This window comes from Uloborus diversus, chromosome 10, assembly GCF_026930045.1.
Source record: "Uloborus diversus isolate 005 chromosome 10, Udiv.v.3.1, whole genome shotgun sequence".
NCBI classification, from domain to species: Eukaryota; Metazoa; Arthropoda; class Arachnida; order Araneae; family Uloboridae; genus Uloborus; species Uloborus diversus.
In genome coordinates this window covers 17450870-17705506 of record NC_072740.1, presented here as the reverse complement: position 1 = coordinate 17705506, position 254637 = coordinate 17450870, and the positions used below count along the sequence as shown (strand labels likewise).

General features: G+C 33.6%; 2 protein-coding genes across 2 annotated transcripts in view; both read left to right on the top strand.

Annotated features, from left to right (window-relative positions):
- Nucleotides 1-14942: 14942 nt before the first annotated feature.
- On the top strand, nucleotides 14943-207948 carry LOC129231371 (AT-rich interactive domain-containing protein 2-like). The gene is given in 24 exon segments (XM_054865668.1): nucleotides 14943-15060; nucleotides 15153-15246; nucleotides 53563-53660; nucleotides 143074-143225; nucleotides 143322-143540; nucleotides 147750-147881; nucleotides 151286-151368; nucleotides 154202-154278; nucleotides 154371-154452; nucleotides 158877-159047; nucleotides 159178-159313; nucleotides 159397-159519; nucleotides 160612-160684; nucleotides 160767-160901; nucleotides 162583-162737; nucleotides 167146-167210; nucleotides 167212-167296; nucleotides 167334-167767; nucleotides 173952-174317; nucleotides 174319-175784; nucleotides 192060-192198; nucleotides 198841-199026; nucleotides 202839-202930; nucleotides 206857-207948. Coding segments are annotated over 24 exon segments (4761 nt in total). The 5' UTR covers nucleotides 14943-14971; the 3' UTR covers nucleotides 206966-207948.
- A 35666-nt stretch (nucleotides 207949-243614) lies between these two features.
- LOC129230984 (uncharacterized) overlaps nucleotides 243615-254637 on the top strand; it is a 68711-nt gene continuing 57688 nt past the window's right edge. The window contains exon 1 of the mRNA XM_054865228.1: nucleotides 243615-243692. The gene's annotated coding sequence lies outside the window, so the exon portion shown is untranslated. The remainder of the gene's footprint in view (nucleotides 243693-254637) is intronic.

Below are 254637 nucleotides of genomic sequence, written 5' to 3'. Positions count from 1 at the left end.
GTCCGTTTCAAAGCTAGATCAGACTTTTTTTTTTTTTTTCAATTTTTTATAAATTTTCTGGAAGTAGCACAATTTTGCATGATCAATACGTGTGACAGTGATGAGAGGGAGAAAGGTAAAAAATGTTTTAAATTGTGATGCTTACAGCGCCATCTGTTGCTAAAAATTTTAACTATTTATTTTCCCCCTGTTAATCACCCTGTATATATATATATATATATATATATATATATATATATATATATATATATATATATATATATATATATATATATATATATATATTCTTATTAGAGGTGGGTATATTTAATTTATACCCTCTCGTATCCAACGATAGTAATCGGACGAAAAAAATGAACACTTGAAATCGCAAACCGAAAATCGGTTTTGATCAGCACCGAAAACTTGGGTATTCAAGGTTATTGTTTTCAAAACTCTACAAAAAAAAAAAAAAGTCCTCTTTGAAATTAATGTTAACTAGTCATCAATGGTCTGTAGAAAGACCCTGAAAAGGAATTAGCTGTGTAAACCTGCGAACTTTGGACCCTGAGTCCAAACAAATCGAAAAAACTCCCTAATTACATGCCTTTGTAAACAAACAAGCGAGAGAGATTAAAACATTTTAAAGCGCTTTTTGGCGTTTTCGCCCCACTGTGCAACGTGCATATATACCTAAGAACGTATGGACGCCGAAATATCCATTTTGACGATCCCTGAGTTAACTACCACGAGTTTTCTTGTGACGTCTCTATGTATGTGTGTATGTATGTACGTAAGTATGTACGTTAGGGTGTCCCCCAAAAAACGAAAGTCGATTTCAAGTCGCACACCCTCTTATATTTTTCCTTTTAGGTCAAAACACTTGTAAAAAAAGTTTCATATAATTTGAACAACGGCAACCCGTGCCGACTTACGCCTGAAAGTGTAAAACAGCACTGTGTACTAAACCGAATTAAAAAAAAAAAAAAAACCTGTGACCCACTCCCCCAGTCAACTCTAATTTGAATTCTGAAACTTTGAATTCGAATTATGTTTTTCGCAATCACGAGTTGCGACAAGACCCTACTGATTAGAGTTATTGTTTCTAGTAACGGCTCCCCCCCCCCCCCAAGCATGTCCCTCCTCTTGGGTGGTTACATGTGTAATGTGTATAGCTGAGTGTGTGTAGGCTTACGTCTGTGCACGTAGGCGTGTGTATGTGTGTAAAGGCGCGCGCGTGTGTGAGTGTGTATGTGTATGAGCATGTGTGTGTAGGACATGGACGCCACCACCCAGCAGAAGTGGATTCTGGGGGACAGTGCTCAGGAGCAGAGGAGCCGTGCCGGTGGGCGGTGGTGCTGCAGAGGCCCCTGGCCCACGCTGAAAAAGGAACCACAACATCAAGGACTGTCAAGTGAGAACAATAAGCAATCGTGATTTCTAAAAAAAAAAATATTAATTTGAATTTTTGACATCTTGAATTCAAATTATGTTTTTCGCAATCACGAGCGTGTGTGTGTATGAATGCGCGTCACGCGCGATTTGTTCTTAATGCCGTGATACAGATGACATACCATTTTGATACTAAATGCCGTTTCTGTTAATATTATATGGCTTAGCCAAGAAACTACCATGCGATTTTTTTCAATCTACATTTTTTATAAGCTAAAAAATAAATCTATTGTTTCCAAAATAGCTTCTTGGATAGAAATGACTCTTCTAGGCTACACATTATTTTAAAATGTTAATAGTTGATTCCCTCAAAGAGGAATTAACAGACGAAACGCGGTATTAGGTTCTTCGATGAATTAAATGTATTCTTCCGCTCTGACCTCTGACTCCTGAAGTACAGTTGACTCTTTTACCTGAACACACAGATATTCTGAACACATTTTGATGCTCCCGGGAATCACGTATGTATTACTTCCGTCCCCCCCCCCTATACTGGAAGACTTTCGTTCGGTCCAATGAGTGTTCAGAACAGAGAGAGTCTATTGTACTTCCTTAGCAAACAAAATACTTTTAATCAAATATGCTTTGTGTGTTTTGTGTTCCTTTTCATGACTGAAAGTTTTTTATTTATGTAAAAGAGAAGTCAATTAAAAAATTAAATGAAATAGTTGCATTAATTTATTCTTTTGGAAGGGGCCTGAACCCCCTGGACTTCCCCTAAAATCTGCTACTGACCATTCAGTATGGTATTTGTACAATTTGAAATTCTTGTTCGTTTTATAATTTTTTCATTTTCATTTTAGTATAATCTAGTGCGTTCACTGTTACAACCAGAGGTTCCAGACGAGTGAACATATTCCCCCTAAGGTGAAAGCATGGTGACCAAGGGTGCCATACTGGCCAGGAAGTAAAGCAGAGGTGCGAAAGTAGCAGACAGTCGTAGACAGGGGTGCCAAAACAGCAAGCAATCGCTAAATGACTTGCTGGCGCATGCGCTTCCGGCATACATTCACCATTCAACCGCTTCAATATGGCGGACGAATGATAGGTTGCACTACGCGTGGCTTCTACGTCTTTCACATTGAATGAAGTACACTATTGGATTAAATCTCAACTTTTGTAGGATAATTCTTTAAAATAACAAGTAAGTACAGCTTTTGATCACTTTGTAGCTTTTAGGGCTTTCAAACATAGTTAAAAGTACGTTTAATGCTTTTCAGTTACCGTTAGTCCGTTACGATACTGTAGTACCGTTAGTTGTTTATTTTCAGATTACCGTTACTGCCGTGAAAATTCCATCATTCAAAACGCTACTAAATGTATCTATCATTATTTTCTTGAGTACTCGATAAGCAACATTTAATCACCGAAATAGTAACCGCAATGATATTTTCAATAATTAACAAGTGAGAACCTAAATAAAAATGATTCTTGTGCTTCCTGTAGCGAGCGCAAAAAATAAAAAAGAAATCTCTCTCCGTCTATCTTTTTCTTTTGCTTTTTCGTTCAAGTGTTTGAATCATTTCCTGTTAGCGGTTATTCGATAGTGTTAGGAGCTTCTTTAAATTTTTAACTGTCGAAAAATTTTATGCGCATTTTATTTTATTGTTATTTTGATTGAAATGTTGAACGCTTGAGAAACAATTTTGTTTTATCGTAACTTTAATATCCCAGAATATTTTTGGCTGTTCATGTAAATAATTCATAAGTACATCTACACTTTACTTTCGGTGCGGTTATTTCTCACAAATGATCATTAACTTAACTATGATTATTCAAATAATTACTCGTCTTTAACTTTAAATATATTTGTGACAACTCTTTGATACCAAATAAAGTCTGTAGATATTTATTGTTTTATTCATTTTTAATATTACTTTGTAAAACAAAAAAAAAAAAAAAAAAACTCATCAGTACGCAGAATTTTTTCACAAGTTTTTTACCGCCTCGAGAGTTATTATAATTATTATTATTTATTTTATTTATTTTTAAGAAAAGGATAAAAATTTCACAGGTCCGCAATGTTTTTCATTTGTTTTTACCGACCCGTGGGTCAAAAGAGGTTGAGAAACACTGATGTAGAGAACGATCAGATGAATTAAAGCAATGAGTACTTCTTAACTATGTTGAAAACTCTGGAATATGGTCAAATGCTGTAATTACAAGTTTTAATCATTTCCAGTACTGAATTCATGCAATGTGAAAAGTGTGCAAAACGTAGACTATCATGAATCAAAACAAAACTATTAAAAAAAGAAAAATACACAACTGTATTCAAAAACGCACACAATACGGGGGAGGGGGGGGGATCTACAGTAAGGGTGCCATTTCTCTCTCCGAAGGTTCATTCTTTTCACCCCGGCTGCCTATTTTTTAAAAGGTGCCTGTTTTTCACCCTAGTTAGAGGTGCAATTTCGGCTCCGTGTTAGGTGCCGCTGGTGAACAAGCGTTTCACCCCTGAAAGGTGCCGAATGCAACCTGTAGTTTCAACAGTGGTTGACCAACATAAATGACTGCTGCTACTAATAGTTCAAATTAGAAAAATCAGGCCTCCACAAAGTTTAAAAATTTTAACATTTAGAATATACATAGTTTTCTTAGAAGCATACTGTATTTTTTGTTTTATATATGCTAATAATGCAGCAACGATTTGTTGGTAAGTAAGAAACAAGCACAAGATTTCAATACCAACGTTTTCAGATTCTTCATACATAACGAAATATGGGAAAACTACGATTTAGACCGAAGAAACCCCCTTTTTTTGACGAGCATGTCGTAACCCCCCCCCCCCCCCCCACCAAGATACCATTGTTTGTGGGTACACGTTTGGTGCCCCCCCCCCTTAACCGCCCTTGTGCGCGTGTGTGTTTGTGTTGGCGCATGTGTGTGTGTGTGTTTGTGTTGGTGCATGTGTGTGTGTTTGTGTAGGCGCATGTGTGTGGGTGCGTGCATATGTGTGTACGTATGTATGTATGTGTGTGCGTGTTGTGTATGCAGTGCTGTGTGTGTAAGCGCGTGTGTGTGTGTGTAGGCGTTCGTGTGTGTGTGTATGTATAGGCATATGTGTTTGTGTCTGTGCGGAGGCATGAGTGTGTGTTTAGGCATGTGTGTGTATGCGTGTGTGTGTAGGATATGGACGCAACCTGGAGACGGCTTTCGCAAGAGGAGCAGCATCGTGAGGCCGGTCGACCACGACGGTGGTGCTGGCAGAGGGAGGTGATGGGAAAATAAAATGATAGCACATCAAAACTGTCAAATGAGAAAAATAAGCAATCGTGATTGCTCAAAAAAAAACTTTCTCGGAAGTTATGCTCGTGGTCAAAGTTCTCTAAATAAAACGATGCATCTGCGAATTGTCCGTTTTCTGGTCTGGATCAAAAAATCAGAGCTGTCTTCAAGGTCAAATCCAACTGCTTAAACCATAAATAGTGGTAGGTACGGGGGACCCTGAAATGAAAAAGTAATTGACCAGTGGTCGTGGTGGCTTGATCGGTAAGGCGTCAGACTCATAACTGGAGGGTTCCGGGCTCCATGCCAGCAGGTCGAAAATCATTCGTGCTCGTTAATGGTGACGAGTGCAAATTAAGTATGTTCTCGGTTACAAAGTTCTCCGAGTGAATCAATACCTGGGGGTTGCTGTATCAGGGAATGCTCGGCTCCTGGTCGGGTTCAAAAAAAAAAAAAAAAAACCAGAGCTGTCTCTAGAGCTCCATCCAAACGGTTAAACCACGAACAGTGGTAGGAATGGTACAGGGGACGCTGGAGTGTGAAATAAACAAGGTTGTGGAGTCAGAGTCGGACTGATTTTGGGGTAAAGGAGTCGGTGTCGTTCGAAAACATGCCGACTTCGGGTTTCTTTTTTCCTTCATTTTCAGACTCTCCGTGCATTTTTTAAAAAAACTGACTACCAATTAATTTGATTATATGTGTAAAGGCCAACTAATAAGAAAATAACTGTCATTATTGCAACCATCTGGCTGGTTGTTATGGATTGTAACAGCTACCTACGCCGTCTTTTAGTCTGCTTATTTTCTAACTTTATTTAACTGATAGCAACTATCAGCAAACAGTTTTGTTGCCTAACATTTTCTAAGTAATTACTTTCAAATAATAATAGTAATTTTTTACCTCGATCTCAGTTATAAAATAGTGAAAGGAATGTATGTATCGGTTGAGCAAGTCGGGAAACTTCTGAGGGTGCTTGGTAAATTCAAATAAGTATTGGTACGAAAGGGCGAATACAAAACGTCCGATAATATATATATATATATATATATATATATATTTTTTTTTTTTTTTTTTTTTTTTAAATGTAAAGACTTTTATCTAAGAACGCTTAGTTATCATTGAAAAGTAGAAAATAAAATTAGTACATGATTTATTCGTTACAAAACTCAATAATTGCAATTAATCCTAAAAGCTTCATACTAAGGTTAATTCTGAAACTGCCAATGAAATTAAAATTTAAAATTGAGTTAAGAAATGTAGGTATAGTAAAAGCTAGTTGTACAAAACTGTATACTGCCGCATTTTGTGTAAAATTTGCTCCAGACGTACATGTACCCGACCTCTCTCCGCAGTATAGTGGAATATTTTTGTTGAAATTTTTAAAATAAAATTTAATATTTATTATTGGGGAACTTTTTCAGAATTAAAGTATTCCAATTTTTTAAACATTAAAATTAAGTTGAGGTGTCACCCAGAAGAGGGGGGGGGGGGTGGCGTCCTCTCTCAAGAAAAGTTTTTTGACTTAGCAAAAAAAGTTTTTTTTTTTCCTCGAAACTCTTTCTCTCACTCTTCTCTGTGTTTTCAAAAATTGAAAGCACAGGATTTGATCAACATCTACACTCCTGTTTGTGAAAATTGCAACACTACGAAGGACTTACGCGAGTCAGCTGAAAATTGCAGGAAATGTAAAGTAGGGCATGATATGCAAATGATTAGAATTGCAAACCGGTTGCGCAAGCGTATGCTGAGCAGCGCCCTCTGAACGGCGGATCAAACCGAATATAAATAGACGGCTGTAGCGAGGCGTGTATGATTATCGGTGGTCATTTGCTGGAGTAAACGTTAACTAAATCTTTAATATGCCTCCTCGACGAAAGAAAGTGAAATTTGAGCAAATTTCGGAGCTTGAACGGGGCAGAATCGTCGGCCTTCGTGAAGCTGGATTGTCTTATCGTGCAGTAGCCGCTCGTGTTCAGCGTAACAGCAGCACAATCATGCGTGTTTGGAAGCAGTGGACGGACGAGGGTCGGACAGCACGGAAATCCGGGAGTGGACCCCGAAATGTGACGTCAGTTCGCGATGACTGACACCTGGTGCGTATAGCACTGACGGACCGCACAGCTTCTTCTAGACAATTGGCATCAGTGGTCAACAGCTATAGGTGTTTCATTGTGTGATTCATCAATTCGGAGACGTCTGCTGCAGCGTGGGCTGCGCGCAAGGATTCCTTTATACAGGATTCCTCTCACTCAAAACCATCGCCGCCTGCGGCTACAATGGGCCAATGTGCATAGGAGCTGGCGTGCTGATTGGCAGCAGGTCGTCTTTTCTGACGAATCCCGCTTCAATTTGTGGAATCATGATGGCCGAATTCGTGTCAGGCGCTATGCCGATGAAAGGCAAATTCCGGAGTGCATTATCGAACGCCACAGTGGACGAACACCCGGAGTAATGGTCTAGGGTGCCATAGCATATCATGGACGATCACAATTGCTACGAATTGTGGGCAATTTGAACAGTACCCGATACATAAACGAAGTTTTACAGCCCCAAGCTATTCCTTTCCTGCAAGGATTGTCAGGGGCTGCATTCCAGGAGGATAATGCCCGTCCAGGTGTCGCCAGGACTGTCAAATCCTACCTTGATTCGCAGCGGGTACAGCTTCTTCCTTGGCCTGCATATTCCCCGAAAATGTCTCCGATTGAACATGTGTGAGACTTCGTTGGGCGGCGTCTCGCTCGTGATCCTCGTCCTGTTGCTTCGACAGATGAACTTTGGTTGCGCATACAAGCAATATGGAAATACTCTTCCGCAGGCAGATATTCAAACTTTGTTTCACACCTTGCCGAGTCGTGTAGCAGCTCTTATTGCGGCGTCTGGTGGCCACACAAAATACTAACTTCTATCTCATTTTATTGTTTGTTTGGTTTGAAAAAGTAATCATTTTTTTGTACCATTACCACTCAACTGTGTATTAAATTTTATTCAACTATGATGCTTCCTTCATGGTGTTTCAATTTTCACAAACAGGGGTGTATTTGTTAAGCATTAAAGGGGAGCAAATTATTTCTTGTGAATTTTTTTTTAAAATGGGATTTTTAAGTATGTAATCTCACTTTAGAAATCGCAACTATGGGATAAGTTGATTTTCAAATTGAATTTCTAACGTTGTATGCATCTTAAGTTTACAGTAAAATACAACGCGGAAATTTCATAAAAAAGGATTAATATTTCAATCTCTGTTTAGGGGTTTTTCCTCCTCCCCATGAGGGGGGAGGGTGATTTGAAAAAATAAATAAATAAAAAAGCCGGAGTCGGAGACGGAAGTTTCAAAATCCTGGAGTCTGAGTCGGCCAATTTTCTTCCGACTCTGCAGCCCTGGAAGTAAATGACTCCTTTTCAATCACATTGAAAATCAAAACCTTTGCTTCTCCGACTGTCCTTGTCGTTGAACTTTTAATCCTGACATTTTTTTAAAAAAGTTTTTGCACATATTTCCACACAATAACACCAATGGACTCTGAATGCAAAAAAAAAAAAAAAAAAAAAAAAAAAAAAAAAAAAGATAACCAAAATGAAAGTTTCTTTTCCGACAAACAGAGAGAGAGAGAGAGAAAGCTTATTTTCCCCCAACTTCAATTCAAAACTTCAAGACTCATTTCGGTAGAGTTCATTTTTCTGCCATGTAAGATCTTGTATTATTATTTTGGAAGTTTTATGTTAGCAAATAGGTAAAATTTGTGTTTGGGGCTCTACAGCACTTACAGAATGACTGGGTTTTAGTGATTACTTTCATGAATTTCAGGCTCATAAACCTACATCTGCGTCTCACGAACCCCTATTTTTCTTTTCTTTTTTTTTTTTTCGCAGACAAGGATCCCTTGCAGAACGGAGTGGACCCCTGGTGCTCCATGCTCCATGTGGACCACATTGGAAAATGGTAATTACAGCTTATTACTATGTATCGAGCATATACCCTTTGCCCAAGGAAAACTTTGAAATGACGAACATCTGATTTAAGTGAGATTTTTCCGATTCATTGATTTGCGTTTGCGAAGAGTGCTGCTCGGCATCTTTTGCGCGGGATCTGACTTCAAGAGACAATCCGAACTTTCTGGGTTATCTGGGTTCGTAAGGAAGTGAGAGTGCTGGCATTCCTCAGATCTCAGGGTTAGTACAGCGCCAGGCCACTAGAGTGCGTCTCTCGTACCCCAGGAAAGTTTCGGTATTTGCCTTTTCCCGTTATTCAGAGTTAGGCTCACTGGAGTTAGGTCGTCGAAGTTGTGACTCGCATGAGGTCGGAGTTGAGGTGTTTCTCACGGCGGATACTGGGCCCGGAATAATCGGAAAACGGTCGCCGGAGACTGGCCGACACAAATGCGGGGAGTCGACGACCGTAGGCACCGTACATCCTCGCTGGGACAAGTTTAGGGGCGCCCGTCCCATTCTAGGAACAACCTTGTTTAACAAGCCAATCTTTTCGAATTTTTCCGGAGAGGATGGGGCCGGGGGGGGGGCTGATTATTCAATGCAAATATACTGGAAAATAACAAAAGTCAAGCCCATTTATTTGTAAAAGCATCAATTTTTCAAAGTCAAAGGGGCAATTGGCCTTCCACCCTCAGATCAGGGCAGACATTAAATTTACCCCTTTTGTACAGATGTCATATCTCACTGTCATGCATTAAGATGAAAAAATGGTCGAGTAGCCAATGATCAGTTCAGATCAGGCGCGGAATCAGAGGGGTGGGAGAGAATGATCCCCCATCAACTGACCAAAATTTGCCTCAGACCCAAGCCCGTCATTTGAATCCGACTCCCCCCCCCCATGATTTAAAAAATTATCTTTTACATTTATGTGGGGGCATGGTTTATGCTGTTTTCTGATAAAATTTGCATTGAGTGTACTCTTTGACCCCCCCCCCTCCTCCCGGGAAAATTTCGAAATGACGGACCTTCCTCGACCCTCTATCTATACCTCAAAATGGCACTTGTGATCCCCCTTCCAAAAATCACCCCCCCCCCCAAAAAAAAAACGGAAGCTGGATCCGGCCGTTGGTTTAAACAGAACACGAAAGTAATAGCAATAATAATAATAGATAAAAACACTGAAAACTTTGCAGGTTTTGTAAAGGCTTTATCAAATACGTTAAAGGGGAAAAACATTGTGTATTACTTCAAGGCAATGGTGTCCAACCTACGGCCCGCGAGCCATGTGTGGCCCGCAAAGCTGATCCATGTGACCCGTTATTATGTTCTATGTTACGAATCGAGAAGTATATTCCGGGATCTTCCAAAATAACCGATCATGGTCATTCGGTGTTACGAATGATTGTTGTAAGTTTGAAGCTAAATAGCCAGAAATTGGTTCCTAAAAACAGAAGGAATCTTTCGTATCAATGAACTTGGTATGTAAGAATGACAGCAACAATTCCTGGTTTGTAATTTTTTTCCCTTTCTGCGTTTTACCACGTCATCTAAAAATATATTCAAATAAATTAAAAAATTTACGAACATGTTTTCGCCCCACGAGATTCATCGATGCGGCCCCGGGGGGGGGGGGGGGGGGGGAATGTTCTGAATCGCTGTTTTAAGACGATGAAAATTGCTAATGAAGCATTTTGTGCTCTTAAGATTTTAGTATGATCTCATAGTTGTTGACAATAGATCACAGTTTTCTTTTTCTTTTTTTTTTAACGACTGTGAACTCAGAGGAAAAATGACAGCCTTCTACTCTTTTAGCTGAAAATCAGTTCAATTATGACTCCGTCTACCAACCCATCAGACTCCCCCCCCCCCCACCCCCTCTTTTTTTTTGTTTGAAAAATTATTTCATAGAGGGAATGTAAGGCGCCCCCCCATACAAAAGACGCAAAGAGTACATCATCCTCAATGCAAATTTTATCGGAAAACAACAAAACCGCTCTCACTTACGAGTAAAAATTTTGATTTTACAAGGCGGGTAGGGGAGCGCAATTGACCCCCCAAAAATGCCAGGTTTAATCAAAGGTGTCCCCAAAAATATATTGTGAAGAGCAGCGGACTCTCATATGTGTATATCCCAACAGTTTTTAGAAGTTAATATATTCGCGCCCGTTTATAGTGAAGTCGAAGGGACCAAATAAAAACTTCGTTATAGCCGTAATTTCGTTATAAATGTTAAAAATACACTGTAAAACGTGAAAGGGAATTGAAGCTGTTACGCTTTTACGTTACAGTCATAAATTCGCTACATGCGACTTCGCTTTAAACTTGCGCGTTTCTCCCAAACAAATATTTTTGAAGGGATACATTACCTACATGAATATGTAAAATTTATACCTAGCAAGAGTGTCTCCCATTCCCACACCTCAGCGCAGAAACCACTTTTATTTCTGAGAGAATTTTAACTACACAATTCTCGTGAAATCTATACATGATCAGTAAAATTCGATTTTACTCGTATATTCTTTTGGTTTTTGCTACAGAAAGTTTTTTTTTTAATGAGGAGATGCTACTTTAAGGGCATTAATATGAGCAAGTAAAAAAGGGGACGCACCAATTATATGGAGAAAAAAATGTGTGTCCATCACATACCTTCACCCCTGTTAAATATTTAATGTCATTTTAATAAATTAAAAAAAAAAATGCATGTACTTACGCGCATTCGAAGTAATATTTCTCAAATTATTGTTTATTGACAGTGAAAAAATGTATAAAAAATATAGTTTGTGGCACATTTAAATTTAAAGAATTTTGATGTTTTTGTTAGCGTCAGACAGACAAAAGCTAAATGAAAATATGGTTTTGTAAGAAATGATGTACACAATAAGCAGGGGGCTTGCACAGAAATTGTGGGGCCCGTCCATATTGTTTAGCCTTATGTCCCTACATATATTTCACTCCTCATTTTAAAATTATCGGTCCCCCTTCAGACTTGGTCCCGGGACAATAGGTGTCCCTTCTCCACCCCTGTGCACGCCACTGCCAATAACTACAATAAAAATAAATACTGCCGATAAAGCACTGAGTTCGTACAATTCGTCAATACAATTTCATTTTTTAAATGAAATGGAAAAAATAAACAAATCAATAAATAAATAAAAAATAAACCAGTAATAATAAGTTTTTCAACAAAAAAAGTATAATGAAAAGCATATTTTGAAAGAGTTAAAAAAATTTCGGAGGGATTTAAACCCTACAAATTCACCCCTTAAATACGGCCATGACACACCCACAAAAGCTTATGAAAATTGACTTTTAAAATGACATTTTCTTAAGTATTGTTTCCTGAGGAATTCCAGAAAATAAAGAGTTTCAAAAGTTTATCCAAACAGCAATCTGAAAACATCAATAGTCATCATTATCAACATTTAGCAAAGGTCAATATTCAGACTGACTTCCAATCAAATTTGCTATGTTGCAACTAAAGAAAAATTTAAACATTTAAAATGTATCACTTTCTGTGGAGTAACGCAAAAAATTCTCGGGTAATTATGTTATTCATAATAAGCAAAAAGAAAGCAATCGGTGCTGAATATTTTCCAAACCAATCAGAATCTGCGGTTCCGCCTTCTGGTGTTTCCAATCTCAGTTATGACATTCCATTTGATCCAGACTGGATAATCCTATGAATTCCAAAAGGTTGCCGGGATTACGTGAACCCAGGGTATCTTATGCATGCTTCTTTGTTTGCGCATTTTGACGGAAAAATGCATTTCTTTCGTCGTTCTCAGCAAAGATTTTAACTAACTCATTTTTTTTTTTTAAACTAAAAGCTTAATTAAAACGTTGAAAGAGAGGAGATTATCCTCTTTCATCAGAAATTCCCTTTCCTCAAGTCAAAAAGAGGAAATGTAGCAATGAACACTAATTTCAAATAAATGAATTTTCATTATTTGAAGCACTCACATAGAGGACTTTTATTGAAATTTTGAGAAGGTTATGATCAGGGGCTGAGAAATTTTGAGCAAAAAAAAAAAAAAAACCCTTAGCGACTGGTTTTTTTCAGAAGTCATGTTGCACTGAAATCTCGGATAAAATCTGAAAAATAATTTGTCTATCGTCTACGATTTTACAATTTTTATCGGTCTCTGGTTATGACGCATCTCTGAACTGTCGCTGTCAGGCCCGAATCTTCGTACATGCAGACAGGGCCGGATCAAGGGGGGAGCAAGCCGGGGCACTTGCCCCGGGCGCCAAATTCTAGGGGGCGGCGAATTCAACCTATTTGCTTGTTTTTTTTTTTTTTAAATGAAATTAGTTAGAAAATCTTCAATGAAGATCGGTAAGGGCGGCATTTTCAAGTTTTTGCCCTGATTTGGAAAAATCGTAGATCCGGCACTGCCTGCAGACCCCGCGGTGCGGGGGGTCCACGTCTTAAAGCGCCAAAAGGCCCAGGAAATTGGGGGCACACACTAAGACTTAATAACGTTGCAAATATGTATTACTGGCCTCTTGGGAAGAGTCCTACAGGTTTTTTTTACAAGGGAGACCAAAATTTACAGATCCGGGTCTGGTCACTGTCGAGCACCTAAATGTTCTAGAGGGGAAAATTAAACACATGGACTATTTCAGACAAGTGTGCCCATCCCTCCCAAGAGCGATGGCGCGCCTCCTCAAATTGTTCGGAACGGAGTCCCCCCCCCCCCTCAAAAAAATGTCTAAGAAATCCCACCCAAAAATTCTATCCATCTAAAAAGAATGGTCCTGAACCTGAACAGTGGCGTGGGCAGAAATTTTTCCTGGCGAACTAAAATCGTGTATGCATCTAGTTTTAGTGCTTCGTATGGATTATAGCACCTATCCCTCCACCTCTTTCCCCTTTTGCTATGCTAAGGTCCGGAATCAATTTGCGGACACGATCTAAAATACTAATGGGACGATATTTCATGTTCGTGTTCCATAATCAATGTACATGCGCTATTTCCAAAGGGAAAAAAATAGAATTTTCCCCATATTTTTTATTCTCTTTTCTAGGAATGAATAAGCTCTTGCTTTTTCTTTGCTTGTGAACATCAAATAAGCTGGCCCCTTTCCCTTCAAAGTGCCTCCAAGCATGTCTCTCAAGCAGGCAGGCTATTTGCCCAAGGCTGCTGCACTCCCTTTAAAACCGGCCTCCCAAATCGACCTATCAGAGGGCATGTGTCAAAATGACAACTGATTTCCCGCCTAAAGCTCGCCCGTGAGTTCCCGGCGCCTGATAGAGACAAGCACCGGCGAAGAACTTCGTCGAGAAGACGGCGCTAGCATAAAAACTCAGATGTAGAACAAACCACGTGGATTCGGGGAATGAGGATCAAAGCCCCCGTTAACACCACACCGCCCGATAGAGAATAGAATATTTTTCGAATGCAGCCCCTCCCCCTCCCATCCTAGAACTGCTGATATTGATGGAGGAGGGAGCAAGAATTTTCATTCATATATTCATAACGAAAAACATATTTTAATGCATAAAGTAAGCTCTCCACTGATGCATTAAACAATTCAATCCTATAAAGAAAAAAAAATCTGTAAAACTAATTAAATAATAGCTATTAAGTTATTATCTTCAATATAATAAGCAAATTCAAAAGATTGATCAAACAACTTTTTTTTTTTAAATTTGAATAACAAAAAAGCTTTTAATAAAGACAAGTAAAACATTATTAATTTTCTGAATTTCTTGCTACTATTCATTTTTTTGCGTGTTGGGGTTCAAGGATCACAACCTAAAAATAATTAAATGAAGAATACGCAATTAGATTTTGAAGAATTATTCATTGTATTTAAAATGTTCATATTTTGTGAATAAAGCGATATCGATCGCCCAGAAAGCTAAATATGTTGCTTTTATTTGAAATTAGTAATGCATTTATTTCATGACTCAGAAGCGAAGGAACCCCGGGAAAACGAAGCTTCACTTTTTATTAACAAAATAATAATATTTATTTAAAAAAAAAAAAAAACCGTAAGTAAAAGATAAGCTTTTCGGCGTTATAATAAATGCTTTCGCGCATGAGCTTCTTCTGCTCTGTTTTGCGTCATATTGGATCAATTTTGGCGATACATCACTTCATTTTAGCTTTCGACGAGGATTAATCGCCAAATGTAGGACACGCCTTCCCAGAGACTAGCCGCTTGCGTGTCCGCTCCATGACTATGTTAGAGTGTAGCTGGAGTGTTCTTGGGGTGTGCTGAGCTTGTGATGATATCGTAGTAACGAATTTATAATTCTATATTTGTGGCTGTGAGAGAGATGGGTATTTTGTCTAATACTGCGTTCGATTCTTTCCGAATATCTTTATGTTGTGTGATTTAAGAATCAGTTTTGCATTTACTGAAAGTTTTTATCATGGAGAAACTGCACAAGGAACCGGATGTTAGTAGGCAAGATTATTATGCGTTTGTTAACGAGTTGAAACTCTTCCATCAAAACAGAGGGTAAGCTCTTTAAATAAAAAAAATATCCAAAATTTGCTGCAAACGGAATGTCGTCAAAAATCTGAAATATAACGTGATCTTGTATATTTCAGAACACCTTTTCGTCATCTTCCTAAGATCAATGGCCGGGAAATTGACTTACAGAAACTCTACAACCAAGTTACGGCCCTAGGAGGCCTGCAAAAGGTAAGCTAATCATTTTTTTTTTCGAAATATGTATCCAATTTCGCGGGATAAAAAAAAAAAAAAACGCTGCTTTTCAAATTGCTGCTAAGTACTTCTTTTGCTGTCTGCGGGGTTGCCATCGCACTAATTCCACCTTCGGATCTGAAGGCCTCGATAGGTACATTACATTGAACGACAAAAGCCAGCGATCGCTGTGCTCACAATATTGGATTTTGTTGTTACCTTGTGACTGTTTACACCTGGGCCGCTTGCCCTTCTCCCTCGCACATTGTTTAGGGCAGTCGAAATGCCGCTCTGGGCTGAATTATTTGGGCTGCTTATGTTAAGTCAACAAAGGATGCTAAGCCTAATGTAGAGGGTTATATATATTTAATAATAAGTACGTTGTGCGAACATGGGAGACATAAACTCGAGTGCATACATTTTTAATAGAATTAAAAAAATAATAATGAGGTGACGTTAAAATGTAACCCCGCTTAAAATATTTACACCTAAAAAAAAATGAGACGCGAAAATAATCGAAAGTTCTATCCTAGATTATTATATTTATTAAATAATAAGTACGTTGTGCAAACATGGAGACATAAACTCGAGTACATACATTTTTAATAGAATTTTAAAAAAATAATGAGGTGACGTTAAAATGTAACCCCGCTTAAAATATTTACACCTAAAAAAAAAATGAGACGCGAAAATAATCGAAAGTTCTATCCTAGCTTATTATATTTATTAAATAATAAGTACGTTGTGCGAACATGGAGACATAAACTCGAGTGCATACATTTTTAATAGAATTTAAAAAAATAACGAGGTGACGTTAAAATGTAACTCCGCTTAAAAATATTTACACCTAAAAAAATGAGACGCGAAAATAATCGCAAGTTCTATCCTAGCTTATTATATTTTGGAAGACCGTGTATGAAATAAATTTTGCGTAATAAATGTGCTCTGAGATATTTTCTATGGGAATCTATTTTCATTGAAATTATTTTGCTACATTTATTGAAAATTTGACGTTTTTTTTTTGTTGTATTATTCTTCTGCAAACAATTCTCAAATATCTTCAATTAACATTTTTCAGTTGACCAAACTGTTCATTTTCTGTGTAATTTTTATTCACATAAAATAGTTAAACTTTCGAATATGAAGTGCTAAATTTCGAATAGGGAATTTTAACTCTTAATTAACTCAAAATAGAGTAAATCTTAGAGCATTCATATAAGAAAGCTTTTAAGTTTTCAAATAACGACCTTTTTAGTTTTTTTTATATATTTACAGACAAAATTATTTTTTAAATATAAAGTACAAAGCGTTCTTAATAATAATATATATATTTTTTTCATACTTAAAAGAATTTAAGTAATTACTTAAATGTTATAAAGGGTTTGATGTGTACTCTTACAAATAAAACTAATATGTAGCATGTCATTCAAAGTATATTTTATGATTTTATAAAGTAATTTCTTGAAAAAAAAAATCAAATGTTAAATATAGTTATTAATCTGAGTTTAAAAAGATAAACAAATGGGAAAGAGAAAATTTTACCAAAAGTGCAAAATTCTTAATGCCCAAACATTATAATATATCAGAATAACAAACCAGATAAGGGAGAGTGGTAATGAATGGTCCAATTTTTGGTTTTTAATTTTAGTAATTTTTTTCTAATATTTTTTTAGCTCAAAATTGCTCCTTAGTTACTTTACTTATTCGGTTACATGAAAAAGTCATAAAACTTGGATTAAAATATGTCTATAATGAATGATAATAGAATAAAAAAACATGGACATTTGGCCAATTCATCCTCACCCATGGGGCTAAATGAGCCATTGAAGATAATTGAATGGGCCACTAAATGAATTCAATGAAAACATGCAGAATTTTAATCTTTTCAAAAATTCTCATGAATAAATAAAAATATAAGCAAAAAATTTTTATCAATTTCATTTCACTTTTATTTTTTATTTATTTTTTTAATAATTAATATTTTAATTGCTTTTGAAATTCAATATTATTGCTTTAAAATTCAATGGTAAAATTCAATATTATCATTGACAATGTGTTAATAATAAATAAGAATTATTACTTAGATTTTCAAAAAAGAGAAATATTTTTTAAACGTTTGGCTTAAATATACACCAGTCTACAAAAGCACACTATTCTACTCTAACCTATTTATTGAATACTGAATGAAATCACTCATACCAAATTCAAATGGTGAAATACTGGTAGGTGGGGTCAATAACTGGACAGTTCATCTTAACACTACAATTATGGCAGGGGTCATTTTGATCCCAATCAAACTTTTTTTGCTAACTAATCCTCAGTATTTTCATAAAGTGCTCAATCCTACCTTGACGTTTCCTAAATCATTGTGCTGTGTAATAATAAAAAGTTTTCAAGAAAATTGTAATTCTTTTAAAACCAAACTAAAGGTTTCAACTAATAGTGCAGGCAGGTGTCATTTTGACCCTTTTGAGAAAAAAAGAACTGCAAATACATTTGCTGAAGCTGAAAAGGGCAGAAACTCAAAAATGTCTCTTAGAACATACCATTTTAAGAACTTGAAGCATTTACAATGTTTTTGTACAGAAAAGGAAACATTAGCTGCTAGCTTCTGAAATGCAACTGAAACCGCGCTAGTTTTTGGAAGAGCATTTTAAACTTTTTTTTAATGTTTTGTTATGTACCCTGAAAATCTCAGTACAGTAAAACCTGTAAAGTTGACCACCTGTCTATGTTGACCGCTTTTGTCAGGAACGGAATTAGTCCTATCTTATATAATGAAGGAAAACCTCTGTAACTTGACCACCTCTCTATCTTGACCACCTATATCTTGACCACTAATGAACACAGTATGTAAATATATTTAATATGAAACATAACTGGCTGTCATAGATTTAGATTACTGTCTTGTTAGACTAGGTTTATAGTAATTTCTAAAATTTGCACAATTTAACCTTAAGAAAGATAAGCTATTAAATTCTATAAATGATTAACACTAGAATTATGGTGATCTTTTTATATCTAGAAATACGGTGAGGGTCATTTTGGCACCCGAGAAGAAACTTGCATAGTTCCCTTCATAATGTTGAATATTTGTAAAAATTAGTTTAAAATGAACATATTTAAATTAAATGCAGTTAATTTTTTAAAATACAGTGCAACCTGTGTAAGTTGACCACTTGCGGTACAGTACTTTGGTGGTCAACTTAGCCAAGCGCGGATCCACGGGAGGGGAACTGGGGGAATGTTCCCCCTCCAAAATCCCAAGTGTACCTAAAAATTTTCAAAAGAGAGTACGGGAAAATAATTCCGTTTTTCAAAACTTGAACTATAAGAAAGGCGCCAGAAAAAGTAAGGAGAGAATTTCAAAAGCGGATCTAAAAAGAGGAACTGCTGGAATGTCCCCCTCCCCCCATACACACACTTTAGAACGTGAACTAAGGCACCAGGAAAAGCAATTAGGCTACAACAGAAACGGATCCATGGAGGGAACTGGGGGAACTTTCTCCTCCCCTCAAAACCCCCATATATACCTAAAAATTTTCACAATAGAGTGTAGAAAAAATCTTCTGTTTTATAGAACTTAGACTCGAGGAAAAGCTCCAGAAAATTCGATCAAACAATAGCAGAGGCGGATCCCTGGAAGGGAACTGGGGGAACGTTCCCCTTCCTCTAAATTCTCATGTGTACTTAAAAAATTTCACAACGTTTTACAGCGAAGTTCTCCAGTTATATAGAACTTTAGCTTGAAGAAAGGCGCAAGAAAAAGATAGGAGAGAATTGCAAAAGCGGATCTAAAGAGGAGAACTGGGGAATGTTCTCCTCTTCCCTGCATAAAAAATAAATAAATAAAAAAAGACAAACCTGTTTAAACTGTTTTTTGCATTTATTTGGTGAAGGATTGATCATTATATTTAAAGCTACTGCAATTCAGTGGCGCTATTAGAGGTGGAGGCTGGAGGGGGGGGGGGGACACAGGGCGACAGGATCCGTGATCCCCCAGAAGGCCGAGTAGAATTTTTTTGTAAAACATTTCCTATAATTAAAGAGAACAATAGAACGTACCTTGGAAACAGTCGCCTTTTTTAGTCGGTCTAAAAATAAGAAAGTCTTCATAATGTCGGAAGTCCGCTTCCTCTACCAATACCTTTAAAGTGCGTCTCAAATCTTGTTTTCAGGACTTCAATTTTGAAAATTTTAAAGGAGAGAACTACCTAACACCTCGCATTCTAATAACATCGAGAATCGTTTAAAATTGCTTTTTTGGAGCTTCAATTTTGAAAAATTGCCAAACCCCTGACGTTACCAAATATGGTCTACAGTCATTTTTTTAAGATGTCGATAACGAAAAATTTCTGGACAAGGGTCCGAATGCTCCTGTAGAAAATCTGAACATTAAAAAATTAAGGTTTTGAAAAATTTAATGGGGAAAGCGTTTAAATCCTTTATCACCGAATATCGCTCAAAAACTTCGTTTTCTAGGACTTCAATTTCGAAACATTTTTTGGGAAAAGCCCCAGAACCGTACTGCTCGATGTATTGTCAAAGTTAGTCTGTAACTGCGTTTTTGGAAATTCAATTTCAGAAAATTTAGCGGAGGGATTTTCGATTTAAATCTATTTTACAAAAAAACGGAGGCAGCCCCCCCAAAAAAAATCCCATCTCTGACCCTACCGTCAATAAATATCGCCTATAATTGCGTTTTTAAAACTTTAATTTCCGCAGGTGGCCCCCAAACCTTTCTTTTTCGTAACATCACCAGAGGCCGTCTAAAACTGCATCCTTAAGACTAAAATTTCAACATTTTTTTTCAACAACCGCCCTATCAGATGGTGAAAATTTTAAAAGTGCACCCTCTATAAAACTTTTGTGGTTGAACCACTGGTGCAAATATTATTTCCTTCAAGCACATACAAATAGAAAAATGAACAAACTTTTTAAACTGATTATTTAAGAATTGTACTTTTAGAATTTGTAATGAATACATTTTTTTCATAAGAGGCATCAAGAAGCAGTAGATACGTTGTAAAACTCAATATTTATGGTTATTTTTTAATGAGTAATTTCATATAACTCCCCCACCCCCATAAACATACTTGCTAGAAAAGTTCCCCTCCCAAATCCATAGTCTGGATCCGCCCCTGAACTTAGCCCTTTAAGCCCCAGATTGCACGATCGTGCGGGTCGAACATCATTCAGATTTTAGCTTCCTAGATCATTATATGTAACAAACGCCGGAATCGGACGATCGTGCTGGTTAGCCAAAGATGTGTATTATACATTTTCTCGAAAAATGGCGGCACTAGTATCTTTCCAGGCTTTAGGAGACAAGAAAACCATTGCTTGCATGTGCTCTCAAGAAAATATTTCAGGTCTTAAAGGGCTATACAGGTGGTCAACTTATAAAGGGGGTAATGATTTTTTTTTTTTTGGAATTCTTGCACCATGACACTTTTGTAATTCTTGCAATTGACACCTACTCTTTCTGTTTAACTCACCTTCATTGTTTAGCATTACTTTGAAACAATAATTTAAGATGTTGTTCAAATATTTTTAGAGATTATTTTCCCAGAATGACGTATAATGTGTCGTGCAAATTTAAAATTTCAATAAATTGATCAAAAAAAAAAAAAGCCTTATTGTTTATGAAAAGTTACTTATTTTATATTAATAGTTCCTAAAAATTTATAGCTAATCAAAAATTACCAATTTTTCGCTTAAAAACAGAAGAAAAACAAGTTAGGAGAATAAAAGGGTTCTTAGTAGTTTTCCCATGTGGTTAAACTCAAAAAGAGGTTTAGTTATGCTGCTGTTTCATTTAGTTGGTAAAATGCTGGTCTGGGATCAGAAATATTCTTGGAAAGCTTTTAAAAAAAATAAAAAAATAATTTGCTAAATAAAATTTTAAAAAATAAACCAAGTGGTCAACTTACAAAGGGTTTTTTACAATACTGCATTCATTTTAAATTTGTTGCCAAGTTGGCCACCAAAAGACTGGTGATATATCGCCAAGTGTCCGCCAAATTATAACACCACTTGAGAATCCATCGAAATTAACAATGATTCCCCCCCCCCCAAAAAAAAGGGGCAAAAGACCCCTTTAGAAAAACCGAATGCAACCAAAAGGAGAGGTGCAGACCTAGACCCCACTAGGAGTCTACATACCAAATTTCAACTTTCTTGGACATACCGTTCTTGAGTTATGCAAGATACATCCGTGCATATGGACGTAACGAGAAAAGTCGTTGTAATCAACTCGGAGAACGCCAAAATGGATATTTCATGTGTTTATACGTTCTTAGGCACTTATCCGCGTGTGGTCGGGTTGAAAAAAAAATCAACATTAATTCGGGGGTGAGCAAAATGGAAATTAAGGCGGATTTTTAGTGAAATGTTTTTCGCGAATACAACACTTCCTTTTTTGTAAAAATGAGTAAAAAGTGATTCAATTTTAACTATAAAAAATTTTTTTGTACACAAACAATTCTTTCCTTTTCAACTCAAGAACGGAGGATACATAAAGTTAAGGACCTATTTGACTTCAAAGAGTAATAATGCTGAAATTCTTTCACACTAAGTTCTTTAGCTTCACTATGAGGACCCAGAGTTGAAAAGGGCTAACTTGTGATTCTAAACCTCTGTAATGAGCTGCCAGTACTGCCATCTATAGAAAATTCTATTACTTAATTAAATCCTGAACGGAGGATACAAGAAATACTGTGACAGTGATTCAAAAGATTATGAATGCTATATATTTTTTTATTTTACAACATAATTCTTTTAATCTATTAAAAAACCATCAAATGATTTAAATTTCACTATTAAATCTGATATATTTTTTTGTATTGAGTAAATAAATGAAAAAGTACATAGGAAGAAATGTGTTGGGACATGTAACGGAGGCATACAAGTATCCCTCTGTTCAGTGAAAAAAACATTTAAAAATTTTTATAACATCATTAATTTGTATTGTTCATTTTCAAAATTTGTTATTTCTAAATCTCATAAAAATTGCTTAAAAATAAATATTTTTGAAACTAACCACCCTGGACCTAAAAAAGCGCTTTTTTTGTAGAATGACCCATTTAAATTAAATGATTAATTCATAATATATAATGTATTAGAATTATATACTAATTTTATTACACCATAACAATAACTTTATTTCGTCCAATTTTTTCCCGTTTCTTTCGGCGTCCCGGACTTTTTATAAAAAAGTAGACAAAATACCAACCCTGGTTTCTGTGCCAGTAATTTTAAATTTTTTCTGGGGTAGAGGCCCCTATTCCCATGCTCAGAGGTGCCCACAGGAGGGGGAGGGGATTATGGCACAAGTTGTGTCATCAAAATTGGGGGGGGGTCCCAGAAATTTTTTTCCCTCTATAACATAAAATTTTGGATTTTTGGAAGAAAAAATTAAGAAATAGATGCATAAATACTTTTTTCACATACTCTTTCCGTAATTTAATGACCGTGTCTCTTTTTCAATAAAGGGAACATCAGAGACGGGATCAAGTTGGTGTTTGTTTCAATTCTTTTTGATTTATTGTAAATTTTCTTGAAGTTGCACAATTATGCATGATGAATACGTGTAACAGTGATGAGAGGGAGAGAGATCAAAAATGACTAAAATAAAAAGTTTTCCCCCGTTTCTTTATTTATTGTGTGAAATAATTCTGACCACTATGCTCTAGTCTTTCATTGACTCATTTGCACTCGAAAATTCTCGAGTTCAGATTTTGGATGTGTGCTGAATTCAGGGTTGGCTTTCTGCCGGCAGAAACTAGTTTTTGCCGTGCCAGTGGCAGAAACTGGTTATAACCGGTTAAAACCGGCAGAAACTGGCAAAAACTTAAAATTGTTTTAAAAAACTAAAGTAATTACTAAATGATATTTGTTTAAACTAAAAAATTAAACTTCATTCCATCATTGTAAAAAATAAAATGTTATGCTAGTACCCTTGATTTAGTTCGGAAAGGGAACTTTTCAATTGCTGATTCTCGTAATATTTGGATTAATCTAACAAAGGATGCAAATCATATGGGTTCTTAGGATAGAGGAGTGACATACAGAATTAAACTGGCATTACTGTTTGTAATTTGCTTGCAAATAAGCTTCATCTAAGTTGCTTGTGATTGAAATTATCATGTGCTTCAAGAAGAAAGTCAAATTTTACTTCCCAATATTAATCTAGATTTTGTACCTAATATCACAGCTTTGCAAAACAAATTGGCCCCACTTGTCGAAACTCATTTTTCCAGTCGAATTTTTACCACTACCCTAGTTACTACATGAAGGACCAGTTTAAAAAAATAAACAATTTGAAAGTTTCATGAATATTGCTTGTTCCTTGATGCATTGCCTGCTAGCTCTTCTGTTGCAAGAATATTCCAAAGTTTCTCATTCATGCATATTAAATTGAGAAACTATTTAAATTTTTGGAACCACCTTTTCCAAGAAGAAACTGCAGGGTCCAAACAATGTAACATTTGATTCTGAATTGTGATGATAATATAAGTTAAACTCAGGGCCGATCCTAAGGTGTCGGCCGCCCGTGTGCAAAGACCTAATGTGCCGCCCCTCAAGAGTAATTTGCATATTTTGACTAATCTTAAACGTCTATATAAATCTTTCTTTAAATTTCTATGCCAAGTTTGAATTTAAAAAAATTGGGGGGTGGGGGACAGAAGAATGATCTTATAAAAAGGAAGAAATTCTTTATAATAAGAAACTCCTTAGGTACAATTATTTATATCTTTGAAGAAAGTAATAGATACCAAAATTTACCAGTCGTCCTATTCCTATTCCTATTCAGAGTCACAACTGACTACAACTGTATTTATGTCGAGGACTGCATACTAAGTGCCTTGCCTCCATTATTTTACATACCGATAGATGGCAGCACCATCACTGGATCGAACAGTTAATGAGAATTTAGAACTAGTCCAGGAGCTAATAGCTACCTAGTGCTAGTACCCCCCAGAGGTATCCTTTCACTTGGAGGACATTGAGACCACGAGCATATTTAACGTCGCCCAGTCCCCTTTAATGACGACGGTGGGTCTTCGACCATCGAGGTTCGAACCCAGGACCCTCCGGCCCCCGAATCCGACACTCTACCGATCGGGCTACCACGGCCCCTTAACCAGTCGTAAAAACGCATTTTATAGTCTTTCTTCGGTGACATCAGAGAAGGGACGGAGGAAGGGGAAGCGTGGGGGAGGTGTCAGGGGTTCAGGGGAGGAGGATTGCTCCAAGAAAATTATCGAAATTGGCGTATAAAAATATTATTAGTTAATATTTAGTTGTGTTCGATTGCAAGGACAAAAGAGTCAAGTATATTCAAGATGCATGGAGAAATTTTCGAAATTGACGTCAAATATCGCAATTTTAGGAACTTTTTCGAGACTTTAGGTGAATGTAATGTTGCAGTTCTTTCCTAAAATTCTTTCAAAATTGAAATCAATTTGAAGCTATTTTTTAAGACCGTAGCTTAGGAAGGATCGGCGTTCTTCCCGAAAAATTTCCAAAACTGAAATTTTAAACCCGCAATTTTGGGTTACCTTTGTTGACGTTGCAAGAGGGAGGGAGATTCAATTGTCTCCCATCGAAAGATTTCAAAATATAAGTTTAAAACGCAAATGTAGGCCGCCTTTGGTGACGGTAGGGGATCTGGCAGCCATCCTCCGGTAATTTCTCGGCTGGCTATTTTTTCAAAAACCCGTTTTTGGCTAGATTTGAAAACGATAGGGGAAACGTGAAAATATTCCGAACCAAAATGTTTTTCGGAACTGAAATCCATTATAGGCTATTTTTGGGAAGGAAGAATTTTGAAGCTCTTAGCGGATATTTCTAAAATCGCAATTTTATATTATCTTTGGTGACGTTAACAAAACTGGGAAGCTTCTACGAATCTTTCGGATATTTTTCAACATTAATATCTGAAAAATATAACTATAGACTTTTGTCCACCTCACCTCGACGATCGATGGATGATATGCCCTAAAGCCGTAAAAAGTTACATAAACCTGGCAGTTCTCTTCCGGAATTCTTTAGAAATATAAGTCCCAAAATCGTATTTTAAACATTGTTTGATTATGATGGGACTAAGAGCGGGCGGAGGTTCAGTGTGCCCTCACGAACTGTGTTTTTGAAACTGAAGTCAATTTCAGGCTAGTTTAGGCAGGAACCGTCTAAAAACGAAATTTTCAGGTATAGTGATTGCGTTGGAGAAAAGGAGGATCCGGGGTCTTTCCCTAATAGTTTTTGAAACTAATGTTTGAAAAACGCAATTTTAGTTTGTTTTTCAATACGTTAAGTGAGAGGTGGTGGAATTAGGGGCTTCTCTAAAGACGCTAATTGAGACTGTCTTTGGTAGTAATGTTTGCAAATGGATTTCGGGGTCCTCCACTGCAAAAATTTCGAAAAATGCCAAAGCAATTTTATATGTTGTTTGATGATAGTAAGGGCTGTCGTCTGAAAACACGTTTTGGATTTTGGAGCCAACATTTTTAGGCTATGTTTGATTAAGTTAAGGTGGAAGAGGTGAATCAGAGACTTAATTATAGGTCCTTAAAATCGATGGTTCAACCAGCGAAATTTTCCGAAAGTAAAGTCCTAGAAATGCAATTTTAAGCCTTCTTTAGTTTCGTCAAGGAGGTCATGGCATCCTTTTGCATCTTCGTCTTGGAGTCACATTTAAATTTACTTCCCGGGGCAAATGCCATGTCCTCCTACCTGATCTGAAACCGGGTAGTTCATTCAAGATTTTAATCAGAAAAATTATTGCAAAGGGGGAAAAGTACAACATTTTAGTTCGTCATTCATATATGTTACTCTCAAGGAAGTCGCAATTTTCCGCTTTCTCTCCACGCATTCACGATTGTTAAACTCAGAGTTTGTTACATAGTTTGTTGTTTGAAATGCTTGCGAGAGTATCTAATCATTATAGCTTTTTTTAAATAAATAAAATATGTCTTCATTGTTTAGGTCAATAAAAGCTTGGGGGGTAAACGTTAGTGGCCGCCCTCGGTGCTCCTTTTAGACGGCACCATTTCATGCTTCAGAAGGGGGCCTTTCCGCTCCCCGGTATCCATGCCTGATTACCGGTTCTGTCAGAAACTTTGCAATTAAATGAAGCATGTGTGTTAAGGGTACAATGTTCCCTAACATTCTATTTTTCTTAAACTATGCTATGCTGTCGGGAAACCGACACATACTTTGAGAATTGCACATTTAAAAATATAGATTTATTCCACTTATTATAAGTTATCTTGTGAGAAATTCTTGAGGAATTTTGCTTGATTATAAGAATTATATGATGCGGCCTGCGGCCGCCCCTTGCTTTGGCCGCCCTTGTGCCGCGCACACACTGCACACCTGCTAGGATCGGCCCTGGTTAAACTGCTTTGGTTAACAATTAATTATTTTTTCCATGCATTTTCTACTGTCTGTCAATAGTTTTTTTTTGTCATTTTGAGAGTTTTTGCCAGTTTCTGCCGAAAATGTGGCAGAAAGTGGTTTTTGCCATGCCGGTTTTAACCGGTTTCTACCAGTGGTTTTAACCGCCCCGGCAGAAACTTGCCAGCCCTGGCTGAATTGCTGAATCCACTTTTGGGGATTTCCGAAAAATATCTGTCACAGAGTATCTGTGTGTAATCCATCTTTTTTGGCTATGCAACTTCAATTATCGAAAACTTCTAGGAGAGCGCCCCCACTGTAATGCTTGATCAACACCCTCTTTATAATCAAGAGTCATCTAAAACTGCATTTCTAGAACTGCAATTAAAAAAAATTTATAGGAGAGTGAGCTCCTGATTCCCCCCTCTCTCCTTAACCCAATCAAAGACAATCCTAGAATTGCGTTTTTGTAGTATCAATTTCAAAACATTGCCGGGGGATTGGCACCAAAATTCACCTTCCACTAACATTATCAAGATCTATCAAAACTGCATTTTTAAAGCTATAAGTTCGAAAATTTAAGTGGAGCGCCCTTCTCCCTTCCCTCACTCTCGTCAACATTATTAAAGATCGTCTTAACTTTGGTTTTCAAGGCTTTAATTTCGGGAAATTCCGGGAGAGCTTTCGAAAACTCTTTTCTTAACCTCTTTACTGTGAGAACTTCTTCGCCAAAAGGGGTCATTTTATACGTAAACATTTCGAAGAGCAATGTTGTTTTCCCAGCAATACTGTGGTTCCGGGACCTCCGTGTTGCTACTCCCTTTGATTTACAAAGGAGCTTCTGCTTGATCAGTCAAGCCATTATGGTAAACCAGCTCTCGATAGTTTACTAAAGAGTGGGAGGGTATGCTTTCCCTGAGGGGTAGGTTGACGATGACAGTATTAATGTATTCACTGATATTCACTTGGCTTTCTCTCTTCTTATTAGGGTTGTTCTGGGAACCTTTTTCAAATTCTGCCAGCTTTAAAAGCTGTTCTCTAAGCATTTTACTACGAAATTTCGAGTATGATTTTTACATTTGTTCAGACATGGTACATTTTGTAAGTGCTAGTTACCAAGTTTAGTTACTGAAATTCGCTATTCAACTTTTGAAACTGCAATAGTCCAATTAATTAAATTAAAAAAAATTTTTTTTTAAGAAATAAAAATTGATTGAAGTTGAAATTACATTACCACAAAAGAGCAACATTAAATTATTTATGTTCTATGCATAATTGAATTGCTTACTGAAACTGCGAAGCTTATTTAAGTATTTGCGAAATGATTTTACTGTGATAAGCAAAGTTATTTTTATTTTTTTACAAACGCATGCGTAAAATCTAGATAATGTCTCAAATACTATTACAATAACGCAGTCGTAGTTATTAAATGGTTTATAGTTTTGCTGCATATTTTTACATGGTACCCAAAGGCTGGAATTAACTTGCATCACATGTGGCTTGTGGCAAACCGATCAAATAGTTGGGTGTGCTACTGTTTCCTATGTTCCAACCAACTTAAAACCTAGGTTTTCAAACAATGAAATTCAAACTGAGACATTTATAACTTATCCTGTCTTATATTAATAACTAGCCGCCTGCGGTAACCAGCTGGTCCGCCTTTTTACGCGATTCGCCTTTTTACGCTAGGGTTGCCGCCTTCGGCGGCTGCTTAGACAGTTTAGCGTCGGTATTAATCAATGTTTTTCTCTATATATCAATATTATCATTCGCCTTTTTACGCCAATGTTGCTGCCTTCGGCGGCTGCTTAAATAAATTTTGTGGCAGTATCAATCAATCTATATCATTATTAATTTGAATAAAATATTTTCTAGATCTATCTCCAGTTCCGTCGTTTGGAACATTTTTAAAGGAGGAGGAGGGAAGACACAAACGGCTTGCTCTTCATGCAAATTTTGTCCAAAAGTAACAAAAAACACTTTCACTTTTACGTGAAAGCATTGTTTTTTCAAAGCCATGGTGTGTGTGCGGGGGGGGGGGGGGGCATTGATACCCTGTTGAAGTTCCTTAAATGACGGGCATGTATCTTTCTTGATGTCCATTTACTATATCGACTTCTACATTTGTCTATCTATACGATCTATGCGTATCTACCTTTTCAAAGTCATGGTGTGTTTGGGGGGGGGCATTGACACCCCGTTGAAGTTCCTTAAATGACGGGCATGTCTCTTTCTTGCTGTCCATCTACTATATCGACCTCTGTATTTGTCTATCTATCTATCTATACAATCTATGCATATCTACCTCTGACAGTAATTGACAATCTTTTTTAATTTATATAAGTATTAATTCGAAAAAAAAACATTTTTTGTCCACTTAATCTCTATCTCTGTATCTACCTAACCTATCCGCCATTCCGTAACAGAAACAAAGATCATGCAAAAATTTGCGGGCTTTATTTAATTAAAGTAGCCTGCAAAAAAAAAAAAAGCTTTGTTCCCCGTAGTGTGCAAAAAGTAGCGCTTGCAAAAAGATAAAAAACTAAAAACAAAAAAAGTGAAGAGAAGGCAAACGATTTCAGTGGGATCACGTGAAAGGTAAGTTCGGAACTCAGCCGGCAAGCGAGTTGTGTTCTGCATTAAAAAAATTGTAAAAAAAAACCTATTGTGTATTTTTAAAAACTTTTTTCTTCTGAAGAGGGTGGAATGTTTTTACTATTACCAACTAAAATTTTAGAATTGAGGGTTAAATAATTTTCGCAGGATGGGCGTCAAAAAAAACTAAACCCAGAAAAAACTGTAAAATAAAGGTTTTTTCAAAAATTTTTAAAAAATAAAAAAATTGCTCTATCTTCAAAAATTTTTCATTCATCATATTTAAAATTAAATTTCCTACACAATAATACAAAAAATATTTGTCTGGCGGGATTGGTTCGGGGTCTGTGAGGTTAAAAGTACTAAAAATGCTATAAATAACATAAAACATTAAATAACTTTTTTCTAATTAAAATATCAAAAATCGAAGCCCGAGGTGCACATCTTTCAGCAAAAGCTGCACCAGTATACCAAATTTCATCTTTCTAGGCCTAACCGTTTTCCTGGGATGCGCGCCACAAGCACACACACAAACATCTTATTTCATTATATGTATAGATTTGAAGCCGGCAAAAAATTTATTAGCAATTGTATTTTTAAAAAAAACTTGGAATGTATGGTATATGTTATATGTACTGTCATTAGAAACTAACGTCTACAAACTCATAATTGAAAAGTGTTTGCAAAATGTAACTATAGATGGGGCAAACCTAACCTGGCAGCATTTTGAAGTTCTACGCAGATCCTAATGACAACATCATGGAGCTTCCCAGGTTAGGTTTAGCTCAACAATAACTTAAATCAAAAGCGTATGCATTATCTGACTAAAATATGGGGGGTGGGAGGCGTAGGCAAACTTTGTTGCCCCCCCCCCCCCCCCAAGATTTTTTTGAAATTTCAGCATAGTGCCATATTTTTCAGAGCGTGCGCCCTCATACCTCTTGCACACCCCAAGCATTTCAAAAGCAGGAGCCGTAGGCTACGGGCCAGTTCCCAGAAAGTACATAATTCTGACTACAAATACAAATGTGACGACCAGCAACAGGCTCTGGGCCCAGCTAGGCTGGTCCTAGTCAATTAATTAGTCCCCAATGAAGATCAATGGCCCTCTTAAAGCTATCCACTCCCTTGCTCATTACCCGCCTCTTCCGGTAAGCTATTCCAAGTGCCCACGACCCTGCTAAAGTAGTAGTTTTTCCTGATTTCCAAGTTAGCCTGAGATTTAAATAGCTTAAAACAATGACCCCTTGTCCTGCTTTCCCCGCAAAAATTTAATCCATTTACATCTTTCATTTTGATAAATTTAAATAACTGAATCATGTCCCCTCTGACTCTCCTTTGCTCCAGGCTATACATGTTAAGCCTATTAAGTCTGGTATCATAATCTAAATCTGAGAGTCCTCTTACTAATTTAGTAACCCTTCTTTGAACCCTTTCCAATACAAAAATATCTTTCTTCAGATAAGGCGACCAAAACTGAACAGCATACTCCAAATGAGGTCTTACTAAACTCCTATATAAAGGCAGAAGAACTTTCTTAGATTTGTTTGAAATAGATCTATTGATAAACCCAAGCATTTTGTTGGCTTTGTTACTAGCAATACTGCACTGTTGACTGAACTTGAAGTCCTGATTAATAAAGATACCCAGTTCCATAACATTTTCTGCCTGATTTATGACTGAACCCTGTAAATGATGTCTCATACGCTTATTTCCATGACCTAAGTGTAGCACTTGACATTTCCCTACATTAACTGCCATACCCCATTTATCTGTCCACTTAGTAATATGATCTAAATCCTCTTGCAGCTGTTTTACTTGTACTTCATTTTCGACAATCCTCATAACTTTTACATTGTCAGCAAAACAATTCATGCTTCCAGAAATATTTTCATTGATGTCATTCATAAATATAATAAACAAGAGGCCCTAACACTGATCCCTGAGGAACCCCACTTAAAACATCGCGCCAATTAGAATGATTTCCTCTCACAACTACTCTTTGCTTCCTACCAGTAAGCCAATTTCTAACCCAAAGTAAAGTTTTTCCTCCTATTCCTATGTCAGCTAACGCCAGCGACTGCTATATACATAAGCACCAAATTGATTTTTCTCCTACACCAGCGTTTCTTAACCCGCAAACCTGCAAAATCTTTTGGGGAAAAAATCCCGAACAGGTCAGGTGTTTTTTTGTTATTTATTAGTATTTTTTTAACCTTAAAAAAATAGACTCAGAGAGCCTGAAAAATTTGTTAAAGAAACATTCAAACCGGAGAAGTCCCCCCCCTCCCCCCCGGCCCTTTCTTCATCTTTTTGTTTTTTTCTCAAAAAAAAAAAAAATAATAATAATAAACTTTTGACTCGTGGATCATTATAAAAAAAAAAAAGTTAGCAGGAACATCAGAATAAATATTGTAATCAGAGCTGTCGTTGCTCCTTGCTCCTCCTTGCTCGAATAATCTGTGCCTGACATTATGAAGCATATAAATATTCTCTAAGACGAAAATGCATCGAATTTTCAACAAAGAATAAAGTCATTCGCGTGCAGATAATGTAGCTCCTCATTTGTGAAGTACGCATGCGCAACCAGTATACACCTTATCAGTCAGGTATTGCACCCATTAAAAGCAAGAGCGAAGAAACCCCTTTCAAAAGAAAACCTCAACACTATTCTTTAAGAATCAACATGGGAATTCGTGCTTGAACGAACATTAGAATCTAGTTTCTGTTGTTAGAATTTGTACTTGAAAAAGTTCTGGGTTGTGTTTGTATGCATTTAAAGTAATACGTATATACAGTGGCTCCCAAAAGTGTTCGTACACCTATGACTTTCAATGAAATAGGCCCCTGAGCATTGGTTAGAATTAATATTTCGGAACAGGTATTTAATTATAAAGACTATGATTTATTTTTAACAAAACTACATGAAAATTTTTAATAAAACATTAAAACTTAATTTTTTAAAAATTAAGAACCAAAAAGTGCCGGAAATTTTATCTCATAAAAGTCTTCGTACACTTTGAAAAAATGTCAAAAACTTAGTAAATAATCTAACTTTTTACAAAATTATTATTTAGTAGAATATCATGCAGTATCAACAACAGCTTTTAAACGTCTGGGAAAAAATTTCATTGTTTTTTTTTTTTTTTTAAATGCAATTTCTGAATAAGTGTTCAGCCACACTTCAAGTCTTACTGTTTCTAGTTCGCGTTTTGTTTCAATGGTTTATTTTCGTAATCTAGCCACCAGATATCTCCAAATATGTTCCATTAAGTTTAAATCTGGCAATTGAGGAGATATTTCTAAGTTTAAGGACAATTTTTGGGGGCACCAAATACAAATGTGTACAGTCGAGTCCCGACTTACGCGAGGGATGCGTTCCAAGACTCCTGGCGTAAGTCGAAATTTCGCGTTGTAGAAAAATGTATGCATACAATTTTTTTAGAAACGTACTAACTTCTTCTAGACACTGTTAAACACCCCTTAAACTGCTTTAAAGCATCCTTCAACTATGTTGGCCCTCGGAAAAGGACCAACGGATGTGGAATGGTATGTTCGGGAGAAATGAAGCAATGGAAACTGAATTTCAATTTAAATAACATTTTATTTAAAACATATGTATAAGTATAAATAGGAAAAAGAAGCATTCAACATTTATAAAATCAAATCCCCATAAACGAAGTAAATATTTCCCCCCCAACATACATCAACAAGAAATATCACATTATTCGTTTTCTCTAAATTTCAGTTCTAAAATGTCCTCAATAAACCCTAAACACAATGCCACATTGTTGGTACTGTCCAAGAAAACTATTTAGAAATTTCATACCCTTGGAAGTCCACACATAAGCACTTGGCACAAAAAACATGAAGGCCACATCCATCAATAGGATGAACTTTTGAGTTGAAAAAAACCACGTTCACAAGTGGACGACAGACCATCCTCTGTCAATGGTCACTGCATTCCAGGCACACCCATACCACAGTAGAGGACTCCTCACCATATGTAGTACAGGAAATTATTTACCTGGTTTTTATGCCAAACAGGAGAACATTCAGTAGTAGAGGACACACAGTCGATTAGAGGTCACCTCGCCCTAATAGGGGACACGTAGTCGAAGAGATGCCTCACCCCACACTGAACCCATATGGTCCGACCAGCTCGGTACCTAGGATGAGCAGCTTCAGTCCTCCGGTCCTGTTAAGCCTAATTCTTACTACTTCAACTCTTTATTTCTAATTTTTAATTTTTACAAAACCGCCTTCCAAACATAGGGTACTGTTTTAGAACTCATCCTGCACTACTAGCATGCAAAATGAACTTTAATTTTACATTTCTTTAATAAACTTCCACGTCCCCTGCGTGGACAAATCAACCAGAGCTCACATGCTCACATCAAAACAAACCGACTGCAGAACGGAAGCAAATCATAAGAGGTCGATTGATTGCTTGACTTTCTATTTAAACCATCTCTGTTACCCAGACGCAATGACAAACGTCATCAAAATTTACATCTGTTGCATCCCAAAGCAGTTACTATTTTAACTGTTGCTATTTTAAATTATCTTCTTCACCGCTTTCAGCAGAAAGATCCTGACATCATGTCCGCCGATGGGCGAAACACGTGATTGACTTGTTGGGTGTTTAGTCACTTGGGGATTTCATACGCCCGACAGTATTTAAACCTTTTAAAACCGGGAATCTATTTTTCTCAGATAGGTTTGAATTTGCAGGTAAGTTTTAAACAATTTAAAAATACATTCAAGCATTTTACGAATCTCTCCAAGAACCAAAATAATGGCTTTTGCCAACAAATTATACATTACAGTTTCTTACATATGGAACTGAACTTTTACTTTAAAAAAAAAAGCCGTTTTATTTTTAAAAAATCTTTAAGGATCCAAAATGAATGATCAATGCGAGGGGAAGACATAACAACACGGCAGGCACAGTGTGTAGAAAATAAAATTCTGTGAAATAATAGTAATGTACAATAGATGTAGTAATAAGATTCATGAGTTGAAAAATAAAGATGGTGATGATTTATTCTCCATGATCAGATCGTTATTCTTTTTTAATACATTTTTTAAATATGATCGCTTCACCTTTTCTTTTATAACGTTTCCATTTATGGCAACAGTCTCCCTTCCTGATCTCTTTTACCCACAATACAAGCGCAGCTTCCAGTTCTATAATACATATTTACTTTGCTTACATTACCCTGCAAGCTTCAATATTGAAACAAAGTTCTGAAACGGATATCTTTTTGTTTTGACTTTTAATTGTAAGTATGGAAGATTCACTCATATTTGTTGTAGTGCTACCGTCGACGTTTTGTAGTTGTTCAAGCATATCGAGAGTCTTAACCTTCTTTTTCATTTTTTGTCAGTAACTTTCTTTTTCTTCCCATCTTCAAATTTTGGATGAAACAGCTCACTAAGGTGTCGGTATATTTCATCAACTTTAATAAGTAGAATATAAAAAAAAAGAAAGATGCTGAGTGGTTATTTGATGCACTAACAACACAATGCGTAAGACTAGTTTGGTTCGAGAACTTACGCTGTCAGTGATGCTAAAGGGATGTAATGACATTCACGAAATCAATATTTAGTAGACAATTACGAAGTCGATACTTTCTTCCAAAAAAATTCATGTTGTCGAGGAGGAATTCGCGTTAGCTCTAAAATTCGTTGCTCGTGAAAAATTCGCGTTATATACCCTTTCGCGTAAGTCGAATCGCTTTGTAGCGGGCGTTGACTGTACTTTTTATCGTTATCTTGATAAAAAACAAAGTTGCTTCCGATTGCCAAATTTTGAGCTAATAGTTTAAAATTGTTTTTTGAAATATTTAAATGAACAGCATGATTAATTATTTCATCAAAAAATTCCAAATTTCCAAGTCCTGATGCTGTCACAACTCACATCACAAATTGCGATTGGTTCCTACTCATTGAGTTTCTCGTTTCTACAAGTAGAATGGAATGAAAATGACCCATAAATTTCAGGGGCCATTCCAGGATTTTTTTCTTGCTACCTATTTTTGTGAAAGTTTTTTTTTTTTTTTATCAGCATTGTTTTTGAGAAATTTTAGAGGCATCCAAATTTTTGTAAAAGAGAAGTAGAACAAGTGAATTTTTAGTTTGAAAAGTGTAAATGTCAGCTAGTATTATTTTTTAACAGATTTCGTTTTTTGGGGAGTGGAGGGGGAGCTAAAAACCTAAGAAGTATGAAAAATACCATCGGAATTTCAGCTTAATAGGCTATGTACTGTGTACAATATAGGAAATTATGAGAAAAACGGATTCCCAAAACAGATGTTGGAAGATTTCGATAATATTGCCTAAATACACTTAGGCGAGAAACAGCTAAAAATTAGTTAAAATACAGTGCAGAACCTTTTATCCGGGAACCAAAAAACCGGGAAACCAGAAAACCGGCAACCTTTTGCCGATTTTCCCGCCATTTTTTTAAAACTATGCATTTTCGGCAATTTTTGAAAAACTAAGCATTTTTTTTTTTTTTTCAAATACCTAAAAGAAAATGAGCGGTTTCTGAATAAAAACCATATTACTTATCTATAACTCGGGAAAATGTTTACAAAAATGAACTTCAAAGGGTTGTCTTTAACGCAGGGGAAAAATGTCCGGAATATTTTCTTGAACTAAAAAGTACACACGTAAGATAAATAAATACCTTTGTGCTGAATAGTAAAGTCAGACAAAACAACGTAAGTAGAAATTTGTGCTTCTACTTACGTTGTTTTGTCTGACTTTACACACGTAAGTCTGAAATTTTTCTGTTTTATTCCAATTGAAAACTAAAGAAATGAATATTGTCACATTATAATGCAATATTTGATTGGATGGCCTATAATAGGGAAGTATTCGATTTTCTAATTTTATTTTTATTTGATAGAGTAACATACATGAACATCATCTGCGAAAAAATTTTTACGATACGACTAGTACTTTTTTTTAAAATAATTTTTTAAAGTTCACGCGCGAGTGACGTCATTTGCTTGTAAGTCCTTTGACTGACGTCACTGCCGCGCTGCGAGGCGGCGGGGTTGGCTAGGACAAAGAAGTGCTTGGCGATCTTTGGGGGAAGGCGCGGGAAAACAAGAGCCTTCTAACAGCAGCGCGCATAAAAGGCTAGTGAAAATCCTTTGCTGTCTGTAGGGTTTAATGCATTCTGCGATTGTTTTTAATTTGATTTTCTTTGTCATGGCTAGTAGAATCAATTACAAGTATTGCTTCGTTCCTGGATGCGTATCTACATCTAAAAAAACTCCTCACAAGCGATTTGTTATTGTTCCGTCCCAGCAGGATCTTCGAAAGAAGTGTTTTCAAATGTGTTTATTAATTAAAATTTGAAAATGAAAATTTGCACTTCATTTTAATTAAAAACTATGTCAAGTGAGAAATACAATTTGAAATATATGTTCACAACTGTTCATAAATAAATGTTTAATAAGCATATGAGATATTTTTAAAAAAAATGCAAGTAAACAAAGGAATTTAAACCCTGCACAATAAACTTAAATAGAAAGTAATAGATGCATTACTATTTCCATTTTAATAACAATGCAAAAACTATTAATACTTTCTTTTTAACATTCAAACTATCTTCAAATTTTAACTATTGCAAATTGATAATTTAAAAATACATTTTCAGTTTATCACCAGAAGCGTTTCTATATATACAAGACCTTTCTCACCTGCAAAAAGGTACTTATTTTATGAAATGAACACCATTTTCAAATTTATTATTTTTATCAAAAGAGCAAAAAAATATATTTTTCCTTTTTTTGCTAAGTTGCACAAAAACTCAGGGATAATTAACATGTATTAGTGGATTTAAAACAATTTTCCACAAAAAAAAAGCAGATCAACTTTTATTGCCAACAAAGCGAAAAATTTTCATGCAAAAACTGCTCTAAAACTTAGTACTGGAATCACTTGCAGTAGGGTTGTTACAAAATGCGCGCCTCATTAAAAGCCGCCAAGTAAGAACTGGAATAGCGCTCTTACATTGTAATTTATATATTCAGATAAAAAAACCATCGACACACAAATGGAAATGATCAATCTTGATAAGGGAAACTAATGCGAATAATATGAACTGCAAACATAGACGGATATGTACGTACAATTTTAAAGAATAACAATGGTGAAACTTTGTTGTCTCACTCCCCGTACTTCTAGGACATTAAATCTCTCGTCATTTCGAAAAAAGTCAAACACCATGAATGACTTTGCTTGAGGAAGGTTATTGGATTGACCTTTCGTGAATCCTAGCCCCATGATGGAAAAAATGCTGGTTAAATGCTTTAAAAAGGCTGAAAAAGACAGTGCTATTCACCTCCTGGTAGGCGCAACACGGCATGGAAATGGAGCTCAGATCGGAACAGGGAAATGACGTCAGCTGCTGACGTTTTAGGCCACACCTCTTTTTTGCGCATCGCTCTTTAAAAAATTCATAAAAAATCAATCGTTGGTTTTAAAAATCCGGCCATGGTGAATTTTTGTGTTTTGTAAGCCTGTCAACATTGTGCAATAGTTAAAATTGGAATATTTGATAGGTTGATACTTCCCTATTAAAACCGTTTAGAGCGGATGTGACGTCGCAAAAGCGCGTGAAACGCCGCAATTCTCGAATTTTCCGCATAGTTGATGGTGGAATCTAGAAATCGTTTAACACAAAACTGTAATAAGGCTGCAGGAACTCATAAGTTAAATTTCAATTGGTATTAACTTAATGCAAAAGCAATAGTTATCAATAATCGCTAACGCCAAACCTTTACAAAAACGTGAAAAAAAAAAAAAAACCGCTTTTATGAAAACAAATTCTTTTGTACACTATAGTAGAAGAATCACACATTTACGTTCAAAAACTTGTTTCTTGCCCTTCCCTTCATTCTCTTTCATTTTAAAACACCGAAAATTGGTGTTTTTCTTTCCTTTTCAAAATGAGTGTGAGGGTCTCAGGTCTTATTAAATAACTTAAGGGTTTTGGTGTTTAAATTATTCCTTCACTAGTAGTTTTTAATGTTTCGATATTGATAAGCATTTCTGAACTGTTTTCTTCTTATTTTAATACGTATTGCTATTTATTATAGTAATTTAAGTATTAGAAACAATCGGCCAGAAGCTCTTTTTAGCGATCCAGAAAACCGGGAAATTCAGATATCCGGGATAGCTATGGTCCCGAACTTCCCGGATAATTGGTTCTCTACTGTACTATAAAAAGGTTTCTATTTAAGCGATTGTTCATATAAACCTGCTTAGAATTTTATTTTATGAGTAAATTTTGTTTTAAACAGAGAAATTTAATATTTTAAAATGCTAATTTTTGTGAAATTTTCGATGTTTTTGTGAAGTTACTGATTTTATTACTTTATTTTTGTGAAAGTACCGATTTCAAAACAAGATTTTTGTGAAGGTACCAAAAAACGGTAGCAAAATCAGCCTGTATTGGGCCCTGGATTTGCACCCATTACATTATGACTGGGGATTTTCGAGAATAAATAATACAAGGCACATTCATAAAAAAAGAAATGGTGATGAGGGTGCGGTAAACTAAAGATTTTATGACAGATATCCACCAATACTCTTATCATAAATATTATTTACAGCATATAATGTTATCTTTTTTTTGTTTCTTATCAATCCTAAATGATAGGGATGAGTAATTTGGAAATCTTGTATTTCAATGAAGTTTTGATGTTTAAAATGATCTATGTATAGTGTTTTTTTCTAATAAAAAACAAGTATTTTGGTACCTCCCCCCCCCATCCCTCGTTTAAAAGTAAAATCCATCGATTTAATGAGTTAACTCATTCTCATCCATCATGACAATCTGAAAAATCAGAGCAACGTCAACTTTGGTCAAGTGCAGATAATAAGCAATTACTTATGGCTCGAAAAAATTTTACATACCTCGTTCTAAGAGTTGATGAGGAAAAAGGGCCTCATGTTGGAACACTTTGTAAAAAATAATCTAATTAATGAAAAAAAAGGTCTTGACATCAATGAGATTACACCTTTTTTTGCAATGAAAAACAGGCCTATAACACCAAAATAGATGTCAGCAAACTTTTGAAACTTTGCGGGTTTCTTTTAGCACAATGGTAGTTAATTTTTTATTATTTTAAATCTCTTATAAAATTGCAATTTTTGTCTTTTTTTGTTTTTACTGGCAAATTTTGAATTTCAGTTTTACGAAACATTGTTGTATGACGAGAAAATTTTCATCTCATTTTCGGATTTAGAGCTAAAAGTAGATAAAAATCAACTGTCAAAAAATTAGGAACATGACCTAACCATTTTTCACAGGTTAAGAGTGTGTGTAATTTTTTCCATCGGGTATTGTTTATTGACACCAGCTTTTCTTTTCTAAAATATATTAACTTAAATGATTTTTTTAAACTACAAGTATGTTTCTTCGACAGGTTATTGATATTTGAATAGATTAATTATGATTTTATACTGGCATGCCAGTTGTAATTTTTGTGGCGTAACTTTATATCAATTTTAGATATCGATTTTATTGGAGGAGAGCCCCCGAACCCGTCCCCTCTCCCTAACACATTGGTAGTCTATCTGTATCTACATATGCATTTTTGAAGTTTCAGTATTGAAAAATTACTGGGAGGAGCCACCAAACCTTTTATCCCCTTAACATCACCAGAGATAGTCTACAACTGGTTTTAAAGCTACAATTTCGAAAATTTTCTGAGGGAGAAATCCGTGAACCCCCTAGCTAAGTGAATATTATATTTCTGTTTCAAAGTTCATATTGTATACAGTAATGACTCCATCCCAAACCAGAAAGTTGAATTCATATGTTAAAAAATAATAATAATAATAATAAGGTGTAGCAAAACTCGGGGGTCTTCAAAACTTTTTTAAAGTCCACGTTGTAAATTTTGGGAAACAAGGCGAGTCAAAAATACAACAATATTTCAGTTCAAATGGTATTTGTTTGCACTCCCCCCCCCCCCCCGGATTTTGTTCAGACACTCTAAAAACTGTTATGTTTAACCCGATTCGAAAGAAAAATTGGGGGGAGGGGAGATTTGCGCCATTGAGCTTGTGGGGGGGGGGGGGGATGAGCACCTCTGCCCATGCTCCTCCTCAAATGTGACAAAAGGTAACCAAAGCTGCATTTTAAGACTTCAAATTAGAAGATTTTTCAACGAGATTAACTTACAGAACCTTTATCCCTTATCTTGCCTAAAAGTGGCTTAAATGGTTTATAGTTTATTTTTTTTTTCAGTCTCTATGGCAAAATATTTGTGGAAAGGGGAGATTCCAAGCACCCTCACTCCTCTTTAATGTCAGCAAACATTGCCTAAAGATGCATTTTTAGGTTCGACAGCAGAAGAGCTAGAAGGGCACCCACCCACTCTCCTAATTTTCCAACATTTTACTGCAGAATATTTCAGTTTCTTAGCTTCATTTTCAAAAAGCAAAGCCGTGTCCAAGTGGAGAGAAAAAAATAATAAAAAACCCCAAAGTACATAATAAAAAACCAATGAATAAAATTGCACATTTGATTTAAAATTAAGGGTAATGTTGAAGTTTGTACACAGCATTTTTTTATCTTTAATATTCTCTTTGAAGTTTCTCGGCAATTTAGACCCTCTTTTTCAACTAAAATTATATTTTGGAAAAACGGTGATGGAAGAATCGCTTGATAAGCTGTCAATAAAAGTCATTTACTGCGTTGAATATTGCTTCTGATAAGAAGGTCATGATGACTTGGGCGTTTCGCAAAAAGGAAAGAGTGTTGCTGATATGAAGATGCATAGTTGTCTTTCTTAATGTCATTTGCAACGAACCCCTTCCCCTTCCTATTTAGTCTGCTAAGAGCATTATCTTAGAATATAAAACCTGAAAACATGTATCATCTTAAAGAATGAGAAAAGTGTTTATTACTTGTTGCAATACACCGCATAGTAAACATAATAAGGTTCGAACCTAAACAAGCAGCAAAATAAATAAATAGTGAAATTACTTGTGCAGCCAGAATTTCCTTTCTGGGAGGTGGGGTTCATGATTGCTTACAGGTGCAGTATCTCGTTTATCTGGACTTCACTGGAACTGGATAATACCTGTAATAAGCAAAAGCATTCTTAAATGATCAGACTTATTTTTTATTACAGCAAAAAACAATGCTTTGTAGCAAAACTACTCTTACATAGTACCGTTTCTGGCAAATACTTTGTCATTCAAAAGTTCAGCTGCAGTGGTGTCAGACTGACACTTAAAATACGCCATGTTGTTTGGAAGATTAGTACTATACTTTATGGTACATTCTAAGCAGGAGTTGTACATTTAATCAAATCAAATACCGAATTCTTGGCGCATTTATGGTTCCTTTATTGCAATCATAGTTCAAAATTATTATTGAAAGAAATTTTTTAACTCGACAAATTTGGTCCGAATAAACAAGGTTCTACAGAAAAAATACAATAGAAATTACTTAAAAACAGATCTTCTAGGAATTTGGACAATCTCCCCCCCCCCCCCCCCCCCTGCTACGCCCTTCATTTTGACCATCAAACAGAAATGAACTATTTGACTTAATGTTGTGTTGTCCTAACAATCAGGGCTGCAGAGAGCCAAGGCGGGCTCCTTATCAGTCATGTCACCGCCCCCCCCCCCCCAAAAAAAAAGACAGAAAGGAAGAAAAAAAGAGAAGAGAAAAAGAATTCAAAAACAGTTTACTAGGAAAGAAAAAACTATTTTAAGTGCCACAACATTAAATACCAAAAGAATAAATATTACTTTATCGCATTTTCGCTTATTCGGGGTTCCCCTCTCCCCCCTTTTCTTCCTTTTTTTTTTATTTAAGTCTGTGTCGCCGGTCCCTCCCAAGACCCGGGCCTCTAGTTTCCAACTCGGCTGACATGACCTCTCGCCGGGCCTACTAACAATGCAGGTAATAATGTTGAAACATTGTAATTAAAACCCCTCCCTTTATGAATTCCTGGACACGGGCCTGTCAAAAAGTGTTTGGGGTCAGCACCCGAACCCTCGCTGCATCATCAAAAATAGTCTAAAATGCTTTTCTAGGACACTAATTTTCAGAAATTACTCAGAAATTTCAATTTCAAAACGTGAGGGAGATTCCTAAACCCATCCCTCTCACCAAACATTGCTAAAGATAGGCATAAAATTGAGTTTTTAAAACTTCATTTTAATAAAACATCTGTGGAGTTGGTTCAAAAATTTTGGATGGCCGCTCCCAAATTGATCAGCTAGATCAGCCACTGGAACACGGGGCACACATGAACATGGTATGTTTTACTAAAATAAATTCAAGCCGAAAAATTTGAAAAACTCTATAATAATCTACAGTAAAACCCCTCTAATGCAGACACTAATGGGACAATTTTTTTTCCACAATAAAGGAGTGTCTGCAGGACAGGTTTAGTGATGCTATTTGCCTCGAAATTGGGGGAAATTAAAAATTGCTCGCATAAGAGGGGTGTCCGTTGGGAGGGTTTTACTGTGTAATTGCGGCATAGGTTGTAATCCACAGTGGAAGATAACAGTTTTATCTCTGGAGTAAATTGAAATGTCTACAGGAAAATAAATGTAATGGCTTTTTTTCTTTGCAAAATATTTTCTTGATACAGACTTTTACTACTTAACAAAATTATGAATAATTTCGAAATGAGAAAATTACAGTATTTAATCACAAAACTTTTTAAGTAAAAAGGTCAGAAATTTTTGTTTGTCTTAGCAGAAACATTCAATTTTAACGTAAGTAGTATACGTGAACTTTTTAATGTAATTAGGAAGCAAACTTAACGAACGAAGTGTTCGTTTTAGCCGTGATTTTGTTTTTAATGTGATCGTATTAAGATTGTTAACTGTATATGTTTAATATTGAAGTTTTTTTTTTCAAATATGATGCTTGTCCTGCATTTTTTAATCGTGTTCATATATACTCCAATCTCCCCATAGAGGCGCATGTGCACGTCTGAAGATATTTTTAAAAAATACCATAAAATAAAGGAATTTTCAAAAAAATTTCAAAAATTCCATGATACAAAGAAAAGAACATTCAATCTTGGGTACCTTTTTGTACTGAGAAATTGATATTATTTTTTTTAAGATAAAGAAGTGAAAAAAATCGCTCAGATGTGACCCCCTCCCCCACACCATAGTTTTTTTGAATTTCAATTCAAGGTGTTAATTTGCACCTTTTAAGAGTGTACCTGATTTTTTTGGAAATTAAGCTAAATTTCAAGTTGATTATTTAAGCATGAGTTGATTAGTTTATTTTTAAAAGCAAGTGTTCAGCGTAACTCTTAATAAATATTAAGATGTTAATTTGTATCTTTTAAGAGGCAATATCAGATAGATTCCCGGTTTTCACTCCCTATGTAAACCTACGGGGCCGAATGTCTTTTCATTCTAGTGATAGCTCATCGGGAAATTGAGATTATCAAACTTTTCTTTTTGGTTCTATGACGATTATGGCGTGCTTCTGTCTTTGCGGTTTTTCATTAAAATAATTCAATTTTTTTTATACAAACTTGAAGTTGAACTTTGAGAAAAGGTGAATTTTTGACGAACTATGAATAGTATTCGGATTTTTAAAAAGAGCAAATCATAGCGTATAATCTCGGCTTTCTAAAGATGTTGAAATATTTTCGATAACTTTATTAGAACAACAGTAATCATTTAAAAAGTGAGCCTATTCCAATTCACAAACTAAAAATTTCCTTCCCCCTTTACGAAGGTATGAATTCGCCTCTGCGTGGCAAGTGATTTATGGCCTTTTCTTGGGGGAAATGGTCGCCAGTTCCCCACTTGTGGGCGGGTTCTTCTCCACCTACTGTCCACAGATCGAATGTCCTAAAAAGCTTTCTGGAAAGCATTTTTTTCCTTCATTTGAGAATTGCAAGGAAAAAAACCTGTCGAAAATGGTGTGCTTAGATAATTTAAATTTTGCTTTATTTTTAATAAATAATTGATTTTTTTTGTTAAATTATGTGTATAAACACAAAATTTAAGCTTTAAATGCATTTAAACCACGATTTAAAGTGTTGTGTTGAGTTAAGAGAGAGTGTTAGAATAAAAAAATTTTAAAAAAGGGAAGAATTCCTACTAATATTCTAGATCCGGGTCTGGATTACAATGCGTTAAAAAGACTCAATGTAAAAAAATTGCATGCGGTCATCCAATACTACACACTGACCCTCTTCCCCTGCCAATAAATTTTGAGCGTTGACAGTCGTTCAGAGGGGAAGATGCCCCCCAAAACCTGTCAGCCAGTCCACGTAGAGGGGCAAGAAAAACGCTACAGCTTTCTCTCTCTCTTCCAAAAGCTTGAAAATTTCTGTCTGATGACTAGACTCTTAAGACTATGTACCTGTATGTTTTTGGAATTCATATTTTAAGTGTTAATTTACATCTTTTAAAACTGTGTACCTGAATTTTTTTGATTTAAAGTAAAATTTTAAGTTGATTATGCTACGCTGCAAGAAAATACATTCAAAATGCTTCCGATATAATTCTTGCTGATTCTTATGTAAAATGACCTCCTGAATCCAAATATGACCACGATTTTCCCCTACAGGTCCCACTTTTTAGAAATGCCTAACCCAATTTTTTTTTCTGTTTTCCACAAATTCTTCACTATTTTTATTTGGAGGGAAATGGAGCATTATGTTAGTCATTAATACTCTTCTGAGGGGCCAGAGAGGTGCAAAGCTGAAAAGCTTGGACATTTGGTGCCAGTTACGAGCCTCTGATGTGTATTCCTGCCTTAATTCTTTTTAAAAAATCATTAAAAATAATCTTTGTTTCCAAGGGGTTTGTTTTCTAATTTTTTCACTTTTTTTTGGCACAAAACCAGAGTGTAGGCCTCACTCCTATGAGCCCCATGTCCGGAAAAAGATTTACCTTGTAAAAAAGCATCGCATTTTGTATAGTCTGAATCGCATACAGGGTCGCGCCTAGCCTGATCGGTGCCGTCGTGCAAATGTTTTTTGAGTGCCTTTATGCTCTGGCGTTCGAGGGAGAAATGAAAGTCCTAAAAACTTAATCAATATTCTATGATATTAGAAGAAAAGGTTCAAAGACTATTCCACTTGAAGTTTTCGTAAGTCATGTTTAAAAAATCTCATTTTTGATGATATTAAATAAAGGCCGTTCGGAGGTCCTTGCCCAAATATTTCCTGAAATTAAAGGCAATTTTGTAAGACCATATTAGATAACTTTAGGGTCGGCAATCTTTTGAAATTGAAGCTCCAAAAACATTGCGGCGAGAACCCTGGAAACTCCTTTCTGTTCCCCAAACGTTGACAAAACTCTACTAAAACAGCATTTTTAAAACTACAATTCCAAAAAATTTACAAGAATGTCAGCACCCCCCCCCCCCCCCTCAGTTGCTCAAGATAGTCTAAAATAGTCTTCAACTTCCAAAAAAAATTTGCCCCACACTTATAAGCCTCACTCGCAGCCTCTGTTATTTAGCAGCAGCATTAGAAATTGCTGCTGGTCCACTGCTCCCAGATTAGTGAAACCTGCCATGGACCAGAATAAAAAAATAATTGGTGGTCCCTTGGATCACGAACTGCTGTCTATTTCTAATCACATTCTGCTAGAAAAAATTCAAAAGCATTTGCCTAGCCTATGTCTAGCTATCTATTAGTCAAACCGTTGGTTGACTTTCTTTATACTTAATTTTTTTCTTTTTCAAAAGTTTTATATAATTTCAAATCGCACATTTACACTTTACTCAATATTTATCACAATTGGAGGGGAAAATAACGTCCTGAAACTAAGTATAAATGAATAAATTAAATTCAAATTTTTGGTTGCCTATTTTAAGGGTTGTTTAAATGAAATTTGTTTTCAGACTGTATACTTGGCAAATTTAAATGTTTATTGCCAAACAAAAATTTCATATTTTTAATTATTCAAAAATATTAAAAAATCCTCATCAGTAGAAAAATGTGCTTATCTGTTTTGCATTGTTATTTAATATTAAGTGTTTGCAGTGTTATTTAATTAAAATGTAATCATCCTAAAGTGTAAACAATTTTTAGTACATATTTAGTGTTTAATTTAAAGCGGACCAGTGATGTTGTTTAAGGATCAGTACATATTCATGTTGACTGGTCTAAACGACCAGTAGAATTTTTTACTGATTTCTAATGCTGAGCAAGATAACATATAAAAGCCTATTTTTTCCTGGGACTATATGGAAGAGCGTGCTTTTTGAATCTTTCTGTAAACTTCGCATGTTGAGAAAGGCGAAGTTGCATTGGTTTACAACTCTAGACAAAGCTAGCTTACTAGCTTCCCTACAATTGATTCTTGTCTCCTGACTTCTCATTTTTTATTCCTCAGTCTTCTTGATTTTTTTTTTTTTATCGTTGTGTATTTGTGTGTGTTTTTTTTTTTTTTTTGCCGTAATATTCGCATACGCTCTGCTGCTGCTTTTTTCTTGTCATTTTCTTTTTGTTTACCTGCCATTCTTGCCCTGCTTCATCTCTCTCTCTCTCTCTTTTTTGGGCTGCCGATTTTTCCATAAATTGGAACCCAAGAAAATTCCACAAATGTGTTGAAAATAGAGTTAATTGTTGCAAAAATTAGAAAATATTATACAGTAACATTGAAAAAAACAACTATTTCAAAATAGACATTTCATTCATTTTTTTATTGAACTAAACGTTCGAAAAATGCAGTGTTTATTTCAAGTGATTACGTTCGTCACAATCAATACGTTACGTTTGTCATGCTGAAAGCTAATTGTGTAAATAATTTAATGAAAATTCAACATTTTAAATGCATTCTAGGAAGCTTTTGGGAAGAGAATAAAGCAAAATTTTTCTTTTTATAGTCCTATAAAGATTGTGGAAAGGAAAATACGATATTTTGTGACAAACATAACAGGCTGTTTAACACAAAATTCAAATTAGGCTCAACGAGAAAAAAATTTAAATTCAATGAAAGAAATTAAAGAATCTGAAATCTCAAAATGTAAGCAAAAACTGAAAAAACAATTATTTACATCGAATGTATGCTTAAAAAATAACAGGTCGCGTAGCTTAAATGCTTTATAGTTAAAATTTACATGTTGAAGATTTCAAGCAATAATTATTCTATGCACAGCATCCATCTTGAAAAAACTTTTACGAGATTCGAAAATTAAGAATGTTATCTCTAAAATTATGTATAACATATTAACATTAAGTTTGAAATTTGGCCTGCATGATTGAGGTTGACATTTTCATAGAATGACCCTTAATACAAGTATTGTTCACATAAAATCTTATTTGAATGATCTATGAAACAGAAAAGCTCCAAAAACTTAAATAACAATGGTTTATAAGTTTAAACTATGGGTATTTATAGAAATATTTTTTTTTGTTTAAAGGTTGTCTCCAACAAAACAAATATTACATATTTTATAATAAGTTTTTTTTTATATGCTGCACTACTCGAATACACTATACATTAAAATATAGAGGTTTTAAAATGTATTTAAGGGTCATTAAATAGAAATGTCAACCTCAGCCTCAGAAATTTTTTTCCACAAAGCCCTAATTGTGACCTATCATTACATTCAGAATACTATTTAGTACATAAATCCAGTAACCGTTTTCAAAAATTTCATTTGGTGTTTTTCTTCTGGCATTAAACGTGCAAGGTTGTAGAAAAGGCTTAGCATACGCAAAAAAACATGCGTCTAAGTTTTCTTGTGTGATGTAAATATTTTTGCAAATTTTTATAAGAACTATGTATGTTCTAAAAGATTAGATGTTGTCCCAATAAAATTAAATGTTCTTTTTACATATATTATAAGATTAGTATTTTAATTAGTTTGGTTATTTCACTGAAAATAGTTGCGTTACGTTAGTCACACAAAAATACTATTTTCTGTTTAAAAACTAAACCAGATGATTGAGCCAAACAGCACTTTTTATTTTCTTACATATGTGTCATATCTACTCAATAAGTGCAAAATTTATTTAAGATATAGTAGTTACGAAATAATTAGTGTGACTAACGTAACATTTGAGCTGTGACTGACGTAACAGTTTAGATGCGACTATCGTAGCATTTTAAAAATGACTGCTAATATTTAAAACTTATTTAATTTAATGTATATTTTCATGAAGAATTTTGAATAAGTAGACATTCTACATTGACTAAAAATATTTCGGGTGAAAAATACCAGTAATATTACAATGTAGACCTTCCTTCTGCTTAAAAAAAGGCTTTTTAAAAGTCTTCTTTGAAGAGAAATACAGTAGGTCCCGCTTAATATGATCACTTTGGGACAGATGTAGTTTGATAACAATAACCGAAAAGAATCCAGGAGACACAAAATGTTTATTTTTTCAATTATTTCAAGCATTTATTTTTACAACTGCAAATTGAAATTACAATGTTTCAAATAAACACAGTTTTAAATTATAAATTAACATAATGAAATAGCTCTTTTTTCCATTAATCAAACATTAAACCATCCGATCGATTCAAGATATTTTTTTCCCTCACTTTAAAAGCAAGATCTTCTGCTTCTTATGGCATTAACGGACTTTTTACGCTCATCCTCTTCCTTGACATTCATAAACCAGTTTCAAAGCAGGTTCAACTCACCATCTTTTCCAGCACAGTTTCACTGGATGTTTAATAAGTTTTTATTTAGCTTCACTTGATTTCTTTCTCGTCACAATTTTTTAGTAACTTACAAACTAATGGCTGAGAAATGTTTATTTGTTCTGCAGCATTTCCTTGCCTCATCAAAGTTAAATTAATAAAGCATTTTAAAATGTTATTTTTTTCTCTGAACAGTGAAATCATTGCGCTTTTTCTCCATGGCTAGAATGTTAGTCCGTTTAGAGTGAAGTTTTTAGTGTAACTGAGAAGAGAGAAAAATTCTTCTGCTTTACTTCTGCTTTAAATTCTTAAGAAGGGAGCTTGCTTTCCCGGAAGCTACTTGTCAGGGTTTGCCTTTCTATTTCTTGTGATTGAAGAACAAAAAAAAATTTAAACTTTACGAAAAAGTGATAACAATAAACGAAGACACTGATTACAATATCCGACTCGGTTAACGCATGTTATTATGATAACATTAAGCGAATGATAACATTCACCGTGATCACATAAAGCAGCATCTACTGTACTTCCAATTTAAAGAAGAGTTATTATTTTTAAAAAGGGTGAGAAAGCAAGATAAGTACTCTGCTGAATATGGATTCAACACAAGAATCCAAGCTAAAGAATTAAGAAAATAGAAAGACAATCTTAACAAAGGAGAACGGTTCTATTTTTTAGAAAATATCTCCACTTTTTTTAAAAAATGAAGTAATGGCAGCTCGATGGGAAAACATTTGAAGATATTACATGATGCAGTGACAATAAACACTGCTGCAGCATATTACAGAAAATGCATGAATGGATCATTTAGAAAATTTAAACATTTTCGGGGACATCTGGAATTAAAATGCACTCTGCAAAAATGTTTGAAATTTTTTTTTAATACTACATTTTAATTGGGGGATGTAAAACACTATTCATTCGATGAATCAGTAAACCCTGAAGAAAAATATGTCAGTTGAAAAGTACTATGGAGTTTCTTATGACTATAACTAGTATATTTGGCAGAATACTACAATTGTAGAACTATCAACTTGTATAAAGTTTATTTTTTAAAAGAGAGATACTTGGGATTTAATTATCCCCAAAATAATGTTATTCAGTTAGTAAGTAGAAGCTGCTTTTATTGGCACATTCAAATTGAGTTAATTGAACTGAATGATTCCACTTAATTTCTTATACTAATGTAGAAAAAAAGTAAAGAAAGAATCATAATGCGACATAAAAAGGTTCCTAAAAAGTAAAAAACTGAAAAGATAGTCTACAATAGCGTTTTTAAGACTTCAGTTTAAAAAATCCAGAAGAAAGCTGTTGAAACTCTCTTCTACCTATCATTATCAAAAATAGTCTTTCACAGAGTTAGCAAGTTTTTGCCAAAGTGGCAAAAATAGAATTAGCGCAAAAGCTATTAACTCAAAAACCGCATTAAGTACCGACAGTTTAATAATTATTTTGAATTAAATGTTTCATTTTATTCATTTTTATTATACATAACCTGACTGACTGGACCTTTAAAAATGTTTCCCAGTAACAAAACCTAAGTTTTTACTTCTGTTTTATTTTAATTACACCCGAACCTGTTTTTATGCTCTTTTTATGTTTTTTTTTTTGGGCGGGATATCAAAATTTCAATCATATTGGGATTCGGTTTACGAAATTATTTTTTAAAACGGGTGCGAGGAAGAATCTTCAAGTGGCAACATAGGCACCCCGATGGGAAGTCACTGTGACCACCCAAAAATTTCCTTATTCGGGAAATTTTGTCCAAGTACTTGGCAAAAGTTATCATTAGGTTCATTTAGATTTCGTGTAAATGTTACAATTTTGTAAGTTTTTGGGATATTTTCCATGTGAGACTTTTTTTATGCAATCCCTATCCACTGCATAAAAACAGAGGTTTGGACATATATTTTTTTAAAAAATCTACTTTATTCAGCCTACCTACTAACAAAACTGTGCTATTAGGGTGAAATTCCCACTAATAAGTTTTTCACCTTGTTATATTTTTCAGTATCCTTTTTTTATTCTGTATTTGTAATGGTACTTATGGAGCAGCAAAAAAGTATATAGGGTCAGGTGGGGTAAAATGGGTATAAAATAGCCTACTTTTGGATTTTGACTCAAATATTTTTGTCAAAATATTTTGTTTCTAAATTTTTTTTTTTTTTGTTTTATGTATACATTACATATGTTGAGACTAGAATTAAATGATTTTCACACATAATTTGAAACAAATTTATTTTTGAGAGGAGTGTTTATGACTACATATTTTCTATACCCATTTTACCCCATGCAGGTGAAAATGGGTAGCCTGTGGGGCAAAATGGGTATTGAAGTCTAAGAAGTGATAAAAAAGCATACTATTTGTTCAATGCAGTGTGATAATATAGACTTAAGAGTCAGTTAACAAAATTTTATAATTTAATTCAAAAAAATAGTGCAAACAGTAAATTTGACAAAATGTTAATGAGGTTTCTTTCAATGCGTGATATCCATACTTGTCATTCTTTAAAAAAAGTAATGGCCTCTATTAAATTGTGGCTCATTAATTATTTCTATTATTTGATGTTTTTCACTGAAATCCATGTCGTGTACATCAGAAAAAATAAGAAAAATCCCCCATCTCGGATTTTTTAAAAATATTTCATCCATAATATTTCCCTCAACAGCCATATATTTGCCAATAAATTCTTTCTTGCTTGTTTCCTCTAAGTATAATATTTATACCCAGGCACCTGTGGTTAAACTTTGCTTCATAAGCATATTTTTAGCAGTTTCTATTCAGATACTTCCTCTGAATGGAAACTTTCTTTTCCCACTATTTTTTATTTTCTTGTTTTATAATTCATTACTTTTTTCACTTTCAACTCTTAGTCTTTCTGAAACATCTTTGTCATAATGTCTTTTGTATTTGCCAGCATACATTTAGGTTGTTTTAAATAACTCATGCAGGTAATTGTCAAATCTGAAGCTCTTGTTGAAATTGCAGACAATATTGAATTTTCAAATCTTTATAAGGTGACAAAATCGTGCTTTGTGACGCATAATTTTCGGATTGAAATAAGGATATGTTCAGAGAATTTAAAGGTACATTAGAGAAATTGGTAGCATCTGATTGCAATCAAATACAATACAACTGTGACGACCAGCAACTGGCTGGGCACAGCATATTCTGAGGAAATTGTTATTTTGTGCGCAAGTGCACAAAAACTCTAGAATAAGTATACCACTGGCTTCTTATTTATTATTTGTTATGATGGAGCGAAGTTTATTTTATAAAGTCATGGCATTGCATACTTTTATGTTTCAATCATTTTAAATTAACCATAAATGAAAAAATATTCATTTAAAGGAAAATATGACTTTCATGACAGTCATTTGAAAATATGACTGAAAGATCTTTTAAAATAACTTGCTGGAATGATAAGCCTAATTTTTTTTAAGGTTTTACCCCATTTTCAAAATATGAGATTAAAAATAGAAAAAAATCTTTTTTTTCTTCCCTGTAAATTGAAGCAGCAACAAAAATGTCCAACTAAAGATATTATGACACAGTAATAAAAATTTCTCAAAAATCAGGAGCTGCAGATAGAAGTTTAAGCAGACAACATGCGGCTTGAATTTACCTACTTCAATTTAAAGAGTTACCTCTCACTAAAAAATAATCTATTGGAAAAATATATTTTGTGAAACAGAATTCAGAACAGCCAAGTATAATATCCCACTCAAAAAAATGCAAATTTAATTTAAAATAATTTGTTTTTAAAACCATATATTTTGACTATCCATTTTACCCCACCTGACCTTACAGTGATCTCTTGCTTATATGCGAACGCTATTATACGTATTTTTCACTTATCCCCGTTTCTCTCACGGGCTCGGCCAGAGAGATAGGAGAACAATGTTAACTCTTATTCATTTATGGAACTTTCACTTAAGTGTGATAAAAAATTTTCAAGTTTAAGTTAAAATGCCTTTCAGTCTTAACGGAAGATTTGTGCTTTTTTTTTTGTCTCTTGGAATGCATTCACACTCCTTTGTTCCACTGTTCGGAATCCTTCCAAGAACCCGTTCTTTTTTCGCACATGTGTGCAATTGGGGGTGGAATTAGGCTTGTGACATCGATAGGGGAGAATGGGTTACATACATCAAGCGGTAAGCATTGACATGGCCTATTGAGGATCTTTTCAATCCTTGGGGACTATAGCACTTATTACGAGACAGTTTTTAGGTCTTTGGGAATTCGCTTACATACTGTACAGTGTATAAAAAATGACAAAACGTAGAACTTCAAACTTAGCATTTTTATTGAATTACAATGCATAAACGGAAGTTATTTGCATATTTATTCATTAGTATTAGTAGTGTACCATTAGTATTACTATAACTGATGTTAACATTTAAGATTATTTTGGGGTTTTTCACATAAGCGCAAATCTCAATTGTGCGCGAAAATTTTGTTGTCTCCTTTGGTCATGTATAAGTGAGAGGTCACTGTACTCAATGTATTTTATAAGAAAAACACAATATACTTGTTAAAATACATAATTACATTATGTTAATGTAATCCAAGAGGGCAAGTTACCCCTCTCCTTCCCCCTCCCCTATCAAATGCTCTAATGACGGGTTAGCCCTTCTCTCAAAAATTTATTCTGTGCTAATGCAATTAACTTTTTCTTATAGGTAATAGAACATCAGAAATGGGATTCTGTAGCAGAAGTTTTAAAGTTACCGAAAGCTTGTGCAAATTTTGCACTAAGTTTGAGACAGATTTATATAAGGTAAGTGGATAGTTTTCTAAAACAATATGAACCTGTTATTTATTTTTTCTTTTTAAAAAATAAATCGAAGTATTGCAGTCTATTCTCTCAAATATGCCTAGCTTTTATCCATTTGCGAGATTTGTTTTTCGAAGTTATTTAAAACCTCTTCTAGAGGTCCATCAATGTCTTTATGATTGTACATGAGAGTCAGCCCATTTAACCATGCTTCCAAAATCACAATATAGAAGTCCTTAATCCAAGGGAAGAATGTCATAAGCCTGAAGGAGAAGCATTTGGTTTACTTAAATAGCTACTTAAAACTATGCTAAGTGCAAGTATGCTAGAATCAAAACTATAGTAAGATCATGTTTTAAAATTCAGGCTATTAATGGTTTCAATCTCTCGATGAGAATTAGAAAGCAACCACAGAAAATCTGGAGTGTGGTAGGCATCCTCTCTCTTGATTTCCCTAAAAATACTTTGTCCAGCACAGGAAGGGCTGAGTGACCATGATCCATTTTTAAGTTTAGTAAGACCATTTCAGTCTTACTGTTATACCAATTGAATCATAAAATATCGCTTGAACGTCTAATTGGAAAGTAATTTGTATTTGCTTTTCGAGAGTTCTGGGAGGGGTTTTAATCCCAAAACCTCTCCCATGGCTGCGCCACTGATTACTCTAGCATTTATGTACTTAATTAAAAAATAATTCAATTAAAAAATATAAAACTTTTTGTCTTTTTCGAAACTTAAAAATAATAATAATAAAAATAAAATTAAATTAAAAAAAAACTTAAACATATGCCCACTTTCTGCAAATATTTGCAAAAAAAAAAAAAAAAAACAAATTTTAGTATGTATAGTTAATTCCTTAATAAAGGATTTAAATTGGCATTAATGTTAAAACAATTTAAATTTCTCAAAAACACCTTTAAAATAGCCAAATTGGAGATATTTTTCTTATTTCAAGCTCTCTTGTAAGAAGTTTGTTCGAAACAAATCTCCCTTTTAATTCGAGATTTAAATCTTTCTTTCAATTTTAGTACAGATGCTTATGTTTCATTTTTGAACCATTGGGGAAAAAAAGGGAATGATGCACCCTCTCCAACGTTTTTGGAACAAGAAATGTTTTCTTCAATGTTGGAGGGGGGGGGGGGGATGATCAGACAGATTAACAGACACATTTCCCCATCTCAGTACTTTACTTTCCAAGTTTTTATTTATTATTATTTATAAACTAAGTTATTTAATTGATAATAATTTTTTTTTAAGAATTTTTTTTACAAAAGACTAAGCATATATTTGTTCTTTCTTAAAAATATTTGGAAAGTAGATTGAAAAGAAGCTAACAGTAAATTATTCTCATAAAATAAGTAGCAATACCCGCACCGCGATGCCCATGCTAAGAATTTAAAGACAGACTGATGATGAATAAAAAAAACCCATGCCTCCCCCCCCCCCACTTTTGATGTGAAATGATCATATTTCTTCAACTAAAATGAGTACTTACCTTTTCCGAAAAACTTATTGAAGTCTCTTTTTAATTTAAAACTATTCGCCAAAACATCCAAAAATATTAACAGTAGATTTAAAACTGAAAGTAATCCTTAAACTGTATAGTTCATCCCTTAACGCACCGAGCAACCATGCTACCGTAGCCCTGCCCTTAGTGAGTGAAACGTTTTTTTATCTTTCTGCAATTTAAAATGTTCCACAAGGGATGACTTTTCGTTCAAAATTTTTATTTCTTGTCATTTGAAGAAAAACATATCTGATTTTAGTATTGCAGAACATAGAATGCATAATGCCTTTAAAAAATTCTGCAAATATTTTTTATAAATAGGAAATTGACATGCTGAAAAATTCACATCATGTGGCATATCACATTCCGGCCCCCAGCCCTTCAATTATTTACCTAGATAAGCAACTATCTTCAACCATAAGAACAAAAACAAAAGTTGAAGAAATAAGGAAAGCAAAACCCAATAGAAAAATCCTACAAAATCAAATTATGTACCTGAATATCGCAAAAAAAACACATTCAAAAATCAGTTTGCTGACTACAACTGTCTAACAATAGCGTACCACCTGAATCGTTCGCCATGGTTCCTCGCAGCTATCGACACTGTCGGCCAGCGCCCTCTCGATGAATTAACTTACCACGCCATCTATTAGGAATTCATAACAATTAGTTAAAAAAATTTAATTTACAATTACAAATATTTCGGTTAATCTGATTTTAAAAAAATTGCCCATTCAAACAAACAAACTCTTCAGCTTGAAAAATTAGAATAGATGCAAACTTTTCCAGGTTGGCAGAATTAGGTTGCAGTATTGCCAATGTCTCACTTTTTTGACATTTAAAACGTTTGTAAGGAAAACATGTACAGTGGCTCCCAAAAGTGTACATACACTTTGAGATTTTTTAGTAAAACTAAAATAACGCAAAACTGAATTCGAGTATGAAGTTCAATATTTTTTCACATCATTCCTATGTCATTCTAAATGAAACCCTGTAGTTTTTTCAAAATATTGATGGATTTTCTTTTTGAAATGGGTCAAAAAACAAAGAGACAGAAATAATACGGCACAAAAGTCATCACATACACTCAAATATTTTCGAATAAATTCATGATTAAAATTATTATATGTCATTTTTTTTTGTTATTTTTCCATTGTGTTGACCCTTAAAAGTCATTTGGCTTTAATTTTTTGTTTATTTATTCCTTAATATTGTGGTTATTACTTTAAAATGGCTGGTATTTGTAAAAAAAACCACATACCATTAAAAATTTGAATTTTTTCCTCACGGTAGTAGTAAATTGGTTTGAAATGTCTCTAAATTAGTTAATTTATTCCATTCTATAGTAAAGTGCTGGTTAAAATGCTTTAAAGATGCTTATCGGAAACAACTTTGTTTTTATCAAGATAGCGATAAGTAGCACATGCCTTTCAACGTTTGCGTCTTGTGCCTCAAAAATTGTCCTAAAGTTCAGAAAATACCCCTTCAATCTCCAGATTTAAACTTAATGTAACATATTTAGAGATATCTGGAGGCTAGATTACGAAAATACGGCTTTGAAACGAAAATAGAGCTAGAAACAGTAAGACTCGAAGTGTGGTTGAACACTTGCTTTAAATTACGCAAAAAAAGAAAGAGAAAAAAGAGTGAAATCTATTCCCAGACGTTTAAAAGGTGTTGTTGATACTGCATGATATTCTTCTAAATAATAACTTAATAAAAAGTTAGATTATTCAATAATATATAGACATTTCTTAAAGTGTACAAAGACTTTTGTGAGATAAAATTTCCGCCACTTTCTGGTTTTTGATTTCTTTAAAATTAAGTTTTAATATTTTTTAAAAAAAATTCATGTAATTTTGTTGAAAATTGATCAAAGATCTTATAATTAAATACCTATTCCGAAATATTAATTCTAACCAATGGATAGGATACTATTTCAGTGAAAGTCGTAGGTGTACGAATACTTTTAGGAGCCACTGTAAAATACAACTGCTGATATTTTTCTTAAACTGAATTCTTCGGCAAATTTGCAAAAAAATACCGAGTTGACTTACTAAATTTTCAAAAAACTGACAAATACTGACCAAGATGAAGAATACTTACTTTTACTGACCAGTTTTATGCCCTGAAAATATCTTATCCAAAAAAGTTATAAGTAGTGATATGTGTAAATACAGTAGGACAGGGATCTCAAATGAGGCAGTGAGAAGCAAAGGGATGTAAGTGCTAAAATGAAAATTTTGGAGATAATCAGTACAAATAATAGGAGAACCTCTCCTCTGGTTTTTGGAAAGAGATGACTAGTAGCTCTGGTAGGTGCTGCGATACAGCATGATTTACAAAAGAAATTCAATGAACCGTCTACCTAGGATCTGAACTTTAAATGTGTTTTACACGAAACTTTAAAAAGTTGACTTACATCCCTTAAATAAGCTACTCATAGAAAAAAATTCTTTGTGTAATCAATTGGTTAAAACCATTAAAAAAACTAGTTTTACGAAAAGGGGTAAAATTATTAGTGACTTCTAAAATTAAGATTGTGCGCCAAAACCAGCAACACCAACCTTGATATTTGCTTAAACTGCGCAAGGTCAAAACTTCGATTCAAAAAAAAAAAAAAAACTTGCTCTATATATCTAGAAATTAGACTAGTTAAATTCAAAAGATTATAAATAAATTTTCGGAGAATTCAAAAGATCACATGACACTGCAGCTGTCATACCAGTCATTGTTATGGTCAAAAAACAGTACATTTCATGGGATTTGCCTATTAAATTATTAAATGTAAAACCCATTGTTACAAAAGTTTGGTGCCGTACAACAGTAATATTAATAGTAATTGTAGTGATAATTTTGAATGAAGGCTTCTCTGAAACAAGCATCAAGTTTTTCAGGGTCATTGCTCTATAGTGGGGGTAACCTAACCTGAAAGTGAGATAATGTGATTAGGATCTGCTTAGCTTTCACAATGCTACCAGGTTAGGTTTGCCTCAACTATAGTAGTATTTTTATCGTTATCATCTATGCCAATCAGTTATGTCCCTATAAATTTTTCTGAGGGTTTACTCCCAGAAATCCGTTGCACACAATATGTGTATGCAGTCAAATACATATCATATGAACATTTTTGACTGGGCCTGATTACCGCACAGGCCGCCTGGGCCTGGGGCCCCTCTTCCTAAGGGGCCCCAAATTACTTAAAGAATTATGCATAGCATTACAACTATACCAAAAATACACACATTTCTTGAATAAATTTCTTCTCTAATAGCCTTCTGGAGGCCTCTAAATTATTGTGGGCCTTGGGCCTCACTTTTAGTTAGTCGGGCCCTGATTTTTGAAGCTTGAGGGTATACGCTATATGTCTAAAATGTTTGGCAGTATACAGCGTATATGGAGTAAACCCTATGGGAACACCACTGATGCCAATAACAGATGATCTGGGCTAAGTTAGGAGATACAGGATTGCATCACAAGCAACTTGTATGCTGTGAAATGTAAATTAGTTAGGGAAAACATAATATTGAAATGGTTATAATTAAATTAACACACAAACGAACTCCAGAGAGGAACAAAGATAAATTTTTAGTGCCAATCGCTTAAAGTTTTAAGGCATTGCTTTTTTTTTTTTAATAGTATGGAAATTTTTTATGAAAATAATAAGGTGAAGTTTCGTGATGGTAACTTCATTTTTGAAGTTGGCGTAAAAAACGGTAGATAAAATCATTCACAGCCATAACTTAACTAGAACTATAAATTTAACGAGGCCCAGTTTCTTCACTACCTCATACATTATGCATTGATAACAGCATATTTGAGTAACGATATAAATGTTTCGTTCGTAACTTTGGAGGATTTTCTGAAAATATGAACGAAGCATGGTTACACTGGATTTTACTTTTTGTTTTTGCTCCAACTTCACAAATCCTGTATTAAAGTCCGTTCTATATATTTTTTTTTAATTTTTTTAATATATTGTATTTTAGATTGAAAAAGATTACTTACTTGTGTGTTTTCTTTTTTTCTTTGTCTTTCTTTAAATTTTTTTATTTTCTTTTTTATCTGCAATTTACGATGCCTCACTTTGTTGATTCCTATTGCAACTTAATCAATTTTATTCATATCAAAGAAAAATTTCACAATAAGTTGCTTTCTCAACCAAAATTAGTTTTGTGCTCTTAGACTTTAGTGATCGCACGCCTCCTTTGTCTCGAAATTACAACGTGGCGGATTCAAGATGTGGTTGAGTTGTACTGAAGAAGCTTCAGACCGGGACTACATTTATAAGGCTTCATTTCAATTCAGTGTATTTTTAAAGGAGTTGACAACAGATGTAAAGTAAAAATTCAGTCGCATCTCGATAACTCGAAGCTTATTACTCAAATAGTCTTTTATCTCGAAGTTTTGATTGCGTCCCACTCTTCAGACTATTGAGGAAACTTCCCATAACTCGGAGCAACCAATAACTCGAACGGTTTAACCGGTCCCTTGGGACCTCCGAGTTATCTAGAGTTGACTACTATTACGCATTCGATATGGGCGATTTAGCTTGAACAAGATGGGTAATTCAATAAGTAACCGCTCTATAGTTCTCAATGTCTTGTTAAAAATTCCCTTCTTCATTGTATTGTCGGTTCCGATGGTTGTGCGAATTCCGCCTAAAAACCGATTCACCGATTGCTCCGTTATACGATTGAACGGCCGGCGTAGCTTCATTTTTTCTGTAGGGAAAAGAAAGGGGTATTGCGTGATTTCTCTTTCTGCCACCAGGGTGCCGCTGTCCATGTCGGTGTATTTGGTAAGCTGTTCGACCACGTGCTTTCAGACATTTGTTTTGGATCCTCTGTCGGATCCGTCTGTAGTTTATCTCGTAGAGGGTGTGTGTAGCAGTGACGCGTTCTCTTGTTTTGATTTGAATAATCGAACTCGCTGTATTTCGCGTTTCGGTAAAACTGAAATTCTCATGGGTCATTATTTAAGCGAGCGGGGCGCAAGTTTTATGACAAAGCTGTTGCTTCCTATCCGTGTGCAATTATTGTTATACATGTACTACAGTGGCTCCCAAAAGTATTCGTACACTTGCGATTTTCAATGAAATACGCCCCCATCCATTGATTAAAAGTAATATTTTGGAATGGGTATTTAATTATAAGATTTATGATCTATTTTCTGCAAAACTACATGAAAATTGTTAATAACATAATAAAATTTGATTTTTAAGAAATAACTCATCAAAAAATGGTAGAAATTTTATCTCACAAAAATCTTCGTACACTTTGCAAAAATATCAAAAAATTAGTATATAATCTAACTTTTTACTAAGTTATTATTTAGTAGAGTATCATGCAGTATCAACAACAGATTTTAAACGTCTGGGAATAGAATTCGTTGTTTTGTATTTCTTTTTTTTCCTGCAATTTCTGAGTAAGTCTAACCGCACTTCGAATCTTTATGTGTTTCTAGTTCGCTTTTCGTTTCAATGCTGTATTTTCGTAATCTATCCTCCAGATTTCTTCCTGTGTGTTACATTAAGTTTAAATCTGGCGACTGAGGGTATCTTTCTAAAGCTTGATCACACTTTTTGAGGCACCGGAAGCAAACGTTGAATACTTTGCTTCTTATCGTTATCTTGATAAAAAACGAAGTTGATTCAAAGAACCAAATTTTGGGCTAATAGTTTAAAATTGTTTTTAAAAATATTTAAATGAACAGCATAATTTATTATTTCATCAAAAAATTCCAAACTACCAAGTCCAAATGCTGATATGCACCCTTACACAAGAACACTTCACCGTCTTGATTAACTGATCCAATTAAGTTCTTAAGATTTAATTCCCCCCTAATTTTTTCTTCTATTTACAATTATACAACAATTTATACAATGTTGAATTGATTTTCATCTCTAAGTAAGACGTTATTCCAAAACGTTTTGAGCTTACTTATCATTGATTTTGCGTAAGCTTTCTGTTTTTCGCACGAACAAGAAATTTCTGCGGGAAGAGATCCCATCTAATCCAGCTAATCAGAACTTTGCGCACAATTTTAGGTGAAAATTAAAAGTAAAATTTTTCATTAAATTCTACAGAAATTTTTACAGCACTAGAATGTATTTTTCATATTTTATTTTACTGTAAATCTCAGATCACCCTTTGTTAACTTTGCCAGTTGACCTTTTCTTACCTTGTTTTCGACCCGATTCTTTTCTTTAAAGCATTTTATCAAGTACTTTACTGTAGAATAATATAGATTAACTAATTTAGAGACATTTCAAACCAATTTACCGCTACTTTGAGGGGGGGAAAATAAAATTTCGAATGGTGTTTGTTGTTTTTTTCACCAGCAATTTAGAAATAATTAGCAGAATATTAGGGAATAAATAAGCAAAAAATTAAAGCGAAATGACTTTACAGAGTCAACACAATGCAAAAATAATAAAAAAAAAAAGTCATGTGATACTTTTAACCATGAATTTATTCGAAAATATTGCAGTGTCGATGACTTTTGTGGCATATTATTTCTCTATCTGTTCGTTTTTTGATAAATTTTAAAAATAAAATCAGGCACTATTTTGACAATACTACTGGGTTTTATTTAGAATGGCATAGGAATGATGTGGAAAAAAAAAGGGATTTCATATTCGAATTTTCGCGTTATTTTGGTTTTACTAGAAAATTTCAAGGTGTACGAACACTTTTGGGAGCTATTATATGTGCATTGAACGTAATGACATTTCAGTGAACCAAAAAAATCTCTTAATGTTTGTACTAAGTTGGAGTGCACCGATAAGCAAATTAAAAACGTTCACTATCAGTTAAGCGATATCGTATGAAAACAGTTCATCCTCTTCAACCGATATTGTTTAAATGGTGTATGAGCGAACGTTGGCGTAGGGGGTAATTTATATTCAGTGAAAGTTTACATATAAGCAGCGAATACAATAACAATATAAAGCAACACAAAATGGAAAATTTCCATAAACATTTCGGGGTGGGAGGGGAGAGAAAAAGTCTACTGAAAGACGCTCACAATACTAACCATTCTCATAATTCCTTATTTTTTACTTGCATTAATTCAATAAATATTGAAAATAGAAAACGGAAATACACTACTTAAATTCACAACTGTTAAAACACTTTTAAAATTTCTTGTTTTATTATTCATTTATTATCTTCAGATGCAGAAAAATGTTATATGTTTTTTCTTAATCACGTATTATTCTTTTTTTTTTTTTTTGTTCTGGGCATACTTAAGTAATTTATCTAAAAAATAACATTTCCACATGTTAATAGATAAAAAAATGACTGATTTGAAATAATCAGTAAATTGGCTGTTTACCAAATACTGCTGATAAATGGGTGCTATTAGCAAGCCAGGCTGTATCCAAAAATTTCTTTCGGGAGGGGCCCGGATTCCCACATTGCCGTAACACACTCTCATATATATTCTATATAGACAATGCTTTCCACTGTTGTAATTATTATTATTTCTTTTTTTTTACTATTTTTTCCCACCTTGTAGTGGTAAGTATAACAGGATAGTGTCTCTTTAAGTGGTTTGCAGAACACCCATAATTTCAAGGGGTCCGGGGGAAAATTTTGAAAAATAGTTACAAAAATCTGTATTTGAAGGCCTTATAAGGGGTAATTGAGACTACAAAAATATGGAGAAAAATAGGCAAACAAAACATTTTAAAAGTTATGCATTCTTTTGCAAATCAAGATCAATCAAAATAAAAATTTCTAGCTCGACAAACCGTTGACATTAATCGACAAAGGAAAAATGAGGGAGAAGAAAAGACAAACACATTGGCATTTGCTCATATCGGCTTTTAGTTTGGTGTGTGTGTCTGGATGGGAGGCGGTCATGCTGAAAAATGACCCATTCCCCCTATGAACGAACCTACGGTTTTATGAGCTAAAATTTTTTGAAACGGCTTGGGTGTCAAAAAAATGCACCCAATTGACCATGAATAAGGCTCATAACCATGAATAAGGTCTAACGTTATTAATTAATTTATTAAACAATGCAAAAAGTAGTATATTTCAAATATTTACTTTCAAGTATTCATTGAAATTATTACTGAAATCGTTTGTACATTATTCATTAAGTGTTCGAACACAATGTGGTACGGATAATTTTTTCGGTTGTTTTTTCTGGGGGGGGGGGGTCACGACCCTCTCCTTGTAAACGCCCTGTAGAAGATTTTAGTTTTATTTGAAATCCAAATGTGTTAGTGGGGACAAATATTAGTCGTGGTCATGACTAAAATTGGTGTAAAAAAGTTTTCGTACTCAATCTGATGCATAAACGAATAGTGACTATATATGTACTTAAATATATTGTTCCATACAAATCCCAATCGGCGAAATCGCGGCCAAGCTCCTCCGTAAACTTGTTGAATGCTAGTCTACAGCGCCAGTGCCCAACGCGCGTTGTGTTACAGGTATGCGCATAAAATGTTCAATGTGGCAACCCTCGAAACCAGTTTCTGCGTTTGTGAAACCTTCAAATGCTGGGACAGAAAGCGATACTTCAAACAAGTCAATAACCAGGCACTTTCCTAATGCCATTGTTGTAGGAACAACGCCGGAAAGTTATGTGTGTAGCGTTTTTAAGACGTCCCCATTAAAGCTTCTCACCAAGGCCAGTTTTGCAAAAGGTGTCTTATTCCATAGGGGCTCAACCTTACTTGCTTACAGGTTTCTCTTCCTCCCTTTTTTTTTCTTTATTTTCATCACATTATCTCAGTTCCGCCTCGCTTCTTTCTGAGCTTGGAGTCCACTGAAAACAGGTTTGTCTCACATGGTTCTGTTGAAGTTCTTAATGGACTCCCGTACGAATTCCTGCCTTTTCCACACCTCGTGAATAGCGCTGCATGTCAAACCCACGGCTTCCTAGATGGGATGTCATCCTATTTACTGCTACCCTGCTAAATTTTTCCAAGTCCTATTATATTTTGGATTATCCGGTTGATTTATGTCTGCAGTGTTGTGGTCCTTCAAGTTGACATTCGTTCAATGTTTCTGCATTTCACCCTGAACTTGCAATGAATGATTTTTACGGAAAATGAACATTTTTTTTAAAAGATTATTTCTGCGAAATTTGGATGAAATATTCGATTCCTGAAGCAAAAAAAAAAGTTACATGTTTTCTAAAGTCGAACTACTTACTAGAAAACAATAACCTCTAATTTAAGTGCCACAGCAGTAAATACCAAAATAGTAAGTTTTACTTAATCTTTACGTTTTCTCTTATTCGGAATCCTCCCCCTCCCTTTTTTTTCTTTTCTCTTTCTCTCTCTCTCTTTTTTTTTTTTTTTGCATAAGTGTTGCTGCCCCCCCCCCCGCCCCCCAAAGCCCGGAAACTTAGTTTCCGACTAGGCTGACTGGCCTCTGGTCGGGCATGGATATGCATTCTGTAGGCAGATCGTTGTTTTAAGCAAAATACGATGGACACAAAGTTCACATTTGGGCTTCAAATGCATCCCACTGTTTCGTCTTTAGGGAAATTAAAAAGCCCTCATAAAAGAAAAAAACAAAAAAATTGTGAGTTATACTACAGTCGAGCCGGCTTCTTTGAATACCTGTTAAAAGAATGTCTCACTTTATGTAATAAGTTTGGAATGTACCACTTATTACAATAACTTTTCGTGGCAAAATTACTATTGTATAAAGCGGGCTCGACTGTATGGCGAGTCTTCAGTATCCCCATCAATCCGAATGTAAATTTTCCAATCCCTCCGCCTGTACAACGCTCCAAATCTTTCATGCTTTCAACCTTCGAACAGAATCAGTCTTCTTACTCAAGATACCAGCGCGACGTTGTGGATTACTCACAGATTGCTTTCTCTTTTCATCAGCTTTTTTTTTCCATCTTTTCTGCTGGAGCTCAACCGCATCCATCTCCCCCGGCCCTATCTACAACTTCCGCTGTTACGTCACGAGCAATGAAAGGGGTGTGCTTTTTGTTTCTTTCCGAAAAGCGAGAGAAATGTGGAGCACGTCTCTTCGGTATTGTAATTACTAGCTGTGTTGTATTTTGGCCATTCAGCTACTTCTGAAACTGTTTTCTGCCTGTGTAACGGAGCATTTCGGGCCGATCTGGGGGAGAAGAAAAAAATATTAAAACACATATTAGCAGGATTTTGCTGAAGATTTTCAAAAGAAAAAGATGCAAAAGCAGATTAATTTCGCTCGTGGAAATCTTATCTCCTTACCAAGGGGAGGTGGCAGTACTGATGAGCGAAAGTATCAAAACGTGCCGATCAAAGCGTGTATACCGCGTGTCGTTTTAGACCAACAAGACCATGAACATCGGTTGAATTCTATGAAATTTGCTCAAAATTTGTTGGCGTTGGGAGCTCGTTAGTGTGTACTGCCGTGTGCAGGTAAAGAGCAGTAACTGCAAATTTTTCATTTTTCATATTTTTGCATTTTTGTCATCTGTTGTACGTTATCTTTATTGTACAAGCTCGCTTATTTGGTTTCCACTGAAAAAAAGGCGCGAAAAAGACGTCTAATTCCAACATTTCCCTATTGTTATCATTGAATCCAACACGCATTTCTTCAAATTTCTCGAAAACTCATTTCTGCAGATACTGCCGTTTACCTGCACACGGCAGTGTACCTGAAAGGCTTTTAATTTGCAATGGAAATGAAAAAAATATTGCATGTTGAACGAAAGCGTTGATTTTTCTGCATGAGATGAAATGAAATCGAATTTCACAGTTTTGATAAACAACTGGAGTTTTGAAGAAATGCCTTTAACCATTTCATTTATTACACCCCCCCCCACACCTTTTTTTTAATTAGCTAATAATGGACGAGCATTCTTCCGTGATTTTTATTTTTATTACACAATTGAAATTTGTTCTCAGCTTAAGTTATTTATATTTAGAACAAGGATTTTAATTAGATCGATTTAGGATTCAAATCTATATTTACTTTTTCTCTTCCTTCTTGCAAACACGAAATGTTTTCTCATCTTATTAGTCCCTTCTTCTCCTCGCAAACAGTTGTTTTACTGGAGTTACATACAATTGGATCTTCGATTAAATTATTTGTACGTATTTCATTTTTTTTTAAAAGTTGTGATTTCTTTTTTGAAACTCATAAAAGTTCCTTGCATCAATTTCTAATCCTACCTCTTAAATGGAAGTTAATCAAAAGTTTCTAAAATAATAAAGTGAATATTAGAAAGATATAATTATTCCTTGATGTATCGGATCTTGTTTTGGACACAAAATGAGCTTTTGTCATTTAATGTACTTTTGTATGTGCATTTAGTATTATATAGCTCGATTTTTTTTCTTCATTATAACTTTTCTTTTCTTTTTTTTTTAATATTTTTCTCGTGCTTTGTGAAATAAACATCTACCATTTCATGGCAGCGATATCGTTATTAACTGAATTTTATCTTGAACTTTAGCTAATTTTAAACTGGAGTTTGTTTGCTTCAAATTTTCTACGGTTGCCAGATGTCCCATCGATTGAAGTTTATCTGAAGCCTTTTGCAATATGAAACCCTGCTCTTCTCATTTCAAACGATCTCTATGTGTATAATTTTACTTGAAGTGTTATCACCATGTGATAAGTTTTTTTTTCCTCTTTTTTTTTTCTTTCTTTTTTGATCGTTTTATCAGATGACTGTTTTTACATCTACCGAAATCTCCGAAGTAGAAAGATAGTAAAAATTTTATTAGTAACAAAATGATTCACACTTTTTTCACATATGCAACTGTCCGAGGAAACTTATTTATTTATCTATGCTTAATTATGTTTGCTAAAAAAATATCTTCATGGCCTCTTCCTTTTGTGGTATGTTTGTTTGTTTTTTCTTTCTTTCTTTTTTTTTTTTGTTTTCGTGGCAAAGATTTTTTTTAAATAGTCACGTGCTCTAGCGCAGTCAGAACTTATGTTCTGGAGGAGACGGGGGGGGGGGGGGAGTGTCATTATAGTCATTGCTTGAGTATAAACTGCAGGGTTGTTGTTTTGGCCGGATAAAACTGATTTTATCCAGGCCACTGGCTAAAACCGGCCAAAACTGGATTTAACCACCACAGAACTGGCCTAAACTAAATAACATGAAAATACACTTCTAATTTGTATGTATGTGAGAGATGTGTGTTTTGCAACTAATAAATCTGTTAGTTGGAAGTTTTTTTAATTAAGCACAGCAATTTTAGTTAATTAAATATAATGTTAGTGAAGTAATTTACATTATTATAACAATAGTAGTGAACAAATTTCAACTTTCTTCAAAATTAATAACTGAAATTGTTCACAACTAAAACAAAAAACGTAATCAATACAAAGCAGCCTGTAACATAAATATAGTAACTTTTCAGAAGTGTTGCTTTTTAATTTTCAAAAGGGCTTCCCCCCTGTACCTTTAGTTTTGTTTTTTTTTAAAAAAATGCTTATATATGTTTCTAAAAGAATTTTTTTTTTTCTCTCATTTATTTTTCAAAATTACTTGAAATGCTTTCAAATACTTTGTACATTTGTGTGTGAGAATGAAAATCTATCTATTCAACTTACAATGTTTCACTCTATTATTTTTTTGATGTTAATGCATATTTTTCATGTAAACCTTATCTTCTAAACATGCTGTAATTTCTACAAACTGTAAAACATACTATTTAGATAAATAATGAAAGATGATTGATTATGGATTATTTAGCAATTCTTTTTAATAAATTATTGTTTGGTTTTCATTTAAAATTTGATAATTATCTAAGTGGCCAAAACTGGATTCATTTTATCTCGGCCGGTTTGAACCGGTTTTATCTATGGTAAAAACCACCACTGTCCGAAACTCTTACAACCCTGATAAACTGCCATATTAGGGTGCTTTTATTATTGTTATAATCAATAGCTCTGGAGGCTGTTGTTAAAATCAGTAACCCACCAACAATCAGTCTAAATATATATTTTTTTAATGTATGAAAAACACGTGTTTTGAAAAGTTAATATTAAAATTAATTTTCCTCCGTTAGTGAAAACACGTTAAGAAAAAAATTTCGTAAGTAAAATCTATGTATAAAAGCATTAAGAGAGAGAAGGAAAATTATTTTAGTCTTGCATTTAGGCAATATTTCGCTTCCAGTCAGGACAGTCGCCAAGGGAGGGAGGGAGGGGTCTACATACCTTCTTTCAGTCTTTCGGAAAATGAGTAGACAACTTTATTTTTAGTTATGTGAGTTTTACAGAAGAATATAATCAAAAGTGTTGAAAGTTAGAAACGAAAAGAAAAATAGTAATAATAAAAAGTGATAAGAAGTATTTCTTTTCTGTAAAAATCACGAAAAAAAAGAGAAAAAAAACATATTATTTAGGAATATCTTTGAATTTTAAAAATTAAGATTAACTTGCATGTCCTCCAAGCTCTACGTTTCAACCATTTTTTTGACAAAAAAAAATCAGTATATCATAGAAAATAATGGAAAGCCTCAGTTAATAGAAAGTAATAGATACAGAAACACGAGAACTTTATAGACCACGGACGTATTAGTCTTGGTTTAAATCAAAATGTAGTCATGTAAATCACGGCTAAGTGGAGAAAAATGAATGAACTGCCGAGAATATTTCAGATAAAAGAAAAATATAACAGAAGGAAAGAATTAAAATATTGTAATGAAAAGTCACTGCAATTGTTCTAGATGTTTAAAAAAACGAATGAAAGACGAATATTAAGGCATGAAACTTTTATAAAACAAAGTCGTCTAATGTATTATTGCAAAATACCACCTCAGTCCAAAATGTTAAAAGTTTTTATTATTATTATTATTGTTCTCGGAAACGTCTGTATTTCAAACAATAAAAATATAAGGGTAGAAAAATATAATTTCCTTACGGAAAACCAAAACAGTGAAATGTTTTTGGAAAAGAAAAACTGGCTGTGGGACTTCCCACAAATTTTTTATTTAAAATAGATAAAGAAAGATAGGAAGGGAGACAAAGAACAGGGAGGCAGAGGGTCCTCGATGTAATCCTGTCTTTAACAAAAGTAGCCTAAAATTGCGTTTAACTTCACTTTCGAAATTTTTTCAGGGGAGTGTCTCAAACCTCATCCCTTTCTCCAGTGTCATCAATAATAACCTGCAATTGTGTTTTCAGGGCTTTAATTTCAAAAAAATATCGCTGGGAAACCCGATCTCTTCCTCCCTTAACATTGTCTGAAATCGCGTTTTTGGAACTTTGATTTAGAAAAAATGCTGGAGCGAGCCCGGAAACTTATCCCATTCTCTAAGGTTAACCGATCGCATTTTTAAGAGTTCAATTTCGAAATACTTCCTAACAACGACAAAGAGTCTCAAATTGCACGTTTGGGGCTTCAATTTCTCGAAAACGTGCGGGGAGAGTTTTAAATTTCTCACTCGTTCTCCTATCGATACCAGAAATGGCCTGCGAGCGATGATATTTTTGCAACTTATATTTTGAAAAATTTCGCGAGAAGGGTTCCGAGACTCCTTCACCGAACATCTCGAAAGTTCGTCTATAGTTGCATTTTTAGATTTTTAGAGCCACAGTTCCAAAGAATTTCTGAGGAAAGGATTTGAATTCTATCTCTAGGCATCATCGAAGATCGTCGAAAATTTGCGCGTTCGGAACTTCCATTTCGAAAAACTGCCTGGTGAATTCCGAGCTCAGCTCCCCCCCCCCCCTATCTTGCCCCAATATTCGCAAGCGTTCCCAATTTCCTTTGCACATTAACACTTTACTCGTGTAGACACTTGTTAAATGAAAAATTATCCATTGTAGCCTTGAAATAGCTATATGCTGCATTTTCTCCAATATTTGTGCTTTATTTACGTTGTTTTTTCTCCTTAATCATAGATACTTGTTATTCTTGCTGAATTAACCTCCGTAGTTTGATTTCACACACGTGTCATTTAGAACAAGATGCGAATTTAAGGGGAATGCCTAATCGCACGTAAAAATTCACTGATTTGCTTTATTGCTGGGGGAGTAAGGTTTTTTCGATAGTACCCACTTACATTACTACCTGCAGGTGACCAATAACTCCTCTGAACTACCTTTTGCTCCTGATAAGGAATAGGCCCAGAATTCTAATTGAAATGATCCATTTGTTTGTCGCTAGTTGTTCATATGCCTAAACTGTATCATCATAGGGATCAGAACCCCCCCCCCCTTCTTTCCCCTTAATCCATATGTACCGTTCCGACTTTTGTAAAAATGCAAGAAACGTGGAAGATATTTTTTTTTTCTGTGTAGAAAGAAACTTATTTTTTTAAAGTTTCAACATTGATTCTTCTAATTAGAAATTATCGAATCCCCCCCCTTTTTTTAAATTTTTGTTTGTATCATTAATTACTGGAAAGTAATTGGAATAGTATAATTAAGATATCTACTGTTACGTTATCATCGTCTGAATGAAATAAACAAATATTTCACATTTTAGAAAATAAATTCATACATTTTCATTGCACATTAGATTAGTCGAGTGAAAAATGTTTTGATCTGGGTTAAATAGGTTCAATGGGTTCAATGGTAATATCTAAGCGAAATAAAAGGGAACCGCGCATTCGCTGTACGTGTTCGTTTTGTCATTTTAAGTTTCGTCCTATCGATAACGAACAAGAAAGTACAATTTTCCTAATCTTTTGTTGTTATCAGATTATTTTAATCTAGTTTTTCAGGATAAGAAATCAGAAGTTGTGATGTCTCTCAGTTAGTCATTAAAAGTGCAGTTATTATGCTTATCATTGGAAAAAGAAAAATTTTAAGTGTAAAAGAATTTAAATATATCTCAGTTTATATAGAAAATTCAGTGTAATATGGATTCTGGAAGATTCTTATTCTGAAAGTACTAGTCGTCAAGGTTAAGTCGCCCGGGCTATCTGGCGCTTGGACTTGGTCGAGCCCTCAATATTAATATGCTGTAACACATTTTTTGTCAAATCTAAATGATCGATTAAATTTCATTCATACAGTGTATTGTTTTTTTGTTACAATCGGTTATTTAAAGCAAATGAAGATGACGTATCTTTTTAATGAAGAAAAAAAGGTGTGCACATTTCACAATTTTCTTGCACACCTATTAAATAATTGATGTCTTTCCGATAACTCAAAAGAATAGATACGTATGCTCATAAATGCGCATTCGAAGTAATACTTTTTAATTTATATTTTTTGATGCTAATTAAAACTTGTTAAATGATATTTAACAAATGTAAAAATATTTTAGATGCCTATGCTTAACATATTTTTATTATAGATATAAGCTATTGTTAAGTACAGGTAAACAGTTTTCAAAATCTGAAGGAAAACGCTGTGTTTTGTATGAACTGATGTTCGCAATAACTGCAAAAAAAATGAAATTATTAATACAGATACAGCAGGAAATTCTGCAACTTTCCAATAATAAAAAATTCGTTTTTCAAATAAAATTGAAAGTAATAACGAAAATAAATAGTATTCAAATTTTTTTCATAAAAAAAAAGAGACGAAAAGCATTTTTTGGAAAGATTTTGATGAAGATTTTAATCCAATCGAGTAAGTAACGCGTAAGAATTACAGAAAGTGTTACTATAGTTAATATATTAACTATAATATGTTACTATAGAAAATTAGACTGGAGGAAAGGTTGTACCTGTTCCTGGAACATAAGAGCTTAAAATGCAGGAGGAGATATTGTCCATTAAAAAATAAACTACATCTCTATAAAGAAAGAAATCAAAACGTGATTTTTAAATCTGTGATCAAATATCGGGTGACGTGACGACAACCGTGGTATAATTGATTTCGCGTTGTTGTAATGAGGCATAGTATCGCATGGTATACAGTTTTCTTCTTATACAGGTTATTTATTTAGTAATAAATTTTATATGAGTGCTCCCTATCCTACCGAGAAGAAAATTACTGCACAGATCCAACCACCTGTTTAACTATAAGAATGTTATTTAAATTGAAGATTGTTTTCGGGTATAATCACAAAATTTAATTTATCTGATACAAAGTTATATTGACATTTTATGTTTTTTTGCACAACAGCTAAGCATGTGCGGTAAATAGATTTTCTGTAATGTGTGAATACGATATTTGATCTTATCACGAGTCAACTTTCTGTTTGTCCTTCGATCGCAAATAAGCTATTCCAGATAAAACAAGCAGTTTTGAAGATAAACCTTGTTTGCTTGGACGAATGCTCAATTATGCATGGCTAAATACCTGCAAAAATGAATAGGGTCTTTCCAACTTCAGCTTAGTGCAAGAGATTGAAGTCCACATTTCCAGAACATGTGAAATAAAACTCAATTTACTATGCGACTGCACATGAGCCAAGTGCCCTAAACTCTCCGGTTATCCATTACCACTAATCAATATTGCAATTTTCACGGAAAATCGTAAACCGCAGGTAATCGAAACAATGGTCTTAGAAACCGTAAATAAGATGAAAAAGGAACAAAAATCCTAGTTTTCCTGGACAGGACGAAGGATTTGCTCCTATATCTCTCTTTCCTACCCCCCCCCCCCTCCTCAAATCGGAAGAACGAATGCATTGCCACGATACTCAGTGCTCCAAACACTTTTAATTTCTCTCTCTTGTTTTTTGTCTACCAATTGATCGCAACAGATAAGTTTCCATTTTTATCTTGGCATTGCACGAATAATGCTTCGGTTGTTTTAATAAGTGTTTTTGATTCTCAGAAATCATGCTTAAACCAAATAAGCTGGTGATTTTTAACTGCATGGGTAATTCGATAACCGGATAATCCGCACGCGGATGAACAGTTTAGCTACATCAGTGTTCGAAAATATCATATTTTCCAAAGAATCGAAAATATCCGATATTTTGATATCAATCGGATATTTAGATATGTATCCGATATTTTCAATTTGCCGAAAACTTAAATCTCTAAGTAGTAATTGCATCCTCAAATCGGTGTTTGTTTTCTTTAGAGGTGAGCAATGTCGTTCTTTTTAATGATCCGTTCATTTTTTTGATCCGTTCATTTAACTCGTTCATTTGAAAGACTTCGTTCATTTAAAAAGTTACAAGCGATCTCCAATAGGTATAACGAAAAAAAGTAACAACACTGCCGGAGTACCGGATAGTTTAATTTAAAAAAAGGCTCACTTAAATACTAGGAAGCTTCAAAATTTTTCCACAGTACCAATGAGAACAAGAAAAAAAGAACACACACACAATTTTTTTTAATGAGTTAAAAATAAGACAGTAAAAAACCTTATTTAAAACCTGGATAGTGAAAATGTAATGTAAAATTAAGCGACTTGGCGCCAAGCAAGTTAAAAATTAAGTCAAATCAATATAGATGGTTGATTAGGAGGGATGTTATAGAAGACAAAAGGAAAGAAGAGTGATAAAAGGTACAATTGGAAGGAATTTTGGCGACAGAAAGTGAGAAGTACCAAACAAGTTACACAAAACATTACTAATGGATACATGGCAAAATTGCAAATAAAGAACTGCAACGGTTAAAGAAAAACGATGACTAAAGCAGAAATTAAAAAGGTTCGAACTGAATATATTGTGCTGCACTGAGAAAAAGGAAATTTGAGATTGATTAATGGGTTAAAAATTTGAAGATGAATGTATTTCAAAAAAAGAAAATGCGATTTTATCACAAGTGCATAAATGCAAGGTTCCAAACTGCTCACCGTTCAAAAGAACAATCGTTCATTTTAAGGATTCATTCTTTTTGACCCGTTCGTTCATAAACGACACATCCCTAGTTTTCTCACAATACTGTTATAACCAATAGACTTAAAATTAACGTTTCTTTCATTATTTACATATAAATGTATGTACTTAACATAGTATTATATATCTATGATATTTACAATTATTTGCGAAATTTTTTGATTTAATGTTTTGAAAATAATGTATGGTATACTGATACTGGCTGTTATATGGAATATTTACTATTATATACATGTGCTTTGTAAAATTATATTAATTAATAACTTTAATATTTATATTATATTTACTTTAATTTCAATTGAACTTCTTAAGCATTAGCTGCTTTACTCATTATTCTCTTGTTAGCTACTTTCATGTAATTCTGAGATAAAAATATGCATTAGCCAGTGTACAGCCGTAAGAAATTTTCTTTTTTTCTGACCAACTTTTATTTTTAAACTAGCTATTTCAAATATGTTAAAGTTGTAACATTACAAATAATTTCGTGAATATAAAATTAAAAAGAGATTTAGATTTTTCTTGGTGTTTTAATATTATGTCATACAAATATAGGATATAACTTTTTGGTTGTTGGTTAATTATATTAATGTTATTATTAACATTAATATAATTTAAACGTACAATTTTATATTGCAAATATCATAGTTCGAAAATTAAATGTTTAAAATATCAGAATAACACGATAGTTCCTATATATATATATATATATATATATATATATATATATATATATATATATTGTATAGATCTTGGAATTTTTGGAAATCACCTCGGTAGAGATTGCCTAATCGGCGCTGAAGACACCTGATGTAGGTGTTTATGGTAATAAACAAGATTTAATTTCAATGGGATCTGACAGTACTAATCACATATTAGACGAAATTCAGGTTATTTCCGTTTGAAAAACAGTTCTGCTGGCCTTAAATCTCTCGCACTCTTTTGTTTGTTATTAAGGGATGGTAAGAAAGATAGATTAGATTCTCGTATTGGTTTTTGGATATTAGTTTTTCAAAAAAGAACTTAATTAGCATCGATAGGCCGCAGTAAATTTGACAGTTGTCCTCAAAATCAGAATCTTAAGGATAATTGTTTTGTATTTATTGTATAATTTTTCAATAAATACTCAAAAGTTGACTGTTAATATTGTTATAAGTTACGCAAAATCTAATAATGACACTAATAGACCGGCACATCTAAGTAAATTGTAAATTGCTAGCAAGGTAACGAAAAACCCAAGAAGACTGGATTCCCCAGCCCTCGACTAGTCTTGCTGAGTCTTGCTTTACTTTCTACAGCAAAACAAGTTTTCTCTTTTTCTCGGAAGCGCACCTATCCTATTTTGTGCTTAGATGAAAGAGATAACTCTCCTTTTGAGGGAGAACGGGGGGAGGTATGACTTTAAAGGAATTTGGGAATTTGCTGCCTGAAGGTGTGGAATCCGATCACCCCCTAGTTTGATATGTTAATGTTTTGGGACAACTTTTCACTGTGCACTTGAACAACTTGTCGATTGTATTTTTTCATCTGCTGTATTTTTTAGAAACATCGCTTTATTTCTTACATCTTTTGAATAGTTAGCTCTCTCGTTTTTGATTATCGAGAAAATTACCATTTTTTGTCGATAGACATTAAGCTTGTTTATAAATTACTGTCATAATAATTTCATGGTTTCATCAGTAACGCGTGTACTAAACCCCAAAGCTTATGTGCAACATTATATCAAAGTAATTTGAAACACAAATTTTATTCTAGTGTTTCATGCGTGTTTATACTTTGCACAGTAATAAAACAAAGTATCGTAGGATTTTTTAAATTTATTTTGGGATTGTTAGTTGCTAATTTTGAACCTCTTACTTACACTGTTACTGTTATAGTCCACCTCACGATTGTTGCAATTGGTCTTCAGTAGAATTTTCTTTAAAATCAATAAATAACAAGATAAATCAGGATTTCTAAAAAGTGTTGTCGAAAAATAAGGCTTCTTGCTGAATCATGTTTGTTTACAATTTTGCACGCAAACGTGTTGATAAAATAATTGTTTTTTTTTTTTTTTTAGTTTGCGGAATGCCAAATAATCGTATGAGCGCGAGTATACCATACTACGCTTCCTTAATACGATTTATTTTTATTTGTCTCACAAGAGTAGCGATGCATCGGATGTGTTGATTTTCGAGAAATTCCGCCTCTTTAACCCCCCCCCCCCCAAAAAAAAAGACGCTTGATAAAAACCAAAAGTACTCATTTTGTTGTTTAATTTAGCTTCAAATTATCGATTGTCTTCCTTGAGTTTTGTCCGCTGATTTATCGTCAACAAAGGTATTTTAAAACACCTAAAAAAGAAATAAGCAATCGATTTGTTTGTGGTTTCATGGATCAGCAGTCGATGAGTTTATTTCTGAGCTAAAATTCACGCCTGCTACACAAATGACACTTTCAGTTTATTTAACTTTCTTCCTCGATCAACAATAATGGATTAGTTATTCGATTAATTATGCTAGTTTTCTATGTCTAAAGGGGAAGTCATTAAATGACTAGTCAATACATCAATTTATTAGACCATTAAGTAATATATAAATAAATCACCAGGATGTTGTTTTTTTCATAATAGTGTTTGATCAATAGTTAGCAATCGAAAAGGCAAAGATTAAAGCAGTTTTCATCTCATTGATGTGTGTTTTTTTCTTTATTTCTTTTTTTTTTTTAAATTTTCTTTATTTTTTTTATTTATTTATTTATGTATTTATTTATTTTTAATTTTTGGCCAGGAAGCCAGAAGTGAACTAGTAGTGAACTAGTTCGATACTAGAAAACATTATTTAATAGCACTGAAACTATAAAATTTTCTCTATAGTGACGTCTTTTTCGTTATTTGTTAGAAATTTAAATTATACTTGGCTGCCCTATTATCTTCCCTGTTGCCCCTTTACCGCTTATGAGAAATACTTATGATTGAATGCAATAGCTGGGCTTGTGAAAGAAGTAATTTTCTAAAAGCTAGTGGTTCAGGATGTGATGAAAATGTTTTTGCAGTATAAAAAATATTCAAGCTCAAAAACGAAGAAAGTATTGCAAAATTCATTTGAATTTGTAGTAAGTTTGGGTGTAGTCCTGTACTTGGGTAGTATCTTGTGTACTTCGCTTCGTAGTTTCAGCGGCAGGCTCGTCATTTCAAAAATAGCCAGTGGATGGATTGGGGGCAAAGGGTTTGTATCCAATGCATTGAAAAGGGAAAGCAAAGGGTTTGTATGCGATGCATTGAAAAGGAAAAATCAATAACATACATACAAAAATGCACAATTACATTGTTTCTAAAATCCGGGCCTGTTCATCAGTGTAGTGTCGAATCCTCCATGTAAACTTTCTAGAGCTTTATCATATGTCTCTCTGCTAAGGCAATAGGGTTTTGTTACATCCATATTGCGGAAATAGTTTTTATTATTTTTTTTAGTACTTACATTTGCGTAGTTTTAAATCGGCAACTTTTGCAAACGATTCCTGGAAAGAAAACGATTATATTGTATCGCTATTATATGTAAATTGAAAATAGTAACAATTAATCGCATTCAGTGTGTTAACACGATTAGTTTGCTTTTTGCTCTGATACAAATAAGAGTTATTTATGTAAAATGAAAGTGTAAACTTACGTACCTACCAATTTTGAAAGCGAAACAAACAAATAGGTCATAACGTATTTTATGAATGGAAAGGATATATTCTAACACAGTTTGATTCTTGAATGTTAAGTATAGCGAGATATCTTCACTATTCTTGTTCCTTTTATTTGCGGTGGATATGTAATAGTTTGGCAATCGAAATTAAAAATGTTTCGTAGAACTATTATAAAATTATTTTTCTTTTAAATCAGTGAAATGTATTCCGAAATGCTTAAAAATCCTGAAAAAAGTTGGGGGGTCATAAATAAGAGCAGGGCAGCATATAACAGTAATCGACTTTCCAAAAGAGGAAAAAAAAAACAACACCCAGCCTGGTTTATCGTTTGTGATGGAGTTTTAGGATGTGCTACATGTATGTATGTATGTATGTCTATGAATAAATAATAAAATACAAAGGTGCGCCATATCAAACATATGTCCAATGCGTTGCAGTGCGCTTATGTTTTGAGAATCATTTTCATAGGCAACGCCCGTTGCAGTCGTTTCTACTAGAATTGTTTTTTCAAGAATGGAAAGAGGCTATTGAAGAGAATCGCTTTATGCCTATAATTCTTTCCGGTTGAACGATAGTACCTCTACCAGAATGTTTCGCCGTGTATTTTCACACGCGATTGTTGTTAAAATGGTTTCCCATTGGCGAGGACACACAGATCGGGAACTACTGGAGCTCTACTTGTTTTGTTTCCAGTTTGCGGAGTCTAGAATGGTTTCGGTCTCGATATTGTGCTTGGTATTGATTCTTCGAAAATGCTTCCAAGTTGCCATTTTTGTAACATATCCATTTACCTAATTATGTCTTGGTGGATGGAAAAAAGTTGAGAAAGTAATTTTTTATGTCCAACTTACCCAAAGGCTTTATCTTAACTTTTCCAAAGATAGCATAAAACTGTATTGTGGGGATTTCAATTTCCAGAAATGAGCTGGGAAAAGCTGAAGAACAACTATTTGTGTCTGAATTTTATGCGCATGGCCCACCTGAAGAGCTTAATTTGCAAGGTAGCTCAAGGAAGCTGAGCTCCCGCACTCTTTTCAATTTTATGAGAATGTTAACTTTTCTAATGAAATTTAGGATATTGACAACAGGGCTCATGCACTTACTTCGTTAGAAATTAAGTACATGTTTATGACATCCAAGGGACTACAGTTTCGTCCTTGTTATGGACTCATCAGTCTAGAATGGTCAATAACCGAGCTGGAGGCAGATGTTCAAGACAAGATAAATTAGGTTTTATCTTACATTTTTTAGCACACATCTATTTTCCTTGGAATTTTGGGTAACTGAATTTTTCTGTATACTCTGAACATGTACCATTTCCCAACTAATTCGGATAAGCGAGGCTCTACTGTACTTCTAAATCAGATTAGATTGCCCACGCGTATTTGGAATTTGCTGCGTTAGGTTGTTTACTGCAAGTTCATGACTTCAGAGAGAAAAATTAAAATATGCTGCTCAAAGCATGATCTGTAATGTCCATATGGTATAGATCAATTCGCGCTCGTTGCAAATTCAGTGATTTATAGCGCTTAAAATGTATGGCTTCATGTTGTTGAAGAAATGAAACAGCTGCGGGTGTATATGTGCGCTGCTCTATTTGTTAGTGCATATTTATTATCAGTTAAACACTTGGAAATCCCATTTCCTTTTTCCTAACCAAAACACGTAGGTTGGTGTAAAATTTTTTGAAACCGTTCTGTTTCTGCTTTGCTCACTGAGTGACATCTGCCATCTCATGCAGCTGGGGAGAATTCTTATCGTTAGTTGTGAAGTGGGGGTTGAGAAGAGCCGTTGGTTGCGTGTTTAACAAGCGGGTTCCATTTTTGGCACGAATTCGCTTTCGTTTTAAAGCTCTCCTTTTTTGCTAGCGCCAGATGGGTATAAAGCATTATCTCTGAATGTCACTCTCTTTTCTTGATGTTTGGTCTTTCTTTAGCGCCAAACAGGAGACGTCTCCAAGCTATATTATTGACTTCAGAAACGAGCCAATTCGAGACGCAAGTGTTGCAAATCTCTTTACGGACCTGTAACAAATTTCAGAGCTCTTGCACGACTCTTTTTAAATTACTAGAATCAGGACTTGTGTGTTTTAAAAGTGTACTCGAGTAATAACGATCTCTTTAAGACTAGTTTGGAATTTGTAAGAACAACTTACATGCAGCTATTTAAAAGTTGCATAAAAAACCTTCTTTGGAACTGTCGTTTTGGTCGAAATATCACACTTTATTTTAGTTGTTAAAAAAGGGAGGGGGGGGGGTTATGAAAAATCAATTTTACATCGTCGAAATCTTAATTTCCGCCGCTATTTTGTTTATTTTATTGCTTCTTTTTTGAAGCAATCACGATTGCTTATTGCTTTCATTTGACTGTTTTTGGCGTCCTATCATTTTATTTTCCCACCGCCACCCTCCGTACCATCACCGTCGACCGGCTCCTCACGATGCTGCTCTTATAGCAAAAGCCGTCTCCAGGTTGCATCCATGTCCTACACACACGCGCATACATGCACAACTACACACACACACGAACACACACAAACACATACGCATACATACACAACTGCCCACACACGCACACACACCTACACACACGCATACACACAGACACCTACACATACACACACCAAAACATACACACACAACTACCCACACATTCATGCCTGCACACAGACACAAACACACATGCCTACACACATACCCATTACACACAAACACACAACCCCCCCCCACACACAAACACACACGCCTACATACACACACTCGTGATTGCGAAAAACATAATTTGAATTCAAGATGTCAAAATTCAAATTATTATTATTATTTTTTTTTTTAGCACGCTTTATTCTTGCCTCCACATGTCTGCCTTATAGGCATTAGTATACAGCAACCGCATTGTGCATTCTCAAGTGTCGCGCTAACAGTAGGGTGTGGAGGAGGAGAAAAGGACTCACTCGTTACTTCAACAAAATGGAAGATATTTGTAAGACTATAGCTTTTAGATCTTTCAATATATATGTATGGGGTTCTTAGTGTCATACGAGGTTCTTTAATTGTTTGTATGTAGAGACGTACCGTGCAGCACTTTGGCCGAGTACCGAGTACTCGCCCTTTCACTACTCGGCCGAGTTCCGGGTTACCGAGTACCAATAATGTTTTAAGAAGAACCACCGACACACATGTGATAAATTTCGAACTCATTGGAATAGTAGTATAGACCTCCATGTCTGTATAATAGTTTTTAAAACGAAATTCCAGCCAAAATTTAACTACCCATTATTATTAAAGAAATTTTGTTTGTGTCAAAAATTTTATGAAAAAGTTATTTTTAAAATTAAAAATTAACAAATAAATAAAAGGTTGTCAAAAATTTTATGAAAAAGTTATTTTTAAAATTAAAAATTAACAAATAAATAAAAGGTATGATTAATCAAGTTTGAATTAAAACAAATTATATCAATCTATTATAGTACTAGTCCGTCAAACATAATAATATAAAAATTTCATAGTTTCACACTGCCCCATCTTCTATACATATAATAAAATAAGATGTTTGTGTGTGTGTGTGTGTGGCGCGCATCCCGGGAAAACGGTAAGGCCTAGAAAGATGAAATTTGGTATACAGGTGTAGTTTTTGCTGAAGTTGTGCACCTCGGGCTTCGATTTTTGATATTTTAATTAGAAAAAAAGTTATTTAATGTTTTATGAGATTTTTAGCACTTTTTAGTACTTTTAACCTCACAGACCCCGAACCAATCGCGCCAGACAAATATTTTTGGTACTATAGTGTCGGAAATTTAATTTTAAATATGATGAACAAAAAAATTTTGAAGATAGAGCAATTTTTGTATTTTTTATGAATTTTTGAAGAAACCTTTAATTTGCATGTTTTTCTGGGTTTTATTTTTTTCTAATATCATCCTGCGAGAAGTATCAAAGCCTCATTTCTGAAATTTAAGTTGGTAATAGTAAAAACATTTCGCCCTCCTTCAGAAGAAAAAAGTTCTTAAAAATACGCAATAGTTTTTTTTTTTACAATTTTTTTAATGCTGAACACATCATGTCCTTTCACGCATCAGTCGAAAAAAGCGTTCTTCAATCTTTTATGCCTGTGACGTCACTACTTGGGTTTCGATTCGATATTTACGATGAATCTTAATCGCAAGCAATGTTAATCTTTTTTTTTTTACTATATAGCTTAGTTCTACATTTTCTGACGTGATGACCACGCGTTTTTTCGGCAGCGCTTGCTTTTTTTATTTCCTCTTTTTTTTGTTTTATTTAGGGATTGCATTTATTTTTTTTTCCATCCCCCCCCCCCCAAGCTGGACCTTTCGCTGTATCTATATTACGTTGCATTTCATAGTTATGCGCATTAATTCAATAAAAACGGCGAGATTTTTTTAATCTTTGTCAAACGCTACTTTTTGCACACTACGGGGAATTTGAGCTTTTTTTTTTTTTTGCTCTACTTAAATAAAAAAAGCGGTTTTTTGAGTGTTCTTTGTTTTTATTAGGAAATGGGTGAGGAGTTCAAAATAAATAGAGATGGATAAGAAAATGTAGAGATAGATTGTAAAGGTAGATAGCCGCCGAAGGCGGCAATCTTGGCGTAAAAATGTGAATGGCACAAAAAAAAAGATAGAGATGGATTGATTAATGCTGCTGCCAAATTTATTTAAACAACCGCCGAAGGCGGCAAACTTAAAGTAAAAAGGTAAATGACAAGTTAGCCAAACAGCCGCCGTAGGTGGCTGCTTGCACATTGGATGTCAATGCCCCCTCCCTCCCCCACATACACCATGACTTTGAAAAAACAATGCTTTCACATAAAAGTGGAAGTGCATTTTGTTATTTTTCGACCAAATTTGCATGAAGAGTACGTCGTTTGCGTCTCCCCTCCCCCTCCTTTAAAAATATTCCAAACGACGAAACTGGAGACAGATCTAGAAAATATTTTATTCAAATTATTAGTGATATCGATAGATATAGATTGATTGACAGCGCCACGAAATTTATTTAAGCAGCCGCCGAAGGCGGCACCCCTGGCGTAAAAAGGCGGACCAGCTGATCGCCGCAGGCGGCTAGTTTTTAATAAATAAGTAATAACTTTGGAGACATTAAAATAAATATTTACTCCATTAAAGCATAACAAACTTCATTAGTCTCAAAATTTAAATTTGACTTATAAATTTGAATTGTAAATGATTGCAGTATATTATATGGTTGAACTTTTTTATTAATTGTAAAATCTGTCTTAACAATGTTCCCTTTTGTTTTTACAACTGCTCGGTATTGGCCGAGTACCGAGTACTCAGCAAATTGGCCAAGTACCGAGTAGTTACCGAGTACTCGGTACGTCTCTATTTGTATGAATTCTTATTTCACTCACAGCTCTGCCAATATGATTTTGTTTTCAAAGTTTTTTGTTGTCAAAGTTTTTTGTTGTCAGGTTTTGTTTCGGATGCACTGCATCCGAAACAAAAACCTATTTGTGCCTTTTTCCATAATAAAGCACGAAACATACGGTAAAATGTTTTGGAACCTTTAACACCCCAAAACTGAAAACGTAAACCAAGTCTTTTTTTTCCCTTTTCTTTTCTTTCATTTTCGAAAGAAACTACTCGATGAGGCCAACGTTAGCAACTCTTGGTGGTAAGAGGCAACATATATAAAACTCCACTCAAGTGAAATATTTCTTACGCCGATTCACATGTAGATTTCTATCCTTAAATGGGTATACATAATACATATTTTATAAAAATTTAAACATGGCAAATTTTGATAGATTTTTATATATATATATAGTATATAATTTAAAACAACGAAATACATTTGCGTTCTCCGATTACGTCGTTTTCTTGATCTCAACTTCTCTGTTATCGAAAACAGCAACATATCTGCTAGCTGTCTTGGACAACCAGCGATCGATTCGCGACTGTCGCCTATATTTATGACGAGCTTGACTTCGGAAGAGCAAGAAGACTACGTGCGGATTCATCTTTCCCTCAGGATATCGCCGCCACTGAGAGAAAGAGAAAGTAAGTGAAGGTGTAACAGTGGCTAGGTTATATCTCTGGACTCATTCTAAGCACTCTGGAGGGAAATGTGAGGAGTTTCACTCCTTTCCCCCGCTTTTCTTGGCTCACATTAAAAGTTGACTTTATTTCCATGAAATGGAGTAGAGCGCAGGGGCGCCCCGGTGGGAGGTCACGAGACCAAATTTTGTCTGATTATTCGGCACATTTGGGAACATAATTGCAGTAATGCGTTTTTTTTTTTTTTTAATTGGCTGATTGTCCCTTTGTATTAGATGTACGGATGTGTGCATACCCGTATTTTATAATTCGACAAATTAAGAGTTTTCCCTTTCCAAAAATTTAAGTTCGGGTCGATTCTAGAAGAGCGAAGCTCATTAGATTGATTGAAACGTAATGCAGTAATCTTTTTCAAAAAAAAAAAAAAAAACTACACATATGCGTTATCAATTGAAGCGCGAATATTTGCACATTTTTGTTGTTCAGCGTGCTTATTGGGAGCATTTAAGTGCGGACCCAGGGAGTCATTAACCTTTAACAAGACCAAAAGTAGCCTAACTGCATTTTGGGAACTTCATATTTCGATAAATTCGCGGGAGGAGGACCCGAATATTACACGAATGACGGACCCTCTCTCCTTTCGATTTGTTTACTCATATTTTAACAACCCCCTCCAAAACTAGAAATGGTATTCTGACTTGGATGTGTTTATAGTTGCATTTATTCAAGTGTGAAATGTATGGAAGAAAATGAGCTGCGTTAATTCACACACACACAAAAAGATTATTCGTCGTAAATCTATATAGAATTGCAGAACAATGTTAAAAACGAGAAAATTTGGAAAATATTTATTTTTGTTATTTTATCTACTTATTTCAACCCCGTCATGCGCAAATCGAATATTACCGTTGTCACTGACGACCTCATATAGAAATGATACTGATACGCTCCGCGCAGGGCCGTCCGAAGAGACAACGACGCGCGGGGGAAATACTTTCAGGCCCCCCCCCCCCTTGACACATGCGGAAATTAAGCTGATTATAAAATACTTCAGTACTAAGATGAACATTGTGTGCTTCTCTTAAAGTTAAAAAACTCAGGTTAACAGTTTGCTGTGCGCATAATGGAAAAGTACCCAATATTTTCATATTTTAATTGTTGATAAGTAAAGATTTAAATTATTACATAATTGAACATGTTATCTTTGTATATCAAAAAAGACAGGAATTATATTTTGTGTGTTAGCATTTTCAAAATTATTTAGGAAAAATACTTAATAAAAGTGAAAAAAAAAACTAAAAAAAAAGCGAAAAAAAAAAAACTAAAATAAAAGTGAAAAAAAAACTGAATTGTAATGCAGCAAAAGCTCAGTTTACGGCGATGGCGCCCTCTCATGTCTTGGCGCCCTCTCATGTCTTGGCGCCCGGGGCGATTGCCCCACCCGCCCCCCTCTTCGGACGGCCCTGGCTCCTCGCATTGAAATCCATGGTCCTTTTAAATTGCTTGTTGCACAATACCGTCCTATCGATGTCAAATAATAAAATCAACATTTTTTAAGCGAAATTCTGAAAGATAAACATGACTATGCACAAATACTCCAGATCAGAATTGTATAAATTAGTTCGTCATTAGTATTTTCGTCATTAGCAAATTACGGCCGTTTCAAATGTGTTCGTATTATGAAGGTCAAATAGTTTTATTTTTCTGTGCCAGTTTGTGAACATGATCCGGAATATTATGCCTGCAGTTTTTAGTAGATATGTTTGTATCGAATACCTAATGCGGTAATAAATATTCTTGGCTTTTTAAAAAGCTGGACTAAAAGTTCATTTGCCTTTCATATTTTTACCTGTGTAAATACGGCGAAAAAGAGCTGCTTCTTACTGACAGTGTTTCAAACTCGGCCTTCGCGATTGTTTTGCAAACAATGAAGAAATTGTGCTCATGAATCATTTAAAATATTGTCAAATTTCACGAAAGGAGGAGGGTGGGGGGTCTCAATGTAAAAGAAAATGAAATCCGAAACAGCAAGATGTCAATAACTACTGAATTTCACTTGAAATAGAGCTACATTTGTGCAAATACTTGTGCTTTAATACCATCACTTTTTTCATGTGTATCCTGCTGCTTTCTATCTGGAAAAAAAAAAAAAAAAACTATTTTAAATAACAATACAAAAAAAAAAAAAAAAGAATTTAAATAAACTTGAAGTCGCTCCAATGAAATGATAGTTTTTCTCTCGTGCGTTTTTGCATTTTAATTAAGCTACATATTAGTTTTAAAATACATGTTTTGATTGATTCTTCATTTATTTCTCACAGATTGTTGCACATAAAATGACTTCTGCAGATGAATGCATGTTTTTTTCACTCGTTTTTTCTCAGCAATTATTTAAATTTTGTTGAATTCTGATGATTGTTAAAACTAATTGTTGGTTTTCAATTTTTTGTAGACTTTTTTAAAACGATTTTAAGTACCATGACTCGTTGGATGATGGTTCGCAAATATTTTTACGCAAAAGCTATAAAGTTAAGTTTTTCAGTTGAAATGAGATGATATTTACTGATTCATCTGTTTGTAAAAATACAGTTAGTAACTTAATATTTTATGTATCCAGTACAAGTACATAAAAAATATTTCTCTTTATATGGTTGTGGATACGTAAGAGCAAAGACTGTTATAGACCAATAACGCCAGCCAAGAGAAAGTTCTGGTTGCGTCTTTGGGAGGACTATCCATAAATAATGTAACGCTTTTTTATTTCAACATTTTTTCTCTCCCCCCCCCCGTTTGTCACTATATGTCACGCTTCATTTTACCCCCTCATCTTGTCACATGTCACTATTTTTTATCGTAAATTTAATTTAAAAAATGCGTGTCACACTTGTTACCTCCTCCCGCCTTAAAGCGTGACATTTGTGGACGGCCAGGACAGTGAAACCATAGAACAATTGTCAAAAAACCGAATTACAAAGACTGTTGAATTGAATTCTGCTAATTAAGGAGAAGGAAAGATATAAATGCACTTTAAATAAATTATTTCAGTGATCAATTGAATTATTAGTTTTATTAATAAGTTAAAAAATCTGCATCAGTAGCAAAAACAATCATTTTAAATCTCCACTCCACTTTTTACTACAGCATGTTGTAATATAACATAGTAAATATTTTGTAAGTCTGAATTCTTTCAATAATATAATTTAAAATAAGTAAATTTCGTAAAAATTAGCACTGGCACGTTTTTGTAAGGGGGGGGGGGGCGGTAAGAACTGTTTTGACAAAAACATTAGTTGGCAAAAATAGATGTGCTTTATTTATGGGAATTGGGTGTAGCTAGTTCAGTATTATTAAATTAATTTTAACTGTATGCTAATAATTTTAAAGTTTTTAAACTTAAAATATTCAACTGCATCAGTGAAATGGTAATCCACATTTTAAGTTTGTACTGTTTTAGTATGAATGCAAAACAGAACAAATTGGAGTGTAAATAACAAAAAAAAAAAAAAAAAACTTACCGACTTTGTTATTAAATTGTCATAACAACTATTAAATAGCAAGTTCTTATCTTTCAGTTAGTTTTTAGCAGAGAAGTAATGCGAATTTTATAATGCTATTAGAGTAATAAAAATTTCAAGAGGTAAACTACGATTAGTATGAAATTTAAACATGGGGAAAAACACTAATGTGTATAACTCACAGTAAATCATAATTTTATAATTGAAAACTACTCATAAAATAGTTCAAGCTCATTCAAAGTCATTCTATACATCGGGATACATTTTTATAGGTTCTTTTTTTTTTTTTCATATTTTCTTTTTTTTTTTTTTTTTGTTCTTTTCGGGTTTTTTTTTTTTTTTTTTTTTTTTTTAACGTTGCAACTAGTGATTGCAATACCGAATACCTGTATTTCGAACTATTTTACAGCTTCATAATACCGGTATTTTCTGAGGTAAAATACTGGTAATTTCGGTATCAGTTGAAAATAATAAATAGCTTTTAATTGCCGAGTTTATAACTTAACTTATTAACTACTGTTACTTTAAATGTATTTCTTTTTCGATGAGATAGTACCAAAATCAATCTATTAATATAAAAATTCGGCATGAAAATTACGAATTAATAAAGTACCCATAAATAAAAGTAGCAGAAAGATTACAAAATGATATTTCCATCAGTCAATGATGTGATGAATTGAAGTTTCGTGCGTTTATGTGCACCATGTTTTTACTTCCTCCATTTCCTTGATCTCTCGCTTACCCTTTTTAGCCTACTTTCCCAGTAAAAGTTACAGAAAGAAGAAAAAAAACATGAAAGAAGGATTAATGCATCTTAAAAATATCTCGAAAAACAAAAAATAAATAAATAAATAAATAATAATAAATTAAATAAATATCGAAAAATTAAAAATTGGAAAGTGGGGTATTGCGATGGGAAAAAATGTCTGTTGGTCTGTCTGTCTGTCCCCCCCCCCCCCAATAACTTTTCAGTGAATTGTCCGATTCGAACAATTTTTTTTTTGTTCGAAAGATCTCGGCGAGGACACCTGATTCTTATATTTCACTTTTTGATTTGAATTTTTTGTTGTTCAGTTTTTAACAGTTCAAAGACTTAACATTAGGGCCTACGGGGAAGTTCTAGGCAATTCTGAACATAGAGGCGAATTTGTTTCAAACAAACTTTGTAGGAAAAAGATTGTGATGAAAAACGTGCATAAAATATCTTTTTGATTTGAACAATTTTCCGTTCAATTTTGAACAGAGTTCAAATATCTTAACATTAGCGCCTAAGGGAAAACTGAAAGTTAATGTAGATTCCGCACTTGAAGGCGGAATTACTTATAATAAATTTTGTTGGAAAAAGCTCTTGACGACAAACTCCCGATTCCGAGAATTTTGGGCACCTGACTCCGACTCCGAATCCTGTGCCCAACAATTAGTCGGACTCCGATTCCCCGACTTCGACTCTGACTTCGTAGCTTTGGCAAAAATTTATACGCGGAGGAAAAATGACCGACTCCGGCTGGATATTCGACTCCTTTATCCCAAAATAAGTCCGACTCCGCAAACATTGGCAGAGTTGCGGACTTTTTTTTTTTGTTGATATGATGTATTTATTTTAATGAGCTTATTAATTTTATTCTTTTTTTTTCTTTTTGAAAGCGGCTAAATATTTTTTTGTTAATGGAATAAAATGTATTTGCTGCTTTGTTTAAAAGGTGCTGCTACTTTATTTGTTCGTTTATTTATTTTTTACGCTTCTCATTCTTAAGATGAGCGAGGCATATATTATTTTAAGAAATCGGCTTAAAATATTTAAAAATTTGTTATAAATAATTTACGATTTTAGCTAATTTTGAGAATGTTGATCTGATACTAGAAAGTTTATATTGGTATATAGGGGAATGTAGGCTCGTTTAGTTCTTGACAGAACTTCTTGTTTAAAAGTTGATATTAAGTTTAATTTACGAATGCATATGTGCTATGAATAATTAATTACAACCGTCAGTTGCAGCAACACTTTATGATAGGTTTTTAGGTCTCAACTGGTACGGAATTTTGAGATTACCTCTTTCTTGTTAGTATAACATATGGTAACTTGTCGCCGGTATTAGTGTGCTGTCCTTTCTCGCTGTTTAGCTGTATACTTGGCGAGGAGATAATATTTAACAACTATACAGTGCCTTGAAAATTTGCATTGAGGAAAGGCGTGATGAACTGGAACAAATTTTCAGATATTAACACAATTGAAAAGATTCTTGAAACGAAAACGAACAAAATAAACTAACAAAAGATCTAACTAACGTAGGTTCATCGTAAATTTCAAACCAAAGAGTTAATAAAAAGCAAACACAAAATTAACCTGATTATCAGGAAACCGTTGAAGATGATGTTGATATTGAATTGTCTCTCGAAGAGAAATTACAACTAGCTTTTTATTTTTTTAAAAAAGCTACACACAATGCAAAATAAACACAAACACACACACTCACACAAATAATTTTTCCAAAGCCAACACGTCTTATCATTTGAAGATGAAGGATTTCGACGCAATTAGAGGAGGTGCGTCGGGCATTATTAATGTTACCACCCACCTGCATGAATTCAGATGGAGTATCTTCAACTGTACGAAATTTTTTCGCTAAAATGAGTTCCAGGCTTATTAGTGACAATTCAGTAGATCTATTATAGTTCCTACTACTGCTGATTTTTTTTCATTATGACATTTCTTCCTTCATTAATATTTGTTTTCGTTCACAATAAGTTTTCATAAATTATGTACTTCTTGCACAAAAATATGAAACGAAAAATATGGCACCGAAACAATAAGTTTTTAATAGGTTTTTGAGAAATTTCTAATACCGGTATTAATACCGGTATTCCGGTATCACGTTTTAAAAATACCGAATACCGGTATTTCATTTTTGGTCCGGTATTGCAATGCCTAGTTGCAACACAATAAGCAAGTTTTAAAGCATTACCTATTTCCCCGAGCATTACTTTGTTATTTAAATCATAAATTAGTATTAGTGCAAAAACTAATTGAGTCTCGATTGTCTGTTTTGATTTAAGTTTCAATTAGATTATGTAAAAATGTATACTCATTGTTCTTTTGTAAATTTTTAAAACATTTTCAATTTTTCAGTTTCTATTGGTTTTACTAGGTTTCCTTCAGTTTTTGCCTTTGTCCCAGAAAAAAGGACATTTTGCTGGACCAACCCTATCAAAAATTTAAATTAGGATTTTTTTCCCGATTTCACTTAGATTTTCTAGCTATTTTTAACTTTGACGGAAAGTAGTTGGATAATATAGAAAATTATTACGACTTGTTTTCCTCCAAACAAATAATGCATTTTTTCTCCTTAACTCGGGAAATGGATATCCGAGGAAAGTAATTAAGAAAGACAGAAAAACTACCTGTACATCGCCAGCTCTATAAGACAATCATCGATACATTATAAGTTAACAATTGTTTTCCTTTCTTAAATACAAATTGTTAATTTTACTTTTACGTTTAAAATTTAAAATGAAATTTTTTTAGAATAGTTATCTCTTCAAGCAAGTTAAATATTACATTTATTTTAAGCTGGAAAGCAAATAAAACCAAAATTAGGATTTAATCAAAATATGTTTGATGCAAAATATGAAATTAATTTATTTTATTTATTTACTTTTATTTTTTTATTTTATTTATTTTTTTTTTTTGAGTTTGCTGAGCAAATACTTGTTTAAAAAAAATGTACATAAGTTGTCCGCATAATTCGATTTTTGCCACTTTGGTAAAAGTTGGCAAGAACCTATTTTTGCCGGGCGGAAAAAATCGTGTCTTTTTCCCACGCGTGGCAAAAACTTGCCAACCCTGCATAAAAGCAAATGCTTTTTAATATTAGATCGTGATTGAATATTCATACCAAGTTATTTTACGCGAGTGATTGCTAAATATTTGATTCAATGCAAACGCTGTTTTTTTTCTTTTTTTTTTCTTCTTTTTTTTTTTTTTTGTATACCAAGCAAAATACAAATAAGGATTTGCAAATGTCTTGCTTCATCCGCAAAACATCCCGATTGGAGTAATGGAATATTACATTGTTATAATATTTTGAATGTGTAGCATTCGGGAGGGGAAGGGGTGCTATGAATTCAGGCATGTGTTTAGTTTACAGTCCTCACAGAAATGTCTGCATTCGTGACCGGGTTCTTTAGCCAAAGACCATTAGTAAGGGGGGGGGGGACTGCTCATTAATGTTAAACTTTTTTCCACAAACAGTCTTGCTTTATTTGGACTTTTACTCAGTGCTGTAGATTTTTTTTTTTAAAGAAATGTCTGCCTTTTAAATTAAATCTGTCTTAGTAATTTCTTAGTAATTTAAACTTTTATCCGTCTTATAAAAATTCATCAACCATGTCATTCCCCCAAGCATCTCTTTCCAACTACAGCACTATTTTTTACTATATCATTTGATATTAAAAGAGATATCAGGAAGCATTTTTCGAAGAGACTGTTGGACCGTCTCAAAATTGTGTTTTCGTATACTGAATTAAAAGTAAGCCACTAAAAAATCTCATCGCTACCTTTCCACTGAAAACAGCATCATGGTGAACCAGTCCAATGATAATAATCAGATAAATTTCTAACACTCCCGGGAATTTAGAAAAGCGACCGTGCCATTTTTGTTGGAAGCAATCATACTCGTTAAAAGTCGAAAACCTTCGCATTCTTAATAACGTCCTCCCCCTCCTCTCCCCCAAGATTTTTTCCCTCCCGCTGCGCAACTGTGCATTTAACTTAAACTAAGACGGCACGCTATTTTTTCATTAACGTTGTGAGAAGCTGCTTGGAGTTAACGGCGGGGAATTATTTTACATTTATATGAGAGCCTGAAATACGAATTCTACGTATTTCCGATGAAGCGCCACACAGCGGGGGGGATCCGTAACACTAGGAGGGGGCCGTATTGTTGCAATGCATTTAATCGTTGGAATATTATCTGCTGTCAGGAGATTTTAATGAGCGCGAATCGCAGGTTGCTGTCTTCCAACAAGGTGGTAACCATGGCGACGCGGAGTCAGCGGTACAAATGACTAGTGGTCTTCCAGGCAATAATATAGCCTCGTGTTTCTTCTGAATATTTTTGTCTTAATTTGCGATCATTGGGTAATGAAATTATGTCTCTTTCTGCGCAGTATCGAGGTAATCAAAATGTTTTTACCATTTCGTTCCTTCCGATGACGCATAGTGATATTTCGACATTTGTGACAGTAAAAATAACATTATACCTGTCTATTGCGTACGTATCCCGCTTTACAACATATTCAAGTCCTTCAACCTGGTTGTTGCTAGGACAATGATCTATGGACTGTATTGCGTCATTGCAGTTCTAGAAATATTAGTGTAAGTCTGTTGAGAATTCTCTTTTCTCTGCTCAAACGAATTAAATTTTGTCCGAGTATCTAACTACGAAGGTGTCATTTTTGACATCTTGGCAGATAGTAATTTGGGATGATTCCACATCGTTTTTTCCTTTGCTTTGACGTGTTGTTTTTAGATATTTGTTGTACTAGTGTCGTATTGATGGAACTGGTGCCCTTTCATTTTCTTCCAGTCCAAAATGATCCTACGGATTAATAAGAGGGACCTAGCAAAACGCTCATAGTTAATTGAAATACTCCAGCCCTACTCCCCTGAGGAAAGTGGGGTTTGAGAAAGATTAACTGTTTTTGCGGTTGTACTTCCGTCCCCATAATCCGAATGGCTCGGAACCGACACCAGTTCGGATCACTGAAAACTTAGAGTATGAAGACCGTATAGTAAAATCGAGGAGAAGAATTCAGTTTTACGTAGCTAAAAATTGAGGGATCAACTAGCGAAAAATAACCATTTCACAGACTTGTAAAATATCATAAGGATGTATTTAAAAAAGCATCTCACTACTTAAAAATAAAGCCAAAGTTGTTTATATTTAAGCAGAAATTATTCTTACTGTATTGTCTCACACACTTTTCTTAAACGTTACCTGCATGCGAAATAATCTTCTCTATTTTATCGTTTAAATCTTTAATTTCATCAAATTCGGCTGTGGTAATCTTGTGAATTTTTAGCAATCATGGTACCTTTTCGTGGCCGGGTAGTTTAAAAAACTTTTTATTTTCAGAATATTGTTGATTTTCTTTTTCTTATTCTTGTCTTGTCATGATAATCATGCCAGCTGTTCTTGATTGTCTCCTGTTTAATTTTTACCCACCATGACTCAGGAAACATTTTTCATTCAAACATGTTTTTACGATAAGAAAAGGGTACATTATTTAAGTTACCTCAGATAAGCGGTGCTCGGGTTAACAGAGTTCGGATTAACGAGACTCTATTGTAATTTCTTTTCCTGAATGTGAAGTTGGTGACGTCTTGGCATCTTCGCATCAAATTTGAAGGGATTGCCCTCTTTGCTTACCCTCAGCAAGTGTTAAAAGTTGCACGTGGTTGCACTTGACTTATGAAAGTAAAATTCGCGAACATTTTTGCAATAAATATTAAAATGCTACAACAAATAAAAAATCATATTTTTTTTGTATTATCTTCACTCTGAACGCCAAGGAAAGATGTACCGGTCCTACATCAGGAAATAAAATTATTTTTTAACTAATTCTTTTACTAATTCTGTTCTGATCAATTCTGTTTACTTACAGGGAGTTTCATATTAGCTTAAAACAAGCAATTAGTGTGACCAAGCAATGTAAATTTAAGTGTATAATAGATTTATTGAAATTCGTGATATTTGTAATAGTTAGGAGCAAGCAATTACATGCGTATAGGATTTTTTAATTGTTCTCACTCTGGCACAACATGAGGGGCTCATTCAAAGATCTGTATATAGTTGAGTCATATGTTCCATATGTTTCAACAACGAGATGCGTTACACACGTTGTTATATAACAACTCGATTTTTGAATTTTTGAGTTCATTAAAACATACCTATTTTTGGAAATTAGCAAAATTAGAAAGAAGTTAACATAAGTAAATTGTAAAACTGAAAAGAAATTTTTTCCGTTATTAACTTTTAAAATCAAAATTTGTACTCACTGTTAAATTTCAACTTGTATTACTTTTAGATGATTACTGATTACGTCATGTTAGTATTGGCCTGTAAATTATGTCTAGAATTAAGAGTTTTTGATGTCTCAAATTTATTAGATTGATGGAATCGCTATAATCGATCTTTCCACTCATAAAACATAATGAATAATCAATATTTGCTTCTGTATCAATGTGAATAATGAGTAATTACTATTTCAAAGTGCTGAAATACCACAGCCGCTGTTCTAATCGTTGTTGTTGCGAATTGAGGACTTAGATTTTCAAGAGATAGAATTTTTTTAGTAGTTAAACTCTATACTCTATATCAGTAGTTAAATATATACACGCCTCAAAAATTTCCGGCATATTTTCACGCTTTGTATTTTAAATAAGAATTAAACGTCGTGGGTAAGAAAAAAAATTAAAATATTGCATTTGAATGTTCTGTTGTACAAAATCACATTCTAGATGATAAAAATCAAAATAGTCTCTTTTTTCTCTGCTATCTGCATTGCATCCTTAGACATTTTTCAAAAATGAAATTGCTCTCTATTATATGAGCTTCACTGTGTACGCATTTTTTCACTATTCCAAGATGAATTTCTCACCTCTAAAAAACATAAAGTATTTTCACGTCTTTGAAAAATAAATCCTAGCGGATGTGTAAATCTGTTATGTTTATCACTGTAATCACTTCGGAAAAGCGTAGTTTATGTCAACCGTGGGAAAATAAAAGGTCGTGTCAAGGTTTAAAAAAAAAATCTGCCGTAAAGTTTTTTTTTTAAGCAAGACCTTGGAAGAATGAAAAGCAAGGGAAAATGTTTCGAGATAGAAGAACGGGCCCTATCGAGGAATGTTTCATTAAAAAAGAAAGAAAAAAAAAGGTCCATTAATGAAACTTTCACAAAATTAGGAATACTAAACACGACTCCTTCTGAGAATTCCGTCTGGGGTCTGTGAATCGGAACCGTTCGAAAAACACATTAACTTTAAGTACTTGATTTGACTTTAGGAAATATTTTTGCAAACGTGAAACATAGCCAAACAATAGCCAAAACAATGAACAGCGGACCCTACTTTTTTTTTTAAAGAAATCTTTGATAGAACTCAAATGCGCAGGATGACAGTTAATTATATACAGTAGAATATCTTTATAACGCCGACCTATAAAACGAAATTCTCTATGAACTGCACAACTTTTCAGAAGTAAGCAAAGTTTTGTAGTAGAAAAAATCCTCTATTCAGCCTAGAAAGCGCAAAAATGCTCTTGCAAATTTAGTTTTAAAGCAGTTTTTCATATTCCCATCTTAATTAACAGCTTTTAAATAAATTAGTTTTGACAGTGATAAAGTGCCAGATTGTTTTTGAAAATGCACCTGCTATGCAAACCACGAAACTAGCGAAAATGCAGGATAATGCACTTTCTTTTTATTATGAAACATTAATTTGTGAATGAATATTAAATTGTCCAATTTGAGATTTAATTTTGCCTTTAATATTCTGATATGCAAATATATTGATATATTTTGAATGCTATTTTCTAAATTTGAAATGATCTATATAACGCAAAAATCAATGTAACGCACAACCTTTGGTCTCAAGATGTGCGTTATAATGGTCTTCTACTGAATCTGCACTATATTAGCCAAATTATTCAAAAACTCTTAAAAGTTGACACTTTTTTTTCCCGAATTTTTTGAGAAGTACCACACAACTTGTTCCGTAACTACTGTTTTATAAAGGTTGTTCTTCACTCACGCTTTCCAGAAACAATTCAATCTCGCATACGCTTAGAGGTCTAACAAAAAATTGAAGTGAAAAAAAAGTGTTTTCATCATCCTGCTTCGTAAAAAGCAAATTAGTGTACTTATGTACAGGCATTCCACAGATTTTCGTAAAAGTCACTTTATATTCACGTTCACGCAGACAAGCATTTCTTTCAAAAATAGACTTTCTTCGCAAGCTTTTAGCTTTTAACTCACTGAGTTTTCTTTCAAATTTTTCCCAGCTTTCAGAAACTTAACAGTGTATTGTAGTAACATTACGTATGCGAAATTTCATTAGTACTTCTTCAGTAACTTGGTTTCAAATTGTATTGATACTCAGAGAACCCCTATCAGCAGAATCCTCCTATTATGATGATATAGGGTCGTCAGACCAATAAATGAACAATTAAGCACAATTACATTTTCAGAAATCCATAGATAACTGTAAAACATACTTTCGTGATTATTGAAAGAGAAACAGAGAGAACGTTTATTTCTCACGAGTGGAGCTGTCACCCCCCCCCCCCAGAGCCCTTAGTTTTAATAAATTTTGCTAATCCAAATGCCGTAATTTCTATACGTGGCTATACTTTCATGGCCGGTTATTACCTAAAACCCCACGCAAAGGAAATTTCTGGCTGCGCTATTGTGTCTCAAGTTTTTTTTTGTGGGCTTAAATAATTATTGCAACAACTCAGCAAATGAACCTTTCTAATTGTGAACAAACAAAATTTCTAGTCCACAAAAATGGAATTTTCGCTTTAAACCAAAGCTTTATTGATGCTCTGTATTTATTTTACACATTTTTTATAATCTATTATTTCTTTCTTTTGGTTTCATTGCTTTCGTGTTTGCTGTTTTTTCTTCACTTTTTCAAAACTTTTTCTTTTGTAATTCCGTTTCATTTAAGGAAAACTTTTAAAATTTTAAAAGCGATAAAAAAATGTAGCGGAACTTTTCATTCACTGATCAGATTGCCCTATGTCAGCAATTCCCCCCCTCCCCCCCAAAAAAAAGAACAGTCTAACAACATTATAGCATCTATTGCATTATTTTTTCTTTAAACTGCAAAAAAAAAAAAAAAAAAAAAAAAAAAAAAAAAAAAAAAATTAGGCAGTGAGAAGCAAAGGAATATAAGTGGCAAAAATTTGGAGATAACCAGTACAAATGGTAGGTGACCCCCTCCTCTGCCTTTTGGCAAGAGATAGTACAAGTAGCCCTAGTAGGTTCTGTTATACAGCACGATTTAGAAAAAAAATTCCATGAAATCCTACCTAGGACCCCCAAAACAGAATACTATAAATTTGCGACGTACGTCGCAGAACAGATGCCTGAGCTGTAGAACAATTCTGTTCAAATGTGAGAGGAAAACTCAGACAAATTTTCTGCAGAAATTTTACAGATTTCTGTGCAGATTTACAGTTTTTTAAGCCTTGAGTTTACGTGAAATAAATGTCATGGTTTGTCGTCGTGATCTCTGACCAAAATGTGGATAAGTATGGTGCGTAAATCGTACAGTGTCTGATTTGTTAGTCATTGGTCATCGACCTCTAATCGCACGCACGCTGTGTTTCGATTCCGCCAAAGCTTCACTTATGCGCGCGAGATCAGTTGAACCGACGCAAACAGAAGCTCGATCCCCCAAGTTCACGGCCAAGGTTATCGGCAAAACTTTTCGACTGTTCTTCGCCGCTTGCTGAAGACTCAGGTGCGATGCAACAGGTGGAAGCCATAGACGTGCCGGCGTCGGCTGGATTTTGAGGTCGAATGCTCGGTTCCGTTCGCCGTTTTTTTTCTCCAGTCTCGAGACTCCCGCCTCGGGGCTGTGGTCTCGAGTTTGATCGAACTAGGTGGTCGCTTTGGGAGTAGAAATTGAAAACTCAAGAAAAGTGTCATCTTCCCAGAATATAATAACCTCTTTGCAGGAATCTCCTTAGGAGTCAGTCATGTAAGTGTACAGACCTTGTAATGGGAGAAGGCTTAGTGAGGACTTACCTGACTCTCTATGGAAATGTGTTAATCTATGTGGAAGGGAGAAGAAAAGGATTATTATACCTCAAACCAATTCATCACTTAAGAATCTTTTAAATTTCAAACTAAGTATTAACTCGTTCAAAGTGATTAAAATTTCACAGAGTAAAGTTTCTTACACAAAAAGATTATGTGCTTCATACGGGTAAGCAATTTTTGAGTCGAGAGCTTTGTAGTCTTTATGTAATAAAGCTTAACAGCATTCGATTCTTTTTAGGGAACGCAGGATATCCCCTCGAAAAAGATTCGTTATTTTTAAAAGACGAAGAGAGTTTACTTGAACCTCTTGTCTGTGGAATATATTTGAGGAAAACGTGCCAAAAGCGGAAAGAAAAAAAATATCTTTAATTTTTTCTCATTATAATCCTCAAAATCTTAGAAATAGGCTTTTTTTTAAAAAAAACTCTGTTGAATGACATAACATTGCAAAAGAATGGAATTTCAAGACATGTTCTTTTGACCAAAATATTGAGGCATCGGGCTTCTGAATAATACCCTGTAATGCATGGACTCTTCTGTTATAATACTGGTATCTAAGCATGAAGTACCTAGCAAGTATGTATTCTAGGACTCGACCGATGCATCGGCCTGGCCGATGCATCGGCGCCGATGGTTCAACAATTTAGCCATCGGCATCGGCATCGGCGGCCGATGCTAACTTGCAGGAAACATCGGCCCATCGGCCTTAAAATACATTGAAAAGCCGATGGAATTGGCCGATGTTTTGAGAGAAAAAAAAAAGGCCCAATGCTGTTTTACTTTTTAATACATAAGAAAGGGAGTTATTGTTTTCTTATAAAATTTTTTACTTGAATTTCAGTATGAATTTCTATTTTAGTCACCCCTGAAGGAATTTTTAATTTTGCATTCAGGTACAAACAAGTTAATTATTGCGTTGTTTCTTGCAGCTGGATGTACGTATATATCTCTCATAAGTCATAACTCAAAAATGGGTAAGCTGTAGAAGGTTAAATTCTCACATGTGGGGTGTGCGTACGTTCCAGTTGTGCACTTCCCTTTTGTTTTCGATCGGGTGCTCTGAAAAGCCAGTTTACTCATTTTTTGTGGCTATTAATTACATATTTCATCATTTGGTGATATATTGCCGAATTGGGCTAACATGGAAACAAATATGAGATGGCGAAACCGGTTTTTGGATCATTTTGTTAGATTCCCGTTGAACCGAGGGTAATTTTTTATTTTTTTGATACATTTGTAATAGGAATCACAGTAATGCAGTCTTTTCTGTATCGCTTCGGTGGAGTTACAAGTTTGGGGCCCGTTGAAATACATTTGGGGCCCTATTTCTCTATCACAGAAGTTGTAAAACATTTATCATAAGCATTTTTGTAACTCCAACGGTGCCCCTATGGTTATGGGGCCTCTCGCGCAATTTCAACATTTGCTAAATTTTAAATCCGCCACTGCACGTCAAAACAAACTCGGGTGCAAGTTTTAAAAGGTTTTTTCTGGCCATGTTTATGATTATTTTGAACTCTATTGTTTACGACTATTTTTTCAATTTCCGAGAACACTTGCGTGCCCCTCCTCCCACTCCCTCAATTTCTGAAATTAAACTCTAGTTGTACTTCTGAGTTGTTTAAAACTAACACCATTCATAAAATTAGAGATTTGTTTTTCAAACTTTATCTATTGTTTAGAAAGAATTTAGAGCATTAATGTAAGAAATTGATTAAAGACGTTTTGAATGGTGACATAATTCGGAAATCAAAGGGACTTTTGAATTTTTTCTTCGGAAGTGTTGAAGTAGATTCAGAAACTCTTCCGAGGCGTTGGTGGTAGCGGTTCTGTACTAAAAAAATGAGGCCGAAGTTGAGGCCGAAGTGTGAGTTACTCCAAAATCAGAGGGTGACCCCCCCCCCCCCCAAACCCTTCCTCGTCGTTTCAAGCATTTCTTAAATATTTAGCGATTATTTATTTTGGTCAAGAAATGTCATTTTGCGTGTTTCTCATACTTGTTTCACCTATATTTCGTAATGCGCCATCTTTTTTGCATCATTAATAGCGATCGATTTTTTTTTCTGTTATAAGTAACTATTTTTATGTATTTACATAAAATCAATGAATAAGTTATTTTCGTTTTTTATAGAATAGTTTCAAGGATTTTCTATTATGCAATTTTTTAAATTTCAGAAAATTATTGTTAAATTGAAAAATTTAATTTGAACTTGTTTGTAAAGCTTCATAAAAGATTAAACAATCAAATTGTTCAATATTATGTGCAAACAACAGATCAAGTATTATATTTATTCAGTTATTAACTTAATGCAAATATTGAGTTTGTTTATTGTAGCTGCGTTTTAAGAACCTCGCTCTTTTCATGGGTATTTCTTTTTTCAGCAAAACTTATGTCACTGTTATAGATTTTATGAATAATGCAAACTTTTCTATTCACAAATTTTAAATAAGTACAAAAATATTTCTATTATGATTTAATATTGTAATTTATCTGTTTAATTTGATGACTAAAAAATGTCTACGTGCAATCTTTTCAATTTAATTGCGTAATTTGTTGACGGTTTCATAGTTTATTCTTTTCTCTTTTTTTTTTGAATGATTAAACAACATAATTTAATGTTTTTAAACTATTTTTAATGTACCTAAATCCATACATTATTACAATATTACTGAAATCTTAGTTATATGTTCAATTAAAAAAAAACAAAAACAAATCAATAGGTTAATTAACAGTCTCTTTGTTTTTTTTCTTTCTTTCTTTTTTTTTTGGCTGTTGTTCTTTCTCTTTCATCGTACAGCTGTCAAAAAAGGAGAAGCATAAGTACACCCTATACAAATCGTACGTAGTACGATCCAAAAGTTCGGGGACAAGCTGTAGAAAACCTTATTCAGAATTGTTCATATTACCGAAGCACATCCACCTTCAAAAGGTCACCTTGAGGGATTATGTACTTCTGCCAGTGTTCATATAACTTTTGGAATCACTCCTGGGAGCCATTTTTCGCTACCTTCTTATGATGCAGCTTTATCTTCTCCTGACGGAAAAAAGTGGCGTCCATGCAAATGTTTTTTTGCTGGGAACAGATAAAAGTCACACGGAGCTAAGTCCGACAAAACCTTATGTTATTTGTTTGTCATATCAGAGTATTGACCAATCGAACTGTGCATCCTCAACATGAAAGTTGCCTTCGTCCTTACGACGAATTTAAAGTAGCAGCGCAAGAGGCCTTTTAGGAGGTTGCGAAAAATGTCTTTCAGGAGTGCTTCTAAACAGGGCTGTGGAGTCGGAGTCGGAGTCGGAGTCGAAGAGTCGGAGTCGGACTGATTTTGGGGTAAAGGAGTCGGAGTTGTTAGAAAACTTGCCGACTCCGACTCCGGGTTTCTTTTTTTCTTTCCTTTTCACTGACTCTCCTTGCATTTTTTAAAAACTGACTACCAATTGGTTCAATTACATGTATAAAAAGATACTAATGAGAAAATAACTGCCATTATGGCAATCAGCTAGCCTGAATGCTTACCGAACTTACTGTAGCCGTCCTCTAGTTTGCTTGCTTTTTAACTTAACTAATAGCGACTGTCAGCAAACGGTTTTGTTGCCTAACATTTTCAAGTAATCACTTTCAAATAAAAATAGAAATATAGTGTTTTGTTCGATCTTAGTTATAAAATAGCGAAAGAAACGTAACAATTTAATAAATCGAGGCCCGTAGCTAAGGTTGAAACGTTTAAGGGTGATCGACAAATTCAAAAACGTTCTGGCGCGAAAGCACGAATCCAAAAGATCCGATGAAAAATAATCTAATGTTTTTTTCTTTATTAAGACTATTTCTATAAGCTTGGTTCTCACTAAAAAGTATGGAACAAAATAAGTGTTAATGATTTCTTGATTGCAACACTCAATAATTGCAGCTAATCTTAAAATCTTAATATTAAGGTTAATTCTAAAGCAGACAATAAAATTTAAATTAAAAATTTAGCGAAGAAGAAATATAGGTATAGTAAAAGCTATTCGTACAAATTTGTATACCGGCCGCATTTTATGTAAAATTAGCTCCTGATGTATATGTGCCCTATTTTCGTTGAAATTTGATTGATGAAATATAATTTAAAATATATTCGCGAAAATTTTCAGAATTAAAGTATTTATAAACTCTGAAATTAACTTTGGGTGTCATCTTCCTGATGGGTGTCACCCAGGCAAAACCACCCCCTCTCAAGAACTTGGATTTAGAAAAAAAAAAAAAAAGCTTTTTTTCTCTCAAGTTACAGCTTTTAAAAATTGAAAGCACACGATTTGATCAATATCTATTTGTTAAACATTAAAGGGGGGGCAAATTGCAGATAATCCTTTTCAAATTTTTTAAAAGGGATTTTTAAGTCATCTCACTTCTTAACTCGTAACTGTTGGAAAATTTGATTTTTAAATTGAATTTCTAACGTTGTATGCGTCTTGGGTTTACAATAAAAAACAAAATGCGAAATTTTCATGAAAAGGAATCAATATTTCAATCTCTGTTTAGGGGTTTTCCCCCTTCCCCTGAAGGGAGAGAGGGAGTTAAAAAAATACAATTGAAAAAATCAAAAACATCCGGAGTCGGAGTCGGAGTTGGAGTCGGAGTCGGGCGTTTCAAAATACAGGAGTCGGAGTCGGGGTCGGAGTCGGCCATTTTCCTTCCGACTCCGCAGCCCTGCTTCTAAACGCTATACGAATGTTGGCAGAAGTGCATAGTCGTCCAAGGCTATTTTGTAGATAGTTGTGCTTCGGTAATGTGAACTATTCAGGGTAAGGTTTTATACAACTTGTCCTCGAACTTTTAGATCATACTACGTACGAATGAGTTTTCAACTTACTATTTCATAACGTTTTTGAGTGACGAAAGTTTACGCACATGAAGACATCACTAGGGAATTTGCGATAATTAACTGAGGAGGCGTTCAAAATGGATATTTTGGTCATCTATATATTCTTAAGTACATATGCATGTACAGATGTGCCGAAAAAACTTGTGAAGTTTAAATTGGGTGATCGTAAAATAGAAATTTAGGTCGAGAAATTTGATTTTTCTTTTTTTTTTTGTGATTACGATTCTTTATTCGTAGAAAGGAAGTTAAGTGAAATGAATCAGTGATCCTTTTAATCCCTGATAATCTTATCAATTTATTTCTGTGATTTTTTTTTTTTTGCCATCGGCCCATGGCATCGGCCATCGGCCATCGGCAATCGGCCATTTGGAGGAAAACAATCGGCCATCGGCCGTCTTTGAACAATCGGCCAACAATCGGCATTGGCCCATCGGCCAAAAAATGCCATCGGTCGAGCCCTAATGTATTCTTCTTCATCATCGTCTTCTGACATTGCGGGCATAACGAGGTTTGAACGAAATTTGGGAAGAACTGCAAAATTACAAAAATCCGACGAATAGCGCGAGTCTGACGAAATTTTCGCTGGAAAAATTTAAAAGCAAATATCGCCATCTAATCGGAAAAATGGTAAATTACATATCATGAATTGGACGAAATGAGTACAGACAAGGAGTTAAAGACTACTGTAGATATCGATGGAAACGGATTTTTAACTTTATTTTTGGTCATAGCGATGCACGAAACATAAATTGATTTATTGAAAATGGCGCATCCCGGAAAGAAAGAGCAATGGATCGCGTGATTCATCCGGACAAAAATCTGATATTCAAACGCAATGTCCCCCATATGAAGTTCAGAGAAACATCATCATCTCCTTCGAATATTCGTGAGTAGTTTCACAAATTTATGACAGCGAGAAATGTCAATCATAAATAACGGTATGCTAGTCCTAGCCCCCTAGTGTGGGAAACATTTTCTTGAAGCAGGAGCGCAACGAGCATTTTTATGGGGAGTAGGGGGAGAACTCTTGATTGCAAGATATATTACTAATCCTAGCATGTTGATATGTATGGACTGTAATCCCCCCCCCCCGCGCCAGGAAAATGTACTGGATTGGTGGGAGGGGGATTTTTTAGTTCATAAGGTATGTTGTTTATTTTAAATCGAGGGGGGGGGGGATTTATCAATTTCTTAGTATTTCTTGCGACCGCTTTGCTACAACATTTTAATTTAATGTTTTAAATTGAAGCGAAAGTACTTACCGTGTCTGCTGTAATGATCGCCGTATGCACTGTAAAAAAAAAACTGCAGGGAATTTTCTAGGAAACTGGGCTTCCGTTAAGGTCTCTGGTGATGATACAGCATCATCTTTAGTAACGTTGTCAACGTTACTGAAAAGAAGCTGTATCATTTAGTAGAAAAGATCATGGAAATCCAGTTTCCTAGAAATTTTCTAGTAATACGTATTACAGTTTTTATTACAGTGTAGTAAAACTTTCTAAGCCAACCGTCTTTCTGATAATTAGTGATTCATCACTTCAACATCTAGCTAATGGTTCATTTTAGAAGTTTGTTATTTACTTGACATTATTCAATTTTGTATCTGTTGGTTATGTATTTAAGTTTAATAAAAGGCTGTTTCGTATACAAGTCTTACTTTTGGGACAGGTTATGACTCTCCTTATACCGGAGTGCGACTTCCAGCAGGTTGAGAAACGATGTTTTAAATGAGCAGCATTCAAGTACACGTATATATATTTTTTTAATGCTATATTCTTTTTAAAATATTATATCATCTATAGATTCGACTTATAGCGTACACCTGTAAATTTCAAGCTTTTCTTTTTTTTTTTTCATTGAAAGTGCGTGTTATGTGTGAAATTTGATTTACTGTCTGTCGCTTTTCAAGTTAGCAAAGAATGTTTATCAACTCAAATTATATAATTGCTATCATATATAATCTTTCAGAGAAAAAAAGAAATGTTAAGATCAGTACCTGCTTATGCCGTCAAACATTCTAATTGTTAAAAATAAAAGTAGTACACACCTTTTCTTTCCCTAACATCTTCCTTTTCATCCTTAAGGGAGTCAGTCCTTTCAATAAAATTGATTCGCATATTTCACTCCTTTAAAAATAATTTTACTCCTCTAAAAAGCTTCAAGGAGCATTTTCACTCCCTAGGGAGGAGGGGGGGAACTTGTTGCTATATCTCTGTGATTCACACAGATGCATACATATTTATCCAGAGCACGGAAAAATAGTTTACAAACCTGTCAGCTACTTCAGAAGTGTCAACAATTTTTCAACTCGCGATTGTTCTGAGGTACCGCTATTTGTTCTGTAACGAAAATCAAACGTTTACTTTGAAATAAACTAGTTTAAATTTACTGTATATGAGATAGAAATTCACGGGAGCACCTTTATATGCCGGATATTAAAATAATGGATTTAAAAATAAGGAAGAGATATATCAAAAACTAGGAAGTTGAAAAATTATTTCAAAAATGATATTTCTACTTGTACTTAAATGCTGTTTCTTTTAAAGCAAATGACATGCCATATGAACATAAGTTTTCATTATCTGATTACGTGGAAAAAGTTCACTATATCCGTCTACTTTATATCTTCAGGTTGATCATCAAATTTTGTTTTGTCTTTGCAATCACTGTTACTCCGATCCTTAAATAAACAAATAAACAATCATCTTTCTTTCCAATAAAATTGTTAAAATTACCTTTTTGAAGGATTTTGAAAAATGTAAAGCATAATTTTACTTTATGCTATTATTGTCCACTCACAGACTATTTCAAGATCGGCATGACGCATTTTGCCCCCTTTTGTAAATGCTGATTTCAACTTTCAACATCCACGTGTTTCACTTTCGTCTTAAATTTCTTTTGTGTGATATTGATACTCGATACTTCAAGAGCCTGTGTAAAGTAGAAAATGATATGCATTATACCGCGAATTCAGGGGTGCCCACCTGGGGGAGGGGGGATCATGGCGCCATTGAAATTTTTAGGGGGTGGGGGGTTTTAAGGGGTAGTTTTCATTTGGGGGCGTGCCCTTGTTCTTAGGGGGGTACCCCTGGCAAATTTACATTTAAAAGTGTAATGACAAACTAAAAACAGGAATACTTTTATTCAGTATAAAAGTTCAGTTTAATTTTGAAATGCTATATTTCACTAAGATTTGAAGCCATGCTTGGTTTGTTGCAATTTCGATTGTCTGTTCTACAGCTCTGTCTGTCACCACGCAGTTTTTTTAATGTATTAGCTCAGCAGTGTGTCGCAGTCGTTCTGCTGCTCCAGCCATACCAATCATTTTTCAAAACACTCGAAAGCTCTAGGGTTGCTTTTTATTTTATTTTTTTTACCTTCGTCTTTTTCGTCGTCGTTCTCTCTTCGCTTTCTCCATGGGGTAAATATTCCTCTGAGATCGTCGATGATTTCGTCATCACTCAAACCTTGAAGTCCAGGATCCTCTGAATCACAAGACGATTAAATCCTGTCACAACTGACTGGACTTCAGGAGTCCGTACATTTTGTTCGTTGTAACATGAATATCGTTGTAATGAAATTCAAACTCTGTAATAGCAATAAAAACCAGACTCGACATTTTTTTTTCGCAGAAACCGAATATTTCGTTGTATTTATATTCGCTGCAATGGGTTTTACTGCATAACTAGTTTATTATTTCTGTCGAATCGGTTATTACAACGGAATATTTCATGAAATACGGAATTGGCTTACCAAGAGAAAAATGAATTTCGGCTGACAAAGTTATCGCATACAAAATATATATAAAAAAAATTTTTAAAAGGAGGGGGAGGGGGGCTGCTTAAAAAAAAATTCGGCTACCAAGGGTTTTGGATAATATATGTTTTGTTGTATTATTTAGCAGACATTATTTAAATGCCTCCTGTTTCTTTTTCTTTCTTGTTCTATCTTCATTAAAATCAGACCCTGGTTGTGGTAAAACAATTAAATCATATCTCAGAATAGTGAAATGTTAGAACAACTGGCACTTCGAACAGTTACGATGAGGATTTTTATGACGTATACTTGCAATTTACCTTGTGAAAAGTAATAACTTGTAATCCAAACATGATAAATCGAAGTTAATTCACTGATTCGCATTTCAAAAAGGTGTGTGCTGTGATAAAATGAGCCAACTTTCTACAACTAAATTTATAATCGACTTTCTATTATTAAAAGTTACCTTGAAATGAAATGTTTTGTATCACGAAATGAATTTTTAATTTCGGAAAAAAAAAATCGTAAAATTTCGACATTTCTCGAATTCTGCTTTGATTTGGTAACTGTTTTCAAGAAACCCTGCTTTTATAGTGTTGATTGCTTTTCGTTTAAAAAGCGGGGTACTTGTTTGTGACGGTATAATTTATTGTCAAATGATAGATTACGCGTTTTGCGCTTTGTTTGAAGTTCTCAGCCTTGGAGGGATTCATTTGAAATTGAAAACACCACTTTCATTTCCTTCTGAGTTCTCGCCCGAGAAGTGGCCTGACTACTATTTCTTTTCGTCAAGAAGGCGGAATTCTGGCATCTGTCCATGAAGTCTATCATTTCCTTTCAAAAAGACTGGTAGCCCATGTTTTTTTTTTTCTTTTTTCCAATATCGGCGAGAAGATGTCCATGGAGTGAAGTTAATAAAAAAGAAATAAATAAAAAAGCAGGAAAGAAACGAATTTCTTTATGGGATTAATTAGATGTTGAGAAACATAATTTTTAAAAAAATGGTATAACCGATTGGTTTGCTTTTGAGTGGTTGATGCCATTAGTCTTCTTTATGTCCTCTGAAAGCGTCGCAAATTGCATATTTTTGAGCTGTTCTTTTTGTTACGCATGTGTTTGAAGCAGACTCTAAATAAGCTTTTATTATTTCCAGTTGAACTTAATGCAGTTTTAAATCAATATAGTTTTCTTAACTATCTTTTTTTGAGGCTTTAGATAACCACATATTCTTCCTTGAACTCATTTCATTTCAATTAATGCACGCCTTGTTTATGCCATTATTATGTACTATACTATCACAATAGAAATCCTATTTACGTAACCTTGGGTTTGCTTTCTCGATCTTGGGAATTTTATGGGCTCAATCTAGAGTTTCGCAAAAAATCCCAATGACAGCCCTGGTCACTGGTCCCCCCCCCCCTAGTTTGGGCATCAAAGCGTTTGTAAATATACTATCTGAGTTTGTATGCATTCCATAAACGTTTCAGAAAAGTTTTAAGTGGGTACATCTATGAAATCTTCAATTTAAATTTGGCATCCAAACTCTGTATTCAGCAACTAAACCTAACTTCCGTTTTGTGATGGGCTAGTAGTGAAGATACATGAAAGACTTTTTATCAGTCCAAAAAGCATGAACGTTTTTCTTTTTTCGTCACTTTATCTTTCCTAAGCTTCTGGAACGAATTATTTGATGACGCAATTGCATGGTTTCGTACATCTCCATTGATTTGATAAAATGCGTTTTTTGTTTACTGCTATTCAAAATGTGTTCAAATGCATGGGCTATGAAAATCGTATTGCTGTGTGAATTCGTAAAATCTGCTGAACTTCACAAAGTGAATCATTTTCCCCAGTCCTTCGCTGAGTGTCTTGAAATTAAAAATCTTATACACAACCTTTTTTAAACCTGTATTTTTTCTGTTATCAAAATGGCTTTCTTCCGTTTTTATTTATGTTACATTTTCAAGGGAACATATTGTAAAACCTTAACTACTTGCTCTTAAGATCCCTGAGCGTTTTCCAGTTTTTTGTTTTTTTTTTTTCTGAAGGAGGGTAGTGCTTGGCATTTATCCTCTGATTGCATCCCCGAGTACTATACATAAAAATACTTATCTTTATTTTAGCGTGAAATTTCTTCTTTGAACTTATCATGCATCCAAATATAGATGTCTTTAAAAATATATTCAAAAGGGGAAGGAAATAAAAGCATTTAGAACCTTGTCTGTTATGAAGCCATAAAACAGCCATAGCACACATTCATTTATTTTCGAGTCCATCTGTGTATATATATGTGTGTGTGTGTTACCAATATTTTTAGGATAACAAAATTTAGTTATGCAACGATATTTAAATAGGGAATACTATTAAAAGATGGCAGAAAATTTTCCCTCGCTCATGTGATCACACGTAATCTATATAGGAGGATATATGAATGTAAAGACTGTTTTTTAATCAAGTTTCAAAAGTTTTTCTTGGATGGGGTATGGGGAGTTAGCAGTAATCAAGTCACCTCCTTTTATACATTTCCAAAAAGATAACGACTACAAAATTTCTGCATACTGGCTGGGACGTTCATTCTCTGGGGTTGGTGCCCTGTTTTCATTTCAACCCCCTAAAAAAACAAATCCAAGTATCAAAAGTTCTCCTAATTTTCAAAAATAGTTTCATTAATTAAAAATATAGTCACTCATGATTTTTTAAAAACAAAATTGCGCTTACGTGTTCATCACTGGTCGGTCTACCCTACATTTGTGTACAAAAGCAGGGCTGCGGAGTCTGGAGGAAAATGTCCGACTCCGACTCCTTAACCCAAAAATGAGTCAAGACTCCGACTCGGTTGGTGCCCTGTTTTCATTTCAACCCCCTAAAAAACAAATCCAAGTATCAAAAGTTCTCCTAATTTTCAAAAATAGTTTCATTAATTAAAAATATAGTCACTCATGATTTTTTAAAAGCAAAATTGCGCTTACGTGTTCATCACTGGTCGGTCTACCCTACATTTGTGTACAAAAGCAGGGCTGCGGAGTCTGGAGGAAAATGTCCGACTCCGACTCCTTAACCCAAAAATGAGTCAAGACTCCGACTCGGTAGCATGCACAAAAGAACATAAATAGATCGATTAGTTAATGGGTTTTGTTCCAAATACTAGGTGTCAGTCAGCCTCTTTTAATGACACGATATTAAACGTAGCAAAATTGCGCTACGTTTTAAAGCAGGCTCTATTCTGGGGAACCTTCCTCCCCCCCCCAGCCAAATCCCCCTAGAGGGAAATCCACATCTACTGAGCCAGCGACGCAGAAAAACCTACGTCCTCGTAAAAGCGACATAAAGCGCAAATGCGGCAGAGACTTCTCTATTCAGTTGTTACTCGCTATCAAGTGGAGGGCGGTCGGTATTGATTGTCGAGAGCGTCGCTATCCATCGACCAGTCAGCGCCACGCCTCGGCAAGAAAATGGCCCGCCGCTCGGAGTTTGCTCGTTATTTGATCGCGCAGAGATGCCCGTGAACGGTTTATGACAATACCCCCCCCCCCACTCCCCCCCCCCCCCCAGAGACGAGCCTACCGTGGGATTTCTTATTAGGAGTGAAACTAGGAATCGATGGCCATGTGAGAAATTGGGATGCGATGACTGAATCTTCTGTTGAACAAGGTCGAGACTTTCGTCTGACAACTCGACAAAATTTCACACTCGGCGTCGTGTTATGCAGAAGGGGATAGTTTCCCGCTGTTATGAGTTTTTGAAATCCTTTCAAAGTGAATGAATTATAGTTCAAGGATTTGGTTTATTATATATCTTGGGTGACAACTGAGGCCGAATTAACGTCTAAAGACGCCAGAATCAGTGATATTCTTGATCGCGTAGTGATCATGCTCTTTCTGTTAATTTCTTGGAGCAAAATTGTTGTTCTTTTTATTCAAAGAAACCTATTTCACAATCTCATTCATTCTCTGCCTAAAGAAATACCTATTATTAAAATCTGTGCGCGTCTGTAACAGGGGCGGATACAATGGGAGTTTCACGGTAGTCATGACCCCCTCCCTCAGATCTTTGTTTATGAAAAACTCTTCTTCGGTTATAAATATAGCTGAAGTTTTCTATTCGTAACAAGGTCACAGGATGGGCTACAACAGGGTGTCAAAAGTTCAGCGACTAGTTAATTTAGAACAAGAAACTTTCAGATTCCATGTTACACTGAATTTCCCTATAAACTCAGAGAAATAATGTGTACTGTTTGATATTTTAAATCGCGACCTTCCTCGAATGTGCGCATGCGTCAGTTCGTTTCTGATTTATTAAAATAGGGGAGATATTGATAACAGAGATAACGAATGTGAGCGGATTTTTTTTGTTGCTTCGTTTTCTTTTTCGTTGGATTCGTTTGTTAGAGGCGTTGGTTTGAGTTGAGGCTTTTTTTTTTCTTAATTTATTTCCCTTATTTATCAGTAAAGCAGAAATGCTGCCATGGTGCATTTTCTTAATCAAGAGCTCACCCCTTTTTAAAATAGAACCGTTTAACGATGCTAGTCGCAGCGTTCGAGGTCGGACAGTATGGTGCCTAAATTTTCCCTTCTCAACCAAGATTTTACGATTTTTTGTTTGTCTCTGGTCATTTTTATACAGAGTTAATTTGTTTGGGAGCTTACTGGAGCTTAGCTCTTGCCCTTCTTTTCAATTTTATGTGAATTTTCTTATTATTGGTGGAATTCAGACCATTAATACACACTAAAACAAGGTCTAAAAACTACAAGGCTCCCACTCGTTTCGTAGAAATTAAGCCCTGCGTTACGTTGTACAACAAGAGAACGTCATGATAACGAATTTTATTTACTGATCACAGCTCAACTCACATGAAAATTATGAAAGCAGTGTTTATCATTTTTATCCATTGTAAGGCAAAGATGAATTTTACGTCTATTAAATTTTAAATGTATCCCACTGAGCCTCCTTTGCCTTGATTCGTCAAATTTAATTAAGTGGGAAGCTAAAGCATAATTTAAAAGTTTATGCAATAGTCGCCTAGAGTAAGAAATGGAGCATTAAAACAAAGGCAAAAATTCTAGTTACATCTCTTTGCCAAAATAAAAATTGAAAAATGGTTAGGTGTTCGTTAGAACGTAACGTTCGGAAGATATGCGTTATCAAGTTGTAGAAATTGTTGCCATTGTGTGATTTTAAATAAGTTAACTGCTTTTGTAATACAAAAAGAAAGTACACCTTCGCATTTAGGCTTCCTTCTCAGTGTTCTGCTGTTGTCAAACTTGACAACCTGTTAAAATTTTGTTTTCAGAAATTTGGTCTTCCTAACCCTTTTAAAAATCTGCAGAGAATCCTTCTTTTGCTGGCACAACTCAGCAATTTTTTTTCAACGAACTTCTTTTTGGCGAATTCTTGAATTTTTGCCAAGAAAAGGAATTTTTGTCTTCTTCAGTCATTAAGATTATCGTCACATAAAGCTATTTTATTCCTTGAAAAACATACTTCAGAGTATTCTATAAGGGATGAAGAAAAAGGAAAAATAAACAAGAACCGATAACAAACTCTTTTTTTTTTTTTTTTTTTTTTTTTGCTGCTTCGAAAAAAGAAAAAGAAAAAAAGATATGACTAACGCTGGATTTTTAGAGGAAAGTAGTCTGACGTAAACCACTCACAACTTCCTTGCGTGTCCATTAAAAATCAATTGTATTTTTAATAACTAAAAATGACTTATGTTGGAATCTGAAAACTGTATAATACCTTAACCTGCGTGCGGCCAAGAAATACGAAAATATTGGGGGGCTTGATCTAATTTAGCTCTGAACCCCTTACTTTAATATGCGTTATATACGTATGTATTTCTACACAGATGTCACGAAAAGCTAGTCGAAATTGATTCGAGGCTGATTAAAATGAAAGTTTCAGGTTGAAGATTGAGTGGGAATTTTTTCCTGAAGCCAACAGTCCGGTCTTGATAATCCAAGTTGATTTGGACCGACATCACCCGGATTACGCGACTGTACGATACAATCAAAAAAATTTTCTTTTAAATATACAATTAAGATATAGATCAAATAGCGAAAAAATAATGATCACATAGATTTGTAAATAAAAATATTTAATGCAGTGAAGCACCGTTTATACGTTTTTGAAGAGACTATGAAAAAGGCGTACAAACGAGAAAACGTATAATAGGTATAGGTTAATGTGTGTGACTTTGCAAGGACCAATTATAAAAACATATAATTGATAAAAACGTATAAAAGAGAAACGTATAAACGGTGCTTCACTGTATTTAAAAATGAATCTAAAGTATTTTGCTTTTGCTGTGTTGTCTCGCAATAAATTACGTATTTTCAAAATAAATCTGTATGCGGACCCGTCATTTCGGCATTCGGTCTAAAATCAGAGGAGATTTTAGAAACATAATGAAATTCGGCATTTTTGTACTTTTTTTGTTGTTTTCCGTATAAAATGTATTAAACACAACCCCCTCCCACCTCATTCAGAAAATTTTGAAGTGACCTACCTGGCTGTGTCGTATATTTATCTGCTTACTTCTGTATAAAGGTGTACCGATATTGTGGAAAATAAAATTTAAAAAAAAAAAATCATTTCTAAACGCACCATTTGCAACATGCTTGTCCTACTGCAATTGCAGACCTAAGCTTGGGAAAAGTGCCAAAAAAAAGTTACCTAAAAACGTTATCGTCTTTCTTTATTTTTTAACCGACTTCAAAAAGGAGGCGGTTATCAGTTCATACCGTATGTATGTTTTTTTTTTTTTGTCTACTCACAACGTCTCACCTAGTGAACCGATTTTGATGATTCTTTTTTTAATGGATAGGGGATGGCTCAACTTAGGTCCCATTACTTTGTTTGACCATATTTGTCCTTTAGAAAAAAAAAAAAAGTTATAGGCAAAAAACCATAAATTTCATGCAATTTCCCTATTAAATTTAAAACCCATTGTTATGAAAGTTTGGTGCCATACGACAGTAATATTAATAGTAATTGTAATGATAATTTTGAATGAAGGCTTCTCTGAAGCAAGCATCAAGTTTCTTCAGGGGAATATTTCGATAATAATCGAGAATCTGGCGCTGTCGTCTCATTTTTGGCGTAAATAATTTTATTTTGGTAACCTTGCTGATTTATAGTAACAATATATGAATTATCGAAATCTTCCCTTCTTCAGTGCTATTGCTCCATAGTGGGGGTAAACCTAACCTGGAAGCGAGGTGATGCAGTGATTAGGATCTGCTTAGCCTTCACAATGCTACGTTAGGTTTGCCTCATTTACAGTAGTATTTTTTTCGTTATCATCTATGCCAATAACAAATGATGGGGGCTAAGTAAGAAAATACAGAATTGCATCATGAGCAACTTAAATGCTGTGAAATGTAAATTAGTTAGAAAAAACGTAATACTTAAATGGTTATGATTAAATTAACTACACATTAATTCCAAAGAGGAACAAAGATAAGTATTTAGTGCCAATCGCTTAAAGTTTAGCGCGTGTTTATAGTTTTTTATTATTATTATTAGTATGGAGCATTTTTATGAAAAAAATAAGGTGAAGTTTCGTGATGGTAACTTCTTACTATTTCTGAAATACCTACATTTACACTAAAAAGAATAAAATAAAAAAAAAAAAATTGAAAAAAAAAAAAAAGAACCGACTTCAAATTTGCTCTAAAAAGTGAAAAATAATCTTATTCTTTAAACACCATCGATAATGCTTTTAAACATAATTTTTGAAGTTGGCGCAAAAACGATAGATAAAATCATTCACAGCCATAACTCAACTACAGCTATAAATTTAACCAGGCCCAGTTTCTTCACTATCACATAAAGTATGCTTTGATGACAACATATTTGAATAACGATATAAATGTTTCGTTCGTAACTTTGGATGCTTTTCTGAAAAAAATATGAAGAACGAAGCATGGTTACATTGGATTTTACGTTTTGTTTTTGCGCCAACTTCAAAAATTATGTTTAAAAGCATTATCGATGGTGTTTAAAGAATAAGATTATTTTTCACTTTTTAGAGCAAATTTGAAGTCGGTTCTATTTTTTTTTTTTTCAAAATTTTTTTATTGCGTTAAATTATCTGGATTTCAGTTAATCGAATCAGCCTCATCCCAGACTTCTCCCGATAATTCGCGCTCTACCACAATAATACATACAAGCTACTTAGAATTAAACGTAGCTCGGATTATCAGTATTCGAATTAGCAGGACTACTGTACCGACATTAAACTTTTCTGATCCTGCAGTTTCATGTCTATCGAGTTTGAGTTAAGATGTCAAAAAAAGGTGGCGTTTTTAGAGGAAAGAGGCGACAGAATGATGGAATCGAATGAATTAAAAAAGAAAAAGAAACTCATTTAATGATCTCAGATAAAACGACCAGCTCTTCCACACAGGCCCGCGCCAAGCCTGATCGGCGCCGTCGTGCAAATGTCTATTGAGCGCCTTTATGCAGTGGTGTTCGAGGAAAATGTAACTAACATCTGGAGTGAGGTTTTGTGGACAAATATGACGTGGAACAAAATACGTTTGGCATTTAATTTATTTAAAAAGCAATGAGTAAATATTTAAATTTGGACGCTAGTATGTTTTTACTTCATGTCCCGAAGTTATTTCGAGTTCAGTAGCTCCTCCGATAATCTAATGCGTTTTGGAAAAAGAAAATATTCTAAATATCAAAGCTCTACACAACTCTCTTATCTCTTAATATTAATCAAATGTTTATGCTTGTCAAAACATGACAACGAGATTCTGATTTTGTATTCAAATTGAAGTATAGAGGATGTTTCACCTCGACATCTGAAACTGAAATCCTTTCCGGTAAAATCGTTATAAAGGAAATGTACAGAATCGTTTACAATGCAATGGATTTGATATCTGATTCTGAAACAAATACATTGTCCAAAGCTGTTGTAGAAAGGGGAGGGGGAATCGAATAATTATGGTCAAGTCGTTACTTCTGAAACTAAAAAGTTTACTTAAAGTGTTGTCAATAATACATAAATATTACGCACAAGTAAAAAAAAGCAAGTTGGCTTACCGTATTATTTCATGCAGTGATTGGAAGTAGCGCGCTACAAGTAGCGACGCTACTGTAGTAGCTACATTTTTTAGTAGTTTGTAGTGTAGCGCTCTACTTTTTTTAAAAAGTAGAGTAGCGAGTAGTTCGCTACAAAAAAAAGTAGTTTGTAGCGATTTCTGGAAACTACTTTTGAATCAAGTTTTAAAAAAAAAACGCATTTTCAAACGAATCTGACTGGTGCAAGTCTTACACGAGTAAAAGTTGCACCGATCAGATTCGTAAGACTGAAAAATTCGAGCTGACCTCTAACATATAATTTTGACGTCATGTGTTGTATCTGTTTGACGCCATTACTTTGTTTGGCATAGAAACTTTCACATTTTCCCAATATTCGCCTTGAATAGAGCATGGCTTAAAAAGAAAGAAACGATTTTTTTCCCGTTTCCTGCAAACTTTGCCCGTTAAGCAAAAAGCTTTCGGTATTAATGCCATTTGCACATGCAGTCGAACTAATATTTAGTACCCAAGAAAGAAGGTGATATAAGCCCTGCGCTTCCGTTAAGAAAATTTTCGTGTAGCGGGTGAGGAATTCGTGTCAGCTGCAAAATTCGTTCCTCGAGTAAAACTCGCTCTATATAGACATTTCGCGTTAGCCGAATTGCGTTGTAGCCCTAGTCCACTGTTGTTAAAAATTGCACATTGAAGTAAAGTAATCATTTTTAGTTATGTTTCATGTTTCGGATAATTAGTAGTACCGACTGGGATATTTTTCATTTTTCTTTATTTTGTTTTTTTACTGATTGAGTGTTGATATATTAACATATTAAAAGTCAATTATTAAATGTTGTGAGTTTTTGAGGTTATTGGCAAAATAGAAAAATGCTGTTATTTCATTTTATCAGGGGCGTAAGAAAACAGATGGTGTTCAGGTCTGGAACCCTAGCTTGAAGCTCAAAAGCAATCAATTCCTATGAAATAACTAATGTTATCCTATGAATCCCTAACTATGAAATATAAGTTCCTTTAAAATTAACTCATATAATGAAAAGTTAAGTTTTTCTCTTTTGTTGATGCACTTCATCATCTAAATCAATTTTATGTATATGTATGTCTAGTCTATGTAAAATTTAAATTAAATTACGATTGGATTTATCTCAATCTCAAGTAGCCGAGTTGCTCTTCTCGAATGAAATACTATTTACTGTCAGGAAAGGATTAAAAATTTGAAGGTTGAACTCCTTCCACTTTTAAATCCTTTCTTGCAGGGAATATTCGTGCAATTGGTAAAAAATGTTTCGATTGACGAATCGTTTCAGTAAAGGAAGAAATAATAAATAATTTATAGCAATATTCCATGTTCAAATGAGCCAATATATCAATCTGAAAATTTTGTTAATTTTTTCATTCAATCTCAAACGGTGTGCATGTGTATGTTATTTAATTTTTAAAAAGTAGCGAAGTAGCGACTACATTTCAAAAGTAGTTTGTAGTTGCTACATTTTGAAAAAAGTAGTTGTAGTTAACTACATTTGTGTTAAAGTAGTTGTAGTTCGCTACAAAAAAAAATGTAGTTTTTCCAACCACTGATTTCATACATGATAACATGAAGTAGAATTGCCCCGAACAATAGTTAAAAATCATGAAAAGACATATTGCACAAATTATAATGCAACGTATTCACCGCGAGAACCAAAATGGAGGAAACACTAATTTCTTGCGCCTCATGTGCTCATATATGTTCAACCTTCAGTGCTATAGACATTTCGAAATAGCATTCATGGCTCCACATTAGGAAGAAAAATTCTAGTATTATACATAAATTAGTATCGCATATTTTCAGGGAAAACGACTTAGTTGCTTTTGAATAGCATGTTTAGACACAAGGCAATTTTTTTTTCTTTTTATATAGGCGGCGAGACGGATAGCTAGTTTTAAGGAGCAGTATAGTTTCAACATAAGAAAAAATGAAAAAGTTCAAATTTATTTTTTTGGTTGGAGGGATTTCCCCCATTTGGAGCATTTTTAAAGGGTAGATCTCGGCGCCGTCGTGCGCCGCACGACCTTGCACATAGGGACGGCTCGGCCCTGCTTCCACAGTCTACTGCCAATATTCGAAGAATATGTGGGAACTTTCTTCTCTTGATTAAAATATCACCGCACGTTCAATCATTGGTACATCTTGAATTAGTACTGTTTCATTCGTTTTGTGTTTCCTGAATTTGCGGTAATCTGCGTACATTTCTGAGATACTGTAATCGACCATTATTGCAAGGTTTGTAATGATAGCAACAACCAGTTTATAATGAGGATGCTTTTTTTTTTCTGAAAGGAATTCTGTTTTATATATGTTAGTTTGAAAACGGTCGTCATAGTTACGTAGCAAAACGCCCTTATTTCATTCTCGCATTCTGCATGAATTGATTTCAGTTTCTAGGCTTCACTTCTGAAGAAGGTGGATGAGCAGTTTTGACGTCAATCAGAACCGCTACTAACAGGGGTTTTTTTTGGGGGGGAGGGGGGCTTCTATCCCTTTTAATGAGTTCCTTTACACATCTGTCCCTTACTATGCAATTTGTCACCTGAAAACCGACGTGTTCAAGCTCATATAATTTAGTTCTGCATGACTATGCGTTTGACGTGCACCTTGCTATTTTGGAATGCATCAAAGTTGATTTTCTTCTAAATTTAAACAATGCGGGTTAAATCTTAATAACTAAGTCTGAATTACGTACGTACGATTTCAAGCGGATATTGTGTGTGTGTATGTGTGTGTTAGTGCCGAATCGAGTACTCCGTTTATATGGATTTCGCATTCGTCCGAATTTTGGTTATGTATTCTGCCATTACCAAGTAGTTGTAAAAATTAAATATTTGTAGGAATGAATGAAGTCAAAGAATATTTTAACTGCATAAAATGTTAGTTCAAATAGAAATTTACAGTGTACAATGACTTACTTCAGCTCAACTCACAAAATTTGACATTATTATTACTTTATGTAAACCGTATTGAGATTTTTATTAAACGATAATAAAATTTGAAACAGTTTTTTCAATGCTCTATGTTGCACATAGGAGGGGGGGGGGATTTCTCAAGCCAATATACTTAATACCCTTTTTCTCCATCTTTGTTAATTATTTTATTCCCCCCCCCTTTAAGTTAAATAATAAATGTAATAATAAATAAGTAAACAAATATGATGCTTTTGCATTATTACAATTTTTTTACTACAAACAAAAATAAATTATGAATGTCAAATTTCTAATATTAGAAAAAGCTTATATAAATTGATTGATAGGTCTAGTTTCATCTCAATTAAATTATACCTTTTTTCTTCATAGATTTTAAAAGTAATTTTACTATTGCGAAATATTTTTCATAAAATCCTTAAGTGGTCTGTTAAATTTCAAATTAAATTTAACCAATCAAAAGATTATATCTCAAGATGCAGATTGATATACTACGTACAACAAATTTCACATACATGCCAATAGTTCTTTTTTTAACACTATTGATATTCGGTACTCGTACTCAATTCTCTGCTGAAATGCTACTCGGTACGCGGATTATGACTTGCGCCGTAGACTGCTGGAGGGGGGGGGGGAACTGCAGATGGGGGGGGGGGGTGCTATTATTATGGCAAGGTGCAAATGCTCCGATTCTTCAGACGAACGGAAAACAGCTCTTAAAACTTGGTGAAATTTACCTGTTCGTTTTCGTAGCAAAAAATGTCAAGTCGTGCAAAACAGTCACGATAATAGTAGCTTAATAAACATGTACTACTTTTTCTGTAATATATGACTTTTGCTAGTTATTGCTGATTGAAACAATTAATGTTTTATATGCATTTTAACACTTTCTTTTATGCTATTCAGGTATTCATAACCCCACCCACGCTAGAAAGACTTGGATTTATTTCATAATATCGCTCTCTTAGTTGAACATATAAGAATGGTACGTTTTTATTGCTTTTGTAAAAAAATACGGGACGTTATCTTGGCGAATTGGCCTGAGTAAGGCTGTTGTGTCACCCAAGAAAAGCTGTTAAAAAGTAAGTATCGTGGAGCAATGAGAATTCGCGTAACTGTCGAAGATACAAACTAAAGACAGTAAAAAAATTCGAGGTGAAAAATATCCAACGCGCTGCTCAATTTTGCCACTGATCAGTATCCATGTATTTATAAATTGTTTCAAAATTGAAACGCACAGGTTGGTACTGATGCTCGTTTTTCGAAGTATGACAGCCCGTTTTGACTTTCTGCTAGCAGCGCCCGCATTTTCGTCTGCTACCCTTCCGAGATAGAGCTGCCTTCTGGTTGCGGGCGCATTGACAGGTGCTTTTATCGGTGCGCGGAGTATACGGATACGGGCTTATCCTCGGGAGCTATGCCGCTAGAATTCGACTGATTTTGATACGCGCGAGTCGGAGTTTCGTTCGCTGTCTCCGAGCGCGGTTCGGCCGCTTCTAGTCGGCTGTTGGTTCGGACCTCGGGAAAGCCCTCATTAGTTCCCCCAGTTCGTCGCCAGGTGGCGAAGCGAATATGGAGGGGGCCAGAGAACAAGTATCCTATTCTGGCAGACGATTATCCTTCGTCAGTAGTCGCGATCGAAACCCCATCGTCGTGTGAGCAGCTTACCTGCCTACCAGTTCTGTCAAACACGTGGGTCTGGGAACGGTCAGCCGCCCCCCGCATTGTAACGGAGATTTTTTGGGCTTTCTTTCGGCCGTTTGTGCGTCATTTGAGAGAGAAATCCCATGCGAGAGAAACGCTCGCAAATATCTGATCTTAATGTCATTTGTAATTTTGTAACGCAAGGGTTGTTCCTGATTTTTAAAGCATTTCAAATTATACTTGACTTTTCGTGTGGTTTCAAAAAGCCATTTGGCAACACGGGGGGGGGGGGGGGGGGGGAACAAAAAAGAAAAGACATAATCAGCACAAGGGCGCCATATGCAAAATTTTTAGGGGGGGGGGCTCAGATATTTTCCCCATAGAAACCGATTTCAGTATAGATTAGAGTTATTAAAATTTGACATTTTTAATAACTTATTAATTGCTGGAGAAATGTTTTTACATTTTTGCACAGAAAGAAGTACTAAGGGCAGGGGAGTCTTAATTTCAAGGGGGGTGGTGACTTAAGCCCCCTTGCCCCCCCCCCATATGGGCGCCCTTGAATTAGCAGTCAGATGTCCTACAACATTAACAAAATAATATGAAAAACAAACGTATTGTTTAAGCAGTGAAGTATTATTATTTGTCTTAGAATAACCAGAAATAGGAATTCTAAGCGTGCAAAACTAACAAAAGATGCATGTTGCAGATGCTGAAAATATAGAAGTTTATTTGTATTTCCTCCAGAACTAGTGCCGTTATTTACAAGCTTAAAATTGATTGAATAGCAACATTAGTGCGTATTTTACTTGTTATTGGAAACATCAAAGCTTCAATTTGTTCTCAGAACAGTTTGGAAGGCTAACCTGGGGCGAGTTCAAGCGCATCGTTTAAAGGTTAAAAATGGCTGGGCAGCTCTATGTCTTCATTATACTTCCTGTGAACCAAAATAAAACCAGACTACTTTGCTTTATCCTCATTTCTGATATGAGGATCTCATATCAGTCGTTTTCTTTATTCTCTACGTACTGCTGAATTTCTTAAAGTGTTGCGTTAATTTCGTGTTTAATCCTAGATGAAACTCTTACCGACAATATTGTAAATCAAGTTTGCCCAATGAAGACTGCTGTGCTGAAATGCAATGAAGCATCTGCTGCATGTCTTTTCAGTAAATGAGTTGTACAAGATGAGAGAAAACATTGCTTTGTTGATAAGACTTGACTTTTACATAATTGCCGTTCATCATTGCATCATGAAACTGAGAATAAGAACAATCTCGTAAAAATCCTGCATTTTAAATTCAGTTTGTTTTAAAAAAGGAAGAAAACGTTGTTTTACCTTCAACTTCGTTTCAGACAAATTTTGTGTGAACCACCTGAATGATTTTGCAATAACTTTCCGTTGCTGTTAATTCTGGAGCGAAAAAAAAAAAAAAAAACAGAACAAAAATAAGTCATAAGACTGGTGGATGTTATGAACTCTTTCCCTATTAATTGCAATAGAAAGTCCCTTTTCGTCTTTTACGAATTATGTAATAAAATGTATAGCAAAAACTTCCTTATAGTTTCTAATTTTATCGAATCATTTTGATCTCAAAATTTGAGATTCTGTACCGTAAAAGAGAACGTTAGTTGTTGCTGGATAAAGGTGCAAGTCCGTAGCGTAAATAGAAATTTTCCTGTGAGGGGGGAGGGGACTTTAAAGTCACTATATAATATATAGTTAACGTTAGTTGGCAGTTCTGGCGATACATAAAAAAGAATTCTGGTTGCGGCCTTGTTGGAAGTTACATATCCAGGGGTGTCCACAGAGAGAGGGTCATGGCGCCATTGAAATTTTTAAAGGATTTGTTTTTCGGGGTATTTTCCTCCCCTTTTGATTTTGGGGTCTTCGTAGCATTTGGGGGGGGGGAGGACCTTGCTCTTGGGGGGGGGGGAGGGATGGGCTCACCTGACTAACTCCAAGATTCATGTTCATAAAGAAACGTTTGGAATCGTACTATTTGGAGTGAATGTTTACTTTTTATTTACTAAATAAAAGAGCAAAAATAATATCTTGTAATTCCAGTAAGTTACTTGTGTGTGTGTGCTGTAATGTATTGTTTTCTATATTTTATTATGTTTGGTGCAAAAGCATCGACTAGTTCAAGGGGAACTGGCGTGGAGAATTAATTACTTTCCATTTTAGGAGATTGAATTTCGCACGGAGAATATGTGCGGAGTTTCTTACTTATTTTCTGCAGAGGTAGTATTCTCCGTTTCTCTTTCGTTGTGTACCGGTTAAAAATTAATATTCAAACTTTTACGATACAGAATATTAAAAAATAGTTGAATTTCTTTCACTATATCGATTTTATACTTGTTCTTCATACTCATTTCTTTTAAGGGACCACTCACACTTTTCTTAAGCATGATTTTAGTTTTTTTCTTTGGTAACAACCGTTGTGGAAAGAAAAAAAAATCAAATTTTTTTTAAATTATTTTTTTGTATGTAATTGGAAGTGTTTTGGTGACATCAATCGAGGAAACTTACTTGAACGAATTTAAGTCTTACCGATGGATGAATTCACAGGCAAAATGACCTAAAAATATCCATGCAGGTTTTATACAAGCGTTATTATTATTATTTTTTTTTACTCCCGGTTTACTTAGATTCTCTTATTCAATTACTACTTTCAACGCTCATTGCAGTTTTTGTTCAGTATGGATACGACGGAGTGATGTATAAAAATGAAATGCATTGAGCAAATGATACGCAATAGAATGTTACAATTAAAGTGAGTATATTAGCTACGTAACTTAGTAATGACTACTTTTTCCTTAAATGAAGTTTTGATAATTATTTTTGAGCTTTTCTGAACAATGTAATCATTAAAAAAAATCAAGTACCAATGATTAAAAAGAAAAAAAAAACCAGGAGTACTATGTCATGTACTCGTGTTGAGTCAACCACAATGCAACCGTCTCAAAAGATTTGGAAATTGTGAAAGCGATTGTTGAGACTTTTTATTCCGAGCTCGCGGGCTCTCCAGGGTTACTGTAATTTTCTCTTTTCCTCTTGGCGTGAAGGAAAACAGCGCCAATTTATTCTCGATTTGTTGCTTTTACGTACTTTCTGTTTGTTGCATTTATAATTTTATAATGATTCATCAGCTCATGAATATTTATTGTCGGTATTTATCGCTTCAGTATAGTTGTTAGATGACTTTATTTTCTAATTTTTTTTTAAAATTTATTTATTTTCTTTCGAAGTCAAGAAAATTTAAATTAATTCATAAGGGGAATTAAGTTAAATTTTTAAGAAGCTTCTCTGCTTTAAATTATGTGTATTTTTAATTGTTTCTAGCATAGCTCTTTATTAATGTATTTTTTGCATTAGTTTTTGTTTATTTAAAAAAACACCTGTTTTACAAGTCATTATCGATGTCATTATAACTTTCTTATGCCCAAAATTTTGTTTAAAGAAAGATAATTCAGCGCTAAAACTTATATTGAAAACTAATTCTCAAAACACACTTATTTTTGTTAGTGATCTAGTTTGGTTCGGACCAAACTCGAAATGTAATTATTTTACTTCTTATTTGCTTAAAATGGTTTGTCTGCTACACATTTGTGAAAAATTATTGATTTTGACACTCATTTACAGAAATTATTCTTGCTCTTTCCGAAAAATTTCATCTTCTGGGGGGGGGGGGGCGATTTAATTAGTAGATTCACTGAATTTTACCCATATATTTGAATTTTTAAAACCAACAATAAGAATTTCCTTGAAATAAATTGTCACATGAACGAAGAAAAATAATTTTGCTCGAGAAATAAATTTCCTTCATTTTGATCTCAATGTATAAATTATAGTAAAACGTCAAAAATTCAGACTAATTGGGATCATATCATAGGTGCTTCGGATTTCAAAATTTTTGCGGATTTTCGAAAATAATGAAGAAAATTCAGTTTAGGAATACATGATGCCACTTAATCCAATTCAGTGGTTGTTTGTGCTTTACACAGTGGGGTAGCGAGAAAAAATCCTTAAGGGGGGGGGAATTTTTTAAGTTTAAAGTAAAGCTATGCCCTCTAGTTTATACACACACATATATATATATATACACACACACACTTTTTGGGGGGGTTATAACCCCCTATCCCCCCATGGCTACGCCATTGGCTTTACATACCATTCAGCACATAGCGCTACAATTCAATATGTGATTAAATATTACACCAGAATTTAACTCTGTTTCCAAGGAAAGTTTATTAAAACTTGAGAGTGGCGTTCAGACAAATTGCATTAAGTACACACCCTTTGCAGCCCCCTCCCCTGGGAAAAATTCGAAATGACGGGCCTGATTGAATGGCGAACAAATGACGACGAAAAGTGCGGGAACTCTGCGAGTCTGAGAAAATCGATAAGTGAAACCAGTGCGTGGGACCGAATTTCAACATGAGGTGTGCGTAAATAGTGGCGCCTTTATCACCACAACACCCCACGTGGTCTCAGTCATCGGGTAAGTCTGGTGTTCGCATTTCAGCGCGCTCAGTGACGTAATGTTACCTCATGGTCTCTCGGCATGGTTTCGGGTACGCGCCAGACGAACGTATGCGTTGAACTGATTATCTAATAAGAAGTTTCGGCGCGAATTTTGTAGCACATTCCGTTCCGTAGTTTAGCGTTCGGTGCAGTTCATCGGGTTTAGCTTTTCTTTTTTGGGGGGGAACTCGTATTGCGGTGCATTTTCTACTGCTGTGTCTTGAGGGGATTTTCGTTTGAAAATATTTTTGGAACATATAAAACGTAACGTTGAAACACCAGATGATTTTATTGAATTAGCGAAGGAGGTTATAATTTGTAGACGTTTTGTTACAAACGTAGACCCTTAGCGCTCTGACTGCTCAATTTTATTTACGAAGTCGCTTAAAAATATGCGCTTTTTTTTTGCATAAAAAACAATATGAAGTATATGTACTAATTTTACACAAATTACGTTTGAAATTACGCTTAGAATGATAAATCTTATTTATGACTTAGTTCAAGGGAAAGTTCTACTTATTCTTTATGCAGGGGTGCCCTCCTGGGGCGGGTTCATGCCACAGACTGCGCTATTAAAATTCTTAGGGTTGGGGTTGTTTTGAGGAGTATTTTTCTCCTTTTTTGATGGTGGAGGGGGGTGTCGGGGGATATTTATGGGGGGGGGGTATTTATGGAGACGTCGTCCCTTCTCTTGGGGGTGAGGGGGACGCCAAATTCGAGTTTCATCGCAATGATCCCCCCTCCCAATATTTTGAGCAACAAACGACACTTTCTGGGAAACCCCCAGCAGCTGCAGTGGTGTTGAACTGACACTTCAAATGTGCCGTGTAGTTTATTAAATTCTTGTAATTTATTTTACACGACCTATGCAGGAGTTGAACATTTAATAAAAATAAAGAGCGAACATTTGGGGCATTTATAGTTGCGTTCTTTCTATCATATCTTAGAATTATTATTTTAGTATGCATATATATTTTTTAAATCTAATCCAGATATACAAGGGCCGGATGAATAAACGAGGTTCTACTGCATGACGAGAAATTTATTTTTAGCCCGCAACAAATGTGATTTACTTTCATGTGCCTTTTTGTAGGACAGCTTACAATTAAAATCTTTATTTCGGTTTTACGTTTTTTCCTACATCAATATTTCATATCCAGTCAGAGCCGATCCTAGCAGGTGTTGAGCGCGTGCACTGCACGCGGGCGGCCGAGAGGCGCATATTAATCTGTCAATCTAGCCAATGTTTTGAAGAATTTCTCAAAACAAACTTATAATAAATCGGACTAATATGTTGAATTTTAAATACAGTAAACCCTCATTGATCTGAACCGTATCAAACCAGATTTTGCTTGATTCGTAAAGATCGCAGTATTGTGTTTTTATAGGCCTTATTTTGCACTTTTGTAATTTTCTCTTATGCGATTTTATATTTAATTCGCTTGAATTTAAAATACAGGTTTTTCTGCGCACAGTAGTATATGTATCTTTGCTTAATTTATAGGTTGTTTCGTATAATCCGTTATAATAACAGAAGGTATTTATCTGTCGAATGTCTTTTCTTCTATGAACTTACTTCGTCTTGTAAGCTTATCGATGTAATGACTAAGCATCGAAAAGGGTTGCGTTGAACCCAGAAACACTTGTACGCATCCTCCCCCCCCCCAAATAGCATTTTTTATCGTTGTTTTGCCAGATGATAAATGGCACATTCATTTACTGTCATCCAAAAACTAATATTCATGAAAAATTCCAAAAAAAAATAAAAAAAAATGTTATGCGAAATAAATTTTCTTGAGTCATTACGCAGCAAGGGCGTATCCAATTCAAAATGGAGAAAGGGGTAGGTCCGTCGTTTGGGCAATCAGTGGGTGGGTAAATCCCCCTCCTCCCCTACGAATTTGGAAACAATGCAATTATGAGCATGTGTATATATGTTATTTTCCCTTAAAAATGCACTAGTTCATACCGCGTTGCTCCCCCCCCCTCCCCTACACACTGGAAAATTCCAAAATGACCCACCTGGAGGAGGAACTTTTCTAAATTTAAACTTTTTTACGGAATTTGGGCTGCTAATTTGTAGGTAATAAAACCTCATTTTCAAAAGAAAGAACTTTTTTTGTCGGGAGATAGTGGAAAAGGCCAGAGTTTTTGGCACTGTATTACTTTGCGTTGACATCATAGCGTATTGCGGTATTAACCCAACAGAACAAACATAAAGAGCCAAATTCATCGAAAAATTTAGAAGTTGAAGCAATCGTCAATATTTCGGGGGGGGGGGGGGAACTCTTTTTGTTCTGTTTTTCTTTGAATACTGTTCATTTTGAAGGGGGGAGAGGCAGCTGCGCTTCCTTGCCCTCCTCGGAATACGCCCATGTTACGCAAGAGTTACTATAGCAAAGTTCTATCAGTGTTGAACCCGTTAGGTTCAAGGTTAAAAAGGACTACCAGCAATGGTTCTAACTTTAATTATATTATCATTTTCTCATACTCGAAATCGTAAACAACTTTTCTTCAAATAAAAATGTTTTTTTTTTCCCAATTTGCGAAGTTTTGGAAAATTCAATCATCCAGAAACTCACTAGCTTTCTAAGGGTGTTCTCAAAAGCCGTCTTTTCTTTCTTCTTTTTCTTTCTTTCTTTTTTGTCTTTCCTGATATCAGATCGCCTTGGTTTCGTTTCACGGAAAAAGTTATTTTTATGTCTATTGTTTTACAATGCTTGTAAAAATGCCCATTTTCGAAAATGCGAAATAATAGACAAAAATGATCTCATTACCTGTTTTCCGAATTTTCGTTTCTTTTCTTTTTTTTTTAAACCTTTCCTGTTTCTATGACTTCAGATAAAAGAAGTTTCAGTAAATTATGTTTTTAAAAATTACTTGAGAAATAATATGGCACGAGAAAGGCTTTTAGATTTGGCCATTATCTCTATCAAATCCGAAACATGTAAAAAAAAAAATTATTTCACTGAAATTATTGACAAATTTGCTTCTTACTTTTCGCTTCACGAGATTTATTCTTTGGTACTTTTTTATTTTGTTATATTTTCTGAGTAAACTTTGTAGCTTTGAATTTCTGATTATGAAATGCCAATTTTTATTTCAAAGATAATTTTTTTTTTGTCCCTCTTTATAACTTGTATGCTTTAAGTAAATATCAAATCGAATCATTTCGCTTTGCTGACGATTTTAAAATTGCCAACTTGCTGGCGGACCTTGTGCATGCACCTGTTGACAATCAATAGCTTTCAATTTCTATTTTCTTCAAACTTTTTTTTTTCTTTTTCCTTTTTAATCCCATGCGTTCTTAAATCAGCTGGACAATTAAAACTATTTGGTCTGAGCAAAAAATCATCCTTACAAGAAAACTTTAGGTCAATGGCTTTCAATCGGTGTCTTCCTTATTCTTTGGTGTAAGCCAAAATCTGTTTTGGGTATGTGTAATATCAAACGATCAAAAAGAGTACAACACTGCCAGAATTTTTTTGTAACAAAAATTAGGGTAAAATCGTGTAATCCTACGTAAAAGCAAAAGTATTGTAATACTTCGTAAATTAACTCATGTGCATTGCAGTCAGGGGGCGCACCGATGGTAGGTCACTGGAGGTCACCGTGACCCCCCAAAATGCCCTTATTCGGCAAATTTTGTCTGACGGTTCCTCGAATTCGGAAACATAATTGCAATATATTGCATGGTAAAATATGCATATGAATTTCCACCTGACGAATTGAGACCCCCCCCCCCTTTCCAAAAATACAAGTTTTGGGCCTCCCTAATTGCAGTGAAGTACATTCTGATGTTTTCGGCAACTTACTAGAGTGGAAAAGCGTTTTCGAGTTTAACTTACCTGAAGAGGAAGTATTTGCATAAACAAGTTCACGATGTTTTACCAAAGCTGGAGCCAAGCATTGGTGAATTTGGTAAATTAAAACAAGACCAGCGTTCCGAATAATTATTTCCTGAGTCTTTTTTTTTTTTTTTGTTTAATTAAACTTCGTAGTTAACTTCACATTGAAATAAAATTTCCATCAAAATACAATTCCTTGTTTTAAATTTTAATGACCTATTCGTATTTAAAGTTGAACATTTCATCATTAAAAATCTGAATTAATATAGCAGATTTTATAAAGTGTTTTTGTGGGAGTACGCTTAGTTAATGTTGTACGAAAAGGAGTACGTGGATTGAAAAAATGAGAATCCCTGCCATCGGTGTTGTTGATTCATTCTGCTAAATAATTACTTAGTAAAAAGTTAGAGTTAGACTATTCAATAATATATAGACATTTTTTAAAAGTGTACGAAAACTTTTGTGAGATAAATTTTCCGGAACGTTTTGGGTTTTGATTTTTAAAAAATTAAGTTCAAGCAGCAGAGATGAAGTATTTGCGATCACTGAGGATCTGCACTATCCTAGACAAAATAAGGAATGAATCTATTCGAAGGGAATTACAGATATTCAGCCTCAATGAAAAAATTACGGAATATCGTAACGATTGGAAAAACCATGTTCGACGTATGTCACGAGGGAGACTTCCAAGAGCTGCCTTGTATTACAGACCAAGGGGCAAACGAGACCGTGGTAGGCCCAGGAAGCGGTGGGGCGACTAAGAAGCCGGAACAGGCTATATGCCTAATCCTTGGAGAAGAAGAAGAAGTTTAAATATTTAAAAAAAAATTTCATGTAGTTTTGTTTTAAATTGATCATAGATATTATAATTAAATACCTATTTCATTGAAAGTCGTAGGTGTACGAACAACCTTTGGGAGCCACTGTATATATATATATATATAAATAGAGACAAATCCAGTCCCGTTCTACGTGGGATCCGGAAGACGGAGGCAATTTTCTCCCCCCTCCCCGCCTGGAAAACTTTGAGTGACAGGCTTGGAACAAAATAATGAAGGACTAGATCTTAATTCAATCCCTTTTTACCCTTACTTTATCAATGGCAACATAAGATAGTGCCACGGACTCCTCTTGTTAGAGTCTAAAGTAGTACAACGCATAGCTTTAAGCCAAAAATGAAAGGACCAAATTATATCTCGCTGGTTAGAATGTACTATGGTAAATGTCGGCAAAATATCATAAACCAATACAATATTCATTCGATACAAATATCAAAGCAAAAAAAAAAAAAAAAATCATTGTAAATAGTGCTATATTTTTTTTTTTACTCTTAAAAATTAATGCAGTTGTGACTGCTGCTTAAAAATCGCGATTAAATACTATTAAAGGAACTAAAATTCAGATATCTTGGCTGTGAAAATTAATTGTTATTTTCATTTGCACCTTTTGTGTTAAAAAAGTTATGTGTTCATTTATTGGAGGTCAACCAAAAGCAATCAAGTCGGTGAAATAATCTTTTACGAAGAAATATAAAACCCGCTACAGCCTAGATTTTTTTTTATTTACATGAGTGAACACCGAAGAAATAAATCGACAATCCTACTTTTATTATGTTGGAAACAATCACGAATTCATTCACACTCGCCAAGCGTAGCGCTCATCGCCAAAACCTGTAGAACCAGATGCTGGTATCTGTGAGGCAGCTGTTCTAATAGGTGAGGCCCGCCGCCAACGGCCCCGCTTTCTGGTGAGGCTAGGCAGATCAATGACGACTGCTCCCACTACATAACCGAGGGGTGCGAGGCTGCTGCCATGAGCGCGCGCTCTCCTTGAGGTCGGTCGGGCTTTGGGGGATCATCAACAAATGTAGTTGCGTTCTTAACAATCATACTCATTCCTTTCAGAGAGAATTTTAATTCATTGCAATAATTATTTTTCCTGTATTTCTGTTATTTGCAAACATAAATAGCATGCATTCGTTACCGGGTTTTCTCACTGAGCGGCGACAAAACAAAAATTAATATCGGAATAAGTGAATTCGGTTACAGTTTTTTTTCCTACTATCGCAGTTATTTCTCCTTTAAAGTACGAAAGTGTCAATCTTTTTTATGCATTAAATGTTGTAGGTTATTGAATTTTTTGAAATGTCACACATTATGTCTTTTAAAAATTCGGATATGGATGAATAAACCATATTTTAAACAAGGAAATGTGTCTGATCTCGGATTGCTCCCGCAGCTTGACTTTTTCTGACTGCTTTTCAAACATACTCGTAAAAACATGCGGTCATTCCGAGAGTTGACGTAATGCTCTCGTATCTGGCGCGCGGCCTGAGTTTGTGCAGTCTAGTGGATTTACTTATTAGCGCCGTCGTGCACTACTTCTCCTACTAGTTCACTCAGTAACTTTTTTCTTCTCCTACTGGTTCACTCCGTGACTTTCCTCGGGATCTCATTTTGGGTTACCGGCTTAGTGCGTGGGCGAGTTTCCTTTTCTCGTAGACCACACAATGTCATTAGTTCTTTCAACCCCTCCCCCCTTCTTTATAAGTGTGAGGGGGGTCTGATTTCCAGATGACCTTTCAGGGCTCGCATGTGAACCCCAGTTAAAGAGGACCCCAATCGTTTTCAAATTGGTCTTTTTCTTTTTCCAATCCTCGTACATTGTATGGATTCATACACGGAATAAATGAGTTCATTCTCACAATTTGTGCATAATGTCAAACCTTTCACTGATTTGTAATGAATAAAAGATTGGAATATCTGCAACATAAACTTGAAAAAAGTGCATGAAAAATGCTTGAAATACGCCTGAAAGTTGTCAATATACACATCATTAAATAATAAATTAAGTGTAGTTTAGTTTTTTTTTTTTTTAAATTCCCTAAACAACAACGTGCAATTCGAAACTTATTCATTTATAACTTAACAATTAAACAACATTGTCGGCAATGATATAGTAATTTAAAAAAAAAAAAAACTTTTTTGTACTTCTTATAAACGTAAACAGACATGTACTGTTCCACATTTATCGGTAGAAAAATTGTCTTCGGTCACTCAATATATTTGTATTAGTGGAAAAGGGCTATTCCACCGTCATGTGCGGTGCGGGATAATCAGACGCAATAATTTCAACAACATTTTGTTATACATCTTAATATTTTGATTAAACAGAAGTAAGCACATTATTTAATCTTTACGTTTGTTACAAAGATACTCCTGACACAGTTATATTTTTATTAATTGATTGTACTTTTAAAAATTAATTTATTTGCATGCGTCACGTACATCCAAAGTCAACCTCTTGTAACTTGCTAAATGAATTAGTTAACAGTGATGCTCCATTGATATAGCAATGACAAAACAAATTGTAGGCCTTGAAAAAAATACGTATGGGGTCATTCCACGAAAATGTAGCCACTTTGTCCCCCACGTGATGTTTAATATATTTCATTAAAAAGGAATGATTTTATTAGGTAATGACGAAATTTTTTGCTTAAGAAATCGAGTGTTATGATATGATTGAAATTCACCTTGTGAAGGATTTAAGGTTCTGAAGTTAAATCTTTAGAGTACAGTAAACTCCCGATTATCGGCGACCGGATTATCCGTGTGGGTCTTTTTCAAATTCCCCCCCCCCCCCAACGGTGATGATTTACTGCATAAATAAAAAGAAGAATTTTGAAATGAAAAAACAAAAACAACTAACCGACTTCTATTGTAAAAATTAGATACGTATGTCCTTATACAATAGTTATTAAATGTTTTTCAAACTTACGATTGTGTTATTGCTCGTTTTTAGCGTTTAAATATATTTTTTTACATTTACTGTTATCGTTTTTAGCTATAATTTAAATGTATGTGTGAATGTTGTTCAGTGTAAAAAGGTACAACATTTTCAAAAAAAAAACGGGGGACTATATTTTTAAGTTTCAAGACTCGGTTGAGAACGTTTACGAATTTGTTAAACTCGAGCTCGCTTGATAAAGTGTGTTACCTTGTCTGCGATTTTTTTTTTTTTGCATTCGGAATTGCAACCTAACATTGTTGGGATGAAATAAGCATAGCAAGGATTCAAATGTCATGATCCAGCTCGGCCATATAAATTTAGAAGAGACGCGTTTCTTTCGAAATAAAACACAAAATTACTTTAGTTACAGCTCTTCCCTCTTCGCCATCATTGCTGATAATTCTGTTGTTCAGCGATTTACAATGGTTCTTCAAACCATTTTGCGTTGAATTACAATAGGCATAGACAATCGCTTGCACAATGCTTAGCGACAGACTGGAAGTCAAAGGCATTTGTAGAAATACTTTATCCATTTTTGATTTATTCACCGAAAGATATTTGCTGTGTTCAGCAAGTCTGTCACTTTCAACGTTTCCCAAGGTGGGGCTTTTTAGGGGCAGCAAAAGTTGCATAAAATTCTTTCTTTTTTTCCTCTTTTCTGTTTTTTTAGTGGCTGTTCTTGCACATCTTACACAAAAGCAATTTTAGTGCAGATTTTAACAGGATTAGTTTACAATATATAGGCAGGGTTCGAAAACACCCGCATGGCTCCAGGTCATACGGGCGACTAAAAAATACCTTGGCTTCTCGTAGAACCTTTCAGAAATCATGTTACACAAAATTTTGATTTAAATTCTGAGAAATAATTTGGCGCCTAAAAATTTTTATCGGCTGCTAAGATTCTGCAATTTTTATCGGTCTCTATAGGTATGAATGTTTGATTGGTTTTCTTGTGAACAACAACTTCTGTGTCTGTAAATGTGTATGATTTTTTTCTGAGGAGGTGCACCTGCTGTTGCCAGAATCTGGTCACCAGTCTGGTTTGATTAGGCCCCGGGGCTGCTTATTAAACATGCAATCATGTACTCGATTTTTACGCTGAAAGGAAATTTCCTTTCAGCCATTCACAGAATTGAATTCGAATTTGCGTCCTAATTCGAAAGTCACGCAGAATAAATCCCTATCCATTTAATCTTATACGTAACCCCTCGTTATATCGCTGATTCGAATATATCGCACTTTTCCTTTGTCTCCCAAAAAATTATATATTTAATTACAAAATGTTGCTTTTTATTTAAACTCCATCATTTTTTTTAAATGTTTCTCATCAAATATATTTTCTTTGTTTAGTCAATGAACAAAAACTGGCATGTTTTCTATGCATTAGTTCGTTACACCTTCAGCTGCAACTTTCAATTCATATTCCACCATAAAGCAAATAAAATATTTTTGTTTATTGTTTTAAAGAAAAATTGGTAGACTAATTTCTTTTTGATTTTACTAAGAAAATCGTACTAATTCGATACTAAACTAATATTTTTGTAGGGGCACATGTCATTAATTTTTACGTTAATTAAATCGTTGTTTTTTATGACTTCGGATATACAGTCGAGTCCCGACTTCCGCGAGGGATGCGTTCCAATACCCCTCGCGCAAGTTGAAATTTCGCGTTGTGGAACAAAGTATGTTTAGAAATTTTTTATAAGCATGCCCAATTATTTCAGACATGTGTTAACACCCCTCAAATTGTTTCAAACCATTTCTCAACTATATATTACCGTATCTTTTACTGACTTTTTATTGTATTTTAGAAAAAGCGTTACTATTTAACATAAATTACTGTTATGATGCACAAAATCGATAATCAATGAGAGACATGAATTAAAACAGTACGGCACTTACATTAAGTACATTATATTAAGCACTTACATTAAGTACATGGCATTATAATAGCACTGAACAGTAGATATTGTAAACTTAATTATAATTTTTAAAATAAATAAAGATGATGGTTTATACAGTGTGGGAACCCCCCTACTTTCAGATTTCTTTTAGCCACAATGAAGGAGCAGCTTCCATTTTCATGGTGTTTGTATTTTCCTCCTCAGACACTACTCCGCCAGCTTCAGTATTCAAGCTAAGTTCTGAACTTTTACGGATTTCCTTTTTCTTGAACTTTAATGGAACGTATCGAAGATTCACGCATACCTAATTGTCGTGCTACCTTCAAAACACTTTTTAATTGTTCAAAATCATATCGAGAATCTTGACCTTTTCTTAAATGCTCAGAAACTTTCTCCTTTTCTTTCCACTTTCACGAACTTAAAATGAAAACGCGCGTTTGGGAGCCATTCCATTTTATCAACGTTCATTATGTAGAATGAAGGAAAAGAAAAAAAAAAGTAAAGAATCGGAGCGGTTATTCGTAAAAACTGAAGCAAAGAGTTGTTTAGACTAATGCAGTGTGTAAACTTCCACTTTCAGTGATACTAATGGGATGAAAGTCCATTCACAAAACCAAAATTTAGTGTCAACAAAGCCCATTCTAACGCTCGGTTGCTAATTTTCAAAAAAATTCGTGTTGCAGGCGAGGAATTTGTCCACAATAAAAAAAAATTCATTACTCATGAAAAACTCGCGTTATAGCCATTTCGCGTAAGTCGGATCGCGTTGTAGCGGGATCGGACTGTATCGCGTTTTCGGATAAATCGCGCTTCTTTGTTGTCTCCCGACAAGCGCGAAAAAATGAGGGGTTTCTGTATTCATATTGCTAGAGTGTGCAAGCGTGCTTTCATATTTTTCATGCATTCACTAATTCATATATTTAAATGGTAGGGGTATGAAAAATAAAAATAGTCGCATCACATCACAGATTGGTTAATTCCTCGTTTACTTTTTCAAAATTCATGATTTAGCTGTGAAGCAGGGAAGCAACGTTTTAATAATTTAGATACGTAATCTCAAATAGTTTCTTTTATCACTTTCTAAAATATTTCATAGAGTCTTTAGTTCAACACGGGAGCCCCAAATCAAATATTTTGGGAAAATTCCAAACTTAAGTTTGAAATTCGGCAAATTTTCCGGACGATTTGGCAAGTTTGGAGACGCAATTGCCAAGTTTCAATTTTTAAATGTCCCTATTCATCAGAAAAACGTATGAGTCATACCCGTATTTTATCATTCGGCAAAATTTGGAATACCATTCTGCAAATTGAGAATTTCCGCCTTCCCAAAAATGAAAGTTCGGGACTCCCCTGGTTATCATTTCCATGAAGTGAGTTTTCCTCGCCAACGAGCGTAATCGATTTTCCATAATGCAACTAGTATTTCCCGCGATATGTGTTTCTTTCTGGAAATGCTACGCTAATTGATGCTCTTTCTCCGCTTTCTTTATTCTTTATTTCGTCCATCTGCTCACTTCAATCTTTCATCCTGTTTCTTTATTTAGGGCTGTAATTTTCTTCGTGTTTTTTGAAAATTTCAAATTCCGTTCTCCTCATTTTTGATTCTAGATCGTGTAAAGAGTCGTTTCTATAAGTTTATGGGTAAGGTGCACCATTTATATGGGTAAGGGTACACCAATTAGTTCGAACCCTTTATTACATAAAAGAAGATAAATCAGTGGCGCACACAAGAATTTTTTAAAAGGAGGGGGGGGGGGAAGCAAAGATCGATGTTCCATCACTTTCATATCATACTTCAACACACTGCCAAACATATTCTTTAAATTTTATTGGTTCTCGGGAGCAAAAAACAGTAAAAAATAAATTAGTAAGTACCTTAATGATAGTTAATAAATAAATTATTAATAACAAATACCTTATTAAACGACCGGAAAGCATAAGAATGTATGTATATTTTCTTTTCTCAGAATTAAAAATAAAAACTGCGAAACAAAACCTTCATTGTAGAACAATTTGATTTTGCAGGGGGAAATTTTGAGAAATTACCTAAATTTTATTTTTTCATTTATTGAACCTGAAGTTATTGTTTACTTTTCTTGGAATTATTTTACACACTATATACATCTGAAATCAAAAAAAAAAAAAAAAAAAAACTGAAGGGCTATGGGAGGGTTCCGGACCCCCTGGACCCTCCCCTTGTGTGCGCCACTGAGATAAATCAACACTTAAAAAAGAAGAGAAATTTATTGAAAGACAAATTTCCTCGAGTGATTTTAGTGCTAATTTTGAATATGAATGAGATTCTTTGCAGGACAGCACTGCGGTTTGTAACTGTACTTTTTCTATAGTGCACACATTATTGTTAAATAAAAATATCCTTTTTAACGATGTATTATTGTTAGGCAAGTAAGAATAAAATATTTTCCCATGAATATCCCCAAGTTCACATGATTCAAATTATTGGTATGATAATTAAAGAATTCTTTTTAAACGACTTTCGATAAAAAACATTCACAATTTTCCATATTGTTGGTGTCGAACCGGGATATTTGAGTGTTCCGTAACTATGTGCGAGGACAGCGACCAAGGTTGCCACTGGAGACTAAAGCTACTATTTTGAAGTCAAGGCGACTATGACGACTATTTTAGCCAAAATATGTAAAAAAACGACTGTTTTGCAATTAATTGTAAAAAAAGACGACTATTTTAGTCAAAAAGCGACAAACATTCAAGAAAAACTCCAGTTTTTTCTTTTTCTTCCTAGGGTGAAAAATGTGTAGAAATAATTGAAAATTCGCTTCTAAGTTTGCTTTCTAAGGGGGTGGGGAAACTGCAACGCTTTACAGCCTTTATTTTTCTTGAAAATAAGAGTTTTAAAAAGTAGGAAAATGAAATGTATTAAAGATATTCACGATCATTAAATGTGGAATGAATGATGAAAATGTGGGATCGCGATTTTTGCTAAGGGTTCGTTTTTGTGTGTGTTTTTTTTTTGATAAAAATTAGTTTTTACGATCGCGATTTTAGCAGATATTTCGTTTCCTCTCCTTCTACTTTTTTGCTGTTTTCACTCTGAATAAATGTCGGTAAAATTTGCTCTTTAATTTCTTGTCTCTTTAATTTCTCTGCTGTCTTTAAATGACAATAAGGCACTGAAATTATACAAGATGTTTTTAGGGGAATATGGGGCAAAGTGAAATGGTGAAATATTTATTCTGCGTTTTGCGCCACCTATCTCGTAAAATTTTAACAATGTTGTAAGATACGTTGTGTATTCCTGTCAAGAAAAAAATACTTCTGAAAATAAAAGAATATGATAACACAAGCCATTTTCAAAAATTGATACTCATATTGTAATATTTTGCTGTTAGTCAAAAATTGTTTTTGTTATTATTTAATGATGGAATTCATGTTATTAACATTTTAAGTTTTTTTTTTTGACACCTTCTGAAATTCAGCGCAACATTTATTTGTTTAGTATTAAGCTTATTTTGCATTTTAAATGCTTTGTACATTTAGTCAAGTGCATGCGGAGCAAAGTGAAATAGTTCATTTCATTAACTTATTCAATATTTAATCAAATCACTTAGGTTATTTAGTTATCAATTATTTTATTTTCATTCCTTCATTTAACGATTCTCTAATATATTTATCCATTCATTCAAGTATTTTCTTCATTCACTATTTTATTAACCGATTTATTAACTCATTTATTTATTTGTTTATTGTTTTATTTTCTTTTCATTTATTCATTCTACTTTTATTTACTCATTCATTTGAACACAAAAATATCTTTAATAATCGAATATAAAACATTTAATTAGAAAAATATTTTACTTTTCACTTTGCCCTATGAAAAAAAATGGGTGATTTCGGAGGTACAAATTTACTGCCAAAAATTAAAAATAATGTGTGCAAGTTTTGTTGTAAAATATAATGTTCTTTCTTCGTATGCCGTAATTTCAGAACAATTTTCCAACTTGTTTATTAAGAAAAAAGTAAGTTATTTTAAGTATTTTTCCTTGCCCCACATTCTCCTATTTGTTTCTTTAGTGTTCATTCAAAAGGGCTGTATTATTAAATCTGGAAAGCGTTTTTTCAGTCCCTCCCCTGCGTATTAATCTAACCCAGTGGTGCCCAACCTTTTTCTGCCCGATGGTCGCACCTCATGTTAAAATCATTTCTGCGGGTCGAAACACAAATAAAATTTCATGTTTCATTCTTTTCTAAATAACATTAGAAATAATTTTTTAATATTTGGCTCCAAATTTGTGGCATTTTCACTAATCATTCTTTTTAATTCCTAAAATGAAACCAGAAAAGGGCCACACGGATCAGTTTCGCCGGCAGGATGTGGCCCGCGAGCCATAGGTTGAGCACCATTGGAAACTACGTCCTTTTAGTGGTCCCACTTACGTAACCCCTCAGCCTGGCGCGTCATTTCTAACTTTTCCGAGGGGGGGGGGGGCAAAGGGTTTGTACATTTTATAGGGAAATATATATCTTTGAATAGGGAACCAGATATGGGATTTTTTATATGTCCTTTTATCTCCTGATCAAGTGGGAGGGAAGGGTGAAATTAATTTGCAGCGGAAAGTCCCAAAATTCATTTAAATGTGTTTTATTCACCCGAAACTAGTCTTAGAAAACGGACAAAAACAACAAAATACGCACAAAAATGCCTAATATCATTATGTTCAATTGCTCCCCCCCCCCCCCACCAGATTATCCAAATGACGGGCCTGATTGTATCCAACTATTTATCAAAGTGTCATTACATTTTTTGCCATATTTTTTTTTAGAGTGGGAGACTATTTTAGAAACTTTTCTACACCTGGAAGCTGTTTTGGGTACTATTTTTCTTTTGACAGGCTACTAAAGCAACTAATTTTAGCAGCGGAAGTCAGTGGCAACCTTGCAGCGGGGATAGGCTCCCTGAAAACGGGACGTTAGGTCATCTTTCTTATAGGGAACTTAAAAAACTTAGAAATGCTAACCTCTTTCCCCTCTGTCCTATGAAATACAGAAGTAAAATCTAGAAAGGAAAGTTAGTTTTTGGAAAACGCGGTATTTGAGGATGAGAGGCAACTTTGAAGTGTCCAGCCTTTTGTTGATTCATTGTGCTGTTTTAAGTGTGCCTACGCATTTAAAATCCAACCACTAAATCATGAGTCGATCAGAAGACAATGCGTCTTTTGCCCCCCCCCCCCCGCCTGCTGATAAAAAGGGAAAGCCCAAAAAATGACAAGATAAAATAAAATGTGAGAAACCATGAGAATATATACATTTTATATTGAAAATACTAGTAGGAATTCTAAAAGCATTTAATATTGAAGTAAATCATTGGCTTCGTAAGCGAACCTCAAAAAATAAGAAATTCAATATGCAGCTGTTTCAAAGTAGCAAATAAGCTTCTTCTTCGGCCAAAGAAACTTCTTGGGCTCTATATGACACGGGACAAATGTAGAACTTGTCACTGCAGTTGAATCAACTCAGGCTTTCTTTGTACCAGGTGTTGTTCCAGGTTTCCAGGTTTTTTTATTTTTTCCATTGATAAATTTCGTTTATTCATTGCATTGTAACAGCTGCATAGTTCTGTTTTGCTGCATCCATATTTTCTTTGTTTCGTTTTTTGTCTCATTCATATTAGTAGTCAGAAGCAAGAGCCTATACGGGGTAGGTTCAAGAATAGAAAAGAAAAAAAAAAGCTTTTTAACTCGCAAAATTTTTGGTTTATTGTTGTTAATTTGATCTGAAAACAATGCATATTCTGATCTTAGCAAGAACACGTGGGCACTGTTCCGTCTGTTCGGGGTTCCTCCAAATCCTGTTATAAAATGCAGTTTTTGCACTGTGTGCGTCAGTATTTTACTATTTAAGAGTGCATCTGTTTCGAAAATATGAACGTATCTGCCTCATCAACTTGGTGTTGCTATTGATGAAATTAAAAAAAAAAAAAAAAAAAAAGCACAAAAATATTTTAAGTATTTTATTTTTGTGGATTTCCATGAATACATTTGTATATTTTAAGCCTTTTTTTTTTTTTTTTTTTTGAAAGCTTGATGGCTTAAGGGAGGTTTGTGGCTTTAATGGCAGGATTGTGCGAAACCACAAAGGTTTAGGGGGATCATGTAAAATTTTTCATAAAAATATGCGATTTACGTGTTTATGGGCATGGTTTTTGTTGGTTTTCGATATAATACGCGTTAAGTATGTACGCTTTGACCTTCCCTGGAAATTTTTGAAATAAAAGTCTTGGCTTGCTATTGAAAAAATGTATAGTTTAACATGCGGGAAAGTAAGCTTGTTTAGTTTGGAACGAACTTCTTGTTATTGATGTAAAGAGTATAGGAATAAACACTTCAAAATTTACGTTATTTCTGTGAGAGTGACTTACTGCGCTAAATTTCAAAGTACTGTAGTGCTGTTGCATACGTACAAATAATCTTATTTCCAACGCATAAATAAACATGTGGTATGAAAATAACAGTTGAATTTAATCCAAAAAGAGCTGTCATTTGTGTGTGAAAGAATGCACTTTCATCAATCTTTTCTCCTTTCAATTATGTTTTTAAGGGGTCGTCCACAAATGTAACGCCCCCTTGTCACTGTCACAAGAAGCATATCACACTTTGGTTGAAATAAAAACATATTTTGTAACAATAAGTTATGTACTATAGTGTGATTGGGGGGGGGGTGAAATGTAACTAAAGGGGGACACATGTGTTGACACATTTATATACAGAGCCTCTTATGCAAACAAGCAAAAAGAAATATATATATATATATATATATATGTATGTATAATATATATAATAATAGTAAAGTAAATAAACTAATTAAAAAAAGAGTTTGGGGGGGGGGTATTTCATTTAAAGTATGATGAAGCTTATTCCCTTTCTTCCTGCAAATTTGTAGGAAGTTATGCAAAAGCAGTTTGATGATAATGTTATCAGTCCGTGCGATTGAATAAGACTTGAAATTGTTACGCCAGTGGGAGTTTTACGTGATCCGGTAGGTCACTCCAGTCGCATAATGACGTCATCGACATCAGCTGGTCTCGCTGACCTGTGACGTCAGCGCGCGAAACCGTTTCCTTTATCAATATATTTCTTGCCTTCGCCTTGAAACAGTTTTCCCTAGCTAGCACGTGCATTTGTGTACAAAATTCGCTTTCGGTTTCTCGAGGGTTTGCTTTCGGCGCCAAGATTGAGCGCTACCCGCATCTCGTTACTTTCAAATTCGGTAGAAGGTATGTTTCGTACTTGAGCGCCGTTTCGGGTTTCGGCACCTAGACATGATAAAAATTGTTTTCAGTATTTATTAGTTTTTGAAATTACACAATTCAATTTACTGATTGCGTTGTGTACAAAATGTAGTATTAAGTTTTGTATAGATCTCACAATTGAATGCTATAGTATTTCGAACAAATATGTATCGTTTTATTTTCTTATTTGGGGCATTCCACTTCAACGAAAAAAAAAAAGTTTTTTTTCAGATTCATGTCAAGTTGTCAAGTAGTTTTTGATAAAATTTACAAGTTTAAGTCCTCTCATATATTAAGAGAAAAAAAAATAATTAAAGAGTTTTTTGACTGTTAGTTGTGTAATGCCTCCAAAGTACTCTAAAATCGGCAAAAATTGAAGTTTCGGTGCTCAAAAAAATTACACTTGCTATCAGAGCTGAGTGTTTTACTAAGTGTCATGTTAAAGGTCTTTGTGTAGACTTTCATGTGAAACAACACTTGCCAAAGTTATGATATATTAATGTTTCAAGGTCATGAAAAACATTTTTTGACCTTGAATAACTGCATTTTTCCTTGCTAATTCTTATAGCAGAATCAGATCTGGAAACATTTGCTTGTAGTTTTTCATCCTTTTTCTTGGAAACTTTAAAAATAGGGGATTGAGGCGAGATCACAGGGGAGTGTGAGCATGAGGGGTGTGTGCTGTAGTCTTTTTTTATCTTAGTATTTTCTCCAGTAGATTCTTTGTGTGTTTCTTCCGAACATGTTGCCCGCTTTGAGAACAGAGGGTCGATTTTTTGTGAGTTTTCAAGCAAAAAGCTTTTGAATGTACTAATGGTTGAAGATGCAATTAGAATTTTTAAGTCTGTAGATCAATATATATATATAGAAAGTTGAAATTCCTGTTCATTTCAAAAACCTTTCCAATACACTTTTCACAATTATAACTATCAAGCTTTTGGGGAAATTAGGATGAAAGAATTTATTTGGAAATGAAAAATTGGAAGTTAGCTTAGTCAAAAGCAGTTAGCACTCCAGTTTAACAACTTCTGGTAACCAGTCAAAAAATGATACATCGAAACAGAGATGTAAATAAATTTCAAATCTAGTAAAATGTTGAAGAATAACTTTTTAATCGCATGCAAAGTGGCCGCATAGGGCGTAGATAAATATACATAACGTATGTGTATGTAATTGTGAGATTTACTAAAGTTGTTTATTTATTTTTTTTAAACTTGATAACTCGAAATTTTTTCTCTTCCTGATAGATTCGAGGTATTGAGGTTGTAATGTATTTTTTTTCTTTTGTTTACTTTTATTTAATTTAATATTTTTTTTATTTTTGTCAAGATCTCATAGACACTTAATTATTTAAGGCTTTGTCGAGCAACAAACAAACCATTGTCAAGAAAGCAAGCATTGAAAAAATTTATAATTTTGTTTAATTGAAATCATGAGTAAGCAAAAATGACCAATTGCACGCCGGAAGACTGAAAAGTAATGTACGCATGCTTATAGGACAAAATGAAGCGCTAAAATTTGTTGAATATAAGACCATTTCTTCAAAAAGGTACTAAATCCACTTTTTTAATTGCAGATTTTTAGGTCATTATGAGAAAATACATTTCATGGGGGAAGAGCCTGACCATGATAAAAATCAATCCTCAGAATCTCACAGCAGAAAATTGCAGCTTACACTCTTTCATCAAGTTCCCATGGTTTATAATGCCTTGCAACATGAAGTAACCGGTAAGTTACTTTTTGAATTTCATGTTGATATCTTTTCTAGAAATATTGTAATTTGTTAGAAACAGTTACCTTATTTTTTGGTGAATTTATTTTTAGATGCATCACGATCTACATCAGGACTGAATCAAGTATTTACCAACCCAACTGATTATGATAAGTTGTGCATGTCTTTGTTATGTGGTCTTCCAAATGAACAAGAACTGGCTCTTAACGTTTGTACAATATTATCCAATGAAGGAAATTACATGCTACATTTAGAGCAAGCTCCCAAACTTGTTGATCTTCTTATAGCACAAGCTGGTGTTTGGAGACTAGGTACTTTATATTTTAAATTTTATCATGTAACTTCACTGATGTTGACGAATGACAATGATTATAGAGTAGGGAAACAATTATCTGGAATGCTTGAAGGCCGTCTCTATCCCGCATATCTGAATTTCACCGTTTTCTGGATGGCTGAAAAAATTTCTTGTTGATTGTTGGTACAGCATAAGTTACAATATTAAATAGAAGTGCGTTTCAAATTAAGGAGTAAACAGTAAAGAACTGCTTATAAATTTTTATTGAAAGAAAGAACCATTAAAAAGTGCATAAAAATTTAAAACATTCAAGACAAAATGAAAGGGGAAGGGAAAAAAATAGACAGTTTTCAGTAATGTATTAAACGTTTTAGTTAAAAAAAAAAAGAAAAGAAAGTGCAAAAAATACTTTCATGTGCAAAAAAGTGTGATTATTTATTACAAGTTTATAAAAAGTTTTCTGTTTCAATTACATCGATAGTAATTAACGTTTATAGTAGAGCTTTAAAATGCAACTCTAAAATAATTTTACTTAAATTAATATGTTGTTCTTATACTTTTTAATGCATTCATCTTGAAAATCGCGATCTCTTAACATCCACAGGGAGGATCGGATTATTCACATTTTTGATGTTTAATAACTTGTTAGGAAGCCAAAAAAAAAAAAAAAAAAAAAAAAAATATATATATATATATATATATATATATATATATATATATATTTATATTTAGTGAAATAATTTAATTGAAAAATAGTTCACAAAGAGACTGAAAAAAAAAAAATAAAGTCAAGCAAGCCAAATACTTCTCATTATATAGATTATCTATATTTGAATGAAGACCTAAAATGCAACAAATTTAGAAGAATGTTTTGAATGGTACATAGATTTTGAAAAATTAGGGGTACCCACCCCTCCCAAGTGCAAAATTTGCATCCCCCCCCCCAAAAAAAAGAACAATGAAACCCTGAGAATGAAAAGGATTGAAGTGAAAAGAAAAAATACTCTTAACAACATCTTCTCAAAAATTTTAGTGGTATAGTTTCCACCTTCTTGCCCCCCCCCCCCTTCCCCTGACCGCCCCTGATGCATTACTTACATGACATAAGTTTTAAAGTTTCATTTCATTTTTCATAAAAATATTTAACTTTTCACAAATGGGACCCTACAAAAAATCCTGGAGAAGATTTAATCCTCAAAAGATTTAGAATGGACTACAGTCGCATCTAATTTGGCCTTTCCTATAGTATTGGCTGGAGGCTTAAATTAAGTTTTAAATTAGATCTTACATAAATTTGTTGCACTGGCTACATTTTCTCCCTTTTCCAGTCGTTAAAAAAGCTTCTCCACATATCTATATAAAAACATTTGTAAATGCACATCCCATTTCTAAATGTTCCAAAAGAATATAAAATTATAATTAACAAAAATTAAGAGTAGTTATATGAAATTGGCTTTAAATATTCTGGTGCCATCAGATGACAGCGTTTTTGATCTAAAGGAAAATAAATTTAACAAAATGAGAAAAAAAAAGATTTTTTTTTTTTTTTTGTGTGCTAATGTGTGAAGAAATTCTTTTTAACTCTTGCAAGAGTAAATTTAATTTCAAATATATTGAAGTTTCGGGATTTATATTTTTCAGAAAACTCTAAAATACATTTGAGTGTCTCTAAAGGGTTGTCACGGTTGTCTAAAGGTTCTCCCCCCCACCCGGTAATGGTGCTACAGTGTTAATTTAAAATATATCAGGATTTTTGTATTTATATTTTTCAGAAACTCTTAAATGCATTTTGAGTGACCCCCAGAAGGATGTCAGCCAGAGCAAATGCCTCCCCCCCCTCCCGTAATGATGGTGCTCTATTTAATATGATTTAAAATGTTGGAGAAAATTTTCAGAACTAAAGTTTCTATATTTTTCATACTCTTAAATTCAATTTGGTATCAGCCCCTCCAGAGGGTGTTTCCCAGGGGAATGCAACTGTGCTTGATACAGTAAATATATTTTAAAATATTATGGGAAATTTTCTGAGTTGAAGTATTTGTTTTCCAAAAACTTTCCATTTCATGTAGGGTGTTGCCCTCCATACTGTTGGTACAAACGGCGGACTGCCCCCCCCCCGCCCCCCGTAGCGACATCACCAATGTAGAGCATTACGAAACGGAGGACCATTAGCTCAGTTAGTAGAGTATCATGCTAATAATGCAAAGGTCATGAAATCCCATGGATCAGAGAATGACTAATTTTCATCAGCTGAATTCTGATCCAAATTGGGAGATCAGAACTCATTGGGGGGGGGGGGGGGGTGAGGATTCCGGACTGTATTGTTATTTTATTAAAATCAGAAAAGAACTTATTTTATTATGGTAAATAGCAATATCATCTATATAATATTTCTTGAATGTTTTTTTTTTTTTGTGGGTACACCATAAATTACATTATATTTCATCGATTTCATAAGGCATCATGCTAAGAATTTTTCATGATTGGCAATGAAAAATAAACAAATCCCATTTTTGCTGTTATTAGAAAAATTATAATTAATAAACCTTACTTTTTAATTTGCTGTCGAGTGTGAACGTTTTGCTTCGGCTAGTTTAATTTTAAATAAGTGTTCTATTATTTAATTAGCTGTGCATTAATTTGCATTTAATACGTTTGTAAAGCAATAAATTTTTATTTAAAGCAAATTTATAGTTTACATAAACTTTAACGTTTTGAGTGTCAAAATTTTCGACTATAATTTATAGCTTCTAATTCCCTGCTCAATGAAAGAGTTTTTTTGCTTAACAGTGCAGCTTTTGAAATGTTAATAAATGTAGCAGATTTAAGTGTGAAAAATAATTTATTTAAATGTATATTAAAACTTTGTTCTGTTTTAAGTGTCAAGTAGGAACATTTCATTAACTTTTTTTTTCTTCAGTTACAACTTATGACGTTCAAAGTGAATAAATAAATAAATAGATAAATGAATAAATTATGAATTTGTTTTTTTTTCTCTCCAGAATTTCTTGAAAAAAAAGAAAATTCACATATTTCTTTTCTTTTTTAAATATACAGTCAAACTTGGATAATTCGAACGTCTTTAATTTGAATTAGTGGATAATATTGAGTTAATGCTACAAAATCTTGGTTATTTAGAAGTCCCACTTTTTTAATTTGAAGTTTTTTACCAATTCAAAAATGCCCTATCTAGTTTCAACGCAGTTATTTGAAAAGTGGCCGGATTATTTTTAGCTATCATAGAAAAGTCTGTAAAAATTTTTTGATAAAGAAAATTTACCTTCTCGAGTTGCATGGGAAGACAGCATAACATTTGACGATTGCATCAACATCCGAAAAAACATAAACATTTGTAGAGAGCTATCACATACAGATATTTTTTCCAAAGGTCTAAACAATACAAACATTACAGCAGACAATGAAGATATTGAAGATTATGTAGATTGTAGAGAAGAACGCAGACCGAATCCAACTCCAAATGAGGCAGTCTTTCATCTAGCGGATAATTGTCGTTACGTAGAATTTACCGTAAGGTTAAGCTGTGTTTCGAACTGTAGATGTTCTCGAAGATTTTGTTAAAGAAAAAGAAATCAAGTTAGTTCTTTAAAGCACTCTAAAATATCTCAATATGACTCAGGACTTTTTTTTAGGTCGCCACTTGTTCAAACTAGGTTACCATGTGGCGAGTGCGACCGTGCATCTTGACCTTTATTCTATTGCTTTTCTTTTGTTGTCACTCTGTTTTTGAGTTTTCTCTAACAAAAATTTCTATAGTTGTTAATGCTGAGGTTCACAATTTGCCGCTCATTGTGAGAGGTTTCAATGGTCTTTCCCAGAGGTATTTTAACATTAGTCTTATACAGGGAAAAATCAGTGCCTCAGAAAAGCGGTCGGTAATGGAGGTGGTTGCTATATAGAGGTGATCGTTCGTAGAAATTTCACTGTACTAAACATGTTTTTCCACAATTTCTGTTACGATTAATTATTTTACGTCATAAAAATAATGTTTTTGAGTAATTCGAAGTTTTGCAGTGGCCTCCTGCACTTCGAACTATCCAAGTTTGACTGTACTTTGTTTACATTTAGGATTTTTTGTATATTAATATTTAATGGCTAAATTTGAAATTCAATCAAAGTAAACTAACATATAATTCCTAACAAAAGTTTTTTTTTTAAATGAAAATCAACCATGTTTCTTTTGCTGATTTTTTTTTTCCCTTTTCAGATGATGACTCTTTCAAAATGTTGTATTTAGAAAGCTGGAAGGATCTTAAGGGTAGAAATATGCATCGGTTTTGGCGAAGCACACTTGATGTACAAAATTTACAATTAGTGCAATTACTTGGTTTAGATTTAGGTAAAATTTTCCATTGGTAATGTAAAATGAGAAATTCAATATTTTTATATACAGTGACCTCTCACTTATACGCGACCAAAGGGGACAACGAAATTTTCGCGCACAAGTGAGATTCGCACATAAGTGAAAAACCCCAAAAATAAGCTTAAATACAGTAAGATATCAACAGTTATAGTAATACTAATAGTACACTACTGATACTAATGAATACGCACATAATTTCCATTTATGCAATGTAATTTAATAAAAATGTAAAATTTGAAGTTGCACTTTTTGACATTTTTTTATACACTGTACAGCAAGTAAGCGAATTCCACAAAACCTAAAAACTTGCGTGATTAGTGTCATAGTCTGTGAGGATACAAAAGATCCTCGATAGGCTATGTCGATGCTTTCCGCTTCACCACGACTTTTAGGAAGGTCAACCTTTTCGCATGTAACCCGTTCTCCCCTCTCGATGTCAATCACAAGACTAACTACACCCCCAATCGCACACTTGCGTGAAAAAAACGTGTTCTTGGAAACATTTTGAACATTGGAATAAAGGTGTGTGAAAGCATTCCAAGAGACATCAAGAAGGGTACAAATCTTCCAATAAGCAAAGCGTGAATAGGCGATTATAGGTTAACATTATATGGACTTTCATGATTAGTAAAAAAAAAATGTCGCTTTTAAAGACATATTTAACAAAAAATAATAATTTGTAAACGATGTTGTATACCATTTTTAACTAAAACTTGGAAAAATTTTATCGCGCATAAGTGAAAGGTGCATTTTAGGTTTCGCTTATAAATGAACAAGAGTTAACATTGTTTTCCTATATCGCTGGCCAGGCCCGTGAGAAAAACACGCATAAGTGAAAAACGCGTATAACAGAGGTCGCGTATAAGCGAGAGATCACTGTATGTGTGCATTTGTTTTTTATTGAGAAAGGGTGCACATTATTCCATGATTTTTTGTACTGATTTTATATATAGAGTGTTACGCTCTTGGCTTGCTTTATGGTATTTTATAGAGTTTCTAGAATTGTTTAGTACACTTGTCCAGAATAAGTAAAACAAACAGAAACTAATGTACTTGAAAAAAAAAATTACAAAATTTAAAAAAAAGCAAAAACAAAATTAAGTATATATACAGTATTACAGTACTAAAAACATCATAAAAGTTTTATTTTACTGTTTTAAATAACACATTTTACTTCTGTTTCCGTCTTTTCCATTTCAAATCACTAAATGGGATTGTGTATTTTAATCAGGGCTGTGATTGTGTATTTTAATCAGGGCTGTGGAGTCGGAGTCGGACTGATTTTGGGGGTAAAGGAGTCAGAGTCGTTAGAAAATATGCAGACTCCGGGCTTCTTTTTTCCTTTCATTTTCACTGACTCTCCTTGCATTTTTTAAAAACTGACTACAAATTGGTTTGATTATATGTATTAAAAGCTACTAATGAGAAAATACTTGCCATTATGGCAATTCAGCTAGCTTGACTGCTTACTGAACTTTCTGTAGCCGTCCCCTAGTTTACTTGCTTTTTAACTTAACTAATAGCAACCGTCAGCAAACGGATTTGTTGCCTAATATTTTCAAGTAATCACTTTCAAATAAAAATAGAAATATAGTGTTTTGTTGGATCTCAGTTATAAAATAGTAAAAAGGAACGTAGCAATTTATTAAGTCAAGGCCCGTAACTCAGGTGAAAACTTTTGAGGGTGATTGGCAAATTAAAATAAGTACTGGCGCGAAAGCACGAATCCAAAAGATGCGATGAAATGATCTAATGGTTTTTTTTTCTTTATTAAGATTATTTCTAATAAGCTTGGTTCTCACTAAAAAGTATGGAACAAAATAAGTGTAAATGATTTCTTGGTTACAACACTCAATAATTGCAGTTAAACTTAAAATCTTCATATTAAGGTTAATTCTAAAGTGGCCAATAAAATTTACATTAAGAATTTAGTGTAGAAGAAAAAAGGTATGGTAAAAGCTATTCGTACAAATTTGCTCCTGACGTATATGTGCCCTATTTTCGTTGAAATTTTATTGATGAAATGTAATTTAAAATATATTCGGGAAAAGTACAGTAGAACCTTTCAATAAGGGACACCTAGGGGACCGGACGACTTGTCCCTTAAATAGAGGTGTCCCTTCTTCGGAGGTAGATGAATTCATGCATGCTGCGTTAACTCTAATTTTATAATAAACGTTTGCTGGTTAATATCAAGACAAACTTTTACCAGTTAATTTTTTAACAAAACGAGAACCTTGAATTCCAATAAACTCGATATTTCTAATGCATTTATACATTTTTTTTTGCAATTTTTCTCTTTGGCTGTCCCTTAAATAGAGTGTCTCTTAATGAGAGGGAAATACATGGATGTCCCTATTCAAAGGGACTGGGACCAGAAAAAGTGACCCTTAAGTAGAGGCGTTCCTTATTCAAAGGTGCCCCTTAAAAGATGTACTACTTTATTTATATTTTTTATAAACTCTGAAATTAACTTTGGGAGTCACCTATCAGATGGGTGTCCCCCGAGGGAAACCACCTCCTCTCAAGAACTTCCAGTTGGAAAAAATCCTTTTTTTCTCTCAAGTTACAGCTTTCAAAAATTGAAAGAGCATAATTTGGTCAATATCTATTTGTAAACATTAAAGAGGGGCAAATTACAAGTAATACTTTTTAATTTAAAAAAAAAGGATTTTTAAGTCATCCCACTTTTAAACTCCTTACTACTAGAAAATTTGATTTTAAATTGAATTTGTAATGTATGCATCTTGGGTTTACAACAAAATACAAAATTTTCATAAAAAGGAATTATTTCAATGTCTGTTTAGAGGTTTTCCCCCTTCCTCTGAAGGGAGAGAGGGAATTGGAAAAATACAATTAAAAAAAAAAAAAAAATCCGGTGTCGAGTCGGAGTCGGGCGTTTCAAAATCCAGGGGTCGGAGTAGACCATTTTCCTTCTGACTCTGCAGCCCTGATTTTAATTAGCATGATTTTGTTTGCCAATTATTATGATGCCATGTTAAAGCTTCTATGCTATGAGTTAATTGCCATTTCTTATTCTTAATGTAAATTACTCAAGCTGTGTAGTAGACAATTGCTGGATTGCTGTTGAGTCTTACCCCCCCCCCTGCCAATAAACTTCGGGCCCAAGAGGGCTCTCAAAAATTAACCTGTTGCAGTTTGTGGTAATGCACAGTCACATGATGGGGGAGGGGGACTGGTGTCAACACTTTTTATGCAGTTCTATCTATGATGCTGACTTAACCTTGAGTTGAAATGTTATGCATACTCAATGTCTTCTTTAAAACTTCTTAAAGTTATCTTGTTGACATCATTCCTTTGACCAATTTTATTTACTGTAGTGTGTTCACTTCTTTTATCAAACATTTCTTCTGTCACAGGTGAAAAGGATCCAGATGAAACAATCTTGAATGTAGAAAGTGATTTAGGTGCTCTGAATGTCGAAGGTCAAAGAGTATTAAGGGTAAGTTTGTCCTTTTTTGTTAACTGTTTTCCTTTTTTCTTTTTGCCGTGTTAAAATAGCTGATGGAAAAAGAAAACCTTATGTTTTTTTTTTCCTTACGTACATAGAGAATATTTTCTAATATCTATTAATAAGTGGAATAGAGATGCAAATGGTTTAAGTGAAAATGTAGTTGAATAATTTCAAAAAAAAAAAAAAAAAATGTGTAAATTAGCAAAAAAGTTAAATACAAATACAGGGAAAATATTGCATATTTTATTTCAAAATGTATGCATTTTTTTTTTTTTTTTTTTTGCTCATATTTTTTGTTCTTTATGATTTTGAATTATTTTACCGGCCAAATTTCTTTGAGTTATTGGTAGACAAGTTATGGGAAGTTACCCCACAGCCTTCTCAAGAGTTTGGAACCCAATGAAAACTTCCAGATAAAGGAATATTTGCGTTATAAGACTTCAAGTTATCAGGACTTGACTGTATTGTAATGCATTAATCCTAATTTTTGTGTATTGTATTTATTTTCCATTATTGCCATGAAAAGTGTGTTCTACTACATAATGAAATATTTTTTTTTTTCACTTTTGTGTAATTTTTTACTTTACAAACAAACCTAATTTTAAAAGTTACCTTCTCATTTTCAACGCTGTAATCTCATTTTTTTTTAATTAAAAAAGGTATTTATCTCTAAAAATATGAAAAATTGACATCATTTAGTGATGCAGCTAAGATTGTACTCTGGCTCCCTCAATCCTTTGTTTGAAGATAAAGGGGCTGTTCCCATTTTCCTGATATTTTTTATAACTGAAATTTCAGAAATGAATACTAATATTAAAAAACAATATGTGCCATTTGTTAATTACTACCTAATTATTTCAAGCATAATTTTAAAAAATTCCGCTTCCTAAAGCTATTTTGATGCAGTTTTCGATATCGGCCCTTTTTGGCATGATTTTCCGAAATTTTTTTGGGTTTCTTCTTTTTTGCTCTTTGACGACTCTCATCTGTGGTCATAAGATTTTTGATAAGAATAAAAATACAAATGTGATTTAAGCTGATCTATAATATATTTTAATTTTGTTATTTAAACACACACAGAAAACTATATTGCTTCTTTCATTTGTTATTATCACATTTTGATTTTTAGAATATTTATTCTAAGGACCATACAATTTTGATTAAAATAAAAAACAAACGTAAACAAAGCACAATTTAATCAGTGCAAAAAACTCGCCACAGGACCTCAAAGTTGTGAGAACTGAACATCACCATGTGTACACCAGTATTTATATCAAACGGGTCAACCAATAGAATTCTATGGCAAGAGACGACAACCAACCAATCAGTAACTACAGGTCATCCCCGAGGCATTTATTCACCCATTTGTTTTTGGTTGATTTGATATTGGTTGGTACATTTGGTATTAATACCAGTGTCTCTCGACTTTCTTGTGTGGTGAGTTTTTGCTTTGATGAAGAGAGATGCTCCATTGTAGCTTTGAAATAGCTTTATGCTGTATTTCCTGAGAATTTGCTTTATATTGGTCTTTCACAAAGCTTAAAGAACAATATCATAGCTGCATACCTGCCAACTCTTCCGTTTTTTGTTGTAATCTTCCGTCCTTCTTGCCAGAAAATAAAATCTTTCGATTTTTGCATTTTCAGTAACTCCCTAACTTGTTTCTCTTTTTCTTTTCTGTTTTGTGAAATTATTTTACTAAGCGATGGCAACGATACAAACGAAGATAAAAGCATCACAATCGAAACCTTACGTCATGCCTCGGAAGAAGAAAACGACGAATCACAGCTCAGGGAGATAGCAACGCGCTTCCCTGTATGACGGTCGTGTAGAGGCAGTCCTGTGCGCTGTTTTGTTTATTTTTATTGTTGTGTACGTTCAAGACGTTCAGACGTTCAAGCATCCTTTTAAGCATGGAAAAAAAAGCAATACCTGCAACATTATAGAGACATACGAGTGTGAATTTCGTTAGATAAAAAAATCGAATTGTGGCGATTCTCACGCGTATTGCACAATATGTTCCGCAGACTTCAAGATATGCTATCTCGGTAAAAGTGATGTAGTACAGCACCAGAACCGCCAAAGGCACGTGGATAAAGCAAAGCTGATTGATGATAATCAGTCCCAGAAAATAGGTTGTTTTTTCTCCAGTGCAACTACTAATGTGGACAATTCAGCAATTAATGCGGAATGCCTCTTTACTAGTTTTCTAGTGGAACACAATATTCCGTTGAGTGTTGCTGACCACACTGGTCCGCTATTCAAAAAAATGTTTAGTGATTCTAATATTGCTAAAAATTATGCTTGTGGATTTTGAATTATGTTCAAATGAATATTTTTTCGTAAAATGAGTTAAACTAAAGAGAAAAAAAAAAGAAAAATAAAGTAAAAGTTTAAAAAACTATAAAAAAATACACTTTTGTAGCAAAAAGAACTAGAAAGTATAAAATGATCTTTGTATGATAAGTATATAAAGTAATTGACCAAACACTTAATTTTAATGTATACCATGCAACTGAGGTCTGTCTATTTATCAAAGTATATGCAGTATAATTTAACAAATACTTTTTAAATTTTATGAGAGACTATTTTACATACTGTTTTCCTTGTTTGGCAACTATTTTGCAGACTATTTTTCATTTAAGAGGCTACTAAATTGACTATTTTTAGTACCGTAACTCATTGGCAGCACTGACTTAACCGAATTGAGTTTCAACAAAGTATTTTCAGTTGAATTTTTTTTTTTTTTTTTGACTTTTACAATGAATAAAGCTATTGATTTTCTCCCTTTAATTTATATGCACTGTTTTTAATGTTTTAGGTTGCCCTAATTTTACATAATTTATCATTCGAAAAGAACAATGTTCCTGTTTTAGTTGGTAACTCAAACTTCATAAGGTAATGTGATAATCCATGATTCAATATTACTTAAGAAAAAAAGTGTAATATATTAGTAGTTGAAAATGCTTATGTTTTGCTCTTATTTACAGATTTCTTTTATTGTGTATACATTCATCCTGGGCGAATCTTAGGCAGACTGCTTATGATACCTTATCTAACTTAGCATCTGAAGTAAGTTTGCTTGCTATTTAATTTTTTTAAATACATTTTTAAGCAATCAGGAGAAATTCCTTGAATTTTCTTACAAACAAATTATTTATTCCAATACTGAAAATAAAAATAATTAAATTCCATAATATTAATATAGATTTGTGTCCCAATTACTAGCTGTGAATGCTAGTAATGCAGTCAAATGTTATTTTAACAAATCTGTCAAGACAGAAGACTTTGTTCATTATATCAGTTTGTTTGATAAAATCAGGCTGAGTAGGTTGGTCCAAAAATAAAAATTTTGAAAATTGTATTCTCCACAAGTTGCCCCCTTTTCCATATTGTTTTAACGGAATTTCTATTCTAAAAATAAATCGGCTCAATTGGTCAATATTTAGGGATGATTTAGCATAGAGAAAGATTTACTAAATCACCAATTTCTTGGTGAACATTGTTTACTACTGATATAAATGCAGAAATAGGGTGGAAAAGTTATTTTGCATTTTTGTTTGTCACAATTCAGGTTTCTGGAGTGCTAATGTAACATACTCCATTTTGTTCTTGTTTACTAAGATTTGATAACATCATTGGCCATCATACTCACCTTGGATGTTGGAAATGTTTTTTGTGTGCAGTTGAACTAATAGAAGAAGGTACTGAAAATTTCCCTTTCTTGTTTGGATCACAGTGATCCCTTTTTCAACAATTTTTCACAATTTTAATTTTGTTCATATTAGTCTTGAGATCAATGAAGTTGAGATCCAAAAACCAGGACTTAGGATCCATGCAAAGATGGATTTTTAGAACCTGCAATCGACTTATCATTCATTATCTGATAGTTTCTTGTTGTTTTATGAAATGACATCTCATTGTGCTTAAGATGCTCACAACTTATCAAAAGTCGAACAACAGGTCTTAGAAACTGCACTAACAGCAAACACGCCTTTATGATCTGAAAACACAGAGATATTGCTGCTCTCTAGTAGACACAAGACATCTTAATAATTTAGTAAGTTGTAATAGTTAACTGATTTGTTTCAAAACAACCTGTAAACAGTAAACTTTTACAATCAAAAAATAAAAGTTTACAACTTTCTATTCAGCACGGACTACAAGCATTCTCCAATCGATCCAAACTTTGACTTGCTAATTCATTTGCATGATGCAACAAGAGCAGCAATGTGGAGATGAATTTTTTTAACTTTTATTTTTTCTCATATAATTTTGGACCACCCTAGTGCACTGCAAAATATTTTTTAAATACATGCACTTTCCTCAATGGCAATCATTGGTACAACTGTCAAAAAAATCCATAGAAGTATTGGACATGTGTTTTTTCATAAGGAGGTTATTTAGTTTAATCAAAGAATCATTCTTTACATGAATAGAGTTTGATAAAATATTAACTAAACGAAGTTAGGCTTTTTCCCCCCTTGTTCTTTCTCTATTTTATCAAGGAAGGAACTTACTGTATCTTTTATGTCATACTGTCAGAAACATGTTACAAGTGTTTCATAACCATGTAGGCATTGAAAAATTAACAGTTTCAATGAGTGTTTCAGCTTTGATTTCAGTGCAGTCAAAAGTTTTGAGGCCAGTCACAAACGACTTTTATAGGCTCCCATATTGTCCATATTATCTACATATATTTCACCCCTTAGATATGTGGATCTTCGCCCTTTAGATCTGTGTTACCTCTTAGATATGTCACCCCTTAGATCTGTGGGGCCTGAGATTCCCTTAGATCTCAAGCCCCCTTCATTCTCATGCCCGGGCTAACAGGTATTTCCCCCCCCCCCCTCCCCAATCGAGGAGCATATACATTCAGAGCAGTTAAATCCAGACCAGTGTAATTTATCATTAAATTGGAGAAAACGTTAAATTGAAGTTATACTGTACTTGAAAAGTGATTGAATTTTCTTCTCCCTAAGAACCCTGAATACAGTAGACTTGAGATTTTTCTTCTAGGAATGGATATTTGGAAGTTAAGAACCAACTAATTTCAGTTAAATTGTTACAATTTAAATTTTCTCAATGATAGAATTGTTCTCAGCCAGATTGTATGTGCAGTTGTAATGTTTTAAATTCACTGCAGGGTTGTTTGTGATCCAAAATTCTGAAAATTTTGGGCTGCCGTTTCCGAAAATTTTAGTCTGACAACATATTCTGAAACAGGAAAATTACACTTCACAACGAAAAGAACTTTTTGTCTGCATCCTGGTTTTAAAAAATCAATTCCTAGTAACTTTGGGTCGAGAGAAAAACAAATATGGTAGTGGATTTTTTTTAATTAGCTCTTGTTTTCAAGATACACAAAAGTTCACTTTAAAATGATGCACAGTAACCATATATTGATTTAAAGGTAAAGTTAAAAAGGGAAAAAAAAATCCTGTGCAATAAATGTAATTAAATAGGACTTGTTTTATTTAACAATTTTTTATTTTTCTGAAAGCAGTGATTCCCTTTGGCCTATCGTTGTAAACGCTTCCTTTTCGAATGCTTTTTGTACTTCAAAAAAGGATCATACCTTGTAATAATTCAGTAGCATTTGGTGAACATTAACTCAGCTCAGTGACCCTGATCTATGCTTTTCTATTGCTAAGATATCTTGATGAAACCTTTCCTCAAGTTCATTGCTCATATTTTCAGTTTTTAAGCAAAATATCCTGGAGGAAGTGAACAAAATAGAGTTTCAGAGATATCATTGATCATTGGTTACAGAACTTCTGTAGGGGTTTTTTGTCCAACTGTTTTTAGTTCTCATCTTTTTGCTGATTAGAAATACTTTTAATAAACCTTTAAATGCTTCCTAGGTGCTTTTTCCTTCCCTTTAAATTTTTTTTTCAGAAACAGTGATTTTCATAATTGCCCATATTTAAAGGGCAGTTAATAATTATCTCCTTAACCTTAGCTTCAATGCATCTTGGAAATTTCTCTCTTAGATATTGGAAAAACATCTTTGTTCACAGCTTTCACAAAGTTCTTTATTATGCTCAGCAAAATGAGCATAGGTGGAAGCAGAAATGGATAGTGTCATGTAGGCCGGGAGGAAATGGGGTACGTGATAGAATTTACAGTAAATTGTTGACAACCGTAACGTATAGTGGGTACAATGTTATGCAAAAACCCAAGTCAGAGTCTTGTAACCACGACAATCACAAGTTCTCTTAGTTAAAAATTCAAAAAAAAACTTTCGGTGTGAAAATAATGTACCGGGAAATCAGACACATTCCATTTATGATATTAAAGCATTGGCACATTAAGAACAAAAGGTGAGGACCTGGTACCTCGAAACAGACTAATTGAAAGTAATCTCACTATGATATATTATTGAGGTCTCACCGGTTGCTGTATAATCCAATTAGGCTAAAGAAGTCAGGTCGACACTGTCCCTTACGTTACGATAATGAAGCAAGTTTATTATGCACAGTTCATGGAGAAATACAGTTTTACATCTTGGTCAGCATGGCCCCATAGACATCATTCAATTAACTTTGGAAAAGGACAAACTTGGGAACTATTGTTGTCATGAGTTGGTGGTGAAGTTTTCAGCTGTTTTTTAGATACTAGTTTCCGTTTTTTTTCTGTATTTTCTAAGGCTTACGCCAAACAAGCCAGAGAGTTCAGCTTTGCAGTCTATGAGTTGGACACCGCTGGAGTAGCAATCCCTGTATAAAATGATTTACTAAGTGACTGTTAAATATTCATACTTGTATACAAGTTGAAGCATGAAAATAGTATAATCATTGGTTCGGTCGTGCAGCAAAGGAGGAAGGGGTTGAGGTCAGTACCCAATACCAAAAAAAAAAAAAAAAACCCTAATACATCGCTGAATACAAAGTTTAGTAGGGTAATTTTTTTGAGATTGTACTTGAATTACGGCGCCTTTGGAGCATGATGTGATGTGTCCATTCCTGCACTTAAAATTGTTAGAACTGTGTTTATAGAAGACTGACATTCCATCTGTACAGAGAATGGTTTTAACAACTGCTTTATTACCACATTACAAAGTTTCTTGAACACTGAATTTACATGGCAGGTCTAATGCTTGATGGTGTACATCTTTCTCAAACATCTGGCTTTAAAAAATTTGGATGAGTTTTTCATACATTCAAAGACGGTTCAACAAGGGATGAGTGTCATGCCTTGTGCTTTTGACTGTAAATTCTTTTTGTAGAGTAAAGTTTTTACTTTTTTAAGCCTAATAAAAAGCATCCAATATCTAAAGTGAGTTTCCGCTTTGTTTGAGTGTATATATGTGAAGGTGCTTACTTGTTTTTTTTTTTTTTTTTTTGTAACGATAATTATGCAACAGATAGTGAAATGTTTTTTTTTTATATTCCAAAAGATTAAATATATTTTTTATTGACTTTTTAAATGTGATTTCTTGACACTGGTTGTTTTGACTGTTCCTGATTATATACATTTTCCCGTTTCTTCCATAGATAAAATTATCCATTGAAAAAGATCTCTGTTCTCGAATTATGTTTCAAGCTGTGATGGATGGTATTATCTCATCTGACAGATATATGAATATTAGGTCCATGGATATTTTAGCGCAGTTGTGTAGTTTTGAACCAAATGAAGATATTATACCATCTCGGCTAGATGTAGAGGTATGTATATTTTCATTTCCCTCTAGAGTGCTCTTTTAGCAAGTTTAACTGCGTACTTTTGTAAGTAAACTTATCTTCCCATGCTCATTAAGCATGTGTCAGTAATTCTGACATCAACCTCTTTTTGTAGGTTTACCAGCAAATGGTGTCCTTTCTTACCATTCATGATGTGATGTTGCTATTCTACACCCTTGAAGCATTATATGCTTTGTCAGATCTTGGAAGATATGCTTGTGACAAAATTGTAATTGTCCATCGATGCATAGGTATTTTCCAAACTTTTTTTTTTTTTGCCCATTGTGTTTATTTATGTTCAGAAGCATCACATTTGATTTTCATTTCAATTCAGGTGCTTTAGTCAGTTTGTTAACATTAGAACCTAATCAATATGGTCCATCTGGACAAATCAAAATGAAAATAGTTGAAACTTTGGTGCCTGCAGAATCAGATGGAGAACAAGAAGAAAAACCAGGTTTGAATTCTTTGTTTCTTTTTTGTTTTTTATGATAGTTTTTTTAAACCTTTCTAATTCCAGCTAACAAATTAAAAACATGTATACCTGCATATAATTCATAAATGACAGGTTAGATGTCTCTGGGGATCGAGAAATTCAATATTACAAACTAGGTACTATTAACTTCTAGGTACACCAGGTGAAAGTGTCCCGCTTTCTTATCTCTTTTTCTGTTTAATCCACCCCCTGCTGCACTCAGTCCCCAAAAGGAGCATTTTCCCAACTTCTCCATGAAATTTTAACTTGATGTTATACCACCCCTTACAACCTTTTCATTTTGACATTTCACTACTCAGCTATGAAAGCATTCATTCTTTACCCCTTTTCTGTTCCAGTCAGGGGGGGGGGGTGAAGCATAACCTGTAATTGACATTGTGTGCAGACTTCAGCAAACAACAGTTCCTATCATAATCCTGTAACATAATCTTCTTTTGCTTCTTTTTGAAAAACTGTCGAAAGCAATCTTAAACATGAACAAAAAAAAAATTCTATTCCGTGTTTCAGAATGAATAAATCCGCAAGCCATCAATATTTATAGCTAATAATTTTTCAACTTTTGGGGGCGAGGGAGAGTAACCCAAGAACCATCAGTAACACACTGCAGGAAAACAAAATGCTGTTTTTTTTTTTTTTTCAAAGTTAATTTGAAACAGAAAATACATGCTTTCAAATATATTTTCCTGAAAACATGCATTTGTGCAGGATTGGTAAAAACTTGTTAAACCACCACCCTCGACTTCTGCCAACTTTCAGTCCATCACTTAGATTGGCGGTTTAACAAGGTTAGACTGTATACACAATACAAATTTTCAACTGGTGCATTAATGTAGAATTCTACTCTTTATGTAATTTCATTTATAAAACCCTTTGAGTTTCTGGATTGCATGACGCTTTAAACAATCTCAATCAGCCTTAATAATGTAGTTAAATTAAATTATTGAAGATACACTTATGTATTTGCTATTCTTATGTGATCTGGGTTTAAACTTTTCCTAGTTTTCCCTTTTTTAAAAATATGCTCATTAATATTGAATTCTAATTTTATTTTAGCAGCTACAGAACAAGCAACATCCAGTGCTTCATCAAATGGTGATACAGATTCTGAAACATTTGCGTGTAATTGGTGAGCATTTTGAAGTTCATGCATATTTTTAATTTTTAGAAAGTTCTTAATAATTTGTTTACAACTGTTTAATTTTTTGTAGGTTAAAATCTGCATATGAAGTTTCTGCTGGGAGTACTATATCCCGAAATGATATCTACGCAGATTATGTCAGTTATTGTGCAAAGTCGGGTAGGAAAGGAGTAGTGAATGCAAATATATTTGCAAGCTGCGTTAAGTAAGTTCATATATAAAAAAATGTTAATTTTATTTTTAAATCTTATGTTTGTGTTATTTTTAATGCTAATATTATTATTCCCAGGCTTTTCTGGAAGTTTTTGTTAGAACATTTAAAATGGTTACATAGATGGTAAACTTTCTAAAGTTCAATAAAAATGAAATTCTTTTAACATTAATTGAATTTTACTTTGAAGAAAGGCGTGAGATGACCATACCTTATTTCTAATTTCCGTTATTAACTCATGACATTTCGCATATTTTCCAGAAGTTTTAGCTTTTGTTACTTTATGCAAAGCAAATGCTGCATAAAAAGTTTTTAAATGTATTTAAAACAATCCCGGCTTAAAATTTTAGCCTTTTTTTCCCCTTTTTTTGTGGAAACTCAAGACCTGAAAAATCGGATTTTGGGCTTCAGTGAAATAAACTTCCTAATACTTATTTATTAAGCTTGATATAGTTATGTAATTAATCTTAAAACTAAACTTGTTATTTTAACTCTATTTTCAGAACTTTTGTTTTTTTGAGTTAATGTCTTTTTCTATGCCTGAAATTCATTTTATAGTTGGAAAATGTTCAACTGATACCTGCCAATTCTTGTTTTTGCTGGAAGATTTCTGCTTTTAAGGCCTTTTTTATGGTCTTCGAGCCGAAAGATGAAATATTCCGTCCCCCCCCCCCCACATTTAAACTTCACTTTTTCTCAAAAAACAATTTCATAAAATTGCAAAAAGGTTGAAAAATCAAATTTAAAAAAATCGAAGTAAGTCATGGATTGCACAATATTTGCCCGTCAATCCATGGCGCGCTTTCAGATTGGGGAAGTTCCTCCTTAAAGGGAAAAGAAAATAAATGGCAATTGCAAATAGAAGCAATATTTGTAAACTTATCGTGAAGATAATTCAACTGCATTGCTGTTTTTCTGTTCTAAGTACCCGCAATTTCCTACATATCCATGGTCATGTATAATGCGGAGGTTCCAAGACAAGCCCGGAAGAGGGAGAGAAAACAAAAAGAAATATTTGTTTAATCGGCAGATAATACAATGTATTAAAATGAAGTTGATTTTGATTTAGCATGCAGTTTTAGCAACTAAATTAACAATAGTACTACAAGCATTTAATGACGCTTAGTGACTTGCTTACTTTCTAAAAATTGCTGAACAGTAAAAACTGTTCATGTCTTTGCTATGTTTATTCATACTTTAATTGCGCATTTCAATAAAACTAATATTTAGCAGATTAATGACATTTTAATGGAACATTTCTTGTTATTTAATGCCAGTGACTGTTTGAAAAAATCTTCTTGCTTTTTGGTTAAATCGACTGGTTGTTCAACCAATTCTTTTTAATCATAAATCATATCATTTGTCAGAAGAGGTTGACCATCATGCTAAACTGTTATAAAATTTGCAGTTAGAAAATGGTGTAAGAAAGAATATTCCTGTGGTATAATTTAAAGGATGCACCTGTGTAGTTTTAAATGTCTGTTTTGTTTAATTGTTATTTGATATAAGTCATTGGTTTTGCAATGAAACTTCTGATGCAAAATGAAACTAGAGATGAGTTCATACATTTTTATTTTTCATAGTTTGTGTTCATGCATGCTACATTTATTCAACAGAACTAATTCTTTTTTCTTGAAAACATGCTTTCTGTTTTAACAATGACTGATATTTTTAGGAACACTTTTCCTCAATGTGGTTTAAAGAAAATAGAGTCTGGAAGTGGAGTAATAACTTTTCATCATGATGGTTTAAAGAGGAAAAAGGTTCTAACGACACAGACTGGACCACCTAATTTGAAATCTGTTAATAATTCAAGTCCTTTGAAAAAAGGTAGAATGATTGCATGAAAATTTCACTTAATGAAAAGGCTTTTAGGATATCTAATGCTGTTTTTACTTAATATGTTGTTCCATTATTATCGTATCATATGAAAACTGCCGTTGGAAGTAATTTAACACTACGGAAGGCGGAAGAGGTCATTTTGATCACAAACGATTTTCAACTGCTTATACTTGCTACATTTAATTTTCAACCTCTTTTCCTTCATCTACTTTTCCTAACTATTCTTTTAAGATCTTACAAAGTAAATTTTCTTTAAGCTCATTATTACAGTCACCGTAAATGTTTAGACCTAGAATGATTGCTTGTGGCCATTTTGACCGCTCAACGAGCTCTTCATAATTGTCTTTTTTTGTCATAATTGTCTAATTTTGTTTGTCTTTTTGTTATCGGATATACAATGGATTTTTGTTTAGTTGTCATGGTGAGTAGCATTCTTTGTCTTTTGTAATTGGTTGGTCTGAGTAGCACCTGTTGGTTAGGTGCAGTTCTTTGAACCAGGGCCGCCGAGAGACAAGGCGTTGTCAATGCAGTTGCTGGGTCGGCCATCTCTTCACAAAATTTATAACTTTTGTACTACAGTAATTTCCGGAAGAAACCCCACAATGGTATAATCGCCGCACCTCGGAAAAAGTGTGTCAAAAAAATTTTGAAATGCTCAGAGACGCCACACTTAAAAACGATGATTAACTCATTCATGGTATTTCAAAGTAGAAAATATCAATCAAAAAGCGTTTTAAAAAGAAAGAATAAACAGTATATACTTGCGTATGGCTCTATCTCCCAACTTTTAAAGACAAAATTAAGTAAAAAAACGAACTCGATTTTTGGGGGAAAATCGAGAACGTTTTGCCAAAGTTTTTTTTTTTGCAAATAAACTCTTTACAAAGAAATGAAATGAAATTTTATTTTTCATATCTAAGATTTAGATTGAACAAATATATTTGTATGAAAAAAGTTCGGTTTTGTGCTTTTTAAAAAATGGGTTTTTTTTTCGAATTTCTGTCATCTGTTGCTTTTATTCTGTACTAGAATCAATAAAATATGTACAGGATTTTCATTTTTTGCTTATGTTCCTTCAAGGTTTTACATTACCTTTTTGTTTAAACAACAAGCTCCATTTTACTTGTAATCAATTATACAAAAAATTTGCGAATATCAAATTCGGATTTTCCTGCACTTTTCGAACGGTTGAGGGTTTACTGTAATTAAAACTATAAATTAAAAGTCGGTCATAAACGTCGCATCGGCCGAAAGGTTGCACTTCCGAAATTTTAACTTTAAAACATGTATACGCCGCAGCATTTCTTCCAGAAATTAATGCACTTCGGCTTGAAGCCTGGCCCACTCAAGGACCTGACTCCTAGTTTTTGACTAGGCTGACATGGTCTCTCTTCGGCCCCCGCTCTGAACTGTTAAGCAAATACGAAACACCTGTTGATCATGTGAGTAGTTTTTCTGCTATTGGAACACAACAGGGGGCAAAAGTGAAAAAGGTGAAGCATGTGACAGGACATGTGAAACTATTTTTGTCCTTTAAACGGCAAGATATAAAACAGGTAGATCTCCCCCCAGCCCCGGAAGCTCGTCTCATTTTGGAGGTACAAATTTACTACCAAAAATAAGGTCTCAAGTCAAGTTTACTATAAATATATTGTTCTTTCTTTATGTACCATAATTTTCTGAACAAATCTCTAATTTGTTTAGTTTGAAAACAGTAAGTTATCTTCGATATTTCACTTTGCCCCACATTTCCCTACTTGACACGTAAATATTGGGACTTAATTGGATATAACTTGTAGAAAACTCAGTAAAAGAGTAATTATTATTGTTTATTTTATTCTTTTTTGAGTCCAATGATATTTGCTTGTTTATTTTGTGATGTTGGTTAAAATATATCTATACTATGCATTATGCATGGAAAGGCATTAAAGCTTTTGATTGCTAAATCTTCCTCACTGAAGTTTTTGAGATTGCTTGATTGCAGTGCATATTTTTATCTTAAAATAAAAACAATACCAACAAAGGGATAATTTTTATCTTTTGTATGATAGTGTTTTTTTTTTTCTTTTAACTTGTCAATCGACCCCCCCTTAGAAATGAGAACTTCCTTGCTTTTAGTGCTTTTTTCTTTGCAAAAATGTATTAACACTTCTTTTCTAGCCATTAATGAGTAAGTTATTAAAAATGTCAAATTTTATAATCTTTAATATGTACTGAAATCGGTTTCCATGGGGAAATATTCTGCTAAATCATGGGGAAATTTTTTGAGCCCCCCCCCTTTTAAATTTTGCGTATGGGGCGCGCTTGAATGGCACAACTATGTAGCATTTTTCTTGTGTAAACAATGTTTTCTTGCTAAAAGTAGTTCGTTGGTGTCAAAAAGGTAATTTATTAATTTTTATTGCCAAAATGCTTGTAAATATAACATGGATTTTGATTTTAATAATTTTGAATTCAAAAGAAAATTACAATGAAATAATTTACACTTTTTTATTACCTTCACCCCCCGTACTTCCTAGTCATCTCCTCCCATAACTGAAATTGCTATTAAATAACTTACACTATACCTATACATGCATTTTCTGTTTTAAAAAAATGATAACTTTTTGCCAGTTTTCCAAAAACAACTGGTGTTTTATAGGGTTAATAATTCGTGAAAATACATTGATTTTTTAAGTTCTCCTCGAAGCAGTATGAAAAAACTTAATTGTAGTTGGTCTACTTGTTGTAGCATAGGGGAAGATGCTGTACCCACGGATGGTTGTACCTACGGACGTTGGTCGGGAAAATCCAGGTATCGTCGAGAGAGATCCTAGTTGGGGTTCAACGTGTGTGTCACAGCCCTCTCCAATACCCCAAGAAGTTTTAACGCTATCAAACGAACATTTAAGATTCTATCAACATTTTTTTTGGTTTTAGTAGGGTCTAAGTTAAAAAAAAACCATGAGCAATTCTTTTTTTTTCGTCCGTGGTGGATTGTATTATTCATTTATGTTGTAGGTATCATGATTCCCTATATTTTGAAGGTTTTGTTTCTGTTTTTTAATGTTGTAAAACTGTGGTCTTGTTGATGTGACTGCCTTGCAAAACCAAAATGGCATACCTTTGTACCCAAGGACACACAACCATGTGTACCCACAGACAGCAATTTTTAGTCTCCTTGAGTCACACAGGAGTCTTCTTACAATATGAAGTACCTCAAAATAGTGCCTTGTTATCAACGTTTGAAATTTGCTTTCAACAATGATGATGAATTTGAAGTAGGGCTTGAAGTTATAATGTTGAAGTAACCCCCACCTGTTGTAGGATCTACAGGCAGTCAATCCCACCTGTTTTCATTTGAAGTCAACTTTTCTAGATTTTTATTTGTTTAATCTGAACTGAGTTTTTTTTTTTGTGGTGGATTAATTTTGGTTAAAGGTTTCAATTTGCATATAAGTTGAAGTTATGTAGATACATAGAGAGCCATACTATCATGAATCTAGGTATTTTTATGTTTAAAAACATATTAATTATTCATAACATCATTAACTCTCTTAAGACTAATAACTTTTTTAGAGAGTTCACTGATGTTAAAGATTAAGGAAAATTTAAAAAAGGGAAAAAACCTTCGATTAATTTTTAAAGATCAATTTCTGTTGGAGATTTTATTTAATGTTATTTTCAATGGATGTTTGCAAAGTATTTCAATATAAAATGGACTTATGAAAATGTATTTGAGTATAATTGAGTTCCTCAGACCTATTTATGTATTATTTTTTTATATGTCCATGGCTACAAAGGCACCTGTCTGCTGGGTGAATGGGTTGTTGTACTCACGGACAAAAAAGATGGTTTTAAAGAAATTTTTTTTGAGGTTGAAAGCTTTGAGATTTTCACCTGACAAAAATTGCCAAATTAGATGATAAGTTGTAGATTCTGCCAGAAATTTTTTCTAATCGATTTTCCATTCCCAGAGACCAGCAAAAATTGAAAAGTAAATTTTGTCCGTAGGTACAACAGCTTTCCCTACACATTCCAATGTTACAGATAATGTGTATATATTTTAAAGAATCATTAATCTAAACTTTCAAAAATTGTACTATTTTTTTATTCATTGGTAGTTGTAGCTCACATAAGCTTACTTAAAACTGTCTAACAAAATGTAGTATAAACAACTTTGTTTGCTAAAATCATACTATCATAAAAATGCCCTAATATTCTTTAATATTGCTAATATTTCAAGATTAATTTGGGTATTTAATAGCTTAACTCCTGTTAAATAATTACCAATTGCAATCATTTTGTGACAATACAACTTGTTTTATACCATGTATTGATGAATATATTACACAACACTGTAATTTATGAAACGCTTTTCATTGGCTTTACATTTATAAGAAAAAATTTTTTTTAGTTCCTCCTACTTCTCCAGCCTCATGTAAACCTGGTCAAAAATCTTCTCACAGCCCTATACTAAATAGCTCAGCTCTCAGCTCCTCCCAGAAGTGGTGTTTCCTCTCCTCCACTGAAAAGGCCTCAAGTGAATGTAGCAAATGGTCAAAAGTGTGTATCTCCACCTGTGCCTAATCATACAACGCTAAGATCCTACATCTACAACATCCACTCCTACTACTTCTGGCTCCAGCACATTAATCAAAAGTCTTCTGGCAAACAAAGTACAGCAAAGGAATCTTCAGCGGCAGGTTGTTCCTCAAAATGTTTCAAAAATGGTTATATATTCACCTGAAAAAGTGACACCTCTTAGTCAGGGAATAATTAGTTCGCCTACAGCTGTTGTGCGATGTGTAAGGCCTGGTGGTTTGTCTCAAGTAAATTTTGGCACGCAAATAAGGACACCTATTCAGGCACGTTTAGTTCCAAACAAAGGCAGATTAATTACTGCAGCTTCTCCTAGAGTCATAAAATCTAATCCTATTGTGTCTCCAAAGATGCAAGCTAAAGTGGTGAAGCAAGCTGTGATCAGTACTGCTACTTCTGCTCGCTTAAATGGTGTTCAGAGGGATGTTCAAATGGAGGTCAGTACTGCAAATAGCTTGATAGATGTTTTAGAACAAAGGTTTTTTTAAACGCTTTTAATCTAAATTTTAATAAGGTGAAAAATACCGTAGTTGAGACAAATGTCTTGAAATAATTTTCCAGCATGCTTGCACTGACTTGAATTTAAAAAAAAATTTCTCATTCGTTCTGCCTTTGGAATAGTTTATCATTTTTTTTTGGAAAACTTATATAAGCACAGTTAAAATTATTATAATTTTCATGGTTATCTCCCCCCCCCACCCCCCATTTTCGCTTTTGTTGATTTTAAATAAAATTGTTTAGTTAGTCATTCTTTCTTCATTTTGTGTGAAAAGCACTTGCATTGCACATTTATATTTTCTGCATGATGTACAAAACAATATCAGGTATGCATGCATTTAATTGGATGGCTAATGTATTTTTGTTGTTGGAGCTTCTTTTTAAAAAAAGATATAGAACTTGAATATTACTTGCTTGACTTTTTATTTATGCTTAATTTTGTATTACTTTTCAAGATCTTGTCTGCAATTCATGTACGTTTTATCTATAAATATAAAAATTTATATACAGTCAAATCTCAATAATTCGAATCCTTATAACTTAAATATTCCTTTATCTTGAAGTGTTCATCAGGGTACAAACTCTTGAGAGTGCTGTGGAAATTTCTCAAAACTCGAACTACCAATAACTCGAACGTTTCAGCTGGTCCCTTGGGACATCGAGTTATGGTGAGTTGACTGTATATGATATTACTAAGAAATTAATTTCCCTGGTTCAGATCCTCTGTTTTGTTTATTGATTTTTTAAAAACTTTGTGTTAAAAAGGCAGTGTCAGAAATTTCCACAATGTATCAATAATCCAAACTTCAAATACTGGTAGTTATTGTGCCTGCATTTGCAAAGATATTAAAGACATGTTGGTTAAAAATTCACTCAATCATTTTCAAGTTCACAAGTCGTTCTTATTTTTCTTTTTAATCTTGTTCCAAAAAATCTTTGAAAAGTTGTACACTTCTTGCTTACATTTATTTTTCTAAAATTAGACAATTATTCCTATGTATGTTCTCATAACTTTGTTCATTACGAAGAAAAGTGAAAAAAGAGCTTTGAAATGAGTTGAAATAAAATGAAAGGTTTTGTTCTTCGGTGTATCGGAGGTATTTTGGCTGATGAAATATTATTTTATCCTTTGGATTTTTATAAAATGTATTGGCAAGGAATGTTTTTAAGCTACAAGTTTGTGGCTGTATTTAAATCATATTCTTTTAGTTAAAAAACTTTTCAAGATTGTAAACTAAAAAAAAGATATAACTAACTAAATAAATGCTAACAGCAACTTACAAATTAGCTTTTAATCTACCTTGTAATTAGCTACTCCTAACTTATTCAAAACTGATCTTTAGTTGTCTTTTCAAGCTCTTTATGTATAGATTTATTGTTTTGTTCTTAGATGGTTGGATTTTCCTTAATTGCTATTAAAAAAATGTGTACAAACCTTTTGATTTTGAAATGTAAAAAAAGGTATTTTTGTGCAGAGCAATTTTTGGAGGGGGGGGGGGGACTCTGAAGAAATAGATGAGAAAAAAGATTTCACCCTAAATTATTTTGAAATAATTTTTACTTTAACGGTGGAACTACTGTAGTTGTCTTTATTCCAAATGTTTAAAATTATTACCTGTACTATCCATCCCAAGGTTGACTCCATAAACATCTTTTCAGATTGTTTTGAAATGACATTTGACTCATGGCTCGAGCTCTGTAAGTGCAAAAGTGGACCGATTTTTCTCTCCCATTTTAGTATAGAATGACTTCATGTTGTATCCTTGAGTCAGCTGAATCATGATTTTTGGATTTAAGTCAATGAGTAGAGTGTCATAAATTGTATTAGATAACTTTATGATGAGAATTTTTCAAAGGAATTTATTTGGAATGATTTTTTGTTTGTTGCTTTAAAACCATAAAACTGTACTATCGTTATTGCGTGGTACCCAAAGTAGTGAACAAGACTAGTTTTTAAGCGGGTCAGAAATTACTTTGCCCTCTCTATTGAGCAGAACCTACTTTAGCCACCATGCATTAATTCTGCTGTCAATTTTGTTCATTTAAATTTTACCATTATATTGGAGTTTATAATCTACATTATAATCAATTGGTGCTCTTAAGTATTCCTTTTTTATATATTACTAGCTGAACCTGCATTGCAATGCCCATGTTAAAAGTTTGAAGGAAGTCCCTTGAGTCATTGACTCCCTCTCCCCTCCTCCCCTAAAAAGAAAGACATATTTACTTTAGAAAAAAAAAGAGCACATAATTTAACTTAAACTCTTAGCATATTCCAAGTAATAAAATATTTCTATTAGAATAACATAACCGTTTTTCTTTTGAATGACATGTAGGGTTATGGTATACAAGAATTCCCATTGCTTTTAATGTGAAAAAGAGCTAAAAACATTTATTACCTAAAGACTTAAAATTTGGAATAAATTTACAACGTGTTTGACATGCCCCCAGTGCTCTAAGTAATTTATATATATATATATATATATATATATATATATATATATATATATATATATATATATATATATATATATATATATATATATATATATATATATATATATAAATATATAAATAGACTGGTTGAAGATCTGATGATTAAAATTGTAGCTTATGTTTTACTCATTTCATTTCTCTACCATGCTCTCTTCTAGACAACTTTTCCCTCCCTCCCTCTCTCTCTCTTTAGATGTGACAATTCATGAGAGGAAGAGGGGGAGTGATTTTGAGATTTCATACGTTTTTGTTGATTGACTGGTTCTCGGCCTTCAAAACGCTTTCATACCCAGTCAACTGTATTCACTGTCAATTGATGCTCTTCTTCACCCTTGTCCAACTCCTACAACATCTTGTAAACCTTAGCATTTCACTTCTTTTGTAGTTTATTTGTATATTTTCCTTTTTTTTCCTAATCATTTAGTGTTTTTTCATTTTTAAACAAAGTGAAATATAATTGGCAAAAGAAAAAAAAACTTGACCTGTTTTGTTTTTTTATCCAATCTATATTTAAATCGTTGTTTGGGCACTAAGTCTACCATATTTTTCCTGTTTTATAGAATTTTTGTTGACCCATCATTTTGTCAAGCTCATACAATATCCAGTTACGTATAAGGCAAATTCTTTTGTTATAAAAATTTATAACTCAACTTGCATTCAAATTTTTCTGGCATAACATTTCACTCTGGTTATTGAAGTTTGGACGAATTCAAGTTTTGCTTTTTTGGCTGAGATATGCAATGTTTATACAGTGATTGATTAAATCAACGGCTTTAATAAATCGAATTGTCAAAAACAGAATAAAATTGAACTTTATGGAATTAAAACTATTAAGAAAAAACGTGATTCATATAAGCGGCAGCCACTGCTAATGTTTATAAAGACACAATAAGCAGGATATGAGATGTATGAAAAGTGGTGTAAGTAGAAGAGAGTTTAATTTTTGTATTTATTAATGTTATGAAAAACTATTTCCCACATGTGAAGCGTAAAGCTTAAAATTTTGTTTTAAATTAAGGTGGAATTTTACCATTACCGCTTAAATTAAAGATATTTCTACTTTGGGTTATCTTATTAGTGTTATGTTTAAAGAGCATATTGATCAGCAAAATGATGGCAATTTAGTTAAATCTTTTTTAGAAAAGGTACTATCATCCATATTACTAGTTTAGCAATTCTTTTTTGCTCCAGATGAGAAAATTAGAGTGCAAATTTAAAATCATTAAATAATGCTTTTTGTGGCTGTCAAATTTAAATTTGTAGATTTTTAATGGGCTGTTCTTTATTTGGTAATGAATACATAGGTATTTAAATTAAAATCCTACTTCTTAAAATAGTAGCAACCATGAAAACCACCACTGCAGTGACATGTCATCTGTTATTGCCACATTAACTTATTTATGCAAACCTAAGATGAATTATTTGATGCATAAAAAATTTTTGTGTTGGGTAAGATTTCTCACCAACTTTTTTAGTTACATACTTGCCAACTTTTAAGGATTAGGCGTAAAATGTACGCATTTTTGCCGATTTTTTACACATTTCAAAATCAGATTGCATAAGCCTCTAAAATTTTTCCATTCTGTTTTGCTGTGTGATGCCTCCATACGGATATTGCTAATTTGTTGCTTACCATTATTTTAAACTTTTCTTAAACCCTTTGTTCTCATATTTTTACATCGTTCTTAATATTGTGCATACTTATTTACATTTCAGCAAATTTTTAATCTAATGAGATAGTGTTTGTAAATAAAAAAGTTTTACTGATACCCATTTCCAAAAGTAGGCAAGTATGTAGTTGGTAAAATATATTTAATCTTCGAATTTGAATAGATTTATCAATCTCCTGTTACAGATCTAGACAGGCTAGTGAGAACACTCGTCCTGAGTTGAGTTCGAGTGCACATTAATTAGGCTTAGCCTGTACTTTTCTGAACTGTTTTTTTTAGTTCCAGTTCATTAGTTTTTTTTTATAGATGAAATAAATCCAGGGTTTTCAGTAACTCTTTTCTGAAGTTATTTTTTTTTAAATTTGCAAATTTTATTGTTTTGTTTTCACAAAACATTCTGAATGAATTTATAAATGCCAAAACTTTTGGTCATTACTTAAAAAAATTATTATTGCCTTGGTAAAAATAATTTTGACCATTATTCTATTAATTGCATTACAATAATGCATAACCTCTCTGAAGTATAGAAGTACAATTTTATTTTGTTTAGGTCAAACTTTCACTTTACAAATGGTGATTATTTTAAGTTTTTGCACAATTAAAATTTATTGTTCAAAGCTTCTTTTGGTTGGTATTGGCTATATTTTTCACATCATACAAAACTATAAAATAAATATTCATGCAAAGAAAGAAGAAACTTCATGAACCCACCTCAACAAAGAAAAGCTTGCTCAATCAAGCAATAAAAATAAGCTGGGCTGGCGTAGGATTCTTACTTCCCTATGTAGTCGAAATTTGTTAAATGCAGTTGCTTTTATCTGTGTAGGATTAGTCAACCTTTTTATATTAACTGTCCATTTTTGTATCTATATTTGTAGTTGAATTTTCTTACCACTCACTGGTTCCACAGTGTTGGTGATTTGTAAATTCGGGGATGGAACCTAACTTTGTAAAATTATTGCAGCAGAGTTATGATTTGTTAAAGCATACACTAGTTTAAATACTTACTTACTAAGGGCATTATGTCTGTTATGTCCCTTAAGTTTTATTTAATCTTTACATTTATAAAAGCTTGGAATCTGATTAAATGAGATCCCCAAGTTTGATGCTGTGGAACTAAACATTTGATATCTGGCTGCAATGTGGCAGAAGAAAGCTCAATTCATGTGCCCTGCAAATGTGTACTATTGTGCACACAGATTTGAACATTTTGGATACCACTACGTGGATCCTTGGGAACTGCCTAACATAATGGTTAGACAAACTGCTGAAATTCGTTTCTGTTAATTGGGCTCTACTAGTGGTCTAAGTGGGGATAGTACAATATACCAGTGGTTTCAGTGTTTTTCTCTTTTGGTGTTTATGCATACTTATTTGCAGATTTATTTCAAATTTCACCTTTGACTCTTCACCTTTACTTAACCTCATTTCAAGGGCCCCCTTTTCACATCACTTCACCATCTGAATAGAGTGAACAAATGTCTTCTCCTTTGGAAATATTCTTCAAAATACCAACGCTGTATCTAGGATCAAAGCTAAATACTTTGCTGTATCACTGTGAAATGAAATTAATAGTTCTGTGAAGCTGAAAATGTTTGGAAGGGATATTTTAAAGCCCATGTATCTGATTCAAACTCTTTCCATTTCCACTAATTCATAATTTGGGGCATAAAAGGATTAAACTTTTCTCCTTTGGTGTGCATGCTTACTTATTCACAGATTTATTTCAAATTTCACCTTTAACTCTTCACTTTTACTTAACCTTTAAATAAAATTTAAATAAAATGTTGGTATTTAAATAAAATGTAACTATTATTGTGTGTTGAACATTTGATTCTAAAACAAGGAATGAGCACTTTAAAGTAGAATATCTTGCATTCTGTATCTTCCAGAATGATTTGTTTTAACTTAGTTTTGTTTGATTTTGTAGTACTGATAAAAAATTAATTTATTTTAGGTTTGCAACCAAGATGAAGATTCCAGGAGCATAGGAGAATCAACATACACTGAAATTACCCAAATGAACTGCTTACAGAATCATATTTCTAATGATTCTCTGATTGATGCTAAAGACTCCTCTTCTTGTGATGGTGATAGTTTATTATCTTCAAAAGATATAGATATAAATAGTGATAGTGATAAAAATATATTAATTTCTCAAATTCCTGAAAATACAATAACTTACAGGCTTGCAACTCCTAATGAACTGCCTACATCTCCTAATAATCTCTTACTTGTAAGATCAAAGTCATCAAGTGATGGGCTTTCGCCTCCAAAAGAACAAAATGGTTCAGCCATGACCTTTGTAAATAGTACAATACAATGTCACAGGTCTCTCACTTGTTACACAGTCTTTGATTCAGCCAAAGATTCTTTCTTCATCTTCTAGTATTTTAAAATCTGTTTTGGGGGACCTTGACTCACAAACTGATGAGTTAACAAAGCAACAGCAAATACAAAAGGACAAAATTTGCAAAAGAGCTCCTTTGTTAAATGGTCTACTTGATAAAGGCAAAGTTCCTTTGCCTGGGGAGGTGCAGTCATCAACATTACTTCAAAATGGAAATAAGCTTGGCAGTTCTGGAATTGAATTGTGTAGTGATGAAAACAAATCTTCCACATCTTTTGTGCAATCATCAACATTAAACTCTGCTGTTATACCAGTATCATCATTAAATTCTGTTGTTTCAGCAACTTCATTAAATTCATTTGTTATACCTGCATCATCATTAAACTCTGTTATCATACCTGCATCTTCATTATCTTCAGCCATTGTACCAACTTTAAACTCTGCTGTAACATATGTATCTACTTTAAACTCATCTGTGTCACCTGTCTCTGTGTTAAATTCTGCAATTTTACCTACAACAACATTTCATTCAAATGGGGACAATCTTATGCAAATATGTACAGGTCAAACAACTCTTTCAGGCACAATTGAAGTGCAACCTGATCAAAAAGGTGTGGTCAGACTTCACATTGAAAGCCCAGAAAATTCTAATCAGGGATCAGATTTATCTTCAATATCAGACATTGCTCGAACATTAGAATGTGCATCAAAAGCAATATCAAGAACAAATGCTGAATGTAACACACAAGTGCCTTATTGTGGCACTTGTGAGACAACAGCAACTGTTACTGTTATTACAACAAACACTTCAACTTTAGCAAGGACAGGTCAACAAATAATTGTTGTTACTCCTGCATTAAATCAACCGCAGTTACATATACAGTCACCTAATATTAAGTTTCGCATTTTGCACAGTTTACCTAAAGTTGAAGAGTCTGTTGATCTAATAGGTTTTCCAAGGGTTAACGTTAATCAACTAAACCAGGCACGGCAACCTGCTCCTGAAACTCCCTCCAATTCTACTGCCAATTTGAAAAGGCCGTCCAGTGATATTACAACATGTGTTAACGCAGATGTTAAAAAACCTCGTATTGATACAAAAACTCCGCTATTAGAAGCCACTCTTAGACTGCCCACCCCAGTGCCATGTACTGTTGCAACATCTAGTGTCAATGCCAAACCATTCCATGAAACTCAATCATTTTTAATGAAATCATCTCAAATAGAAAACCTTGGGTCGACACCAAAATTAACTACTGCAAAGGCTGTTGCTGTGCCTGTCCAAAATATTGACTTTCCTAATGAGAGGGAAGCAAAAACTTTTTCCGGATTATCTTCAGCAAGTGATAATCCATCACTTAGTGCACCTCCTCAAGTACCTCCAAGATCTTTGTCTTCAACTAAGTTAGAGTACATTTGTGAATGGAAGGAGTGTGGATTGTAAGTATATAGTCCTGTATCTTGATTTTTTTTTTTGATGTAATTTGTATCATCTTACCCTGACCAATTGAAGATATTTTTAAAAATCATTGCTATAAATTTGCTCAGTGCCAAATCTGAGCATTGTTTTAGTGTTCCAATATTATGATTGGTCTGAACCATATAAACAACCATGAACTGAGTATTTGGGGGGGGGGATATTTTTTTGAGTTATTTTTCAGAAGTATATACAGTCAATTCGCGATAACTCAAATAATTTTAAAACTCAAAAGTTTATATCTAGTCCCAACCCCTGTCTTTAATTCCATGCTAATTATTCTCAATATCTTGAAGTTAACTTCCTTTAACTCAGTTTTTTCAAACATGACTCGAAATTTATTTCAAAAGAATGAAAAAGAAACAAACAAGCAAAGTGACTACGAGAGGGAAATCAATTCACCTTCACTTGCAATTCTTGCACACTATACCTGTAAAGCAAGAAAAGCTCCTGTTGAGCCAATGTGTGACAAAGGAATTACATGTGCGGAAATGAGTTAGCTTGTTTTCTTTTGTTGTACTGTACTCTTTACACTTTGACATGTTGTTTGACTACGAATTTGCTGTTAAGCTGTCAAAGTGTCAAATCAACTGATTGTGCCTTTATTCAAAGGCTGACCAAAGTTAAGATGCGTTCTCCTTCATTCTTTAGTTCGATCATTTTCTAATAAGCTCCTGAGAGACAGAGTGAGTTTTCTTTACTATTAAAGATGTCTAAGCAAGTACTCTGTCAATGATATTAAAGGAAAAAGAGAAACTTCTAAAGCAGTAGAATCCTTGAACCCAAATTTAAACGAATGAATATGTGCACCTTTCTTAAAGTAGAATCAGCTCTCTTCAAGTGGTTCCAACAGTATTGAAATCAAAACCATACTTTTGCTTTTTTTCTCTCTCAATATTTTTGATCAAACTGTTCATATTGTGCTTAAAAACTTTTAAGTTCTGTAATTTTGTCTGTTATCTGTCCATATTAATTAAAATATTCAATGGTTTTTAATATTAAAAGCTCGAAAACCAAAACTAGTGGTGAGTCGAAGTTTTTGGTCGGTCCCTTTAGGTTCAAGTTATCGCGAATTGACTGTATATATCTCAAAGGTGTCCAGGGGAAAACAAGGCTCAAAGAGAACATTTTCTTGGAATTCCACCTATTAGGAAAATAGGAGAAAGTGAGTATTGGGGAATAGCAAATTTTTTTAAGGAATGAGAAACTGTTATTTTGTTGTTCTCTGGACTTAGGTTATTCTAGTGTTTAAATTCTTTGTATTTTAGAATAAGGTAAAAATCTCAAAGTTCTCAAACAACAATCATTGAAAAAGAATTTCCCCTCGTTAAAGGTTTGAATCAAGTTATCCGAGACAATATCTTAACATTAGTAAAAACGTGTAACTGCAGTAAAATATTCAACAATATTGATGCAAATGATAGGCAGTTTTGACTGTACTTGATTTTTGCAACTCTTTATCTGACTATTTTGTTGAAAGGGAAAAAATACTTTTGTTGTTATAAAATGTGAAAGTTCTTGTTACATTATACAGTTGAAATATCAATTGAGGTCTTCTAATATTCAGTGCAGTATTTATTTAGTAAATATTAAACCTATTTGTATTTTAAATATTTTGTACGGTTTGTCAAGTACATGCGGGGCAAAGTGAAATAGTTTTTTTTTCCTTTACTCACTCAATCATATACTAAATCCTTAACACATTCATTTATTACATAATTTATTAATATTCCTTCATTTAGTTATTCACTTATGTATTCATTCATTCACTTATTTTCTTATTCATTCACTCTTTTACTCACTCATTTATTTTTTTTCATATTCTGGTTTATTTACACTCCTGTTTGTGAAAATTGCAACAACACGAAGGACTTACGTGAGTGAGCTAAAAATTGCAGGAAATGTAAAGTAGGGCATAATATGCAAATGATTTGAATTGCAGACTGGTAGTTCATGCGTATGCTGAGCAGCGCCCTCTGAACGTCAGATCGAACCGAATATAAATAGATGGCTGTAGCAAAGCGTGTATGATTATCGGTGGCTATATGCTAGAGTAAACGTTAACTGAATCTTTACTATGCCTCTGCGATGAAAGGAAATGAAATTTGAGCAAATTTCGGAGTTTGAACGGGGTAGAATCGTCGGCCTTCGTGAAACTGGATTGTCTCATCATGCAGTAGCCGCTCGTGTGCAAGGTAACAGCAGCACAATCATGCATGTTTGGAAGCAGTGGACGGACGAGGGTCGGACAGCTTGGAAATCTGTTAGTGGACCCCGAAATGTGACGTCAGCTCTCAATGACAACACACTTGGTGCGTATGGCGCTGGCGGACGGCACAGCTTCTTCTAGACAATTGACAGCACAGTGGTCAACAGCTGCAGGTGTTTCATTGTGTGCTTCATCAAGTCAGAGATGTCTGCTGCAGCGTGGGCTACATGCAAGCATTCCTTTATACAGGATTCCTCTCACACAAAACCATCGCCGCCTGCGGCTACAATGGGCCAATGTGCATAGGAGCTGGCGTGCTGATTGGAAACAGGTCATCTTTTCTGACGAATCCCGCTTCAATTTGTGGCTCCATGATGGCTGAATTCGTGTCAAACGCTATGCCAGGGAACGGCACATTCTGGAGTGCATTATCGAACGCCACAATGAACGAACACCCTGAGTTATGGTCTGGGGTGCATACCTTATCATGGATGATCACTTATGGTATGAATTGTGGGCAATTTGAACAGTACCCGATACATAAACTAAGTTTTACAGCCCCAAGCTATTCCTTTCCTGCAAGGATTGCCATGGGCTGTATTCCAGCAGGAAAATGCCCGTCCACATGTCGCCATGACTGTCAAATCCTACCTTGATTCACAGCAGGTATAGCTTCTTCCTTGGCCTGCATATTCCCCGGATATGTCACTGATTGAACATGTGTGGGATTTCGTTGAGTGGCATCTCTCTCGTGATCCTCATCCTGTTGCTTCGACAGACGAACTTTAGTTGCACATACAAACAATATGGAAAACTCTTCCGCAGGCAGATACTCAAATTTTGTTTTGCTCCATGCCGAGTCGTGTAGCAGGTCATATAGGGAAGTTTTCGATTTTTCAATTTTATTTCTAAATGATAGAATAACATGTATGAACATCATCAGTGAAAAAATTTTTGCAATACGATAAATAGTTTTTTTAAAAATAATTTTTAAAGTTCAAACGCATGTGACGTCAAATGGCACAGGAAGTTACGTCATCCAGTGTTCCGCGCGGAGGGCTCAGCTTTAGCTGACAAGGAGAAACCGACTGAAGTGCAGTTGGCTTCCTTTAATAAGACGCACTTGGCAGTTTGGCGTTAATCTACAGAAAGCTCGGCAAGAGTTTTAACAATAGCGCCCCTAAGGAGGAGCGACTTTCTTTGTCTGTGATTTTTGACTTCAAGTTGCCTTTCTTTCTATGATTAAAGATGGCAAGTACTGATACTTACAAGTATTGTTTTGTACCCCAATGCACTTCAAGTTCGAGGAGAAATCCCTGAAAACGTTTTATTAGCGTTCCAAGAAAAGCGTTCTTGGGAAAAAGTGATATACAATTGCAGAGCTGCCAACCTTTATCTTAGCATAGTTTTGCGCACCCACGGGAGAGGGGGAGGGGCGAAATATTTAATAACAAATGTAGCAGATGCAATGAATAATTTAAGATTAAATTTGCAATACTGGTCTGCCAATGGCTACTAAAGCTACTATTTTGAAGCAAAGGTGACTATGGTGACTATTTCACCCAAAATATTGCGAAAAACCACTATTTTGCCATCAGTTGTAAAACACAGCGATTTCTTTAGTGAAAAAGCGATTAAAATACATAAAAACTCTTCTCTTTTTCCCTTACAGCAAGAGTTGAAAATTCGCTTACAAATTCATCTCCCAGTTTCCGGGGGGGGGGGGGAGAAAATAGAAAACAGTAACATTTTACCGCTTTCTTTTTTTTTTGAAAATAAGAGCTTTAGAAAGTAGAAAAATTTAATGTAATAAACATATTCACGATTAAAAATTTGCGATTTTCATATTTTTAAACGAAAAGTTTTGTTTTTTTCGACTGTGGTTTCTTTATAAAAGTTTGTTTCCGCTGCTACTATTTTAACTAACTATTGTTTGCATTCTGAATGAATGTCAGTAAAATTTTGCTTTTTAACTTTTATAGCTTTTTAAGAGAATTTTTTTTATAAACAAGAGTTAATTTTCATGTGATTGGAAATATCGCGAATGCTGCATCTCTATTTCTTTTTATGCTATCAGTGTTATGTTTTTATTTAACAGTAAGACTCAAGAAATCATACTAGAAAGTTTCTTTATAAAGGATTTGACGCAAGTCAGGAAACTCTTTTCTGCATCTGGCAGTCGCCATATTTAGAGACTTTTTCATATTATAGGCTACTAAAGCAACTATCTTTAGCAGCAGAACTCAGTGGCAACCCTGTCAGTAGAACAAGTAACAGTTTATTTTGAAAAAAAAAAAAATTAGTTTTTTAATCATCAATTACAAAAAGTTTTTTTATTTTTATTTTGAATCAAATGTTTGGAACATTACTAAGCACAAAAGTAATATTTCGTAATTTATTTTAATATGAATATTATCTGTAATGCTTCATTTATTTATTTATTTGGACTGTAAAAAGAAAGAAAAATCGTGTAAGTTTTGGACATGATTTCGTAGCGTCATTAATTGGTGCATACAAACTTTGCGCCCGAAAAAAATCACCCTCCCCTTCAAAAAATTAATACATGTCAAAAATAAATATTAACTGCTAATTTAATATCTGCAAATTAATTTGAGAAAATGAGCAGGGCCAGTGTTTTTTCCCCCCGGATAGCTCATTATTGCGTATTATGGCGAAAAAGATTTTAAAAAAAAATTCATAATACTTTAAAAAATACATATTGAATAAGAATATAAGACATTTAAAAAAATTGCAAAGGAACTGAAATCCACGCATTAAATTTTCATAGAAAGGGGTAAAAACATCACTATTTGCATTTTAATCATAATGAAAACATTATTAATACTTTCTTTATAAATATGAAAAAATATCTTGAAACTTTAACTAATACTAAGTGATACTTTAAAAATAAATTTTCAGTTTAGCTGCAAAAATACATTTCTATAAACCTTTCTTTTATAAAAAGTATTTTCCTTTTTTTTATTTTTTTTTTTTATTTTTGCAAAATTAAAACACAGAATTTTGAAAAGGAATAAAATTAAATGGAATTTAAACAATAGAAAACAATAAAAGAAAAGGAACGGAAAAGAACGAAAGAAGGAAAGAGAGATTTATCGAAACTTATCGCCAATAAAGCGAAAAACTTTCAAGCGAAAACCGAGGGTTACTGCACACCCTACTTGTAAGTAACGTGATTCATTTAACTCCTCGCGTTTCTTAAACTTTGAATCTCTCGTCCTCCCAGAAAAAGTCGAATATCATCATCGAAGTCGCTTCAGGAAGATTATTGGACTGTCCTCTCACGAATCCAGCCTCTATTGTGTACTTAACGGATTAATTAATAGATTTCAAGGCTTTAATTGCGGAGCATACTCTTTGCTCGTAGTCTTAACACGGAACCTCCCTCGGAGTGAGTTTTGCTACTGCCATATGACGTCACCTCAAAGCGTGCTTTTTTGCGCATGGGATTTTTAAAAATCCATTAAAAATCGGTCCTGTTTTAAAATACGGCGTCGGTGAATTTCGGGGCTTTAAGGGTCTGTTAACGATATGTAATAGTCAAAATAGAAATATTTAATAGGTTGCAACTTCCCTATTGTGGCACGTGGTGGCCACACAAAATACTAATTTCTATTTCTTATTATTGTTTGTTTAGTTTGAAAATGTAATCATTTATTTGTACCATTACCACTCAACTGTGTATTAAATTTCATTTAACTATGATGCTTTCTTCATGGTGATGCAATTTTCACAAACAGGAGTGTATTTAATTATCAGTTTGTTTCATTATATTTTAATTTATTCATTCAACCTTTTATTTAGTAATTCATTTCTTCGAATATATTCTTTATATTCGAACAGAAGATATTTCATTAGAAAAACGTTTTGTTTTTTCCACTTAGCCCTATGAAAAATATATTATGTTTTCACATTTTGTTTTGGAAGTCACAAATTTACTGCCAAAACTCAGAAATACTTTTTCACTGCAAGTTTTATTTTAAATACAATGTTCTTTCTTTATGTACTGAATTTTTTGAAACAAATTTCCAACTTGTTCATTTTGAAAAAGCTCAGTCATGTTTACTGTTTCACTTGCCCCACATTCCCTACGTATTGTTTTAAAAAAGGCTTTTATTCCAGCCAAAACACACTTTTTTCCATATCACACTTGTTATCCCCTCTCTCTCTTTTATCACAAAATGTTTCTCACCTCAAAGCATGAAATCTTTTATGGATGACCCCTATATATTTAGTCTTAAATCAGCTGGTAGTACAGTAGGCGCTCTTAATGTGATCGCTTTGGGACAAATTCAATTTGATAGCAATAACCGACTGATAACGATAACCAAAAAGAATCCAGGTGACACATAATGTTTTTTTTCAATTAAGAAGCATTTGTTGATGCAACTGCAAATTAGAATTACAATGCTGAACTAAATGGAGTTTTGAATTATAAATTAGTAGAATAGAAGTATCATAATCATGAAAGGGAAAACTAAAATATTTGATTTTGAAACACATAGTAATAGGTGAAAAAAAAAATACGACCATTTACGTGCAACATCCTTTAAGTTTTTAAGGTAACTGAACTGGGAGAAAATGCATCTTCTGCTTTCCTAAAAGTAGGGAATTTGTTTTTCCGGAAGCTATATTAATTCTCTCAAAGTAGGAGGATCTCTCCACCTGCAACCATGGAGGTCCTACATGCATGCCTGCAACATGTCCAGCGACGTAATTTTTTCATCTGCAAGCAAAAGACATCTTAAAGGGAGTTCTTAAAGGGGTTCGTTTCTAGAAAGAGCTTGCATTGCTATTGAAAACCTCAAAATGCCACACAGAATGTTAGTCTTGTCAGGGTTTGTTGTTGTATTTCTGTTAATCGAGGAACAAAAACGGGGGGGGGGGGAATTTGAAAGTTTATGTAAAAGCAATAACAATAAACAAAGACACTGATTACAATATCCAACTTTTTAAACACAGGTTAGCATATGAGTGTTCCTGGACTTAGTGATTCTGATATCATTAACTGTAATCACATTAAGCGGTGCCTGCTGTACCATCAATAGATGTTTAAAGTTTCTGTGCAACACGAGTTCATTTTATTTTCTAAATTCTGTGCCCCAAAAATTTAATCTTAGTTTTGTAATTTCTTCTCATTTTTGTCTTTGAAGTTCTACTTTTTTTCCCTCGGATAAATTGTATAACACTTTTGCTGTAAAACTAAGTTTTAAGTTTATTTAAGTAAGAAAATGACCAATGAATAATATTATCAATTTATTGAGGGTGAAAACAAATTTTGCTCTACATATTTGTGTACATATTATTAATATATTGCAAGTTAAATGCATGCAAGGACCTTCACAAATCGCAGTTTAGTGCCATTTCTTTCAGATCAATCAAATTTTTTTCGTATGAATTTTATCAAAAGGCTTTCAGTGCATGACATCTCTCTATAATATAAATTTTGGTACAATTCAACCCTAAAAATGTGGCACCTGCCACTCATTTCAGAAACGAATCCATTCCCTTAAATGGGAGGAGAAGGAAAAAAGGTGTCTACCATATGGATCAGTTTAGCAACATTTTGCGATATAAATGTATTCTTTGAAATAATTTCAATAAATAGGAAATAAGTCTAAGTCTATCATATTAGATTATAAAAACTATTTGTTATAATCTGAAAAGAAACAACACTCACCATATTTCAAATCACTTTAAAACAGAAAAGAAAAACACTTGAAGCAATCAAAGATGGAAGAGAAAAGTAACATGCAGTTAAGAAATTGACTATCAGAAAAGAGATGACTGTCCAGTCTGAATTTACAGTCTGAAAAATTTATTTTCTTACATTATAAGTTATTTAAATTGAGTTAGTATAGTTAGTATGCAGTAAATACATTCATCTGGAGTGAGACAATTTAATTTTCTATTGATTGTTTGCTGGGTTATGTTTCATGTTTAGTATTATTGTGAAGAATAATGTATGTAATTTTGATGATTAATACTTAAGATGCAATAATATTACTTTAGATCTTTAGAAGCATTTGAAGTAAGAAAAAAAAAAATTGCTCCTAATATATGTTCTTTATGTGAATATTTATAATTGAAATGTTTTAAGTTGCATCAATAACTGAATTTAGTTATTGAAAAAGTAAAATTGAAAAGTTTTGCACTCTTTATTGCAACTGTACTTTCGGCAATCCGTTTTTCAATTAACACCTTCATGAAAATGAGCCTTTCTGAACTAAGACGTGCCCAAATGCCATCTCATGATTGCTGGACTTACTCTGTCCACATTTGTGATTGTCAGCATCTGATCAAAAAGTATGCTATGAGTGTGTGTTTGTTTCAAACCTGCATGGGGCCAGGTATGTAAAACATCAAAGCAGCTAAATGTCCTAAAAATGAATGACTAAAGAACTGTTCTAGTGGGTGGTGCTTAGTAGTGGGTTGTTGCCCACACAGCACTAGATACATCAACCACTAAAGGCAGCAATTTAACATGAGAAACCAATACAGTAAAAACTCCTTGTTTTGTGCTTCATTTTTACACAAAAATGGTAGTTGACACATCTTTTAAATCCTTTTATCAGACAAAACTTTCTAGGTCCTTATTTCACTCCTATAGTTAAATTATAAGTTTTATTGAGAACAAAAATTTACTTATTTGACTTCTTCATATGCCAATAGTGTGCTAATACTTTGACTTTTTTTTTCATTTAAAAATCCACGCTACACTCTTTTGTTCTGTAATAACATTAAAACAAAAATTAAGTATTAATGTTTAATCCAATGAATAATAATAATAATTGTCAGCGTCACCCCATAAAGGTAACATGACTTTGTTATAAAATATGGCAGTCAACTTCGAAGGCCAGTACCAACCATAGATCTTAAAATAGAATAGATGTGCCTTCTCCCCACTTTTCTCCTCAGAGCGCGCGTCAACATCCCCCGTTGGACATCACGTGATCAAGGGACTCCCCTCACAAGAAACTGTTTCCCTTATCGAAGAGAATCACTTTGCGCCGCGATCATTTGCACAATTAAGGGAAATTAAAGCATTTAACCCATGGGTTGAATGCTTTAAGCATGAGTTAAACCCCCCTTTAAGCATGGGTTAAATTGAAGCATTTTACCCATTATTAAAGAAAAACGGAACACTCTGTCCCTCATGTAACACCTCATATTTTTCACTAAAAGTGATAATTAAAAAAGGCAACATTTTTTTTTTCATTAAGAAATCGCAAATGTATTTGTTGTACTTTTACAAAAAATGTTTTTTGTTACCTTTTTAAGTTATTACTTTTTAATGAAATGCGGGACAAAATGACAGCTTTTTCATGGAATGGTCCATTAGATATTTTCCCCATCATAACTTTTGAAGCAGGCGCACAAGCTATTTAAACAGTTTTTCAAGTGTTTTAAATACTGAGTAGAAAAAGACGTCTTCAAAAATCTTAAACAAAAATTGACCATATAAATTTTCTTTTATTTCAATCAAATTTTTCAAATACAGATAAATAGTTTCAATGCCTGCTTTTTCCCACAACTTTTGAAGCCAGTGCAACAATTTAACATAAAACCCGATCTAAAACCATAAACCAATTAGAAATACAAATGTAAATAGTATCGAATATCAACTCAATTAAATAATATTCTAATATTCGCATGCATTTCGCACCAACACTATATTAGCCAAACCAATAACTTTGGTTTGTTCCTAATTTTTAAGCAACTTCAGTGTTTTTTCTTAAGTACTCAGAAAATAAATTATTTGCAATTATAAACTACATGAATGGTCATTTGACTTCCGCCCCTCCCCAATTTTTCTTTTCTTTTTTTTTTCGTCCCACAGACTATGATAATTTTGACAATTTAAACTCGAGGGTGAAGAAAACTAGTGATTATTGTCCCTTAACAATATTAATTTTGTTACTTTCCTACTTATTGGTCTTTGTGAATTATTTTCATTGTTTGAATTGACTGCGCGATACATTCTAACGCTTAAATATTTAGTAACGATTAATTTTATAAACTTTTTAACGAGAAAATCTGCTGCTTCTGTTTCCAACATATGCTTATTTAAACTTAGAAAAAACGGAATTTGAAATTTTTCGCATAACTCTTGTGGTCTCATGAGTAACATTATATTTTTGTGGTCGATGGCTGCCATCTTGCAATAATTATTATTGGGACACATTCAAGATGTGTCCCAATAATAATTTTGGGACACATCTTGAATGTGTCCCAAAATTCTTAAATTTTATTAGGTCTATTTTTTGATTTGTTGTAGTTAAGACTGCGTTGCAGTCGTCGCAGTTCCGGACAGCAGCACTTGCCGGACAAAAAATCCAGCGTAGTCAGAAACATCATTAATATACTGCGTCATGTTAATCGAGATGATTTCTGAATTTTCCAAATCGTCGTCAAAGGAATCGGAAGAAAAGGCTTTCTTTCAAAGCATTTTTGTTATGCTTAAAATTTAATCTTATCATTTGAAGATTGTCAAAATCAGCGCAATTTGAAGAACTGGACTCTTTAATTTCCATACGAATGAATAATCTTTTTTTTTTTTTTTTTTTGCACTTCGAAATTATCCGACGATTATTGTTGAATCCCCCCTCACAACCTGATCTTACTGGAAAAAGTTTCAAGGTGATCCTGAGTAAGCTTATAAGTCATTACGCAGTTTAGAACTGGAATTCCGGCACCTACATACTTTTCATATGTTCCCAGCACACTTTTCATAGAAATTAGGAAACCTAAAAATCCAGTTTTTCGCGGACGTACTATAACTAATTTTCCATAGCTTGTTTTTAGTAATTTAATATAATGCTCGGTATCTATAGTAAATTGCTTAAAATATTCTTAATTTCGACTCAGCATGGGGACTTTTTTTGCCTTTAACAGAAAGAAAGATTTCTGTTACTCACTATGTCTTTATTTTTTAATAAAATTCATCAAACCCTCTTTCGCTAGAAAATCTCAGATTCACACATATAGAGATTTCTCACATAAGTATAATAAAAATCTTCAGACAATCCTAGACTTTTAGCGACGCTTCGCATTGTTATATCACTGCTGCCCGAGAAGAGGGAGACACGATGTCCCTTGATCACGTGATTCTCGGCAGAATCATGATGACCCCACTTTCTCCGGGCGAAATACGCTGCGCTGTAGGAGAAAGGCCTATCTATCCCTTTTAAAGATCTATGGTACCAACTTCTCTTCAATCGCTTTATTTCAGAAACAGTAAACCACCAACTTTTCACTGTTTCTCAATGAACTTTTCTGAGAACAAATTATCTTCATAAATGATGATAGTATAATTTAAATCTGAAAAATCTGTTCTTGCATTAGTTATGTTATATTCTTAATTTTCAATTGTTTCTTGATTGTATTGTGATATGATTTCCAAAGTTTGCAGGTTTTCTCTTCAGGTAAAAAACTAGGATGTTTAGACTAAAACAATATCATCCCTGACAGTTTACCTAGAAGTACAAGTAATGACCAAATACATTGCAGCACTCGCCTGGCACTTGACACAATCGTTCCTATCTCTGTAACAACGTACACTGTTTAATCTAGTCAAGAAACTTTACATATCACAATGTCACCCCGGCAGTCATAAGCATAAATTTAACTAGAAAAGTTTTCATGAAGGGTTGGCTCTACAGATGTCTTTGCTATTCACTGGTTACATTTCTCAATTTTGTTGTAATACAGTGAAACCTGTGTAAGTTGACCACTCGCGGTGCAGTACTTTGGAGGTCAACTTAGACAGGTGGTCAACTTATAAAGGGCGGTAATGTTTTTTTTGTCTTTTCTTGCACCATGTATTCATTTTTTGAGTAATTCACTCTTACTCTTTTTGTTCAACTCACTTTCATTGTTTAACATCATTGAAAGTGAAATAATTAAAAATATTATTCAAATAATTTTGTTATTTTTTCCTTGTTTTTAATTATGTTAGACACTGTAGTTTTAGAAATTCCATTGTGCCAGCTAATTTTCTCTGGCTTTCTTCAATTTCAATTAATTTTAATATTTCATACTTTTTATTAATTTCAAGTTTCTTTTTGAAGCCTTTTTATGTAAAACTTATAGCACAAAGAGCAACAAGCTCGACTCTGCGTATCCGCATTGCGAGGGGTTCGCGTCATTAAAGGGGCTAACGGCCCTAGAAATTGAAGAAAAAATAAAGAAAAACTAGTACTAAGACTTATTTACTTTACAAATAGAAACTGCTAGACACTAGGGAGGGCCCCCACATATTTTGTAGCAGAGGGGCCCAAAATGTATAGATCCGGGCCTGCTCTTTGTAGCCCAATTCCTGTGTTGCCACAACATATTGCAAATGAAAGAAAAGACTTTAAACTTTTCTACCGACACCTATTTTCATTGAACAGAGTACAAAAAGCTATCTCAAATAGAACAGCAAATGAAAATCAAGTCTGGAGAATAAAGAGTAGCATAAGCTTTATGCTGCTGTTTAAATGTTGCTGTTTAAAATGCTAGTCTGTCATCAAAGCATTAAAAACATTCTTAGAAAGCTATCAAAAGGAAAATAATAATAGTAATAATAAATAAATAAATAAATAAATAAATAAATAAATAAATAGATAATAAAATAAAATAATTTGCTGAAGAAAGTTTAAGAAAATATTCCAAGTGGTCAACTTACAAAGGGTTTTTTACAATACTCCAAACCAAATTTGGCGTACATTAGTGGTCAAGATAGACAGGTGGTCAAGATAGAGAGGTGGTCAAGTTACAGAGGTTTTCCCTCATTATATGAGATAGGACTAATTCCGTTCCTGACAAAAGCGGTCAACATAGACAGGTGGTCAACTTACAAAGGTGGTCAACTTTACAGGTTTTACTGTATTTGTAAACTTGATTGGCCTTTCTTCCCAAGTAAGGTTTTTTGGTCTGATCATATAATCCTTTTAAGGACTCAATTATGTTACCCTGCCTTTTTCAAAAATTAGGAACTCTTACTTCCTAGACATTAAGCTTTTTTTAACATTAATACTGTCATTGGTTTTGTTTTGTAACTAAAATGCTTTACTTCTATTTCTTTGGTGGGAGCAGTGATACACCCTTCTGAAACATTTTGTTAATGCTCTGTTCAGGCTGTATATTTTGTGCATGCCCAGTCAAATCCCTGTGGTTTAGTGGTAGCACTTTGTCTTTCCACACGGTAGACTTAGGTTCGATTCACTGGTTGGGCATTATTGATTCGGTCTTTCATTCTTTCAGTGAACTGAAAAATGAGTACCAAGTGTACTAAGCACTAGAGGTTCCATGTTCAGCTGACTACCCAACCAAAACATTTGCTTACACTGGGTGGGGGGATCAGTGTTTGGCAGACCACTTGACCAAACGAGCTGATGAGTGTATCACATGACTTCCTTTTACTCAAATTTAATGATAATAGTGCCTCGCCAAATGTTTGCCAAATTATAACACCACTTGAGTTTGCATTGAAATTAACAATGATTTTCCCCAAAAAAGGTGTAAAAGACCCCCTTTGGAAAATCCGAATGCAACCAAAAGGAGAGGTGCACAACTAAGGCCACATTAGGATTCTACGTACCAAATTTCAACTTTTTAGGACGTACTGTTTTTTAGTTATGCAAGATACGTACATACGGACGTCACGAGAAAACTCGTTGTAATTAACTCGGACATCGTAAAAATGGATAATTCAGGTATCTATACCTTCTTAGGCATATAACCATGTGTGGTCGGGTTTCAGAATCAATTGAATTAAAAACTCACTCCAAAAAAAAAACTGAAGTTTTTGTCGACTGTAATTAAAGATCATTTGACACATTAATTGCCGAGTCCTTTTTTGAATCAGATCACTCATAACTCTTCCCTATGCTATATTTCATGATGAGAATTAATAGAGTTTTATGCTAGATTTTTCCCCCTACAAAATATAAAGAACAACTAGCCAACCTAAGGAAAAATAAAATGTGTAAAATTATACACAATTGGACACTGAAATGTATAAAACAGTGTGCAAGTGTGTTACAAAGTTTTTGTCAGTTTATTTCGCATAACAAACACCAATACCTTTTACATTAGTGCCATAAGAACTAGGACACTGACGTCTTCTCAGATATGTTTTAATCATGTTAACAAGTTGAAAAAATGTCGTACAAATAGTCATGAAAATGTCAAGTAATATAGAAAAATGAAGTAAATACTAAAAATAAAAAGGGTGAAAGAACATTAAAGTAATCCAGTAAATTTCAAGTATAACAATAAAATTTCTATTTCAAGCACAATTAGTTTCAAGGGGTGGGACTAAAAGTGCAAGAGGTGGAAAAAGTGCCATTGTACTTTAGTTAAATATGCTTCTTATGGTGTTCAATTCAGGACATTATCAGAAAAAGGACAAAACAGAAAGGACCGATGCTAAATTATTGCTGCCCAATTGCATGCAAGTGGCTAAATTTGTATTAGACAATATTCCTTGTTCAAATGAAACATGGTTTAAAATGAGTTAATGTGCTACAAAAATATAGTGTTTGCATGACAATTGTATTAATCTGTTCAAAAATTCTTTTCATCAGCAAATTTTGTTTCAAGCATAGCAATAATTATCCATTTAAAAAGATTTTTTTTTGTAAAAATAACAATTTAAAAAAACAGTTTAAGGTTCAAATTTTAATGTGTTATATTTTTGAAGTTCCAATTATGCTAGCCATTTTTGTGAAGCTAACTTTGATTAGTAAATTAACATGCATAAATTTGAACAGCAAAGACCATCGAAATAGGCTGAATTTGCTGCCCACCAAAAGTTGGCACTGGGGCTATGGCCCTAGCTTGCTCCTTCCTTGATCCAGCACTAGCATTTTAAGATCCTCTTAGTCACATTTGTATGAGCTGCAGCTGTTATGACTAACAAGTAACCCTACCCAAGTGGGAATCACCAATTGGAATAAAACTTAGCACATCGATAGAACACTGAAAAATATTGAACCAGTGTTTTTTTAATCAGCAACAAAAACCTTTAATAGGATGAAATTTATCCCTAAATATTGGATAATTGGGATATTAGAGGGTACACTAATTCAAATAATGATAGAAAATTTGGAAAAAATAAAACTTAAGTTGACGTGTTTCAGGATTTTTCTGAGAATAGGAGTTAACCATCCTTTGCAATATTACCCTGTCATGGTGAATGACCCTGAAACTTAAATCTATCATAAGAAGCTCATGTTATATATCAACAAAAAGCTCTATTTTTTAGCTTTACAATATTTTTTTTTACTATTTTTAAATTTTCATTCTCAAATAGTTTGGAGAGAGAAGTTGCAGTGATTTGTAAGATTACACTTTTCATTTTTTTCTCACATTTTGAGTTTTTTGCAAGCCTATATTTCAAACAATTTCCAAAATAGAAATCTACAAATTGGTAGTATTATTTATCTTGTCATATTGTTGCCTCAAAGCAACAGTAGGATATCATAGTGTTATTCCTGGGATTTGGCGTCTTACTGTTGCTCTGAGACGACGACATGTGCACTAAATGCCAAGTTTTATTGAAATCGAAAATGACGAGGTCAAGAAGGTGATTTATCTGACATGGAATTGCTCATAAGCAACCAGCCGCGCAACGGGGTAAGATTGCGAGGGATGCTTTAGCCCTATAAATAGTATTTTCAGCAAAATCCTGAAAAAGGTCAGCTTTAATTTGTTTGGGGTTTTTTGTTTCAAATTTTCAACCATTGTTTGAATTTTTGCTATTAAAATTTAAAATAAAATAACATATTGAAGATATTATAGGAAAGAATTACCTTCTGATATCCTAATTATCCAATATTTAAAGGTAAATTCCACCCCATTAAAGGTGGCTGCCGATAAAAAAAATGCATTCAATATTTTAAAGTGTTTTATAGATGTGCAAAGTTATTTCAGTCGGTAATTCACATTTGATTAGGGTAACTTGTAAGTGTATAAATGCTTATGCATTGTGTTCATTGCATTCATTTTTTTCTCTCTTTTTTAGGAAGTTTGCTAATCCTGGTTCTGTGTTTCTTCATGCAAGTAAAATTCATGCCCCTTTGTGCAATGATGACATGATCTGTTTATGGGAAGGTTGTGACTCAATGAAAAGGAGGCGATTTTCATTACTTACTCATTTACAGGTGATTTTACTGGGTTTTGTTTAAATCAATCATTAAATTTAATAGTAACTACAGTATGAGATCCAAAAACTTTGGTATTCCAAAATTCATGAGACCAGAAACCTGGAATTGTTTTCCTTACGTATACACCCCCCCCCCCCCTTTTTTAAATGTTCAAAATTGTTAATGATCCGCTATTACCTGTTGAAAACTACTTTCTGTTCAGCTTATTTCTAAGTTTCTTTGATGCCACGTGCCATGCGTAAATTAGTGTGTTGCTGTAATTTTACAGCAATCTTTTAACCTTTCATTTAGTGATAATTATTTCTTCCTCCCACAAGTACCAATACAAAGCCTACTGAACAAATGTACAAAGCTATTTTTAGTATAAATATGATTGATTTATTGCATCAATCAACACAAATAATAAAAAGCAACATCCATAAACTATATGCTGCTGCAAATTATTTCCAACTTTTATTTTAGCATAATGACATATAATTTCATTCAGATTGATCAAAAAATAAAAGAACAGGGAAAACATGACAAATACCACACAACAAGAGATTTGTCACTATTTTTTTGAGTCATAATTCAAAATACGGAAAGTTCACAGTCCCGAGCATTCCAAATTTGAGGTCCCATACTGTAGTAAATTAAATAAACTATTTTTTGACAACTATGTGACGAATTGGCTGCTGTAAAAAGTTTTGTATTTTGATTCAAATTAATTTCAGGATGTAGAAAGCAGTTTTTTTTTTCTTTCATTCAGGGAATGAAATACCTTTTTTAGAATCTGTTTTATTCTAATAAAACTGCATTTATTAATTTGTGTATTTTCACATCTAAGCAATATTGAATTCTTTTATTTATTCAAACAGTGTGTTTAGTTTCTAGTTTCAGAATGTATAGTTATGTTTCCTTATTTCCAAATATGTTACAATGCAGCAATTTAGTGTGAATCGTATATTGACATAACATATGAAAAACATTAATTTTGTACCATACTATAGTTTTTACAGCTACACTATGACACTTAAGTACAATGTAGGAATAAAATATTATGAAATGATTTATTGATTTATGCATTATATTCTTGAGTTATTTCATCAGATCAATGAGTTTGATGAGCAAGTTTGGAAACAAAATTGAAATGAGTAGCAGATTATAAAATTTTCTCTCTATACAAATGGGAATAGTTTCAAGCAGTGGTTGGAAAAAAAACACTTTTTTTTTTTTTTTTTTTTGCAGCGAACTACAAAATTGAAATGAGTCGAGAAAAATTGAAATGAGAAGCAGATTATGAAATTTTCTCTCTATACAAATGAGAATAATTTCAAGCAGTGGTTGGAAAAACTACATTTTTTTTTGTAGCGAACTACAACTACTTTTTTGCAAATGTAGTTAGCTACAACTACTTTTTTTTAATGTAGCAACTACAAACTAGAAGTTGCTGCTTCGCTACCTTTCAAAAAACAAGTAAATAGAAAGCATACACCCTTAACTAGGCTGTCCCACAAAAAATTAAAGTTGATTTTTCAAGTCGCATACCCTCTTATATATTTCCTCTTATGTCAAAACAATTGTGAAAAAAGTTTCATTTTGAACAATGGCAATCCGTGCCAACTTGCATCTGAAAATGTAAACCATGCTTGGCCAATTTATTAGGAAAAAAAAAACATACTTTTAAAACTCGAAATTTTCGTTGATAAATGTTGCCCCTCTCTAAATCCCACTCCCCACATGTACCACAAAAACATTTATTCAAATTAAAAAAACATTTACATATCCCACATTTGGCCTAAAATTTATAATTTTCTTCCAAAAATTGATTATTTTCTCTTTATCTTTAAAAAAATTACATATAAATTTAAATAAAATATCAAGTTCAAAAATTAATAGCTGACTTATTTTCAGATCAGCATTTGCAAATGAATAATAAAAAAAATATATATTAAAACGAAAAATTTAACTTAACCTTGAAAAAAATCCATATCTTTAAGTGCTATAAGACTTAAATATTGTAATAGAGCAAAAATTTGTATTTAACACTACGAGTAGTTATCTGCTTTACTCTGTTTATATTTTTCAGCTTGAAAATTTCGTTTTAGATTTACCTTTCAAAAATATGTATCGAAATAAATAGATGTTTTCAAGAAGATTATAAATTTTAGGCTAAGTGTGGGATACCATAGGAGCAACCTTTTATCAACAGAAATTTTGAGTTTCTAAAAAAATTTTTTTTTAATTTAGCCTAGCATTACTAGTGCTGGTTCACACCTTCAGAGGGAAGTCTGCACTGGATGTGGTTGTTCAAATTACATAAAACATTTTTTTACAATTGTTTTGACATAAAAGGAAAAATATAAGAGGGTGTGCGACTTGAAAAATCAACTTTTGATTTTTTTGGGACACCCTAATACACACACGCACCGTAAGAGGATTAAACGAGAAAAGGTTTAGATAGATAAATTAGCTCATCTGAAGATGGAATATTACTTAGAATGATCTATTATTTCTTTTTTTCCCCACAAATGTCCGTTGTCATACCCTTACATAAGAGTATGTAATGCTTTTTTTTATTGTAAGCCGGCAAGGGCACTTCAATATCATCCTCTTTTTTAACATTTACAGTAGCTACTTTATTTGGTGATTACTGTAAAAGCACTTATTTTCGCGGGACTTTAATTTTCACAATTTTCGCCTACCCATCCTAATCACGAAAATCTAAGCCTCACAAAATATTTCTTATTTTTCTACTTTTGGTATGTTCATATAAAATTCACAAAATTTGACCTCGCGAAATCACTGATATCTTCGTTTTTGTGTAAACAAGTGCTTTGACAGTATTGGAACAAGTCTCTTTGAAATCTAAAACGTTCATCCAAGGGACATTCTTCGGCAGCTAGAAAAAACAAAGGAGTTACTAAATTGATGGTTATTGCTAGTTCACATACTTCTCTTTTAAGTCAAGCTCTAGTCAATACAATTATTGGCGAAGTAGGAATAAAACGATGGCAAACAAAAATAATGGCGGCAAACAGAACGCTTGGGGACTAAATGATATGCCTGAAGTCGGCTCGTATTTTTATTATGAAACTTATTTCTCATTTACATCCGCTGACGCACTTTTGTAAAATTTACGCTAAGTCAAATTCGTTTGAACCTCGAATTTTTCAAAAAGTTTATTTAAAAGTAGTTTCTTGAAATCGCTACAAAAATATATTTTTTTGTATTGAACTACTCACTACACTACTTTTTTAAAAAAGTAATGCACTACACTACAAACTACTAAAAAACATAGCGTCAGTAAACAGTAGCGCCGCTACTTGTAGCGTGTTACTTCCAACCACTGGTTTCAAGCATATTAATTATGTCAAGATAATCATTAGCTACTTAGTTTACATGGTTTGTACGTTTTAAAGCACTATATAAAGTTTCATTTTCAAGTGCTTTTGCCAACAATCAAGCTTGTTCTTCGTTGGAAATTGTGAGCAGTATTTGAAATTTCAATCCTTTTGAATCTTGTAAATTATTTTATAATTCGTATTTATTTTAGCAGTTTATTTGTTTTTAAAAATTTGATTTAAGTTGTAAAATAATTGACCACAGCATTTGACGCCATTATTTGCTGAATCTGCTGCTCAAAATAGACTCTGAATCAGGCTGAAATCCTTATATTAGATAGCCAACTTTGTGGACATTAAAGACTCAAAAATCATGACTTGTATAAAACCAACAAGCATTGGGAAGAAAGTGGAAAATTTTTTAAATGAATGTTGAAATTTTTCAAATTATTAATTGTACTACATCAGTATTTCATAAAGACTATAAGTTACTTTCTCTGTCATAATCTTCGACAATACTGCTTTGTACTTGTTGCCAAAAACAATAGTAATTATAAAGTTAATTTTATTAATATAGTTAACAAAATAAGGCTGAACTTATGCAAGCATAGATTTGTGTATTTTTTGACATTTGAAACTTTTCAAACCATGCAGTTTTCAAAGCTTTGTTTGGTTCAAGTCATTAGTTTAAAGCATTTTTCAAAGCTTTTTTTCCCCCACTATATACTTGTTCAAAATAGTTTTTAAGGTCGAGTGTACAAACTCACAATATTTAGAGCAGATTTGTGGTAAATATAAGATATTCTCTTTTTATGCTAAAACTAAACCCTGCACATTAATGTTAAAGCCAAAGTTTGTTTTTCCTTTAAATGAGAATAGGTGAATAGATTTTAAATTTCAAAAAGTTTCACCTGAAATAAATTTTCAAATTTAAGTTTAAAATTTGAGAGAAGAAACAGGTGATAAAGAGCTTTATACTAATAGCTTTTCAATACCCTCTAAATATTTCTCCTTCTCTCGCTTTTAAATAAAATTTTATTGGCTACTTTTGAATTAACCTAAAAGGCAGGGCTTGAAAATTATATTGCCCAAAATGTCCGGGGCATGTAAAAATTCCGATTGGGCATGAATCTTTTACCCTTACATGCCCAGCTGGGCATGTAATAATTAAAATTTTTAAATTAAGTATTTTTAATTTTAATGACTTATTATGTACTATTTGTTTAAACTTTTTTTATGTTGTATATTGAAATAGTTCTTGATTCAGATATAAAGCTGTGAAATTAATTTTTTGTGTGATTAATGCTAGACAGCAAATTCAAATATTTTTATTATTATACAATTGAAAAAAACCTGTGCATGTAAAAGTTTATTCGGACATGTACCTTTTAGACAAACATGCCTGGTAGGACATGTAAAGATTTTTCTAGTCCTGCTAAAAGATACTAAGATTAACTGCAATTTTTGAGTGATGTGATCAAGAAATGATATACAGGTGTCCCTCGTATAACATGGTTTCAATATTGCACAGTACCAAAAAGATTATTACAGCACAGTTTCGATATTACAGTTTTAATTTGAGGTATATAAAATTAAATTGTATTGTTTATAACAACTTTAATTTTGAATTAGTGGCTCATTGTGTGTTTTGGTTGCCAGTTTTCGTTTGTATGTTCGATTGAGCCGAAATTTCAGCCATTATAAAATTTGCACCTTAAGACTTGGTTTGATATAACACAGTACACATCCCTTGATTCACATTATTTCTAAGTCTCGTATAACACGGTTTCAATACAACACGGTACATAGTGGCATGATATTTACTATGTACATGATTAATTAGTTTAAAAAATAAGTTGTTAGTTGTTTAAAAAATAACAATTTGAGTACTTGAAAACTGACTGTTAATCGTTTTGTTGTATTCAGGGTGCAAGCAATTGTATTTAGAAAGTGCACTACTATATTTATGCTAAAAACTCATTATAGAAAATTCTTTTCTAAATATGTTTTAATCAAACTTATCAGAATTATGCTTTTGCAATTGAGAATAGACTACTTTGATGAGTGTATTGGTCTAATATACTTACTGTTACAAAACCTTGGGAAACAAACCCATGCATGATTTATACCTTAATTGTTCTCTTGTTTAGTATACTTACGTAGTGCACCATGACTTCCTTTTTGAAAACTTAGTATAGCAAACCAAGAGTAAACCAGCATATTTATACCAGCACACTTTTATACCTAACCAGCACAGAACAAAAAAAAAAATTGTTTTTCAAACAATGTTGCAAACATAACATACCCTCCCGTACCCAACTTTTCCTCACTGGGGAAAAACCAAAATAGAAAAAATAACATTTCTACACTCTGACATAGTGTACATAATGTGTTGAGTGTTCTACATTCACACACAAAATTCTTCCATGGTTTTCTGCTTTTTATCTTTTTTTTTTTGGATTGCTCATACTTCTTTGCTTTGAAATAGAGTGGTTACTGCTAAGTTTCAGATAGTTATAAAAAGTGGGCCACAATATGAATGAAAATGAAAACTCTTTAAAAGTCGAATATACCATATTAATAGAAGAGATGATTGCCAGGTATGACATAGTGAAAATGGTCAAAATGAATTCTATTTTTTCTTAATAATAAAAAAGATTTGTAACAGTTGTTTGTTTTGGATCTTGTTACAATCCAGTGCTATTTGAGTTAAAATACTATTTTAAACATTTGTAATCTGTTGAGTCTTTATTAAATGGTTCTGATTTGGAGTTTATTGTTAAGTATGAGATAACCTAAATACATTACAAAACTTGTTACTTAGACAAGATTTTTTAAATTAAGATCTGAAATATATATTTATATTTTGGCTTGCAGTATTCCTACCCCACACACTACAAGCATAACTAAAAAACGAAAATACACTTACTGCATTAAAAATAAATCCTTTTTTTGGGGACTCCCCCCCCCCTTTTTGAAATCTCATACCTGTACATTGTTATTTTAAAATATTAGGTAATAGCTCTTTGTGCCAACGTTACATACCTGGTCTCTTAATTTCAAACATTCCTTGTACTGTGCAAACTAATTGAAAACTTTGCAAAGTTTATAAAATTTTCATTTAAAAGTTTTTGCCTAGATATTGGCTTTTTTACTAAATTTGTTGGAACAGTTTAACCTTAATTACTTTCAAAACATGTGATGTGTTTCTAGAGTAAAAATACATTCACATGCCATCATTTTCTGCTGTAAAATATATTTTTTTTTACTTAAAAAAAATCTGGATTGTTTTTTAAGCTTGATTATGTGTTTGTAGGACTGGCATTGCAATGAAAGGGTTCTGCATACGCAAGCTTTGCGGAGGAAACAAATATCTCAGCAAGGCAAAACGTCCATAGCACCTCCACAAATGCCTCCACCACATCCTGGATATGCCCCTGATGCTGCTCTTTTGGCAATTAGGCGGCATGCTCTTCAGTATATCAATCCTAAAGAACTTTCTGTAAGTAAATTAATTTCTTTCTTTTTTTTAAACCCTAAATCAGATTAAAATCCATTCTTTTTTTTTTCTTCATCAAAATGTTTTACTCTGAGTAAAGTACTTAATCATCATTCTCAAAAAGTCATTGTGTTCAAACTTAATGAATCTATAATTTTGTTGTAAATTCTCACCTCTTACTAATACGCATTCAAGAATATTTCAATAATTATTTGCAAGATTGCTATGTTTTTCAGTAGCTGCACATGTGAATAGTGATTTATATTGCAAAAAGAAGAGCTCATTTCAGCTTCCAAAGACAACAATTTTACCCCTGTTTTTGGCTTATTAGTCTGGAATAGCCATAACAGAGCTGAATGCAGGATACCTTACAAAAAACTGAGTATATCTTTACACTGGTAGCTAAAAATATTTCACCACATCAAATAAGAAGAATACAAAAACCTATCTCTTCATGTGTAGAATTTTGTTTATTAAATTCATCAGTTGGAACAAGGGAACTAGTCCGGTCTTTGTTCGCTTGTTTGTTTTATGTGTATCACTTTTACTAGTTACGTTTGCTTAAATTGTTTTTTAGTTATAATAGTAGCTGAGTTAGTTACATTTCACTTTGATTTGAATGTTTTGAAATTGTTCAAAGAATAGATCAGATGGTTGCAATTTAATTCTCACAAAACCCTAATTTAGATATCCTTATGAAAAATTAATGTTTTTTTTTTGGGGGGGGGGGGAGGGAAAATGTCATCCCCTGAGTCATGGATTTCAAATCTCAAAATGTAGCAGATATCCTGTAGGTAATTAGCCTTAAATAGAAGTTTTTGCTCTCATACAATGTCGAATTCTCCCACATAGTACTCAAAGATATGTATTTATTTCAAGTTTATAAGTTATTATTTTTATTTTTAAATATATTATTTTCTTATTCATTTGCAAATGTTAATCTGAAGATGTGTTTGCTATTAATTTTTAAACTTGAGATTTTATTTAAATTTATATATAATTTTTTTTGAAGGTAAATAGAAAAAAAATCATTTTTGAGGGGAAAATTATAAATTTTAGGTCTCCTGATAGGCACCTAAATATTTTAAAATTTTTATAAATACTTCTTTGGTACTTGTGGCGCTATTGGGGCAACGTTTTATCAACATAAAATTAAAAACTTCCAAAAATAGCTTTTTTCTGATTCAACCTAATCACAGTACTGGTTCATACTTTCAGATGCAAGTCAGCACAGGTTGCTATTCTTCAAATTATATGAACCTTTTTTATAATTGATTTGACATAAAAGAAAAAACAAGAGGGTGTGCAACTTGAAAAATGGGCTTTAATTTTTTTTGGGAGGGGGGATGCCCTATTGTATATCTATTAAAGGAAAAACATTTTTAACAGTTAAAGATTCTTTCTATTATCTGTAAATCAAAGGCTTTCACTTTTATAAAACTTCATTAACTGCTTACGAGGGCTGTGTCACCAGTAATCGTTAAGTCGCATAAAATATGCATTTGAATAGAGGCAAAATATTTCACGACAAAACTAATCAAAATGAACTTGGTGTCAGAATAAATTGAATTTTTTGGTTGCTCATACATTTTTACTTACATAAATATATAGACATATCTCGGAACACCTTTGAAATGGATTCCTAGGTGATTGAAATTTGTGGAAAAATTTTTTTCCTGTACTTTGGACAGTACTTAAGGAAGGACAGTACCTTGGATGTAAAAGATTTGTACTTCCTTTTGTCATCCAAGCAGTGTAAAATTGTAATTGCTAAGAATTTTCTTAACAATCCAAGTTGTCAGTAGTCTAAGGTGATGTTAACCACAATTACCTCAGATTTTCGGGACTCTATTGTTCTTTTAAATCAACTAAGGGTACCACAGGGGGTACCCAAGGGTACTAAGTCTGTTTCATATTAAGGAGTTTTCTGTTGAAATATGATACTTGTTTTGCATTTTTCAATAGTGTTAATATGTGCCCATGCTTGTTCACATGTGTCCCCCCCCCCATGGGGACACATGTAAACAATTGAAAACATTTTTTTAAAATTACATAAAGTGAAGAAATATTTTTTTTTTAAATCTGAAATTCCTGGGCTCAAAATAAATAAATAAATAAATAAATAAATAAAGAATATTCAAAAATAGGACACATTTGCTCTGAAAAATTGATAATACTTTTTGAGAAATTAAGAAATGAAAAGAATGAATTTCACATGTGCCCCCCTTTCCCCTGCAATTCATTTTTTATAAACATCTTACCATAAAAAGCTTGTGAAGCATTTTTAATTAAGAAATTTTTATGTACTGAAAAAAGTTGACAAACTAATATTTTGTCCCGGATTGGTTGTTTATAATTTTTATTTTGCTGCTATCAGTTTGTAAATTTATTTTTAATTACTGTTATGTTATTGTTAATTATTATTATTTTTTTAAATTTTTAAATTCTTTTGTTACTAAAAAGTTGGCCAACAATTTAGTGTTATATAGTATTTGCAAGAAGAAAAAAGACAAAATATTTCTCTTTAACAGAAAACTGAAGTTTAAAATAATTTTAAAATAATTATCATACTCTGTGTGAAGCTTAAACGCACTATATAACAAGAATCAACTCAAAATAATAAAATATTCTATAATTGTTTAGGCTTATAATATTTTTATTTGTTGATCCAGCGATTAGAACATGCTACGAAACTTTAAAACTTGACATTGTACAGAGTTAAATAGTTCAGAAAAAAATATTTCCTTTTTGAGAGTTACCATACAATTCAAACTGATAAAATGTGGGTTACCTTCAATGCAATTGGTATATACGTATATGAGGGTGGTTCAAAAATACATGTAAAAAAAAGTTTCTCCTAGATAACAGGTGGAAGAATTTTAGTCTCCTATCTCGACTGAAAGAGGGTGCTCAACCCCCTTCCCCAAACATGGGGATGGGGATTAAAAAAATACATTGAATTGAAAAAACAATGCTAAATATTGTAATATACACAAACAGTATGCATTTACATTGCAAAAAAATAAGTATTTATAAAAACAACAGCTTTGGAAATGAAATGTTTCTAAATTTGTGACATTTTCTATGCTATGACTAATGTTAAATTAAGGGGTCATTGAGCACCCTCTTAAAATTTGAGTAAGAAGCTAAAACTTTTACAGCATAATACTTTTAGTAAGTCTAAAAAAAAGGAAGGGGGTGCCCTGGACTCTAGCTGGTAAAAAGGTTTTTGGACCACCCTAACGTTTATGTTTTATATTAAAGAGTTTTTCGTTGAAATGTGATGTTTGTTCTATATTTTTCAATTGTGTTCATATGTGCCCCAGGCTTGTTTACATGTGTCCCCCTATAGGGGCACATGTGAACAATTGAAGACATTTTTTTTTAATTCCATGAAGTAAAGAAATAATTTTTTCAAAAATCTGCAAAAATTCCATGGCACGCAGAAAAGACTAGTCTATCATTGGGATACTTTCGCTCTGAGAAATAGATAATATTTTTTATGAAATTAATAAATTTAAAAAATTATTCATATGTGCCCCCTTTTTCCCTACATAATTCATTTTTTATAAACATCTCGCCGTAAAAAGCTTGTTCAGCATTTTTAATTAAGAAATTTTTATGTACTGAAAAAAAAAAAAAACGAACAAAATGATATTTTATCCCGCGGCGGTTTTTCCTGGCGTGGAAAAAGCTGGATAACTTTCTGCATATGAGTGGTAGGTGTTTCATAGTAATATCTTGTAGTGCTTCTTAAATTAACACTAATACTGTATGTGTTGTCTTGTATTTATTCATTCTTTTCTCCATTACAGGAAGAGAAAGAAAGTGCTTTGACTAAAAGCATTCGTTTAACAAGTGCCCTCATTTTAAGGAATTTAGTGACTCACAGTTCCCTGGCAAGGACGTAAGTACTTTTTGGGCTCTTATTTATATTATGTAAATGCTAAATAATTTTTTTAAGTAGTCAAGATATGTTCTTTTTCAATAGATATTATCATCTTTCTATAAAAAGGTTAATCTAATTTTGATGAATGACTTTAATTAATCTTTATAATATTCTGGATTTATGTTTAATATATTTTATTATGAAACTAGAAATTGCATCATAACAATATAAAGAATTGACTGAACTATGTTCAGGGTGTTCACGAACCTCGAAAGTCGGGGGAAATCATGGAAAGTCATGGATTTCGAGTATGTGGATGTGATTGAAAATGGTCATGGGAAGTCATAATTTTCAGCCAAAAATGCTCAAAAATTATAGAAACTGACAACTGGTCATCGATTTTATCGTGCAGAGTGATTCATGATAAAAATGGATTGTTTGAGAATGATCCCTTACGATTCGTGGCCTACCCAAGAATCATTGGAATTTGGCTACTTAGATCACTGATAACTTTTTTTTTATTTTAAAGAAATCCAGCTGGAATTTTATTATGAGTTGCAGGATCTATCCTCGTTTCGGATTATGAAGGTTATAAATTGCTATCTTTCGCGCATGCACAGTGAAAATTTAATTGCTTTAAACGTTCATATTTCATTAAATTTTTAATCTTTTAATTTCAAATTTTATTATTATGTTTCTCTTGTATGCTATTAAATATTCTGAAAGTTTGGTAAGGTTTAACGAAAAACTCTGCATGTATGAGCCAAAAACCTTTAACTAAAATTAGTATTTTTGAAAGAAATGCTTATATCTGCGTGGGTATTAGAGATACTTTCGCGAAAATATAAAAATATATAAATTGTACATAGTTTGTTAACTTATTTCTAAAATTTACAGCTTATTCCCAGCTATTTACAATGAAGGATTATAAAAAAAACTTATTTTTTTCACAATTTGTTGCTGGTCCCCTAAATGAATAGTAGATTCAATTTTTATGGGAAAATGATAGCTGGAGTATACCTTATATGTGAAAAAAATCACAGAGCAATTGGTATCTTATTTCGGCAAAAATACATAAAAATGTGAATTTTTGAAAGTGTCCTAATACTTTTGGTCATATAGTGTATATATATGATATATATAAATAGTGAAAAGTTACACACACCCTTATCCACATCAATGTTTTCTGTTAAATAAGAAAATCGGGGGAAAAATTCAATAAAAGAATAATTGAAAACCATTGATTTATAAATTAATTTCTAAGTGAGCTGGGTAATAAATGCTCGGGTTTGAACCTGAGACCCTAGGGTTGCTAGCCAGGTGCTTTACCGAATTAGCTTTTTGGGCAACAAAAGCTCGAGCTGTTGATGCAACAAAAAATGCATCATAATTATTATTGATTTAATTTCAATTTATTGCAGCTCCATTCATATTAATCATAGCATGGTGTTACATAGCCTGTAGCCTTCTGCAATAAATGGACTATTCAACACAAAACGAAATTTTCCATTAGAACCAGTTTCTGAGATTAGCGGGTTCAAACAAACTCTTCAGCTTTATATTATTAGTCTAGATTTATTTATTGAAATTTTGCTTTACTTTATTTTAAATAACTAAAAAAAATTAAGAGAGAATTTAATGTTAAAAAGATTTTAATATTAATTTTTACAAATAATTTAATTTTATTTCTAAAATCCACAGGGTGAGACTGCACCGCTTTGCAGCCCCTGACAGTGCTCATATACATTAACATGAGATTAATATTTTTGGTGATGTATTTGTAGTTTTTTAAAGGTGTTTTGTAGTTTGTCCTTGTTGATTTAATTAAATTTTATTTTTAAAAGCCAGGTTTTAAGAAGGCACCTCCTACCGGCCCTCTTGGAAATTAACCTGAGGAATTTTTGTTGATATATTTTGTAGTTTTTGAAGTATTTTGCAGTTAGTCTCTTCTTAACTAATGAAAAAAATTTTTTGAAGCCAGTGGCTTTATTTAAAGTTTTTTAAATAAATTGATTTTTTTTTTAAAATTTAGTTTCATTTTGGCCACTATTGGGAATATTAAGAGAGTTAACCATTGAATCACATTAAATATATTTTCATTATTGGGAAATGAATCTGCATAAAGTGTTTCTTTGCTTACTCCAAGGCACTATTATCATTAAATTGGCGTAAAAGGAAGTCATGTGATGCACACATCAGCTCGTTTAATTTGGCATCACCCCAATTTGGGAAAAATACTTTTCAAATACAAAAATTCCTTTACCATTTTTATCACATGTTCAGAAATTTTTTTCTTCAAACCAAGTTTTATATGTAAGGGCAGAAGAATCATTTTCTTGCGGAATAAGAGGTGAATTTAAAAATTAAGTGTTGCCACTTCCGAAACTTGCAGTAATTTTAATTGAAATAAAATATTCCATTAAACAACAACTGTCGTAGATGGTATCTTTCACCGTATCCTATTCTAGCAGGCTGTTTTCTTCTTCTAATTATTGAAATAAATATGGAATTAGTTTCATCACATTATAAACGAGGGTGCATGAAAATGTCATGGAGGCTATACTAAAAAAAATGTAATATGTTTGATACCCTTATCATTTGGCAATTTTAGACACAATTAAATAAGTAATTCAATGCACGTACGTGATAGTATTCATGTTAAAGCTTGACCATGAAAAGAAGGCAGATGACCTGGAAGCAAAACTTCATTTGTAATAGGTAAAATCTGCCAGAAAGTACCGACTAGTAAGAGACATGGTGTCACTAATCCTATCTATTCCAAAATAATAACTAACAACCTATTACAATTGATACAGATGATGTTTTTGCTTCAAGGTCATTCGCCTTCTTTTCGTGGTCAAGATATAGAAAACTCTGGTCACACAGTAATATTGAAAATTGAAACTGAGAACCATTACCCTGTATACTTCACAAAGCGTGCTCGAAAATAGCATTAAATGGCTCTTTCTACTCGAAATAATTATCCAATTTTCTTAATTTAGGTCCCATTCGAAGGTTTGCGAAAAATATCCCTGAAGTTGTTTTCCTTCCTTCGAATTTCCAAAAAAAAAAAAAAACTAACGCTAAAATCACTGGAAAAAAAAGTTATGAGCATTTTTAAGCCTAATGGAACATGCATATCTAATCTTAAATTTATCACTTGCCAACGAGCCGAGTTTAAATTAGCGTGAATAAAACCATTCAAAAAAGAGGTAAACTTTTCCCCTCTTGATTTTTTTTTGGCCCTTTTTTTTTCCTTTTTTACTGCCAACAGAAGATAATCAAGGATTTTAGTTGTATTAATGGGGGGTTACGTTTCATTTATTTGGGACTTTTAGATTTGTCGTGAACAAAATTTAAGAATCATTATTTTGACGGGAAATTTTAGTTTTTTTTTTTTTTCTATTATTTAGGGCAAACTGTTGAACATGCATCATTTGAAGCATTTTTTTTTCAAAGTAGACTGTACAAAGCCGGGCAACACAGCTAGTATATTTATAAAATATCTGTGACTGTGGTTAATTGATTCATGAATTTCAGTTCAAAATTTGTATCGTGTAACGGTATCTGCTCATGATGTTCTTATACTGAATATATGCATTATTTTTTTTACTGGAGCTCCTTATTTATTTATTGATATTTTCTCTGATCCAATATGTTTTAATTTGTCTAAAAAAACATTTTCTATTTTAAATGGAATTACTAATTGATACAGATTATAAACAAATGGAATACAGAATTCATGTGTATTCCATTTGTTTGTAGAAACCTGTTAGCTATAAGCAAATGGAAAAATTAAACAATTAAACATGAATTAAATGCTAAATAAAATAATGTAGGTGTCATAGGTATTATATAAAGAGTTTTTATATGAAATACTTGAACTGTTAATTTGAAGTGTTATTTCACTATGGTTTTTCAATTTTTAAATATTGTATTTGTAGGTATGTGAGGAGATTTGAACCAGAATTAGCATACCTTGCCATGTCTCCTGTTGAATCAGCAAGAACAATAGCACAGTGCCTATCCCAACTATCTAGGCCTCATGATTGAAAATCAATTCCATAATGTTATTCCTCCTTGTGCCATGCAGTCTTTCTTCTAACTGGTGGATGAAAGCACTTAGTTCGATGATACTCAGTGTAGATACTCCCTTTGTGAAGAGCAACATCTTGGCATATCATGTGCAAAATGCAATGGTGATCAATGCTACTACAAAGGTTAAATTTGAAAATGAATTTGTCACAGAGTATTTAATGTTCTATCATTGTATTTAAAGATCATCAAGTTGTACACAAGACCTTTCCTATATTTTGAGTTTAAAATGCCTGTGGGCTTTAAAGTGTGAATTTTATATAGACTTATAGAAAGATTCTTATATTGTTGAAAATGAGAGGTGTACTGAATCAAATTTGTCTGCTTAATGAGTGCGATGATTTTAAACATTAAAAATGTATCAGGACCAAAACTCCAGGCAAATCGCAACATAGTTGTTGATTGTAACTGAAGTGTTTTACTGAAGTATATTTCATTATGGTCTTACTAGTAAGATCAATGTATTTAAATGATTTTAGGTGCTGCTACTGTACCATGTACATTACAAATGAATAATACTCGCCATTTTCACCCTAGAAGGAAATTTCACCCTGTGAATATCATAAAAAAAGCGAAGCCATTCTTTCAATAAAGCATTTTGATTGAAATACATGCATTGGCATTCCACATTATTCATGTTTCATTATTTAAGTTTTATTTTTTTAGTGTTCATTTAAAATCTATTTATTAGTATTTGTAAAATAATCATTGCAAAAATTTCTTTTAACTCGACATTTTATGTTTATTTCATTTGAAAATACACATTTTGCAGCGCATCTTGAAAATCCAAAACCAAGCTTTATCAGTGGGCTTTCACGGCAGATCATTGTCTATTTAAAACAACTTGTTCATAAGAACTTTGCATTTTATGATTGTCATTTTTTATGAAGCTGGAAGAATTGCAGCTTGTCTGTTTTAATGTGTAATGTTCGAAATAAACAATACCCTTAGGAAGTGTTTTCTTCATTTACTTATTTTTTGTTTAATACACTTATTCTAATGTAAAAGAAATCCTTTATAAAATAAGCTGAAATTACCTTACCCTTCATTTACTAGACAAACCAAATCCCATCAGTAGTTTTGTTTTTTAAAGGCCTTTAAATTTAGCAAAACTTTGATGTTCAATTTAGTATCATTCATTTGTCAAAACGGTAGAAATCAAAACAGCAAATTTTAGAAAAAAAAGGCTTTTTTTTTAAAATTTGGTTGAGACACAAAGTTATGAGACTTTGCCGAGCCAAGAAAAAGAGAAACTTTAAAAAATCTGTAAATAATCTGAAGAACGGAGTTCAATCTGTAGCCTTTTGGCAGAATGTGATCCACTAATGCATATTTTAAAGCTCAGTGGGAACAGTACTACATTTTCTTGCAGTTATACTAAACGAATAATCTGAAAGGGAATCCCAATAATTGTTCAAGCTAAATCATTTGCTGTAGTTTATGATATCTTCATGAATTATCTGGATTTTGACTTTAAACCAGTGTTGCCCAATGTAGATCACATGTCTGCTAGAGACCCTTTTTTAAGAGGTAATCAAAGAATGAGTTAATTGTTTTGATTTTCAGTGAGTTTCATTTTTACACTTTTTTTCTTTTCTGTTTCGGAGTTTAATTAAAACCATATTAATGATCCATTAGGGTTTTACCGCATGAAAATGCATTTATATATTGACTAATACTAATAATGTATCGCTGCCTTAGTTCAATGCTGAGACATGACAGAAAATGCTGTTTTTGATTAAATGCATTTAAACATTTTCTGTGCTGAAATTCAGGAAATTTGCCAAGGAAATTGAAATCAGAAAGTGAACAAACTGAAATTCAACATATCAGTATGAAACTAGATAAAGTAAGAATTACTCTATACATCTACATAGAAATTTCAAAATCTCAAGTTTTAAAATGATATTGAACTAAATCCCCAATTTGCTATTAAATTTCAAAAATAGCACAAAATAAAACAAGGTTCAAACATGCACTAAAGAATATAGACTAATTTCAGCTCAGAGTGATTACTTTGAAACACATAATCTTGATAACAATTAACAAATCATGAAGTTAGATAAATTTACTAATTTAAGCTACACATACTGAGTTTCAAAATAAAACTTATTAGACGATTTTTTTTTGTTACTGTCAATATTTCCATCAAAATTTTTAAAAAATATATATTTTTTAATATAGTCATTGTCTAAATTGTCTATTTTGAAATTGCACATAACAATTTTCTTTAAAAGTCATTGAAATGGTGTTGTACTCCACGTTTTAACACTTTTATTAAATGTATTTCTCATTTCCGCATGTGTAAGAGATGACTTAACATGAAGGCATTCTTCTTCTGACTCATCAGTTTTTCTACAACACCATGGCAGCCTTCTGATTATGTTAATGTGGAAGCAACAGGGATAATATGAGACAGTGAGAAGTGAAGGAATGTTTGGCAAAATTAAAAATTTGGAGATAACCAGTACAAATGGTGTTAGAACCTCTCCTTTGTCTTGGCGTAAGTGATAGTATTAGTAGCCCTAGTAGGTGCTGCTTGTCCCTTTGCTTCTCCATGCCTCATATAATCAATTTCCGTCCATTTCTCAAACTCTTGAGATGTCGTATTTGAGAAAGATTTTTCTATGCCATTTTTTTAAAAAAGTTGTAGTCTACTTTTTTGTAAAATCTTGACCCTATCCCTTATTCAAAAACTGATAACATTAAGCTGTGTAATGATCATATAAAGCAGTAATTTTGATACACACCCAAACCTGTTTTTGTGCGGTGGATAGGGACCGCATTAAAAAAAATGCATAAAAAATCATTTGTTTTAAGGATAACTTCGTCCATTTTAAAGATAACTTTGACCGTTTTGTAAATAATTTTGTCAATTGAGTCCCAATATGGTGGAAATTTTCATACACCGCACAAAAGAAAATTGCACAAAAACAGGTTTGGGTGTACATATGAATAGAGAAAATCAGGACTGTGTGATTTTGATAATAAGCGGTTGATAATATTAAAATAACAAGAATATTAAGTGGAGACTACTGTTGTAATTAGTTTCACCAGGAAAATAATCAACAAAACTTATTTTCCTGATAAACCAAAAAAATGTTCCATAATATTTTTTTTTCTTTTCTTAAATGAAGCAAAATGTTTAGTAAAACGTGCATGCTCTTGAAGTAGAAACTCTCAATAAATGATTATTATCCACACTGACATGTTGTGCAGTCTAGTTCCTGCTGTGACACATAATAAAATTGATGAGCCAGCATACCTCCAACTCCTGAGCTAGAGCTGGCATCCACGGTAGGCAGAGGACAAATCGTAGAACTGAAGGTACTAGAAGCTAGATAATTCCAACACTGATCAACTGCTGGTATCAAAAGTGTCGCACATAAGGCAGTTTTGACACATACAAAATTGTAACTATCTGCCATGTGCAACATGTAAAATCGCCAGGAAAAGTAAGTTGGCAAAACCATTTCAATTACAGTGAAAAACTGATGGCTAGAATAAGTTAACTTGTTACATAGTAACAAGTAACTTACTCGTTACATAGTAGTTACTTGTTACATAGTAACAAGTAATTTACTATTGTTACCACATACTCAGATTAAGGTATTCACACATGGGGCTTAGCTGAAGCTAAAGTTAAAAAAAAAAAATAGAGTAATTTAATATTGCACTGCAGAAAAATGAAAATATTAAATCCAGAAAAAAAAAAATCCTTAATTTTATATATTTTGCAAATCCTGAAGTCGCCAGAGGCTTTAAACTATGTTTACAATAGCATTGCTTTTTAAAGTTACGTATATACGAGGCGTGTTTTTAAAGTAAGTTCCGTTTTTATATAAAAAAGGAACGAGTACAGATAGAGCTAAGTAATTTAGTGCACAAAAATCTACCACCCTTACGCTATTTTTCGACATTGCTCCCGTGATTTTCCAAGCATTTGTCATAGCGTGGTACAGGTTTTTGTATACCTATTCGTACAAAGTTACCGCCCGTTTAGTCAACCATGAGGACTCTTACAGGGCTTTGGCTGGGGCGTTTTTAAACATTCTCTGGTCTGCCCTCACCTCGCTCGCAGCATCTTTCATTTGTTTCGGCATCTAAAGTCTTTCCAAGGTGGTCTGTGGCACAACAGCAATAATGAGCTCAGAGAACATGTTATCCCATGGCTGACTACACAGGCGGCAATTTTCTATGAATAGGTATACAAAAACCTGTACCACGCTATGACAAATGTTTGGAAAATCACGGGAGCAATGTCAAAAAATAGCGTAAGGATGGTAGATTTTTGTGCAATAAATTCTTTGCTCCATCTGTACTCGTTCTTTTTTTATATCAAAACGGAACTTACTTTAAAAATACGCCTCGTATTAATGCAGGACCGTCGCCGAGGGGGGTGTCTCACAATCCCAGCAATTTCACCCAGTCAGCAAAATCGGTTTAAGTCAGCATTTTCAATGTTTCGTAATTTCAAAGCTTTAATTGACGGAAATGTAAAAAAAAAAGTTAGATGTACAGTCAACCCTCGTTTATCGCGGTTAATTCGTTCCAGACTTTACCGAGATAACTGAATTTCCGCGAAGTAGGATTCTATATTTATAAACCGTATATTTTCCTAATTGGAACGCATAAAACTTACTTAAGACAATTTAAACAGGTTTTTAAACATAGGTAAAGTCCCCTAGACATGAAACGTAGCCATCATTACATTTGCATCATTTAAAAAATAGCGCAAAATATGAAAAAATGAGATATGTTAGACGTAATAGGTATCACATTGTTAATTATTGAGAAATAAACTACACACACAAACACACATGCAGTTCTTACACACTACTACTAATCTGAAAATAGCTCAACTTGTTCGATGATGAATTAATTGCCAGTTAGTGATCGTATGTATCCCCGTTCTTCCTCTACAATTATCCTCATTTTACGTATACAACTTAAAAATCTAGTACATTCTTGAACACCATTTACAATTACAGATGTAATAATGCAGTGATTTATACTTTTCAGTTAGGGTTGAACAATTAAAATGAGATAGCGATTCCCAACTCTTTCTTCGACGCTTTTATACCTCCACTCCCTCAATTAGTACAGCTACAGCCCTCAGAAGAGCTTACCTTACTTAAAAGACATACTTTGTTATTCTTATGTAGGAAACAGTTTACACAAGTGCATAAAAAAAGCTAAATACTATATTTGAAAAAAAAAAAAAAAAAAAAAACGCGATGTAGTGAAGTCGCGAAAGTCGAAGCGCGAAGTAGCGAGGGACGACTGCATAACTTTGTATGAATATGCTAACTTTTTGATATTTTGCAAAAGGAGAAAATAATGACTGGAACTCCGTTTACATTCATTTTTATTTTGCTCACTCTACGTACAGCAAACACATGATCGTTCGCAGGCACGTAGCTAGAACTTTGTTAAGGGGGGGGGGGTCCAATGTTTCACGAACTTCAAAAGAGGAGGCATGCTAAAGCAAAATTAGTAGCTCATATTTACGTTAAAAAATAAATCCAATTAAAACTAATTATTAAAATATGATAATTAACTAAAATTAATTAAATAATTGAAATTGATAGAGCATTTATTAAAAAATTATTTAACAAAAATTTTACATTAAGTGGCAAAAAAATTAGTCAGTTTATAAAATTAACATTAAACTAAAAGTTTTCCCATACTAAGTTTTCATACATGGATAGAAAAATTCCATCACATAAGCTTCCTCTGTTCTGATGCTTTGAAAATGAGTGATATAATTCCTATTAATAAAAAGTTCACAATAAAAGGAAATCGGAAAACGAAAACTGTTCTATGGATTACTTGGAAAACGCAGGTAATAGTTTAATAAAATATTAAAGCTTTGTAATATATTTCAACAAAATATGTACAAGTCATTTTATTTGAAAAAAATAAAGAAATCTATATCTATCGAGTCGAATGTATAACTATGAATGCAATATAACGTAATTCCGCCACCCTGTCCGATTTGAACAAGATTTCTGGCAAAATTCAACCACCCTCTCGACGAAAATATTAGCAAGGTTTCATTTAAAAAGCTTGAACTAGTTCTTTATTTCAAATAATCAGTAATCCAAGTTTCAGCACAAAGGTATTTATTTGTTATTTAGTTCTTTATTTATCTACTTTATAACATTCTTTTGATTATACGAAATTGAATGAAGTTTCTAATTTTATCCGTTTTCTAATTATCATTTCTAACCATCATTTAAAAACTTGAACAAACTATTAACTCTTTGATGGATGGAGACTTCCTTTGTTGCAATCATTAAAAAAAAAAAAAAAAAAAAATGCGTATTGCCGGTTTTTTTAATCGTTATTATTTTTTTGCAAAACGAATTGGTAAAATAAGCTATCTTAGGATCCGTTATGGTATTTTTTTTTTTCTTTCTAATGGGGCTTCGTTAGAGGCTTTAGCCTTTTCGGACCTAGTGCGAACCACCGATATGGCATCTAGTCTTTCAAATGCTACCATTAAGGCGCGGATGTGACTGCACAGGAAATTTCGATGCCGAGTTTCCACCAGATGGAGACACTTGAGCTCTCTTCGGTGCGAAACTGCACTAGGGGTTTAATTTTGTCAAGCCAAACGAATACCTGAGAGATCTTTTACCTGTCGAGTAGTGGAATGTATGGTGAATGAAATTAAGCATCTATGTATTTTTATTTTAACAACATTTTGAAAAAAATGCAAATGATTGCTTTTTATAAATGGTTTTATAAGGTCATGAATGATTTAAACATTATTGGCGAAAATGGCAATATACTCTATTACGAATTATCGTGTCAATATTTGATTATAACTTGGTTACTTTACTGTCTTTATTAGCAGTAAGCAAGTGTTCGACTCGAAAATTCCATGATTTGGAGTCAAACGTCAAATTTTGATCATTAAGGTAATCTTCGTCCCGTTTGCGATTGCGATAATACAGTAGCATTAAATTAGATACATTTTCAACAATATGTAATATGCATAAAGCTAGCATAACTTTGAAATCAAAACTTATAGGTTTCTTATAGCCTCAGTTTGTAAATTTTTTGCTCAACAGTCATCTGATGTTCAAAAGCCTAAAGACAATCTTTTGTAAAAAAATCTTAGAATGATTGTGGTTAAAAATCCAGTAATGATTTAAATCTACCTTCCAAAATTCATCTAACAATAATAACACTTCTGATTCTTTCATTTTCAAATTGGTATAACTTCCATTCTAGGAGCGATTTTGTAATCATCATGTATTCTTGAAAGCATATCATATTTTATAACGTAGGTATTGACTTTTTTTTTTTCTTTCTTTTATGTGATGTTAGTAAAAGATATTCTATTGCAAGAAATAGCAAATAATTTTAACTTGAAGAAATTAAGAGTTAAAAAAAAATCTAATATAGACGTGAAAAACACAAGAAAATGTACCTCGCATTGACCTTTTTTAATTATATGCGTAGTAAATAGCAGAAACTTTCACCTAGTAATTTTATAGTTAAATGCACATGTCCGTTTTTTGTTACGTTTAATGCTACCTTCGCAATTTACTAATGATGGATGCATAGACGCTTATTAAATAATTCCTCAGTAAAAAGGCGGTAAATACTAATCAGAAAATTTATTCCAATGAAACAAATACAAATATGCTTTTCTTGAAAAACGGAACAACATCGAAGAAAGATTTTTTTCTTCAGTTAAAAATGACTAGCTGCTCTTCTCTTGCGACCATAGACTCACATTTCAGTAAGATTTAAAAGTACGAATTTCTAATAATTACTTTTAAATTACATGTGTTAATATGGCCGAACTTGCAATTTCATAAACTGATTACAGTAAAATATTCAAGTAATTTTCAATTTCATTCTTCGCTTCATAAAATTTTGGTACAGCGAAAAGTAATTTCGTTGCATCAACTTCAAATTTATTTATTTACTTATGTTCAAAAAAAAAAAAACGAACTTTTCAGGATTACAGTTTAAAAGTTGTAAGCTTCCGGGAAGATAAGTAATCTATTATTGTTAAAAATAAACTAAAAGTTTAAATAAGATTATTAATCAAAATATAAAATGAATCTGAAATAAATCATACCAAAAATATAAAGTTCAAAAATAAATTAATAATTAATATTTATTTTTTCTCATCCTCAATCACACGAAATGTGTAGAATTTTTTTTTTTCGTTGCTGTCGGAACTTAGTTTTTAAATGGGAAAACATATTAACACATAAATTGCCCGTATTGTTAAGAAAACTTTAAAAGGAACACTACAACTTACCTAGTTTATGTACACTTAATTTTCTTCTGATTACAATTTTGTTCAAGATATGTTTCCTATAAGCGCGTGGTAGAAAAAAACTGTGTGTTAAAACAGAAAATAATCGGAATTTCAATTACTGATTCACCAGGGATGCACCTCACTCTGGCTGTCCTTCGTGCAGCATGTGTCTAGGAAATCAAGTCCAAACGGGAGAAGAGTCAAAACGAAAAGAAGAAAGAAAGAAAACCACCCCAATGAGACTGGGGAATGTTTGTTTTCAATTACTTTGCCGATGGCAATTTGGTGGGCTGAGGGAGAGGGGCCGAATTTCAAGGTCACAACCCAGTTGGGTTAAATTGGAAATTCGTCGTTTTCGGACGGATTCTTCGCGACACAGGAAGAGACCGGCGGCAGCTGGGAACCCGCAGTTATTTCACGAGGTTCTCGTGTTCTGAATTGACTCGGACGCGGGAAAATTGTCGATAAATGGGAATATTTAAGGGGAAAATACCGGGTTTCATAAAATTTCTCTCTTTGGAAAATTTTTGTTGTCGTGAGGTGCAACAACCGAGAAAAAGTAGACAGTGGTCTTTCGGGAAGGGGGGGAGTCCGGACCCCCCCCCTGGCTACGTCCTTGTCGTTCGGAATCCGGCTCCCAATCGTTCGGCAGTCTTTGATTCTTTTACCGACTGTTCCCCCTTTAGGGAGCATCTTCATGGCCCTTCGCCAGAGTATGCCTGCGCATAAATACGATGTCACCCAATCATCAAATTCACCAGAATCGGCATTTCTGACTTTTTAACTTCAGCATTCAGGAAATGTTTGATTTAAAAAAAAAAAAAACATAGTACACATGTACACAGATTGATAATTATTGATAAGCATTGCCGGGATAGAAGAAAATATGAATAGTATACCATGTTTGGCAGTGCTTCATGTTCATTCTGATGAATTCATATCTCAGACATGAACATGTTTTTGATCTGCTCACTACCGATTACTTTGCGAATGCGCATTTTGCAGACACAATAAGTGTCCACTCAGAAAATTCAGTTAAAGTCAGCATTTTTGCTTTTTCTGTTGATTCTATATTATAAATATTTGAGTAAAGTAGTATGTTTCTTGACCATGTGCACATTTTCACCTTTTAATGAAGACATGTATAGTTTGCATAGGCAGCATGTCTAGAGTGTATCCTGTGATCACTGACAACTATTCATCTGAAAGCAAATCTGAAAGAAATAATTCGCAGACTGCTAATAGCGCAGTATTCTCAATTTACCGACATTTACTTGAACAAAATTTGATTTTACCGACAATGTATCCAGGTCCAGGGTCACCCCAAACTCAATTTTTTTGGGGAAAATTTGCAATTTTCCGAAAGATAAAATACAGGTATGCAATGCAGACATAAGGGACATTCAGGATTTTGCAAATTTAAAAAATGCAGTAATGTCTTAAAATTTGCCGAATCATCAGACAAATTTTGCCGAATAAGGACTTTAATTGAATCCACGGGGACCTCCCAATGGGCGCCCTTTCCTGTACTCAATCAGCAATTTCAGCTACAATCTGCAATTTTTCTTTCAGAGTTAATTCTGAATTCACTAAATCTTTGATAAAAGTTTGCATTGTTAAATAGAAGTGTGCACATATATACATCTGCTTCATTTTAACAAACTTACAATGCAAAGCATGAGTTCTAATTAGTGTTTATTCCGTAAAATTAAAAAAAAAAGTGTAATTTTAAAATAATATTCAGAAATATTCGGGAATCTGTATCACACATTAAGATTACCTGTGAGCAGCCGAGATGTACGATTCAAATATTTTTCTAAAATAGTTATTTAATTTCAATGTCCTCCAAGTGAAACGATACCTCTGGGGGTGCTAGTACCAGGTAGCTATTAGCTCTTGGACTAGTTCTAAATTCTCATTAACTGTTCGATCCGGTGATGGTGCTGCCATCTATCGGTATATAAAATAATGGAGGCAAGGCACTAGTATGCAGTCCTCGACATAAATACAGTTGTAGTCAGTTCTGACTCTTGAATAGAATAGAAAAATAGTTATTTAATTTAAGATATTATATAGAAATCAACGGAAAGTCTCAGTTTAAAAATACAACTACATTGATAAACATGCTAGCTCTGCACAGTCGACATGTTTATAAAATTGTATCATCAATTAAAAAAAAAAAAAAACAGCTAAGTGGACAAAAATACATGAAGCGCCGAAAACGATAGAAAAGTTATAGTGCCTAGAAAGAGTAGTATGCCGATCGGCGCTTTTTCCCCCGTGATTCTTGAAGACAAATTTTATGAAAACCGCTAGAGGGCAGTGCGGTCAAGGTGCACGTTCAATTTCGCGGTGTTTGCATTAGTAGACGCGGGATTTTGTTACAGTTTAGTTCCGCGTTTCTCTTTTTTACCTTTATTTCGTGAATATTTCATGAAACAGCGTTTAAGGCTTTAAATGGAGGCGTCAAAGTTGAACATTAGAAGAAGTAAAGCTTCATCTTGTTTCGTACCAGGGTGCAAAAGTGAGTACAAAACATGCAAGGAAAAAGCTCCAGCAGATGAAGAAAAACTAAAGAAGTGGAACTCGTTAATTCCCAGGTTAGATAAATTTTTTGATAAATATTGCTAAATTTTCGTCCGGGCGTCCCATAAACTACTACCTAACGTAACTGAGTAGGTTTAGTTTTAAAGACTAATTTCACTTATAGTTAAATTAGTGTTTAATTCAGGATTCAGCAGGGCCTGATTAATAGGCCCTGGCCGATGGCCCCCAAATGGCTGAAATTACTTTAGTCTATTGCTAAAATTGATTCAGCTGTAGGCTAAAGTTAGAAAGTTTGAATACAGGGGGCCCCAAAAAGTATTTGGCCTAGGGCCCCTTGATATTTTAATCGGGCTCTGGGATTCGGTGATTTGTCAGTTACCTTATGTAGTTGTTTAGAGGAGGACCCGACTTCAAAATGTTATTAAAAATTAAGAGATTGTATATAATTAGTTAGGTATTTAAAATAATTCATCGTATAGTAATTTAAATCAGTGTTTTAATATCCGTGTTTAGTTCAGTTGATTTTTGTGCTGGAATTGTAAAATAAGTTTCATTTCTATGTTTGGGTAGGAAATAGGATGTAAGTGTAATCAGTTATTTTTTGCATTTTAGTTCCTGGGTATTTTTTTTTTTTTTTTTTGAAGGCGTTTTTTTTTTAATTTAAAAGTAATGCAAATTCTATTTCTCCGCATACAAAGCAATTCTTCTGATTTGTGTACTTAAAATCTCTATTTGTGCGCCATGGAAATGTCAACAATCAGAATCAAGGTAATCAAAGAAACCAAAATGGATGATTTACCTTGAGGGTTCCCCCCCCCCTCCAAAAAAAAATATATAACATAATTAATTATCGTTATAGTGTAAAACTTTTTGAGTAGAAAATGTTCTTACGTGTTAAATTTTATGTGGATAAAATATGTTTCCCCCCCCCCCGAATTTCCTTATAATGTCTTCTCTAAAATTTCTTGTAATTCCTCATTACCGTTTTCTTTAACTAACCTGCCACTGTCCACTGGAAATCTATAAATACCTACCTCTGTGCCGTATTTAGGGGGAGGAGGAGACGAGAGCTTTGCTTCGTGCGTGACTTCTAGGAGGCGGCAAATTCACACTGTTTTTATGTTTTTTTGTTAAAACTCAATTTTAAACTTGATGGAAGATGGATAAGAATGCCTGTTTCGAGATTTGCCACGCCTCACCTAAAGTGCCCATAAATAGCCTAAAACTGCGTTTTTAAAACTTAAATTTCGAAAAAGTCCGGGGGTAGGCCCCCGAACCCCCATCCCTTTCCTTCGCATCAATAAAGCTGGCAAAAAATCTTTGTATTTAGAAATTTCTGAGGAAAAACACCATTTCTAGAAAAAAAGCCCAAAATTGACTCCAGCGAAAGAGATAATGAGAATGAACCCGCTGATCCTCTAGTAATATTCTTTTAAACCAAAGCCTAAAGTCACGTTTTTAGGATGTCAATTCCAGAAAGTTTCCGGAGGACAGCAGTTTACCTTCACTTTAATCGAGACTTCAGTGTGTAACGAATTGTGATCAGAGGCCCTGAATATATATATGTACAATGGCGTCGCTACGGGGGGGGGGGGGTGACACCCAAAGTGGAAATGCAAGTTTTTGAAAACTATGAAGCTAAAATGCAATTTTAAGAATACAAATTTGAAAATTTGTAGAACCCCCCACTTTTATTTGTTTTTTGTACATTATCCCACTTAAAAGTTCGTTATAACACAAATGTATTTGTTTCTGAAAATTGCATGAATTTCATGTTGCCATAATTTTTTTTTCTTTTACGTTTGTGTGTGGGGGGGGGGCACAAATTACCGCTCCAGGTGTCACCCATGCTAGGATGCACACCACTGATATATCTATATATATAAAAATCTCGTGTCACGATGTTTGTTCGGGGTAAACTCCGAAACTACTCAACCGATTTTTCTCAAACTTCATATCTATGTGTCATTTGGTCCAACTTAAAAGATAGGATAGTTTTTATAATTTTTTATTGCAAATTTCATATTAATTATGCAATAATAGTGTGAACTAATTGTTTAGTTCTAAAAATTCTTAATAGATGGCGGTGTAAGTTAATTAATCGATATAACTCTAAAATCGTATGACTTACTGCTAAAAACACCATGATAAAAAAACTTAGAAATGTTGCATAGAATTTCCATATAACGTTTCGGGATATTACAGGTTATTATTCACTTCCTGAGAAAATCAACTATATTTTTCAAAACGTTTCCTTGAATTGCTACAAATTGCAGATTTCACACCGTTGTGAAAAATATTTTTCTCCACCAGTATCAAGATTAACTAAACGTATTTAATAGGTGTATCGGTTTCAGAGCGATTACGGTTCGTCCAGATTGACTCAACACCCAATGAGTGCGGAGAGATATCTAGATCACGAAGCTTTGCAAGAGTTGCAGAGGAGTTACATTCGAGCTGCTTGCATGAGATTATCTTCGCGGTGGCAATGCGTGCATTAATGCTTTGAGAGCTTTCTTAGAAAAGCAGGAAGGTTCCAGGCTATTATACAAAGCCTGCGTTAGGCTTCTCTGAAGGTGCTAGAATCATAACTGCCTTTAACCAAGAAGATTACTGAATTATTCAAAAATATTCCAGGTTAATTTCAGGAAGGTTAATGAATTTAAGCGGAAAACAATTATTTTCTTTATTTTGTTCCCCAAGAGATTTTTAATATCATTAATTTTTGCAAAGATACGTTCGCAACAGAAAATTGCAGTGACAATTGCATCGTCAGGCATTGCTGCTACTTATTTAGATGGTAGACGAACAGCACATTCAGCTTTAAAGTTGCCTATTAGATATTCATAACAAACAAAACGCAATGTGTAACATTAAAGAAAAAAAAAACGTGGAATGGCTGTAGTGTTGCAAGAGAGTGAAATAATAATTTGGGATAAGTGTACTATGGCTCAAGAGTAAAAGCATTCATTCGAAGCACATCATAGGATTGTGCAAGATTTGAACGGCAACGATAAACTTTTAGAAGAAATTGTCTGAATACTGTCTGGGGACTTCCGGCAGACATTACCAGTTATTCCGATGAAATCAACGCATATTTAAAACAATCGTTTTTTTAGCGTAATGTCGAGATAATGCGATTGGCCATGAACATGCGAGTATAAACGCAAAATAGTTTAATCGTATAAGTATTTTCTAAGCAATTGCTGGGTATAGGAAACGGTGAAATTGAACTGTATCGAAATATACAGTACAACAAATAGCCAGACAATTTCTACACTGCCGTTGAGACGAAAAGTGAACTAATTGAGAGTCTATTCCCAGATAAATTTAATTTTTTTAAAATCATAATAGCCTCTGTAATCGCGCTGGTATTGCAGTAGTTTTGTTTTCGGTAAACATTCCCGAACAGATAGGAATATTTGTGGATCGTCAATTGTCGACTGTCAAATACATATCCCGATGCATGTCGCAAATGTATTTATTGGTCACACAAAGTCATTGGGAGTTGACACTTTTTAATGCAGGTTTGACATAAGTAGAAACAGTATTCGTCAACTGTTTAAAACAATTTTGACGACATACTATCCAACACAATCATCATTTTTTTTAGGATAAACTATATAACTTTCACGTTTGAAGACGTATTTCATAAAGTTTAACAAACACACAAATGTCCAAATCCAGATTTTACACCAGAGATGAATACGAAGCTTTTGTTTTAACTGAAGATTTTTGCGTTTAAATTTCAAATTTGCCACTTATTTATTATGATAAGCCGTCTCTTGATAGTTGGGCCACCGACTTAGTTAACACTGATTTGCAACGTATAACAACAGAGCAATGACGCTGTCTTAGCTACAATTATTGCGAATAATTAGCCATTACTGACGGCTGGAAAAAAAAGCTTTCCATTGATGCTGAACAAGTCTATACAGTTGTCGATGAAAACAAAGCTGTAAACATTCCAACTGAATATTTAAATTCCCTGGATACACCAGGAATGCGACTACATGATTTCCGGTTGAAAATTGGCTCAACAATTTATTCTTTGTCGCGATTTAAACCCACCTAAATTACGCAACGGTACACGTTTCTTCATCAAAAGTCAACAATTTTGACGGGAAAGTTTAAAGGAGAAATGTTTGTGTTGCCACGTAATCCATTAATAGCGTCATAATTTTCAAACACATTTGAAAGGCTTCAATTTTTGATTCGTTTAGCTTTTGCAAAGACCATAAATAGATCTCAAGAACAAACAATGTTTTCTTTCGGTTTGGACTTGAAACATAAATATTTCTCTCATTGGCAACCATATATCGCCTACTCACAAGTGGAAAGTTATCATACTTTTCGTATTAGCAAAAGACAGGTTAAGCAAGAACATTGTGCACAACTTAGTGCTTAGACAGTTTTCAGTTTTCAAATAATAGAAACAATAATTCGAAGTCAATGTTATCTACTTCATTGAAAAAATTTAATTTTTCTATGTTTTTAATTTAGTTAGTGTATTTTGTAAAGATGTTATTGATTACAAACTATAAAGAAAGCTGAGGTGAATAAAATGTAGTGTAGAATCTAAAAGTGTATGGTGGTTTACGCTTAGTTTCTACATTCGGTTATTTTACAATCAGTTTCGATATTTACTATCACTTTCAAGTTATTTTTTTTTTTTTTTTGCGGAAGTCATACTTGCAAAATTTACTAATCGTAAGTATAGTGCTTTTTCCATAGAAAATTTAGTTAGTACTTACTGAATTCAATAAGTACTTTCTTCAGCCTGCACTGTAAAAAAAAATCCGAAACGTTACTGAGTAAAAATTTTCGATACTTGCTTGCAGTTCTGGCTAAGCTTTGGCTATGTTTGCATTACTGCTTATAGAAGTTCCTTAATAAATCAAAAAGTTGCTAAGCTTTTTTTCGTATTCCTTCCTAAGTTTACACTAAAGTTCCAAAAACACGACTAACTTCTAACGGGAAGATCTTCGAATTTTTCAAGATGCTTCCGAGATGATTTCAGGAAGGTTATTAACTTTTATCGGAAAACTTTCCGGGTTTTGGCATGACATGTTACTGGCAGAAATTGGCCACATCAGCTGCCCATAATTTTCAGGAACATTTAGGAATCGATTTTACATTGAATCACGCCCATTATCAATCTCATATGTCTTAAAATCGGCTATACTATTTTAAGCTTTATTAAAAATATTTATTTGATTCTGTCAAATAATGAGTAAAAGTTTATTTTAATCCAACTTCTTTGCCACAGCAACGCGTGGCTGGGTCAGCTAGTATATATATATATATGTGTACGTATGTATCTGTCGGGTCGGCAAAACTACTTTCAACGCCCCCCCCCCCCGCAAAGGAATGTGCCTGGCGACGGCCCTATATTTATGAAGGTAAGGTTGATATTTTGCCCATTTCAAAGGGCAGTTTTTTTATTTCACATTTTTTGATGGGCAAGGCGATGAATTTATGTAAAATTGTATCCAAAACAAAAACCATGACCATTTATATTTAAATACATTAACTTCTCAAAGCCAGTGTTGGGGGGGGGGCGATTGCACCCCCTCCCTTATATGATCATTTGTATTGGGACCAGGCAAAATTTGTCGACTCTTATGTCGTAATGCGTATTTATCATTTAAAATCACGTCGACTTGGATTATTTTTATGATAATGTGTTGTAATTAGGGGCGGACTGGGTCCCGCAAGAGGATGTCAACCTTGGCCTCGGAGGGCGCGAAAAAGGAAAAAGAAAAGAAAAAAAGTATGGTTCGCAGGTTTTCGAGTGTAAGGTTGCAATACTTTTAAAATGCGAGAAATCGGCCAAAATTTTGATTTTCCATTTTTATCTTAAAATTAATCTTTGAACTGTGGGTTATTCATAGCAAAAAAAAAAAAAAATATTTTTGGACTATTTTTACAGAAGTTATAAGCTGTTCTGTCAGTGTGATATTATACATTTCATGAACGAATGTTTCATTTAAATGCAAATATGTCAGAAGCGTAAAATTTCGATTCCTGTGTATCTTTCAAATGCTCCCTGCAGATCAGGATTTGTTGAATTACTTTAAGTTTTTTTCATATTGATAATGAGATACAAATTGAAAAATATTAGTGAAAATTTTCAATTTTTTTTTTTAAATCAGGCTTAAATCTTAATTTTATCGACTTTTTTTCAGAAAAATTCGAAATTTTAACAAAAACTGTTTTTGACACCTTTTGAACGAAATATTGTAGTTAATGAAGTTTTGCTCCCTAAGTTTTCTTTAAATATGCATCTAGAAAAATAGAAAATTAAGTAAAAAACAAAATTGGTGCTCATGGAGTGATTTTTGTGGTTCAAATATTTACGATTAAAGAATACAATATCCTCTGTATTTTAAAAAATATTTTATTTAAAAAAATATTTAGAATTTTTCAGCAAAACTTTACATATTTACTACCCCCTTATAAAGGTCTATAACTCATAAAAAATTCAGAACTATATCATCAAAATTTTAAAAAATGATTTTCTTACTCCATTCTAGTTTTACAGAAAAGAAAAAAAGGAAGTCGCACAAGTTTGTGAAAAAAAAAAAAAAAAAAAAGGAAATTGCACCGAAATATGAAAAAATAAATACATTTTTAAAAAACTTTTTTGAACAAAAAAAAGGTGTTCAGACTTTAGGGCCCATCGGGCCGGCGGGCCCTGGTTGTTATATAAGATATCGTTAAGTTTGGTATGGTTGCAGTAATACGCAAGTATGAAAATGTTTCATTACTTTATTGTACATTACAAGCAAGGGGGGCATCATATTCGTCCCTGCCAAGTATCCTCAAAATTCATTCTCGGGCCCTGACTATCCATTCCATAAAAACATGAGAAACTTGAAAGAATTATTAAAAACGCATGAAGCTTTCCTCGCTCCAACATGTACGGAGGCCAAAATTTGTTTTTAAGAAGCAACAGACACATGTGTGCCACTTTTTCGTACTCAAGAGGGAATTCAGTCTTCAGAAAAAATTAGCGAAAGGCTTTCTGTTCACGAATTCAAAGTTTTTTCTTTTAATAGAAGTCTTAAATCGGAATCTAGCTACATTCATGAGTATAATAATTATATTTCGTTGATGCATTTCTATTAAATTTGCTTACAATTATTATTAGGTTAGTATAGGACCCCTAATTCGGCAAACACGAGACCAGTGCAGTTAGATATATAGGTGTTTGCCCATTTTAGGATCAGTACCGACAATTTCAACACGGCGGAAGTAAAAAGTCGCCAGATCTTACCCGACGATTTAAAGTTGATAAATGTTCATGGAAGTATCGCATGTACTTGAGTATACGTCGAGAAATTTAGCACAAAAAACAGGGTTCAAGATTGAAGAGTTAACTTATTCACGTGCGGCAGAATATTCTGGGTTTGAGAATCTAATGTAAAGTAATTTGAGAGGAAATTTGGACTGATAAGGCGACAAAGAATTAAAAAAGCAAAACTTTTTTAATATCAGTTCAGTATAAAAGTAAATACTGACGAAAATCATAATCCTGAAAACGAACCCATTTCAAAATCGCGATTGCACGAATGAAACCTTTTCATACATCAGTATAAAACTTGTTATTTTATTGTCATTTTAGAAACATGAACATGTCCTCCCATTTTTTAACATTTTTTCCCCTTCCCGATAATTTTTTCACATATTTTTTTTTCTTTTTTTAAACATTTAATTGAAACAATAATTTTAAGTTACATAAGTACTAAAGTATTCTCGAGTATATTGTATTTGAGTTTTATTTCACAGGTTTTATTTTTTCTGATAAAGAAAAACTATAATGGACCTTGTTAATTATCAAAAAGAGGTAGATAAATAAATAAACTGAGTCTTACAATTTTTTAAGAGTGGCACCCATGGACAGGCACATGGAAGTGAAGACAAAAGCAAGAGAATAAATAGATTACTTGTTAATCCTATCTTAAATTCAGTCATATTCACTATATTAAACAGTTGACTTGATACACATTTACGTGCAAGTAGCACCGGCAATTGAATTGGTTAAAACTCAACTCGCCAATTTTTCTCGGCAAATAAGGAACAGGCAGAAAGTACCCAACTAAGGATCTGCACGTGAAATCATGTGATTACACTTGCCAGGATGGTTAGGCCGTTGAGCCAAAGATAATAGAACTAGTGAAGATTGGACACTCGACGACCGGTTTTTACGCATGGCAAGGAAAACAAGCGTAAGTAGAATGAAAACTGGTGCTTGAAAAAAACTGACATTCAGAGCTATAGCCGCCAAGTTGAACTGGAGATTCTTGGAATTGGCGCAAAGGTTACAACACTAAGAATTCTTAGAAAAAGTGGGGAGAAAGGACGGGGATACTAACCACCGGTTTCAGTTCCCGCGACAATGATAACAAAACCTAATTGATTCCAGATTTCCTACGGAATCTTGAAACTCAATTTACATCCTCTTCCCATTCTTTTGAAAATCAATTTAACGGGACGCTGATTAAGCGGCGATGTGTTCTTCATAATGCCATAGAAAGTCTAAAGTACAAATACGTTTGGAGTGGGCTGTCAAAAACTAAAACTAAACAAAATAATTTTTCTACACGCCCCTTTAATTCCAACGCTTTTTCTTATTAATGCTTTAAGTTTTTGCGAACAAACAAAAAAAAAAAAAAAGAAAAAAAATGATGTTGTGAACTACTAAGAATTTTTTAATTTTAAGTTCAAATTTTTTCTTCTTGATCAAATCAAACTGTGCCAAAAAAAAAGATGCAGTAATAGATCAAATATCAAAATATATTTTAAACAAAAATCTTTACTCACGTGTATTGGCAACGATATGGTTGATGGCAAGCATAGAGCGCAATTTTAATTCGCTTCTTGATTATCACAACGTGGAAACGTTGTGAAAGATGCGGCAAACTGCATCATTTGTGACGCCATTAAAACCACGCCTTGTTTGAAAAATCGGACATTTAAAAAAAATAATTAAAAAATAAGTGTTGGGAAAATGAAAGTATTTTCTGGGTCCAAGTTATAGTTTTTGCTTATTCTATCGATTTCAGTGACTACAAGTACTACTTTTGACTGAAGGAAACCACCCCATGTGTTTGTGAAAATTAAATAACCACGTCAAACAGACTGAATTGCAGATTACTGCAGACTCGTGTTTCGGCGTTACAATGGACGGCTTTCTCAATGCAAAAGAAATGAGCTTTTGGTTGAAAAGACACCCGACAAAAGAAACCTAACCATTTCTCCGATGTTTTTACTTTCTTCTATATCTAATATATAGAAGAAAGTATTGGATTCGTGCAAATTTTCGAATTTCGAATTTTGACGGATTCGAACGTTTTGAGGTGTGCTGAGTCCATTTCGACCATTTTTTCAAACATAAGCTCATTTCTTTTGCATTGAAAAGGACATTCATTTGTAACGCCGAAACACGTATCTGCAGTAATCTGCAATTCAGTCTGTTTGACGTGGTTATTTAATTTTCACAAACAAATGGAGTGGTTTCCTTCAGTCAAAAGTAGTACTTGTAGTCACTGAAATCGATAGAATAAGCAAAAAGTAATCTGCAAAGTGTGCTATTTGGCGTTGTTATTTCTCATTTTACTTTTTGCACATAAGTATTTATTTGACTTATAGTTCGTTTTTTTTAACCCAATTAATATACAAAGTAAAAGAAAAATAAATTGAAATAGAAGAGATCTAAAAATTCAAGAAAGTTACATTAAGATTTAAAATGAATCAGTTTTGTAGACATTTTTTTTTTTTAACGAGAAATAAATTTTTAGGTAAACACGCATTTGTCTGTGTGTCTTTTAACCCAATCTCCTCTGGATTAGGAATGTCTCAGGTCGAAACTGGTCTCGTTGGATATCGAACATCCAGAGAAAGCCATTCCGCTTTGGGCTTTCAACATCCAGTCTTGAGAATATCATGAACCCTGTATGTCCGAGGACACCAAGGAGTAAGCATTAAAATTACCAATCGTTACGCGCCACAAGTGGCGAGCGGAGGTTGGCGAACAAAACGAGCAGGGAGTGGAGCCCCCTAGTACAAAATTAACAGGAGTGAGAATTTAAAAAATAATTGTAAATTCATTCAATCTAACGAATTTGTCGCCCACTTCACAGTGAAAATTGAAGGGAAATCTTGCGAGATAAAAAATTTTAAGTAATGTAGTCGATGACTGAGAAGTTTTTTAAACCTTATCAACTTCTGCAAAATAGTGCAGCGAAGAGGAGAGCAAGCGGGGGGATCATCCCGGGCGCCAAAATATGAGACGGCTCCATAAATTATGGGTTTCCTGATATAATAATGGTATACCTGTGTATAATAATATAGTTTACATTTGAGAAATTTGTGAAAGTAATCTTTGTAAACAGTGGCGTAAATAGGGATTGGCCGGAGTAACTCTCTCCAGGGGCGCAACAGCGAACGGGATGGAAATTTCAAAACGTTATTCCCAAAAAAATTTTGATTTTTTAAAACTATTTCATAGACTTTTTTTTAGAAAAAATAGTAAAAATAGAACTAAGGGAGTGTGGGGGTTAGTTTGAGACCCTGCTCATTGGATTTCTTGTTTCTACTAATGGTTTTTATCGCGGCCGTAATTTGAATTCAAGACCTCAAAATTCAAATGAATGCCAGGAAGAGTGTTTCGAATTTCTATACTTTGTTACAAAAGATGGCTTGCTTTGGCATTTTTCGCACTTTACGACTTCAATTTGAAAAATTTCCTTCGCTTAGAATTACGATTTCGTGAAATTTGAAAGGAAAACACACGCACACGTATGTACATGAATTGCGTAAATGTTAATTAATTTGTTGATAAATCTAATTTGGAAAAACATATTTTTAAGTTTAAAATTTCAGTTAACATTTTGAAAAATTTCATGTCACGCAACCCCGTAATTGTGGATGAAACCTACTTTTTTTTTTTTCTTTTTAATCACAAGACTTTCAAAACTATTTTCATAATTCTATACTTACGCTTGCTAACATTAACTCCATACCGAACTGCCTTGCATTCAAATTTCAAAGGATTGAGTTCATCTTCAGGGTGTAAATCAGTATTTCAAAGTGCAGTAGCTGTTTGCGTGAAATCTTCCCGCGTTTGTCCACAGCTTTGCTTATCTGCCTCATTGTCACCAATTTTTCTTTGTTATCTCCTATTATTGTCCTTTCTCCTTCGCAGCCGAAGACAGCGCAGAAGCAGGGGCAGAAGAGTTTTTCCTACCCTGGGCTTCACACAAAAGAATCTATAAACTCTTATCGTCGACCGCACTAATTTACTTCCTTCACAAAAAAACTTCTTAGGTGTTCTCATCTCATAAGAACATTGTCAAGTTAAGAGCCTGTGTCGAATTGAAATCCCATGTGGTGGAATAGCAGAGGAACTTCCAAACTACTGAATCCGATATTAAAAAAATAGCAACACATCAGTCACAAAAAATCATCTTGGAAAAATGTGCTGCAAAAACGCGAGAATCATGTTTTTTACATTTTTTACTCAGAATGTATCAAGGAGCTGAATTTGGCACATCTTGGTAACCAGATAATAGCCTAATCAGAAACTTGGGGCCCGGTCCTTGGAGAGTCCCCGGCTCGAAATCGGTGCAGTGTAAGTTTTATAAGAGTTTGGGGGGGGGAGGCAGGGGCGTTCACAGGGGGGAGAAGGAACACCTGTTGGTCCGAGCCTGAAGAGGGCCCAATATTTTTATGACTAGGGGTGAAAATACGGGTAAACAATATGGAGAGGGGCCCGAAAAAGTCATTTGTGACGGGCCCCGAAATTTCTGTGCACGCTCCTGGAGGAGGGAAAGTCTACCAAACTGATAAGGGACCTACCTGCCTTGACCCTGGACGACCCAAAATTGAATTTGGAAAGATAGCAGAAAGTCCTATTTAAGGGTCTAAATTTCAAATATGCTTTGTAGTTAATGAGAACTAGAATTGCTTTTTCTGTGTTTCTTCAAATTTTCACTTGTTTCATAGTTTCAAAATTCAGAATTTAAAAAAATTGTTTCTTTTCCTTTACTGACATGAGAAATTAAAAAAAAAGAAAAACTTTCTTCTGTTTTACGCTACAAAACGTTCCGGATTTCTAGAGGGGGGGGGGGTTGATGGTCAAACTCTTTTAGGAGTGAGCGAAATACATAAAGTTCGGAATAACACATTTGAATACTGATAATCCGGTAAATATAGAATTTATAGTCCCCTTGAATAAGCAGTAGTCACCGTTTTAAATAATTTATCTTTGTATAATATAAAAAATTGAAACATTTAAGTACTCGCTCACGTTCTTTTTGAATCATTTATTCCTATAACATATGCTTTATTTATTTATTATTTTGTTTTTTATCATTTTATCCTGAAAATGAAATTTTTTTCTTCGAAATTAATTCAAATATTAAAATGCTGAAATACCTGTTGTAACAAGATTAGTTCGTTAAAAACGCATTCCTGTGAGATTCGTTTCATACTTTTCAGCAGTATAAGTGTTGCATTTGTCCCAAAGAGCCGATGAACAAAGTTTCTTAACTGTACAGTTGCAAATAAAAATAACTCATGAAAGGTAGGCTAAATAAAGGGAGGAATTATATCTACGTTTACTGTTACAGTAGAATGCAACATTTCTACGGCTCAGATACCAACGCTTGGGCGCTGGGATGGATGGAGAATGAGAAAAAAAATCTATTTCTATTGCTTTATGTATCCTAATTTAATGAGATTTATAACAACAGCAGTTTGATAATTTTAATGATTATTATTAGTATTTTGTTTCACTTTTTATTTATTTTTTGAAAAACCTTCGCCAAGTCATAGGACATAACATGAAAGAACGAAATTAGGTTACTAAACTTTATAATGAAGGTATCCTTGAATTCTATGCCATGAAAGGAGGAATAAGAAAAAAAATCAATTGGTTGTCGATTAAAGATCCGATTCGACTGAATGTAAGAAATTAAACATAAATAGAAGGAAAATAAAGAACCATATGTAACTGCGGATTTCAGAAATAATTATTATTTAAAACATTGTTTTTTCCAGTTGTACTTAGAAACCTGTTGGAAAGATAAAGCACGCAATAGAACACGATTTCTTAATAGTAAGCACAAGAATCTTACGAAGTAAGTCGTGTTATATGCATTAAAAAAATCATTAACATATTCTAACAAATATGCATCAAAAATACCTAAAATATTAGCGAAAAATTAAAAAATATGCATTAATAATACTTTAGTTTCGTCGATAATTTTATCTGAACTGAATACAAAATACTTAGCCATTCTATTTTTAAATTATTTGTTATTCACGCGATCCAGGGCCGGATTTGGAAGTGTGGAGGCCCCGGGACAACGAAGGAGTGGAGCCCCCCCCCCTTTCTGATATATCCATAATAATATTATCTTGTGCAATCATTCTTTGTAGAAATACCAAAAAAAAAGAGGATATTTTGTAAAAATTTTATTGTGGGGGCCCCTTTGCTGTGGAGGCCCCGGGGCAGTTGCCCCGCCTTCCCTCTTCTAAATCCGGCCCTGACGCGATCAATATTCGGTATTAAACAGGGGGATACGAGGGGAGAGTCATGGGGATCATAACCCTTTTCTAACCGTCCGCAGATTATAAGCCCACGTTGTGTTCAAACACTTTTTCCTTAACTTAAATACATTATATTTTCATCTTTTTCTTTCTGCTAGTTTGACATCTTGAACTTAATTGTAATGTAATACAAGATTTGTTGACATGAAAAAAATAAAAATTATAATGTGAATAGAGAAATTATAAAATTTATAAGTTAAAAAATTGTGACAAAAATGAAAATACATCTCTGCATTCGCTTCACAAAGTAAATAAATACAAAGTCAATGAATTAAATAAAAATAAATAGGCAGTAAAAAAGGAAAATAAAAGTAAATAAAACAGCAAAAAAAGAAATGAGAAAGATCTTTGCATCTTCGTAAACAGTCTGTTATTGATACAACACACTTCTGTGTTCCTTTTGCTTATTTATTTGCTTTCATTTTTTCTTAATGACCCTCTCTGAGGCTTAAATGCCCATATAATTACCACCCTTCGCCAGAGGGAGGGGAGAAGAACTGATTCAAACACGGCACACGGCGCACGACGCACAGTGGCTGAACTTGGCGATTAATCGCTGCACACAGTATAAAACATTTTTTCCTCCAAAATTCAATCGCCAACACGCCTGTGAAGTTTTTTTTATGTGCTCAACGACTTTCATTGAAGTGGGAGAAAACGCGAAAGCATTGATTTCTACCGGAGTGTCTAGTCTTATGCGAAGCTATATGGTCTTTGGTTGAGCGTCGCCGGAAAAAGCTTGACTTCGACAGCTGGGATGGGGAGAAAGAGGTAGAAAATTTTCATATAATGCTTCATATTGCTATATTCACTCCAGGAACATAATCAAATAAAGGCTATGAACATTAGAGAATATCTCCACTCTTATATTTTCTGAAGACAGTATTAATTGAAAAAGGAATTCGAAACTTCGACCATTCTTTCACCACCATCACACTTGCAGATCCAGAGTCCGACTCTATAACTCTAACGGGAAATTCTCTAATTATCGGTTTAGACTTACAGAAATTGAACATTAAGATCCAATCAGTATAGAGAGTATAGGGATATGTGAATATATATTCTTTCTGATAAGACAAAGAATGTACGTTAACTACCCTGAAACTTAACTCACTCTAAGGACGGGTTCCCATTTCCCAAAGTGGGTGCCGCAGATAGAAGAGCTCCCATGAGGGCGCCAACCTCGACTCCCAAAGGGCGCAAAAAATAAATAAAAACGAAGGCGCAGAGGTTCGAGAGCGAAAAAGAAAAACAGGAGCCGCATAAGTTTAAGAGGGTGCAAAATAATAAATACGTTAAATAAAGTTTCAATAAATAAATAAAAAGTAAAGGTGCACAGGCTCGAGAGTACGGGGGAAAAAAAGAAGATTGAATAAAAGATTTAAAAAAAAAAAAAAAAGAAAAGCAAAGACGCATAGGAAGAAAGGCGCACTGACCCGCGAATCGATGAGCCAGGAGGGCCAGTCCACCCCTGATCCCATTCCTAATTATGTAGCAAGTGCGCCCGTCCAGGAGTAACAGGACGAGTACGGGCTGCATCATTCGATTTCTTTTGTTAATTATGATAAATTCATGCATGAAAATTAAAATTGATTCCAAATATAAGTAAATTTTGACCTTTGTACAGAAAAAAATAAATGTTTTAATTAATAGAAAAAAAATTTAGCTTCTCCACTTTTTATTAAAACGGTGCAATTTTTTAAATATAGTGCTTTAATGACGTTGATGTTATCATTTATCTAATTAATTTCCTGTTGAATTAAATGTTGTAAAATGCACATAAACAATGTGTAAAAGCTTGAACCAGGCCCGTCATTTAGGGGTGTCAGGAGGGGGCAATTGACCTTCCCTGGCTTTGAGAAAACGATGCATTTCCATATATGTTGGGGGGGGGGGGGTGTTTCGTTGTTTTTTGATATAATATGCATTGAGTATAACCCTATGGCCTACCTACCCCGAGAAAAATTTGAAATGACAACCAGGGCCGCAGAGAGAACCAAGGCGGGCTCCTTGTCAGTTATGCGAGCGGGCCTCTCCCCCCCGCCCTCAAAAAAAAAAAAAAAAAAAGAAGAAAGAAAAAAATAATGAAATTATTTTACTAGAAAACAATTAACTCTTTAAAAGTGCAGTAATACCAACAATAGTCAATACCAAAAGAAAATAAATTATACTTTATCTTTACATTTTCGCTTATTCGGAGTCCCTCTCCCCCCAGCTTTTTTTTTCTTCCTTTCTTTCTTTTTTCTTTACGTCTGTGTCGCCCCCCCCCCCCCCAAGACCCGGGCTCCTAGTTTCCGACTAGGCTGACATGGCCTCTCGTCGGGCCTGATGACAACAAGCCTGGCTTGAACTCGTGCGAGGTAAAAAATGATATCTTGCTTTGAAAAACATAATGCCCTCAAGATTATTGAATCCACAAGAATTATAGCTATGTAGTTTTGGGTGAAAAAAATAATTCGTTAATCGTTCTAAATGAATAATAATTAATTCATAAATAACCATTTAACTGAAACTCAGCTCCTGGGAACTGTCATAGAGACCACGTGCCAATAACCTTCAATAAAATTTGCTTGAAATATTTAATGGTGTCCTTATGAGTATATCCAGAAGGGGGCAAAGAGTGGCGCTTCCCTCCTTCCAAAATTCAAAATGATTGAAATAAAAATTAAAAAAATACAAGAAATTTCGAAATATTGAGAAATTCACTGTTGCTCCTCTTTTTAAGCTAATGAGTTAGGCTCTTGTACTCGTAATTTTGCAAATGAGTGTATATTTCTTTTTTGGGGGGAGTTCACTGAAAAGGGAATGTAAATTGGTTTTTAGTTGGGTTACTCTCACAATGCTGCTATAAAGGTTTTACAACGCCAAAAATACTTCCTTTTTTCACAAAAAAAGTGTTCTTTCTTTTGCATAAATGTTATTGCATACAACCCCCCCTTCTCCTCATACACCGAATAAGTTTAAATTCAGAAAAGTGCTTCCCCCATCTTACGCCATTGGCTGTCCTAATACAGGGTACCCCCCCCCCGCCCCTCAAATACCACAAAGCCCTCGAGAGCGAGAGCTCTCACCCAGGGCCCGACTAACTAAAAGTGAGGCCCAAGGCCCACAATAATTTGGAGGCCCCCTGAAGGCTATTATTTCAAAAATGTGTTTATTTTTTGTATAGTTGTAATGCTATGTATAATTCTTCAAGTAATTTGGGGCCCCTTAGGAAGAGGGGGCCCCAGGCCCAGGAGGCCTGTGCGGTAATCAGGCCCTGCTCTCACCCTTAAAAAAGAAAAAAAAATACCCCTAAAAATTTCAATGGCGCAATCTGCGCCATGACCCCAGGTGCGCACACCTGCCTAACAAGCTCAAAATATTATGAAATCATTCAAGCGTACGATAAATAAATCTTCCAAGAAAAGAGCGTTATTTGCAAAACTGAAATAATTTTCCAGCGCCAGTTTTTTTTTTTTTTTTTTAACTAATCTACGCTAAACACTGCGATAGATGCTTATTATTGGTCGCAATTCTTGCGATCCCATACTGTGACCAAACACAAACATCCTCTCACAGAAGAAGTTTGTTTAGAAGTTGAAATTGCCGAGTTGTTTTTGAAAGCGCAAAGGCATAATAAGAGTGAGGAAAAGAAAGTTAAGTGCTTATTTCCTTTAGCATGATCACACCTTTTTTTTTTATTATTATTTTTATTGCGAGATTCCTTAGAAATGACTAGTCACTTCTGAGAACAGGTAAGACGGTTTTTAAGGTCCTCGTCCTCAAGTGAATTTGCATTTTTGTTCGCAAAAAAAGAAAAAAAAAAAAAAACAAGAAAGAAAAAAACCCCTCTGAATAAACAAAAACGCAAAGAATAAATTTTTTTTTCAGCCTGAGTGTTTTCCGATAAATAAATGTTCTGTACTCATCAATGATAGGAAGGGTGAAAGTGTGTGATGCAACCTTTTGTACATATATGTGTAATAAATTAGCCCCCCTTCCTCAAAAAACAACGATCATAAGAAATCATGAGAGGATGTTGAAATGAGAATTGCGAATAACTGGTGTCAGTGGCATGTTTACACTCTTGGGGGGCCCGACTCAATGTATTTTTGCTCACCCCCCGTCTATCAATCTAAAATAAACTGCAATATTTTTAAAAATGAACTTTTCATAACTTAGATAGTTAATAAAAAGAAAGCAAGACCGAAGATTCATCAATGGATTGTCTTCAGACATTTGACACATCATTGTAAAAAAACATTTTATTTTAAAGCTTAGAATTTCATCTTACGTGATAAACGAAGTTAAATTATTGATAAAATACTACCTGTTCATCAAACACTCTTATTTTAAGATTGATTTTCAAATAGCGCTCCTAAGGTACATTGCAACGGGCAACTAGTCTCGGAGTTTTAGCACTGGAGAACAAGCTTTCAAGAAACTTGAACTTCGATGAAGTTATAATATAAATCATTTCGCAAATCAAAACCAAGGGTGCCTACCTAGGAGGATGGGGGGGGGGGGGTGGAATGGTACTTTTTCTCTTTCCTGGGGGGGGGGACTTCGTGATATTTAGGTGGTGCATCTTTGCTGTTAGGGGGAGGGCATCCCTGTCAAAACATAAGGAAGGTTATATTCAGTAAGTTACCGCCCTATTGCCAGGGCTAAGGCAGAAATACATGAAATACACCGCCAGCTCAGTCAATTCCAGCCGAGGACTGCAGTTTCGTGCTTATTAGCACTCATCAGCCCGGCATAGGAGTGACTGAGCTGGAGGTGGAAAACCTCTTAAGGAAGCTTAGAGTGCCAAACAAACTGGTAGCTAATACAGAATTAGCACTGAAATAAGTTCAATATTGTGAATGTGCATCGTTTCAATGCATGAACATTTGGTTTTGATGTATGAATTTCTGTGTAGTATTTTTTTTTTCTTTTAGGTAATTAGCAAGCAGCATTCCTGAATTAAAATTATGATTGTTTTTAAAATTTACTCCTTTGGTATTTACTGTTGCGGCACTTAAATTGTTTTCTAATAAGCAGTTTTTATTATTTAATTTTTTCTTTCTTCTTTTTTTTTTTTGGAGGGGGGGGGGAGAGCAGAGGCCAGATGATAAAACTGACTAGAGGCTTGCCTTGACTCTCTGCGGCCCTGCATATCGGGAGCGCAAAGGTTCGACGACGCAAAAAAAAAAAAAAAAAAGAAAGAAACGGGGGGAGGAGGTACGAAGGTGCATAAGTTCGAGGAAGAAACGTTAATTATGTTTTTATTTTCTCTTATTTAACTCTGATTGTTGGACACGCGTCACTTGACACACCTTTTATTTTCGAATAGGCCACGCAACGCCGGGCGAAGCAGCTGTGGTTTGAAACAAAGTATAATTATATCTTTAAATAATAGTTTTAAGTATCTCTAGTGCTCAGGGACACACTAAAGTCAAATTTTGGGAGAGGGTAGTTCCGAATTTACTGAAGGACTTCCTAATTTTATCGACAACAATATAATTTTGATAAAATACGTCCAGTCACTCATGCCTAGCAATCTAATGAGAAGCGACTAGACATCATTTAAAAAAACGCAGTATTGCAAGGTTGTCTCTAAATTGCCGAATAATGGGAATTTTCGAGCCATCTAACGACCTCCCGTGGTTTTCCATCGGGGTACCCCTGATTGTGCTTTTAGTTGAGTTGCAAAGGGAATCATCGCCAGGGACCCATTTACTCACCTGGGAGCCCCGGGCACTGACGGATATGGTGCCCCCCCCCCCACAAAAAATATGAAGGTAAGTGTTGGACATTATTTTGATAGAATGAAAACTTTAAAATATCGATTTCATACGAAAAACGTTAATAATTAAGATGTTTTGCAAAGAAATCATTTAATATAAATCTAAAATAAGTTTATGGTTTTCATGTTAGAAAATTTTTTACAGTCGCAGATGGAAAAACTATAATACAAATGGTAAAGGTAAATCATAATATGCTTTCTGCGCATCAATGATTCTTTATATATTTTCTCCTTTGTTTTCTTGTAGTAAATTCATCTATAATGTCCTCATAATCAAGTTTTAGGTCAAACTTCCTTCTATTGATAACAGAGCGAATAAAGATAATTTACCATCAGAAATGAGAGTACGCAAAGGACATTTAATTCTCTTCAGTAGCGAAAATGATCGTTCTCCACAACAATTGGCTAATATGCTTTCATTTAATAAAAAAAATTGTCAAATGACAAAACTTTTTTGTTTCCTTTAGTTAGAGGCCCCGAACACTGGTCCCTAAAAAAAACAATGATGACAGAAATTTGGTGCCCCCTTTCCTTTGGTGTCACTGGCCCGGGCCCCGAATGCCCTTCCGTAAATCAGTCCCTGATCATCGCTAAAACAATTCCGCCTTAGTGTAAGTTTTGTCAGTGATTCATCAATGTTCCATTCTTCAGACAACGGTTATGAGTGGTAAAGAACAGTAAGTACATACTTCCAATTAGCTGCATAATATAGCGATAAAACCAGTTACTGCTAATTACCACTGATTTAAAAAAATGCTTTTTTTAGCGGCAACCAAATAAATATGTTTGTACCATAAAACTAAAATAATATAGGTTTCAAAAATGCAAAAAAAAAAAAAAGAAAAAGAAAAGAAAAGAAAAAAGAAAATTGAAAAATTTGCAGAGACTGCCGCTTATCAGTCTCTGCATCTATAATATTCTGTTACAGTGGCTGCCACTTATATGAATCACGTTTGTTCCAAACAGTTTTGATTCCATAAAGCGGCTGATTCAATAAAGCGGCTAGTCAATAAAGCTGGATTTTGTTGTTTTTGACGATTTGATTCATTAAAGTGGCTGATTCAATTTACCACTGATTCAATTAACCGGCATCTACTGTAATAATGTTTATAAAGCAAAAAATTAACTTGTTATGCTGCCGTGGAAAGGTAAAGCGCAGTATTTGCAGAAATGAGGTTTTGAGATAGTTGAAAGAAACGCGTTTTGGATTCCATATTAACAATAGGGAAATTTTTGAATTTGACGTTTTGTTCGTGCTTAATTTTCAGCGGAAACCAAACAAGCAAACTTGCACAATAAAGCTAAAGTACAATAGATGACAAAAATGCAAAAAAAAGAGAGAGAGAGAGAAATTTGCAGGTACTGCGCTTTACCTTCCCACGCAGTATAGTACATAAATGGTGTATCATTTTAGGGCCATGGATTGTTAATTGCTACGTTAATGGGCATGTTGCTCATCACCAGAACACAAACAAAAATTCCGAGTGTGATTATTTGCTGTTTACATTCTGCTTTGGTTCAACTTTCTACATGATGGTTTGATTTTAATTTGTTATCTGTAAATCAGAACGAGTAATGGAAGAAAATGGCCCATTATTGACACACCAGTTTCCCATCACTAGTGCATTTGTGGATTATTACTAATAAATCCAAGCAGTTCAGTAAAACAGTTGCTTAATTATTTTTCTGATGATTGTACTTCTTGATCATTTTAATACTTTGAGAAAAACAACTATTTTTTGCCATAAGCGTACATATTTTTCTCACTTCTTGTTAGTCATTTTCCTTCTATCACTAATTGTAACAAAATTCGACTACCCCCCACCCTCTTCAAAACGTGACATGAATTTATGAACGGTCCCAACTTAACGCACATTACTTAAGAAAACAACTTTATAATTTCAGATGAACTCTCAAAATACGTGTGAGTGTGAGACTAATTTGAAAAACGAAAATTATCTTTGCCATGCAGGATTCCCCGCCTGATTGTATTAAAACTTTTAGTCTTTTTGCCGAAGTTCAAACAAAACGATTGGCTAATAAGAAGACTTTCAGTACTCATGTGATTAAATTCAATTTGAATTTCTGTGAGAGTTTTGTCCAACTGTTTCCCAGTAAGCTCTATAAGCAAGAGCAAGGCAGAACTTGACCTGTTCTGAACCTGCTTATTTCACGGTCAAAAAGGTACTAATAGAGGAAAGAAAGAAGCAAACCACTGCTATTTGCCAAATAGCACTTGATTTCAGAGTCCATAAAAGAACAACAAATTTTCGCATCATTTCTCTTTTCAAAACAACTCTTCACTTAGTTGTGTATTTAGAAAAAGGGCCATTTATTTCAGCTTCATGTCTTGTTACTTTGCCAAATGAAGCGAAACGGTTGCTGGTGACTCAGTTATGGGGGGAGGGGGGGAGGGCTGTGGTCATATTTGAATTCTGGTGGTCATTTGACTAACGAATCAGCAGGAATAGTGTCAGAAGCATTTTTCAAACCGCTCAATGTAATTAATTTGTTTATAACGAACAATTTAACTTAAAATTTGAAAAATCCTTAGTTCTGAGTGCTATGATTCTCAAAATACATTAAAATCTGTAAAGTTGACCACCCTTGTAAGTTGATCACCTGTCTAAGTTGACCGCTTTTTTCATGCACGGAATTAGCCCTTATCATATAAATCAAACTCTGTAAGTTGACCACCTGTTTAAGTTGACCACTAAAGCAGTGCACCGCAGGTGATCAACTTACACAGGTTTCACTGTATTTCTAAAAGAGCAAAACTTTAATTAAAAAAAAAAAATACTTCACCAGTCAACTGGAAAATTAAAAGAAAAATTTCCTCTTATTTAAAAAAAATGAAATAAAAGATGAATTTCTTTTGTAGAAAATTACGAACTTTAAGCGGGAATCCTGAATATTTTTTAATTTGAATAAAATTTTTTGTGGTATATGTTGGTCTATATTTTATCAACTTAAGATTTAGAATTTCTAAAACAAGCTGTTTTTGATACACCCTCATCGCTAATGATACATAAATATGGGTAATAATTAATAACTTGTATGTGTTTTGAAAATGCTTAAGATTCGCTCCGTTAGAAGCGTGATGAGTCTAGTTATTCGATTTTTTTTTAAGCTACGAATTTTGAAAATTTTAACTGAGCATTTTTAATAATTTGCAAGACGGATAAAATGACAAAACTGTAAAAATGTCTTTACGTCTATGCGTGATTGAAAATTATTAATTTTCTGTATTTCCTTCAAACTATTAATTATACTGTAAAATCTCATAACAACGAATACCGAAGCAAAGAAATACCTATTTCATCGAAATAAATGTTCAGGTCCGTTTTAACTACTTTTCTTGTATTCCACTTACACGATATTCTCATTACAACGAACAAAACATGCGATCCCTTTAGAAGTAACATGATTGGAAATTAATTTTTTGCAGAAAATAATCTTTATAGGACCTTTTTAAGGCAGTGGTTCCCAACCGCTGGTTCGCTGACCAAATTTGATCCGTGAACGCCTCGAGAGTGGTCCGTGTCAGAGTCCGATGACTAGTTATAAAAAAGTAAGTTTCCTATGATTAAATTAAAATTATGACTTTCGTTGAACCAAATTGAGTGAAAATATGCGTCCTGATGTACGTCAGATATATCATATATATATTTAATTATCTTTAGTATGATAATTGTTAGAATATGCCTTCGAGCGCCTTTCTGTACCGTCGTTTTTTTTTCTTTTTTTTTTTTTTGCTATGCACCCTCAAACGTATGCGCTTTCGGTTTTGCGCTTTTAAACCTGAGCTCCTTTGTTTTTGTTTTTTTTTTAATCATTTTATTTGCATCCTTGAACGCGGGCGCTTTCTTTTTAATTTAATTAAATTTATTCCTTAAAAAAAAATTGCGCCCTCAAACCTATGTGCCTTCGTTTCCCCCCCCCCCGCCCTCAATCAAACCTGTGCGCAATCAGTCCCCCCCCTCCCTTTGGGAGTCAAGGTTGGCGCGTTGGCGCCCTCTTGGGGGATCCTGGCCGTCGCCCAAGCAGCCTGCAGCCGGTGGTGGTCACGTGACCGAGCTGTTAATTATAATAGTTTGAATCGATAACAATAGAAGTTTTTTTAGAAAAGTTTTCGTATTTAATCACCTTTGAATTTGCTTAATACTACTACCATCTATGTAATAACGTAAGAGTGGTCCGAGGCAACTTTACTTTCAGGCTGAGTGGTCCGCCAACATCTGAGGACTGGGAAAGACTAATATGGAGTTACCCGAGGCAATTCATGGACAAAAACCAACCAGGTATCATTATTTCGAAATCTGTTAAAGCTAAAGTTACCAATTTACCATTTATGGTATGTGTGGTAAGCAAAATGTGTGCCATCTTTCTAAAGAAAAAAAGAAGAGAAAAGACACTTTAATTTTGGAAACTGCAGTTGGTTAGTGCACAAGCATTGACTCGGAGATGGGCAATTTTTACACACTTCAACGGTAACTCTTGGTGGCTAACTTATATAATCCAAATGAAAAATTTGTATGCATATTATTAGTGTAATCCAAGTGCGATGACGGAGCCGAGGGAGAATAGGGGTTCATAAATACTATGAGGAATTTAAACAATATGTATACATTAGATGTATGCATAGACTGTTGGTGCACCAAAAAAAGTGGAAGTCAAATGAGCTGCGCGGGAGGAGGGGAGTAGATTAGGGGGTAGGTGAGCGGTGCCTTTAAAACTAACTCTTTTCTAAAAAACTGGAAAAATGAATTTTAACCTCATTATAAATTTGATGACCTTTTCTACAAAATTCGGCACACGGCCTCAAAAATCAAAACAGATGATTACAGTCGACTCCCTCCTTCCAGTTCAAAGCTTCAATTTAATTTTTATTAAGTAATAATATAGGAACGTATAAACACACATTTATTAAGTTAATTCTTCTTTCTTCAAACACGTGAATCTATCAACACTCATTTTTCAATCTACCATTAATTTTGAACTGATAAAAGTGGACGGGCAAGCCCCGTTACTAAAGTGATAGGGCGGTTGCCCCCTCTGCATGAGTCGCATATGGATTGTGTGTATATATGTACTTTAGGGTGGTTCAAAATTACATGTTTAAAAAAAAAGTTTCTCCTAGATACCAGGACACCCCTCCATATTTTTAGACTTGTGGATAGCAATGTACTGGAAGAATTTTAGCTTCCTATTTCAACTGAAAGAGGGTGCTCAACCCCCTCCCCGAAACTTCATCAGTATGGGGGGGGGGGTTAAAAATACATTAAAATGAAAAAACAACGCTACATATTATAATATACACGAGTATTATTCATACATTGGCAATAAAATAATTATTTACAAAAATACAGCTGGGGATATTAAATGTTTCTAAATTTGTGACATTTTCTATGCTATGACTAATGTTAAATTGAGGGGTCATTGAGCACCGTCTTAAAAATTGAGTAAGAAGCTAAAACTTTTACAGCATAATGCTATTAGTAAGTCTAAAAAAAATAGGGGGTGTCCTGGACTCTAGCTGAAAAAGAATTTTTTTTGAACAACCCTAATGTATCTATTAATGATATAACTCACTCCACGCCCGTGAAAAATTTCTTATTATGCCACTGTAAGTAACTCATGCTATTCATATATTTTGTCATCATATAAATTAAATTTTAACCCATAAGAGAGCTTTGAAAAATATAGATATATAATAGACAAAGCGTAAGTTGTAAGCACAATCTGTGTCAAAATGTATAGCCAAAGCCAATGCTAATTTAGACGTGCTAAGCAAGTAGTTTAAAAAAAGAAAAAATATTTCAAAGTAAATAAGTAGTGAACTTTGTGATACTTCGAACTTCTTGTAATAAACTACAAGAAGTTCAAAGTATCTCCAGTTCATTTATTTTTCGCATCAGAGTTTTCTCAATGGAAAAAAAGCCTACGTTTAGGAACTGTCCCTGAAGTTGCTGTCCATGAATTATCGCAGGAAAACTAATTTACAAATAGAACATAGTTTTTTCAAATCGTTTTTGAGGCATGTTTTTTGAAATATCTATCGGTGAAGAGATACAAATAAAATCTAACGTTATTCCTTTCCAAATCATTGTAATTATCAGTCAAAATGACATACTAAATGCTAAAAGTAAACAGTAAGGTACAGCTTCAAACTGAAACTTGCGGAAAGACTTGCATCCGAAACCGGAGCTCTTTGAGCGGAAAGGTTGCGCTTCAACGAGTGGTTCATTTCAAACGCATGCGCTGTTCTGTTTTCGCTCATTTTAACCGAAGACTGGTTTTTCAGTCTTCTTTCTAAACTCGCCGGTTGTGGTGCGTTTTCTCAGGAGCCAGCGTTTAGCTCCGACATGTGGTGAAAAGTGATAAAACTTGTGGGAATTCTTTTTTGAAAATTATTCTTGAATTGACTACTGGATTTTTTTTGAAGCTCATATTTTCCTTAAAAGGTAAGTAGTAAATATTTGTTTTTATTTATATTTTTTGCATGATGCGAGTACAGTTTCATTTTCTGATGTGTTAAGGGGTCCGGGACACATTCTGAAAAAAAATTTATTACATAGTTTGGAGCTTTGAAATTTTCTGTACTGATTCACCATCTATTTAATAAGCAAAATGATGACATAAATGTTTAAAAAAATTCTTTTCATTTACATTTAATTTGTTGTTTCTTTTTTTTTTCTTTTAATAGGGTTGCTTTAGATCGCTAAAACTCAAAATATTTTTAATTCAATTTTCAAATTTTTTTCAAAAAATTGTGCACAAGTATCTTAGCTTTAATTTTTATTCGGCGATTTCAAAAATATTAATTTAATAAAAAAGAGAAAATATTTGAAGAGAAATTTGGAAAAATTTGAAGATAATTTTTTTTTAAATCATATTTTTTGCAAAAAACTTCCTTTTTCAAATTTGCCGAATAAAAATTAAAGAAAACTGTTTGAAAAAGATATGCTCCAAATTTCATTAGTTTATCTTTATCAGTTCACGACTTATAAGAGTTTGAATGCAAAAAATCGGGGAAAATTGCATCATGGAGAAAAACGCGTTTAAAGTTTTAACGTTAATTATAATAATAATTAAATGCATGCAACAAAAATAATGATATCTTTCGTTCTAACTGAGGTATAAACAAGATTCAAACCTCCTTTTAAGCTGAAAAAAATAGATTTTTTTTTTACAAATGATTAAAAAGAAAAGAAAAAACATGCACAATTTGACGATTTTGTGTCTCTGACCCCCTAAATTTATACTGCAAAAGGGCAAAAGCACTTATTTTCGCGAAGCTTTTATTGCGATTTTCGCGAGCCCGTCGTTATCATGAAAATTTAAGCTTCGCGAAGTATTTTTTTACTTCACCTTTCGGTTCTGCTCATAAAAAATTCGCGAAAATTACGGCTTGCGAAAATAGGTGCTTTTACAGTAACTAGTATATTTCAGTGGAAAATTTTATCAGAATCAGGGCCGTCATTTGAAATTTTTCGAGGGGGTACGGACCCATAGCGTACATAGACTTCGGTGCCTCCCCCCGCAAGATTTTTAAGTGCACCCCCCCCCCCATAAATATATATTTTTAAATTTTAACAGTGTTTTTTTCTGGACGCCACTGACGGGGACTAAAGGGTATGAAGTCCTCAATTTATATTATGTTGAATGTAAAAAACCCCACTCACATATCGGTAAATGCAGTAAACCCTCATTAAACCGGACTCTAATAATCCGGACAGCCATTTAGATGTATATACTGTTTTATCAAAAGGCGAGTTAGTGCAATAATGTATTTTTGTAGACCATATTTTTGTAATTAACTCTCTTGCAGTTTTATATTTTATTTTCTTTAGTTCAAAATACAATTTTTACTGTTTACAGTAGTTCGTAACTTAGCCTAGAGTTTCTAGGTTTTTTTTTATTTTATCCGTACTAGGGCTGCACCGATAAATCGGCAGTACCAATTAATCGCTCATAATCGGTCACTTTGCCGATTAATCGGCGGAAAAAAATAGTTTTCAAAGTATTATTTTTTAAGTTAACCTTGAACAAGAAATTATGTTAAATACATTTTTCAACAATAAATAAATGTAATTTTGTCCAAACATTACTATTGAATGAAAGATGAAAGTGCACAGGGGTAAAAAATATAAAGTTTAGAAAGTGCGTAAAACTGAATGGAATATTTAAAAATCTGAACTCTCACACTGATATTCACATGACACTACTATGAATAATTAAACTCCAGGACTTTTAAATTGGAATGCGAAAAATGTTTATCCCACTCAAGGGCCCCCTCCTCCACTCTTTTCACTTCACCTGCCTTAAAGCAACATTTTGCTTTTATGCTATTAATGTTATTTGAATTTATCTTTAAAGAATAGAAAAATAGCAGAAATAAACAAAAGTGTATGCGATCCCATTGCAAACTCCCCTAAACTTTCTCCAATGAAAAAGAAAAAAAACTTCCAAATGCTTTTGTTTTGTTTCTTAAAGAAAATCAGGATTATTTTCTAAATTTAGATTACGATACCCTCGACCCAGCTTTTGATGACTCAACATTCCCCCCCCCCTCAGTCATTTTGTTTCTTGTAACTATACATAGGATTACATCATACATTTTACAATTTGCTCTTTAAACTATCAGTTTTTGATTCAACAAGAAAATTATTATTATTATTTATTATTATTATTATTTATTATTATTATTATTTATTATTATTATTATTTATTGTTGTTATTATTTATTATTATTATTATTTATTATTATTATTATTTATTATTATTATTGTTTACTATTATTATTTATTATTATTATTATTATTATTATTATTTACTATTATTATTATTTATTATTATTTACTATTATTATTATTATCATTACAATTTGATAGTTGAAGCAATGTTATTTTTTAAATTAAATTTTTCTATTCTAAATAATTATACACATATATATATATTGTAGCAACATTTTTCATGCGTCGATACTTTTTCCCCTTTTGAATACTGCTTTTAGATAATCTTAGAATTTTCATTAAGAATAAGTCTTAGATAAAATGGCTACTAACAGTTAAAAATAAATTTCAATTCAAAATGCTGCTAAATTAGCAGGCTAACCACAGGCTGCCCCCTAATATTTGTAAATACATCCATAATAATAAGAAAACTGGCTCAAAAAATTGGAAGAAACTTTGAAATTGTTTTTGAAAAATCAAGAAAGAGGAGGAAAATAAATCATCTCTCAGAAAAATAAACTATTAACTATTTCTCGTCGAAATAAAATAATTGAAAAAAAAAAGAAAAAAAAGCGACGGAGAAATGGTAGTATCGGCCAATTCGCTTATCGGTGCATCCCTAATCCGTACTTTCATTTATTCGGACGACCTGAGTCCGCTATTAGTCCGGACTAATGAGGTTCTATTGTATAATAATTTCTCAAAGCCGAGTGATGGAGCATTTACCACTTCCTGACCAGGGCCGCAGAGAGCCAAGCCGGGTCCCTCCCGCCCCCCAAAAAAAGAAAAAAAGAAGAAAAAAAAGAAAAGGGGAAAAGAAAAAGAAAGGGAGAAAAAGAAAGAAGGGGGGAGAAAAGAAAAGGATAAGAAAAACAAAAGAGAAAGGGGGAAGAAAAACCTGCTTGCTAGAAAATAATTAACTCTATTTTAAATGCCACAATAGTAAATACTAAAATAATAAATTATACTTTATCTTTACATTTTCTTTTCTTTCTTTTTTTTCTTTCTCTTTTCTTTTCTTTCTTTTTTTTCTTTCTCTTTTCTTTTCCTTTTTTTTTTTTTTTTTTTGTGTCAGTGTCGCCGTTCCCCCCTCCAAGGCCAAGGCCCCTAGTATCCGACTAGGCTGACATGGCCTCTTGCCGGGCCTGCTCCTGATCCCTCTAAATGACGGACCTCTGAACTGAATATTGTTTTAAAATTCATTAAGAGTTTCTTTTTCTACACAAATAAACTGATGATTTCTATTATTACAATCGAGTAGAATCATATGAATGAAATACCTTATAAATAATTTAAGTTGTATTGTTTCTGACGTAATGTTAATGACAAACCATTATAGAATGCGAAATGAATTTAAAAATAACGTAATAATTACATGGGTGGATCTCTCTAAATATCGCCAAGTGTTTGCCAAATTATAATACCATTTGAGTTTGCATTGAAATTAACAATGATTTCCGACCCCCAAAAAGGTGTAAAAGACCTCCTTTGGAACATCCGAATGCAACCAAAAAGGGAGGTGCACAACTAGATCCCACTAGGAGTCTACGTACCAAATTTCAACTTTCTAGGACATACCGTTCTTGAGTTATACGACATACATGCGCACATACATACGTACATACAGACGCCATGAGAAAACTCGTTGTAATTAATTCGGGAATCGTCAAAATGGATATTTCGCGTGTCTATACGTTCTTAGGCACTAATTCACGTGTGGTCGAGTCGAAAACAAATCTCAACATTCCTTTGAGTGAGCAAAATAGAAATTAAGGCCGATTTTTGAGTGAAAATTTTTTCGTGAATACAATATTTGTAAAAGTACGTAAAAAGGAAAAGATGTGAGGACAGCGTAGTTCTTTTATAAAAACTGAGTATTAGTAAAACTGAATGAAACTTACTTAAATGTTTTAATCAAAATATAAATAATCATCATCTTCATATTTCAACTTATAAATACAATTACTATATCTATTGCATTTGTTTTTCTTCATACACCCAAACCTCTTTTTGTGCGGTGGATAGGGACCGCATAAAAAGAATCGCATAAAAAAAGTTCGTTCGTTTTATAAATAACTTCGTCAGTTTTACAAATACTATCGTCGATTGAGTCCTAATCTGATTGAAATTTTCATGCACCGCACAAAAAAAGTTCGCACCAAAAAAAAAAAAAAAAAAAGACCGCACAAAAAGAGGTTTTGATACGTGCCGTACTGTTTTATTTTATGTCTCTTTCAACCGTTGATCATGGATTTTGTGCATCATAATTATATATATATTTTTAATACAGTAAATATTCACTTTCTAATGTAAGAAAGGGTAATTTGTAGGTTTAAAACAGTTTCAGAGGTGTTTACAAATGCTTAAAATAACTAGGTATGTTTCCAAAAAAATTGGATACATACCCTTTTCCACAATGCGAAATTTCGACTTACGCGAGATGTCTTGAAACGCATCCCTCGCGTAAGTCGAGACTCGACGGTATTTCAACTGTAAATCAAGCTATTAAACATGTACAATTTTTTCAAGTACACAAAACATTTTATGGGCGTGCTCGGAAAACATTAAAAAAATTTTTTAGAACGAACTTTGATTTGTTGCTTTTTATATATATTAGGTCAGCGTCAGTGGCGCACACAGGAATTTTTCAAGGGGAGGGTCCAATATCGAAAACCTCATTCTCATATCATACCCAATATGCCTGCCATCAAACATATTGATTAGATTTCATCGATTCTCGGGAACGAAAAACGGTAAAAAAATCAACTATTGAAAAAATAGTTAGCATTATTTAATGAAATATACTTAAATAAATAACCAAAGAGAAAAATAATTTATGCTTTTACTTTTCTCATACTTAAAAAATGGATTCAAAAGTTCATAGAATCTCATTTTAATCTGTAATTACAAAACTAAAACATGGTTATTACAGTGCATTCATTTATAATCACCACTCCGTTTCTTATAAGCAATTCGTTATAGGAAAAGTGCACAATATTTTTGAAAATCTTTTAAGATGAGGATTTTATTTTTTCACTTATTGAACTGAAATTACTGTTACCTTTGTTTGAAATTATTCTGCGTACAAAATGTATAGATTCGTAATCAATCAGGAAAAAAAGCAAGACCTATGGGAGGGGTCCGGACCCCCTGGACCCCTTCCTTGGTCCGCCTTGCTCGTGTGCGCCACTGGCCGGCGTTTCTCCACCTATTTTGACCCACGGACCGGCAAATGCTTTTGGGAAAAATTTCGCGGACCGGTGGGGTTTTACACCCCCCCCCCTTTTTGTAAAAAAAGAAAAAAAAAGGAGACTTGGAGACCCTTAAAAACTTGTGAAATATTTGCTAGCCGGTGAGCTGTTTTTATCCCTCTTTTTTTACAAAGTAATACTAATAATAATAATATCAAAACAAAACTTTGTTCTTAAGAACGGTCATGAAAATATTGAACTGTAAAAGTAATTATTGCAATAATTATAAACAAGTAAATAAACATTTGTAGAAAATCAGCAAATTTCGAAAATAATATCGAAATTCCCTTTAAAATGAAAATGTATAGAATGTTATTATTATAATGGTTTTTTTAGAAAGGATTTTTTTTTTTTTTTTTAACGTGAACGGAGCCCAAAAATCTACGAGAACTTCGAATTTTTCCAGGCGGGAAGGGGCAAGCAATGCAAATTTTATCGGAAAACAATAAAAACCACTTTCACATATATATAAAAACATTAATTTTTCCACGCCGGGGGAGGGGGACATTAACCCCTTGCCCCTACCCCCTGACCCCTAAATGATGGGCCTGCCGGGGTTCACGAGAGGCTCGAAAGAGTTGGCGAAAATAATATTACAATGGCGAACTTTAAAATCGCTAGCATAAAAAGATAGCTTAAAAATATTTTCACGTACATATATTTATTGCACTGTTGGGAATTTCAAAATAAAAACTAAGTAAGAATAATATTGCTCCTAACCAAACAAATATTTCAAAACTCTTCAAAAGCGCAGAACTTCCACACTTAAAAGATAAACAAGCGCCATTATCTTAAAATGTTTACGCACGATTGAAACCGTCTAATTTTCTTCGTTCCACAAACATCGCATTAAAATTTTTTCTAAACTATTGTCGCTTAACTGAGTTTGAATATCAGTTGATTTGTTGAAGTAAAGCTGCCTTCTTGTTTTGTAGCTATTATTTTAGTTTTCATCAATATTTGTGCATAGATATTTTTCAATTGCGTTTTTGTTTCTTGTTATGAATTATAGTGTGCAAAATTTTATTTTTTTCTTACCTGTTATCTAAGTGCTAGGAGTTCGTCATTGTCTTTCGGCTTTTGAAAGTGGAACGCTTTTTTCAATGGACAAGAGGTTGGAGATCTTTGTATTAGGCTAATACTTTAAAGACAATTAAAAGTTAATGCTGCAAATGTAGCATTAAACAATGAGAGCAGAGTTGTTATGAAAATTTGATCCCCTTGAAAAATTGTTACGAGACCCCTAAGATCAAATTCATCGTAATTTGTTTTGTGCATGAACTCTAAAATACATCGTAAGTTTTATTAGTCTTCCTTCAAATCCAAAAAAGTGTAGTAGAAGGATTTGCAGTCTACGTGATCCTTCCCCCGCCCCTTTTACTTCCTTTATAAAAGGAAGTATTGTATTCCAAAAAATTTTCACTCAGAAATCAGCCTTAATTTCCATTTTTCTCACCCCGAATGAATGTTGGTTTTTTTTCGACCCGACCACACGTGGATATATACCTAGGAACCTACAGACACCTGAAATATCCATTTTGACGACCCCCGAGTTAATTACAACGAATTTTCTCGTGACGTCCGTATGTACGTATGTATGTATGTGCGTATGTGTGTATGTATCTCGCATAACTCAAAAACGGGATGTCCTAGAAAGTTGAAATTTGGTACGTGGACTCCTAGTGGGGTCTAGTTGTGCACCTTCAATTTTGGTTGCATTCGGATGTTCCTAAGGGGGTCTTTTGCCCCTTTTTGGGGGGAAATCATTGTTAATTTCGATGTAAACTCAAGTGGTGTTATAATTTGTCGGACACTTGGCGATATATCGCCAGTCTTTTGGTCGCCAAGTTTTGTCGCCAACTTGGCGACAAAATTTTTTTTTTTAAATCTTTTCAATTTGGCCACTGTTGGTGATATTTAGAGAGTAAACTATTGAATCACATTAAAATTGCCAATAATGGGGAAATGACATTAAATTGGAGTAAAAGGAAGTCATGTGATGCACACATCAGCTCGTTTTTGACAAGTTCATACTGATTCGTTTGTCGGTTTACGAAATTTCCATTCAAGGATACTTTAGATTAATGTCTTTATTTAAATAATTTTCGTAAACGTAGCTGCGGATTTCCAATAAGTTTACTGGGTGGAGTATAGCTAATAAATTTTCAAGGAAAAGGGTAGTATTAAGATCAAACAATTCCGTTGTCTTTAATAAAATCAAAAACCGTTTTGTAGTTATGAACAATAAATTTGGATTGAAGAAGTAACCAATAGTAAACTATAAGAAACAATAGCCGTTCGTAAAGCGGTGGAATGATCGCAAATCCTTTTACTGCAAAAAGCCAACCCAAACTAATTAAACGTTTAAAATGATTTATCAAAATTATTTTTATATTTAGCTCGAAAGTGATTATTTACTGTTTAATCAAGACAACTTGTAGGTTGGGGGGGGGGGGGCAACGCCCTCCCATTTTCAAAAGTAAAAAGACCTTGCCTTTCCCCTTTCTATAACCAAAATCATCCCTCGATCGAAAACTGATAGTGTTGATCGATTCATATATTTAAAGGAAAATAATTGACTTGATAAATGTGTTTTATGTTCTTAAGCTTTATTTCATGAAAATTAAATTGGGGAAAGAGGGAATCTACTGTTGTCGTCCGTTCCGATTTGTAAGGCCGTGTCCAGATACACTGTAAAAAAAATTCGGAAACGTTTCTGAGTATATCGTGCAGCTGGTTCATAAAATTTTCAAAAACGTTTCTGAGTATTTCGGAATCCTCTTTCTGTAATGTCCAGAAACGTGTCTGAGTATTTCGGAATCCTCTTTCTGTAATTTTCAGAAACGTTTCTGAGTATTTCGGAATCCTCTTTCTGTAATGTCAGAAACGTGTCTGAGTATTTCGGAATCCTCTTTCCGTAATTTCCAGAAATGTTTCTGAGTATTCTGTGCAGCTGTGGTTCATGAAAGTTTCGAAAACGTTTCCGAGTATTTCGGAATTCTCCAAACAATTTTCAAAAACGTTTCCGAGAATTTCGGAATCCCTTTTCCGTGATTTTTTCTAAAATATAATTCTTTATTATAGTATTGCATACCATATCAGTTTCAATTCTTTCATATCTAAGAGCAATAATACAAGCAATTTTAGAATCATTCGTGGATTTTTTTTTTTTTTTTTTGAATTTCTAATGACAAATAGCATGGTTAACAGCATAACATATGCACAGTTATAAATTTTTGAAAAATTATGAAATAATCTAGTAGTTTCATTCCTAATCACAAAATCGTCGGGGAATTGGAGTGGGGGTACCTTCTGAAAAGTGGGGATTGTTTGTTAAACAATCTTAAACTTCAGTTTTTCTCTCAATATTTTCAACACTGTAAAAAAAATTCGGAAACGTTTCTGAGTATATCGTGCAGCTGCGGTTCATGAAATTTTCGAAAACGTTTCTGAGTATTTCGGAATTCTCTTTCTGAAATGTCCGGAAACGTGTCTGAGTATTTCGGAATCCTCTTTCTGTAATGTCCAGAAACGTGTCTGAGTATTTCGGAATCCTCTTTCCGTAATTTTCAGAAACGTTTCTGAGTATTTCGGAATCCTCTTTCCGTAATTTCCAGAAATGTTTCTGAGTATTCTGTGCAGCTGTGGTTCATGAAAGTTTCGAAAACGTTTCCGAGTATTTCGGAATTCTCAAACAATTTTCAAAAACGTTTCCGAGAATTTCGGAATCCTTTTTCCGTGATTTTTTCTAAAATATAATTCTTTATTATAGTATTGCATACCATATCAGTTTCAATTCTTTCATATCTAAGAGCAATAATACAAGCAATTTTAGAATCATTCGTGGATTTTTTTTTTTTTTTTTGGAATTTCTAATGACAAATAGCATGGTTAACAGCATAACATATGCACAGTTATAAATTTTTGAAAAATTATGAAATAATCTACTAGTTTCACTCCTAATCACAAAATCGTCGGGGAATTGGAGTGGGGGTACCTTCTGAAAAGTGGGGATTGTTTGTTAAACAATCTTAAACTTCAGTTTTCTCTCAATATTTTCAAGACAAAACTATCAACATATTGTATTTTTAATGCAGAACTTAAAAACATATCTTGTATCAACCTTGATAGCTTTTATCTTCGGATAAAATTTGACAGGACTTACCTACCCTTCGCGTTCCGGAATTCGTTCACCTCAAATCAATTTCTCTGACGAACAAAGTGTCCGAAAAGTACCAACAGAGAAATTGATGAATTTAAATATGACACCAAGTCCCCCTGCTGGAACCATTCGGGTTGATTCTTCTGTTCTTGCCCTTTCCAGCTCATCACAAATATAAATACTTATTCAAAATAGGTTACTGATTTTATTTTTACAGTGTGCGCAAAATGCATTATATATTTTATTTATTAAAACATTGAACTCTATTACATGATTATTCCATTTCATATATACGAGAATACCCCCCCCCCCCCACCATAAGAGTGATGGTGCACCCATAAAATGCTATGAAGCGCCCACCCCCCCTTGAAAAAGCAACATCATATACATTATAAATCAAAGTATCATATACATTATAAATCAAAGTATCATATACATTATAAATCAAAGTATCATATGAATTATAAGTCAAATACTTTAATATGGTGTAAAAATACAAAATTATTTTATTAAGTCTTTTTTTTTGCTTTTGGTAAAATTGAGGCTCGTAAAACGAAAAAAATGAAGACACTTTTAAATACATACATGTATTTATTTGTTAAATAAATTAATACACATTTAACTAATTTAAAGCGTTTCGCTAATGCAAATATTTAAAGAGATATCGTCATTTAGATAATACTGAAGCACTATGTTCCTAATTACAAGAGATAGTTTTTTTTTTACTTCATACAATCTAGCTACACTGTTTACAAGAGAATGAAAACATGCAACCTTAAAGACGAACTATCAAACCTGACAATTTGCATATTATAACATTTAATTCATAATGCTTGATACATAAATGTTCAGCCAAATATTAACTGAGATTGACACATAAAAACAAAGTACACAATAACACTTATTTAAATTTTTTTATATGAACTAAATCTCTTTAAAGTAATAGAGTTGCAAAGCGACTTACCTATTCGTCGGTGGTGGTCTTTTGCAGGCTTTGGTCACCAAAAAGGTGATTTTTATGACAGAATAAAATTCTGCCAACAAAAATTACCCATTTGGTAGAAAGAAGAAAAGTATCCAAGAAAAAAGTAAATTACCTACACAAGTTATGCGACGCAATGAATTTACATGGCGTCCTCTCGGCAGTTATTTGGTTTTTAATTTCAGTTTGTATTCCTTCCGCGAGCATGCGTCGAGAATTTGCACTTCGTACTTAAAAATAAGTGACATAGCTTCAAATTCAATCTCATGACGATACATA